The sequence below is a fragment of the Aquarana catesbeiana genome, linkage group LG07, assembly GCF_042186555.1.
Source record: "Aquarana catesbeiana isolate 2022-GZ linkage group LG07, ASM4218655v1, whole genome shotgun sequence".
Classification (NCBI taxonomy): Eukaryota; Metazoa; Chordata; class Amphibia; order Anura; family Ranidae; genus Aquarana; species Aquarana catesbeiana.
Window position 1 is genome coordinate 97211188 of NC_133330.1, and position 288358 is coordinate 97499545.

General features: G+C 43.3%; 3 protein-coding genes, 1 long non-coding RNA gene and 1 pseudogene across 4 annotated transcripts; 3 read left to right on the forward strand and 2 right to left on the reverse strand.

The window, feature by feature from the left end:
* Window positions 1-24046: 24046 nt before the first annotated feature.
* Window positions 24047-84217, reverse strand: ACO2 (aconitase 2). The gene is made up of 17 exons (XM_073592519.1): window positions 84094-84217; window positions 74500-74642; window positions 72173-72431; window positions 70756-70848; window positions 66046-66204; window positions 59802-60057; window positions 56571-56662; window positions 56043-56148; window positions 55258-55415; window positions 53825-53898; window positions 51939-52050; window positions 50380-50502; window positions 44786-44941; window positions 42831-43022; window positions 42090-42222; window positions 26187-26308; window positions 24047-24559 (listed from the first exon to the last, which is right to left on the reverse strand). The coding sequence occupies exons 1-17, from the start codon at window positions 84127-84129 to the stop codon at window positions 24425-24427; spliced, it is 2349 nt and encodes a 782-aa protein (XP_073448620.1). The 5' UTR covers window positions 84130-84217; the 3' UTR covers window positions 24047-24424.
* A 10312-nt stretch (window positions 84218-94529) lies between these two features.
* PHF5A (PHD finger protein 5A) lies at window positions 94530-112357 on the forward strand. The gene is made up of 4 exons (XM_073592520.1): window positions 94530-94662; window positions 99430-99453; window positions 100106-100272; window positions 112178-112357. Exons 1-4 carry the CDS (start codon window positions 94611-94613, stop codon window positions 112265-112267), a joined length of 333 nt encoding a protein of 110 aa, XP_073448621.1. The 5' UTR covers window positions 94530-94610; the 3' UTR covers window positions 112268-112357.
* LOC141103190 (uncharacterized) lies at window positions 108902-183069 on the reverse strand. The gene is made up of 3 exons (XR_012235262.1): window positions 182778-183069; window positions 121790-121966; window positions 108902-109209 (listed from the first exon to the last, which is right to left on the reverse strand). It is a non-coding gene; the product is annotated as an uncharacterized lncRNA (long non-coding RNA).
* A 16936-nt stretch (window positions 183070-200005) lies between these two features.
* Window positions 200006-219829, forward strand: TOB2 (transducer of ERBB2, 2). The gene is made up of 2 exons (XM_073592521.1): window positions 200006-200298; window positions 217273-219829. Exon 2 carries the CDS (start codon window positions 217278-217280, stop codon window positions 218172-218174), a length of 897 nt encoding a protein of 298 aa, XP_073448622.1. The 5' UTR covers window positions 200006-200298; window positions 217273-217277; the 3' UTR covers window positions 218175-219829.
* Window positions 213760-213824, forward strand: LOC141104014 (U4 spliceosomal RNA; annotated as a pseudogene).
* Window positions 219830-288358: the final 68529 nt, after the last annotated feature.

The window sequence follows — 288358 nt, forward strand, 5'->3', positions numbered from 1 at the left end:
CCTGGACTGTCCTGACTACGAATCTGCCTGTTCCTCTGTACCGCGTTGCCCGCCTGTTGCCAACCCTGCTTGTGACCCGACCTGCCTGCTCCACTCCTGCTCTGCACCTGCTGCCTGTGCTTCAGTTGACTGGTGATCTCCATAACCATCTTTACCGGGATCCTCCTGCGGCTTACCCGCCAGGCTCTCATACCATTCTGTGCTCCCGTGCCTCCTGTCCATACTACCAGGGGCCAGGAACCAGATACGTAAGGGAGGCCTCCCCCTGCTACATCGGGCTCATCGGTCTGGTACGTGGAAGTCTGACAGGTAGGATGGAATACCGGACCTTGCGAGAGAAGGTCTGGCCACAGTGGTAGGGTCCAAGGGTCCCCTACCTCCATCTTAATGATCTCGGCAAACCAAGATCTCCTGGGTCACAAGAATCACCTCCTTCCCTTGTTTCTTGATCCTGCAAAGAAGGCGCAAAACAGCAGAACAGGAGGGAACACATAGATCAGTGAAAACTGATCCCATGGAAAAACCAAGGCATCTGTTCCGTATGCCAACGGATCCCTTGTCCTTGACACAAAGTTTTCGATCTTAATGTTGAACCTGGACTCAAACAGATCCACGTCCGGAACTCCCCATCTTTGACATATTGACAGAAAGATGTTGGGATGAAGGGACCATTCTCCCAGGAATATTGTTGGCGACTCAAGTAGTCTGCCTGCCAATTCTCTATTCCTGGAATGAAAATTGCTGATAGGCAAGGAATGTTGCTTTCTGCCCAATATAGAATATGATCCATATCTCTCTGGGCCGCACAACTTCTCGTGCCCCCTCGGTGATTGATACAGGCCACTGCTGTGGCATTGTCAGATTGGATCCTGACAGGACAATTCCGTAGTTTAAGTCCTCATGCACACGGACGTTTTTACAGCTGCTTTTTTTAGCTTTTTTTGCAGCTTAAAAAGGCCTGTCTATGTTAGTCTATGGCTTCATGCCCACCTAGGCGTTTTTGAGCTGCAAGTGGCATAGGCGTTTTTAAGCTGTAAAAAAAACCCAGGACCAGTGGGTTCTGAGAGACGTTTTTCAGCTGTAAAAACGCTCTAACGCTGAAAAACGCTGAAAAACGCTGAAAAACACTCAAAAACGTCATTCACCAACGTTTTTTAGCGTTTTTGATCCATTGAAAAAAAAAAAAAAAATTCGAAAAAAAAAACCGCTCAAAAACGCTAACGCGGAAAAACGCTCAAAAACGCTAAAAACGCTATTGCAAAAACGCTGAAAAACGCTGAAAAAAGTTAAAAAAAATCACTGCAAAGATACTGGCGTTTTCATAACGTTTTTTTAACAGCCTGTGTGCATGAGGGCTAAGTGTCCAGGCCTCTAGGGCCAGGCGTACTGCCCAAATCTCTAGAATATTGATGGGCAAGGTCCTATCTGATTTGGATAATTTGCCTTGGGCAGACGCTTCTTCCAGGACTGCTCCCCAGCCCAGAAGGTTGGCATCTGTTGTTACCACCTTCCAGGTGACTGGTAGAAAGGATTTTCCTTTTTTGAAGATTCCTGGATATCAACCACCAATTGGGGCTCTGATGCACTTCGGGGAATAAAGGCATTGGGAAGTCCAGAGCTTGAACCTTCTTGTTCCAAGTTGACAGGATACTGTTTTGCAGCAGTCTTGACTGAAACTGCGCATAATTAACAGCCTCGAAAGAAGCCACCATCTTTCCCAATAACTTCATGCAAAGTCAAATAGAAGGATTCTTCTTTGTTTTGACCAACTGAATCAGTTCCTTTCCTGGGGCAAAAACACCTTCTTCTGAACTGTATCTATAATCAGCCCCAAGTACTGCAATCTCCTTGATAGTTTTTAAGGAGGATTTTTCTAGGTTGAGAATCCAACCTAGGTATTCCAGGTAGCTGACTGCGGTGACCAAACTTTGCTTTAAGCGGGCTACAGACCGATCTATCAAGAGTAGATTTTCTACATAGGCTAGTATCGTTATACCTTGAGCCCTTAACCTGGCTAAAGGAGGAGCCAGGACATTTGTAAACACTCGAGGTGCAGTAGTTAGACCGAAAGGCAGAGCTACAAACTGATAATGAAAATTTTATACCTCGAAGCATAGAAATTTCTGGTGAGCGTGGATAATTGGGACATGGAGATAAGTATCCTTGATGTTGATTGACACCAGAAATTCTCCCCCTTGTAGAATGGAGACTACTGATCGGATTGACTCCATGCGAAAGGAACGGATATTCAAAAACTGGTTTAAATCTTTGAGATCTAAAATGGGTCTGACATCCCCGTTTGGTTTTGGAACCGTGAAAACGTTTGAATAAAACCCTAATCCTTGCTCTTCCAAGGGGACCACTGATATCACTCTTTGAGACAAGAGATGATCCAAAGCTAGAAATAGTGACTTCTTTTTCACCTGATCTCTAGGAACGTTTGATCAGAGAAAACGAGGAGACGAGAACTCTCGGAACTCTAGTTTGTAACCTAGAGAAATTGAGGAAGCCACCAGTGTTAATTTTAGTCTTAGGGCTAAAATGGCATTTTAGTTTTAGTCCCATTTTAGTCTTAGTCGTAGTTAATTGACTAAATCTCCAGTACATTTTAGTCGACTAAAATGTCCTACGTTTTAGTCGACTAAAATCTCCAGTACATTTCAGTAATTGCAATTTAGTTTTAGTCAGTCTTTTGACTAAAATGGCATTTTAGTTTTAGTCTCATTTTAGTCTTTTGACTAAAATGGCTTTTAGTTTTAGTCATATTTTGGTTATCTCAATTGTTTTAGTTTTAGTCGTATTTTAGTCGACTAAAATAGTATTCATTTAGTCGACTAAAATGTTTTAGTCGTTTTAGTCGACTAAATTAACACTGGAAGCCACCCATCTGTCTTGACATTGTTCCTGCCAGACCCCTGAAAACTGTAGAAGCCTTCCCCCCTCACTCAAGCAAGCGGGGGCGCCCCTTCATAAGGAGGCTTTAGTATTTTGTTTTGTGGGTTTCCTCCCCCAGGTCCTCTTTTGGCCCTGGGACTGACCCTGAGGTTTACCTCTTGAACCTGATGGTGGAGGTCGTCGTGACTGCCTGGAGGCTGATGCCCCTAGCACTGGAGAAGAAGCACGTTTAAAAGAAAAATGATTAAACTTCTTCTTAACCGGTAAAAGGAAACTTTTCCCATTAGAAATTCTGTGGATATACTTATTCAGATTGTCTCCAAATAAGCATTCACCATGAAATGGGAAACTGGCCAAGAGCTTTTTACATGGCGCTTCGGCTGACCAATTTTTCAACTATAGGATTCTACGCACACGTACCAGCCCTAGCATGAGCCATGAGGCCTGGAGAATTGAATCTTTCATAGCGTCTACTAGGGCTGAGAGATTTTCCAAAAAAAAAAAATCTGCGATTTTCTTAAAAAAAAAAAAAAAAAACTCGATTCACATATCAAATAGAGTTTTTTTTTTCTTGGACACCACTAGGCCGAAGCCGTGGCCTCACCTAAAAACTCCTGCCCGCAGCTCCTCAGGACCGGCGTGGTGTTAGCGCTGGTCCTGGGGAGCTGCAGGCAGGAGTTTTTAGACGAGGCCGCGGCTTCGGCCTAGTTCGCTGTGTCCGGCCTTGCGGACTAGGCCGAAGCCGCGGCCTCGCCTAAAAACTCCTGCCGCTCCTCAGGACTGGCGTAGCAAGAAAAAAAAAAAAAAAAAAACATACGATTTGCTTAAATTTGAATCGATTTGACCTCTCAACTCGATTCAAGATTTAAAATCGATTTTTTCCCCAGCCCTAGCGTCTACTGTAAAACACAACGCTTCTCATATCCCGGCCAAATCCTGGGCCTGCTGATCAGGAATAACCTTGAGCACCTCTATAAACTGGTCCTTTAAGGACTGAGATACACCGACCACTGCCAGCGCAGGCTGAACGACTGAACCTGCGAGCAAAATATAGTTTTGACAAAGGAATTTCAACTTTTTATCTGTTGGATCCTTTAGCATATGAGCATTGTCTACTGGACAAGTCAGGTTTTTGTTTACAGAGGATATAGCAGCGTCAATTTCTGGAATATCCCATTTCTTCTTATAGAACTCTTCCTCCATAGGGTAAAGTATTGAAAACTTTTTCGGAGGAAAAACTGTTTATCTGGGTGTTCCCACTCAGAATACATAAGCTGTTTTAGCCATGAATGGGGAGGCTTTAGTGAACCCAAACCAGAAGTGGGCTCATCGACTGACTGCGTTATTGGCAGTAAAAATGTGGAGCGGACCAATTCAGTGAGAGACTGTACCAACAACCTTTCCTGCAAACCTGATCCTCCCGTATTAGGTTCTTCGGAAGAGGAGACATCAGCATCTTCCTGGTCCCTTGAGAGGAAATCGTCATCTCTCGCCCCTTGTTTCTCATCATGAGGATTCTGAGCAATGGACGGGGACCTGCTACACTTAGTCCCACTCTGGGATGCGATTAAAGCATCAATTTTGTGCTCCAAACTTAGAATGGTTGAAGAAAAAACCTCCTTAGTAATATACACAGGGGCTGTAGTGTTAAGAGCAGCTGCAACACTTGCCCCTCCTGATGGCTCACTCTGACCAGCCATATTACTCTCAGGGGAGGATGCCATCCTTTTTGAGATGGTTCTATGCTTCTGTGTGACTATAGCCTTTCTAGAGCCCTTTTGTGAGGTGTTTTTAACCCCCCATCTGACCATAGCCCGATGCACAAAGCAGAGGTACTACCAGAAGGAATGCATCCACTGTTTGAGCAATAGTCCAGCTCTGCTGCTGCTATTAATGCTCAGCCTGATGCAATAGTAAATGTGTCAAAAGGAATGCCTGTGTCAACAAACCTCTTACATCCCACCTTTGCTTGTGTCCCTCCGCAGCTTGTAACAGCAACAATGGTGCCTTTTAAAACACCCCTTCCCGCGCTGGACACCAACGCCACTCTAAGCCCCACCCCGCCCCCATTGTCTATGGCCCTTACTCTTTCCTTCAAAAAAGAGCTTTTACCACGCGAGCTCCGATCCTATGGGATCACAGAGAGAGGAAGACATGGCGAAGGGGGGGCCTGGAAGCCGGCGAGCGGTGTGCCATTTGCGCCCCTTTTTTTTTTTTTTTTTTAAAGCACTCCTTCCTCAAGAAGAAGGGAAGAAAAAACAGCACAGGGGGACGTCTGGTGGGGTGCAAAAACTTACCAGAGGTCTGCTACCGGTCGGAGGAAGAAAACTGCTGTTTCCTGGACACATCGTGAGCTCCCTGAGAAGCATGAGATGGTAAGTGCTCTATACAGCCCCCAGTGGTGACACATAGGCATGACAACATTTACAAAATTAAAGGAGACATAAGAAAATTTTGAACATTTCTTAGAAAACTCCACTTGCCTTTTCTGTGGTAAACCAACAGACTCAATCTTCACCCTTCACGGTGGGTTCCGTTAAACCTTCAGGAGCTGGGGATCCTCAGGGAAACCCACAATCCTGGACCTGTAAATTATCACCACCGCCAGTAAAACTTTATGGCCTTAATACCAAAAAGTACTGGATTTTTTTTAAATTTTATTTTTTCTAATTGATTGGAAATAGGAAAAAGGGAACGAGTGATGTCAGGTGTGCTACTTGAATTCCTTTTATACACCTCTTATAGAAGATAACAAGAGGCGGCGCCGGTCAGGGATTAGCTTTATAAACGACTTTGCTGATCTGTGCCGCCATATACTAAATGAATGAGGTTATATCTTAGCTGTAACTTGTATGTTATATTTTCTTTGTTGTATTGACTTGATCTCACCCGCTGTGGGTGTTAATAAAGATATTTGAAGAAAAAGAACTGGATCCGGGGTCCAGCTCTCTAAAAAGAGAAGCGTTACAGGCAAGACCTTGTTTCTTTGGATACGAGGCCCGGTACCATTCAATTCGGCCAAAAAGACACTTTGAATGGATCCGGCTGCATGGCTACCCCAGCAAGGATTGCTCCAGTGGAGCTCAGCACAGCACATCTTTACTCGTGACCAACACCTTAGACACTGGCGAAAAAACTGAGGTACTCCCAGTAGTGGGAGGGGTTATATAGGGAGTGAACTTTTTGTCTTAGGGCGTGCCAGTGTTCATCACCTGAGGGTAGCCTATAACCCACATAGTAAATACTATGGCTCTGTGTCCCATGATGTACGATAAGAAATTTTGTTTCTCAGTCTGAGAGTTCAGGTTACTTACTGAGGAGTGCCTTCTGTCTGGCCACTACCATACAGGCTAATTGGTGGAGTACTGCAGAGATGGTTCTCCTCTCTCCACAGAGAAACGCTGGAGCTCTGTCAGTGATCATTGGGTTCTTGGTCAGCTCCTGGATAAGGCCTTTCTCCCCCGAACAAAACCTTCAATGCTGATGACGTAGCGTGCTGAGGTCTGGGGGCGGGGCTCGGTGATGGGGGCGATGAGAGCGGTGAGAGCTGCATGCTGCTAGATATCAGCGTCCTAAAAGCCCGGGGTGAGAGACCGTGGCCGACGAACGTCTGTCCCCTTCCCCTGCAGCTATAGGCGGGCTCACTTGTCAGCTGGATCCAGTGAGCAGGAGAGGCCACATCGCGAGCATTGCGGACTGGTGTCTCATCCTGAGCGGCTAGGAGAGCAGACGGAACGGAGGTACACTGCAGCAGCATTCAATATCCCCCAGTCTCCCCCCCCCCTGTGCGGCTGTCGCTCCGGGACTCCTCAGCACTCTCCCCGCCACCCTAACACTCGCGCTGGGACAACCTGAAGGAGAACGGCGGAACAGGGTCCTACTAAAACAGGACTTCCTGGCAGACTGACAGCGCAGTGAACTGTGCGGGGTGAGGACCCCCCCCCCCTCCCCCCTTGCTCCTTTTCTCTAAGCGCAGCACAGGCGCTGGCAGAGTTCCCTTCTTTTAACGTGGAAGACTTCCCCCCACGAGGTCCCCCGGAACCAGGTAGGATCAGCCTGGCTGACACTAATACCATAAGAACTGTTTCAAATGCTAATTTTAAACTATCTGTGGAAGAAAAGCCAATTAAAGCCATGTAAAAGGCGCAAGTGGATGTTAAAACAATATACCGTTGCTGTGGACAGAGTGGACAATTTTTAATTAAAAGTAGGGATATGTCTAACACCTGATATTGCTTATAAGGTGCATTGTCAGCCTAATCGATCTCTGACAACTCATTATAGGTATTCCCCAAGGACACAATACTTTAACACTTTGCTCAAGGCTGGGCTCAGGTTGGGTCTAAGGCTAGACCGCTGCCTGGGATGTGTGGGCTCTCTCCCCAATGAAGAGCAATGCAAAGAGCCGGGTCAGATCAGCTAGTCTAAACTAAACACCTGTGCAATCCATGTGTGACAGGGGATCCTAGTAAAAAATAAGGGGTACCTGACCAAAAATCCTGAAGGTATTAAAGGGGCTTTCCCCCTTTTTTTTTTTTCCCCTGTTCAGTTTGCTTTCCTAGCGGTCAGACTGTGTGAGCGTCTTTGAGACGGTCTTTCAGCTATTAAGCGTAAGCTGTGACCTGGCCATAGCTACCCAACAGCTGAGATTACCTAGTCCGCTGCAAGCTTGCTAGGTGCGCTGTCGTGTCCTTTCCAAAGTGAAGGACACCAGGACTAGTACCTACCCCTGTGAAAAAGATTCTTCACTGGTATAAGCGGGGTCTTGAACTAGATCGAAACAACAGGAGTTGGTATTTAACTAGGTCAAACAAGGCACAGGCGGTCGGTGGGAGTGGGGATGAACATGAGAGGGCGTCCCCAAAAATCTGCAGACCCCAACAAAACCAGAGACAGTTTGAACTCCAGTACTATCCAAAAATTCTTGAAGAGCCCAAGTACAGACAACAAACAACAAGAGTCAAAAGAATCAAAAGATAAAAAAAAGGCCGCTACCAAAAATAAAGGGGCCCAGGGGGTAGCAGCTACCACAGGGGCACTTTCTGAAGGTGATCCAACTTTAAATATGGAGGCAGATCTGGCAAGAGAAGCGCTCCCCACAAAAATGGAGATTCAAGACATGTTCGAAAAGCTGGAAAAGGTAATTAAAGCAGAAATCCTCAACGTAAGAACTGACATGGGACACCTCCTAACGAGAGTGGAAGAAGTGGAGAAGGGGGTGGAACAGCAAGGTGGAGAAATCGCCATGTTAAAAAAACAAGTAAAAACACTACAGAGGGGACACAGAGAGCTGCTTTACAAGATGGAAGAACAAAAAAACCAAAACAGACGACAAAATTTAAGAATAAGATCGCTGCCAGAGCAGAGAGCTGAGGACCTGTTTTTAGTTAGCAAAAAAAGATCTTCAACCCCCTCTTGGGAAGAAACCCGGATAGCGAACTGAAAATCGATCGTGTCCACAGGATTAGAAAACCGCAAAATTTAAGAGAAGATACACCCAGAGACGTCATTGTGAAATTTCATCAATTTGAGGATAAAGCCAAAATCTGGAGTAAACTAAGAGGGGCTCCGCCGGTAAAATTCAACAATCAAGAGATACAGATATTCGCGGACCTATCCGTCGGTACTTTGGCAAGGAGAAGACAGCTGAAGCCATTGCTGGACTTACTAAGGGGTGCAAACCTAAAGTATAGTTGGGGGTTCCCATTGTCCTTGAATGTGACAAAAGAGGGCAGGACTTTTAAATTGAGACAAATGGAGGACTTGCAGGACTTTTGCGGGGAACTAGGAATTAGGGTCCCTAATATCCCTGAAAGTGTCTTCCCGTAGCAAAGGGGTCTGAGAATTACATTACGTACTTGGGAGGGGGGGGAGACATGGGGGGGGACGGGCCTGGGGGCGTGGGGGGGTGGCGGGGGGGAGGGGTAGGAGAGGGGGGGAAACAAGTGCAAATAGTAGAGCCTTGAGAAGTCACCGCTGCTGCCCATCACCGGGATCCACCCCAGGGCACAACGGACACAGAGCAGGAGTACAGCAATAGCCGCTCTGCGATCCAACTGCCTGGTAGTGGCGGGGGGGAGAGGGAGGGGGGGTGGCAGAGGGAGGGTGACATGGAAAGGGGGGGGGGGGGTGGGGATGGGTGGGGCTTTTCCCCTCGCAGACATACTATACATAGAGTTCCCTATATTCCCATTGAGTTGCAAACAAGGCACAAGGTTTGGGTCAAATGGATTTCATATGTCTGACATACAATGTTAGGGGTTTAAATTCCCCCACTAAGAGGCACAAATTACTTAGAGAGCTGCACCACTATAGAGCAGAGGTAGTTTTTTTACAGGAAACCCATTTTGCATGGGATACAAATATAAAACTCTATTCTAAACACCTTCCAAGTTGGTACTATAGTGACTCTCCAACAAAACGGGCAAAGGGGGTGGCAATTGGCTTCTCGAAGAATGTCAATAGATCCCGAGGGGCGATTCCTATTTCTGAAAATTAGGATAGGAGAGAGAACCCTCACCCTGGCCAATATCTATTGCCCGAATAGAAACCCGTCAAAAGTTCTGGTGAGGGCCCTAAATGAGTTATTGGAATTCAGAGAAGGGGAGATGATAGTAGCAGGGGACCTCAATTTCTGTATTGACCCACCACTTGATAGCTCATCAAATGCACGGGGGATGAGTAAAGACACCCTGCAAAGAGTGGGGAAAAAGCTACACGAATGCCAGTTGTTGGACATGTGGAGGATCCAACATGCTGGGGTCAGAGACTATTCCTTTTTCTCCCCCGTGCATGATACACATTCTAGATTGGACTATCTTTTGGTGGATCATCGGTTGGCGGATTCAGTAGTAGAAACTAAGATTGGGATCAGATCATTGTCAGACCATGCCCCTGTTACGATGAAAATAAAATTAAAAGAAGTGCAAAAACCCCCGTTTACTTGGCGCCTAAATGAGAACCTAATTAAAGACCCCAAAAGCGCAGAAAGAATTCAGCAGGAAATAGATTATTTCTTTCTAACTAATGAAACGGGCGAAACACAGGGGGCGATGGTTTGGGAAACCTTTAAGGCGTATATCAGAGGGATCCTGATCTCGATGGGAGCAGGGCAGAAAAAAGAAAGAATAAAAAGAAAAGAAGCTCTCATTGCAGAAATTTTTAGATTAGAGCAGATACACAAAGCCTATAGAGGACCAGATAAGACACTACTGAAGCAGCTAACCATTAAGAGAGACGAACTAAAAGACTTAATGGAACAGGAGACTTTACACATAATGAATAGACATATAAGAGAAAAATTCAAGTGGGGTAATAAAGTAGGTAAACATCTGGCAAAAACTTTGAGGAAAAAACGGGACATAAATTTTATTGACAAGATCCAAAACAAAAATGGAGTACTGAAGTATTCGTCGGGTGAAATCGGAGAAGAATTTAGACAATATTTCACATCCCTGTACTCAGTTAGTAAAGATGGCTGTTACAGAGGGAATAAAGAAAGGGCTGAAGCCTTCCTTACAGTGGCAGGGCTTAATAAATTGTCTGAAAAGGACTCAAAAGATCTTGATAAACCCATAACAGAGGAAGAAATCCGTCTCGTTCTGAGATCCTCTCCATCTGGGAGAAGCCCAGGCCGGATGGCTTTACAACTGTCTTTTTCAAAACATTTGGAGAAACGCTGATCCCGAAGATGTGTAGGCTTTGGAACGAGCTCGGGTCGCAGGGTGAGCTGAGCGAAGGTGCTCTGCTAGCGGCAGTGACCTTAATCCCCAAGGAGTGCAAGGACCGCACCCTCTGCTCAAGTTATAGACCTATAGCGCTTATAAACGCAGACATTAAATTGTTCGCGAAAGTGCTTGCATCTAGATTTAAGGAGAGAATGGTGCATCTGGTCCACCCAGACCAGGTGGGCTTCGTCCCCGGGAGAGAGAGCAGAGATAATGGGGTGCGGTCCTTGCTCATGGTAGAGGCCTTTAAGAGCAACGGAGCCCCAGGTCTATTTCTGTCAATTGATGCAGAAAAGGCCTTTGACAGAGTAGACTGGGGTTTCATGATCAAAACGTTGGAAGCTATGGGGGTGGGAGAAAAAAATGATAAAGTGGATTAAAATTTTATACGACCATCCCTCTGCCTTTGTCAAAGTTAATAACATCCCCTCAGCTCAGTTCGAAATGAAAAACGGGACTAGACAGGGCTGCCCGCTATCCCCGCTCCTGTTTGTGTTGACATTAGAGCCTTTGCTAGCCACCTTACGAAAGAATCCGGATATTAGTGGGTGTACAGTAGGGAAGGAGGAACATAAACTGGCCGCATTTGCCGACGACGTCCTCTTGTATATCACAAATCCGAGGATCTCGATCCCTAATTTACTATCGGATGTTAAGAAATATAGTGAGCTATCAAATTATAAGATCAATTTGGGAAAGTCCGAAGCCTTAAATATCAACATGGAAAAGAAGGAAGAGGTATGGATTAAGGAAACTTTCCACTTTCCAGTAAGAGACAATATCCAATACTTGGGGGTTAAGCTATCGAACTCCGTGCAGAAGATATATGCCCTGAACTTTGTGCCTCTTCTGGACGAAGTCCGAGCAGAAGCTAAAAGGATGAGTCACTGCACAACCTCATGGATAGGGCGAATCAATTCAGTGAAAATGGTGCTGGCCCCAAAAGTGTTCTATAAGATGCAAATGTTGCCTATCCCATTGCCTCAAACTTACTTCAAAAAGTTGATACAAATATTAAAGGGGTTTATTTGGAACAATAAGAAACCCAGAGTTGCACACAAGGAATTATGTAGAGGGAAAGCACAAGGGGGGTTGGCCCTCCCCGACTTCAAAAAATATTATAACGCAATAGTAATCGCACGGGCTGTAGACTGGGTTAAGGGAGGGACTGACAAAAGATGGGTCAGTCTGGAAATAGGTTTAAGCGGCGCACGATTGAATTATATATTATGGAATCCCCCACGTTGTAGAAAGCTAGGACCAAACACACACATTACACAACACACTTTTAAAATTTGGGACTGGATGCACACACTAAATGGGTGGGAGTATAATTCGCCACTGATTTACTTAAAAAACAATGAGCTGTTTCCCCCAGGGATGGAGGAAGTGGGGGGTAACTGGATCTTAAACAACAAAACACAAGTAAAAGACATAGTGAAGAAAGGGAAAATAGGCACTTACGAGCACTTAGATACACGTAGAGACTTAATGAGACTAAATGGATGGCGATATGCCCAACTCTCGCACTTTGTTAAAAGTCTCCCGGCACCTATAAGAGAGGAAAATAGCCTCTTACCAATAGAGAAAATATTTAACAGCAATAAGTCCAAAGGGTATATGTCCGCCATATACAAAATGCTGTTAAACAGTGAGGAGTTGGAAATGCCGCCATTCATTAAGAAATGGGAGAAGGATTTGGGGGCACCACTAGAAGAAAATGCAATGGGTAACATACTAAAGGCAATACACAGCACGGCAACTGACACAAAAATGATAGAGTCAAACTATAAGTGCCTATCCAGATGGTATGCAACGCCCGTAAAAATTAATAAATACCAACCGGACAGGTCGCCAAACTGTTGGAGGGGGTGTAGGATGCTCGGGTCTATGGCTCATATTTGGTGGAGCTGTCCGGTGGTTAAAAAGTTCTGGGAGGAAGTAATTCAAATAATTAAGATGATAACGGGCAAATCAATACCACATGACCCCTGGATATGTTTGTTTCATAGCTCGGAGGGAGGCAATCGGGAGTACAATACGTCCATAATCCCAGTACTATTAAATACAGCAAAAAGTGAAATTCCCAGGAATTGGCAGAATGCTGAAGGCCCTAAGATTAGGGATTGGTTGCTAAAAATACAGGAAACATATATTCTAGAGAAAGGGGAGAAAGACTGGTTATTTAAAGAGGAAGCGCTGGGGGGAGGAAGATGGGCTGTGTGGGCGGCATTCAGGAAAACTCCCTTATACGCCGAAATGATGCTGAGTTAATTCGACCTAAAGGGGGGATACAGGTGTGTTAACCTAGTGGAAAAACAGTAATGGACGTCTGTGGGGGGAAGTGGGGGGGGGGGGGAACGGTCAGGGGAGGGCGGGTAGTGGGGAGGTTTTAGAGATAGGATGTTGGGGTTATTGTATGTTTTTGTCTATTTTGTTTCCCTTCTGTATGGATATATAAAAAATTTAAATAAAGATTAAAAAAAAAAAAAAAAAACCTTCAATGCTGCACTTCTGCCTTCTGGTCTTCTTCCGATGTTGACACGACGCTCTCTCCAGCTGGAATGCTCTCTGAGCGCTCCGCAATGGACTTATATAGGCGGTGACCCCGCCCCCTTATGGGGTCACCGCCTATATAAGTCACATCGGAGCACTCAGAGAGCATTCCAGCCGGAGAGAGCGTCGTGTCAACATCAGAAGAAGACAAGAAGACCAGAAGGCAGAAGTCCGGGCCACCGCTAGCAAAAGAGCTGCAGAAGATAGCGGAGGAGCCGGCAGAAGATCAGGACACCAGGAGGAGACGCCGGAGAGACCCCCGGAGTCGGAAGAAGACCCCAGAGCTGCCTAATAAATTACTTTAAAAACCTGTGTACTGTGTTTTTTCATTGACACTTTTTTCCCTAGGTGAATGGGTAGGGGTATGATGTACCCCATACTCATTCACAAAGGGTGGGGGGCCGGGATCTGGGGGCCCCCTTATTAAAGGGCTCCCGGATTCTGATAAGCACCCCGCCCGCAGACCCCGACAACCAACAGCCAGGGTTGTCGGGAAGAGGCCCTTGTCCTTATCAACATGGGGACAAGATGCTTGTTGAAGGCATGCGGCCTGGTACGGTACAGGAGGTGGGGGGCGCTCGCTCGTCCCCACCTCCATTCTTGACCGGCCGGGCTGCGTGCTTAGATAAGGGTCTGGTATGGATTTGGGGGAACCCCCACGCCATTTTTTCAGCGTAGGGGGTTGCCCTTAAGATCCATACCAGACCCAAGGGCCTGGTATGCTCTTGGAGGGGGGAACCCATGCTGGGTTTTTTATTTAAAATTTGGTGCGGAGTTCCCCCTCAAGATTCATACCAAACACAGTGTCGGGTATTGGCGGGATCCAAGTCGGATCCCCGTTCATTGAAAGTCAGACGCATGCCAGCTTCATGTCGCAGGGCAAAGTCGGATCCAAAGTAGGACGGCTGTCATGTCGCACCAGTGTGAACCCAGCCTAATCAACTGAATTTACCACAGGTGGACTCCAAGTTGTAGAAACAGCTCAGGGATGATCAGTGGAAATAGGATGCACCTGAGCTCAATTTTGAGCGTCATGCCAAAGACTGATTACTTATGTACATGTGATTTTTTAAATTTTTAATAAATATGCAAAAGATTTTAAACAAACCTCTTTCACATTGTCATCATGGAGTTCGTTTGTAGAATTGGAGGAAAATAATGAATTTAATCAATCAGTTTCAGAATAAGGCTGTAACAAAATATTGAAAAAGTTAAGCGCTGTGAAAACTTTCCAGATGCACTGTATATACACACACACACACACACACACACCATAGAAATTGAAGACCAACTGGTTAAATAACCCAAATCCATGTATAATATTTAGTCTGTGTGAAAGTTAGTTTACAATCTCTATGGTGTGTGTGTGTATATACAGTGCATCTGGAAAGTATTCACGGCACTTATATGGGTATAAAATCTGAAAAAATAGGGGATTGGCGCTGTTCACTGGTAAAAAATAAATAAACTATAAACAGACTCCTAACACAGGGGAAACATTACACCACAATTCTGGGTGAGTGAAAAGTGCAACACAGTGTAGTATTTGTAAATAAATATACGTGCTACAAATTGTCACAAAATGTGCAATCTGCCCAAGGTGAAGTATTATATAAAATAATACATAAAATAATAAATAAAACTCCAAGGGATAACATAAGTGAATGATCAGTCAGGTGTATAAAAAATATTTTACAAGATCCACAGAAAATATTCAATGAAGGGTATAAGTGAATTATACCCTAGAGAGAGGACAAACACAGTGTTGCCCACTACAAAATGGTGTATATACTAATGTAGCTGAATGGTGTTAGATGAAAAATAAAAATAAAATCAAAAAGAAGACTACTAACATATGGTGTGCATAAAAATATTAGTGTTCAAAGAAAATAATGAAAAACATGAAAAGATGAAAAAATGAAAAAAATCCAAGCATCCAAAAAAAGCCAAAAAATGCCGTGTATATTAAATATATTGTTCAGTGTACATAAAAAGTTCTTGTGCAGCAAGCTAGTGCATCTTCAAATGGTTCCAGGTAAGTCCGTCCCAATAAATGTATACTGTCCTGTGTGGAGCCCCCTCTAGTGCCCTCACTCACCAGAGCGCCCAACTCCTGCAGGGGTAATGGGCATGTAGATGTAAATCCGATGATCCAAGCGGTCGGTGTCCCCCTCACCACCTGCTATCCACTTGTGTCACCAGATCGCGACCCGGGTCTGCTCTGCATCCGCTGGTGACTCTGATCGGAACAAAATGTCTCTCCAACAAGTATGGGATCCCGCAGTGTATGTTGTTTTATTCCTCAGCTCTCATCCATGTTCCTGCAAGCAATTCCTCATTCCTTTGGAAAGGATCAGGATCTTGGACACAAGTAGCTTCACTCAGCTGCAGTTCTGGTCACTGAAGTCTGCTCCCACACCTGGATGTTGTAGGATTCTCTGCACACAGTCCTCAGAACCAGCTCCTTCTCAAAACGGTTGCCTGCTGGCTCCCGTTTTGAGAAGGAGCTGGTTCTGAGGACTGTGTGCAGAGAATCCTACAGCATCCAGGTGTGGGAGCAGAATTCTGTGACCAGCACTGCAGCTGAGTGAAGCTACTTGTGTCCAAGATCCTGATCCTTTCCAAAGGAATGAGGAATTGCTTGCAGGAACATGGATGAAAGCTGAGGAATAAAACAACATACACTGCGGGATCCCATACTTGTTGGAGAGACATTTTGTTCCGATCAGAGTCACCAGCGGATGCAGAGCAGACCCGGGTCGCGATCTGGTGACACAAGTGGATAGCAGGTGGTGAGGGGGACACCGACCGCTTGGATCATCGGATTTACATCTACATGCCCATTACCCCTGCAGGGATTGGGCGCTCCGGTGAGTGAGGGCACTAGAGGGGGCTCCACACAGGACAGTATACATTTATTGGGACGGACTTACCTGGAACCATTTGAAGATGCACTAGCTTGCTGCACAAGAACTTTTTATGTACACTGAACAATATATTTAATATACACGGCATTTTTTGGAACTTTTTGGATGCTTGGATTATTTTCATTTTTTCATCTTTTCATGTTTTTCATTATTTTCTTTGAACACTAATATTTTTATGCACACCATATGTTAGTAGTCTTCTTTTTGATTTTATTTTTATTTTTCATCTAACACCATTCAGCTTCATTAGTATATACACCATTTTGTAGTGGGCAACACTGTGTTTGTCCTCTCTCTAGGGTATAATTCACTTATACCCTTCATTGAATATTTTCTGTGGATCTTGTAAAATATTTTTTATACACCTGACTGATCATTCACTTATGTTATCCCTTGGAGTTTTATTTATTATTTTATGTATTATTTTATATAATACTTCACCTTGGGCAGATTGCACATTTTGTGACAATTTGTAGCACGTATATTTATTTACAAATACTACACTGTGTTGCACTTTTCACTCACCCAGAATTGTGGTGTAATGTTTCCCCTGTGTTAGGAGTCTGTTTATAGTTTATTTATTTTTTACCAGTGAACAGCGCCAATCCCCTATTTTATAGCAATTGGATCACACCTTGGTGCTTTCTTTATCTGGGGGGCTGCAGTTCGGTCACAAGCCTGTTCTAAGCGCGGAATACCATTATATACTTATATGGGTATGCTTAAATTTCTCTTGAGTGATTGAGCGAGCATTTTACATGGCATCTCGATTCAGAGACCGACGACATGAACATTTTACAGTTTAGCACCACAGATATAAAGCCTGTATGGACAGGCTGCAATTTGAGTTAATGTGTGGGCAGAAAGTAAAGGACGGGAAAAGGTTGGAGATTTGCACCACAGGTATTAAGCCTGTATGGATAGAATAATTTAACATTTCTAGATGCAATATGCCCAGTCACTCAGAAATGTCAGTGTCTAGATGCAGAGACAAAAGAGGAAACTTACAGTTTTGCACCATAGCTACCAAGACTTTTTGGAAAGGCCTCAATTTCGAAAGTGTTTGTGGTAATTTTATTTCTCCTTCCTGCATATTTGTGTTTTTGGTTTCTAACCCCCCCCCCCCCCCCCCCCCCCCCCCAATTTTAAGAGCCATTATTGTACTCAGCTGGCAGCACAACCAGATCCAACCATGTGCCTCAACCTGCATCCTTCCCACTCAGATACCCAAATGGGCCGTGCACAATATAAATAGTGCCTACTTGCTGGATGACATTTCTGTGGTCAGGTAGACCTTACTGCTGACCACATAATCCAGCAACGTGGAAACACATTTCACATGAAGGAGGGCAGGGCTGGACATAGGTTGCTGGCCACCATTTTTCCTCCCATGCCACTGTGGTACAGCACAGACAAAAATTCACAAAAGGGGTTGAATCCATCAGCTGGAAATCCAGCAATTTGCCAAACTGACATTAGGCTGCTGGGGGTGGCTTGAGGAATACCAATTCTTCCGTTTCAACAGCTAAAAGCAGAGAAACCTACCTACTCAATGCAACAGCTGGAGGTTTGGTTGGCAGAATCAGAGCAAAGTTGCACGCTATGCAGGCCCCATGTTGACCCTCTTACCCGCTGGAAAAGTTATAAGGTAAACCTCTGACAGCTCTTAGACTTTCATTCATATCGTTGCAGGTTTCCGAAGGGGAACCTTGTATAGTGGGGGCAGAGGTGGAAAGGAAGTGCTAAAAAGTTAAGAAATCTCTTTAAATTTTTTTTTTTTTAAATGCTGTGCTTATGGGAAGGTAACTAAGTGTAGCGCTAAAGTGTTTAAAAATTGTCTGAACCAAACTTAACCAAACATGTATGTATATCACAAATGGCCATAAATTGGTTGATATGTGACCCTATAACATAGTAATTAATACAATGTGTAAAAATAAATAAATGAATAAATCACAAAATTCCACACGTATAAATAACTGAAAATTAAATATTGCAAAAAAGTGATTGTAAAAAAAGCAAAAAACAGATGTGTCCGTGAAAAAATTAACAATCCGCAGTGTTGATTGAATAGAAAGAAAGTTCTAAATCACCACTTAAACATCCAATCTGATATTTAAACAGAAGGGGGGCTGGGAACACCAGTGCAGCAAAACCACAGAGACAGATGTCAGCTTACCAAATAGTTTGAACTCAAAAGCATACGTTCTATGAGTCAACATGCTTTGTGTTATCAACCGACAACCAGGGCGTAATATTAGGAATCCTCTCTGACTGAACCAAATACGTCCCAAAATGCATGAACAATCCGTCTCCATATGTAGGTGACTGCACATCGAGTGTTGTCAAATTTCAATTGGTAGGATAGGAGAAATGCAGAGAAAAGAGCCACATGGCATAATTCCGTATGAACTGTTAAAATGTATTAATATAAAAAACACTCACATTTAGGACGTGTTAACAAGCGCTTGTATAAAATAATGGCAGCAGTGGAGTCCTACCGATGCGTTTCATCTCATTAGACGTCGTCTGGGGTGTCCCTTCACTGCAGCCCAGCTTACTTATAAAAGAAATGTGACCCCAATAACGAGAATCCAGCTCAAGCCGTGTCACTGACAAATTTGGTAGTCACTTCCGGTTCATACAAAATGGCGGACTGGCGTGCATTCCATGACTCGATATGCTACCGAGGCGAGCGTTCCAAACATGGTTGTGAACGTGGCACTCATATTGAATAACATACGAGCGTCATATCCTATGAATGGAGTGACGAACACAAGTAGGCGTGACGCCATGTCGTCACGCATCTAGCTAGATTAACCCAAAATTGGGTGTCAAGGAAAAGAGAACCCCAGAGCGCATGTCAAAATACATGTTGCTGTCACATAAACAACGCTGCATATCAAAACTAAATGCAGGACGTCTCATTGTAAGCAGACTAGAGCTAATAGATCTAATCTAATTAGATAGAAATTGATTATGTAACTGTATATGTAGAAATGCCAAAAATCCCCGAAAACGCATATTACACACCAAAAATAAAAATTATGGAAAAAAGAAACTCCAACTTAATAAAAACAAATAAAGACAACTCATGTTGATTAATAACGAGAATGTCCGTATAACTGTTGGATGATATCTGTGTTGATACCAAAATATTTAGTAACCATGATGGAATGGATTTCTTAATGGATAATAGCAAAAGAAAAAAATAATTTAAAAAAAAGGGAAAAAGAAAAAGAAAAAAATAAGACACGTCAGAGATGGATTCTCTTAAAGGGACCATTAAAAATTAAGACACACATCCGAGATCTCTTAAATGGACCATTACAACAATGATGATAATCATAAGATCTAAAAAAAAAACCATATAAAATTATATTGTATTGTTGTTTATATTAACCACTTGACAACTGGGCACTTAAACCCCCTTCCTAACCAGACCAATTTTCAGCTTTTGGTGCTCTCACATTTTGAATGACAATTACTCAGTCATGCAACACTGTATCTTTATGAAATTTTTGTCCTTTTTTTCACACAAATAGAGCTTTCTTTTGGTGGTATTTAATCACTGCTGGTTTCTTTATTTTTTGCGCCGTAAAAGAAAAAAGACCGAAAAATCTGTAAAAAAATACATTTTTCTTCATTTCTGTTATAATATTTTGCAAATTAGTAATTTTTCTTTATATTTTGGCCAAAATTTATACCGCTACATATCTTTGGTAAAAATAACCCAAATCGGTGGATATTATTTGGTCTTTTTGAAAGTTATAGAGTCCAAAAGCTATGGTGCGAATATCTGAAAATTGATCACACCTGAATTACTGACGGCCTATCTAATTTCTTGAGACCCTAACATGCCAGAAAAGTACAAATACCCCCCAAATGACCCCTTTTTGGAAAGAAGACGACATTCCAAGGTATTTAGAAAGATGCATGGTGAGTTTTTTGAAGTTGTCATTTTTTCCCACAATTCTTTGCAAAATCAAGGTTTTTTTTTTACTTTTTTTTTTTTCCCACAAAATTGTCATATTAGCAGGGTATTTCTCACAGACCGCATATGCATACCACAAATTACACCCCAAAACACATTCTGCTATTACTCCCGAGTACGGTGATACCACATGTGTGAGACTTACACAGCGTGGCCACATACAGAGGCCCAACATGCAGGGGAGCACCTTCAGGCGTTCTGGAGCACTCAGGCCAATTCTGACATTTCTCTCCTACATGTAAAAATCATCATTTATTAGCTAGAAAATTACTTAGAACCCCAAAACATTATATATGTTTTTTTAGCAAAGACCCTAGAGAATACAATGGCGGTCGTTGCAACTTTTTATCTCGCACAGTATTTGCGCAGCAATTTTTTTAACGCGTTTTTTTTGGAAAAAAAACTGTTTTGTGCTTTACAAAAACCAAAATAATAAAGTTAGCCCAATGTTTTTGCATAATGTGAAAGATGAAGTTACGCCAAGTAAATAGATACCCAACATGTCACCCTTCAAAATTGCACGCGCTTGTGGAATGGCGCCAAACTTTGCTACTCAAAAATCCCCATAGGCGACGCTTTAAAATTTTTTTACTGGTTACATGTTTTGAGTTACAGAGGAGGTCTAGGGCCAAAATTATTGCTCTCGCTCTACCGATCACAGCGATACCTCACATGTGTGGTTTGAACACCGTTTTCATATGTGGGCGGGACTTACGTATGCGTTCGCTTCTGCATGCGAGCACACAGGGACAGGGGCGCTTTAAAAATTTTTTTTTTTTTTTTTTTATTGTTCATTTTACTTTATTTATTTTAGTTTGATGCTTTTTTCCAAAAAAAAAAAAATTTTTGACCACTTTTATTTCTATTACAAGGAATATAAACATCCTTGTAATAGGAATATGGCATGACAGGTCCTCTTTACAGTGATATATGGGGTCAATAAGACCCCACATCTCACCTCTAGGCTGGGAAGCCTGAAATTAAAAAAAAAAAAAAAAAAAAGATCCTGGCTTCGATCGTAGCGGTGAGTCGGTAGAAGCACCGCAAGGCGGCGGGAAGGGGGGACGTCCCCTCTCGCCTCCCGTAAGAACGATCAAGCAGTGGAACAGCTGCTATGATCGTTCTTATGGTGTAGGGAATCGCCGGCTGAAAAAGCTGATATCTGAATGATGCCTGTAGCTGCAACCATCATTCAGATATCTCCGCACAAAGTCAAGGACGTTGTATGACGGCGGGCGGGAAGTGGTTAAAACGCTTTTTTTTTTTAACACAAAGTTGTCCATTTATACAATATTTCTACCACATAACATGTACATACCAAAAATGACACCCCAAAATAGATTCTCCTGCTCCTCCCGAGTACGGCGATACCCCATGTGTGAGACTTCCACAGCCTGGCCACATACAGAGGGCGAGTACAGCTGAGCATGGCTCAGCATGGCAGGGTATGGCGGGGTATTGCGGAGTATGGCGGGGTATGGCGGAGTATGGCGGAGTATGGCGGGGTATGGCAGGGTATTGCGGGGTATGGCGGAGTATGGCGGGGTATGGCGGGGTATGGCGGGGTATGGCGGAGTATGGCGGGGTATGGCGGGGGCATGGCAGAGTATGGCGGGGGCATGGCAGAGTATGGCGGGGGGCATTGCAGAGTATGGCGGGGGCATTGCAGAGTATGGCGGGGGCATTGCAGAGTATTGTGGGGGCATTGCAGAGTATTGCACAGCATTGCAGAGTATTGTGGGGGCATTGCAGAGTATTGTGGGGGCATTGCAGAGTATTGCACAGCATTGCAGAGTATTGTGGGGGCATTGCAGAGTATTGCACAGCGTTGCAGAGTATTGTGGGAGCATTGCAGAGTATTGCACAGCATTGCAGAGTATTGTGAGGGTATTGCAGAGTATTGCACAGCATTGCAGAGTATTGTGGGGGCATTGCAGAGTATTGCGGGGGTATTGCAGAGTATTGCGGGGGTATTGCAGAGTATTGCGGGGGTATTGCAGAGTATTGTGGGGGTAATGCAGAGTATTGCACAGCATTGCAGTAGTGAGGGATGGATGGATGGATGGATGTCTCTGTGCAGCGCTGTGGGCACTACACATACAGCCCACAGCGCTGCAGACATCCATCCGTCCCCCTCCCCGCTCACAGTGTACCGATCGGTACACAGGAGGGGAGGAGAGGAACCGGCGTCATCAGATGACGCCGGTCTGTTTACATGTGATCCCGCCGTCATTTGACGGCTCGATCACATGGTAAACGGCCGCAATCAGCGGCCATTTACCGGGATCCGTGATGCGCCGGGTCCCCTGGACCCGGCGGTCACGGATGTGTTCGGGTGCGCGCCCCAGGGGGCGCGCAAGAGGGGAATTCTGGGAGGACGTCATAGTACGTCCACCCAGAGTTATCCAACTGCCCTGCAGCCGTCATTCGGCTATGGGCCGGTTGGTAAGTGGTTAAGCACCAAGGTCTATAGATATTTTAAATATGTATGTATCTAAGGTTGAATGAACATTGACTGGAAGGGCACCTAAGATTCATTAATGAAGGTGTTCATGTCCCACTCAATGTTCATTCCAAAGGGGGTGTGGGACTGCAACTCGTAGATCCAGAAGGTCTCTAGACGAAAGACACCTCTGGTCATAGCACCTCCTCTCCAAGGTGGAATGTACACATCTATAGCAATGAAATGTGATCCCCTGGGGTCACTATTGTGAAATTCTTTGTAGTGTCTAGGGACGGTATGCTTGGAGTCCCTGCCCTTGATTAACGCAATATGTTCGCCGACTCTCGTGGAAAACATCCTGATTGTACAGCCCACATATTGCTTACCACAAGGGCAAGTAATCAGGTTCACCACATATTTTGTACTGCATGTACAAAAATGTTTAATGGTGTACTTCCTGTTGGAGACTGTAGATCGAAATTCTACTGTTTTGCGTCTTCCCAATGAATTGTGTTGACATATGACATTTTTTACAAGGAAAAAACCCAAAAGATCATGAAAAAAAGAATGAACGAATTGGTGGGTTAATAATGTTGGGTGCTATACAACTTTGTAGGGATGTGCTTATGGGAGCACAGCAATGTAATTAAAACTTGAGCTTATTGTTAAGACAGTTGACCTGTCAAAAGGTGCTGCCAAGATTACATGAAAGAAAACTGAAGACTTGGTTAATGGATAGTTTTACACTTTTCCATCCACATGTTCTCAGCCCTCAGAGGACAGCCTCTGAAAACTTTAAAGAGACCCTGTCTCCAACTTAAAAATTGCAAGTAAAAGGCACTTTTCCTTACTAGAAAATTTATTCATGTGCAATGTGCCTTTGAACTGATTTAAAAAAAAAAAAGCAAAACGTGGCTAGACAATCCCTAGCACAGCCTCCTCGTCCCTTAAATGTCATAGCCCTTTTCTAGGAGTGTCTGTGCTGGTCAAGGTCCTTCACCTCCCTACAAAAAAAAAAAAAAAAAAAAAAAAAAAAAAAAAAAAAAAGTATGTAGTTCCCAGGGAAGAGCAATGGAGAATATAAGGTTGCTTGAGTGACAGCTGAGCTTGCAGACCTCAAGTTCAAGACGGTGCCCAGCAGCAGCCTCAGAGCCTTTAAATATGTACCAATATGTAAATGTTTTTACAAGAAAACATGCATTAAAAAAAAATAATTTAAAAACACAATCTTATAAGAACATTCTTGTTGAAGTGTATGGTTTTGGTGGCAAGGTCTTTTTATGTGCAGTTCAACAATTTTCTCTTCCTATCAGAGCAGAAAGGCAGCTCAGTGGCAGGCTTCACTCAGAGAAAAGGATGCACTTATATAAAATTAGAGTGGAGATTCCAATTCTTACAAATGCACTTTAAAAACCTTAGAACAAGAAATTGCAACAGTATTTTATGACATTTAAATGTCCAGAATTTGACATGCATGAATGAACCAATAACCAAAAACACAAAATACATCTAGATCACAGAAGTTTTATTTTGACAAGTCTGTTGTCAGATAAAATATATTTGTTTAATACAGCAGCATGGCGCTTTGTAACCATTTCACAGACTGGAGAGCATCACAGTAGCAAGATCAGTCTGACATGAATCTGGCAATAAATATAAGAAATGGACCTGACAAGATGGAACTGGGACGTTACAGAAAAAGGATTATTCCTGAAGCCAAACAAAAAAAAAAAAAAAAAGTTATGACTGAACAGATAATCGAGTAGTAAAAATGATGGTGAACCTAATTTTAAGTGCTGCAGTTTGTACACGATTAATACATCAGAATGGTTAATCATTCTGGGAATGACAGTCTATGTAAAATGTCAAAAAATCCGATGTCTTATTTCTGAAGCTCTTTCATGCGGTTGAGAGCACTGCCAGCCTGGAACCACTCAATCTGTGTTTCATTGAATGTTTGATTTAAGTAGATTGTCTCTTGGCTACCATTCTGATGAGTGATAATGCATTTGACAGGCTGTGGGAGAGAGGGGGAGAAAAAAAAAAAATTATTAAAAATGGGAAAAAATGCACTGGAACCAGAAAGCTAGTGACAAAACCACAGATCTCATTAAACAAGTGTTCCTATATTCTTCCAAGGTACTCCTTGTACAGAATTAAATTTACTAGCGAGAAGTAAAGTATTCCTAGTCCTATATTCATAACATATGAAGTACACCAAACAATCCTATGAACCTCTCAAAATGTATCAAGTCCTGCACTGAATTCTACCATAGGTAAACATGCCACGCCTACTTCTGTATGTACTGGGAAAAGATTGTCAGGTTTTTATTACTGTCTGCATCCCCATTGCAGAGATTTCTATTGCTATTTATTCTGCATTCTGAAAAATTGGGTGCTTTCAATGCTTCAAGAAATCTGTTAAAAACTTTTGATATCTAGAGTAGTGTTCAAGTTGAGATCCAAGTAAACTAGGCCTTAAAGTGGATGCAAAAGCCCTCCTCCGGTTTTATTGCAGTGTCCATGCTGGTATATTAACCCTCACTATTTGACTGGGTGACCACATCTCCACTTTAAGAAGCATGCCCCAGATTTCACCACCCCCCACCTGGTCCCCTTTCTACTATTCTTGCACATGTGCTGACTGGTCGATGCATGTGGACTCCATAAAGAAACCTTTTACCAAATTCTTGATATTTTCCCCCTGAATTAGACTATGATTAGGTTAACAACTTTCATAGTAACATTGTCTAATGGGAGTCACACAAATTCTTCCAAATTTACAGCTTTGTTAGAGAAATTCACTTTTCGTAACATGTTACACCCCAAATATGGGTGTAAAATGTTACTCTTGCAGTAGCCCCTGTATCTCCCTGCCCCCCGGTTATGACAGCGAGCAGGGGATCTTCTCCCTGCACTCACTGTCAATTTTTTAAAAACACCTGCCAGCATCATTTACAGCGTTTGTGGCTATCGGGTTGTAGTTCTCAATTAACTACCAGGGCACTGTTGAGCGCTCCAGGTACTTCATTGATGCTTCCTGTTCGTATGAGGTACGAGCAGACAGCTTACACAGACAGTCTGCAAGAGCCCTGCATTGAATCGGTGATCTGCTGATTGCAGGTGCAATGGTTTGCAGGCTCCTAGTAAACAAACAAAAAAAATTGATAAATGCATTTTTTTTTACCTGCAAAAAAAATGTGCATTAGAAACATAGAAAAGTGACAAAGAAAAAAACCCAAAAAAAAACAAGTGCTCCATCGAGTCTGCCAGTTCTCTTTTTCTTCTAATACAGGTTTTGTATATATTTTTTTGAGTATAGATCTATGCTTGAAGCTAATTATTGCTGACTGACTCACTACTTCTGCTGGAAGTATATTCCACTTTCTATTTTTACAAAAGGGTGAACTTTAAACCTTAACGCTACATGAACTGAAAATGTAACATATTGATTACATTGCCAAATGTATGCGCAGAAGTGTGTTGTGCTCTCCTGCACATAATGTGACAGAACTGTATCTGAATAAGGAAGAAATTAATGAAGGCATTCAAGATTTTCATTAAGATTATCATATATAAAAAACACCACATTAAATTACTGATGCAGTCATTAGGTGCTGAAGACAAAGATTTGTGAAGATTACCTTCCCTGGTGCCAGGTCTTTTAAACCGGCAAGTGTAATCTTGTCCTCGGGGTGAATCTTCTCATAGTCAGCTGGGTCAGAAAAGGTGAGAGGCAGAAGCCCCTGTTTCTTTAGATTGGTTTCTAGATAAAGAAATACAATTTTAGCTTTATTAGGGTAACCTATCCCAACATATATGCCTACGTGTGAAAACCATGATTTAACATAGAATTGCAGGTTTCAATTAAAATTTCAGATAGTTCATCTGGGTCAAGCTGAACACAAGCCTTCAGGTTAGCTGAGGTGGAGGAGCAGGCAAATGCCATAACAATTTTCACATTGGCCGATTAGACAAAGCCTTGCATTTGTTGATAGAAATACAAGGCTTTTCCTGAATAGCAGAGAAGCCCTCAGTCCAACTCTCTAATTTTGGCAGCAGATGGAAAGTTGCCTGTACTGCTGCTGAATGTGCTACTTTTAGTCAATGCTACTATTGTTCATTAGAGCACATACAGTGGGATTTATTTACTAAAACTGGAGTGTGAAAAATCAGACTCACTTCCACATAGAAAACAATCCACCTCTTCAGCTTGCTCAATTAAGCTTTGGCATTAAAACCTTGAAGTGGATTGGTTTCTATGCAGAAGTGAGCCTGATTTTGCACTCGCCAACTTTTTTTTTTGGAAACAAACTGAGTTTTATGCAAAAGTATACAGGGTATTCATACATTGCGAGTCCTGTCAAGGAGACATAACCCAATTAAAAAAAAAACTAAAAAAAACTTAATTTATGCATACATGAGAAACTGATAAGACTGATGATTGGGGTCCATTTACAGTATAAACCAAATGGTGTATACAAGTCACATACGCCACATAGGGCCAGGTGCATTCGGCAGATTCAGGAGACATAGGTTGACGAGGACTGGAGCCATCTGTCTCAGATTTTATTGCATTTGCCTGGACACCCCCTATTGATGTAAATTATTTTTGTACGTTACGGCATTAATTGCAGCAATCCAGGCAGCCATTGTAGGAGCTGCAGCCCGGATCCAATTCCGGGCTATAATCTTTCTAGCTACAAAACAAGGTTTCATGTAGGAATCAGAGTGTGTTTGTCTATATCAGTGTCAGAAAAGCTACCCAACAGGCATCGCTTAGGATCGAGGGACACCGGTGAGCCCATCTGATAATGTAGGAATTGGACAATCTGCGACCAGTATCCTCGAATACGGGGGCAGTGCAAGAGGAGATGGCCAAAGGTGCCAACTGATATCAAGCATCTGGAGCACATAGAGCTATGTGAAAAACAGAATTTGACTAAGCAGTGTCGAGTCAAGTATGCCCTATGTGTTATGTAGACTTGTGTAAGCCTATCTGACATTTTGGGGGAGACAAGAGTGCAGGTCTCTAGAGCCTCGCCCCAGTCATCATCCAATTCCCCAGCATCGTCAACCCATTTGGTCTTAGCATTGTAGGCGAGTTTAGTGGCAGCTGGAGTAATGAGCATGTTATAAACAATGGATATGCGTTGACGTGGCTCATGGTTACAGATTATATCCCAGTGCATCCAGGGATGGTAGGTCGGGGTAGGATCCCGTTAACTGGGTATATAGGGCAAGGCGCACCTGGAGAAAAACGAAAGAACATGTAGTTGGGGAGGTTAATTTCTGCCTTTAATTGATCAAATATTTTGAGTGTTCCATTTGTGAGAACGTGGGACAGCAGGTAAACTCCCCTGGATATCCATATACCCTGTTTCCCCGAAAATAAGACCTAGCATGATTGTCGGTGATGGCTGCAATATAAGCCCTACCCCCCCCAAATAAGCCCTAGTTAAAGTCCTTGTAGGTCTTATTTTCATTGTAAGGCTTATTTTTGGGGAAACAGGGTAGGGCTTATTTGGAAGGTAGGGCTTATATTGCAGCCATCACTGACAATCACGCTAGGTCTTATTTTCAGGGAAACAGGGTAGTAGGATCAGGTATTTGAAGGAGTTCTAGAAGTTTGTTGTACCACAAGGGAGAATTAGTGTGAAACCCAGTTGTTCCCATCTTGGACATTGCCAGATGCCATATCCGCTTGTGCTAAAATATAAGGCCCAAGCGGCTTGGGAGCTCCAATGAGCCATGCAGCAGGTCACAGCCTGGATGTGGAGCCCATGAGTCCACTGAGTGGCATGCCAAGGCGAGGTATCTACATTTGTCGGTCTCATCAAAATGATAAAAATGCGAGAGCTGTGCCGCCAAGCAATATGATCCGAAGTCCGGAACTGCCAGGCCCCCTAGGGAAGTTGGGATCTGAAGAACCTTCTAGGATAATTTGTGTCTACTGGGCCCCCATATGAAGGGCTAACAATAGTTTTAAAGTATCTAAGTGGAATGTAGACCGGGGAGTGCCATAGTACATACAGAATTTTGGGCAGTAGTATCATTTTGACTAGTCCCACGCGGCCCATAACTCCTAATGGCAATTCGGCCCATGTCGGTTTTGGCTTTAATCAGTGGGAGAAGAGGCTCTACATTCAGCGAGATATAGTCAGCTACATCCCTAGAAATCTGGACCCCCAAGTTTTTAAAAGTGCTAAATCTCAGCAAGGGCATATTGACCTGGTCTTCAGATGGGGGAAACAGATCCATGGGGAGAATCTGGGACTTGTCCCATTTTATTTTAAGGCCTGAGAATCTACCAAAATTGTCTATGATCAGTAGTGCAGTTGAAAGGAAGGGGCCAGAGACAGCCAGGTAGAGGATCATGTCATCTACATATAGTCCCACCCTTTCAACCACAGATCCAGATGTTAGCCTTCTAATATCGGGGTGGTCCCCAAGTGCTACCGCTAAGGGTTCTACAGCCAGTAGATGTAGAAGGGGCAAAATAGGGCACCCCTGCCGCATCACCCTTGAGAGCGGGAAAGCGTCAGATGTTAAGCTATTTGCTACCACCCTAGCATGTGGTGTGTCATAAAGTATGGTGAGCCATATGACGAAGTTGGGGCCAAAACCATAGCAGTCAAATGCCTTGGCTGCATCAAGGGAGACTACTACTCTAGAGCCAATTTGGTCATGGGAGGCCTGTAGGTTCATGAAGAGGCGTCTGGTATTGAATGCCGTGTTTTCCGGCCTGAAGCCAGTGTGAGCTGAGTGCATGAGAGAATTACTTTGTTTAGGCGTAGAGCCAGGATTTTCAGGTCTATTTGTAATAGGCCTATAAGATTCTGCACTATGGGGGTCTTTGCCTGGTTTAGGGATAAGGACTATGACGCTTCCCTCGGATTCAGGAAGGGTTGTGGCTTTTTAAATATGGCCTGATAGAGGGCCAGAAGTCTAGAGACTAGGACATCGGAAAAATGGACACAGAACTCAACGGGCAGGCCATATGAGCCCGGGGCTTTAGCCCTTGCAAATTGAGCTAGGGCGAGGGTAATGTCATGTGTTGAGATCGGACCTCCAACAAATCAACCTGTTTCGGCAGATAGTTTGGGGAGATCCAGTGTCTCAAGAAGGGTTAGGAGATCCTGAGGGGGATAGTGGACTTTGGATGTGTAGACTTCCTGGAATAAATCCACAAATTCCCTGACAATGATCACAGGGTCTGTGATGTCCCCTACCGTGGCTGAGTGCAAGGCAATTACCACTGGAGGTCTGGAATCCAGATGCGCCAGATAGGCTAGCAGTTTACCTGGGGGCTCTCCTTGCTCAAAGATAATTTGTTTGCTAAAAAAAAAACAAAACAAAAAAAAACCTCAAGATCCACCACCCTGGTCTGCAGTTTTAATTGTGCCAGGAGTCAGATTACAGTGAGGAGACATAGCGGTCCTCCGACACCATCAGCTGAGTCATGGCATGTACGTAATCTGCTTTAGAATTGCGTTTAAACCTAGTAATGGATTCAGTAGGTAATAGTCTGGCATGTTTCTTAAAAGGTTTCCCAGATCACTAAGGGAGAGGCTGCATCTGCATTGTTGAAGAAAATTGTCTATTCCAAAGCCAACCTGTCGCTATCAGGGAGAATGAGGAGAGTTTAAGCAAAAACGGGGAGTGGTCTGATAATATTCAGGGGCCAAATCCCACAGCCCGTAACCTATGGATTAAGGCACAGGACAGCCATATACAGTGGGGACGGAAAGTATTCAGACCCCCTTACATTTTTCACTCTTTGTTATATTGCAGCCATTTGCTAAAATCATTTAAGTTCATTTTTTTCCTCATTAATGTACACACAGCACCGCATATTGACAGAAAAACACAGAATTGTTGACATTTTTGCAGATTAAAAAAGAAAAACTGAAATATCACATGGTCCAAAGTATTCAGACCCTTTGCTCAGTATTTAGTAGAAGCACTCTTTTGATCTAATACAGCCATGAGTCTTTTTGGGAAAGATGCAACAAGTTTTTCACACCTGGATTTGGGGATCCTCTGCCATTCCTCCTTGCAGATCCTCTCCAGTTCTGTCAGGTTGGATGGTAAACGTTGGTGGACAGGCATTTTTAGGTCTCTCCAGAGAAGCTCAGTTGGGATTAAGTCAGGGCTTTGGCTGAGCCATTCAAGAACAGTCACGGAGTTGTTGTGAAGGCACTCCTGCGTTATTTTAGCTGTGTGCTTAGGGTCATTGTCTTGTTGGAAGGTAAACCTTCGGCCCAATCTGAGGTCCTGAGCACGCTGGAGAAGGTTTTCATCCAGGATATCCCTGTACTTGGCCGCATTCATCTTTCCCTCAATCGCAACCAGTCGTCTTGTCCCTGCAGCTGAAAAACACCCCCACACCATGATGATGCCACCACAATGCTTCACTGTTGGAACTGTAATGGACAGGTGATGAGCAGTGCCTGGTTTTCTCCACGCATACCGCTTAGAATTAAGGCCAAAAAGTTCTATCTTGGTCTCATTAGTCCAGAGAATCTTATTTCTCACCATCTTGGAGTCCTTCAGGTTTTTTTTTAGCAAACTCCATGCGGGCTTTCATGTGTCTTGCACTGAGGAGAGGCTTTCGTCGGGCCACTCTGCCATAAAGCCCCGACTGATGGAGGGCTGCAGTGATGGTTGACTTTCTACAACTTTCTCCCATCTCCCGACTGCATCTCTGGAGCTCAGCCACAGTGATCTTTGGGTTCTTCTTTACCTTTCTCACCAAGGCTCTTCTCCCCCCGATAGCTTAGTTTGGCCGGACGGCCAGCTCTAGGAAGGGTTCTGGTCATACAAAACATCTTCCATTTAAGGATTATGGAGGTCACTGTGCTCTTAGGAACCTTAAGTGCAGCAGAATTTTTTTTGTGACCTTGGCCAGATCTGTGCCTTGCCACAATTCGGTCTTTAAACTCTTCAGGCAGTTCCTCTGACCTCATGATTCTCATTTGCGCTGACATGCACTATGAACTGTAAGGTCTTATATAGACAGGTGTGTGGCTTTCCTAATCAAGTCCAATCACTATAATCAAACACAGCTGGACTCAAATGAAGGTGTAGAACCATCTCAAGGATGATCAGAAGAAATGGACAGCACCTGAGTTAAATACATGAGGGTCACAGCAAAGGGTCTGAATACTTAGGACCATGTGATATTTCAGTTTTTCTTTTTTAATAAATCTGCAAAAATGTCAACAATTCTGTGTTTTTCTGTCAATTTGGGGTGCTGTGTACAATAATGAGGGGAAAAAAATATGAACTTAAATGATTTTAGCAAATGGCCGCAATATAACAAAGTGAAAAATTTAAGGGGGTCTGAATACTTTCCGTCCCCACTGTATAGTCTGTATGAGACATTGACAAGTGTAAACCAGAGAAGCAGGACTAAGCCTGGTGGGTGTGGTGCAAGTTTCGCCAGGTATCCACCACATTAAAACTAGTCAGGCGATTGAACCTGGTGTCACGGTCCGGCATGGGAGACTGCTGCCCCAAGGACATTCGGTCCAGACATGGGTTCGCAATCATATTGAAGTCTCCCAGACAGCTGGTATAGATGGATACCTGGCCATAAACGAAAAGCCCTCACTGAGGATAGTGGAGTTATAGGGTGGCGGAACATACCAAGCCAGTATTACTAACAAATCACCCACCCTGGGGGTCTGTTACCGCTGTCTGAATCTTGAGGGACACCGATTTGGCCACGAGCACAGAGACACCACTGGAGTAGGATGTATATGTGGCATGAAATGCCCATCCAATCCAAGGACACCTCAGCGCCCACTGCATAGACCCCTCCACATGGGTCTCAAGCAGAACTAAAATGTCTGCATGTTGTGTCCTGAAAGGACAGAGCAGCAGTGCATTTCAGTTTATCACGTATACCACATACATGCCAAACTTCAACCTGGCCATAGTACATGTGTAAAGTAGGACAGAAGCACCCTGGTCCTGAGCAGCCCATAAGTAAGCATTGGCAAATAGATTACATAGTAAAATACACCAAATATGTAGCATAACAGTAAGTGGCAGCACATGTATGGTTAGTCTTAACACACAATTATGGAAATCATCAGTAAAAAAGAAGAATCTAACACCCCAACCCTCCCAGCTCTACACATACCCCAACTTGTGCGAGCATAAGTCCCAAAAACAAACAACATAGGTCCCAAGGTAGGCACCAGCTCGGTGTCTGAGGCTTCAGGGCCACCGACTGGGGTATTAATGGGGTAGTAATCTTGTAGGGTAAGCATCCCTGGGGGGGCGAAAATCCTCTGAAAAGTACTGCGTGCAGTCAGACGCCGGAGGGGCTATCACCCTTGGTAGGTGAGTGAAATGTGAATCTAACCCCAGAGCTGTTCCAACGGTGAACATATTACATTTCCATGTGTAAAATATGTTGCAACCCGGTCAATGAGCTGCCCAAAAGCGTTGGCATGTTGGGCACACTGGACACATGGCCAGTGAACTAGAAAAACGGAGAAACAAGGGCTGTGGGCAGCATCATATAAGTAGGTAGGAGAGTTTCGCAGCAGGTGCCTGTAAGTACTTATGGCTCAAGCAGGATTTAAACCGTTTGAGCCATTCAACGGCAGCTCCCGGATCTTCAAAGAAACAGACGCGGTCCTCACCGACCACACGGAGATGAGTGGGGAATAGCATGGAGTACTTCAGGTGGCGGACTCGCAGACGCCGCTTGATCTCGGTGAACTGACTGCGTTTCCGCTGCACCTCCGCTGAAAAGTCAGGGAATGCCAAAATCTGGTGGTTATGCAGGGGGATATTAACCTTCTCCCAAGCTAGTCGCAGGATAGCATCACGATCCCTGTAGTAATAGACACGTGGAGGACTTCCTGAGGTGTTTTTTTGCAGGCATCCGGTGAGCTCGCTCCACAACAAACGATTGTGAGAAGGCCTCCCTGCCATAGGTGTTGATGAGCAGGTCTTCCAGAAATGTGGCTGGGTTGTTACAGTCTTATCATTCTGGGAGGCCTATGAAGCGAAGATTGTTCCGCCTCAAACGATTCTCCAAATCATCCCGTTTCTGCTGAATCTGAGCGATGGGGCGGTGTGCCTGATCCACCGACTCGTGTAGGGGTGGGAGGGCTTCCTCCACTCGTCCCAGGCATTGCTCCAACTCACCCACACTCTCCCGCAGGTGTTGCATATCCTGGTGGAGTTTGGAGATGTCCACCTTCACCTCCTCAATCCTCATAGTGAGGGAGGTCTGGCAGTTAGCGATCACCTGCAGGATTTCTGCCTCATCAGCCGCATGGGTGGTAGAGGGGGAGCCGCCATCTTTGGCCTGCGGGTCTCCAGCTTGTCGGTGGAAGCGATCAAGTTTAGCGACCGTGTCTGCCTGTTTGCCACATCTCTCCAGGGGTCACCGAGGTACTGCAGGTAAGATACCGGGTGGATGTTTCAAGAAGAGAGGGACAGGATGAGATTCAGGATCTAGTCGGCAGCACTCAGCTCAGGCAAGTCTTACCACATGCAGCTTCGGGCCACACCGCCGCACTCTCCAATTTTAGTAAATAAACCCCAGTGAGCATTCTATAACAACCAGTCAGCTTGGCCCACAGCGAAATTAAACCTGGAATTCGCTTTAATTGGTTATGCAGATGTCTGAACCAGCCAACATATAGTAGCACAAAAGGGAAAAATAAAATAAGTGTCGTCACGAAATTTCAGAATTGTGGGAAACTTTGACAAACACCAAAACTTAGACTCCTGGATCACTGCAAGGTCCCTTTCACATGGGCGTCAATTCACATGGGTGTTCCATCTGTTCATTGACTAATGAAAAATGGAGAGCAATTTCTATAGACAAGCAGATGTAAAAAACGGAGGAGCCTGTGTCTTGTAGTTTATTACAAGATAAGGAATTTACAGGCAAGTCAAAAATTCCCAATAACTGAAATGGTACAGTACAAATATTCAAAGACCATAAAACATATCCAAGCAATAAACGGAGGTAAAGAACACCAAAACACCAGCATAGCAAACAGAAATGCCATCAGGCCCACAAGAAAAGCAAATGGGGGGGGGACTAACAGATGTGATTTACAATGGGACGGCAACCTTACAAAAGTGAGGTTTTCAAGTGAATAGTCTAATTGGTTAGGCGAAGGGGGGTCTCTTAGGAACACATAGCACCAGGTTAAGACCCCAAATTGAGAAGAGGTTGAATTGAGGGATTTACAGTGTATGAGCACCTCTGAAGAAAAAAAATTTTAAAATAAGTGTTCATTACAGATTGTGTGGCAAGGTTTCTAAGATAGAATCGAGAAGGCAGAAATCTGTCCCTTAAGGGTAGATCAGGCGAGATGCTGGTCAAGACCAGACTGAAGAAAGGCCAAAATACAAGTATTCCATGGCACTTCACTTCCTGTCCTCACACTAGGCAAAGTGAGCCTCCCATAAATGATGGAAAACCTTGGGAGAGTTGGATTTTCTTGGTCAGAGTCAAAAAGGATCTTTGGTCTGTCACAAATTTGTTCAGCCCGTTGGAACCTGGAGGCCAGGTTGTTCACATCTTGTTTTCCTCATACTTGACAGAAATTTTGAAAGCTCTCTGGACCCAGGTCTAGGGGTTGACTGTTTAGAAAGTTCACCCGAGAATTGTCCACACCAAACTATTTCGAAAACCAGACAGAACTCTGATCACATCCAGGTGCTACAAGATCAATTGGATACTGCACTATCCCGCATCAATGACCTGGAGAACTTCAGAATCAGGGGGCTCCCTGAATCAATCACTGATACCACATCTGTAGTACAAAATTTTCTCAGACAGATAATCCCTGACATTTCTTCGCACAAGCTGGAGATTGATCGAGCCCACAGAACTTTAGGACCCCCTAGAAAAGACAGCACACACAGGGATATCGTGGTTAAACCCCACTACTTCTCGGTGAAGGAAGAGATAATGAGAGAGAGTGCAGATATCAACAACCCCTCATATGCCGAGGGCACGCCATTCTAGTGTTCGCAGACATTTCACCGACCATGATACAAAAAAGGAGATCCCTGAAACCCCCGCTTGCCATTTTGTCTTAACGTGATATCAAGTATAGGTGGGCCTTTCCCTTTGCACTGAAGTTCGACTATAAAGGCAAGATGCATTCCTTCCACAGCTTCCAAGGTGAACGTATCCTACTAGATCTACGCCTCATCTCACAAGAAGCAGCGATGGACCTCACTAATTCCTCTGCAGGATCAACCAAATGCCCCCCTCAAGCGAGCCCTCTGCCAAAATGTTTTGTTCAAACCTAAATACAAAAGATCTAAGGAAACCAGACCTCCATGACACTGAGTCAAGCTTTCTGGTAACACTCTAAATGGACTTCCTCCTTAGTCTCCATACCGAGTTCCAGGAGACACTGGGGCGGACAACCCCTTACTTTTTCCTAAATTTTTCACTTAATTTTCAAGATTTTTTTTGACGGTTCCATTTTTCATTTTGTTGGCAATCTCCCCTATAAATCCTATGTTTGCCTCTCTGCTAGGTTTTATTAGCACGGTTATAGCAGCAATTTAAAGCCTACTTGGGACTGGTTAATTTTCATTTTTAGATTTTAGCTTCTCAATTTTCTATCTTCCAGGTCCAAGTTTAAGTCTACAGAGGCTAATGTTAAGGCTTTATTGCTCTCACACATTTTTTTTTGCTCTGTTCATGGTCCAGGCCCCATCTCCCCGGGGCAATTTTTTCTCGGGAGGGGGAGCGGGCTGAAGGAGGGTAGGCTACCGGGGTCTTCTGAGCCCCCACATCAGGATAATACTTTTTTTGCAGTTAACTCAAAGGTGCGCCGAGGTTGGGGCAGTGATGCTGCGCCTTCCTCTACCCCACGGATTAGGTCACGCCTCCTCCCTGGATTAGGAGTTTACCCTGTCAGCAGGGACTGGACGTACTTCCTATAATGTTGTGCAGTGGGTTCCAATCCACTTGCTGCTCACTCAAGTCCCTTAAGGGCTTGGTCCTCCCTCCTTCCCTTTCCCCTCCTTCCCCCCTTCTTTCTACTCTAACAACTCTTTTTCTTGCAGTAAGCTGTTGGCCAGTCGAAAACGGAAAGCGACAGTTCTCCATCCCTGCAAAGTCTTCAAATCCCCATAGCTGCCTTGGCCAGGTAAGTGAGAGTGGATTGGTATTGCTCCCAACCCCTCTGCTCCATGGTTGGCTCTGAACTACCATCTACTCTGTTAAGAGTAGCAACTCATAATGCACAAGCTTTAAACTCACCTTCTAGACGTAGGAAGGTACTGGACTATATTAAATAACGCAAAATAGATGTCCTATTCCTTCAGGAAACACACTTCTGGATCCGGTACAAACCCACTTTCCTGCACGCCCAGTTTACCCTGTTTTTTCTGGCTAACGCAGAAGAGAAAACCAGAGGGGTGGCTGTTCTCATTTCAAAGAACTGCAGATTTTCACTGCAGCTGGAACAACGGGACCCAGAGGGGAGATATGTCCTAGTAAAAGGCACAATAGATGGTCATCTCTACTCCTTGGTATCCTATTATGCCCCTAACTCAGGACAACTAAGATTTTTTTAGTAACCTGCTCAAGACGCTAGGTCCCCTATTAGAGGGCTCCATAATTTTCGGCAGGGATTCAAATGTAGTCTTTGATCAGGGCCTGGACAGATCCAAACCTCCCCACACCCAAACCATTCGCCCAACAAGGAGTAGCTCCAAGTTAGCTAAACTGATTTATCTATAGGGCCTCACAGACATCTGGAGAGAGAGTTAAACCCCACCAAAAAGGATTACATGCACTTCTCTCAGGCACATCAGTCTTACGCTAGAATAGACCATCTATTGGTCTCAAATAGCTTAATTCCCTCAGCCCAGAGAGCACTGATCACAGACACGGTTTGGTCTGATCATTCCCTGTTGAGTGTAGCGATAACTAGCCGAGCCCCCCAAACCAAAGCTCCATACTGGAGATTGAATGAAAGGATTCTCTCAGACCCTATTAGAAAAATAGAAATTGAAAAGGCCATTTCTGAATATTTTCTTCTGAACAGACCTTATGGGCGGCACATAAGGCGATCATTAGAGGTAAAATAATTCAAATAGCTTCCCAAATTAAAAGAGCTCAAAAGGTCGACATTGAGAATCTGGAAAAGAAATTCCAGAGGCTCTGTCTGGAGCACAGGAGAGACCCACGCCGCGTTCCCATGTCCTGTCTGGACACAGCCCGCCTCGAACTTAATCTAGCTCTAACAGGTAAGGCAGAAAAATGTATTCTTTGGCAGGGGCAAAATACTATCATCTCAAGGACAAACCTGGGCCTCTTGGCCTCCAAACTTACGCCACGTATCCACTCTTACACCTTCCCCAGAATTAAAATAGCTGGTCAACCATCCACGGCAAACCCCCTCAAAATCATGGAAGCCTTTCATAAGTTTTAGGCTGACCTATATAGTGAACACAGGGCAAAAAGACCCCCTGATCTAACAGATTTCTAGAAAATTTACCGATACCTACCCTATCGGAGGACCATAGAGACAGGCTTGAAGCTCCTGTCACTACAGAAGAAGTCTTAGAGGTGATCAAAAACTTAAAGAAAAACTCTGCCCCAGGTCCAGATGGGTTCTCTATACCATATTATAAAGCATTTGCAAATACCTTAGCACCCTACTTGGCCAAATTTATTAACTCCAAAACCAAAGGGGAACCCTTTAACACACAGATGAATGCTGCATTCATAACCGTCATCCCAAAACCAGACAAAGACCCAGGTGAGGTTAGTAACTATAGACCCATATCCTTGATCAATAACGATCTAAAAATAATGACTAAAATTATGGCCGATCGCCTAGCATCCTTCATTGGGACTTATATTCATAAAGACCAAGTAGGGTTCATTCCCGGACGGCAAAGGCCCTGATCAAATCAGTAGAGCAGTGGACGTAGTTTCTATCTTACAATCTGGGTGGGATGGCGGTCATGATCAAGCTAGAATGCTGCTGTCAGACCTCCAAAAGGCTTTCGACTGTCTCTTGGTCCTACTTGTTTTACATTCTGGAAATCTGGGGCTTCGGTCCACGATTCTCTGGGCTAATTAAATCACTTTATTCTAACCCCGAAGCTAGGATCAAACTGCTAAGACAGTATTCTGACCCCATCAAAATAGCGAGAGGAACATGTCAGGGGTGCCCCCCATCGCCGCTGATTTTCGCTATAGCAATTGAATCGCTAGCAATTGCTATCTGCACCAATCCAGACATAGCGGGGGTCAGATGTGGGCCCAAAATTCACAAATGTGGCCTATTCGTTGATGACCTCATCCTATACATCACCTCCCCAGCCACATCCCTACCAGTTTTATGTAAACTCCTAGATACTTTTGCTAAGATCTCAGGTTTACATGTTAACTACACTAAGTCACAAGCGCTCAACGTCTCTCTCCGACCTCCTCTGGTGACCCAGCTGAAGGAATAATTTCGCTTTTGTGGAGTGAGTCCTCTATCCGTTACCTCGGAATAAATAGTACACCCACATTTGAACAACTATGCCAAGCTATCCACCCCCCCCCCCCCCAATCTACAAAAAATTAGAATTAGATCTTAAACAATGGTCTCCACACCAACTCTCCTGGTTGGGCAGGATACATTCTATCAAAATGACCCTACTCCCTAGACTCCTATACATTTTTCGCTCTTCCGATTTGTATAAGAAAAGATCATCTCTCGTCGTTCCAAAGCAAAGTGATTAAATTTATTTGGGGTAAATCTGGCCATCGTCTGGCATGACAATCCCTATATAGACTGAGGAATAAGGGGGGGGGGGGATTAGGCCTCCCTAATTTTTTCTGGTATTACCAAGCAGCTAGACTTGCTCAGCTATCCACGGTATACTCTAAAACGGCCAGACCAGACTGGGTAGATATGGAGAGGCAGGCAGTCCCATCCTTCACCTTGGACTTTCTTCTCTGGTGTCCTCCTAAGACCAGGCCTCCCATCTTGTCACCATCTGTCACATGCTTTGACGATATGGGATACTCTCAGGAATTCCCCTTCTTTGGTCTCACAAAGCAAACCCTTAGCACACAACTTCCGTAATCCGGAATTTCGTCCAGGCATTGACATCAGAGCATTTCAATGGTGGCTGGATAAGAGGATGTACCGGATCGGGCACTATTTCACTCAGCGGGACCTGTGTCCCTTACCCACTGTATTACGAATCTAGAACTTCCCAATTCAGAAAGGTTTAGATTTCAGCAACTGTCTCAATCTGGACTACGAAACCTGAGCCACCCCAATTCACCCCTTACGAACAATGGTGTGGACAGCTTATGGATCAGAGGGGAGGGATCTCCATAATCTATTTGTCGCTTGCTATGAATGGTTGGAAGGCATCGTTTATGCTGGAATGGGAGGAGGACACGCAGGAATCTTGGGATCTGGACTCCTGGCACAGAGCATTCTTTAGATCCTTCAAGGGTATCCTCAATATTTCACAAATAGAAGCCAGTCTGAAGGTCATCACCAGATGGTACATGACCCCACATCTAGACTCTCCTCCATGTTTCCATCAGTATCCCCTTTATGCTTCCGAGGGTGCCATATGAGGGGTACCATGATGGGATTGCCCCAAAATCAGAGGCTTCTGGAACAAGATTTTCCAAATCATATCTAAAGTCACGGCTCTGACCATTCCCAAATCTCCCTTGACAGCCCTTCTTAACCAATTCCCAAGGTCCCAAAAACTAATATTTTTCATATTACTAGGCGCTAAACTCACCATAGCTAAAGCCTGGAAGCTTCCTAAGGTCTCAATTGCAGCAGCTAAACGCAAAATATCTTGGATAATGTCCCAAGAGAAGATGGCGAGTACCATTTTGGACACCTCAGCCCAGTTAAGGAAGACTTGGGAACCTTGGGCCAATTATATAGGAGTGGGCAACTTCGAGCTCACCTCAACCATAACAATTATAATTAAGGTTTGACTGGTAGACGGCACATCACCTTTTTTTCTCTCTACCCCCCCCCCCTACCCTTTTTTCCCCTTACCCATCCCTCATTTTTGGGCTTTGCCCCATTGTTATAGTGTCCCGTAGATGGACGCCAGTTTTGATATAGTTAATATTGGGACATATCTCCCTTTTATACCATGCATAGACGTTTGCAGTACGACAATATAGACTAGTTTTAGTTTTATAGAGGTTTGGCAGATTTCTCCATAAACCTGGGGATTTTAACTGACAGATTAGCTGTTGGATGAGGGTTAGCTCATTCCTCCCCTGCACAGCTTGATCCCTATTGGGGTGTGGGGAGAGGCTTTAGCAAGTCTTTTTACCTAGGACTGCTAGGCCCTTGGCTTATAAGTCGCTCTTTTACTTCATTCCCAGAAAGCAGTAAGACTCTTTGTCGGATCATATTTCTAGTCTACAGATCATCGCTATATGAAGCTATATTGTTGTAATCCTTTCTCTTTGTTTGCTCTGTCTCGTGCAATGGTGTATCGTGTTATACTCTTGAAAACCAATAAAATTATTCGAAATAAATAAGGAGTTGAGGGGCGAACTCACAAGCAAAACCCACCTGTGTGAGTTGGACCATCCTCCTCCTCCACCTCCTGCCACAACTCAAACACAGAGCCACAGCCTGGAAGCAAGCGTGGTCTGACAAAAGACGCAGGCTGTTGTATGACCACAGCCTGGGGACATATATGTCATCTGCTGCTGTTCCTGACCTCTCGGAGTCTTGGACCGTATTGTGCTCCCTATTAAATGGACTCCTCAGACTACCAATTTTGCCTGTCAAATAATTGATGTGTGCCCTGAGGTACAAAGGCTTTGCCAATTTCACCAGTTTATCTAGCGTTAACTTCCTCTATTTTGTTATGACCCCTAATAAATGTCTATTTTTTGCATCACAAAAAAAAAAAAAAAAAAGAATTATCTGCACATTCTCCTGTGACCTGTCTTCAGCAGACAGTGGGCTGAAGCTGTCAGCTAACATCACAAAGCCAGTCCAGGCTGGGGCAAGATCACGATAATGAAGTCGGGATCTGCCACATGCCTGGACCAGCAGAACTGCCTGAGAACTGAGCGATCGGCGGTGTTTGATCGCTCAGTTCAGTACTAAAGCCGGTGGGACTAATGTTGCATCCACCTAGGTAAGTAGGTCTGAAAAAAATAAAAATAAACACTCTTTTAAGGATCAATTGGAACATTAACAGTTGGAGAGTCAAAGCCATGTGACAGCCTGCGCTGACTGTTCCCGCAACAGGAGAGCATTTAAGGTATCCCACAATGAAATTGTCACAGGGGCAATTCCATGGTTAGCACTTTGGTTAACACCCAAGGTGCAGACAAAAGATTCAGGCAGGGCCAGAACTAGCAAGGTTTGTACCCCACAGCGAAGTGTAGGAAACCTGAGAAAGTAACATTTTCTGTCATTTCCACTATAATCCCCTTGAGAGGAGGAAGCCCCAGCTTTCACACTCACCAAAATTTTGAATTTTTTCACAGCTTCCTAGAACTAGGGATAAATTCAAGTTAAACTTACCATGAATTCTTGCAAAGCTCTTTGTAATGATGGCTCTGCCACCCAAGTGTCGTGGTTCAAGGGCAGCATGCTCTCTGCTAGAGCCCTCTCCATAGTTCTCATCTCCGATTACCACCCAATTTATTCCATTTGCCTACAATAAATGAAGCAAAGAAACCAAAGTGAGTGAATCTTGGTCATCCTCTGGAACACTAGCGTACACAGCAACTGACGAGCTGTCCTGCACCCAAATATACTCTGTAAAAATGTATGTATGTATGTATGGAAAAATAAAAAGTATTATACAAGATTTCTTCAAAAGCCAACCACAACAAAAATCTAACATGTTCTAAAGCTGGCCATACACTGGTAAATCATGTTGGTATGTTTAATAATGTACCTAAATTTAATCGGCTTTTAACAAACCGACACTGGAATAGGTGGAATTTCCTGAAAGCCATATGCATGGCTCCATGTTTTATATGGCATAGAAGATTTTTCCACACATCTCAAGACAAGGAACGCAGCAGCTTTCACAAACAAACATCAGCTGACACACAGAAACAGACAGACAGTTCACTAAAGTGCTTCACTGCCACTGTCCTAGAATACAGGATCTTAATAGTCCTTTATGAAGGACTGATCATGAAAGAACCAAGCTTCAGCTTTGTCATTTTTTTTCTGACCATATTCTTCTGCTTATCCCTACAGTACTCCAAAAATCCATAAACCAGCAGCTACGCAAAGAATGGTTCAAGTTACCTTGTAATAGCGAGCAGTGTCAGGAACAGGTCCATACTCCTGGGTAATACAATTCTTTACACAGTTTGCCTTGTTGTTTTCAAAGTTGATGGCACCGATCAGCAGGTTGTTAGAAATATTGTCCAGGTGACCCCTAAATTTCAGCCATGGCCCAGCAGCTGAAATATGATCTGTTGTGCACTTGCCCTTCACCTGTTGGGAAAAAAATATATATATATTTTTCCAATCTATTCACCTTTTTTCACCTTTGCAACACCATACAGTTTTGAAGCCATCAGTTCAAAACATTTGTCTCATCACTCCAGAGTACAGAATCCCAGTAGTCTTTTTCAGCATGGGCCCTGGCAAATTCTAGGCAGGCTTTTTTATGCATGGGCTTTAGGAGAGGCTTCCTTCGTGGATGACACCTGTGCATGTCATTCCTCTGCAGTGCACTCCGTATTGTGTCCAGGAAACCATCCCCCCCGTTTGGCTTTCCAATTCCTTTAGCCAACTGCAGTGAACTTGCATGGCGATTTTCTTCAACCCTTATCAGAAGATGCCCCTGTCGAAGTGTTAACTTCCGTGGACGGCCTGGACAGCCGAGATGGTTGCAGTTCCATCTTTGTTAAATTTTTGTATCACTTTTGCTACAGTATTTTGACTGATAAGTAAAACTTTGCTGTTCTTCTTGTAGCCTTTACCTTTGTGTAAAGAAATTAATTTTCTTTTTCAGGCCATTTCTCTTCCATGTGGTGCCATTGCCGACAGCATGAAAAAGGGAAGGGGGTTTTCTTTGTTAAGCAATGCCCTATAAACAGGTGTCCAGCAGACAGTTGATTAACAAGAATTCAACTACAGGCGAATCTAATTATTCATTAATTAGGATTTTGTGGTCTAAAATTTAGCTTTGCTCCTATACTTTCATTTTTTTTGCAACATGGTCTTGAATTTGTTAAGAAAAACACTGTGTGCAAATTAACAAATCTTGGTTGCAATCAATGGACTGCATTTGTGGGAGCATTTTGTAGTATAGTGTCCCATAGAAAATGTTTATTCTGAAAATGTCTAGTTGCATTCCTCTGGAGGAAGCCACAGGACCGTGGCGCAATGCATGGGGGGGGTTTCTGGGGTCATGGCGCGTTTGAGACAGGAGGAATTGCGGTAAACAAACTACCCAGAAATATTATTCTAAGCTACATGGCTATGGTTTCATGCCATTTATAGTCTGGTGCACTTACAGCACCATGTAAATGCGAGTGCTTTGAGATTAGTTGTATTTGAATAAAGACCAGTTGTTTTTAAGGATAAGCAATACGTATGGTTTTCTTTTATGGCGACTTGGCTGAAAGGAAGTGAAACTAAGGAGTGGAGAAAAAAAAAAAGTGCCTATAAAATGGAACATTACTAAAGATCCCCTATGGTGGGAAAAAGGCACATCTAGACTATCCATTGGTCACATCCCCCAAATGAGGGCACATCTGGTGAAGGGACTGTCACTATTGCATGAGGATATTTGCAGCACAGAGCGATGGCCACTTGAACTTTTTTTATTTGGGAACCTTACAGCAGATTCACATTTTGATGGAGTTTAAGGTTCACATCGGACATGGAACAGATTTTTTTTTGTCACAATCTTTTATTTTTTGATATGGACTTTCTTTGGACGATATAAAAAGACAGTAATATTATTGAACAGTATCGCATTTTGGTTATATTGGAGAGCAGCACCACTTGGTTTATAGAAGCCTAGAAAACGGTCACCCATAGAGGCATGTGTGCAGTGTGTTAAAGCCTACCCCTCTTTACATTCACATAAAGCATATGTGAAATGGCAAAAAGTTACATGTGATCCTGTGGGTGTAAAGAAGTTAGAATCACATTTTAACACCCTTTGCTTTCAAATAAAAATGTATTAAACATTTGATTATGAGAAACAGAATCAAAACAAAAACACAACTGTTATTCTGCATTACCTTTATGAGGATCTGCATATTTTCTAAGTCCTTTCCATTCCACTTATCGAAGGGCTCCAAAAGCTGCAGGCGCTGGCTGGTGGGACTCACATCAACCTGTTCAGCACAGCCATCCTTTGGTGGGTACTGGTAAGTGTCCTGACCGGGGTCAAAGTTCTGAGGGAGTAACAAATTTATCCATATAAAAATGCATCGCTTTCTAAAAGCACACAATGCCATAATGGTAGAACAGGTTATTTTGAAGGAGCCATATTGTCACCCCTGCGCTCTGTTTAAAGTGGTTCTAAAGCCAAGACATTTCTAACCTTAAAGCGATTGTAAAGTCGTGTTTATAAAACACCACAAAAAACAAACCTGTTATACTTACTACCTGCTCTGTTGCAGTGGTTTTGCACAGAGCAGCTCGGATCCTCGTTCTCTGGTGCCTCTTCGCTGTTCCTGACCCCTCCCTCCGTTTGAGTGCCCCCACAGCAAGCAGCTTTCTATGGGGGCACCAGAGCTGCAGCTCATTGTGTCCATTCAGACAGGAAACTGCAGCTTGGCCCTTCCCCCTCTCTCTCCTGAATGGCTAACCGACAGCCACGGGAAACAAAGGCGCCGCTGCTGTGTCTCAGACAATCAGGGGGAGAGTCCTGGACAGCCAAGGGAGTTGTGGACATCGCTGGACAAAGATGGGGCTCAAGTATTAAGGGTGCTGTTACACACAGAAGGCTTTTTATTTTAATGCATTAAGATAAAAAAACCTTCTGCCTGGGACAACTCCTTTAATGCATTCCCCACTAGCAGGTTAAAGATGTCCCAGTAATTCTTTCACTACCTCGACCAAAATACTTGGGCACGGCACAGTGCAGGATTGAGTGGTTCACTCCCCTCTGTCCCCTTACAGGCTTTGCTGAGGTAGCGGGAGCCACTGGCACGCTACGTTGCTACGCAGCTATCTACATAGTCGGCTTATCCTAGCCTGTCCTTCCCAGGAACACCGCGGGAGCGGTTAGAGGGGAATGCACGACTGACATAGTATTGATGTTACATGCCCTTATATTATGCAAACATTGTAAGTGTTTTTTTGTGAGATAATTTTAAATGAATAAATAATTGTTGTACTGGATTACGCTATGTGGAATTTTATCTATTGCTTGCAATGAGCAAAATACAGATGAAGTGTCCAGTGAACAGCGAATATCCCTTTGATTGATAAGCGTGTTAATCAGCAGGGTCTGGTAAGTGGATTACCTACAGGGCTGTGGCACAAGTGGTGTGGTGATGGAGACTTGGGATCGCTGCTAATGTTTTCTTCCACTATCGTCTAATTTATATTCACCTGCCTTTTCTTAATGGACTTTCACTGAGTGGATCACCATTTGATACTTCGTTTAAGTGGACTCTTAAGCAATTTCATTGATATTTTTAAATATTTGCTATTTTTGCACTAGCGCTGCCAATGTTTTAGAAATGTTTTCTTTGACATATATTTGATGCATCTTGTTTTAGTATAGCAGCTGCTGACTATTGTTTTATCAATATTTTCTCTGTGTGCGCTGAGGGAGGGATACTGAACATAGTTTTATCTCTCATGCTTTGATACAGGCTACTTACATGCTAAATGTGATGAGCGGGAAAAAAAAAAAAACCCACAGACACCACTTTTCCTCCTTCCCCTTTTGTTTTTTTTTCAAAGATTCATTGCTCACTTTTCACTTTGGTGTAATGGTCCGTGGCTACATTACCATGGCTATTTCATGATTCTCAATACATTTGTGTGTGTAGACATTGATTTTATGTTTTGCCACCTGCACTGGCCTGCTCCCACATCACCCCCTGGGGAGGGAACTTGACCGGGTTCCACTTTTGATTTCTATGTGGGATCCAGACATTCGAGTGGGTAAGCTTTGTGGCTCAGCCTCCCATTTACTGAGGTTTGTTTTTGTGGCTATTGTTATTAATGTTTTATTAGGTCTGTTAAGATCAACTATTAAAAACTATGCCTCCATCTCTGAATCTTCAAGAAGCGGCTCACAGCAAGAAACATATATAGCAGGGGTGTCAAACTCCATTACATTGTGGGCCACACGAGCATTATGGTTGCCCTCAAAGGGCCCGTTTCATCTTTAGGACTATATAAAATATATCCAGGGCTTTTTTCCCCTTCAGAAAATAAGTGCAGGAACTCAACCACATGCCTGTGTGGAGTTCAGGGATGCACCATGTACAGAGTTCAGAGGTGCACTATGCACAGTGTCCAGGGTTCAGCTCTTCCACAGGCTGTTGAAAACTCACTTCCACCCCGTCTGAGCTCTGACTTCAGCACCACTCTCCCCCATCTCTTCACACATCTCCCTCCACAGCGTCCTCATCCCTCCAGCATCCCCCCCCCCCCCCCCAAAAGTTCACATCACTGCCCAGGCTCTAGTATTGCCCAGAAGTGTAGACGACTCCACGCTCTCTCATTTGCAGGGAGATCATTGGTCAGCATCTGTACACACACAGGCACAGATGGGGATCAGTGTGCAGCTTACCATGTATTGCCCTATCTCGCGCTGCACCTCCCTTCAATTAGATCTCCGATAGGTCATGGTATCCTGTTGTCCTGGTTTTTTGATTTGGAGCTAGCCCAAGGTCTGGATACAGCCACTAGAGGCGGATCAGCTGAGCAGAAGGATACATAAGGGAGGGAGAAAAGAAAGGCAGGAAAGGCGACAGGACTTTGCGGCCAGGAGACAAGAGTTAAACTTACAAGGACAAGCCTATCCTATCTCAGACATTTTCTCCTGGCAGCCTGTGCATACTTCCTGGTAATTTAAAGCTTCCATCAGCCTTCCTCTAATCTAATCGATTAAAGTAACAGTTTTGAGGCCAAGGACAGGGGGAGAGAGTTTCCAATAAGGAAGAAACTGCTCTGGGGGGGGGGGGGGGGTTGGGCACAGGCGGCACCCAGCAAGAAGAAACAGGAGCAAAGCTGGTGGCAAATTACAGCACACACTAATTTTGCATTATAATTATTACTGTGGAAAGTATGTTCTTTTGTTAAAGAACATTAATTGTGATCAAATGGTTGAGGGAGAGGTCCGCTTTAAACTAAAGAAATCCAGTGAGCTAAATTTCTGTGGGTAAACATACATTGTTAATAAGTTGTTGGAGAATGGTCTGACTTGGTCATGCCAATGGGTATCCACAACTTTGCAAACAACCAATACTTTACAGAAGTGTACAGAGGGCATCTTTGAATACGTGGAATCTTAAAGTGGCTGCAAAAGGCTGAAGGTTTTTTACCTTAATGAATTCTCTGCATTAAAGTGGTTCTAAAGGCAGGCGGTTTATCGTTATGCATTCTATGCATAAAAATAAAAAAAAAAAAAAAACTAAAAAACTGCAGCATCCCCCCTAATACTTCCCTGAGCCTCATCTTCATCCAGTAATGATGCACAACACACTCAGCTGTCCATTTGCTCCTGCTGCTATCAAAGTCAGTGAGCCAATGAGGAGAGAGGGGGTGAGGCCAAGCCACAGCTTAGTGTCTGAATGGACATACAGAGCAGTGGATAGGCTGTGCTTCCCTTAGCAAGCTACGGGAGAGTGCCTGCGAGGGACCCAAGAAGAGGAAGATCTGGGCAAAACCACTGCATGTTTGTTTTTTGTTTAAAAATAACAAAAACAAAAAAGGACTTTAGGATCACTTTAAAGAGAAAAAAAAAAACAAAAAACAAAAAAAAACACACACACACACACACAATTGTCCGCTCCCCCCCCCCCCCCAAATACTTACCTGAGCTGAATCTTGATCCAGCGCTGTACATGAGAGCAGCAGCTCTCCCCAATTTCTCCCTGGAGTCCATGAAATAAGCGGGAGCTGTTGGATCTTGCTGCTGTCAAATTCAGCAACGAGGAAGCACTGTGTCGATAGACAGAGTGCGGGGTTGGGATTGAACCCACGTGTGCAACAGGAAGCAGATTCCTATGGTGGCACACTGAGAAGGAGGAGGAACCCAGAACACCATCAGGGGGCCGAAGAAGAGGATCAGGGCTGCTCTGTGCAAAATCATTGCATAGAGAAGGCAAGTACAACACATTAGATTTATTTATTTATTTTTATTTTTTTTAAACACACACTTTCCAAACACTTTAAGAACCACAGCAGAATACTAAGCTAGGTTCATTGCAACCAAGTTGAGAACAGGGTAAGGCAATTAGGCACAATTGGCATAAGAAACCCAAAGTTGGATAACCACTTATGGACCGCTACACGCCGATATACGTCCTAACTTTGAAGAGGGATATCTTTGTTATGGCAGCAGCTAGCTGCCATAACTCTGGTATCCTCTTCAGCGAGCAGTCCGGTTTCCGATAATAGTGGTCTCTGTGGCGGATTCGCCACAAGATCACTTATCGGCGGAGGGAGAGGGCCCCCCCCCTTCTGCCGCGTTCCGGTGCCCTCCGCGGCGATCGGATCCTTCATCCTGCTAGGCATGGAGACGAATGATGTCTCCATACCATTGCGGGGCGGAAGCGACGTCAAAACGACACTTCCGCCCATAGCTCTTAAAGGGCCTTTTTTTAATTGCATTTTAGTGTAAATATGAGATCTGGGGTCTTTTCGACCCCAGATCTCATATTTAAGAGGTCCTGTCATGCTTTTTTCTATTACAAGGGATGTTTACATTCCTTGTAATAGGAATAAAAGTGACTTTTTTTTTTTTTTTAAAGAACAGTGTAAAAAAAAAAAAAATATACAAATTTTAAACGCGAGCCGAGCTCGCATGCAGAAGCGAACGCATACGTGAGTAGTGCCCGCATATGAAAACTGTGTTCAAACCACACATGTGATGTATTGCCGTGATCAGTAGAGCAAGAGCAATAATTCTAGCCCTAGACCTCTTCTAACTCAGAACATGCAACCTGTAGAATTTTTTTAAACGTCGCCTCTGGAGATTAAGGGTAAAAGTTTGTCGCCATTCCACGAGCGGCGCAATTGAAGCTTGACATGTTGGGTATCATCTTTCACAATATTAAAAAAAAAAAAAAAAAAAATTGGGCCAACTTTACAGTTGTCTTATTTTTTTAATTAAAAAAAGTGTATTTTTTTCCAAAAAAAGTGCGCTTGTAAGACCGCTGCAAAAATACGGTGTGACAAAAAGTATTGCAACAACCACTTATTCTCTACAGTGTTAGAAAAAAAAAAAAAATGTATAATGGTTGGGGGTTCTAAGTAATTTCTAGCAAAAAAAAACAAAAAAAAAAAAAAAAACAAAACTGTTTTTAACTTGTAAACAAATCTCAGAAAGAGGCTCGGTCCTTAAGTGGATAAAGGAAAAAAGGAAGGGAATAATGTGCATAACGTGGTCTTTCAAAAAAAAAAAAAAAAAAAAAAAAAAAAAAAAACACACATTAAGAGGTCACAAGTGACATTTGAGTACAGTTTATATTCACTACATTAAGCGGTACCTTTTCCAGCAGACACAACTACACCGTTGTGTTAACTGACACCATAGAAAATTCGGCATTTTGCCTTGTCTAGGCATTTGGGTTAGACTGGAAATGGCTGCCAGCAAAGTGCCAACACATCTGAAGTGAAAAAGCCCTTAGTGATGAATACTCACTGATTTTGGCAGCTCATCTGCATCTGGTGCCTCCAGCTTAAACTTCTTTCCATCAGCACCAGTAAGATAGTCTTTTTCTGGGTCAAACTTTAAGGTTCCAGCAATTGACAAAGCTGTGACTATCTGCAAATACAAAAAAGTGATAGGTATAAACAACAAACGCCACAGCTGGCTTAAATGGAATGAAGGTGAACAAACTGGCATAAGCAGCTTTCACTTAGTACAAGAACACATGGATATCTCCTCCTGTAAAAAAAGTGTCCCAACGGTTTCAGATAGCATCAAACAAGTCAGGCCCTGGTGTTTTGCCATGTCTGGTTGTAAAAATCAAGGGAAAAAAATAAAATATAAAAAAAATCCACCTCCTGCTTTAATACCACTATGGGTAATGTGCATGCCTCTTCTTAAAGGGCATGGATAGGCCCAGGTTCTACTGTTGAGTGCCCCTTGTCAGTAATGCCAGCAAAATTGCCTCAGTATTAAATGTAGGGCAGGCGGGGTGGTGAACACAAGGAAAATCACCAACGGTGTGGAGACTACATACGGAGTTTTGTATGCATTGTAAAATTTTTCCCGGGGTCCATTAAAGGACACAGAGGTAAAACTGTTGGGGTATACTTGCAGAAGGCATGATAAATAGCACCTTAAAAAATAATTTTAAAAAATGAGCAAGAGTAGCCTTGGGCGACTGGCGAGGGCTAAATTGTAATGGATAGATGACAGAGTCAGCGCATCTTCAAAACCTGCAGCTCTTGTGGGATGTTCCTAATCAGCAGTGGTTAGACATACCAAAAATGGTCCAAGGAAGGAAAGCAGAAAACTGGCGACAGGGTCATACACAGCCAAGGCTCACTGATGCATGTGGGGAGTAAAGGCTGTCCCATGTAGTCCGATCCAATAGAAAAGTTACTCTAGCTTAAATGAATGAAAAAGCTCATGCTGTTTCTGATAGAAATGGTTTCAGAATACACAGAGCATCAGTTTGTTGCAGACCCATCAGGGTGCCCATGCTGAGCGGTGACATCAGCCAAAGCACCTACAATGCGCATTTGAGCATCAGAACTGGACCACAGAGCATTTGAAGGTGGTGTCTGAGGTGCTGACTTGGCCTCCAAATTCTTCAATCCATCTCTGGGATGTGCTAAAAAAAAATAAGCCCGATCCATGGAATCCCCACCTAGCAACTTACATGACTTAAAGGACATTGCTACTGACAGCCTGTGCCAGATTCAACAGTATACCTTCAGGAGGTCTAGTGGAGTCCGTACCTCGATCAGTCAGGGCTTTTTTGGCAGCAAAAGGAGTACCTACTCAATATTAGATGGGTAGTCATAATGTTAGGACTGACTGAAATAGATATGTATAGATATAAATATTAATTTCATATTTAACCACTTGGGAGGAAATATTCCAAGCAGGTTTAGGTAGATGCTTACATGACACCTCACACCATTCCTCAGACTAAAGAATGTCCATTTTCTTTGGCTAAGGCAGAAATGGCAACTGCCACATTCTACACTTTATAATAAAAGTCTAACAAGTGGCAAAGTAACAAATACCTCAGGGGATGTAACAAAGGCATGAGTCTCAGGGTTGGCATCATTCCTTCCAGTGAAGTTTCTGTTGTATGAAGTCACAATTGTGTTTTTCTCTCCCTTTTTAATATCTTGCCTATATAGAATACATGCATAAAGTCAATTACACCTCTACATGCATTGCATGTACTGATACATTATTATGATGCAAACAAATCAATATCAAAAAGGCTTTAAATCCAATTCAGAGTATATATTTTAACTTTGATATCAACTTGTTTTGCTAATCAGGGATTACATTTTTATATGGATAACAGCAGTATACAATGGGGAAATTAATTTGATCCCCTGCAGATTTTGTAAGTTTGCCCACTTAAAAAAAAAAATGAAGGGTCTATCATTTTTATCATAGGTGTATTTTAAATGACAGAATATCAACCAAAAAAAAAAAAAAACCACAGAAAAAACACACGATACAATTATAAATGGAGTTGCAGTTCAATAAGTATTTGATCCCCGAGCAAAACATGACTTTGTACTTGCTGGAGAAACCCTTTTTGGCAAGCACAGAGGTAAGATGTTTCTTGTAGTTGGTTACCAGGTTTGCTCACATCTCAGGAGGGATTTTGATCCACTCTTTACTGATCTTCTCTAAATCCTTCAGGTTTCTTGGCTGTCGCTTGGAAAGTCGAATTTTATTGCTCCCGCCATAAATTTTCTATAGGGTTAAAGTCTGGATACTGGCTAGGCCACTCATGACCTTAATGTGCTTCTTCTTGAGCCACTCCTTTGTTGCCTTGGCGGATGTTTTGGGTCATTGTCATACTGACCTATCCATGACCCATTTTCAGTGTTCTGGCTGAGGGAAGGTTCTCATCCAAGATTTTACAATAAATGGCCCCACAATGCAGAAAAGTTGTTCTGTAAAAGCATAACGTTTTTACCTCCGTGCTTGACTGTAGGGAAGGTGTTCTTAGGGTCATAGCCAGCATTTTTCTTCCTCCAAAGATGGCGAGTCCCCCTTCCTCAAGAGGGCACATGAACAGTCATGCCAATGAACATCTAAATGATTCAGAGAAGGATTGGGAGAAAGTGCTGTGGTCAGATGAGACCAAAATTGAGCTCTTTGGCATTAACTCGCCGTGTTTGGAAGAAAAAAAAGCTGACTATGACCCCAAGAACACCATCCCTACAGTCAAGCACGGAAGTGGAAGCATGATACTTTGGGGCGGTTTCTCTGCTAAAGGTACAGGCCGACTTTGGCGCATTGAGGGGCCAATAGACAGGGCCATGTATTGTAAAATCTTGGATGAAAACCTTTTCCCTTCAGCCAACACACTGAAGATGGGTTGTGGATGGGTCTCCCAGCATGACAATGGCCCAAAACATACCACCAAGGGAACAAAGGAGTGGCTCAAGAAGAAGCCCATTAAGGTCATGGATTGGCCTATTTAGTCTCCAGACCTTAAATCCTATTAAAATTTTTTGGAGGGAGCTGAAAACGACAAGTTACCAAGAAACCTTAAGGATTTAGAAAAGATCTGTAAAGAAGAGTGGACCAAAATCCCTTCTAAGAGGTCTGCAAACCTAGTCACCAACTACAAAAAACATCTTACCTCTGTGCTTACCAACAAGGGTTTCTCCACAAAGTCATGTTTTGCTTGGGGATTAAAATACTTATTTTACTCACCGAAACGCAACTTAATTTATAGCATTTGTTTTGTGTTTTTTCTGTATTTTTGGTTGAAATTCTGTCTCTATCATTTAAAATACACCTATGATAAAAATGATAGACCCTTCATTACTTTTTAAGTGAGCAAACTTACAAAATCTGCAGAGAATCAAATAATTATTTCCCCCACTGTACATGGTATGTTTTTTCCTTTCTATTCATTTAAAATCTAACATACCTGTCCCATTGACCAATACAGGGTCCACAAGCATTTGCAAGCACTACACCACCAACATTACGGAGAACATCAGCCTGTTCAAAGTAAAGAAAAAAATTTAGCCTTTCCCCCCAAAAAACAAACTGTAAAAAGCATGTAGATCAATTAACTTGGACGTGCTGGGTATTACAGCATGTAAAAAGCATTACCAATGCATGTACATCAGCAACCTTTTTCCAATTAAGGGCTGAATTCAATGTATGTGAAAGCATGAAGGGCCTGCTAAAAAAAGATAAGCTGGACCCCTTTTCACATTACACAGCCCCCGCACCTCTGGACCCCTCTACATTACACAGCCCCCCCTGCATTCCCAGCACATCACACGACCCCCCCCCCCCTGCATATTAACACAGCTCCACACACACACACACACAGTTCTGCCCTTTCCTACCTTGCTCCATGCAGAGAGGGAGACAGAGTAGAGCGGAGCAGGAAGTTGAATGAGAACACGGGCCAGGTGCACGTGAATTCATCGTGCACTGACGGGCCGGACATTTAGCAGCGGTGGGCCGCCTGCAGCCCGTAGGTTGCAGACCCCTGGTGTACATGGTATATGGACCCACTCCCCAGCATTATTATATTGCTGCTGTGCAGTAAAGAACTACTGTCTAAAGCAGTTTGTATAGGTTTCACATACCACCACCTGAGAAGATAAAAGCTGCAGGCAATTTTGATTTAAGCCTTTCAAGCTCCATTCACGTGTAAAAGTCATTCCCAGCATTATAACCTGGTCAGCTACTGTCAGACTTGAAGCAAATCAGGGGCGCTCATATTTCTGCACTGAAGTGCACTATGGAACCTGAATATATTTGATTTTTAGGGGCCCATAATGAGTAAAGAAGCACAAATTGTATGTTTTAATTCAAATGTGTGCCAGAGACCAGATGATCTCAGTTGTTTGAGAGGTCAATACAAGGCTTCCTCCAATTGGCTGATGTGGAGATTGAGACATCACCCGCCTGCCTGTCCACCTTGGCCAGAGACTTTTATTCATTGAAAAATACAAGGCTTCTGCAGAATAGCAGAGATATGCCAAGACCGACTATCAGACAGTAGAGGGGCAGTCTCATACTGTTGCCAAAATACAGCTCTTCTTACTGTATGTAGCCAGTGCTTTTACAGTCTATTACAGCAGCCAGACTGTTCTGGCATGGAGCCGAACAAACTAAAGTGAAATCAAACCTGGAATTTTTTAAATTGAACATGAGCTGGCCTGTACGTGAGCTGCACTAGCTTTGGATTGTGCTTTCCCAAACCACTTGGGTTAGTAACTTGCCATTACCTACTCGTATACATTCAATTAGACCTTTGCTTGTGATGTAAAAGGTACCAAAAGTCATTTATGTACAAATTAAAAATCTGCATTGCTAGAATGGGAGATACACTGCACTTACATAACCGTCTCTTTCAATGGTGGCTCGGATTTGCTCAGAACCTGGAGTGATTGTAAACTTTGATTTACACTTTAGACCATGCGCAAGAGCCTGCTTTGCTACAGCTGCTGCACGACCCATATCTTCATAACTGGAATTTGTACAGCTGCCAATAAGACCTGAGATTCAAGAACAGGAATGTTAAAGGATCACTAAAGAGAATTTTTTTTTTTTTTTTTAAACAAACATGTTATACTTACCTCCACTGTGCAGCTCGTTTTGCACAGAGTGGCCCCGAACCTGGTCTTCTGGGGTCCCTCGGAGGCTGTTTCGGCTCCTCCCCGCAAGGACTCAACACCTTCATGCGAGCTCCCACGCATAGTGTTGAGTGCTTGCAGGCGCGCTCCCGTGATACAGCTGGCGGCCATAGCCGCTCACTGCATCACTCGGTCCCGCCCCGGGCGCGCCGCGTCATTGGATGTGATTGACAGCAGCGCGAGCCAATGGCTGCGCTGCTTTCAATCCATCCACTGTAACCAATCAACGGCCAGGCTGAGCGGCGAAGAGGATGTTGGGGGCGAGCGCGGGACTTTTGAGGGGTCGGGTAAGTAAAACGGGGGGGGGGGCTGGGGAGGGCCGGTATTGTCGGATGTTTTTTCACCTTAATGCAAAGAATGCATTAAGGTGAAAAAACTTTTACCTTTACAACCCCTTTAATTAATGCTCTTTTGCATTCCAAATAATCCCATAAAAAAAAAGGGGGGGGGGGGGGGGGGGAGTTAAAACCAGTTTCCTTGGAAACTTACCAACTCTGATATCCAAAGGCCATCCTTTCTGTTCTGCAACAGCTCCCACCTGAGATACAGGTGTTGCCAGGTCAGGGGTGAAAGGTCCATTGATGTGTGGCTTCAGCTGTTGGAAGTGAGAAATATTTAGGTCTTATTTTACATGGGTGTACTGTTCAGTACACCTGTACAATGGGCAGTCTTTAGCCACACAGGTGTTCTGTGCAGCCAGCCCATTGATAAGAAAAGACAGATAGCTCCACAGATCTTCAAGTGCACCACAGTATACATCTGTGTGGGACGAATGCCCAGAATGGAATGCAGTCTGTCTGCGTTCCTACATGGATGTATATTCAGGGATGTGGCCTGGAGTTTCATCCAGATCTGTGCAGCCGGTCACCTGTTCTTATCTAAAAAGGCTGCCTGCACAAAAACACCCAAGCCTCCCATGTGGGTGAACATGGCTTTTTGCACGAGGGAAAAGGGGAAGGAAGGAATCAAGGAAGGAAGAATTTGTAAAAAGTTATTCCACTATCAATATGTACTTACCTCATCCAGGTTAAGTTCAATCAGCTGATCATATTCACACCCTTCATCTGGTACCAAGCTACTCTTGAACTCATCTGCCACAGATGCAACTCCTGAAACACAGAAGAAAATGCTAAATTCGATGAAAATTTTCTTTTTCTTTTACAGCTGTAAACCCCGCTTGGTCATTTTTACTTACAGGTAAGCCTATAATAAGGCTCACCTGTAGGTAAAAATGAATATCTCCTAAAAACGTGAACCGTTTAGAAGATACTGGGTGAATATCTCCTTATTGTGCACTGTTTAAGAGATATTCACCCTACATGCAGCCAGCGACATCACTGGCGCATGCGCTCTAAAGGACCAGCATTACCTTTGTGCAGGAACCAAGGGCCGTGACTTCATTGCCGCTCCAGCCAATCACATAGCCAGAGCTTGCAAACCCAGAAGACAGACGGGGAGGACATGACAGCCCTCTCAGCGGTGACTTTACAGTGCTGGAGGGCTTCATTCCAAGGCGAATATTTCATAATGTGCTAGTATGCATACTAGCACATTATGCCATTGCCTTGCAGGTTTTTCTTTTTTTGAACAGCTGCAGTTTACAACTGCTTTAAAAAGTTGCATCTCAGGTACACAGGTAATGTACGGAGACAGAATATTATGCATTTTTCTTTCTTCTCCCCGACACATGCTTTTTTCCTCTTTCATGTGCACTCACTAACTGGACATCTGCAGGACCAACTATGATGGACTGCAGAGCCACATCATCCTAGCAAGTGATTCCAACACTGTTCTTGATCCTCATGAAACAAAAAAAAGTGCAGCATAAGGAGAAAAAAAATGCATGCTCAATCATATGGCTGCCTGCAACATTGGTACACCACCGTCTAACCCTGAGAACTGAGCGACGACATGACCGCTGATCACTCAGTTCTCGGGTCTGCTCCAAATCCTTCTGGAGTGCTGAGCTGGGGAGGGAGCAGGAGCAGCTGGTTCAGGATCTCAGTCCTGCACCGAGAGACTAAGCCAGCTACCGATCTGGCATCTAAGTGGATCCCGACATTGTTGCAGTCCCTTAAGAGTCTGGAGTGGCTCTGACATCAGCTGACAGCAGGCTTTAGCACATTGAAGTGCACTCCTTTTACATAAAGTATGGCCAAAGCTTTTGGTCCTACTTCTGTAGATCATGGGAGTGCACCTAGTTCTGCACTCCTATGACCCAGATTCAGGCAAAAGCAGGATAAAGTCCACTGATGTCACAGAACCAATCCAGGTTCTGTAGGGATCCAGACAATGTCGGGATTCAACCAGATTAATGACCGGCAGCTGGCTCAGCAAGCCGCTGAGAGCCTGAGCCAGCCGCTCCCCGCCCGCTGCACAGTCTGGCGCTCCAGTAAGCATTGAGAGGAGCAGAGCAAAGATGGGGTGACTGTCAGTCACTGCTCTGTGCTCAGAGTGGACCTGAGAACCGAGTGATTTGAGCAGTCCGTTTTTTATGTAGAGGTGGCAAAGGCCAGATGCAGCACCAGATTAATGCTGCATCTACATAGGAAAGTATGATTTTTATTTTCTCAAATCCCACACTTTTGGGAAAAATAAACAAACCACACACCACTGATTGTCTGCTAAAGAGACTAAACAGCCACTAAAGAACCCTTTATCTCTGGTTAAATAGTGCATAAACTAGTGAAACAGAACTATCTTAAAGTGGATGTAAACCCAATGTCATCCTTTCTAAACTACTGCCATAGGGATTATCTATGAGGATATACATGCCTCCTGCATGTATCTTTACCTGTCAAATGTCTCCCCTCTGTCTGTTATTAGACCCGAAAAACTGCATATTCTGTGGGTGGGTCTGTTGTCTGGAGCTCGGTGGGTGGAGTCGTGATGTCAGTAGACTCCCCGCCCACCTCTACACTCCCCTGTGTATTTCTAACTGAACTTCTGCTATGATCTCTAACATCCAGTGAAAAGACAGGAAAGTAACCACATGACTTCAGCATGCCAAATCATGCTGAGGTGTGGAACAGCCAACCCTTGCAGAGCTGCTGAAGAAAGGAGTGGGGGAGGGAATTAAAAAATAATGCATGTCTTAGGCTGTCACTCACAGCAAGGGGGAGTATTTGACAAAGTTTTTCTCACTTTGTCAAGATTTTTCTCACTGAACAATAAAAGAGGATTGCTCAGAGATGGATTAACTTTGTGTGGCAAGACTGGGCTCAAATGATAGGAAATCTTATACTCTACAGTATGATTTAAAAAAAAAAAACTTTTTTCGGGTTTACATCCACTTTAAGATTGTATAGGTGAAAGTATTATATTGCTACACCTGTAGCTATAAGACTTGGAGGCATCATTGCAGATCATATGAAGTGGCTCTGGCAGAAGGTACACAAAAGCTACTCTACCAAAACACAAGTGTTTAAGTCCGGTGGTCATCTGCTGGCATATTTAGCTCAACCAGATCATCTTCCATTAACTATTTCTGAACTTTGTAAGGCATGCCTACCAGTAAATAGATTAGATAAACATCTGAGTTCAGTACACTCCCCTAACATCTGTAACTAAAAGTTTAGACTTTGGGAAGACCGTGAAGACACCACATGCAGCTTCCCATTGTAGCCTGCCACCAACAAATGAAAATTGCCACTTTAAGACCAATTTTGGTTTTCTGACAGCAGTGAAAGCTTAGTTGCAGCCTCTCCTCAGGCTGCTATAGAGTCCAGCATTCAAAAGAGGGAAGCCAGCACATGTGCAGTTAATCTCAACAGGGTTCTAGCCCATGAGATGTAAGAAGGTGGACCCAGCCGCAGTGATGCAGGGTGGGTGGTGAGGGAGATGTAATCTCTCTGGTCAGCCATCGCAGCTCCTTCGGTGCAACCAGTGCGGCCGGCCTGCAAACAGGGCACAGGCTGGCACTGGTCCATGCCAGGGGGTTGGAGACCCCTGGTCTAAAAACAGATTTCTTCAAGTTAGGTATTTTCAAAGAGAATTTTACACTGCCCAGATTTAAAGTGGATAAATGTGGCACACCCATTTGTCAGAAATGTCAAGGCAAGGAGGGCGATTTGTAACATATGATATGGAGTTGTAGTAAACGTAGGCCCTTTTGGTCAGCAGTCAGTTATAACTTCTCCATCCCCAACATCTGCACTCCCAATAATGCTTTGTGGACCTAGGCGAGACTGAAATGTGCTCAGCCAAAACAAGTCATCAGGTTAATTTTAAGATAGTGTTAACACAAACCTGACCGTCCTGTTTTTTCCAAATATTTCTTCATGCGATGGTTATAAGGAAACACTGATGTTGTGGCTCCAATCTCAGCTCCCATGTTACAGATGGTGGCCATACCAGTACACGAGATGGAGTCCACACCTGGACCATGATACTCTACAATGGCTCCTGTGCCACCTTTCACTGTTAGAATGCCTGCTACTTTTAGAATAACATCTTTTGGTGAAGACCAGCCAGACAGCTTTCCAGTTAGTTTAACACCAATGACCTAAGGGCAAAAAAAAAAGTAACAAGATTTTGAATGTGTATAGTCTAGGATTTTAATTACAATTAAAGCATTACATTCTGAAAGCTGCATCCAAAGAGCCCTCCTACACACAACAGCCCTAACAGAGCCTGCTCCTCCACCCGATTAGGAGCAGAAACACAATTTTAAAGCCCCACCCTCACAGGGTTTCCCCGTCAGTCTAGGATGTGACGTATCTTGTCAAAACATTTTTTTTTTTTTGCAGGAATCAGTTTTCTTTTTAATTATTTTACCTCCGCTCTTTGGGCAAAGACACTGGTTTTAAAAAGGTCGGCCTTGCAGTCTTCATTCAGGAGGATTCCTGAGCATAGATCTGCAAGGGCCCCCTAAAGTGCAACTCCTCTGCTCATTTTCTAAGCCAATCCAAAGAGACAGGTTCTGTGACACCTACGCGCTTTATAGAGAGAAAGTGCCTCCATCTACATGAGCCAGCCTGGCTCCAGTTCTGTACCAGTGTAGGGCCGAGTGCCAAAATGCAGAGCATGGTATTGAGAGGACCAAGCAGATGCAACTTCGGTGATTGGACACACAACACACAATACACTAGGTAGCTGCAGGCTGTGGTCTCTGAAATTTTATGGGCATAGGTGCGGTCGATCTGTCAGATGTCCAGGCTGCTACAAGATTTGGTTTTGCTTGAAGTGTTGTTCCAGAGTACAAATTTTATTGTCTTATGTTGGTCTTCATTAACTCTGTCTGGCAACGCATACACGTGTATATAAAACTTCTACATTACCAGTTCAAAATGCATACCCAACCTTATGTTGCTATACATATCCTTTTTTTTTTTTAAAGGTTAAAAAAAAAAAAAAAGAAGGGAAGGAGGAGGAGTGAACAGTGCAAATACTAAAACTCATGAGTATAATTGCATGTTGTTTCAAGAATATATTTTGTGAGGCAACAAACATCGAAACCAGGGATATGCAATTAGCGGACCTCCAGCTGTTGCAAAACTACAAGTCCCATCATGCTCTGCCTCTGGGTGTCATGCTTGTGGCTGTCAGTCTTGCTATGCCTCATGGGACTTTTAGTTCTGCAACAGCTGGAGGTCCATTATTTGCATATCCCTGATCTAAACAGTGAAGAGAAGGTGCAGTAATATTCCGTAACCACACCCAACTTGTTAGGTATCCATTATATGGATCAAATCACTGTTTCTAATACACTTCAAGCAGCATGGTGGCACAGCTTTTTCAGCATAAAGTGTATTAGTTTGCAGGTAGGCCTACACGCTTTCGATAGGTTCAACAAGCCTATAATACTTGGGTGTACTGTTCCTGCATGAGCAAAGGCAAACTAATGGCTGCTTCAAACCTACCATTTTAACCTGAATGTTCATAGATATAGGTCTGTTATACAGGAGGAATACACCTCTTAGGTTAGCATTTCATCCTCTAGGACAGTGGTTCTCAACCTGGGGGTCGGGACCCCCTCGGGGGTCGAATGACGATTTGCCAGGGGTCACCAAAACCTGGGCTGTTCCTGAAGCCCGCGCCACTCTCCCAGCCTTTTCGCGGCTGCCCAGCAGGGCTGTCTCTGGAGCCTGTGGCCGCCCAGCTGGGCTGTTCCTGGAGCTAGCAGCCGCCCAGCCTCTTCGTAGCCACCCTTTCAGTTAACAGCATGGGTGGGGGGCAGAGACTAGAGGTCAGCTGACTGGTGAGGAACGTGAAGTGGGAGAGGCTGGAGGAGACCCTATCTCCTGATTTCGGCATAGATGTCATTGCTGCGAGACACTACAGAGCTGGAGACACAATGAAGCCAGAGACAAAGTGAGTAACACTACCTATGATTAGAGTTGCCATTAAAAGTCCCCACTACAGTTCTCAGATCAGCAGATGACCTTGATCAAAAGCACCTAAGTTGGCTGATCAGAACTCCCCTCAGCACTGCCACTGATTCGACCCCCCACCAGAACTGCCACTCATCCCATTCCCCCCACCAAGAAATAAAAATAGAGAATGCATGGAAGGGATAGGGAAAGAGGGGGAGGAACAAAGAAAAAGGGAGAGAAAGAATAAGAGAAAGAACAAGAAATTAGGATAGAGAGATAAAAGAGAAAAAAAGGAGAACAAAGAGTGGTATTTCCTAAAATGTACCATAAGAGGTTTCAATACTGTACGAGTGGAAGGGACTTGAGGAGCACTAAATGTCCGTGGGTTAGGGGCGCAAATTACTTGTCTTGCCTTGGGTGCTGACAAGCCACGCTATGAAAATAATTTTACTGTTAGGGGTCCTCACAACTTGGGAAATTTTATCAAGGGGTCACGGCATTAGAAAGGTTGAGAACCACTGTTCTAGGAAGTATTTCAGCGGTTCTGAAAAATTGCAGTAGACTAGCAAGAAGTCATACTAACACAAGACTGCCCATTCAGGATTTGTAAACCCATATAAAAACAGCAGATATCTGTCCTATGGGCAGGATACTTTCTTTTCAGGTTCCTTTCTGGCACCTGTAGGGAAAGACACTGGAGCTAAAAAAAGGTAGGGTATTTGGGAAGGGATGTCCTAGAGAAGTTAGCCTCCCATTTAGAATTTACGCATTTCTCTGAATGCTACCATGGTACACAGCAGTTATCCAACATCTATAAAAATGTTTTGACTGAACAACTGCTTTGTCCCTGAAGCTTGGAGTAAGCTTGCCTATTAACCGCTTCAGCCCCAGATCATTTGGCTGGCCAAAGACAAGAGCACTTTTTGTGATTCGGCACTGCGTCGCTTTAACTGACAATTGCGCGGTCGTGCGACGTGGCTCCCAAACAAAATCGACGTCCTTTTTTCCCCACAAATAGAGCTTTCTTTTGGTGGTATTTGATCACCTCTGTGGTTTTTATTCTTTGCGCTCTAAACATAAAAAAGGGCGACAATTTTGAAAAAAAACTAATTTTTTCCTTTTGCTATAATAAATGTCCCCCCCAAAAAAATATATTAAAAAAAAACACATTTTTTTTCCCTCTGCTTAGGCCAATACGTATGCTACATATTATTGGGAAAAAAAAAAAAACAAAAAAAAAAAAAAACGACACATAGAGCTGAGGCTGTGGATTAGAAATGCTGCTCTAAGCAGTGAGGCAGAATTTGTCCTCATAGTGGGATACAGGCGCATTCTGATCATATGTAAAAGTTTGGTCACATCCCTTCAGGTGAGAATACATCTGGTGGAGGTCATAAAACCAGACTCATTCCATAAGAGCACAGCTTGTGGGAGCCATTTGGAAGTCACTTAAAGAGACAGACAGTCTCTGGCGTTATTCATTTTTTGGACTATAATTTAGGATTTTTTGATTGCACTTTTCACATCAAGTATGTTTTGATCACATCTTTGTGTGTAGCATAGACAGTTTCTCATGAATTGGAGCATATAGTGATCTTATTTAGATATTGCCGTTTAATCAAATATTGAAAAAGAATTCTGATAAAAACAGGATTTCCCAGTGTGCCACATCCCATAGAGAGCAGAAAAGGAAAACCCTTGAGGGTGGGACTTTAAAAGGCACTACCAAAAAACAAACAATGAAACGTATAAAAAAAAAAAAATAAGTTTATTAAAGCAAAAATAAACAAAAATACTGAACATGGTCATGAATACTGAAGAATCAAGGTAAACAATATCCTATACCCGTCCCATTTCAGAGCTGATTGTCATCTCTTTCATCAGGGGTTAAGGATGCATGATATAGAATATATATCTCATCTCTCTCTATATCCATATATAATCTCTATCTATTTCTATATCTACACATACATGAAAAATCCATATTCACATTTAAAAACATTGTCACATGGGGTCCCCGGCAGCCATGCCTGCATTGTAGCTGCTTGCAAACAGACATCTACGATGGAAGTGCCTCAGTATAAACAAATGCAAAAAGATGAAATAATGAAGGGACTGCACCCCACTCCCAAAGAAAGGAGGGGGTTTGGGGTTGTTGAGAGGGTCCCTGAAGGGAAAAAGCCACAGACACCGAGGCCTGAAGAGGAAGTCCTGACACATAAGGTCACAATCCAGGCCACAGTGTCAGGGCCTAAGGGGGCTGGAATACTGGAGATGTGCTGAGAGACTTAAATCTAAGATGGGCATCACCAGCTCATCCTCTCAGTGGCCACATCTCCAGTACCCCAACCCTCTCAGGCCCTGACGTTGTGGCCTGGATGTGTCAAGACTTCCTCTTCAGACCTCGGTGTCCGTGGCTTTTTCCCTTCAGGGACCCTCTCCACAACACCGAACCCCCTCCTTTCCTTGGGGGTGGGTTATACTAAGGCACTTCTATCGTAGAGGTCTATTTGCAAGCAGCTACAATGTAGGCACGGCTGCTGGGGACCCTATGTGACAATGTTTTTAAATGTGAACATGGAATTTTTAGGAGTATATACAACTGAACTAGATACTACATACATCCTGTTAACCTCTGATGAGATGATAATCAGCTCTGAAACACATCTGGTATAGGATATTGTATACCTTGATTCTCCAGTATTAATGACCATTTTCAGTATTTTGTTTATATTTTCTCTTTAAAGGCACTACCAAAAAACAATGAAATGTATAAAAAAATATATTAAAGTCCCACCCTCTGGGGTTTTCCTTCTTTTCTTTGTCTTTAATCAAATATTGCTATTTTTTCAGGTTATAATTTTATACTTTTATAATTTCTCACATTTATACAGTGGTGAAGCACAGAACATAATCAGTTGTAATTACTTTAACATGTATGGGAGCGTTTATTGTGCAGGCGAGTCATAGTTCTGTTATTTATTTTGTGTTTATATTGAGACTACTAGACCTTGATAATATAAAGATCTATACAAAGTGCTTATGTGGTGAAATACTGATGTAGTACAACAATCAAAATTCTCCACAAACAAATAGTGTCCAATGAAGTTAGTCCATCCAGTGTCCAAACAAAAAAATAAAAAAAGAGTTTTAAGTATTATATTTATTTGATTTTTTGTTTGGATACTGGATGGACAGATATTATTGGACATGCATACACATACATTTTTTTTTTTTCATAAACAAACATCTATAACTTTGTAGGAAAATGTAGGGATGTGTAAGACAATCCAGTATACTATATGCAAAAATAATAACGACAATATAAATGCAAAGTGAAATCCAATGTGACTGTGCCCAACACCAGTTGTATAAAAAGTGCTTCTAGATGCATGCATCTTCTGAAAGCTTCACCACAGGCGCTCAGAGGATAAATGGCAATTGACTAAAGGTGTTAGACCCCAAAGTTATAGATGTTCATTTATGATTGCCTACGGGGAAGCGCCATCACCTTTACACCACAAATATATTTTTTTTCAGTTGTCAAGTGGTATATCACTTAAAGAGACAGCTAATCACCTTTTGATGTCATATATAAAAGGCACCATCACTTGTTTGTCATTTATAGATGTTGGTTTGATACTTGATTTGGAGTGTTTATGGAGAATTTGATTGTTGTAATGCATCAGAATTTAAAACACATCACCAGTTTGTATAGATTTTTATATCAAGGTGAAGCACTGCATTGAGGATTGTGATTAAATGAATCACCCATGCTCCTCTCCCTTGCTGGCTGACAGGAGAAATTACATGACTGGATCAGCCCGAGAATAAGTATTCAGAGTTCTAGAATAGGCATTAGGAGAGGGGAAAGGAGCATTTTTAAGATTAGCTAGGTTTATCCTGGAATTCTACTTTGACTTGATCAGGTGGTAGTAGCAATCTCCTGGTTGGTTGTCGTGTTAAAGTGATAGAAAAAAAAAAAAAAAAAAGAGAATAAAAGAAATCCTGGATTTTTGTATAGTTTTGCAATACAAAAGCATTTGACTATTATTGCTACAGCAATACAATGATTACTACATAACAGTTGGGAGTGTATCATATATAAACACTAATAAAAATATTTAGTTATTGGGGAAGAAAAAAAAAAAAAAAGTTATCAGGTGTAAACAACTTACATTAGGACATTTGAGTTCCCAGGGAATTCCAGCCATGACATCCACAGCATCAGCACCTCCAACACCGATGCAGATGCCCCCTAGGCCTCCTCCATTTGGAGTATGAGAGTCTGTACCAATCAGGAGGACTCCAGGATAGGCATAATTTTCCAAGATAATCTAACAAAGAGAAAAAATAAAGCTGATTTAAGCCAAAAAAAAAAAAAAAAAAAAAAAAAAAAGAGGAGGAGGAGGAAGAAAAGTTGTTGACCAAGTCAGAGCTTCAATTGTATTTTTAAGATCCCTAGAATTTGAGTGGAATTCCACTTTATATCTAAGCCTAAATCTATTCCCACCCCCATTCTAAGACTATCCTATCTACCCAGTAAAAGAAAAGATGTCTAGATTTACCTATTCTAAAGCCATTTCGATCACATAATCAGGTTCCAGTGACAATGGCTGCCGAGCCTGGTAGATTAAGTCACCCATAGGCTTACTAAGGGGCAGCCCTGGTTGGTTCTCTACACTGAAGCCAATAGCTGCTCCATAGTAAGCCTCAGGGTAACTTCATCGCTCAGGCTCTGCAGCCTTTGTCGCTGCCTCTCCTCTACACTGAAGTCGGACCCGATCATGTGACTGGACCTGAGTGGCTTCAGAATGGTAAAGTATAGACATCTTTTCTTTTATAGGGTAGATAGAATAGTGCTAAAAAGGGGGGTGGGAGTAGATTTAGGCTTAGTTAGAATTTGACTTGAATTCCACTTTAAAAGATATTAAGAACACATAAGGGAGGTGGGGCACACTTGCATTTAGCCATTTGTAAGAACTCCACTGCTCCTTTTAAGTGTCCAAGTTTTTATCTACAGACTTTACAGTTATTTCCAGTTGGCAGAACAAGTATCTGGCAAAGCAAACATGAACAAAGCCAGAGTGGGTCACATGTTCTGTGATCAAGGATGTGATATGCCTGAAAGCGTTGGTGGATGGATCAGATCCTTGACAGCTGCACTCTGCTTTACACAATCTTCCATTGCCAGTCATTGTGGTCCAGCCCAAGAATGCATACAGGCTTGTACAGTACACCACCTGTGACTCGTTATTTTTATGCATTCTATGCATGAAGATAAGAATGCCTTCTGTGTGCAGCAGCCCCTCTCAGCACCCCCAATACCTACCCGAGCCCAGTCTCGATCCAGCGATGTCTGAGTGCATCGGCTGTCTGGGACTCTTCCTTCTAATTGGCTAAGACACAGCAGTGGCACCACTGGCTCCTGCTGCTGTCAGTCAGTTAGCCAATGAGGAGAGGGGGGCAGGGCTGAACTGCGGCTCCGCGCCTAAATGGTTAGGCGGAGCTGCGGCTTGGCTCGGGTGCCCCCATAGCAAGCTGCTTGCTGTGGGGGCACTCAACAGGAGGGAGGGGCTAGGAGCACCAAAGAGGGACCCGAGAAGAGGAAGATCTGGGCTGCTGTGTGTAAAATCAACTGCATAGGGCTGGGAAATAAGTTTTTTTTTTCCTATACAAATAACAAAAACATTTTTCAATCACCAATCTAAACCTCAACTAAGTAACTTTGTAACATGAGCTGGGTGTTTTAGATGCCGCATTGGTTTATGGGCTGCTGTAAGTTGTAAACCTTGGACTTGAAATATGAACAAAGCATATCCCTCTATAGGGTGTGCTTGTCTAAATTAAGAGCACCAAGTGATGACACCGCGGGAAAAAAATAAATAAATAACAGGGGAAGGAGCTCCAGCAGATTGACAGCCTGAGCTCTGTTCCCTTTAATAAGCTCTCAGCTTTCCTCGCTGAGGTCTGCAGAGTGTATTTTCAGAACTCGCATATAACCTTTATAAATTCTAGGACTAAGACTAGGACACAAGATTCTTAGCACAGTGCTGCATTAACAATACTTTGCCTGCCGGGGGGGGGGGGGGAGATGGGTTAAAGCGGGAGTCCGGCGACCAATTTTTTTTTTTTTAGGTCATTGAGACACTTTGCTAACCCCAAAATAATACTTACAGTTTGGGTGTAATATTTCTGCCTCTGTTTTCGTACTGAGGAATAACTTAGAAAATGGGATGCTGGCTGTTTCCATCTTGCTTGTGGGCATGTGAAGCCCACAAGCATTGATTTCCTGGATGCGTTGAATGCTGTTCATTCACAGCTTGTTCACACGCATGATCATTGTTTCTGCACTGAATCTTGGGAAGCCTGACACTAAGCTCCCAGGAGACAGTGTGGCGCCGGGGAAAGGCAATAAACACGCCTACTCCCATGGGAGGAGAGACAGAAAGTGCCATAATAAAGTACAATATAAAGGTAATTACAGCGATAAACATTTTTGTGTGGCATTTGAACATCTATGCAATTAACTGAAGGGGGTAAGATTAAGTTAAAAATTTGAGTGGAACCCCGCTTTAAGGACCTGGAAAGGCTGAGGGGACTTTACAGGACATGTGACCAGCTCTAACTTAGCAACAACCCAAATCAAGGCCGTAGTAACCAGGCCATTTCATTCACAGTAAGGTATGTATAAAAAAAAACAAACAAAAAACACTTAGGCTCGGTTCACACATGGGCGGCACGACTTGCAGGTCGCCTCAGCGAGGCGACCTGCAAACGACTGCGGGGCGACTTGCGAGACGACTTCTGCATAGAAGTCTATGCAAGTCGCCCCAAGTCGCCCCCAAAGTAATACAGGAACCTTTTTCTAAGTCGGAGCGACTTGCGTCGCTCCAATTAGAACGGTTCCATAGCACAGAACGGGAGGCGACTTGTCAGGCGACTAGGTCGCCTGACAAGTCGCCCCAGTGTGAACCGAGCCTTAGTACATTGAAGGCGGGGATTGTGTGCAGTGTGGAGGAAGCAGTGCACAGGCTATGTGAGCCTTCAGATAGTTGCTACCACACTACTGGTGACTGGGGTGCACCATTAATTTAAAAAAAAAATTTTGTTCTAAATAAAAGGGCACAGGCACAATATAGTAAATGGGAAAGGTTTTAGTTGCATATTGTGACACTAAGACACAATCAGAAACTTTTCAGGATGATCACATAAATAAAATGTTTAAAAATTTACCATTTACTGTTGCTGCCCTTGCTATATCGATTTGTTATGCCTTGTTGGCAATAGCACTGTAGTTTTTGTCACATGCTCACACTAACTTTAGGAGTGTCAGAGGCTCTCTGTAGAAGTTCTGAAGTCACACCAAAGGTCACTCCAATAGCTGAAGCTGTGTGGGAAACAGACTGCACATTATCAATTACAGCACCAAGTTCAGAAGACCAAGACAGGCAGAGAAAAAAAACCCTCAGCCTGTTCACTGCTGTCACTCTCGGAGCACTGGAGGCTTCACAGGAAGCAGCTGAAAACCTAGGAGGTCTCAGCCAGAACAAGCTCCCCGCACAGAGGAGTTTATTAGTGACTGTTAGCACTTTCTTTAAACTCTGTGTTCATGGAGCAGCTCCCTATTGCGTAGACCTGAAAGAGCTCCCATGTGTGAAGCGCCATCAGCCCAGATGCAATCTGGAAGGAAACTAAGACTCCATACACATTAGATTTTCTGCAGACAAAAATCTGCTAAAAATCTAATAGTGTCTAGGGACCAAAACCCTCGTACACACAATCGGATTGTTGTCCAACAGAGCGTCAGACTTTTGTCCGAAGGGCGTGTGCCGGGAACTTGTCTCGCATATAAAAGCGGCACACAAATGTCGGCCAACAAACACAAATGTAGTGATGTACGATGTGAAATTTCAGGTCTTGAGCGCCACCCTTTGGGCACCTTCTGCTAATTTCGTGTTTGGTGAGCATCGATTCTGAGCATGCGTGTTTGTACTTTCAACTTATGTGACAGACTTGTGTACACACGATACGAAAATCTGACAACAGACCGTTGTCCGTCGAAAATTTACTTGCCTGCCATCCATTTGTTGGCAGAAAGTTGGACAATTATTGTCTGATGGAGCGCACTAATGGTCGGATGTTATGCAAACAGTCTGTCATCACACGATTCCCTGCCGAAAATCCGATCGTGTGTACGAGGCTTTAAAATTGCGGAGGTCTTTTGTATGGTTGTCGCCATTTACTGACCTTCCTAGTTGTGTACTTTGTAGAGATCAGTTGTCTTAAGGACCTATAGGGTTACCCTAATTTTTACTTGTACATAATTCCACACCTGAATAGTGCATTGTAGTCCTTTCTTCAAGGAGCTTGTATTGGTGGGCTTAGACCAGTACTTCCCCACACACCCTTTTTGTTTTTATAAATAAAAGCCCACAAAGCAACCTTGGCCCTTTAAACCTAGACTTGCGTCTTAATCCAATGTAAGTTCTTACTCAATAGCTTACCATTTCTGAAACCTAAACAATGTTTGAGCACCAACTCCTTATAACAGTTCTCCAACAAACCTGGTAATCTGTTAAGTTCTAAAAAGCCCCCCCAAATCCAGGATTTCATACATCATTTAATTTCCAAAATGGGGAGACTCTCCACATCCGAGACTCTAAATGCAGCAATTTTACAATTACATTCCACTGAAAGCTCTCCTTAGCAGCCTAATTGTGTGTAGCCTCAAGGTGCAGCGCTTGCTGAAGCCTGGAGACAATACAAGTGGATAGAACACCTCTCATAACAGCCTACATATAGAGCATTTAGGGTGACAGCATCCAAGGTAAGTACATCGTAACCTGTCTTTGCCATTATGGACTACAGAAATAGTCTGGTCTCACCTGATGGATGATGCCTGATCCTGGTTTCCAAAAACCAACACCATACTTCCCTGCAGCAGTTGCCAAGAAATTATAGACCTCTTTGTTTACATCCTAAAAAGAAACACAAAAGAAGTTAATTTTTGATAGTGTTGGGGAAAGCTTGGAGCCCCTGTCATGTTTTAATGGACATTATGTCCTAATTAAATAGCCAGCTAGTACTTTGGAATCACAGTAGTATTGGGTCTATATGAGGCAGAGGCACCATTCGGCCTCTTCCACTAGGAGGGCCACTCAGGAACTCCGCCCTACACTAGCACCATACCATTTGTAACTTGTTTGAGCTTGTATGACTGCTCATCTTTTTAGCAATTTTGAAGCAAAATATGAATAGTAGTGTCATTTATGAGTTAAAGGTTGGGTCAGTTTAACTAGTTTTATGACCGAGCAAGTTTCAGTGCAACTTTTAAATCACAAACAAATCATGAGCATGGCTATGGCATACATGAGTAAACCTCTTTTTTTTTTTTTTTTTTTTTAGGGAAATCAAAAATAAAGAAACCAATCTTGGCCAGAGTAAGAACAGGGACGATGTTGGAAAAATGCATCGGGCTATCATACGACAAAAGCAAGAGATACTGCTCTATGGCTTCAGAGCTGGAAAAATAGCTCTCTATAACAGCCCTCAATTTCCAGTCACCTGCTCACATTTGGAAAGTGGAAATAAGCTGAGAGGGAGTGTGTGCGCCGCATCAGGAAAGAGGGGGCGCGAGGCGGGGTTGAATGGGAGCAGAGTCTCCTCCCAGCAATCGGCCAGGAAACTGGGGAAGGGAGAAGAAGAGGAGAGCCGGCCGGATCACACAGGAACTCCTTCTGTGACACAGCTTGGATCTGAAACTCCGACCCTGTCAAACAAAGTCCTGCCTCTTGGATCGGCCCCTATGATAGACAGCACACTAGTCCAATGCCGGGAAATTGAAGTAGTGGGACGACCATCAGAGGAGACGGTCCAGGAGGCAGGACTTTGACAGCGGCCAGCGTTTCAGATCCAAACTGTGTCACAACAGGAGATCCCCTCTCTGATCCAGCCGTTTCTCCTCAACTAATCCGTGGCTGCACTGATAGGCTTCATTGATGGGTGCTGATGGGGCAGCACTGATTAGCAGCAATATATATTTTTCTACCTCAATTCTGTATAAAACATTTAACAATGTAATTTCATGAGATAATTTATGAGGGTGCGCTTAGAGGCAGAATTAGGGCAAGGTAGGGCAACTGGTGGCGAGTAACTCATAAGGCTTGGCTAGCTAAGGACTTGAAATTTTGAGTCCTGCTCTACAAGACTAGAATATACACACCTCCAGATGACCACCTCATTATAAAAATTGAAGTAAACAAAATACACTTAGTTTAAGTGATTGCACTGCAAAACACATACCTTTGCTCTTTTAAGGTCCTGATCGCCACCAAGCTGGGCCTCAATCAAATGGTCACAATGGATAGTTGAAGGCACTGCCACTCTGGGCAATCCACTGCTAATGAATTGCAGCATTGCCATCTGGGCTGTGGCATCCTGCATAGCAACTCTATCAGGGCGTAGACGAAGGTAAGTCTTGCCTCGCACAATGTCTTGCTTTACCGGATCATCAAGATGACCATATACAATCTTCTCCGACAATGTCAGGGGCCGGTCCAAACTTAAATAAAAATCAGTGAATTTAGCTAAAACATCGTAAATAAGCATAATCTTACCAGCTATTAAAAAGAAAACCTAGGCAGTAGTTTTAGGCTCCATTCACACTAGCGCGTTTTTTGATGCATTTTGCATTTTGCAGAAATGCACGGGAATTTTTTAACATGGGTTCCTATGGAACATGTTCACATCAATGCCTTTTTGTTTCTCTGCATTTTTGGAAAGGGTCGGGGACTTTTTTTCATGCAAAAAGCAGCGTTTTGCATGTAATGGATTTCAATGGACAAGCATCAAAAACGCAAGTGCACCGTTTTTGCAGCGTTTTTGCCGTTTTTTTTTTTTTTTTTTTAATTTTTTTTTAGACTGTAAAAAAAAAAAAAAAAAAAACACAAAACGCAAATCGCGGCAAAATCGCGGCAAAAACGCTGCTCAAAAACGCTGCTCAAAAAAAAACCTCCAAAAACGCCCAAAAGCAACATGCATAGGTGTGAATCGAGCCTTAGGGATGTTTAGTTTTCACCTCTTCAGATGCCTGCACACATTTAAACCTACACAGCCTAAAATCCTTGAATTTTTGATCCTAAAATCCTGGAGTTAAGAGGATACAATCAAAGCTTTCATGCTCGATATATACACTGACCCCATCCTACAACATGTGCCTTTTATTGCCACATACTAGGCAGACTCAATGACCAAACAGGTGCAATCATTGAGAAGTGGCATAAAATTTCCTTTACAGAACATCCCATGAATCCCAGCTAGTGGGGTGCTACGCAATTAAAGTGAAAACAAACATGTTCACGTTTGAGATGCCTACAACCCAGGAGGAGACGACTTACTGGTTCTAAAAGCAACACACAGGTACACTAAGGTCTCAATTATACTTGCCAGGAGAAGAGGCAGGAGGTGGTAAAAACATGGCTGAGCTGTAATTTTTCCACCCCCTAACCACTCTCCCTTCAGCTACAGAGACAGCAGAAGGGGGTGTACATATGCCACTCTGCACTACAACAAAAATGTATCCCCAAGGTCCTGTCAGCAGGCAGTAATGCCTCCTTACCACCTGCCCTCTCCAGAATGGTCCATCCTTCAGAGGCCAAGTGCAAACAAATTCCAAAAGCTGAATGATATATATATATATATATATATAAAAGTAAAATGTGGGAGTCATACAGCACCAGTGTAACACATGTATTCCTTGTTCTGCTGGCTTCTGGTTACAGTCATCCTCCCCTCAGTGATGCTGGATAACTGCCCACAGCACTGCAGGGGTTAAGAGTGAAGCATTGCACTGCTCCCTCTTCCTTTCTTGTCCTCTTGGGTATTCACAACACTCATAGTATTTACTCTCCCAGATTGCAATGCATTCTGTGAATGGAGTGGTAGATGAACGCCAGATCTAATTAGCTAAATTACAGAGACCATTGCATTCTGAGAAAATACAAGCTCTGCAAATGGCTGTCATGACAGGAAAGTGAAGGCAAGCATTTTTTCAGGTGGAGTGCAAATCCACACAGTGCTCTGGCATTTGTCCCCTGCCATACAATACAGTACCTCCCATTGGCCCTACATGACTACAGGACAAAGCAGTCACACAGAAGAACCAAAGCACAGCAGTGGACCAGGCACCTAAAATACAAAGAAGGGTCAGATGTGAAGACTATGTACCACAGGTCTTAAACAGAGTGAAGTGACGATTTACCTCCTGCTGGATAGGTTCAGCACCTATTTTTACAATTTTTTTTTTAGCAACAGAGTCACTTTACAGAAATGCATTGGCTGCCATTGCAGACCTTCTAAAAAAGATAGATTAACTTTCACTGCCCCAAGATCTACATTGATAGTTTGAGACAGAACTTTACTTTCTATCCCAAAACTCCATAATGTATATATAACCACCTGGTTTAAAAAAAAAAAAAAAAAAAAAAAGTCAGCAATGGCCATTTATATATTTTCCCTATTATATTATTTATTTCAGCACAATGACCAGACATACAGGGTTTGATTTACTAAAACTGGAGTATTCAAAATCTGGTGCAACTCTGCATGGAGACCAAGACCATAACACCTACCGTTTACGAACAATGTCAATATTTTTTTCCACTTTCTCATAGCTGATATATTCATTGGGCTCAAACTGGCTCATTGCAACTTTGGCTCTCTGGCACAGGACGGCTGAAATATGATACCTCCGAGCTCCATGGCCTAAGGCTTGCTAAAACAATTAAGAACAGAAGATGGAAATTAGACATAACATCTAAATTGTACAAGAAATCAAATAAATGACGCTTAAACCTCAGTCAGCCATGTCAAACCTATTGTAAACAATCTGGTTCCCTAAAATTAAGCGGTCTTGCGATGACTCGTGCGATGTGCGTGTGATGAAGGGGGGGGGGGGGGGGTTGTCAGTCGGATCTGGTGCGTTTTTTTTTTGGAGACTATACTTTCCTTCTTTTAATATTTTTTACTTTTTAATCCCCCTCTCTACCATCACAAGGCCCCTTGTGTTCGGGCTCAACAAATCCCAGGCGCCAAGTCGACTAGAAAGTGCATCCTGGTGCCTGAGCTTTTGTTGGCAGCTGGGGCACCTGTCATTACAGAACGGGCTGTGAGGCGGGTCTTGTATGCCCTCCGGACACATCAGAGCACTGCTCGGCACCGCTACCATTATGTGATATGCGATTAGTGGCGGCGGGAATGGAGATGTCCAGAGGATAGAGAGACAGAAGAGAGCGGCAGCCACTGACATGGCAGGAGGAGCGAGGGGGTCATTTTTCAACACCAGCGTGCCCTGCTCTGCTGGCAGGAGAGGCTGAGCCGGGAGCAGTTTATAGAGATGCTGGACCAGCAGCCTGGAGGAATGCAAGGAGGTAATCCCCTGCCTGCCAGCATGTCCAGCCCAGGCACACACTGCACACAGCTGGCCTGTTCACATGGCACCAACTTCACTCAACTCCCACTACTGGAAGCCTGCTGTACAGAAACATGAAGGCTGCGATTACTGCTTCGGTCATTCAGGGTGATCTCCAGGAGCACAACTGCCTTCATTCTGTGTTCAGGGCACAGGAAGCCTAGCAACTAGCATTTTCAAAAAGCTCAGCAATGGCAGTCTCAACAAATGAATGAGCACATGCACACTTTACCCCCAGATTTCAGGTGATGCACTCAGCACCAGGGCACTGGGGTAGATGGTGCACAGAGCGTGTGTGGTGTTTGAATCCAAGAGCTTCAGAGAGAGTGGGCATCAGTGGCTTGAGTGCAACAGAAACATCTCTCCTGGATTCAGACGCTGCAGGTGTCAAGCCCTGCCTTATGTGATAGTAGTGAAAAACCCTATTGGGGACATCAGGGGTCTATTATACACAGATATCTTCTCTACCATTAGAATAAGCTATTTAGGGAAGCCATGCCAGGAATTGGACAGTTTAGAGCTGAGCACTTCTGCGTTCAGTCTGTGCAGGAATAGCCCCGTTAGACTTACCGGTAATGGTATTTCCAGGAATCTTCCAGGACAGCTACTTGAGAAATGATTGGCTCCCCCTTCTACAGGAAATACAAATCAAACACAATTTAAAAGGCCCCTCCCTTTCCCTTGACCCTCAGTTGAATGAAGATCAAGTAAACCTCCACCAAAAGTGAACTCGGAAGAGAAATAACAGATTCATATACACCACCACCAGGTTAAAATAGGGGACCAGTGAAACAAGAATAGGGTGGGAATATAAATGCTGTCCTGGAAGATTCCTGGAAATACCGTTACCGGTAAGTCTAACGGGGGTTTTCCCCCTTCATCTTCCAGGACAGCTACTTGAGAGGATAAGAAAGATCTATACCTTAGGGAGGGACGACAGCCTGAAGTACTTTCCTTCCAAAGGAGAGGTCCTGGCTGGAAAGCATCTGGCTCTATAATGCCTAATGAATGCATGAGAGGAGGCCCAGACAGCAGCTTTGGAAATATCTTCCCATGATGCACCAGCTCTTTCTGCCCAAGAGGCAGCTAGAGACCTAGTAGAGTGAGCCCTCACTCTGGAAGGAGGGGATTGTCCTGAAGATTTGTAGGCTTCACATATAGCTTCTCTAATCCATCTGGAAATAGAACCTCTGGAAGCCTTGGAACCCTTTTTGGGGCCACTAAAAGTAATCAGTAATTGGGAATTGTTCCTAAATTCACTAGTAACTTCTAAGTAGTGTAGAAGATATCTAAAAAACCGAACCTTTCTTCCTCCAGATTCCTGGGGGAGGAACAAAAGCTAGGAAGAACTACTTCCTGGGATCTGTGGAAGTCAGATGAAACTAGAAACAAATACAAAGGATCAGGCCTGATCACTACCGTCTCATCTAAAATTCCTAAGAAAGGATCTTTACACAAGAAAGAACCTAAATCAGAGACCCTTCTCACAGAAGTTGTCGCCAAAAGGAAAACCATCTTTAGGGTGACTAATTTTAAAGAGGCGTAACACAGTGGCTCAAAAAAGGGGGTCTGGTAAGGGCGTTCAATGCCAATGACAAATCCCAGAGGGGAACCTGCTTGACTACTGGATGCAGCATTGGCCCTTGGAGTAGAAGGCCAAAGCTTTTCCTACTGCTAACAGTTCCCTGTAGTTTGAGGATTGGGCTGCCTCTTCTGGCTGCCAGGCACCCTGAGCCTGCCAATCCTCTGAGTGCACCCCGCAACCCCACAAGCTGGCGTCTCTGGTAATCTTTACCGGGAAAAACTGGGCCCAAGCCTTCCCTACCTGCACATGCTCTGGTCAGACCCACCAGGATAGATTGAGATAACTGTCTCCTGGAAGCCACATGACCTGGTCTAGAGAGGCCTTTCTGCGATCCCAACAACGCAGAAGAAACGCCTGTAGGGATCTGGAATGCAATTGGGCCCGGGGCACTCCCGGAATTGCTGCAGTCATCAAGCCCAACAGCTGCATTATCTGACGCAGGGATGCCTGGGGATTGCACCTGAATTTCTGCACGGAAGGGAGGCTCTTGGAGATCTTCTCTTCCGGTAAGAAAATTCTTTGGAAGGTCTGCAGAACTACTTGTAGATCCTGACCCAGGTCCTCTTTGTCCTGGGCAAAGATCAATAATTTAAACATGAAGGTAAGCATCCTGAAGATCCAGGGTCACCACGAATACCTCTGGCAATAACAGATTCCTGAGTGAATAAATGCTTTCCATCCGGAAATGCCTGCAAATCGGGAAACTGTTTAGGAGGCTCAGATTGATGACCATCCGAAATCCTCCTGATGTCTTTCTTACCATGATAACATGGGAATAAAATCCTTGGAATTTTTGATCCTCCAGAACAGAGAAAATAACCCTTTCTGATTTCCAAAGAGAAATCAGACATAACATGCCCTGCCGTTTCTCTTGGTCCCTCGGCAGATGAGTGAGAAAAAACCTCTGGGGAGGAGGGAGATTGAATTCCAACCTGAAACCCTCTCTTATGACCTTGGGAACAAAAAGGATTCTGTTACCTTTGCCCATTCCTCCCTGAAAAAGGTCAGCCTTCCTCCTACCCCTGACCTGGCATCACAGAGCTTTTTGCCTGGGTTGAAGGAGCAAAGAGAGACCCTTTAGCTTTGTCTTTGCTAAACGGCCATTTTTTCTTTGTCTGCTGACCCGCTGGTTTGAACTTAGCTTTGCCCCGAAAACTGCGAAAGGGCCTCTTACTTTGAGGCCTAACCTTCCAAGATGGGAAACGTTTACCCTTTTCCGAGGACCTAGCAAGTACTTCCTCTAAAGCCGAGCCAAACAATAGTTTGCCTTCAAAGGGAATACCGCAGAGTTTATTTTTGGAGGTCAGGTCCCCGTCCCAGGATTTCAACCAGATTGCCCGTCTAGAGCAATTGATCAAGGCTGACGTTTTGGCCACTGATCTAACAGTCTGCTGCCACGTCTGCCAAGAAGGCCACTGATTTGGCAATCACAGGGAGAGATTCTTTGATCTCTTCTACAGGTGTGTCGGTGGAGAGCAGGTCATCTAGCCTCTGGACCCAAACCTCTAGATTTCTAGCTAAGCAGGTGGATGCCAGGGCTGGCCCCAGAGAGAAGACTGAAGCCTCCCAGGCCTTACTGAGCAAACCATCAGCTTTCCTATACATCTGGTCCTTAAGAACCCTAGAGTCTTAAAGCAGGGTTCCACTCAAATTTTTAACTTAATCTTACCCCCTTCAGTTAATTGCATAGATGTTCAAATGCCACACGAAAAATTTTTTTTTATTGCTGTAATTACCTTTATATTGTACTTTATTGTGGCACTTCCTGTCTCTCCTCCCATGGTAGTAGGCGTGTTTATTGCCTTTCCCCGGCGCCGCACTGTCTCCTGGGAGCTTAGTGTCAGGCTTCCCAGGATTCATGTCCGGGAACAATGATCATGCACGTGAACAAGCGGTGAATGAACAACAATCACAGCATCCCGGAAATCAATGCTTGTGGGCTTCACATGCCCACAAGCAAGATGGAAACAGCCAGGATCACATTTTTTAAGTTATTCTTCAGTACGAAAACAGAGGCGGAAATATTACACCCAAACTGAGTATTATTTTGGGGTTAGCAAAGTGCCTCAATGACCATAAAAAAAAAAAAAAAAAATAAAAAGATTGGTCTCCGGACTCCCACTTTAAAATGAAAGATCAGATTTCTTAGAAACTTGAAACATAGGAGCACCCAGTCTGGGTCACTTGAAAAACGTCTCTTCAATGTCAGACTGAAAGGGAAATCTCCTCTTGTTCCAGTCCACCTGGACTGGAACAACCTTTTCACAGGCTCTTTCCATCCTGACAGGACCATATCTTTAAGTGACTGGTGTACCGGAAAACACTTAGGCTTACGCCCCTGAAGACCCCTATACATTCTATCCTGAACCGATTGAGATTTTTGTGGTGGCTTAATCTGTTCAGAAGCAAAAACTGTTCAACAGTTCAATATCTTTGACTGGAAATAGGTATCTAGCTGTATTAACAGTTTCCTCCATCACTGACACGGATTCCTCGTCCGATGAGGAATCAGAGTTCACCCCCTCCTCTGGATCAGAGACCGCACGGGAACTAACGTCTCTGACACAAAAGGGGGTAGAGATCTTGACGAGACCGAAGGAACCTGGGGTACTGTCACTGCTACAGACATGAAAGGGCCCAACCCAGCTAACCTATCATTAAAGGCTTGAAAGGCGGAAACTACCTCCTTCATGGAAACAACCAATTCCTTTAGGTTAGAAACAGACAGCCCCTGCCACTGAAGAAATACATGTCTCACATAACAGTTTCATACGGCTATCTGGAAGCTTGGATCTACAATTTCCACATTTTCTTTTCACAGGTTTGTCAACCTTAGGGGTAACACAGGACCCGATTGCAGCGGCTGGATTAGACAGAGCGGGTGCATCGTCCACAGGGGTGTCCTTAACCTCCATGATGAGAAGGACCAGATAGGAGAGCTTTGTAATGAGCTTGAACGCTGTCCGTTTGCTGTACAGCCAGCAAAACATCCCCAGCAGCATGTGTTCCTGAGCCAGTCCTTTTCAAACATGAAGAGGCTCGACATCCAGAAGTGTGTGACATCACTTCCGGTGGTGAGACAGGAAGGGCACTCATCGCCATCTTGTTACACCCAAAACGGTGAAAAGGACACAAGGAAGCGCTCTCTGGGTGTACCAAGGTGGATCAGGAGGCTGGGGGGTGGAAGTTGCAGAAGATTCCCTAATGCAAGTAACCACAAGAAAAACAAGGGGAACCTTTCTCAGACTGCTGAAACAGCAGAAAATACTGCAGACATGGCCACAACCGGTCTGAGTAATCTGAACAAGGAGGGTCCGCTAACCACAGTCACCAGACCAAACGAAAGAAACAAACATGGTGGTGCATACTCCTGGAGGTCTGGAAACACAAAAAAACTGAGGGTCAGGGGAAAGGGAGGGGCCTTTTAAATTGTGTCTGATTTGTGTTTCCTGTAGAAGGCGGAGCCAATTATCTCTCAAGTAGCTGTCCTGGAAGATGAGGGGGGAAATATCTATTCCCTGATCTCCACCACCAGCGTGGCATCCTACACCAAAGGTCCCAGATTCACAGATGAGCAAGCTGAGCCCAGGGAAAAGAAAAGCACTGACACCAGTACTATACTACCTGAAGGTAGACCCGATCTAGGCAGTGATGCATCCAAATAATTTTTCTTATAATTTTCAGAAACTTGTACAATTTGCAGGTTTCTTTTACCTTTAGTTTGCTTGGACCACATCAGTTCACATAAGCCATTTCCTTCATTAAAGAGGAAGTAAATCCTGATGGGTTTTACTTTCTCTTTATTCCCCTGCAAAGCAAAAGCATAATGGGCTAGTATGTATCGCATACTAGCCCATTATGTGCCACTTACCTGCAAACGAATCCCACGATGTCCCCTCGTCCAACTTCACCCCTCTTCCTTCCAGTACCGTAGACTCCGGCTCTGACTGGCTGGAGCTGACGGTCACCCTAAAGAAACGGCACGATTGTGCCCTTTTAGTGCGCATGCGCCAACGATGTCGGCTTATATGGTAAATATCTCCTAAATCGTGCAGGGTTAGGATATTTCCGTTACCTACAGGTAAGACCCATTATAGGCTTACCTGTAGGTAAGAGTGGTGCGTAAGGGTTTACAACTACTTTAAAGCAGAGTTTCACCCAAAAGTGAAACTTCCACTTTAAGGACTCCCGACATTCCAAATGTGGGCGGGGAAAGAACCCAGGCATTGATGGCCGCATCGCTGACCCGTGAGACAGGCGAGTGTGTTTATTAAAAGTCAGCAGCTACACTCTTTTTGTAGCTGTTGACTTTTAACCACTTGCCGACTACCGCACGCCGATTTACGTCAGCAGAATGGCATGGACAGGCAAAAGGGCGTACCCGTACATTCCTTTAAATTGCTCGTGCCCACAGGTTCCGCTAACTCGATTTTCGCCGGCGGTCCATGATTGCGGCGAGGAAGCACAGAACGGGGAGATGCCTATGTAAACAAGGCATTTCCCTGTTCTGCCTAGCAACATGACAGGGATCTACTGCTCCCTGTCATCAGGAGCAGTTATCCTTGTCATGTTATAGTGAGCCCACCCCCCCTACAGTTAGAACACATCCAGGGAACACACTTAACCCCTTAATCGCCCCCTAGTGTTTAACCCCTTCCCTGCCAGTGTCCTTTATACAGTAATCAGTGGCTATTTGTAGCTCTGATCACTGTATAAATGTCAATGGTCTCTCTATGCTGGTTTTTTGGGGTGATGGCAGTATCCTGGAGCCACATTGTGCTTTCTGTTTTTAATTCAATGGAGTGTGCTATAAGCACCTAATTGCTGCAATTGTAAGTGTTGAATGCAATAGATATATGCATAGTAATTTTACTGTTAATATGTATAGGCATTGACTGTTTGTACTTATTTATGTAGAGTTAACATATCCTATCAAACCCTGAGGAAGGAGTATCAATAGTAGGCTCTGAAATGCGTCGGATGAAGGATATTCTCTACATAACATCCATTAATTTGTAACCCTTGCATCATCAGTAGTGCCTGTCATGTACACTCCATTACATATGTTTTAATTAGAGCTGCACGATTCTGGCCAAAATGAGAATCACAATTTTTTTGCTTAGAATAAAAAGATCACGATTCTCTCACGATTCTCGTGACATAAAATCTTTCACATTATACAAAAAAAAAAAAAAAATGGGCTAACTTTACTGGTTAGATTTTTTTTTTTTAATTCATTAAAGTAATTTTTTCCAAAAAAATTGCATTTGAAAGACCGAGCGCAAATACAGTGTGACATAAAATATTGCAACAACCACCATTTTATTCTCTAGGGTGTCTACTGAAAAAAAATATACATATTTGGGGGTTCTAAATAATTTTCTAGCAAAAAAATGATTTTAACTTGAAACCAACAAATGTCAGAAAAAGGTTTAGTGTTTAAGTGGTTAAACTTTTTTCTCTTACACAGGAAGTTCATTCCATTGACAAATTGTTACAATGTTTATACTTAAGTTCAACTGATAAAGGGCTCTTTCACATGGGGTGGATCAGTGATGATCCGCCCCGTGAACATCTGCTTGCTCAGCGGGGATCGCTCCGCCATTCCCCGCTGAGAAGGAAAATGACAGGTCCGTCGCTGCACACTGTGCAGCGATGGACCTGTCAGAGCGCAGAGTCCATCGTCACCTGATCCGATAACGGATGGAAAAGTAGGTTTTTCCTCCGTTACACTTTTTCGGATCGGAGCGGGTCGGATGTCAGCGGTTATGTCACCGCTGACATCCGACGCTCCATAGACCTCCATGGAGTGTCCGTTCAGGTCCGCCTAAAAAACTGACAGGCGGACCTGAACGGACAGTCCGTGTGAAAGAGGCCAAAGAATGTTTTGTTTCTTGGCAGACTGCCAGGTTTTTCTCTCCCTTTCTTTTGACGGCTGTGGCTTCAGAAGAGCAGAGAGAATTCTTTGCATAGAAAGAATTGTGAAACACTTTAGTCAAGATCGCGATAACGATTCTTGACGAATAATTGTGCAGCTCTAGTTTTAATCTATGTAGTTCTAAAATATATGAATACTTTTTCTACTATATTAAGTCGTTACATTTATCTGGGTGCCGTTAAAAGTCCAAGCCCCAAGGAGAACCCTTTTTCTATATTCACATTTGCGGTAATGGAACTGTTCAAGTTCCATTCTGCACTACCAGGGATAGGGGATTGTTTACACCCCAATCCCATTGTGCATTACTGCAGGTGGGTTTGCACATGCCCTCTATGAGTTTACATACATTTGCAGCGTGTTTTTTGGAATAATTTTGAAAAATTGCATTTCCATGCGTTCATGTGCATTTGTGATGTGTTTGTGTGCATCCTGGCATGGACAAAATGCAGCATACTTTTTTAAATGCACATAAAAGTGCTGCAGTGGTGCAACTTGGCTCATTAGAATACATTAGTTTTTCCTTGCATATGCATTTATTTTGCAGTTAAACACGACGTCAGGGCTCATTTACACCAGATGCAGTCAGGGGCATATTGAAAAGCAGCAAGAAACACAGTACGACCATGTATGGAAGGGAAAATAAAACCTGTATTCCAGTGAGCCCAATTACACCACTGCACTACACCTTCACAAGCATCTGAGGCTCCTTTCACACAGGAACTGACAGCTGCCAGAGTGTATTACAAGGAATACAAGGAGTGGATGGAAGAAGATAGAATAGAACTCAGACTTGCTGCAGTAAAATACTTGATCTTTCCAATAGAGGTCTTCCTATGGAGGGTGTTTTATGACAGCCGGAAGTGAAGGTGACACAAGGACCCTCCCGGGATTGGTGCCGCCCACTTGGCAGAGCGGAGCCGTGTGTCAGGACTCCGGCGGTCACCTTGGTGTCACCTTGAAGAGCTCATGAGGGGAATCTGACCGAACCCGCCATGTCACAGCCTGTCATTGTAATACACTTCTATCTGCCAACGCCATATGTCCGTTACCATGGAAACGGCCGGGTCACCTCCATGCAGAGAACGCCTACACCCCGGGCTACAGAAATGTACATAGAAAGCCCGGAGATCACGGCCTAAACAGCGCATTTTACCTCCACCATTTCCAGTGAAACCTTACCCGTCCCCCGGTACCACACCACTCCACACATCGCCCACCCTGTCCTCACTCACCTGAAGCCGGCCAGCTAGCAGACAGTAGGACGCCATTTTGTTCACTGACAAAGATGAGGCCACGTGGGGTTTGACGTCACCGCATTGTTTTTATAGAATCGGTTGTGGGCGTGGCTCCTACAGACAGAGGGGTGCGGCAAAGAAGGTCCTAGAAGTGAAGTATAAGCTTGTGCTTGAAATTTATATCCACCAATCATCCTAAAAAATAATATAGACGTTTCACTAAGATCCAAAGGAATATACTTTAAGAAAATGTGTGGGAATTTGTGTTTATTTAATCTCATCCCTAATAGCTGTGCCTGGTGCACCATCTATCTGCTAGGACGGGCTGAGTGCCTAGAGCAAATGAAGGTGACCACTTGTGCCCTTTAATCACATGTTCCTCATCACATCTTACTGTCATGTGTTGTGTCACTTATTACACTTTGTATGTGGAGGGGACAAATACAAGTCATTCCCGTGGAATTTGTGGTACAATATTACCATTGTTATATAATTCTATGATGACAATGGTTTGTGCAGCGCATTCCATGGTACTTTGTGTAGGGAATAAAGTTCTGGGAGTCAAATCCAGAGCTCATTGTTCCAAGTTCAGTGATCTGAATTCTGAGTTCCGTGTTCTAAGATCAGAGTTCCTTGTTCCAAATTCTGAGTTCTAACTTCAGTGTTCCAAATTTCAAGTTCAGTGTTCCAAATTCTGTGTTCCAAGTTCAGTGTTCTGAACTTCGAGTTCTGTGTTCCAAATTCTAAGTTCCATGTTCCGTGTTCCAAGTTCAGTGTTCCAAATTCCGTGTTCCAAATTCCGAGTTTCGTGTTTTAAATTCCGAGCTCCATGTTCCAAGTTCAGTGTTTCAATTTCCAAATTCCGAGTTCCATGTTGCGAATTCAGTTCTGTGTTCCAAAAGTTCAGTGTTCCAAATTCCGAGTTCCAAGTTCAGTGTTCCAAATTCCGAGTTCTGTGTTTCGAATTCCAAGTTCCGTGTTTCGAATTCCAAGTTCCGTGTTTCGAATTCCAAGTTCCGTGTTTCGAATTCCAAGTTCCGTGTTTTGAATTCCAAGTTCTGTGTTTTGAATTCCGAGTTCTAAGTTCAGTGTTCCAAATTTCAAGTTCAGTGTTCCTAATTCCGAGTTCCAAGTTCAGTGTTCCAAATTCTAAGTTCCACGTTCCAAATTCTGAGCTCCAAATTCTGAGTTACGAGTTCCAAGTTCAGTATTCCATGTTCCAAATTCCGTGTTCCAAATTCCGAGTTCCGTGTTTTAAATTCCAAGTTCCATGTTCCAAGTTCAGTGTTTCGATTTCCAAATTCCGAGTTCCATGTTCCGAATTCAGTTTTGTGTTCCAAAATTTCAGTGTTCCAAATTCCGAGTTCCAAGTTCAGCGTTCCAAATTCCGAGTTCTGTGTTTCGAATTCCAAGATCCATGTTTCGAATTCCAAGTTCCGTGTTTCGAATTCCAAGTTCCGTGTTTGGAATTCCAAGTTCCGTGTTTGGAATTCCAAGTTCTGTGTTTTGAATTCCAAGTTCTAAGTTCAGCGTTCCAAGTTCAGTGTTCCAAATTTCAAGTTCAGTGTTCCAAATTCTGAGTTCCGTGTTCCAAGTTCCGTGTTCCTAATTCCGAGTTCCAAGTTCAGTGTTCCAAATTCAGAGTTCCAAGTTCAGTATTACGTGTTCCAAGTTCAGTGCTCCAAATTCTAAGTTCCACATTCCAAATTCTGAGTTCCAAATTCCGAGTTCCAAGTTTCAAGTTCAGTATTCCGTGTTCCAAGTTCAGTGATTCAAATTCCATGTTTGATTTTCAGTGTTCCGAATTCCAAATTCCCAGTTCAGTGTTCCAAGTTCAGTGTTCCAAATTCAGTGTTCCGTGTTCCAAATTCTGAGTTCTGTGTTCCAAGTTCAGTGTTCTGAATTTCGAGTTCTGTGTTCCAAATTTAGTGTTCCGAGTTCTGTGTTCCAAGTTCAGTTTTCCGAATTCCAAGTTCAGTGTTCTGTGTTCCAAATTCTGAGTTCTGTCTTCCAAGTTCAGTGGTCTAAATTCAGAGTCCAGTGTTCCAAATTCCGAGTTCAGTGTTCCAATTTCCATTTTCCAAGTTCAGTGTTCTGAATTCTGTGTTCCAAGTTCCGTGTTTCGAATTCCGAGTTCTAAGTTCAGTGTTCCAAGTTCAGTGTTCCAAATTCAGAGTTCCAAGTTCAGTATTACGTGTTCCAAGTTCAGTGCTCCAAATTCTAAGTTCCACATTCCAAATTCTGAGTTCCAAATTCCGAGTTCCAAGTTTCAAGTTCAGTATTCCGTGTTCCAAGTTCAGTGATTCAAATTCCATGTTTGATTTTCAGTGTTCCGAATTCCAAATTCCCAGTTCAGTGTTCCAAGTTCAGTGTTCCAAATTCAGTGTTCCGTGTTCCAAATTCCGAGTTCTGTGTTCCAAGTTCAGTGTTCTGAATTTCGAGTTCTGTGTTCCAAATTTAGTGTTCCGAGTTCTGTGTTCCAAGTTCAGTTTTCCGAATTCCAAGTTCAGTGTTCTGTGTTCCAAATTCTGAGTTCTGTCTTCCAAGTTCAGTGGTCTAAATTCAGAGTCCAGTGTTCCAAATTCCGAGTTCAGTGTTCCAATTTCCATTTTCCAAGTTCAGTGTTCTGAATTCTGTGTTCCAAGTTCCGTGTTTCGAATTCCAAGTTCTAAGTTCAGTGTTCCAAGTTCAGTGTTCCAAATTTCAAGTTCAGTGTTCCAAATTCCGAGTTCCAAGTTCAGTATTCCGTGTTCCAAGTTCAGTGTTCCAAATTCTAAGTTCCACGTTCCAAATTCTGAGTTCCAAGTTCAGTGTTTCAAATTTCAAGTTCAGTTTTCCAAATTCCGAGTTTCAAGTTCAGTGTTCCTAATTCCAAATTCCAAGTTCAGTGTTCCAAGTTCAGTATTCCGTGTTCCAAATTCTGAGTTCCAAGTTCAGTGTTCCAAATTCCAAGTTCAGTGTTCCAAGTTCAGTATTCCGTGTTCCAAATTCTGAGTTCCATGTTCAGTGTTCCAAATTCCATGTTTCATTTTCAGTGTTCCGAATTTCAAATTCCCAGTTCAGTGTTCCAAATTCAGCATTCCGTGTTCCAAATTCCGAGTTCTGTGTTCCAAGTTCAGTGTTTCAAATTCTGTGTTCCAAGTTCAGTGTTCCGAGTTCCGTGTTCTAAGTTCAGTGCTCTGAATTTCAAGTTCTCTTTTCCAAGTTCAGTGTTCTGATTTCCGTTTTCCAAGTTTAGTGTTCCGAATTCTGTGTTCCAAGTTCTGTGTTCCAAATTCCGAGGTCCGAGTTTCATGTTCCAAATTCAGCATTCTGAATTTCGAGTTCTGTGTTCCAAGTTCAGTGTTCCAAGTTTCGTGTTCCAAGTTCAGTGTTACGAATTCCAAGTTCCAAATTTAGGGTTCCATGTTCCAAATTCCGAGTTCTGTGTTCCAAGTTCAGTGTTCCAAATACCGGTTCCATGTTTCAAGTTCCGTGTTCAGTGTTCTGAATTTTGAGCTCTGTGTTGCAACCATAGTGTTCCAAATTCCGTGTTCCAAGTTCAGTGTTCTGAATTTCGAGTTCTGTGTTCCAACTATAGTGTTCCAAATTCCAAGTTCAGTGTTTTGAGCTCTGTGTTCCAAGTTCCGTGTTACGAACTCCGTGTGCCAAGTTCAGCGTTCCAAATTCTGAGTTCAGTGTTTCAAATTGAGCATTCTGTGTTCTGAGTTCAATGTTCCAAATTCCGAGTTCAATGTTCCAAATTCCGAGTTCAATGTTCAAAATTCCGAGTTCAAAATTCCGAGTTCCGTGTTCCGAGTTCCGTGTTCCATGTTCAGTGTTCTGAATTTCGAGTTCTGTGTTACAACTATAGTGTTCCATATTCCAAGTTCAGTGTTTTGAGCTCTGTGTTCCAAGCTCAGTGTTCCAAATTCAAGTTCCGTGTTTCGAATTTCCTGTGCCAAGTTCAGTGTTCCAAATTCCGAGTTCAGTGTTTCAAATTCAGAGTTCTATGTTCCAAGTTCAGTGTTCCAAATTCCGTGTTCCAAGTTCAGTGTTCTGAATTTCGAGTTCTGTGTTCCAACTATAGTGCTCCAAATTCCAAGTTCAGTGTTTTGTGTTCCAAGTTTCAAGTTCCAAATTCCAAATTCAGTGTTCCAAGTTCCGAATTCAGAGTTTTAAGTTCAGTGTTCTAAATTCCGATTTCCGTGTTCCAGATTCTGATTTCCGTGTTCCAATGTCAGGGAAATGGCCGTGTTGTGGGCAATTCCGCCAGTAACCGTCATGGTGGCGCCAGGCGAGTTTCCGTGCGCCTGCTCGCACGCAGATGCGCGACAGCCAGTCCACGGCAGTCTGTGCGCGCCGGTGCGCGTGCACGCCCTGATCTTGTGGGCACACCCCCCCAGCCTATTTAAACCTGCCACTGACACTTGCAGTTTGCTGGATTATCAAACAGCTCCTGTGTTCCTGTGCCTTTGTTTACTCTGAAGACCCCTGCTTGGCTTGACCTGTGTTCCTGTTTATCTCCTCGCTCTGACCCCGGCTTGGCTGACTACTCTCCGATCCTCTGCCCTCTGTGTACGACCCGGCTTGTTCCTGTACCTCTCTCGGACGGTCTTCTGGTATCTGATCCCTGGCCTGGCTGCGGACCCTGTTCCTGGTTTACCCTGCTTTTGCTGCTCAAGACTTCTCTCCGTACGGCTGCCACAACGCACTCTAGCTACTTACAGCCAACCAGCCAGCTTGCAGTATTCCTGGCAACCCTTGCACCTCTGTGCATCACATCCCCTGTACCCAAATCCAGGGAAGCGCTGCACTCAGCCACAAGGGACGCCCTCTCAGCAACCCGGCCTCACACTACAGACTTGACATCCAAATTCCGAGTTCTGTTTTCCTAATTCTGAGTTCCATATTCCAAGTTCAGTGTTCCGTGCTCCAATTTCAGTGTTCCAAATTCCAAGTTCCAAATTCCACGCTCCCTGTTCAGTGTTCAAAATTTTGAGTTCCGTGTTTCAAGTTCAGTGCTTTGAGTCCAAATCTGAGATTCTGACTTCAGTGTTTGAGATCCAAGTTCCATGTTCAGTATTCTGTATTGTGTACATATAACAATCAGCACCACCTCTAACTGTCCTTAAGTGCAAATTAACAAATACACAATACTGTGCATCAATATATCAAGAGCAGCAGCTGTACACTGTTAGTGAATTCACCTCACTATACAAAGAATAAATAAATATACCTATATAAAGTGTAGTGCTAATATCATAGTGACTTTAATATCAACAAAACTGCGTAAATAAAAATGACAAAAAATAATTGAATTCTGAGTCTATGTGACTCATTCTTGAGGTGAGCGGGTATAACGCCTGGTGGAGGGTGCACAATCAAGCATTGTCTATAAGTGAAGCACGGTGGTGAATGATACAAACGGAAGTTCACAGCACTCAAGAAGTTACATATATTTATTCACAACAGAACTTTATTTAACAGGAGATTATGATGATTGTATTTTTTGTAATTTTATTGGCACAATTTTGTTGATATTAGAGTCACTACGATATTACGCTGCACTTTATATATGTATATTTATATGTTCAGTATTCTGAGTTCCAAATTCAATGTTCCAAGTTTTACTGCTACAGAGTGGCACCTGTGTGCCAGATCACGTACGCTCACTGGCCACTTTATTAGGTACACCTTGCTAGTACCAGATTGGACCCCCTTTTGCCTTCAGAACTGCCTTCATTCTTCGTGGCGTAGACTCAACAAGGTGTTGGAAACATCCTTCAGAGATTTTGGTTCATATTGACATAGAATAGAACACAGACTGCATGATGCTATCTCCCGTTCCACCACATCCCAAAGGTTCTCTATTGAATTGAGATCTGGTGACTGTGGAGGCCATTGGAGTACAGTGACCTCGTTGTCATGTTCAAGAAACCAGTGGTGAGATTATTTGAGCTTTGTGGTGCATTATCCTGCTGGAAGGAGCCATCAGAAGATGGTACACTGTAGTCATAAAGGGATGGACATGGTCAGCAACAATACTCAGGTAGGCCGTGGAATTTAAATGATGCTCAATTGGTACTAAGGGGCCCAAAGTGTGCTAAGAAAATATCCCCACACCATTACACCACCATCAGCCTGAACTGTTGATACAAGGCAGGATGGATCCATGCTTTCATGTTGTTTACACCAAATTCTGCCCCTACTATCTGAATGTCGCAGCTGAAATCAAGATTAATCAGACCAGGCAACGTTTTTCCAATCTTCTATTGTCCAATTTTGGTGAGCCTGTGAGAATTGTAGTTCCAGTTTCCTGTTCTTAGCTGATAGGAGTGGCACCTGCTGTGCTCTTCTGCTGCTGTAGCCCATCTGCTTCAAGGTGTTATGTTGTGCGTTCAGAGATGGTATTCTGCATACCTTGGTCGTAATGAGTGGTTATTTGAGGTACTGTTGTCTTTCTATCATCTTGCCCAGTCTATCCATTCTTCTCTGACCTCTGACATCGTCCACACAACTGCCGCTCACTGGATATTTTTTCTTCTTCTGGCCATTCTTTGTAAACCCTAAAGATGGTTGTGTGTGAAAATCCCAGTAGATCAGCAGTTTATGAAATACTCAGACCAGCCCGTCTGTCACCAACAACCATGTCACATTCAAAGTCACTTAAATCCTCTTTCTTCCCCATTCTGATGCTTGGTTTGAACTTCAGCAAGTCGTCTTCACCACATCTAGATGCCTACTGTAAATGTGTTGAATTGCTGCCATGTTATTGGTTGATTAACAATTTGTGTTAACAAGCAATTAAACAGGTTTACCTAATAAAGTAGCCAGTGAGTGTATGTATATATATATATATATATATATATATATATATATATATATATATATATATATATATATATATATATGTGTGTGATCTGACAGCTACGGGTAGAGGCTCACATGCACACCGCTGGCAGCCCGCTTCTGTTGTGATTTCACACAGCAGAAGCTGACCAGCGGGTGCAGGGTACCCGATGTCCGCCGGCACACACCAATCGTTCTGCAAAGAGGCAGGACGTGATCTGCCTATGTAAACAAGGCAGATCGCCGTTCTGACAGGAGGGAAGAGATGGGAAGAGATGGGACTTGTGTCCCTGCAAAGAAGGGAATACATTTCATCCCTTCCCCTAGTAAAAGCACCTCTCACAGTTTACATAAACACTTGCTAGGCACACATTTAACCCATTGATCGCCTCTGATGTTAACCCCTTCCCAGCCAGTGTCATTAGTACAGTGATAGTGCATAATTTTTAACAATCACTGTATTAGTGTCATTGCTCCCCAAAAAGTGTCAGTTAGTGTCAGAATGTATGCCGCAATATTGCAGTCCTACTTTAAGTCGCTGATTTCCGCCATTACTAATAAAAAAAAAAAAATATTCCATAGTTTGTAGACGTTATAACATTTGCGCAAACCATTCAATAAACGCTTATTGGGATTTTTTTTTACCAAAAATATGTAGAATACATATTGGCCTAAACTGATGAAGAAATTTGATTTTTTTTTCAATTTCTCATTGGATAGGTTTTATAGCAGAAAGTAAAAATATTGTTTTTTTTTTTCAAAATTGTTGTTTATAGCGCAAAAAATAAAAACCGCAGAGGTGATCAAATACTACCAAAAGAAAGCTTTATTTGTGGGAAAAAAGAACATAAATTTAATTTTGGTACGGAGTCACACGACAGCGTAATTGTCAGTTAACCACTTGCCGACTGTATAACTTAGATATTTATTTATTTATTATTTATTTATTTCAGGTACTTATATAGCGCCGTCAATTTACGCAGCACTTTACATATACATTGTACATTCACATCAGTCCCTACCCTCAAGGGGCTTACAATCTAAGGTCCCTAACTCACATTCATACATACTAGGGACAATTTAGACAGGATCCAATTAACCTACCAGCATGTCTTAGGAGTGTGGGAGGAAACCGGAGTACCCGGAGGAAACCCACGCAGGCACAGGGAGAACATGCAAACTCCAAGCAGGTAGTGTCGTGGTTGGGATTCGAACCAGTGACCCTTCTTACTGCTAGGCGAGAGTGCTACCACTGCACCACTGTGCCGCCCATATATGGCGACAAACTGGCACGGCCAGATCACATACCTGGTACGTGTTGCGATACTTCCGGGTCTGGGGCGTGCATGCACGCTGATGGCGGCTCACTCCCGCTGTGATCACATGCTGTGCGCGTTACCCACTCCTGACCCCTGAACTATGCGCATTACCCACTCCTGACCCCTGAACTATGCGCATTACCCACTCCTGACCCCTGAACTATTCACGTTACCCACTCCTGATCCCTAAACTATGCACATTACCCCCTCCTGACCCCTGGACTCTGTATATACTCCAGACCCCTGCATTCTATGCATTACCTGCTCCTGACCCCTGAACTATTCACGTTACCCACTCCTGATCCCTAAACTATGCACATTACCCCCTCCTGACCCCTGGACTCTGTATATACTCCAGACCCCTGCATTCTATGCATTACCCGCTCCTGACCCCTGAACTATTCACGTTACCCACTTCTGATCTGTGCACTCTGTATGTTACATACTCCAGACCTCTGCATTCGATGCATTACCCACTCCTGACCCCTGAACTATGCATGAGTACTCTGCAAGGTATTCACTCCTGACCACTGGACCATGCACATTACCCATTCCTGACCCCTGAACCATGTGCACACTGTACAGTACATACTCCTTAAATCTGCACTCTGTTCATTACATTTTCTTGACACCTTTTGTAAATTACATACATACACCTGATCTTCACTCTGCATGTTAAATATATTTGAGCACTGTGCTCTGTACTTGTTTTTAGCCCTACTGTTAGTGCAATTTTGCCACACCCACATTTCTCCATTGCACACAGTCCACTCCTTCTTCTCCACTGGCTGTCTGTGGGCTAGAGGGAGGGGTGCTTAGGCTCAGGCCCTGCCCCTGTCATGTGGAGGGGGGGGGGCTGCCAGGTAGGCTGTACGAGGCCCCATGATTTCTAACAGCGGCCCTGACTGTGCATATTTTTTAGCACTGATCGCTGTAGTAGTGTCAGTGGTCCCCAAAAAGTGTCAGTTAGACCCCTTTCACACTGGGGCGGTTTGCAGGCGTTATTGCGCTAAAAATAGCGCCTGCAAACCGACCCAAAACAGCCGCTGCTGTTTGTTCAGTGTGAAAGCCCGAGGGCTTTCATACTGAAGCGGTGCGCTGGCAGGAGAAGAAAAAAACTCCTGCTAGCCGCATCTTTGGAGCGGTGTATTCACCGCTCCTGCCCATTGAAATCAATGGGACAGTGCGGCTATACCATGTCAATACCGCGGCTGTAGCCGCGCTATACGAGCGGTTTTAACCCTTTTTCAGCCACCAGCGGGGGGTTAAAACCGCACCGCTAGCGGCCGAATACCACGGTAAAGCAGCGCTAAAAATAGCGCTGTTTTACCGCCGACGCCCCCTACCGCCCCAGTGTGAAAGCAGCCTTAGTGTTCAATTTCTCCGCCGCAATATCACAGTCCCGCTATAAGACACTGATCGCCGCCATTACTAGTAAAAAAACAAATAAATACATAAAAATATCCCATAGTTTGTAGACACACTATAACTTTTGCGCAAACCAATCAATATACGCTTATTGTGTTTTTTTTTTTTTTTACCAAAAATATGTAGCAGAATACATATTGGTCTAAATTGATGAAGAAATTCAATTTTTTCCTTTTTTTATTGGATATGTATTATAGCAGAAAGTAAAAATATTGTCGGTCTTTTTTTGTTTATAGTGCAAAAAAAAAACAAACAAAAAAACGCAGAGGTGATCAAATACCACCAAAAGAAAGCTCTATTTGTGGGGGAAAAGGACATACATTTTATTTGTGTTCAGTGTCGCACCACCGCGCAATTGTCAAAGTAACGCGCTAAATCTTCCAGAGGGCGAGTAATGCAGTGCCATATGGCAAAAAATAACCGGGTCATGAAGGGGGGGGGGGTAAATCTAGCGGAGGTGAAGTGGATAATATGAAACAAACAAAGTTTTTAGAAGAAAAAAAAAAAGAGAACGTGGAAGTCCATATTTGTCCAATCAAGTAAAAGAACAATCTCCTGCGTACACGCATTCAGGTCACTACATACTCAGCAGCCAATAAAACCATCGCATATGTGGGCGGCCTGGGATGAGTCCGCTGCTGGGATACCACTTAGGGTTCCTAGTTATAGGCGGAGAAGGTGCTTTGATATCCGTGTGGCGTCTGTAGCTTCGAAGTGGTTTTTCATTAGAACGTTTGTTGTGATAATATGAAACAAATTAAATTTTTAGAGAGAAAAAAAAAGAAAACGGAAGTCAAATTTTGTCCAATCAAGTGAAAGAACAGTCTCTCGCGTACACTCATTCAGGTCACTACGTACTCGGCAGCCAATCAGTAGATGATGTTATAGTGAGGCTTGGAACGCGCACGTTGGCGTTGCGGGTGACAGTGAAGGAAGATGGCGAAGCATCACCCAGATCTGATCTTTTGCAGGAAACAAGCCGGAGTGGGTGAGTTTTTCTGGGTCTGGAGTGAGATGTGGGCGGCCTGGGATGAGTCCGCTGCTGGGATACCTCTTAGGGTTCCTCGTTGTAGGCGGAGAAGGTGCTTTGATATCTGTGTGGCGCCTGTAGCTTCCCATTCATAATGAATGTAGCTCACGTGTTCCTTTTGATTAAATAGGAGTGAATGCTTTGGCCGCCATCACATGTGTGGGCACAGTGGTGGGTTTAGTGGTCCCTGGTTGTGTTTATGCACCTGGGAGGTGTAGTCAGCCTGTTTAAATCAATGGCAGGCAGATGGTTGCACATATCCCCACACCTATCCCTATGTGTACATCCAGTGGCAGTCCGTAATGTACGGGCGCTGCCCCCCTATCCAGTGTGTCCGGCCCCCTAATCTACATGCGGGGCGCCAGATGCATGGATCCCAAAAGTGGATTTTTGGGTTTTTTTTAAAGCATGTGATTAGAGCCAGAGGCTCTCTTTGGCTTTAAAAAGGGTGGGCTCGAAGGGGGGGGCAGAGGACTGAGCCCCCCAGTTGTGCGGTAATAGCGAATTAGTATTTGCTATTGTCACACTGATTCTCCTTCTGGCCAATCGGGGCCTGTTTCCCAATTTGGCCGAAAGGAGTAGTGTTCCAATTGGCCAGGGGGGAGGAGATGCACAGCGGAAGCCGTCGCCTGGAGGAAAGTGCTGCCCGCTCCATATAGTGAGGGGGTTAAGCGCTGGGCTCGTAACAGACCTGGGAGTGGGTGGCTGTGGGTGCATTGTTATCCCACCACAATTTGCTGCCACTGTGTACATCCTTGCAGGACCAAATAGTCTGCATTCTGAGCCATGCATTGGTCCCACACAGATGTACCGCCAAGGTTGTGTATGGAGATCTGTGCAGACATCTACTTGTCATTGATCCAAACAGGCTGACCGCACAGACCAGCTACCCCTCTGAGGTGTATAAAGGTGGCTGTCTCCACGGCTGTACCGATCAGTAAGTGTCATCACACCGCATGCAGTCCGGTGCTCTTTGTTTTCTGCATCCAAAACGCATGGAAAGTAGGTTATATGGTTTTAATGGCATAGTTCACACCAGTGCATTCCAGTTCCAGAAAAAAAAGTAGAACATGCTGCATTTTTCCTGCAGTGGACTGTATGTGGTGACTACTGGAACGCTGTAAAAAAGCATAAAAAAATGCACCTAAACACACTGGAACACACATGTCCTTTATTTAAGGTTAACCTCCCTGGCGGTATGATTATTTCGGATTTTAGGTGCTGAAAGCGGTACCATTATTTTGCATGGAAATTTGACGTTTTATATTGTAGGTCTGTAAATCTTAACAATAACACACTTAAATCTGTCCAAACCAGAGTCTAGTAGATATCCCGGGTATGATAAAGTTTGAAACACAAAAACATAAATTATAATATAATAAATAAAAATAAATAATTAAAAAAAATTAAAAAAAATAGTAATAAAATAAATTTCCCCACAATTCACTATCGCTCAATTCTGCAAGTGTTCTAATTTATTATCGCTGTTTTCTAGCTGGTCTAAAGCCACTTTTGACGTAAAGGGACACTTTTTGGTTGCTATGGACAATCTCCAGTTTCCAGGCAGAAAGAACAGTGTATATCATGTAAAACTGCATGCAGGGCATGGGCCAGAGCACTGGGGACAAAAGGGATGTGAAATCATTTCATACAGTACTGTAATCTGTAAGATTACAGTACTGTATGTGTTATGATTTTGACAGTTTTTTTAATTTGCCGCCAGGCTCTGCCCCCGTGCGTCGCGCCGCTCGCAGGGAACGGAGCCTGGCACGGAGAGGCTTCGGAGGAGGATGGAGCCCTCGGACACTGCGGGGGACATCGCAGGATCCCGGGGACAAGGTAAGTAACGCCGCCCCAGGATCCTGCAATGCGATCCCGAGTGTGGCTCGGGGTTACCGCTAATGGTACTGAATTTTAACCCCGAGCCACACTCGGGAAAACCGCCAGGGAGGCTACGATAAAAGAGGGGGAAAACACGCACTGGAAAGCATCAAAAATGCGCATGCAGAAAAGCATCTTGAACGCGTCCAGACTGTGTTTCTATGGTGCGAACTAAGCCCATGTGACTGAGGGCAAATAAAATACTCTTCAAATCTAATGTGAAATGCACTGCATCAGTGTCTGCTGACCTCTATAATCTGTTTGAAAGGACGCTACCCACTGTAGTATATCTGTGAGGCAGTAGCATTGTCGCTGTAGGACAGGAAGCATTAGAACTGCAGAACACCTCCCCTTCTTCACATGAATTGCAGTAATAGATAGCGGCTGTACATACATTCCAGCACTACATATTGGGATGTATGGAATCCTGAAATTCTGTGTTTGGGGCATACAGCATGAGTAACACTCGTCTGTGCATAGAGCTACAGGATAGGCTTGCCTGGTATTGATTTTGACAGGCTGCTGGTAGCGGGCTTTATATCCACCTGTGCCTCCAGGACACAGAAATGCTTTTTTTAACTGAAAAAAATATTTTAAATGCTGTGTGGACCAACGTGCCTGTGCATGAGACCTTCTTATAACACTAAAATTATACTTCTGGTACACTGCATATTGAAGTTCTTTACAAGTGAGCTAAATGTTTTTTTTTTGCATGTTTGAATGCCAATAATAAACAATGAAACATTTTTTTTACATTTTTGTTCGGATGGAACCATAGCATTTAGTGGAAGGCAGCATAGCGCCACGTTCTAGCATTTAGTGCCAGTTCACACAAGAATGTGGTGTGGGAAAGGTGCATTCTGAGCGGGGGGCTCGCTCGTTCTAGTCCCACTCCCAGCTTTTTTTTTCTTGGCCTGCCATGCACCCCATGCATTTTTTTTTTTTTTTAATTTTTTTTATGCCAGCATTCTTTTTTTACATTCAGATGATGGGTTAATGGTTGTTAATGAGACAGCTGGTTTGCTGGCCCATTTCTTAACAACCAGCTAGTTGCTGCTAAATGCCGGCACAGAAAGTGCTATGCCTCGAAACAAAAATGCTTAATATGAGCATTTTTTTTCTGGCGCATTTCCCCCACGGTGCTTAAAATGCACTGCCTTTGCAATCTGCTTTAGGTGCCAATGTCTGGAGTTTTTTTTGTTTTGTTTTTTTGAAGCTCCTAGTGTGCATGGAGCCTTAGTTGCTGTTCTTTCTGCAGTTGCTAAAAGCAAAGGGTTAATGTACTATTAATAATAATATTATTATTATTATTCAGGATTTATATAGTGCCAAGAGTTTGCGCAGCACAATTACCATACTGTTCAATACCGAAGGGGCAGGAGGGCCCTGCTCATGGAGCTTACATTCTAACGGGATGGAGGAGGTGGTACAAAAAGTAATACTTTTACCTCACAAATGTCTTTCAATTTGATGTAGTTTGAGAGGTTAGTGTTACTAAACCCAGGACCCTGCATTCACTATATCTGGTCTCCCACAATACACAGAACATGAAAATGCATTTCTTTTAGTAAATAGAAACTATAAACCTTTTCTCATTAGCAGTCTTGTGCCTGGTAAAGCTTGGAGGAGGAATATTCATACTGCACTGGCAGGATGCAGGACCCCTGACCCTATGTCTGGACAGTGCTCATTGGCCCTGTGCTGATCACCTGCACTCTCCCAAGAAGAAAGATAACTCTAGCAATACACACTCAACTGAGCATGTGCAGCCTGACTCCAGTAACTGTCTAATCCAGACATGATTTTGGAGGCAATGCAAGAAGGGGAAGATCTGTGCATACAGGATCAAACAGCTTTTTTTACACAATGCGGAGGATTAACCCCTTAGGTTCCACAGTGAGTATAACAAGCATGCTTTACTGCATATACAGACTGATCTTACTGTTGTGAGATTAGTAACACTTTAAAACAAAAATTAATAAACGTCTTCAGGGAAAAGTTTATATGATTAACCACCTGCTATCCGCGCTATGGCCGGATGACGGCCACAGCGCGGACCTGCTTTCCCGGGAGGCTGTCATATGACGGCCTCCCCTGTGCACGCTCCCTGTGCGCCGGGCGCGCTGTGATCACCGAGTCACTGAGACTCGGCTGATCACCGATCCATGTAAGGGGCCGGCCCCTTACCATGTGATCAGCTGTCAGCCACTGACAGCTGATCACATGATGTAAACAAAGGATCGGTAATTGTTTTTTTTTTTTTTTTTTTCTCACGCTGACAGCGCGAGTAGAAAAAAAGCCGATCACCGGCTCGGATGCCAGGGACATCGGTCCCCAAGTGGAAGAGGCACATCTGCCTCAACAGTGCCGACAAGTGCCACCTATCAGTGCCACCTGCCAGTGCTGCCCATCACTGCCACCCATCAGTGCCCATCACTGCCGCCTCATCAGCGTACATCAATGAAGGAGAAAATGACCTGTTTTAAATTTTTTATAACAAAATATAAAAAAATAAGACATTTAAAAAAAAAAAAAAAAAATTCAGTTTTTAACTTTTTTTTAACAAAAAGTAAAAACCGCAGAGGTCATCAAATACCACCAAAAGAAAGCTCTATTTGTGGGGAAAAAAATTATAAAAATTTCATTTGGGTACAGTGTTGTATGACCGCGCAATTGTCATTCAAAGTGCGTCAGCGCTGAAAGCTGAAAATTTGCCTGGATGGGAGGGGGGTTTAAGTGCCCAGTAAGCAAGTGGTTAAAGAGTTTGATTGAAGAACTCTGTTTTATAGCTTGATAAATGCTGTATAATCCTAGACTAACATTTTGTGTTCTTTGCTTTTTCAGCGATTGGAAGATTGTGCGAAAAATGTAAGTACTGTAGTCAAGTGTCTCTGACATATGCAAATTGTACACTATACAAGAGGGTCTTTCTTCTGATGTGCTTACACTGCTGCACTTGTGTTGTGCATTGTTGCAGCTAGTTAGAGAAATATCACCCCTTACCTGTTATACTGGGTTCTCTTTTAAAAAAAAAAAAAAAATGCAGACCTAGCATTGCCTATCGGTGATCTGCTCTTCAGGTGTCACAGCCTGTGTCCCACACCGCCAGCCTTGATCTCCTCGGCCAGTTGCCTCTTCTGGGTTCATGCAGCCCAGCCCCTGATGATGCAGTGTGGCTCCACCCCCGACCCAACACTTGCCACACTGACAGTTTTATCAACCCGCAATCCTGTGATCTAGGCCTGTGACCAACGTTTTAAAAGAATCACGATTCAGCTTGGCTAAGAGCATTAGATGCACCTTCAAAGCAAAACTGTATTTAATATATTGCTAGCAGGATAGCATACAATTTGTTTGCATTATGCTGCTATCCTTTGTCGTGATTGGGAAAAACCTTAACCGGCCAATACATTTCACTGTATGATACTTTTTATAATTTTTTTAAATATTTGTATGATAATGATGTTTTCTAAATTTAAAAAGTTGAATTTCTTCTTCTTTTATTTACATTTCTGTGTAGGTGATGGAAAATGTGTAATATGTGACTCCTATGTACGTCCCTGTACGCTAGTACGCATATGTGATGAGTGTAATTATGGATCTTACCAAGGACGTTGTGTGATTTGTGGTGGCCCCGGCGTGTCAGATGCTTACTACTGCAAGGAGTGCACCATTCAAGAGAAAGATGTAAGCAATTCAGCAGAGAACAATGAGCTTTGGTTTATTGCGCGCTTACTGTGCAGTTTAACCACTTAAATACAGTGCATGTTCACCACCTTCCTGCCCAGGCCAATTTTCAGCATTTAGCGCTGCCACACTTTGAATGACAATTGCGCGGTCATACAACACTGTACTGATATGACATTTTGATCATTTTTTTTCCCACAAATAGAGCTTTCTTTTGGTGGTATTTGATCACACTGACAATTTTGAAAAAAACACAATTTTTTTTTTTTTTTTTTTTTTTTACTATATCAAATATCCCATTAAAAAAAAAAAAAAAAAAAAACTTTTTTTTCCCCTCAGTTTAGGCCAATATGTATTCTATGTATTTTTGGTTAAAAAAAATCACAATAAAAGTACATTGGTTTGCGCAAACGTTATAGCACCTACAAAATGGGGGATATATTTAAGGTGTGGGGTTTTTTTTTTTTTTGTTTTTTTTATTTATTTCCCTAGTAATGGCGGCGATCTTCAATATTGCGGCGGACAGATCGGACAGTTTTGACGCTATTTTGGGACCATTCTCATTTATACAGCGAACAGTGCTATAAAAATGCACTGATTTATGTTGATGTATATCTGTTGCAGAAAATAAAAAGCTGTCCCTATGTTTTGGAGCAGGTGTCACCTCAACCTCTGCTTTCTTCTATAAAATAATTCCTCCGTGACCTGTCTTATGGGACAGCAGAACGCTTAGATCATAGGAACATGGTGTCATTCAAATACATCAGCTGCTGTAGCACTTCCTCACTCTGTCCTGCACACTTCTGTAGTTATATGCTTCTCCAATGCAGTCATTTTCAGTGGGCACCTTTCTCCCTCCATACATGGCCAATGTGCTCCTTTTTCTGATGGATCATTTTTGTGCCACTCCTTGTCTTTGCACAGACCTTTCACTTGGTAGAGTGTGCACACTGGGGCAGGAGAAGCAACTGAGCAATCACATAATAGCAGCAACAACTATGTAGGCAAGGGCCTGCCTAGTTGGATTCGGAGTGATTGGATAGATGGATTTGTCCTCCATAGTTTTGGTAAATCTAAAAAAGATTGTACAATCTCTGTACAGATTGTATAGTGTATGGCCACTTTTTATACACCACCTAGTTTGCATGTTACGCTGGATTTAGGTGTTCGACATTACAATTTCTCCTGCGATGACCAGGGTTGGGCCCCTTGCACACAAGGTGTTTAGCAGATGTGGGACTCATTCAGATGGGCACTGAGGCTGGATGCAGTGGCTGCACAGACAGTCACATGTAAAATTTTGATATGTGACTGGTCTCTTTGCTACTGCATTCACTTCTATAGGTTGCCTGCATGCAGCTCGAAGGTGGCCAAACTGCACAGTGGGGCAGTGGGAGGGTCTTAAAGGGGCGTTGTTAAATTCAAGGATGGTTTTACAGTGAGGCTTTCTCGTTCTGGAACAAAAAAAAAAACTGGTGTTGCGCTTGGTGCCATTAATTGTTAGCAACACCCCAAATGTGACAAAACAAGCAGTAAAAACTCTGCAGACCACAACTTGCCAAAATGCTGCATGAGCTACTTTTGCTGCATTTGTCACGCATAGAGCAAGCCCATTGCAGTCAATGAGCTGCCCTATGCCCATCGCAGGAAAGGCACGCCAAAGAATTGTGCTCCCACTATGCTAGGTGTGAATGGGGCTTGAAAGTGAAATTGGTGTGTTCACAGCCTCCCCTCCTCCCTGGGCTTCATTACAAAAACAACCGCTGAATGTCTCCACTCACTCCCTCCCATGTATTTGCATAAAGCTGGCTGTACATTATGCAATCTGATTGTAAAATTTCCTTTAGATTTAACAAAACCATGTAATAGGAGGACCCACCTGAACAATCCTTTCAGTTTGTATCAAATCAAACAGGTCCTTGCACTACATATTTGATGGTGGATCTAAAGGAGATTGTACCTTTTAAGGGGGAAGTAGGAAAATGTTGGAAATAAGAGGTTATACAGAAAAGAGGTAGGTGTGGTCCAGAGAGAAAAACGCACTCTATCCTGTAAGGCAGTGATTGATGGGATATGAAACTTCCTGGATTGTCACAATGGTTACAGGAAGTCGGGGGGGGGGGGGGGGGTAACTTTGCTCGTAACTAATATCTTCCAGACCCTTTATTAGCTTTGTTGCCCTTCTTTGTACACTATCCATTTCCAGTACATCCTTTCTGAGGACTGGTGCCCATAACTGGATAGCATACTCCAGGTGCGGCCGGACCAGAGTCTTGTAGAGCGGGAGAATTATCGTTTTATCTCTGGTATCTGTTTATTGAATACAATTAATATTTTCAACAGAGGTGAGGTTGAACCTCACACAATCTCCCTTTATCCATTCACAGAGCACTTTGAAACCGACAAATAATTGGCTTCCATCATCGTTTATTCAACCAATATTAAACTTTGACTTTTTTTTTTTTTTAATTAACAGAATATTTTAAAAAGACAAATGAAAATGGCATGGACAAATATGATGGGATCCTTAACTTGATATTTTTTGCACAACCTTTAGAGGTGGTTACTGCAAACAAGTGCCTTCTGTAGGTCTTAAAGGGGTTGTAAAGGCAGAAGGTTTTTCTTATCTTAATACATTCTATGCATTAAGATAAAGCCTGTGTGCAGCAACCCCTCTAACACTTACCTGAGGTCCCTCTCTGTCCATTGATGTCCACGAATGTCTCAACCGTCGGAGATTCTAAAAGGCCATTGGCTACCGCTTCTGCCAATCAGTCAGCTAGCCAATCGGGGGAGAGAGGGGCCGGAGCTCCATGTCTGAATGGACACAGGGAGCTGTGACTCGGCTCGGGTGCTCCCATAGCAAGCTACTTGGTGTGGGGGCACTGAACAGGAGGGAGGGACCAGGATCACAGAAGAGGGACCCGAGAAGAGGAGGTAAGTATAATGTGTTTGTTATTTTTATAGGAAAAACAAAAATAGACTTTACAATCACTTTAATGAAACGTCTGCACCTGTCAACAGGTAGTTTGGCACATTCTTCATGAGCAAACTGCTCCAGCTGTCTCAGGTTGAAGGGTGTCTCCTCCAGACTGTTTTCCAGCTTTTTCTAAATATGATCAGATTTAGATCAGGGCTCATAAAATGCTATTTCGGGATAGGCCAATGTTTTGTTCTTTGCTATTCTTAGGTGCTTCTAGCTGTGTGTTTTTTGCCATAATACTGTTGGAAGACCCATTACCTGATACAGTTTCTGACCTTGGGCAGTGTTTCACTTCATAACTCTGATATTCTTCAGATTTCATTGTGCCCCGCAATTTTCAAGGTACTTATGCCAGATGTAGCACAGTAGCCCCAAAACATAACACAGTCTCCTCCATGTTTCTCAGAAAGTTTGTTTTCTTTGAAAGCTTCATCATATTTTTATTTATTTTTTTATCTGTAAACGAAAAGCCAATTTGAGCTCTCAAAACCCTTCCGTTTTTAGCTCTGTTTAAAGGGAGGTTCTCTGAAGCATTGTGGCTTATCTATATACGTTTTGGCAAATTCCAATCTATATCTATATCTATATCTATATCTATATCTATTGGAATTTGCATAAAAAAAAAAAAAAAAATTATATATATATATAAATTTTTTTTTTTTTTTTTTTTATGCACAGTGGAGTTTTCCTTTGAACCCCACATAAATGCAGCTTTTGATGCAGTTCATCACTTTCTTTTCCAAAAATTTTTATTAAAGGAGAAAGCTCAGCCTGAGCTCGTTTGGCTGGGCTTCTCCTATGGGTCACAGGAATGCAATTCGTTTTTGCACTCCTGTGACCCATTTTAAGGAGAGAGCGGGCTTAAGTCCGCTCTCTGCTTCTTCTTCTTTTTTTTTTTTTTTCTCTGCCACTTCAGAAAATTCTTAGAGAGACTAATTCAGCTTTCTCGCTCATAAGTATCTCTTCTTATCTCTTCATCACTGTGGCGTATTTATTTTTATTTCCACGGGGGTTCAAGACAGGGGTTTACATAGAATAATTATATAAAACTTAGCCTCACCTATTAAGGCGTAACCCTTAATTTTCCTTCTCTAAAATTTTATCTTTATTTATGAAACTCTCTGTTTCACCTATCTAAAAGCCGAGAAAAAGAAAAGGCAAAGAAACCGTACACGTATGTATATGTGTGTGTGTGTGTGTGTGTGTGTATGTGTATATATATATATATATATATATATATATATATAACCCCTCCCCCCTCCCCCCTCCCCCTCCCACCCCTGTGCACTGCCCATGGTCTTATTTAGTGGGTAGTTACATCTTGATTTTTTCCGCATAACTCCATGTTTTTTTAAACTCCTTCCAACATTTCCAATTGTCTGCTTCTCTCTTTTCCTCTTTATACCAAGAAAACTGCTCCATGGTGTGGGTCTCTTCCACGGCATTTATCCAGTCCCACACCTCTGGACTTTCTTTTCCCCACCAGTTTTTGGGGATTAATCTTTTTGCTGCATTCAATAGATGTGGAACCAGAGATGTTTTATATTGTTTCACACTTCCTTCTATGCCGTGGAAGAGAACCACCCATGGGTCCTCCTTCACCTCTATTTTTGTAATCTCCTTTATCAAACTCAAGATTTTTTTCCAATATTTCCTAATTACCGGGCAATTCCACCATAAGTGAGCCATAGTGCCCATCTCTCCACATCCCCGCCAGCACTCTGCCGATTTCCCCTGTTGGAATTTACTCATCCTATCTGGCGTTGCGTACCACCTTGCCATGCATTTATAATTCATCTCGGCCGTTTTTGTATCTGTCGCTGAGCTATGGGCTAGACGGAGCACTTTATTGATCGTGTTCGTGTCTTTTTGTGTTCCCAACTCCTTTTCCCAATTTCTGATGAATGTGGGTACCTCTGCTTCTTCTACTTTTAATAATAGTTTATATAGCTTAGATATTGTATTTTTTGTCTTTTCCGCGCAACATAATTTTTCTAATTCTGTCAAGTTTTCTCCAGATCTTATTGGTTGAGGTAAGTTTTTCACGAAGCGATCTAGTTGCATGTACCTCCATTCATCTATCACCCATGTGTCTGTGTTTTCTTTCAATTCAGCTATTGTGACTATTTTCCCTTTTTTAAGTATTTCTCTAAGCTGTACTTTATCATTTTTTATCCAGTTCCCCCCTATATCTCTTTTCCCTGGTGCAAAATATTCATTCTCCTTTAATTCTATCAGAGGAGAATTAAAAGTCTTATCTAACTGTTTATATGCTACCTCCCATGTTTTTAAAACTATTTTTGTTAAACCGTGTGTTTCCTCATCTACCGTTCTGTGACTCGGAGGGTTCCAAATTATAGATCCTAAGCGTGTTTTACTGTAGTGATTCTCTATATTCACCCATCTTTTTTCTTGGTTATCCCTAGCCCATTCTATTGCTCTTGACATAATTATTGCTTTGTAATATTTTAGGATATCTGGGACCGCGAGGCCTCCTTTGGCTCTATCTTGTTTTAGTGTCTTGAGAGATATTCTTGATCTTTTGTTCTTCCATATTATGTTAGAGATTATTGATTTCAGCTTTCTAATATATTCCTGTGGGAGTCTAATGGGCAGCATTTGGAATTTATACGTGATCTTAGGTAAGAGGACCATCTTTATGGCGTTAATACGCCCCATCCATGAAAGAGGTTTTATCTGAAGTTTTTTCCCTTCCCTCCTTATTTCCTCTAAGAGATGGATATAGTTTTTCCTATATAACTTTTCCGGGGAGTTCGAAAGCATTATTCCCAGATATTTAATCTCTTTTTTCCAACAAAATTGGAAATCTCTCTTTAGTTTTTCCTCCTCTATTTTACTCACTTTTATCTTCAAAATTTCTGATTTCCCCATATTGACCTTAAAGTTTGTTATTTCTCCATACTGTTTTAATATTTTGACCAATCTTGGTAGTGTATTTCCGGGGTTACTTATATAGAAGAGCACGTCGTCCGCATAAGCAGCCAGTTTGTGCTCCTCTTTTCCCACCTTGAATCCTTCAATATCAGGGTTATTTCTAATTGTTGACAGGAGGGGTTCTAAGGCCAGCACGAAGAGAAGGGGGGACAGGGGACATCCCTGTCTTGTCCCTCTCTTCATCTCGAAAGGTGACGACAAGGTTCCATTGATCTTAATGGCCGCCTTAGGTTTCCTATAGAGTGCTTTAATCCATCCTATCATCTTGGGGCCGATTCCAATTATTTCTAGGGTTCTAAACAGGAACTCCCAGGCCACCCTGTCAAACGCCTTTTCGGCATCACTTGACAAGAGCAGACCTGGGAGTCCCTCCTCCCTTCTCTTCTGGAGCAACAGTAGGGTTCTCACCCCATTGTCTCTTCCTTCCCTTCCCGCTATAAAGCCTACTTGGTCCGGATGAATCACCCCATTCATCAGTTCTTTTATCCTTGTGGCCAATACTTTTGAGTATATTTTTGTATCTACATTAATCAGTGATATCGGTCTGTAACTCGCGCATAAAGTTGCGTCTTTGGCCTCTTTGGGGATTACGGTGATTGTAGCGAAAAGCGCTTCATTACTTAATTCATATTCACTTCCCACCCCGTTCATGTACTTACACATTTTCGGAACTAGTATGTCTTTAAATTTCTTGTAGTAATATGTGGTGAACCCATCCGGACCCGGACTTTTCCCCTGTGTACTATCTGCTATTGCTCTATATATCTCTTCCTCTGTGATTGGTTTCTCCAGAGCCTCTCTCGCATTTTTTGTGATTTTGGTTAATTTGGCATTTTTTAAGAAATCCTCTATCTTCCTGTTTTTGCTTTCCTCCATTATCTGGTCTCCATTAATCTCCTCCGTATATAGTTCACTATAGTAGTTTTTAAATACTTCCCCAATCTCTTTGGTTTCATACACCATCTTCCCATGTTTATCCTGTATCTTTCCTATAAAGTTAAGGGCTTTTTTTTTTCCTGAGCATTCTGGCTAAATGCTTTCCCGCCTTATTTCCATACAGATATCTTTCTTTAGCTATTTGGTTAAATTTTTCCTTTGTTTCTTGTTCCATCAGCTTTTTTAATTCATCCCGTTTATTTATCAGTGCGAGGTATGTTGTTTGCTGATGTCACAGAAATCTGTCCAGGCACCGCGTTTTCACGACAAAGTTTGAATCTGCCAGGCGCCTGGACTGATACCTGTCTCAGCCTCTGTGAGCTGCTGAGAGCCTGAGACTGCCGTTCCCCGCCCCTCCACAGCTCAGCACTCCAGTAAGCATAGGGGGAGGGGGGGCAGTTCGGAGAGCTGCTGATTTGACAGTCAACAGCTCTCTGCTCGGGGAGCTGTGAGAACCGAGCCATCGCCGATGTTCGCTTGCTCGGCTCTCAGTGCAGCTGCATGAGTTCGACTCTAACATTGGCTGTTCGCCGAATAGCAAACAATTTGGGGTGTTTGCGGCAAATTCGAAAGCCGCGGAACACCCTTTAAAAGTCTGTTGGAGAAATCAAAAGTGCTAATTTTAATGGTTAACATGTCCCCCAGGGGACATGTATCAATGCAAAAAAAAAAGTTTTAAAAATGGCTGTTTTTTCGGGAGCAGTGATTTTAATAATGCTTAAAGTGAAAAAATAAAAGTGAAACATTCCTTTAAATTTCGTACCTGGGTATGTCTATAGTATGCCTGTAAAGTAGCGTTTCCTGTGTTTAGAACAGTCCCTGCACAAAATGACGTTTCTAAAGGGAAAAAAAGTAATTTAAAACTACTCGCGGCTATAATAAATTGTCGAGTCTCAGCAATACAGGTAAAAAGTCATTGAAAAAAACCGGCATGGGATCCCCCCCCCCAGTCCATTACCAGGCCCTTCAGGTCTGGTATGGATTTTAAGGGGAACCCCGCGCCAAAATGTAAAAAAAATGACATGGGGGTCCCCCAAAAATCCATACCAGACCCTTATCTGAGCATGCAACCTGGCAGGCCGCAGGAAAGGGGGGGGGGGGACGAGGACGAGAGCGCCCCGCCCGAACAGTACCAGCCTACATGCCCTCAACATGGGGAGGGTGCTTTGGGGTAGCCCCCCAAAGCACCTTGTCCCCATGTTGATGGGGACAAGGGCCTCATCCCCACAACCCTTGCCCGGTGGTTGTGGGGGTCTGCGGGCGGGGGACTTATCGGAATTTGGACCCCCGGATTTCGGCCTGCCCCCCCATGTGAAATGGTAACTGGGTACAAATGTACCCCTACCATTTCACAAAAAAAAAGTGACAAAATGGTAAAAATAACATGAGACGGCTTGGGACAAGTCCTTAATTAAAAAATATAAATGTCCCACGAAGTCTTCTTCGCACCGACCTGCCTCCATGGGAGGCACTCGCCGTATGACGTATCCTCGCAGGTGACAGTTCTTGTATAACTGAGGGCGGGGCCACATGGTGACGTCCCCGGGTGACCCCCCCCGCCGCCCACCTCTGACGCACGGGGACATCCCTATGGCTCCCCGTAGCGTCAGAGGGGGCGGGGCCACCCGATGATGTAACCGGGTGACCCTGCCCCCCTCTGATGCTACGGGGAAGCCATTCGGATGTCCCCGTGCATCAGAGGGGGGTGGCCCCACCCCTCTCTGATGCTACAGGGAAGCCATAGGGATTTTGTGAGGTTGACTTGGGTACCTACAATTTTATTTACTCTTACCAATCTAAAATTGCATTCGATTTGGACGTGTCCACCAAGTATGAAATGCTTTACCATCAACGAGGCTGTGGGTTTGCTGTATAACATCCATAAATGCGTCAAATTAGGTACAAACCCATATCGTTCCAACGCATAAAGGAGTCTCATGACAGTGAATCGCAGGTCTAAAAACAATAACATACCTTGTCTCTTACCCTTTGCATCCAAGTTAGAATGTCTTGCTGAGATGTCGATTAGTCGTTTAGTTTGATCATGGACTTCTTACAGGATCCTGGGAAGAGGGGTGAGATAGGAGGTATAAGGAAAGGAATAGATAATGGCCCAGCAGTACTGTAAATATTCAGTAGCAGTTCTAGGGAGAATTACTGTCCTGAGGGTCAGGTGACAGACGAGGCGCTTCTCTGAGATGGCCTTTTAGATTGAGACCATATAGGGGACAGCTGATATATATCAAAATGTTGGAGATTCGAGTTGGATGGGTTCCTGGAAATTTAAGCTCAGTAGAACTTTTCTCCTTCTTCGAGACTGGAGAAAGAGTAAGTCTTTCTCTTATGTGTGAAATGGGAAAGCCCAGCAGTATTTGATGTTTTGGTTCAGTAATTGGGCGAGTAAGGTTTTTCAAGTTCTCTTCTGGATTTTGGATGGGGCTATCTCAGCAAGGAGTTGGTTAGTATTTCCATGGAGAAATTGGCATTACTATTACATCTCTTGGTAAGCCATCAGATCTAGGCACAGTCAAAGCATGATGGACCCTATCTCTGGTGGGCTGAGACTTTGGGTATCGGGTCTTTTATCAGCGTGTGTGTACTATCCCCCTCAAGGTCTGTGATGGCTTCTGGGAGCGTGTTGTAAGGGTTTACAGCCAGTTTAAAGTAGATGTAAAGTCTCTCCTATACCCAGTGAAGTGAACAGCCTCAGATGATACACAGAGATTAAACAAATCTCCCTACATAAGTTTTACATGTTCTAAGTTCTTCATACATTTAGGACAAAATGTATTTGCTACATGTCTGGTAAAAGAAAAATCCCAATAAGTGCATATTGATTGGTTTGCATGAAAGTTATAGGGTCTACAAACTGAGATATATATATATATATATATATATATATATATATATATATATATATACTGTGCGTTTTTTTTTTTTTTGTTTTTTTTTTTACATATATATTTTTATACTAGTAATGGCGGCGATCAGCGACTTATAGCGGGACATAGTAGAACTGCAGTGAGGGGTCGGCAAGTGGTTAAAGTTTCATCCATCTTGGACTCTGTACAACCTTTTGCCTATTCTGTGCAAGCAGTATACTATACATACTATGTAGCACTATAAATGTTGGCTCAAATTTATGAACAAAAATTCATTATTTGCAAAATGTTATTATAAAAAATAAAAAAAGTTTTTATTTTCAAAATGTATGCAAATTTTTTCACTTATGTCGCAAAAAATAAAAAACCCAGTGGTGATTAAATACCACCAAAAAAAAAGCTCTATTTGTGTGAAAAAAATGATAAAAATTAGGTTTGGGTACAGTGTTACTTGACTGAGTAATTGGCATTCAAAGTGCGAGAGTGCTGAAAGCTGAAAATTGGTCTGGGCAGGAAGGGTGTATAAGTGCCCTGTATTGAAGTGGTTAAATGACCTGCATACTGCCCTGCATCCTCCCACTTTTAACGAGAATACATGCAATGTACTTTTTTTTCGTTCAGCCACTGAAACCTAACAGTTTCCCCCATTCACATTGATTGGTGTGGATGAAGAAATCTTTGCCAAAAGAAATAAAAAAAAATATATATGCCGAAGCATAGGGGCGATCCGCCCACTGACCACCCCAGACCATGATGGAGCATGCTTTGGACAGTTCTTATTGTAAAAGTACTGAAAACAGCATTTCCTGGGTAGGTGGTAGCCTGTATCACAAACCACCACCCCCTCCCCCCCCTTTTTTTTTTTTTTTTTTTTAATATCAGCGTGCATAGTTCCCCCTTTTTTAAAGCAGTCCCACCGTGTCCTCCATTCCCCTTCACATTACAGTGCCCCTTTACATCCCAGTCCTCTTGACATCCCAGTGCCCCTTTACATTATTGTAATGGGGACTGCACTGTAAAAGGGGCACTGTAATGATTACAGTGCCCCTAGAAATCACAGCCTCCATAACAGTGCCCCTGCAGTCTGTCCACAGCCCAGGGGTTGGGGACCCCTGATGTACAGGACTTAATTGACTTAGGTCTAATTCAGCCATATTCTTATCCATAGCGGATACTACAGATATCAAAGTAATACTGCCTTAGGTGGAGGATGAGGATGGTGAGCTGAGTGCTCACCACGTGGTGTGGCAGGCTACTCATCCTGTGCCTGAGATAAGGGATCTTGAGCTGCTGCATCCTGTCTCTGCAGCTGTGTGGTTTTGTCGAGCATGGAGCTCTGGCAGGCTGTTGCTGCATCTCGCTGTCCTGGTGCCATCTTGGCTGGAGAAGTCTGTATCTGAGAAGGGTGCGCGGATATAATCTGCTGCACAGGTTGGTAGGGATTTTTCTTAGCCGCCCCTGCTGTCCTCTGCTGCATTGTGTGTTTAGGAGCTTGGGTGGGTGGTGTGGAAACCGTTCCCAGTACCCCAGTCAGTTAATTTTAGCTGGTGGTGTTCAGATGTGTGGAGCCTGTTCTGTTCATGTCAACTCTGAGTAATTGCTTTCAATACAGAGCTCTACTCCACAGTACTTCATTTATGCCATAAGATATCGAGACATTTCAGTGGCAGACTACATATTTTCTTGCAATGTGTATTTTATAGGGTAATCAGTGTGAGCAAAAATATGTTAACCAGGAGATCCACGCCGCACACCCATAAAGATATTTGGGTATTTTTCTCAGTTAAAGTATTTTGAACTCTTCGTTGCTAAAATACTTCGGCACATAGATGTGGTAACCACACTCTGATCCACATGCAATTTGTCTCTGGTGTATGGTAAAATAGGTCAAGATGTGTCCATGTGAATTCTAAATCTGTTCTTATAAACATTCAGGCACCCTTTATATTATTTGGGTTAACAGTGCAGTTATCACATTTCTGTTATTACATTAGAGTAACTTGTAAACTTTATATGTATCACCTGGCAACAGGTCAACTCCAAAGTGGTAATTTTATCCTAATCTTTTTCTCATGGGAACAAATCGAGTGCTTTAAGCACTTCAGCTCTGGAAGGTTTATCTTATTTTTTATTTTTTTTTCTCTTTCAGAGGGATGGTTGTCCTAAAATTGTGAATTTGGGCAGTTCCAAAACAGATCTTTTCTATGAAAGAAAGAAGTACGGATTTAAGAAGAGGTAGTCCAAAAGTTGAATCACTATCACCGTAGCGTTTTTAAGTTTTGTGGGAACCGTGTGTATTGAATGGGGTCAATAAAATGTTTTTACAACAGATTGCTTTCTGGTGCACCTTTACTTGCATGCAAAATGTTCAAATCTTTTATATATTTTTTTGCTGTTTTTCTTTCATTTTTACAAACTTACTTGGGGGGGGGGGGGGGGGGGTGTAGACGCCCCTTAGAATTCTGTCAGTCACTGCACCAAAAAATCTGTTGCTGCTATAGTGCCAGGCTCTAAAGTAACATCAGTTAAAACTGCCGGAATTTGTGTAAAATGTTACAGAAATTTGCACAAATGTTAGTTCTGGAGGCAACTACCACGAGTGTTTTAAAGCCCTTTTTAAACTCTCCACTATTTTTTGACAGAGCATTTTTTTTTTTTTTAATTGTTTTGCTAATTAAAATTGGCCCCAATTTTTTGAAAGCGGAGGCCCTGTTGAAAAAAATAGCGGCAGTTGCAATTTTGTTTTTTCAAAAACACGTTTTTCAGACCAAAAATACACTAAAACGAAATCTGGTGCACACAAACACAATACCCAGTTTTTGGTAAAGTATAAATTATGGGGTTGCGTGGAGCAAATGGATACCAAGCAAGTGAAGCCTTATAATTGCACATGCCCCTGGAATCACAAAAACTATGGTACCCAAAATTAGCCACAGGCAACATTTTAATAGCCTTCACAGTTTATCAGTTTAAAGTGGTTCTATGCATTCTATACATTAAAATTAAAATCCTTCTGTGCTCCAGACCCCTCCTCCCTCCCCACCCCCCACTTTTTTTTTCTCTTACCTGATCCCATCCAGCGATGCGCACAAGTGCAGCATCTCCCTCCGCTGTCTCCTCATTGGACAGATTGATATTAGCAGGGACCATTGACTCCCGCTGCTGTCAATCAAATCCTGTGACGGGGGCGGGGCAGAGTCCCGCTGTCTGTGTCAATGGAAGCAGCAGTGGGCTCAGCAGTGAGCACGCATGGATTCCCCCATGGAAAGCGGCTTTCCCTGGGGGGCACCTGACAAAGATAAGGGGCCTGGAGTGCTGGTGGGGGACCCCAGAAGAAGATCGGGGCTGCTCTGTGCTAAAGCATTGCACAGAGCAGGTAAGTACAGATATGGCTTTAATCCATTAGCTTTAAAGTGTATATCTGCTCACTCTGATGTTCAGGGTGATACCTCACATGCGTGGGGCAATTTATGTTTACATAGACATGCACAGAGCACATGTTTGCAATTGGGTATGTACTAGGGCACTTAATAAATTTTTTGTTTTTTTTCCATTTATTGCTATCATGGGCGGCAGCGGCAGGCTAATGGGACACCTGTGTGATTAGGGCGAGCAGGGGACAGGTCTATTATTGCCACCCCCTACATGTCTCTTCTGCCCTCCACTGTAGCTTTTCAAGCTGGGTTCACACTAATGCCAAATTGGATGCTGGTTTCCCTGCATCCAATTTGCATGACAGGAAACTGTGACCAGCTCTCAATTGAGCCATTTCACACATCTCCAGGGCGGCCACGGAGCGGATTGTACAGGAGTCCAATGTGTCTGGCTCGGTTTCAGATTCAAATTCAGGCATAAATTCAGACCTGATTCTCCATTTCGAGGACGCCCCGGACCCCTGCTGTGATCTGTATCCAAATTAAGTGTGAACCCAGCTTCAAACTTGGATCATGTAATTGCTTTCTCAGGGTGGGTCCGTAAAAGTGATTGGTCAGATATAAGGCCGGGTTCACACTGGAGCTGGCTGCGGATCGCACAGGAGTGCTGTGCGTCCCTGTTCCCCATTTCAGTTACGAATCAGGGCCGATTCTATGCCTGAATTCAGCCCTGAAACTGAGCCAAAGACGCACTGCGTTTCTGTACTGTGCGCTCCACGGCCGCAACAGAGATATGTGAACCGGCTTCATAGGGAGCCATTCACATTCTTCTGCTATGCGAATTGGATGTGGAGAAATTTGCATAGGTGTGAACCCGGCCTAAATCTGCCTGGATCATTTTTTCTAAAAACCACGAGGCAGCTGAAAAAATAATCACCAAGCTCATGACTGCGGCAGCCCTTTCTAGAGATCTGATCTGACTGGCAGATCCTGCCCTTCATTCGATGCTGGCTGTGAACTTTTAATTGTCAAGCTGTCTGACTAGTCAAAATCCTTTAACCCTTTTTTACTGAGAAGGGTGTAAGGCTTAATTTTAAACCTGCTTTGGCTGCTATAGCCTGGGCCAGGCATGACGGGTAGAGCAGAGAATGAGCCACAAACAAATGAACTTTTGTTCCCCGTCAACACTGGCCAGGGAAAGGTGATAAAGCACGATTTTGTGTTTGATGGCATCAGTGGGGTGTAGGAGTAGCATTCAGGGTCTGTTAGACCCCTGATGTCTCCTTTTAGGCTCGGTTCACACCTAAACTGGCCACAGATCGCACAGCAACGCTGTCTGTCCCTGTTCTCTGTTTCAGAGCAGAATCTTTGCCTGAATTCGACCCTAAATGGAGGTAAAGACACACAGAATTTTTGCGCAGTTTGCACCGCAACCGCCCCGGAGACATGGGAGCCAGTCATATTCTCCTGCTATGCTAATTTGATGCGGAGAAAACCGCATCCAATTCACATCGGTGTGAACCCAGCCTTAAAGAAGGCCTTTCTTTTCAATTATGCTTTCACATGGGGAGTTATTAGCGCAATTTCCCTCCATCGTCTGAATGTGGTTTGAGCTGTTAGTCTTCCTGAAAGAAGCAGTAGCTGAGAGACTAATTCCATTTTCTTTTTATACATCCCCGAATGGACCTCGTAAGTGTACACTGACTTAACAATCCAAAATCTCTAGATGTTATGTGTTCCTATATGCCTATGCTGTCTTATGACTTTTCTACCGTATTCTTTATAAACTGAAAATAAAAAATTTTATTTAAATTAAAAAAAAAAAAAAACTGTTTTACAACACCTTTTTTTTTAGCTGTGGTTTACCGTTGGATTTGTGGGGCATTCTAACCCCCCTGCTAGCGGTCGCGAAAGGGTTAAAACCGCCCGCAATGCGCCGCAATAGCGGTGTTTTGCTGGCGGTATCCCAGCGCTGCCCCATTGATTTCAATGGGGAGCAGCGGTGGAGGAGCGGTAAACACACCACTCCAAAGAAGCTGCTGGCAGGACTTTTCCTGACGTGCTGCCAGCGCACCGCTCCGGTGTGAATGCCCTCGTTGTGAAAGGGGTCTAAGTTTGTAGACTCTGATGCCAACAGTGTAGAACTTATCCTTTTCTCTATTTTTCATTTGTTTATTTGGTAGGAGGTTCTGCAGCTGCTGCCTCACCTAGAGAACCTCTCCACCTGTATGGCATTATAGGATTATATTACTATACCTTCTGATGGGGGGGGGGGAGTACCAAAGGAACAGTGCAAAATAGATTGGAAATAAAGATAAGATTATAAAAATTTATAAGAAATGGCCCTCCCATAGAGGATAATGCACTAAACCTGTGTAGGTAAATAAGAGACGCACAGAACTGATGTGGCGTCTGTCTTTGTGTTGGAGATCTGAAGACAAGATCTGTGGTAATGAAGAGACCCTCCAGCTCATCCAGCCTTAAATGAAGTCTGAACTATCTGGCACTAGCAATCCTGACCGTAGCACACTTTCTGTCCATGGCGGAGGTCTTCTCAAGTCCACACAGGTACCTCAGGAATAGCTTGTTTGAGAGTTCAGTGCAACATTGTCAGCTTTCTGCAGACACAGCTCCCAATTGTCCCTGATTTGGAACAAAGTCCCTCTGCCATCCTCCTTTTGTCCCTTATTTTGGAGTGATATATATATATATATATATATATATATATATTTGTATATAAAATGCACTATTTACTCTCAAAGTGTTTCACAGTGCTAAACCTTTCATCCAATTTCTAAATTGCTGCATATGAAAATTTCAAAAGCCAGTATAAAGGAATGGTTGTGGTATTAAAAAAAACAAAACCCTGTTGTGGGTTTAATTTTTTTTTTTTCTGTATAATTCTCCTTTTAAGGGGGCATGGCAGGGGGTGTGTCCTATTCCTTAATACTTTTGCTAATAGGTGCTCCTTGTTTTCATCTCAAAAAGTTGGGAGGTATGGCTGCAGGAAGCTAGATCGACAGGCACATAAAAGTCTCTTCTGGCTAGCAACTCCCCTAAAGTAAATGTGTGGCAGAGCTTTCTCTCTCCTCCTCTCCTCCTTCAGGGTGTTCTAATCTAGACCACAGGTGCAGGAAGTGATGTACATAATTATACATAAATCTGTGATATTAGCAGCTAGCAGTAGATCCCTACACACTCCCGCTGGTGAAATCTATATGTCCCGCCAAAGGCAACACAACATGCATAGTAAACAATTTATGAAACGGCATTGGCCTCTCCCCATTTGAACGGCTTGCTGAAGAAAAACAAGTTAGTAGCAATACATTCCAGGTATAGCAAAAATGGGCAACATGTGGCAGTAGATCCTTACAAATGTTACATAAAAACGACTGATGATTTATTATGCATCTGTGAAACTAATGCAAATTTGAATGAAATACGACTACATGTTATTAATATTATAGTCTGCCACTGTACAATAGCAAAACGTCAACATTTTCTTAATGTTTTGTGTTTTAGGCATAGAGGGGTTAATATGGCAGCCATGAAAAGGGGGTTGTGTTATTCCTATTAAGTGGGTGTGTGATGTATAAGCACCACTGCTGAGCCTGCCATAGCAAATCCGCCCTGTTGTGACTAGAAGCTCACTGATACCAGCACAAGTCACTGGTTTTACTGGGTTCCTCCCTGGTTTATGTCATCCTTTTAGAAAGCCCATCGTATAATCAGGAAGTAATTTAACTTATACATTACTAAGTTCTGCAATAGAACCATATAGGATAGTTCTGTAAAATCATTTGGATGCTAGCAGCCTTTTGTGTTTTGTATTTCTTTTATATTTCTCTATATGTGCATTTGTGCAGAAAAAGGGCAAAGCAATGTTAAACAACTTAATCTAAAAAACTGTCTGAAGTTCCTGTTTTTTTTTCTTGGCTTCCAGATGGATGAAGATCGGCATCACTGTATTATCTAGGATGCTGTTGTTATGAGGTGTTAAATGGAAGAATGTTTAGAACCAAAATGTATACGTAAATTAACCTCTTGCCGACAGCTCCACATACATTTACTGCACAGAATCGCGTACGCCGCCGGCGACCCACTCCTGCTGTGATTGGACACAGCGGGAGCCAATCAGCGGCCGATTGTTCATGACAGTGGCAGATCGCTGTTCTTTTAGTAGGGAAGACAGAGATCCGTGTTCTAAGCAGGAACACGGATCTCTGTCTTCCCACAGTTAAAGCACCCCCCACACAGTTAGCAATCACTCCCTAGGGACACATTTAACCATTTGATCGACCCTAATGTTAACCCCTTCCCTTCCAGTGTCATTAGTACAGTGACAGTGCATATTATTTAACACTGATCACTGTATTGGTGTCACTGGTCCCCAAAACAGTATCAGAAGTGTCATCTAGTGTCTGATTTGTCCGCCGCAATGTTGCAGTCTTGCTATAAGTCATTGATAAGTCAAAATATCCCATAGTTTGTAGATACTATAACTTTTGCGTAAACCAATCAATATACGCTTATTGGGTATTGTTTTACCAAAAATATGTAGCAGAATACATATTGCCCTAAACTGATACAATAAAAATGATTTAAAAAAATAAGTTACTGGATGTTTTATAGCAGAAAGTAAAAAATATATATATTTTTTTTAAATTGTCTTTTTTGGTTTATAACATAAAAAATAAAAACCGCAGAGATGGCCAAATACCACCAAAAGAAAGCTCTGTGGGAAGATTTGTGGGGAAAAAAGGACATCAATTTTATTTGGGTACAGCTTGGCACGACTGCGCAATTGTCAGTAACGCAGTGCCGTATTGGCCTGGTCTGTAGGGGGGGTAGCAACCAATGGCCTGGTCATGAAGGAGGGGTAGCAACCAATAGGGATGATGTGTTTTTCTTTATGGATGCAAACATCTGTGGTCTGGTACAGCAGTATGAACCTTCACTCAAGCTGTCATCTCCCCTCCTTTTGTCGCGGCTCAAACTTTATTGGTGTGATGTTGCCCCACAGGTGTGGGTGGACAGTGTTTATGGTGGTACCTGGTGGATCGTACAAATAGGCCCTTTTCACACATGAGGTCCAAAAGGTGAAATCTGAATACTTGCTATTAGTTACTGCTTAAGATTGTTCTTGTGCTGCCTTTTATTAAAATAAGCTTTCAAATTAGCACGTTTTACTTGAAAGACAAATAGGATCAGGGATCAGCGTCAGCACTATTTGACTATTACCACATCAGGGGTGTAACTACATGAGAAGATGGTTGTGACTGCTTTGGGGCCAAGGAATTTTAGTAATTATTAATCCAGGCAGTAGCATAATTTGTCAATTAATAAACCTAATTGATCAAACTGTAATATCACCACATTCAATAAGTCGCATTTTAGGCACTGCTACTATAATATGTAAATATAATTTTGATTCACCAAAGAGTTCAAAGTAGTAAGCATTATCACCTGGAATTTTACCCCCCCCCCGATAAACAAAGTTTTTTTTCCCTAAGTAAGTATCCATGTGCATTCATTTGAATGGGATTGATGAAACTTGCGGTAATTAAAGCAATGCCATCATTTAAGCTATATCATTCTGCTATTTGTTTGGGGCTAGTGATCGTTTTTGGTATCGGAATTCTGCAAATTCTTTTTTTTTTTTATTTTTTTTTTTTTAATAGTTTTTATTTTCTACTTTACATTTACTCAACATTTATTTAAATCTGTCCAGCAAGAGCATTGTGACAAAGCTTGGTACAAACCATAATGCTACCAGGGGTGCATGAGTATTTGCTACATGAAGATGTACACAACGTGAGTACAACAGTTGCACTTGCCTACATGTACAGTGGGGACGGAAAGTATTCAGACCCCCTTCAATTTTTCACTCTTTGTTATATTGCAGCCATTTGCTAAAATGGCAGTGTTAATTTTAATCTTAGGACTAAAATGGCATTTTAGTTTTAGTCCCATTTTAGTCTTCTGCAATTGTTTTAGTCGTATTTAGTCGACTAAATCTCCAGTACATTTCAGTAATTGCAATTTAGTTTTAGTCATAGTCTTTTGACTAAAATGGCATTTTGGTTTTAGTCTCATTTTAGTCTGACTAAAATGGCTTTTAGTTTTAGTCATCTCAATTGTAGTTTTAGTCGTATTTTAGTTGACTAAAATAGTATTCATTTAGTCGACTAAATTAACACTGGTGTGTGGATGGGGAAATTGATTGTATTGTTGAGAAATACAGGCAGATACTTATCCATCATACCTTACCATCAGGGAGGTGTGAATGGCCCCAAATATATTCTGCAGCAGGACAACCACCCCAAACATACAGCAAATGTTATTAAAAATTACCTTCAGCGTAAAGTAGAACAAGTCTTGGAAGTTATGGCTATGCATAGAGAAAGGTCTCAAACGATGCACCTCTATGATTAAGCCTCGTGTGTGGGGTGAAATGCGTTGGGGCAGGCATTGGATGAAGCTGGCTGAGGCTGCTTTCACCTGTTTTCTAATGGCTTTGCTAGGTGTGTGGTGTTTGGGACCTTTCTCTATGTCTATCCATAGTCTGAGGAGTTAGATGGACTCCTGCCCAGCTAGCACCCATTGCAGGAAACACCAAAATGGATTTACAGGAGCTTGAGCGGAGCCCTAATCTCAACATCACTGAGTCTGTCTGGTATTACATGAAGAGACAGAAGGATTTGAGCCAGCCTACGTCCACGATCTGTGGCTTGTTCTTCAAGATAGTGAAAAAATATATAGTTGCGTTAATATTAACCTTCCAATCAAATACAATAAATCTTCCAATTGCTCGAATTGTTAAGCGTATGTGCTCAGATAATAGAAAAGGACACAACCACTAAAATGTGAATAGGTGTAGAAAATCCAAAAAACCTTCTGTGGTGATGATTATAATAATAATTTAAAGTCCAATGTTAATATTAGGGAATAAATAAAAATTAAAAAAAATAAAAATTGTATATCACAAGAAGTATCCCAATAAAACATATAAAATAGGTGGCCGTTCTTGTTTATACTTCAATATTGCCAATAGTAATAATCCCCTCTGTATTGGAATATACAATCTGATCATCAAATATTTCCAAATATCGCTGTGTGACAAGATGTTTCCAGCAGAATATTCTTAGGTATCACCAGTATATGTAATGAAAAAGAAAAAACATCATTGCGCAATGAACTTGTACTAGAAAACCAGCAGCACTACATTGAGTTCACGTAAGCCTGGATTGATAACAGCCTGGATGGAAGACAATCAGCCGCTTGGAGCGCGGTGGATCCTCGCACCGCTCCTTGCAAGCTGCTGACTAGCCACAATAACATATGTCACTGACGACTCCTACGCGTTGCGTCACCCGACACGTGACTTTTTCAAGGTTAGTCATGTGACGCTCGAGTCTTCATTATATATTGGTGCCAGCGTCAGCGTTACTATAGGAACAGCGGTATCATCGAATCATCATTTTGTTCTTACATCGGGCCTGATTATTATACTTCATACCAACTTTATTCATAAAACAGCATTAAAAGATTAAAAATCGCTAATCTAATAAATGATTAGTAATATGTACATTAACAAACAACATTAAGCACATTTAAACACAAGGGGGAACTAGTTACTTACAAACTCTAGTCTAAATCGACTATCATTCAGTGTTACACTTGTGACATATGCAGAAAAAAATATACATATATAGAAAGTAATCAAAATAAAATAAAATTTTGGTGCTCCTCCAAAACAATCATAGTTATTGCATGTATAGTAAGCTTCCCTACCTGTCAAACTAACCATATAAAAGCCAAGTTAGTTTGACAGGTAGGGAATATTTGGTTTTCTTCCAAGTTTTAATATTTTTGCACTTTATTTTATTTATTCATTTATTTAGTGTTTCATCTATTTTCACTACAGCGCTTGAGTACACTTTTTAAATTTTTGTTCTTCAAGATGTTTGCAACAACCTACCTGCCAAGTTCCTTCAAAAACTGTGTACAAGTGTACCTAGAAGAATTGATGCTGTTTTGAAGGCAAAGGCTGGTCACACCAAATATTGATTTGATTTGGTTTTCTCTTTTGTTCATTTATTTTCCATTTTGGTAAATTATAAAAATAAACTATTACCAATTTTATTTCTGAAAGCATTCTTAATTTACAGCATTTCTTACACCTGCCTAATACTTTTGCACAATACTGTATATATACAGTATACACACACACACCCATTCTTTAATGTGTGGAACTATTAATAAGAAAATACATCAACCAGAAGATTGGCAGGTTTAAGCCCAATTCCAGTAAAACTAAAAGCCTTCTCTTGCATGGTTACCTGCATGTTTCCATCTAGGGGATGGAAAAAAGCACTTTTATTTACCTGATCCGCCACTCCCTGGCAGAGGGTGCTCCCCTACGCTCCATCAGTAGACTGTCCTTCAGCATCCTCATGTCCAGTGCAGGGCTATTATCTCTGCATCAGTCTTGATGACATCAGAAGACCTTAGACCTTAGGGGAGAAGAGGCTGCAAGAACCAGTCTAGCAGCACAGAGGAGCCTGTGGGAACAGAGGATCAGGTAAGTAACCCTACTGCAATGAAGGACTTGCCAAATTTACACCAAAGAAATTCTATAAACCCTGTGTAGCGCTGGTAGATTTACAATCTACCACAGATTAGGTAAATTTAGTAAATTGTGTGTTAGGAAGGTTAAAAGTTTGCCTCTGTTCCAGCTTGGCTGACGTTGTGTGTGCTTCCGTGCTAACCAGTGGGTGTCGCTGTTACCATTAGTCAGTGTTGGAAGGGCAACGTGTCGAAGTGTATAGATGCTCCTCTGTCCCGGAGGCAAGCTCGGTGGAGGTGGTCCTCCGAGTTGCATTCTGGACGAGGGTATTTATGGGACAGACGCCATGTTCTAGGGTCTTTTTACAGCCACCTGCTGGCCCTCCTGGCCAACAGGTATGCGTTAAGGAGCTACCTCATGGTCCTCCAATCGGGAGGCCCACGATGCTACGGCACAGGGGTGGGTCAGGGGAGGCTTGTCTGGGGCCTACCACCGCGGCCGAGGAATGGTCCTGAGCTGTCGGTCCTGTGTGACGAAGCTGGACAGCCGAGGAGATCCCAGGGGAGGACCCGTCTTGGAGAGATCACGCAGCGTGCTGGTCTATAGAGGGGCCTGGTGACTCGGCTGGAGGACGTAACCAAAAGTAACTATACAGCATAGTGTCGCCAGTTCGGCTTAAAGGTTCAGGCACTGTGACTGACTGTTCACTGCAGAAGATCTGATACATCCTGTGGCAGAGGATCGTGCAGATTTACCCCCCCCAAGCAAGTCTGTGGCAGAGACTTTAGATTCGTGCTGCGTACTGGCTGCTAGACTGGTGAGAGAGGCCTATCCAGACGAGCAAAGAGTGTGTCCCATGAGGGGAACGGATTCCACATAATTATTTGAGTTCTACAGGGACATTTGTTGCTAAGATATTGCAAGAAGATATTTGCGTTTCTCCTGAGAGTTTCCTTTTCCGTCTCTTTCCTGCTACTTCCTAAAGTTTGACTGTTCAATAAAGCATTGAAAGCGTACTCCAGTGTTGGTGCGTGTGTCGTCCAGAAGTAAACTCAACGGAACCCCTAGATCCGGTGCCGGTGAAACAGAGGGAAGCAAAGTGAAGGTAACAGACCCATTTAAACCAGCAGCTCCACCGTGAGTTAGTGCTACACCTGTACAAATACATCGAAATATTTCACATTTACCACTTGCATATAGTGTTGTAAATGGGTCTTAACAGCTGATTGTAAGGCCTATTTTTTTTTTTTAAACAAATGTATACTTACCTGCTCTATGCAATGTTTTTTTTTGCACAGAGCAGCCCCAATCCTCCTCTTCTGGGGTTCCCTGACGGTGCTCCAGACTCCTCCTCTTTCTCTGTGTGCAATCATTGCAAGCTACACAGACACACACAGCATGGCTCACATTTGATTCACAGCAGCTGAAGCCAATGGCTCATGCTGCTGCCCGAGAGAAGGAAAAAAGGGGAGAGAAGACTGCAGCTGGGCACAGCGCTGGATCCCTAAAAGGCTCAGGTAAGTGTTTAGTGGGGGTGGGAAATAGTAGGAAATGCATCAGGTAAAAAAAACACCTAGCCTTTAGAACTACTTTAAAATGCACAGCTGAATAAGTTGGTGGAGGGGGGATACCCTACTCTGTACATAGCCCAGAATGTTCTGTACTCTGTGTTAATATTTACTTATAAAATAAAGATAATATATAAACAATCCAAAGAAACCTAAAATAGCGCTTAAACTTTAAAGCTGAACTATTCCAGGTCCTTTGTCGAGCGGCTTCTCATCTACATACTGACCACAGGTGGTTGCTCGCTCAACACTGCTGTAATTCACAGAACACTTGATCGTGACATCACCACCCCTTCTGTACACCTTATACAATCAGAGAACATCCCATATTCCTTGAAAAACTACAAGGTGTTCTGTAAGTGGCAGTGCCACGTGAGCGACCCTCTGTGGTCAGTGTGCAGCTTCCCCAGCGGTCCCACAGGTATGAAACATGCATACTTAAGCTGGCCATACATTATAGCATTTTCTTATTCAATTTCCTTTAGATTTACCTTCAACTATGTAGTAAGGGCCGGCCTGATTGCATACAAATTGAAAGTGTTTAGGTTTGATCTCATATTATATGGTTTTGGCAAATCTAAAGGAAAATTGTACAAGGTTAATACCAATGTAATTCTGCGCTATCCAAAAGTAGTCATATGGTAATCTTACTAAATCCTAATTATTACTGACTACATTTCCTGGTATCGACACATGTTGGGGAGGGGACAGGACGGTTTGTGAGACAGTGGAGTGATCTCAGAGCGAGAGAGGACACACCAGTACAGCGTCTTTATATTTGTTTGGCTTGTTACAGAGTGGTGCGCTCATAGCACCTATTAAATGTGGGTACCCTAATATAGGGAATATTGTCATTTTAATTAAAAATTTTAAAACGGTAATACGCTATCCAGTTCCCTCTGTTTTCCATATGAATATTGTTGCAAGCAACCATCCAAGGATCTGAATGCTGACCATAAATCCAGAGGTGGTTTAAAAGCGTGTTTTGACCGAGCTTAGGTGCAAGGTCACATGCTCTAAGGTGAGCGCATACACCAAAGGGGAGCACAAGAGTGGACATGAGCACTTGATTGTTTTATCAACTGTTTTATCATCTGCAATGAGTATCAGAAAAATGGAGTAGTTATGGATGGACTTGTTGCAATTTTATGGACACAGATGCATGAATTAGTTTGGCACAAGAGCACTTTTTTTTTTTTTTTTAAATTCTTTATTTATCATTTTATAACAATAACAATGCATTTCCCCTCCTACCCCCCAGGCCCCTCCCCCCTTCCCCCACCCCTCAGGACCGTGCTCGACGAGGTCAAAGTGCTTGCCCGGTTATTCCGGGTTAATAATAATCTCCTCCAGATAACCCCAGGTCCCTTTAAACTTAATCCATGCTGCCCATTTCCCTAAATGATCCTCCTCTTCAGGTTCGACTCCCCCCTTGTCTAAACGCTCGACACTGTAAACCTCATTAAGGCTGAGCAGCCATTCTCGAGTACAGGGGCTCGAGGCGTTCAGCCAGTTCGACGCTATCTGTCTCTTAGCTACATCGAGCATTATTGGGATCAGTGAGGTCTTGTAGTTCTTTACAGGGTCCGAGGTCCCGTGGAAAAGGCAGACCCACAGGTCCTCTACTATTTCCTTCCCTGTGATGTCTTTTATCAATCCCAGGATTTTTTTTCCAAAAGATTTTTATGGTAGGACACTCCCACCAGATATGGGCCATTGTTCCTGGAGTTGAACAACCCCTCCAGCAAGTATTTGATTTAGTCTTGTCCATTTTGCTAACCCTGTCCGGGGTGGCATACCATCTTGCAAGGCATTTAAAATGGCTTTCTGTTCTTCTGATGTCTACTGCTAAGTAATGGGCCATCCTCAGGGTCTTATCTATCACAGTTCCATTACATTGTGACCCCAGTTCCTGCTCCCACTTTTTAATGTATGGAGGTGCCTCCAGCTCCCCCTCTGTTCCCAAAATCTTATATATTTGCGTTATCTCCCCTCCTGTCTGCTCCTTTATACAGAGCTGCTCAAACGGTCTGAGCTCCTCCATACTCCTGAGAGGTTTCGGAAGTCTCTCAATGAAGTGGGAGAGCTGGAGGTACCTCCACTCACTCATTACCCATAGATTAGGTTCTAGACTTAATTCTGAAAATGTGCGAATTTGCCCCTTGTTTAAAAAGTGTTTCAATTGTACGGAGTCACCCTTCAACCAATTCCCTCCCACCTCCCTCCTCCCTGGTTCAAAAAAAACATTATTTTTCATGTGTATCAGTGGTGAGTTGTATGACCATTTATTCTTGAAGTGTATCATATCCCAATATTTAAATGTATTAAACATTAATAAAGATGTGTATGTGCTCAGTGCTCTGAATTTTGGGGGGGTTCCAAAGTGCCTGTCCTAAATTCGTGTTACTCAAAAAGTGCTCAATGTGCACCCAGCGTTTGTCCGTATCTTTTTTATACCATTCCGCGATCCGTGACAACACTATTGAGATGTAGTATCTATTGAAGTCTGGTAATGCTATTCCACCTTTTTTTTTCCCCCTGCTTAATACTGTGAAAGCAATGCGTGGTTTTTTGCCACCCCAGACAGCTTCGCTTATTAAACTCCTGAGGGCTTTTAAATAATATCCTGGTAGAGGGATGGGCAGCATCTGAAATTTGAACAAGATCCTGGGCGTTAGACTCATTTTAATCGCATTAACTCGCCCAAACCACGAAAGGGGTCTGGCATGTAGTCTTCTCACTTCTTGCCTGATGTCATTTAACATAGGAATAAAGTTTTTTACAAATAATCTATTAAAGGTGTTGGCTAGTTTAATCCCCAGGTACTTGATCTCCCCCTTCCAAGGAAAAGGGAAGACAGCAGCCAGATGATCCTTTTCTTGCTTACCTATGTTGATATTCAAGCATTCAGATTTACTGGAATTTATTTTAAAATTCGAGACTTCTCCATACTTTCCAATAATCTGAAGTATATTGGGGAGGGTTATTCTGGGATTTGTAATGAAGAACAAAACATCGTCGGCGAAAGCCGCTAGTTTGTGTTCCTCTGTTCCGACCTTTATACCCCTGCAGTTCGAGCTGTTACGAATAGCAGACAACAGGGGCTCTAGGGTCAGGACGAACAGAAGTGGGGAGAGGGGGCAGCCCTGCCTTGTTCCATTGAACATCCTGAAGGGCTTTGATATCGCCCCATTAACTCTCACCATCCCTGCCGGGCTACTATAAAGGACCTTGACCCAGGAGATAAACCTCTGACCGAACCCCAGGGCTTCTAAAGTGTTCATCATAAACCCCCAGTCTACCCTGTCAAATGCTTTTTCAGCATCAATAGACAGGAATAGAGCTGGGGGCCCACCATGTTTACAAACTTCTAATAATAACACCGCCCGAACCCCGTTGTCCCTACACTGTCTCCCATTAACAAAACCCGCCTGATCTGGGTGCACTAGTGCTGTCATTTTCTCTTTCAGTCTGTTCGCCAGAACTTTTGCATATAGCTTAACGTCTGCATTCAGCCGGGAGATAGGTCTATAACTTGAGCACAGCCTGGCGTCTTTTCCTTCCTTCCAAATTAGGGTGATTGTGGTGGTTAGAGCACTTTAAACACGGGTCACTTTATTTCTATATTGATTATTGTATATTGATGCACTTTTCTATAGATTTATGTATTTTATAGGTTGTCACTGCAATTATCGCACAGGGTTGCAAATTTCTCTATTTCATATGAATGCAATATGTGTATATAGAGGAGTGTATGCTACACAGATTGTTATTGGAGCATCGCATAGGATTGCAATTTTTTTATTGTTTATGATCGCAACTTTTAATCGCATAAGATTGCATTATTATGCTCACTAGATGTTTTACATAGGAATGGAATATCTCACCACCACTTTTTACCGTAGTCAGTAATAATTAGGATTTAGTAAGATTACCATGTGACTACTTTTGGATAGCACAGCATTACGTTGGTATTAATTTATTTGGCATGAGCATATGGGACGTGATCAATGCTAGCAGCTGTCCTTTAATCATCTCTAATTATCATTTGGATTTTCACACAGTAGCTCGCAAGACTTTGTTTTTTAAAATTGTACAAGATGATTGTATAAGGCCTTACATTGGTCAAAGCAAGTATGCAAAAAAGATTATACTTGGAGTGAAGTTTTTAAAAAAAAAAAAAAAATTACATTCACCAGTAACAGATTTGTGCTTATTTTAAACAGAAGTACTAATAACACTCTATGACGCACAGATAAGAACAACTATAAACCTGTATATGAAATATATTAATAGAAATCTAGAACAGCAGACAAGGAAAATTTTGAGCATCATGTCTCTGCCCAATGTTACAATAAAAATAATTATTTGTAAAAATGTAGTATAGCTTCTACATAAGTCGAATGCAAATATGATTTAGTTCAACTGAAATCCCAGCAACAGCCTCCAGGTGTCACTGCGTGCAAGCATTCCTTTATTCACACTTGGCATTTTTAAAATAATTTTTCTTTAGTAAATATTGTGCCATTAATTTACTGAGTAGACAAGCTAATCCTCACAGCTTTATTTAAAGCAAGTGTGTGAACTACAGTCTGGGCTGATCTGTTTGAAGGCATGATCTGGTTGAGTACATGTCCTGACATGTAAACAGACGCACTTTATGGTTTGGGTGTTGTCTTTCAGTGCTTTATATTCACTTTTCACACACCTTCATTAGTATGACATAAATGCAAGTCAAACATTCTAAGTGTTTTTTTTTTTTTTTTTTATATAAACAGCTATCAGTAGTTCCAATGGAACAAAGAAAAGAGAAATGTCACAAGTAAACTTGTGAGAACAAACATATGGGAGCTTTGCTGTCTGTTTTTATGTTTAAATGGTTTTAATACATAAAAAGTTACAGACAAATGGGGAACCTAAAGTAAACCTAAAAAGGAAAAAAAACCTTGACCCAGCACCGCGCCTCACTGCTGCCGCCTGGTAATGCTGACCACCCAAAATGCCACCAAAATACACCTTACACCATAGTAGGAATGCATTCTCCCAAATTTTCAAGGACCCAAACCAAACCCAATGTGACATTACCCATGCCTGCCAAAAGTGTCAGAACCTGGACCAAGATAGGAAACGGATTTTTAAAAAGAAAAGGGGTGGGTATTAAAGTAGGCACCATCACTGAAAAACTCGCTCTATACGCGGATGACCTCATGCTGTTTCTTAATGACCCGGGACCCTCCCTCCGTGCAGCTCTGAGTATTATCTCTGATTTCTCCGAACTGTCTGGGCTCAGAGTCAATTGGGAAAAATCCCAAGCACTACCTATTGATTCTCAGGCAAAACTTCATGCAGCCACCTCTGTCTCACTAGCCTGGACCTCCTCTATCCGTTACTTGGGAATTACCATTACCCCTAGAGTCTCTGACTTTGCTAAGTTAAACCTCTATCCCTTACTAACCCAACTCAAACTTAAGCTTCAGGCTTGGAATAACCCGCCATTATCCCTCATTGGCAGGATAAACTTACTTAAAATGAAATTCCTCCCAGTTTTTCTATATGCTCTAAGGCACTCCTCAATTTGGATCCCCAAAGCCTTCTTCCAAAAATTTCACTCCATTATAACCCCCTTTCTGTGGAAATCTCACCCCCCCAGAATCCACAAATCTATACTCAAAAGGCCCTGGACAGAGGGTGGCCTAGCCTGTCCGGATATTCGGAATTATTTCTATGCTGCACTACTGTCACACGTCCATAACTGGCTAACCTCAGATATAACCAATGCTGCTGTAGTCCTTGAGGCCGCCCACCTTGGTTCCTACGAGGCGCTGAGTAATGCTTTATACAAGGGAGTCAGAGCCCCCTATCCTCTCACACCCTCCATGAAAGCAGTGATCAGGGCGTGGCAGTTGTTAATCTGTAAACTACAAAGGAACCCCCACACTAGATCTCCAGACACCCCACTGTGGCTCAACCCGCATTTACCAGAGTTTCTGACTATCCCAGACCCAGGGTTCTGGGCTACTAGAGGTATCAAAAACCTGGAGCATATCTGTATCAATGGCTCCCTTCTGACCTTTGACTCCTTCAAGGAGAAATTCGGGCTCACCAACAGACAATTCTTTAGATTTCTTCAAATTCGCCATGCCTTCGTTACCCAATTTGGTTCCACCCCGGTACTCCTCCTCCGGTCCAACCTCGAATCCACATTAAGGGTTACTCCTCTGGTCAAACCCACCTCCACCATTTACAAATCTTTATTGCCTTCAGTCCACTTTGGTCTGGAGGACTTGCTCTCAAGGTGGCAGGGCGAGACCCCGGATCTGGATTCGGAAGACTGGGAGGACGCCTGGGAATATCCTTTCTTACAGCTCATCTCTGTCAGAGATCGGTTGATACAATTTAAACTGATCCATAGAGTCTATTTGTCACCCTGGAGATTATCCAAAATTAACCCGAATTCCTCCTCCAACTGTTGGAAGTGCGGTATGGCAAATGCCGACTTCAACCATATGTTGTGGTCCTGTCCTAGAATCCAGCCCTTCTGGGCGGAGGTCACGACCTTCATTGAAACCTTGACTATGATTCATGTTCCCCTGATTGTATCGATCTGTTTGCTTGGTCTGGTGGGCTCCTTGGCCCACCGCCGAGCAACCAGAACACTAATAGGACTTCTACTATTTTACGCCAGGAAAGCTCTACTCATTAAATGGAAACAAACGGAGGTACCTACTTTGAACACATGAAATCGCTGATCAACTCAGCGGTACCACTATACAAAGAGGCCTTTCTCGCCAGAGGCTGCCCAGCTAAGTTTGACAAAATATGGCACGTATGGTTAGAATCAGACACCACGATCGCAACTCAATAGGCACTGTTCCCATTGATTGTCTACTTCAACTAAAAGTCTTGTAGCAGTGAAGACCTAACTTTGCCATTATCTGTAGGTTCTCCTAAAGGTGTTATTCTCAACCTCAGCAACACTTCCCGATGTGGCCACTTGGAATGCATGACACACTATCCTCCCCCTGTCCTCTCAATCTTAATGACACGAGTAGTTTCAGTTATAGAAGTTCTATAGACAGGTATTAATGTATAGGATTGTTTTATTGGTTGTTACCTCAGCCGGGGTATGCCCAGAGGCTGTATTATGTAACTTTTTTTTTTTAAACAAACTCAATAAAAATAATTTTCAAAAAAAAAAGAAAAGGGGTATATAGACTGCTTATTATTAGCAACAACCTTCTGCATTAGCCAAGACAGAGGGAGGACAAAATCTATAGCAGAGAAGAAGAGTGTAGGTATAGGGCATTATACGATGACCCCTGGTAGCTCAAATAGTATCAGCACACTAATTGCATATAAAAAGTTATATCTTTATTACAAAAAGTTATTAATATACAGCGTATCATCACAAATAGGGCCACATGCTAGCCCATGCTATATAAAAACATGATGGAGGTAGGAGTCGGATATTGGGAAAAAGCCTACGCATTACGCAGTCCAAGCTGCTTCTTCAGGGCTGCCATCTCTGACTAGATGCCTCACACAATCATCACGTCCATTCAGGCAATAGGGAGACAAGTATTCAAGGAACCAAGTAGGGACAGACCAACCCCTGGAATGGAACTACCAGAACCTCACAGGGAAACATACAAGCTTCCATACAGGATGCATCTAACTTTCAAAATGTCATAGGCATCCTTAGTGGCTGCTGAATGGCAAGCATTTAGAAGCCAGGTAATCAAAAATTCCAACAAGGTCACAAAGGGGGGCATGTATAAACCAGACTCCAGGAGGTAAATGATTATCCACAGCAGTTCCTGGGTCTCCCGAGAGACCAGACCACCAATACAACGATCAATGCTAAAAAATGAACCGATCAATGTATAAATGACACTGGCAGGGAAGGGGTTAACACTAGGGGCAATCAAAGGGTGAACTGTGTTCCCTGGGTGTGTTCTAACTGTGTGGGGGATGGGCTCACTGGGACAACACAGAGATTGCTGTTCCTGATTACTAGGAACAGCCGATCTCAGTGTTGTCCCCTATCAGAACGGGGATCAGCCTTGTTTACAGAGGCAGATGCCCGTTCTGTCTCTCTATGGAGCGATCGCGGGTTGCTGGGGAACATCGAGTCAGCCAGACCTTTGTGCGCACTCCCCCGGCGTGCAGCAGGCACGCTCATGCATGGAACAAACGATCAAACAATCTCATGCACAAAACGGCGTACAGGTATGTTGTTTTGTGCAGCCGGGCCGCCCTGCTGCTGTATATGTGCGATGGGTGGTCCGAAAGTGGTTAAACGAGAAGTATAGAACTAAGAAAAATTAGGTAAACCCACAAGTGTTATTTTTACAATTACTATTCCTTTATATTGGCTTTTGAAATTTACAAATGCAGCAATTTAAAAATTGCATGAAGGGTTTAGCACTGGGAAACACTTTTGAAAGATAAAAAGTGCATTTTATATACCACTATATAGATCAGACCAAAATGAGGGACAAATGAGGAGGAAAGAGGGACAGGGGGACTTTGTTCCAAGTCAGGGACAGTCCCTCAAAATCAGGAACAGTTGGGTGCTATGGATTCCCTAATTTTGGAGGAATTTCCTCTAGCTTCTTGTTTAAAGGGGTTGTAAAGGTAAAAATTTTTTCACCTTAATGCATTCTATGCATTAAGGTGAAAAAACTTTTGACAGTACCGCCGCCCCCAGCCCCCCCGTTTTACTTACCTGACGCCTCGAATCTTCGCTCCTCGTCCTCGTCAGCTTCATTGCAGCTCAGCCTGGTCGCTGATTGGCTGCAGTGGATGGATTGAAAGCAGCGCAGCCATTGGCTCGCGCTGCTGTCAATCACATCCGATGACGCGGCGCGCCAGGGGGCGGGGCCGAGTGATACAGCGAGCGGCTATAGCCGCCGGCTGTATCACGGGAGCGCGCCCGCAAGCACTCACCACCGTGCGAGGGAGCTCGCATGAAGGTGGTAAATGCTTGCGGGGAGGAGCTGAAACAGCCGCCGAGGGACCCCAGAAGACCAGGTTCGGGGCCACTCTGTGCAGAACGAGCTGCACAGTGAAGGTAAGTATAACATGTTTTTTATTTTAAAAAAAAAAAAAAAACAACTTTACAACCCCTTTAAGCTATGAGGCAGGAAGTTACAGTGGGTCTAAAGGCTGAAGGTTTTTTTTTTTTACCTTCATGCATTCTATGCATGAAGGTAAAAAAACCCTTCTGTGTGCCAGTAGGTTACACTTTGGAGATTGTAAGTTATATGATTTGACATCAGCACACCTAGTGTGGATAAATGTAAAGCTAATTTCCATGCTTGAGTATTAAAAAAATAATTTGAAATAGGCCAGGACCAGCATTTTGTGAATTGAATAGTCTTGGTATCCAGGAAAAACAAGAGAGTACTTAAAGCTGTATTAAACCCAAACCTAGGTAATTATTTTTATTACAATAACATGGCATTGTTACCTACTCTATGCATTGGTGTGCACAGTGTCCCCGAACCTCCTCTTTTGGGGTTCCCTACGGCTCTCTCCATTTCCCCTCTTCTGTGTCTACACACTTGCTATGGGGGCAGACATGCAAATTCACTCCTGAGCCGGGCTGCGTGCGTCCATAGACACACACAGCACAGAGTGCGTCCATAGACACACAGCACGCCCCCCCATTCCTTCCTCACAGGATTTGATTGACAGCAGCAGGAGCCAATAGCTCCTGCTGCTGCTCCTGTTCTGTGGGGAGAGGAACCAACGCTGCTTTGGATCGAGATAGGACTCGGGTAAGTATTTAGGAAGGTGATCGGGCAATACAAGTAGTGGGACATTTTTGCCTTAAAGTGATACTTTAAAAAACGTTTTATATTTCTCTGTCCTCCCCTTCCCTATGGGAAGGGTAAAAGAGGGGAGGAAAGATCCAGCGCTGTGCATGGCTGCATCTCTTTTCCTGTCTCTTCCACTTCACACAGGGACCTGAACAATGGCCATTGGCTCCTGCTGCTGTCAATCAAATTCAGTGAGAAGGAAGTGGTGGTGGGGCTAACCCCAGTTGTGTGTGTCTATGGCTTGCTATGGGGACACACGAAGAAGAGAAGGAGCCAAGATTGCCGGCGGGGGGACCCGAGAAGAGGGGGATCAGAGCCGCTATGTGCAATACTATTACACAGAACAGGTGAGTATAACATGTTTGTTATTTTAATTAAAAAAAAAAATTAACCTTTAGTAATACTTTAATGCAGGATATGCATTAAGGTTAAAAAAATGGCTTGGCTTTATAACCATTTTAAATATGATGGCTGCACGGTTTTTCTTTTTTTAGTCTTTTATTCCTTTATTTTCACCTGGTGATCTGGTCAGTAACCTTCCTGTTTTAGGGTGTCTCCACTCTGGATGGTGGAGCAATGGAGATACCTTTAGACAACAGCATTGTCAATCTGGGGTGAGGGTAGTGTTAGATGCACTAGTAAATTTAGATGGAGTCAGCGAACATATTAAAGCCAAACTCCAGCAGTTAAATCAGTGGGTTTTTTTTCCCTTTCGGATAAAGGTTTCATGTAAATGAATAAAAGCTAACCATTGTGAACATCCCTGTCAGTGGTAAATTGTTTGTCTTCCTCTAACAGCCACCTTTGCTGGACAGCTTGGTTTGTTAAAGGAAGTTAAAAAAATAACTTATTGGGCAACCAGGTGAAAGTAAAGGAAAGCCTAAAAACAACCACTACATCTAATAACTGATAAACTCCAATATATCACATTTTTCGTTTTGGGTTTAATACAGGTTTATTAACTGCAGAGAAAAGCAACCAAACTGATAAGAGGCATGGAGGAACTCAGAAATCAGGAAAGATTAGCTGAACTGAATTATTGTTTAGTATTATTATTCACTTTCACATCATTACAGAAAGGCTTCTTCACAGTTCGAGCTGTGAAAATATGAAATAGACTCCCTCAAGAACTGATTCTGGCCAGCTCAGTAGATTGTTTTAAAAAGAGCTGGATGCATTCTTAAATGCTTCATCCTTTTTTTGTTTTTTTTTGCCCTCCTCTGGATCAACTGTGGGTTATGATTGCGTATATGGAGGTTTCCTGTATGTGTGGGTTTTTTTGTGTTTTTTTTCTTTTTTTATTGGTTGAACTAGATGAACCATTTTCTTTTTTCAACATGATCAACTATGCACCCATTTAAAGCGGGCCTTTAGCCCCCCACGGAAAAATTAAAAGTCAGCAGCTACACATGTAATGTAGCTGCTGACTTTTAATATTGGGACACTTACCTGTCCTGGAATCCAGCAATGTCGGCACCCCAGCCGATGTTTTCATCGGCTCTCGGGTGCTGCTGCTGCCATAGCCTGTAAGAGAACCCGGCAGTAAAGCCTTGAGGATTCACAGCCGACTCCCTACTGCGCATGCGCGAAGCACGCTGTGCTTTTTGAATGGCTTGGCGGCGGGGAAGGAGGAGGGGGGTCGAACTTCTGACGTACCGCGTACTCTGAGGTACGTCAGATGGAAGTGGGGACACGTACCTGTCAAAAACATGTACCCGCTCCAATCCCCCCCAAAAGATGCCAAATGTGGCACCAGAGGAGACAGATAAGAGGAGCTTCCATTTTTGGGTGGAACTCTGCTTTAACTAAGAGACTGCTTTAAGTAACATTTAGGAACTAACTGAGGTGTGATTAAAGAGGAAGTAAACTCTGCTGAATATTTTTTTCCCCTTCCCTGCAAAGTATAGGCATAATGTGCTAGTATGCATCGCATACTAGCACATTATGTGACACTTATTTGCAAACAAAGCCCGCGTAATCCCTGCTGCAGGCCGCATCTATCTTCGCCCGTCTTCCTTTCCGGGGCCGCGGACTCTGGCTCTGTAACTGGCCGGTCACAGCACTGACTTCTGAAGAAACGGCACTGGCAGCCGTTTCTTCAGTGCGCATGTGCCAATGACATCATTGGCACAGTAAATATCTCCTAAACAGTGCACGTTTAGGAGATATTTACAGTACCTATAGGTAAGCCTCGTTTACACCCTCTTTAAACCCCATAGAAAAATAAGCAGCGAAATGTAGACTATCCCAATTATAGTGAAAAAGTGCGTGTTTGTGGTTAAAGTGCTACCGACCACCAATTATTGTGGGATTTTTTTAATTTTTTTGAAGGTGGGTGTGTTTTATAGTATGCCATTAAGACTACCAGTGACTGTGGGGTCATTTTTATCAAATGAAAAGTAAATGTTAAGCAACTCACCTTAGCAAATGATTGGGTGTGTATGCAAATGTAAGCCCAAAAAAAACCAAAAAATAGTGGTAATTACATAAATACCCCAAAATAAATCTCTGTCTGTAAAATTAATGTGAGTACAATGTTGCATGATGGAGTAGGTGTCAGTCAAAGTATCACACCAATGAAAATTGAAAAATGGCCTTTTAATGACGGGGTATATGGATGTAGTGCCCCTGCCCTAGGCTGGCTAAATTTACTGTATGGCTTGACTGAACCAGCTAAGCCCGAATTTACTTTTTAGGTCTGATCAGGTTTCTCCCTAAACCTGGTGGCTGATTGCTTCTGTCTAGTTCTGGAAAAAATATTCCAAAAATAGTGTGGGAGAATCAGTCACTGGCTTGTGAATAACTGACCCTAGCCAATCTCTGGAAGTCTGTCCAAGAAGGTGTGGCAGGGAAGTAGATAAATACAGTGTTTGGGAGGATCTGATCATGGCTCTCCTCCCCTGGGTCTTTCCCCCTGGGAGGGGGCATGTTTGTGTTCCAGAGGACCTACTGCTACTAGGCCTCAGCAGATGCTGTGGGCCAGTGTTGCCAACTGCCAGTATTTTTACTGGCAGCCAGTAGAAAATGGGCACTTTTCTCCTGCCAGTAAATGTCAGTGAAAGAAAAAGGTTGCCAGTAAAAAATATGGTTGTGACGCTTGGCCGAGACCATCCGAGTGCCTGCTACAGTGTGTTCGGATTGTGCCAGCAGTATGTCATGTGAAGTCATGGTGCAAAGGAACAGAGCAACCGGAGCCTCGTGCATGTTTGCAGAACGGGAGGAAGACAAACTGGGAGTGGACTGAAGGGACCACCTCGCATGGAGAGAGAGGGTCACTGTGACTCAGGCGGGGACGTGTCATGTTGGTGAGGTGTCATCATCATCTGTTTGCACATGGGGTGTGGGGTATGCTGGAGGGTCTATTGATGTTGGCTGCTGGGGGATCTATTGTCACTGGTGAGGATCTGATTTTGTGCGAGGGTCTATTGTTGCTGATGGGGAATCTATTGTTGCTTGGGGTGGGGTCTTATGTTGCTGGAAGGGATCTACTGTTGAGGGAGAGGTCTATTTTTACTGGCTGCTGGAGGATCTATTGATGCTGGCTGCTGGGAGATCTGTTGTTGCTGCTGGGGGGTCTAATGTTGCTTGGGTGGATATTTTGTTACTGGGTGTGATATTTTGTCGTGGGCGGTTCACTGTTGCTGCAGGGAATCTATTGTTGTTGGGGTGGAGTCCATTGTTGCTGGGGGAGTCTATTGTGTGGGGATCTATTGCTGGGGTTCTATTGTTGCTGGCTGCAGGGGATCTATTTTACTGCTTTTCTTTTTATCATTAACATGTTCCATACAAATTATTTAGCACCACAAAATGATACTTGGTTCTGTATTCTCTAAAAGGGGCAGTACTGGTAGGTGGGTAGGGGGTGGAATCAAGGGACGGTGGTCTGAGGTGGGTAGGGGGCAGAGGCAAGGGGTGACTCAGATGGGGGGAGTTCCTGCACCTATTCTCCGAGAAAAAAAGCCCTGTGTACCGTCATCCCTCCTTCCTGTATATTGTTTTCAAAATTTACAATAGAAGGTAAAAAAACTGAGCCTGAGTTTTTCGGTGTGCTTCTGGGGGGTGGGTAGTCTGTGAACAGGTAAGAGGAACCTAGATATTCCCAGAGGCCCCCTCTAGCATTATCACTACATACAGGCTAGTACTGAAGTGATATTAGTATTTCTTTTGGTAAAGGAATATAAAGGTAGCCATTGTTGACCTCACTTCTGACAATGCCAATTGCCTGGATGCAATGCTGATTCTTTGGTCTCAGCACTAAATCACTTACCTAAACAGAGATAGAGATAAAGAATTCTCACATTTATCTGACTGTCATTTGTTGTGTACTTTTTGGGGTCTGTGACTCATAGATATTACAGCTTAGCAACTTGCAGTTTTTAAGTCTGAGAGAAACAGTACCTTGCACTAATTTCTCATATTATGTGTACTCTAATGAATAGGGATGAGCTTCGTGTTCGTGTCGAACCCATGTTCGACTCCAACGAATTGCGAACGATATGGGCCGTTCGCACCATATTAGTGTGGCGCGTCACGGCCCATAATTCACAGCGGCATCGCAGTGCATTGCTGGCTAATGATTGGCCAAGCATGCACTATGACCTGCATGCTTGGCCAATCACAGCGCCATCTGTAAAGAGAGCTGTAATTGGCCAAAGCCAGGGTGGCTTTGGCCAATTATGGCTCAGGGGGTTTAGTACCCGCCCCACACTATATAAGGCCGCCGGCCCTGTGTAGTGTGTTCCGGCGTTGAGAGACAGAGACAGTGTCATTTGATTTAAGTTAGATAGATTAGGCAGGACAGTCAGTCAGTTAGCTGCACTTACAGTGTATTGTATATATATATATATATATGCATCCCAGGTGTTATATATATACACTGTATTCAGTTTAGCTAGATCCGTTCCTGTTATTATCTTCCTACTGACAGGCAGGCTTGTGTTGTTACAGTATTTACAGCTACCTGAAGAAAATTGCTGGTGTTCTTCTGTTTCTATTAGTACCACAGTCAGGCAGCTAGACTATTTACAGTTAGTGTAGTGCGTCCTCCTCACAGTGTTCAGCTAAAGCTACAAGTTAGTTTGATGTGACCTCTGCACAGTGTTCAGCTAAAGCTACAAGTTAGTGTAGTGCGACCTCTGCACAGTGTTCAGCTAAAACTACAAGTTAGTGTAGTGCGTCCTCTGAACAGTGTTCAGCTAAAGCTACAAGTTAGTGTAGTGCACAGTGTTCAGCTAAAGCTACAAGTTAGTGTAGTGCGTCCTCCTCACAGTGTTCAGCAAAAGCTACAAGTTAGTGTAGTGCGTCCTCCTCACAGTGTTCAGCTAAAGCTACAAGTTAGTGTAGTGCGACCTCTGCACGGTGTTCAGCTAAAGCTACAAGTTAGTGTAGTGCGTCCTCTGAACAGTGTTCAGCTAAAGCTACAAGTTAGTGTAGTGCGACTTCTGCACAGTGTTCAGCTAAAGCTACCTGTAGAAGGTTGGTGGTGTTTTCCTGATCCTATCCCTACCGCAGGCAGCTACATTGTTTACACGTTAGTGTAGTGCGTCCTCTGCACAGTGTTCAGCTAAAGCTATCTGTAGAAGGTTGGTGGTGTTTTCCTGATCCTATCACTACCGCAGGCAGCTACATTGTTTACACGTTAGTGTGGTGCGTCCTCTGCACAGTGTTCAGCTAAAGCTATCTGTAGAAGGTTGGTGGTGTTTTCCTGATCCTATCACTACCGCAGGCAGCTACATTATTTACACGTTAGTGTAGTGCAACCTCTGCACAGTGTTCAGCTAAAGCTACCTGTAGAAGATGGTGGTGTTTTCCTGATCCTATCCCTACCGCAGGCAGCTACATTATTTACACGTTAGTGTAGTGCGACCTCTGCACAGTGTTCAGCTAAAGCTACCTGTAGAAGGTTGGTGGTGTTTTCCTGATCCTATCACTACCGCAGGCAGCTACATTATTTACACGTTAGTGTAGTGCGACCTCTGCACAGTGTTCAGCTAAAGCTACCTGTAGAAGGTTGGTGGTGTTTTCCTGATCCTATCACTACTGCAGGCAGCTACATTATTTTAACGTTGGTGTAGTGCGACCTCTGCACAGTGTTCATCTAAAGCTACCTGTAGAAGATTGGTGGTGTTCTCATACTACAGGAAGGCAGTTGATTTTGCTAGCTGCAGTATCAGTATATATATAGATATATTTATATCCCAGCTTAGTGCAGCTACATCTCACTGCAGGCCATTAGTATGTCTGGAAGGTCAACAAGGAGAGGCAGGCAGTCACAAGCCAATAAAAGAGGGCAAGCAGGCTCTGTGTCTAGAGGCAACAGTGCTGGTCATGGACACAGTGCATCCTCATCAGCACGTGGCCGTGGGACACGCTTGGCCTTTTTTTCAGCAGCTGGCCGTGTTGAGCCAAGAGACCAAGCAGTCCTCATCCTCCTCATCCTCTCTCACCCATGCTCAGGGTACTTTGTCTGGCAAAGCAGCTGCCAACGCGGCCTCTTCCCTCGGCTCAATGGCATCAGTGACTCCTTCCCTAGCCCCACCATGTCCTCCTGAGGAGTCCCTCGAACTGTTTGACCACAGTGTTGGGTACATGCTCCAGGAGGATGCCCAGCATTTAGAAGGCTCTAATGATGATACTGAGCTAGATGAAGGCAGTAACGTGAGCACGGACAGAGGGGGTGACCAAGAAGGACAGCAATCTGGCAGTCATGCTCCCCCTGCTGCAGCATACTACCAGGTTTGCTCCAGTGATGAGGAGGGAGGGGATGATGAGGTCACTGACTCAACGTGGGTGCATGATAGGAGAGAGGAGGAAGAGGAGGCACATCACCAAGGAGGCAGGATGCCCTCCAGGGGCCAGCCTAAGGGCAGCACACTGACTGCATCACACCGCAAAGCTCCGCATATGCAGGGTGCTGCTGTCTCTGCGCGGTATTCCAAAAGTTCTTTGGTGTGGGCCTTTTTTGAGACGGGTGCATCAGATCGCACCGCTGCTATTTGCAACCTATGTCTCAAGCGTATCTCGCGTGGCCAAAACATCTCCCGCTTGGGCACCACATGCTTAACCAGACATATGTTGACCTGCCATGCAGTTCGTTGGCAAGTGCACCTAAAAGACCCACACCAAAGAACAAAGAGGACCTCTCCTTGCTCCTCATCAGCTGAGATCTCCAACCCCACTATACCTTCAGTCCTCTCTGAGACCAGCACTAACACTGCAGCTTGGCAAAATTGCTAGCACTTCAACTGCTACCTTTTCAGTTGGTAGACTCTGCCCCCTTCCGTGAGTTTGTGGAATGTGCGTTTCCTCAGTGGCAGGTACCCAAACGCCACTTTTTCTCACGGAAGGCGATTCTGGCTCTCTACCGGCATGTGGAAGGCAATGTCCATGCCTCGCTGGACAGGGCGGTCAGCGGTAAGGTGCATATTACCGCTGACTCATGGTCCAGCAGGCATGGACAGGGACGTTACCTAAGTTTTTACGGCGCATTGGGTGACTCTGCTGGCAGCTGGGAAGGATGCAGGACAAGGTGCAGTAGTGTTGGAGGTTGTTCCGCCACCACGCCTCCAAAATGCCACTACTAATGATTCTGACACACCTCTCTCCTCCACCCCCTCCTCTTCTTCTTCCTCCATGGCCTCTCCCTGTGCTTTGTCCTCGGAACCAGCGATGCTCCGTAGGCGTTCAAGGGGCTACACCAGTATGCAGGCCAAAAGATGCCATGTGGTGCTTGAGCTGGTGTGCTTGGGGGACAGGAGCCACACTGGGGCAGAGGCTCTGTCAGCTCTGCAGGGGCAGGTTCAGAGGTGGTTGACGCCACGCCAACTTAAGGCAGGAATGGTGGTTTGCGACAATGGCACCAACCTCCTCTCCGCCCTTCGACAGGGACAAATGACCCATGTGCCCTGTTTGGCTCATGTCCTTAACTTGGTGGTGCAGCGGTTCTTGGGCAGGTACCGGGGCTTACAGGATGTCCTGAGGCAGGACAGGAAAGTCTGTGTGCATTTCCGCCGGTCATATAATGCCAGTGCTCGGCTGGCAGACCTCCAAAAGGAATTTAACCTGCCCAAGAACCGCCTAATCTGTGACATGCCCACCAGGTGGAACTCAACGTTGGGCATGCTGCAGCGCTGCACACGCAGCAGAGGGCCATCAATGAGTACCTGTGCGACTATGGCAACAGAACAGGGTCAGGGGAGCTTGTTTTTTTTTTTCCCATGCCAGTGGGCCATGATCAGGGATGCATGCACTGTCCTGTCACCATTTGAGGAGGCGACGAGGATGGCGAGCAGTGACAATGCATGCATCAGTGACACTGTCCCCCTTGTCCACCTGTTGGAGCACACGCTGCGTGAAATAATGGACAGGGCACTTGAGGCAGAACAGAGGCAGGAAGAGGAGCACTTCCTTAGCTCTCAAGGCCCCCTTTATCCAGACAGTGTTCCTGCGTGCCCGCCGATCACACAGGAAGAGGAGGAGGATTGTGTCAGTATGGAGGTGGAGTCCCAAGAAACTCATGGACTTGTACGTGGCTGGGAGGAGGTGGCTGCGGATCATGTCGTCCTTAGTGACCCAGAGGACTCCTAACCTACGTTGCATGGCCTCCCTGATCCTGCAAAGCCTGCGGAAGGATCCTCGTATTCGTGGTATCAATTAGAAGGAACAATACTGGCTGGCAACCCTCCTTGATCCACGTTACAAGGGTAAGGTTGCGGACCTTATCTTGCCGTCGCAGAGGATGAAACATCTCCGGGAGGCCTTGCAGAAAGGTCTGTGCAACGCGTTCCCAGAGACTGGGAGGTTACAAACTCCTGTTCCTGGACAACGTGTTGCTGAGGCTTCGGTCAGTCAAAGAAGGAGCGGTGGAGAAGGTGGCCGTCTGACCGATGCGTTCAGACAATTTTTTTTAGTCCGCAGCCCCAAGGTATGATCGGTTCCAGCAACCATCGCCAGTGTCTTTTTTACATGGTGCAGGAATACCTAGGGGCAAGATCTGACTTGGACACCTTTCCCACCGAAAATCCTCTGGGTTACTGGGTCTTGAGGATGGATCACTGGCCAGAGCTTGCACAGTATGCAATTGAGCTACTGGCCTGTCCTGCATCCAGTGTTCTTTCGGAACGCACATTCAGTGCTGCTGGAGGCTTTGTAACCGATCACAGGGTGCGTCTGTCCACCGACTCGGTCGATCGACTGACCTTCATAAAAATTAATCAGTCTTGGATCACCACCAGCTACCAAGCACCTGATGCTGATGTAACCGAATACATTTTTTTGAAATGTCAGATCCCTTCAAAGACTGCCTATGCTGATGCTGAGTGACTATCCTGTTATACTGAGTAATTATCCTCTTCCTCCTCAATGATCATGATGATAGCTTGTAAGAACATTTTTGGTTCTGGGCGCCGCCAGTCCCGCCACCAGTGCCTAAGGCCCAATTTTTCAGCCCTTGTTTAACAGGGGCATGTAATTACAATTTTTGATGCAATTCTTTGCAGCAGGGCTAGTTCCTGCGCTCCAACTAGAGTATCTGTGAGGGGTTACAGTGTTGTGGCACCAGCACCAGTGCCTAAGGCCCAATTTTTCGGCCCCTGTTTAACAAGGGCGTGTAATTACAATTTTTGATGCAATTCTTTGCAGCAGGGCTAGTTCCTGCGCTCCAGCTAGAGTATCTGTGAGGGGTTGCAGTGTTGTGGCACCAGCACCAGTGTCTAAGGCCCAATTCTTCAGCCCCTGTTTAACAGGGGCGTGTAATTACACTTTTTGATGCAATTCTTTGCAGCATGGCTAGTTCCTGCGCTCCAACTAGAGTATCTGTGAGGGGTTGCAGTGTTGTGGCACCAGTGCCTAAGGCCCAATTTTTCAGCCCCTGTTCAACAGGGTCGTGTAATTACAATTTTTGATGCAATTCTTTGCAGCAGGGCTAGTTCCTGCGCTCCAACTAGAGTATCTGTGAGGGGTTACAGTGTTGTGGCACCAGCACCAGTGCTTAAGGCCCAATTTTTCAGCCCCTGTTCAACAGGGACATGTAATTAGAATTCTTGATCTAATATTTCACAGCAGGGCCCGTTTCTGCGCCCACCAAGAGTATCTGTGAGGACTTACAGTGTTGTGGCACCAGCACCACCAAAGGCTCAATTTTTCTGCCCCTGTTCAACAGGGGCAAGTAATTACAATTCTTGAGCTAATATTTCACAGCAGGGCCCTGTGAGGGCTTACAGTGTTGTGACCACAACAACACCTAGGCCCAAATTTCTGCTGAGTATATAGGACAGGCCCCTACTTTCAAACATCCAACTTACAAACAACTCCTACTTGCAAACGGAAGGAGACAACAGGAAGTGAGATGAAATCTACCCCTAGGAAGGGAAATTCTCTCCTGTAAGAGTTAATATGGGAAAAACTTTTCTCCTTTCCACTGATGCTTTATCACCAATCCTTGTTTCACAAAAAAACCCAAATTTTCAAAAAACATTTGTCATTGGGACAAAAATTGAGGTGAAATCTTCTGAAGAGGAGCACAGACAGCAAAACAAATGTCACAGGGGTGATAACCCTTCCCTATGTTTTCCAAAAAGCTTAAAATCGATTTTTTGGCTGGAGCTAAACACGTAAAAATGTACCAGTTCAAAATTACAAACAGATTCTACTTAACAATAAACCTACAGTCCCTGTCTTGTTTGCACCGCCTGTATACTGCTGTTCATAGTATATAGGGCCTGGGGGCCCCACACCTTTCCTTTTTTAATTTGGGTGCGGGGTTCCCCTTAATACCCATACAAGACCCAAAGGGCCTATTAATGGACTGGGGGTACCAATGCCGTTTGTCTCACTGATTTTCATCCATATTGCCAGGACCCGACATTACATTAAAGCCGCAAGCAGTTTTAAATTACTTTTTTTCCTTTAAAAATAACATTTTGTGCAGGGACTGTTCTAAGCACGGGAAACACGCGCCACTTTACAGGCATACTATAGACACCCCCCAGGTACGATATTTAAAGGAATATTTCACTTTTTTTTTTTTTTACTTTAAGCATCATTAAAATCACTGCTCCCGAAAAAAACATCCGTTTTTAAATTTTTTTTTGCATTGATACATGTCCCCTGGGGCAGGACCCGGGTCCCCAAACCCTTTTTAGGACAATACCATGCAAATTAGCCTTTAAAATGAGCACTTTTGATTTCAAACGTTCGAGTCTCATAGACGTCAATGGGGTTCTAACGTTCGTGCGAATTTTCGGTCCGTGCGTAGGTTCTGGTGCGAACCGAACCGGGGGGGGGGGTGTTCGGCTTATCCCTACTAATGAATAAGAAGTCAGAGTTCTTCAGCATACTGATACATTTCAGGGCTGTCTTGGGCATGTAGCCCTGTTCCTCATTATTAAAGCCTAACTTTAGTCAAAAATTAAAATCAGCACAAGGGACAGTACTTACTGTACATTCATTGCAAAGTGTCTCTAGCTCTGCTGGCTGCTGTTTTAGCCAAAGTAAATTTTGTTGAAATGAATGCTCTCTGGGCATTCATCCTTGGGCGCATGCTGACCGAAATCTTTGTGCGACTAGGTGCGCCATCCAGACCCATTTAGCCACTGTCAGCTTCTCATAGAGTTGATAGGCTTCTGACACCATGGCTGGATGGGACACCTGTGCCCTCTGCCCACAGCTTAACACCAGAGCCCAATGCATCAGAGTTAAACACCCAGTATGAATGGGGCCTAACTAAACACATACTTACAGGAAGAAGGGGAGCTGCTACTTTTTAGGCAGAATTCCAGACAATGAGTAAAATGCTGCTTAGGCACAATTAGCATTTTAAAGGTTCCCTATAACATAGCAAAACTTCTCTATTTAAAGTCAGACCCACTTTACAAGTTACCGACCAGTGCTGGCTCCAGTGATCTCCAGGGGCTGGAGAGGATTCATTGGTTGACACACAGCTTTTGAGCAGTTAGCCCACGTTCACGCTGAGGGCGAGTTTGAAATCATTCGAGTTCAGCTGAACTCGCACGATTTCAAACCCGCATTTCATTGCGAGTTTGGGGGCGATTAGACAGACCTATGTGCGGGTTCATGCACAGATGAAATTGCCCCCGAAATCGCCAAAAGTAGTGCAGAAACTACTTTTGGGAATCGGTGCGGTGCCGCACATTATCTGTCCTCGTGTCTGTGCTGGAAAAAAAATGCAGATTATAGCTTATATCAGAGCGTCTCCCGGCGCTCACGTGACTCCTTGGCTCTCTCCTATCCCTGGCTGACAGCTATAGGGGGCGTGGCCAAGAACTCCCACTGACATCAGTTGGGGAGGAGGGAAGGAGAGAAGAGAGAGAGAGCCGAGGAGTCACATGAGAGTCGGGGGACGCTCTAATATAAGGTATAAACAGCATTTTTTTTTTCAGCACAGACACTAAGACAGATAATGTTAGCTAACAGAGGGGATAGTATGTTTTTAATACTGTTATAGCAGCAGGAAGGAAAGGGGTGGGGAGCATAGTGGCACACGGCTGACAGAGGCACGTAAGCTGACCACTGTGTCAGGGCTCAGCAGCCATGACAAATCAGTTTACAGGGGGGAGGGCAGAACCAGACAGGATCAGTCAGGTATTTTAGGTGATAGAGGGGGCCAAATGACACAGCACAAGCACTGTGCACGCTTTACGGGAACAGGATCATTGTTTTTTGGGGGGGGGGGTTACAAACACTTTAGGTAGCTGTTGGCACGCAGCACAAAAATCTGGGTAAGTAGATGCCCAAATGGCTATGTAGACATTCCTTCAAAGCGTTTTACTAAAATTTATAAAGCAAAATATTGTGTAATATATATATATTTTTTGGAAGGTGTTTAAGATAGTCACACATTATTTGCTTCAGCTACAATAACATACAAGGGCTTGCAACATAACCACCCATGTGTAGAACGTCATCTTCTGTATTTGCTCCTGATAGTTCCTGATAAGTGAATGACCTATGTTCTGGCAACATAAAACTGAAATGAAATAATAAAGGCTTAAAAATTAACTATGATGACATACAGTTTGCCCACAAATTGTAAATCAAAACAAAAGCCTGCCTTTTTACATCAAGTGAAAAAAAGAATTGACTCGCGCTCAAAAGAAACTAACATATGTATGACTGGAGAGGAGTACTCAGCCTGGATATAAATAAATATAAATGTATGATAAATGTGACCAACTAAATACTAGGTTAGAAGGTTGATCCCACTTCCCCTTAAAGGAATATATTCAATAACAAATCAAATTCATACATAAAACCATGAAAGATTGCAGTATATAAAAAGAAATAATAACTTATTTAGGGAAAAATGTAAAAAAGAGGAAAGTCCATATACAAAAACCACCCTACAAGTGCTGTGATAATGCAAAAAAAAAGGGGCAAAAAAAGTCCAATATAAATGAAATCCCAGATGTGTGGGTCCACCACCATAAATGAAGTGCCTGGCCGCTTACCGGAACCCCATGACCCCCCGTTACAGAGGGTCTAAATGGGCATTGTAGTCCTGCTGCTTCGGACAGCTCGGGAACCAGAATCCGGTTCCAACGGAACCCAGAGCGAGGCTCTTCTTTTCATTTACTGCTATTGTTTAAGGGAGGTGACGCGATGCACCGCCCGTGCCCCTGGAAGACGCAATTTCTTGCGAAACGCAGCGTAGGGCTGAGCGGTGTCATCGCGTCACCTTCCTCCATCGTTGCACTTCAGCAGGACGGGCGGCCTGTGAACATCCGGCCGGTGTCACAGACTGCCTCTCATCAGAGGATTATTGCTTTTTATATGTGAGTGTTTACTATATTTTTTTAATAAATACCAATTGATTTTACACTATGGGAGCCTTCTTCTGTTTCCCCTTTATGATGTCCACACTCCATTGAGGACCGAGTTTTGCCTTTCCCTGTGGATGCATTCGCCATACAGCCTTTACAGCATTACAGTTTCAGAGGTTCCAATCTGGTCATCATTCTGGTTCCCGAGCTGTCCGAAGCAGCAGGACTACAATGCCCATTTAGACCCTCTGTAACGGGGGGTCATGGGGTTCCGGTAAGCGGCCAGGCACTTCATTTATGGTGGTGGACCCACACATCTGGGATTTCATTTATATTGGACTTTTTTTGCCCCTTTTTTTTGCATTATCACAGCACTTGTAGGGTGGTTTTTGTATATGGACTTTCCTCTTTTTTACATTTTTCCCTAAATAAGTTATTATTTCTTTTTATATACTTCAATCTTTCACGGTTTTATGTATGAATTTGATTTGTTATTGAATATATTCCTTTAAGGGGAAGTGGGATCAACCTTCTAACCTGGTATTTAGTTGGTCACATTTATCATACATTTATTTATATCCAGGCTGAGTACTCCTCTCCAGTCATACATATGTTAGTTTCTTTTGAGCGCGAGTCAATTCTTTTTTTCACTTGATTTTTGTGTGTTTGTGTCACATATAGGACTCTGCAGCATAGATGGTTTACATTATTTATTTTTGATGCGCAGTTATTTATTCATTTTTTCTTTTTTACATCAAGTACATTTTTTTTTAGTAGTACAGGTTTTCCCTGAATTGCATAGGACTCCCTCCTGGAATATGAATAAAGCATTTTAGTCAAAGGGCTTTAAATACAAAAGGTTTTACTTTCTCAATCATTGAGGGGCACATACAATGTTAAACCTTTGGGTTTGACCTTTGGGCAGTGTTTCCCAACAGCCAGTCAGTGGCCATTTAACGGGCTGGGGACTTTCTCCTACAAGTCGTGGCTTGTTGTGTAGAGCTAGCAGGGATCTTTTTCCCCTGTTGATCTGTGGTTTGACAGCTACAGCCATCACAGTCTGTACAGCTGTTCGTATAAACTCTGTGCCTGCCTAGTAGAGTGGGCCCTGTACATTGGAGAAGCCTGTGAGCTAGGTGCCACCTACCAGGTGAGCACAGAGTTTGTAAACTCAAGCTGTGGCTAGGTGGGGGAAAGGGATGTCTGTGGGCTCCTCAAACTGCAAATGCAATCAAGTAGTGGCTCAGCATAGGATAGCAGTCAGTGCTGGGGCAAGGGAAAGGGGAGGGGCAGGAGCGAGATAAGCTGCCTTTAGGAGATAAGGGAGGGGTTAAGGAACACTGAGTAGAGCCCTCCCTCCCCCTGTACCCTGCATCTAATGCTTTGTGGTGCCCTGGGTTCACCAATGATCACCAGTGTAAGGTGGGCCACCGGGCATCAGGATAAAGGGCCATACTGACAAACAGAGTAAAGATGGGCACACTGAGAACAAAGGTAAAGAGGTACACCAGCTGCCAATGTAAGGGGGCACAGTGACCACTAGTGTAAGGGGGGCGACCCGACCACCAGTGTAAAGGAGCATATTGACCGTCAGCATAAGGGGCACATTGAACACTAGTGTATGGGGTACACTAGCTACCACCATAAAGGGAAACACTGACTGTCAGAACAGTGACCGTCAGCGTAAGGGGGCACACTGGCTGCCAGCGTAAGAGCTGAGGACTGGTGAATTAGACATAGGCCCCTTTCACACTGGTGCACTCTTGCCACTTTTTTCCAGGGTGACAAAAGCGCATGAAAATTATTCCCCATTAAATGCCAGGTAACTGTTCACACTGCAGGTGCATTACACTTTGAAAAGTCCTGCACACTGCATTTTTGGTGCAGCTTTTCAAAGCGCACCAAAAAAGGCACATTCCATTGTAAGTCAATGGGAACGCATCAAAAGTTTGTCAAAAGCGCATAAGTGTGAAAAAGCCATTGGACTCTGCACAAGATCCAAAAGCCAAATAAACTTTGATAGTAACTTTCATTTTAATCCAGTTTATTTTACTGTTATTTTCTATTTTGTAATATCTTTTTCTGTAAAAAAAAAATTTCACTATTTTTACTTTTCTTTCATTAAAACAATATTTAAAGGGGCGCATGCGTGCGAGCGAGGGAAATGGATGCCTGATTCCTCTGATCCGTGCCATTGGAATTGATTAACCGGCCTAATCCGACATAGACGAACAGGGGACGCTGCATCTATACCCCCACAGGCTCCTTAACACCTCGGGCTGCCGGCGTTGATGTACCGCTCCGCAAAAAATAAAAGCAGGAACCGGCAGCATAGTAAACTCTCCCCAGCCTCAAGCAAGGGCAAAACCAAGATGGCGCCCGAACCTCCAGAGCTTGATGATGACACACAGCTCTCTGTTGCGGGACCAGGATCCCCTGCTGACAGCCTCCATCTGTTCCCCACGGATTGGGTGAGTCCTCTCTCTGCAGACTCTGATGCCATGCTGGCTAAATTCCGCAATATATTAAGGGATGAGATTACTGCAGCCTCCCGCAAACTCTCCTCGGACTTTGTGCGGGGTCTTAAAGAGATAGGCCACTGCACTAATCAGTTAGAGCACCGCATGGACCTGGCTACCACTGTGCTGGAAGGTCATGAGGAGGAGGTAGACAAAATGTCCGCTGAGCTAGAAGCCCTCAGAGATAAATTAGAAGACGCAGAAAACAGGGCCCGCAGGGATAGCCTCCGCATTCGTGGTATCCCCAAAGCTATCACTGACCTACAGGGAACAGCTACCGCTTTTTTCCAGGAACTAGCTCCCGAGATTCCGGTGGACAGGTTGGAGTTTGACCGCATTCACAGGTCCCTAGCCCCCAAACCCTCCGAAGGTCCTCCAAGGCACGTTATCATCAAATTTTATTATTACCGAACCAAGGAGAGGCTCCTGCAGTCAGCCCGAGAGCAGCGGGACCTCTCCTTCCAAAGTAACTCCCTCCAACTATTCGCTGACCTCTCGCCGGTCACCATCGCCAGACGCCGCAGCCTTAAACCTTATCTTCAAGTTCTACAATCCAACCAGATCAAATACAGATGGGGGTTCCCATTTAAACTTTCCTTCTCCCACCTAGGCCGCCAATTCCACGCCACCTCCCCATCTGACTTGAAACGCCACCTCCAGGATCTGCAACTGGGCCTCCCTCCATCTCAACCGGATGCTCCGTCTTCATCTTCTAGGCCTGGACCATCTAGGCTTCCCCGCCAGCCGTCTCAAGCATCTCCAAGATCTCAATCTGGATCTCAGGCGCAGCGGGACCTACAGGCCCAACGGTTCCAGCAATCCAACAATGGCTGAGGATCCTTAGTGGCAACTTCAGTTTTTCCCGGCTGCCTGATCCCATGTCGCACTATAAATGTTCTTGCTCCAATTGCTAACTTTACATGAGGATCGAGGCGGCGTGTTTTGGAAGGTGCCCCCCTGCCACATTTCCACCCTACTGTGGTCATTGCTGCATGGCTGGGGGGGGTCGCCCTATTATGGGCCGCCCCACCTGCGAGATGGCAGTCCGGGTCGATGACTACCCCCCATATGATACTATTTTTATTTTATTTTTTTTATTTATTTCAGTTACTTATATAGCGCTGTCAATTTACGCAGCGCTTTACATATACATTGTACATTCACATCAGTCCCTACCCTCAAGGAGCTTACAATCTAAGGTCCCTAACTCACATTCATACATATTAGGGGCAATTTAGACAGGATCCAAATAACCTACCAGCATATCTTTGGAGTGTGGGAGGAAACCGGAGGGCTCTGCTGTTACTATGCCCCCCAATCCTCCCCTTCACTGTTGCACCACTGCTGGCCCGAACAGGTTGGGCGGCTTTTTGTTATGTATACTTAAACGGACCCCTAGACTGCTGCATTGTGGGGAGGGGGGTAAATCATTTTGTGTAGGGATGCACCTTCATTGTTTGCTAAATTGGTTATATATTTTGTCTCCGCGCCACAGTTCTCCATTCCTGCTTTGTGGATTGATGGGACTTGGGACGCGGTCATGTTATATAAGCCTGCTGGGCCTCCTGGAGTTGGCGGTCCTGTGACTTTTGTTTCTGGGGGTCCAGGGGACCTTTGCATTCACACTTGCGGATGCTGGTTATGCACTAAGGTTGCCTTTTTGTGATGGTTCTTAACCTGTTCATTTTGTCCATGTTTTTAGATATTGTTTAGAGTCTATGTTATTGCTATTTAAGTTGCATGCATTATTTCTCCAAGCGTCTTCCAGGACAGCCCATGAGACCTCCTACCAGGACAGGAAACACGTCACCCCCACCAGATAAAAGGGCGGTCCTCCAGGCCCATGTCAGTTATTTGTGTTTCCTCCGGACGGGGGGTAACATGTTCATGGAACCTGCTCCCATAGGCCTTATAAGCAGGGGCTTTGTATGGCCTTTTTCTGGGGCATATCACTTACCTCTTCCTCTGCCAGAAGCAGCACACCGCTGGGGAGGTTGGCTGTGTTGCTGTTCTCTGTCCTCAGTGCCTGGAGAGGGCCAGGACCGGTGTGAGGTCGTGCCCCTAGCGCAGTGCATTGCACTCTAGCTCAGCTGAGCTTCGGTTGTCCTTCCCTGCCGACAGCCTGGCTGATCTGAGCAAGGAATGGAGGAAGCCGCAGCGTTCGAGGGGGCAGAGCTATTGCGCTCCAAGCTGGCCCACAGGAAGTGCCTGGAGAGGGTTACTTCCGGGGCATATGACATCATCATCGGGCGCCGGAGACGAGGTTCCAGTCTTCATAAACGGCGCGAACAGAGAACGCTGGCTGCTGGTGTTTCTTGGTGTTAAGCAGCCAGGCTGTGGATGACCAAGAGGGGCAGAATGGATCCTCCTGCAGTACCTGCACAGGCAGCGGATGCAGTTCCCAACACCAGCACCTCACAGGTAAGCCTGGGGTGTTCTGTCACCACCTTACTATCCCTGTGAGTGTTCCCTCCCCCTCCCCCCTCTGTAGTAGTGGGTGTAAGGGGACACATTTCCTCCCTCCTGCACGTGGTGTTACGGAGTGATTGTGTGGCTTTAATTACATTGTGGGGCATTTATTTTGTCTTGCAGACCAAGACTCAGGACAAGGCCCAAGCGCAGCCACTTAAAAGGAAATGTGCGGTTTGCGCAAACAAATTGAGCTCCTCATGGAGCAAAGCAGTTTGTCGCACCTGTATAGAAGGCCTAGTAAAGGATGACCCGGTTGCCTCTTGCCAGAAGATGCTTACTTCTGTTAGGGATGAGCTTGCGTCCACCTTCAGTTCCTTTAGAACGCTTATTGACAAGCTCCAGACTCCAGCAGAGAGTCCGTCTTCACTGAAGGCGTCAGTAAGCACTCCGCAGCAGGCAGAGAGTGAAGACTCTGAGGCTGAGGTCAGATCTACCCGTTCTTCTCTGGAAGAATCAGGGTCAGATACAGAGCCCAGAGATAGAGAATCCACTCGAGGCTCAAGATTTAAGTTATCTGTGGAGGATGTAGATGACTTATTAAAGGCTATCTATACTACCCTTGAATTAAAAGAGGAAGAGGTTCAGTTATCCAAACATGATCTTATGTATAAAGGATTACATAAGAGAAAATCAAGAGTGTTTCCAGTTCATAGTTCTTTGGTTGATACTATTAAACTGGAATGGGATAATCCTGAGAGAAAACCATTCTTCTCCAGTAACCTAAAAAGGAGGTTTCCTTTTGATGAGGACACTGCGCAGCCATGGAATAAGAATCCCAAGTTAGACGCACCTCTTTCAAAGGTTTCAAAAAACTCGGACCTGGCGTTTGATGATATGGGTACGCTTAAGGATCCGATGGACAAGAGGGGGGATATCCTTCTCCACAGAGCCTGGGACTCAGCAGTTGGAAACCTGAAACCAGCTTTGGCTTCCACTTGTGTGGCCAGAAATCTGGAGGTTTGGTTGACTCAGATTCAGTCACATCTGTCAGCAGGTACCTCCAGAGAGCAAATTTTAAAGTCTTTCCTCTCCTATTTCAGGCAGTGGGTTTTTTGGCAGATTCTTCTGCTGAGTCGGTAAGAATGTCAGCCAGGACTTCGGCTCTAGTGAACTCGGCCAGGAGAAGCCTTTGGCTTAAGACCTGGTCAGGGGACTCGGCCTCCAAGTTGCGCCTTTGTGGCCTTCCTTTAACTGGCGATCATTTATTTGGCCCAGGTCTACAGGAGGCACTGAAACGCACGGCTGATAAGAAAAAGGCGTTTCCAGAGAAAAAGAGAGTTCAGACAGCCAGAAAATTTTTTCGTGGCCAAAACAGGCAACAGAGTCCTAGAGAAAAGGACAGCAGGCCGAAAAAGCATTGGACTGGGCACAAAGGCAGAGGCAAAGGGGGAGTGCTATTTAACCCTCCTCAACAGCCCGCCAAGCCGCAGTGACTTGTGTTCCCCGGTGGGAGGGAGATTGAGGGCCTTCATCCCACAGTGGGCAGCAGTCACTCTGAGCCCCTTCGTCCTGGACCTAGTGACCAACGGGTACAGGCTGGAGTTTGTTCACCAACCACCAGAACGTTTGTTGGTCACATTTCCTCCACAAGATCGGGAGAAAGCGAGGGCTCTGGGTCTCCAGATCGGAGACTTATTAGATCAAAAAGTCCTGATTCCTGTTCCTCGATTGGAGCGGGGCAAGGGATTCTATTCCCATGTATTTATGGTCAGAAAGCCAGCAGGAAAGTTTCGACTTATCCTGAATCTCCGGACCTTAAACAAGTCCATCAGATACAAGCATTTCCGTATGGAGACGGTTTTTACAATCAAAAACCTACTATACCCAAACTGCTTTATGGCCACGTTGGACTTAAGGGATGCTTATCTTCACATCCCTATCCATCCAGCCTTCCAAAAGTTTTTGGGATTGGCAGTGAAGACGGGTATGGGGACCCGACATTTTCAATTTCAGGCCCTCCCCTTCGGTCTTTCCTCAGCCCCACGCATCTTTACGAAGGTGTTGGGGGAAGTGCTGGCTCCTCTAAGATTAAAGGCAATAACGGTTATCCCTTACTTAGACGACCTCCTGATAGTGGCAAAATCATACCAAAGGCTGTTGGAAGATCTCCAGGCTGTACAGGACTTCTTACAGTCCCTAGGCTGGCTAATAAACAAAGAAAAATCGTCCTTGATTCCGGCCCAGAAAGTAACTTATCTGGGTTACGATTTTTGCTCCGTGAACCAAAAAGTTTTTCTTCCTCAGGAGAAGATTACCAAAGTGTTCCAGACTATGTCTACATTGCAGACCAACCAGTCGGTCTCTCTGAGACAGGTGTCGAGGGCAGTGGGTCTTATGACCTCATGTTTTCCCGCAGTACCATGGGCGAGACTCCGTCAGCGTCCGTTACAAAGGTTTCTTTTAAGAAACTGGGACGGGGACGTAAGGTCCCTGGAGTCAAGGATCTGGCTTCCCGACAGGATAAAAAGAAGCCTGTGGTGGTGGAGAGCTGGTCAGCACCTAGCAGGAGGTCTCCCATGGTCCTTTCCCATTTCCCGAAGGATTACCACGGATGCGAATTCCTGGGGATGGGGGGCCCACCTCAGCAATGCAGTAGCACAAGGAGAGTGGTCCCCAGAGGAGGCAAGGGCCTCATCCAATCAAAGAGAGCTGCTTGCAGTCCAGAGAGCCCTCCAGTCTTTTCAGATGGAGATCAGGGGTCACAACCTCCAAATCCTGTCAGACAATATAGCGACAGTCGCGTATATCAACAAGCAGGGAGGCACGAGAAGCCGGAGGCTTCAGTCCATTGCCCAGGAGATGCTTTCATGGGCAGAGGGGAATCTAGCCTCCATTTCTGCTGTACACCTGAAGGGGAAAAACAATTGCCTGGCAGATTATCTCAGCCGTCACAGGATAGACCGAGACAACTGGTCCCTTCATCCCGAAGTCTTTGCAGACCTCACCAAGAGATGGGGTTATCCGGTAGCGGATTTGTTCACAAACCGAAACAACCGCAAGACGGAGATATTCTTTTCCATGAACCCGGCAGACCAAGCCTTGGGGATCGATGCTCTGGCGAACCTGTGGCCTCCAGGCCTATGTTATGCCTTTCCGCCAATCAGGCTGATTCCAGAAGTCCTCCGGAAGTTTCGGCTGGAAGAGACAGATCTGATTCTAATTGCCCCGTTTTGGCCCAAGAGGCCATGGTTTTCCCTGCTACAGTCTCTGGTTTCAGAGCCTCCGTGGAGTCTTCCGAAAAGGGAAGACCTATTATTGCAGGGTCCAGTATCACACCCTCAGGTGGTTTCCTTAAACTTGACGGCCTGGTATCTGAAGAAAAGATACTGAGCGCCCAAGGGTTCTCTGACAAAGTAGTCAGGACTCTAGTTAATTGCAGGAAGCCAGTTACTAGAGCCATATATTCCAAAGTTTGGAAAAGGTTTAACTCATGGTTATCTGAAAATGATAGATTAACTCATGATATTCCGTCTATTTTGGAATTTTTCCAAGAGGGTGTCGACAAAGGTCTTTCTGTTAGTACCCTAAAGGTACAGGCGGCAGCTATTAGTGTGTTCCTCCAGTTTTCTCTCCTGGAAAATCCCACTATAGCCAGATTTTTCAAATCTATCTCTAGGGCCAGACCAGTAGTAGTGAGAAGTTGTCCAACGTGGGATCTGTCCCTAGTACTTCAAACTCTGGTAGAATTTCCGTTTGAACCTCTGGAAAGTATGTCAGTTAAATTACTTACATTAAAAACTGTGTTCCTTATAGCTGTTACCTCAGCTCGTAGGGTAAGTGAGTTGCAGGCCCTATCAGTTAGGGAGCCCTTCCTCACGATTTTTGAGGATCGAGTTGTGTTACGAACCGATCCAGGTTTTTTGCCCAAGGTGGCAAGTACATTCCACCGATCTCAAAACATTGTATTGCCAACCTTTTGTAGTTCGCCACAGGGCGACTTAGAAAGAAAATTTAGTTTTCTAGATGTAAGAAGGATTCTCTTGGTCTATCTTGAGGTCACGAAGACCTTTAGGAAAACTGATGCCTTGTTTGTCCTCTTTTCTGGAGTTCACAAGGGGAATAGTGCATCTAAAGCCACATTGGCTAGATGGATAAAGCAAGCCATCTTGGAAGCTTACAAAATTAGGGAGGTCCCTACACCTTTTGTTACTGCGCACTCAACTAGAGCCTTGTCTACGTCTTGGGCTGAGAGGGCTGGTGCCTCACCGGAACAAATTTGCAGGGCTGCCACTTGGTCCAGTTACTCGACCTTCATTAAACATTATCGCCTGGATCTCCTATCAGCTCAGGAGCAGGCGTTTGGTCGTAAGGTCCTTCAGGCAGTTGTCCCTCCCTAGACTGGTAAGTTCTGGCTCATCGTCTCATGGGCTGTCCTGGAAGACGCTTGGAGAAAAGCTGAGTTAGACTTACCGGTAACTCCTTTTCTGAGAGTCTTCCAGGACAGCCGGATTCCCACCCGGTATTGTCTGAAGTTATGTGTATTATGCATATGTTTTGCAGGGTCCTACGGTTCTTGAGAATACTGACATGGGCCTGGAGGACCGCCCTTTTATCTGGTGGGGGTGACGTGTTTCCTGTCCTGGTAGGAGGAGCCCAAGGTCTCATGGGCTGTCCTGGAAGACTCTCAGAAAAGGAGTTACCGGTAAGTCTAACTCAGCTTTTTCACAACAAGCCGGTGGTTCAGATGGACCACTGCACCCCTCCTGTGTTGGCACCTGGCTGAGACAACAGTCTTGGTCGCGGTTCCAGCCCACGTTGCGATATACCTATGCACTCATTACTTATTCTATTCCGAGTTCTCCTCTGCATTCTCATATCCTATGTTCTCCTCCTTCCTTCCTTTCCCTCTATCACTTCTCTTTCCCTCTCCTTCTTCCCTCCCCCCCGGTCCCTGGGGTGTGCGGACGGTGTATGTCACAGCCGTATACTCCTAACCCAATGACTCTTAACTGGTTGTCCCTGAATGTACAGGGCATGAACTCCCCCCCCAAACGGGTCAAGGTTTTTAAATACCTCAAGCAGCAAAACATAGATATAGCCTGTTTACAGGAAACCCATTTTTCCTCCTCTTCCTGTCCCAAATACTTTGCTGCAAATTACCCCCAAGTCTATTTAGCCAACGGCCCTACTAAACAGAAAGGGGTTCTCATTGCTATTCGTAAATCGGTTCCTTTTTTTTACAGTAAACAGATAGCTGATAGCCGACCCTGATGGCAGATACCTTCTTTTGCAGGGTTCCGTTCCGGACAATAAGGTAACTATCATGACTTACTACGCCCCCAATCCGCGCCCCTTCCTGACTCATGTCTGCTCCTTGCTAAAGGTCCACCAGAGGGGCACCCTTCTGTTGGCGGGTGACTCTAATGTGACGCTGAACCCCTCTCTTGATAAGTACCCATTGGATCATAAAGTCCCCTCCCCCGCCGCTAAAAAATTCTCACAGGCTCTGCAAAATCATGATCTAGTAGACATCTGGTGGGAGCTTCACCCCCTGGGTAGGGACTACATCCACTACTCCCACCCTCATCACTCTCATTCCAGGATCGACCACATGTTTGTGCTACAGAAGCATCTCCCTTTGATCGATGCGGTCTTGATCCTAGCAGCCCCCTGGTCAGACCATGACACCGTTTTGACTGTTTGTCATTCCCTGCTAAGCAAACCACAACATGCCCCTTGGGTGATGCATGACTCACTTTTGTCCTTAAAGTTGATCCTTACAGACATCCACGAAGCCTCTGTGGATTACTTTAAACTTAATGCAGGGACGGTCTCATCGCCGGTAACACTTTGGGAAGCTTATAAAGCTGTCCTTCGGGGTCACGTCATTTGTATAGTGTCACATTGCAAGAAAGAGCGAATCCAGACCCGTCGAAAGTTGGAGCAGAATCTGGAGGACCGGTCTATGGCCTTCAAACAAGCCCCCACCCCCGCTCACCGCAAGTGCTTAGATAAGGCCCGTACGGACCCCGATCTATGTTTTACCAATGAAGTGGAACACACTATGTGATGGGCCCGCCAGAAATGGTATGCCAAGGCGAACAAATCCAATACGATGTTGGCCAATAGATTGTGCACCTTCACCCCGAAATCCACTCCCATAACCCTACGCACCCGCCACAATATTCTCATGGGCAACCCTCAGTGGGTCTTGGACGAATTCCCCCATCGTCTCACCAAACTTTATTCCGCCCCTACTCACTCCTCAATCCAGGGCCTGAATGCTTTCTTGAAGGAGTTATCCTTACCCTCCCTATCCGATACCCACACGTCCCTTATGGACCGAGATACACAGGTCTCGGAAGTTCTCCAGTGCATTAAAGATTTGAAGGTAGGTAAGAGACCAGGCCCGGACGGTTTCACAGCCTTGTACTACCGGAAACTAGGGGATGTTCTTGCCCCACATTTGGTGGCTGTGTATAACTCGGTAAAAGGAGGTCACTCATTTACACCAGTTCTGTTGACTGCCAACATTGTAATGATCTCTAAGCCAGATAAAGACCATTCTTCCTGGGCTAATTTCCGCCCAATCTCCCTAATTAATATTGATATGAAAATTTTGATGAAGATTCTGGCCACCCGCTAAATTCCTTTCTCCCTCGCCTGATAAAGAAGGACCAGGTGGGGTTTGTCCCCCGTAGACAGGCAGGGGATGCCATTAGACGCCTCCTCCAAATTCAACATATAGTACACAACAGATCCCTGGAGACAACCCAGGGAAATCCAAAGCGATGGTATGGGAAGTGCTGCGCTGGCCCTCAAAACAAGTGAAAAAAATTAAATAAAAAGCAGCTGACACACAAACAAACCAAGTCAACTCAATATGCAAATAATTAAGTGCAGCGCTAAGATCAGACAGCATAAACTAGAAACATGGGTGAAACATGTATACATCAGTGAAAAAGTCAAATATAATGACAAAGTGAAAATAACCAGTCAGGTATAAACAAAAATGTCTATGGTGAAGTGTGGAATAACAAGGGACCAGAGTCCATAAAGATAGGATCAGTGGAATTCTTCTCAAAGGGGAAGGTGCTGAAACCCTGGAAGGTGAATTGGCACTCAAATGGAAGGCAACCACAGGTAACAAGCCACAAACATCTTCAAATGAAAGAGGTTGGGTACTCTTACCAGATCCGTAGGACGTATCTGCCGTATAGCAGTACGTCTATTAGGCATGAGGAGGTAACCTCCCGTAATATCCACCCGAATGGTATCCTGTAGATCACGATCACCGGTGAGGAGTAGTTATCCTGGGTGGAAGTTGAACCGCTGTCACGCACGCTCTCCAGTTCTGGAATAGAAGGGTCAGGAGGAGCTAGTTGGAGATGGAACCATGGAGAAAAAGAAAAAAGGGACTCCACATGGTGTAGGTCAAAACGAGGGGTTTTAATGGATAAAAAACTTTACAAGATAAAAGTGATCAAAAGCGAATAAAAAATGGCAATGTGGAAAGCTGAAAACGCCAGCCCTACGCTTTTCGACTGCAAAGTCTTCAACAGGGGCATAAAACAGCCTCCCCACATTGCACTTATTTATAGACTGTACAAAACATTTGAAATTAGCCAGGCCCACCCCCATCATGGCGGAACCGGAAGTAAAAAACCATGAGGACATAAACACTCTAATATACTCTCATACAATGTATGTTTCATATACAATAGCAAGGTACATGGGGCCAGAATGAGGGAGGGAATCACAAGTCTAACAAGATTACAATCTTGAAAAAATCACAGACACTGTATTGTCCGCACAGCTTGCCTCACAGACACAATCACTAAGGAGGAGAAAACAACCGGCAGCCAATCTGCCGCTGGTGTCTCGTCCATCCCTCTACGAGGAGCTTGCGCTCCAAGCCTCACGTGTCAGGGGGAGAGCGGCCAGCGCTGAGGTTAACGTCATCTCAGCTGTAGGGAGAGGACGTGCATCGAGACCAATCGCCAGCTGGTGTTGAAACCACTCCCACACAAGGAGCTTGCGTTCCACACTAGACGTGCGTGGAGAAGACAGTGGAGTGACGACGCACTCCTCATCTCACCTAGTTGACAATGATTGGTCGCAAGCTCCAGGGCAGCCCCATCACACCCCCTTATATCAAATAGCAGTGTAAACCCGACTCAAGACAGCAACAGTCTCATTCGCACAAGCTGTCACTCATAAGCCATCCTGATACATAAACAGGTACACCAGCATAGATCAACAACATTACATAATCAAACATTACATAATCAAAAACGGGGTAACCATGTCACCTGACCCCTGCAGCCATGACAGAGTAATACGCGCTCAGGCCCCCCTGATAAGTGCAGAGCAGCGAAACAGTGCCGACCTGAAAGGGAAAGGGACACAGAAAACCCAAAAACCAAGAAAGAACAAAAGTGTAGTACCCATGAAAATGGAAATTAAAAAAATAAAATTAATTTTAATAAAATAAGTAGTCACAAGTGTATTAGTATAAACACTAAATGACTAATAAGTACCCCCCCATAGGCAGCTAACCACCCACTCAACAGGTACCAAAAATCAAGTCACCCTCTAACCAAACAAGAACGTAAGAGAGGAACCTAAATTATGATCGAACCCCCAACAGGTATACCAATTAAGGTGTCATCCCACTAATCGGAAATAAATACAATAAAGCCTAAATAAGTATTGTGAATGACATAACGGGCTATCTTTCCTACAAACTGACATATCAGTATGGATGTCATGCCACTTCCTCAAACTCAGTCCATCGGGACCGAGCTTATAATATATCCCACCTAAATAAAACAAAAAATTGGAGGATATATCATCGTAGGACGTTGGAGTAGGACTGGGTGACCAATGGATATGATTCTCATGAACAGCCAACCACTTGGGGGGGGGGGAAATCAAAGATCCTATCCCTCTCAGAACATGTACTGAATGGTAAATTTTAAAAACCCCCTAACCGTCACGTTGATATAAAACAAGTATAGTGTATTGAAAGGCAGAGAACCAGAGGTGTGTCACGGCTCGAGAACAGAGGTGTGCATAACACACGGCTAATGAAACTATTAATGTCCCACTCCACATTCATGCCGTGCGGCGAATAGCACCTCAGCTCATAAATCCAATACGTTTCGAGCCGTGACACACCCCTGAGACGAGACTCAATTTGTCAATGATCAAAAAAGAAGTACCCATAGGGTCCCTATTGTGGCACTCCAAGTAGTGACGGGGAACACTGTGCTTAATGCAGCCCTTTTTAATTTTCGCAATGTGTTCGTTAACCCTGATAGAAAAGGCCCTGGTAGTGCGCCCGACATATTGTCTTTTGCATGGGCAAGTGATGAGATACACAATATGTCGGGTAGCACACGTGGTGAAATGTTTCATATTGTAATCCTTAGATGTCACTGTGGAATGGAAAGTCACTGTTTTACGTCTCCCACTTGTATTATGCAAACACACATTGCACTTTCTGCAAGGGAAATAACCCTTGCAGTCCTGAAAAAAGGAAATAGGACGGGGGGGATCAATAGTGTTGGGAGCAATTTTACCTTGGACGGCGCGTGCGCCACGGAAAATGACACAAGCCCGGTCCGGTAAAACAGGACCCAACACGCGATCATTTTTCAAAACCCTCCAGTGCCTGTCTATGATTTTCTTAATTTCTTTATGTTGAGTAGAAAATTTAGTGGAAAAAAAGACCATTTAAAATGATACTCCCCCCTGTACTCTAGGGCGATCCACCAGGAGTGAATTCCTCTCTACTCTTCTAACCTCCCCAATAGTGGCATCAAGGTCAGATGGTCTGTACCCTTTTTCCACAAATCTCTCCCTGAGGATCTGAGATTGGGACTGAAAGTCTTCAATGTTACTGCAGTTTCGTTGCAAACGAAGAAACTGTCCCTTGGGGACCGATCTGAGCCATTGCTGATGATGACAGCTGTCTATCGGGATGTACCTTGAAGAACGTTTTGAGGATCAGTTGACGGTTGACTACAGACACCTCTAAGTCCAAAAAGTGGATGGTCTCAGAACTGGGGAGCAAAGGGAGATATTTCTATCATTGGTATTCAAGTGTTCCATATACTCCTCCAACGATCTGAGGTCACCCTTCCAAAGGAGGAGGATGTCATCTATATATCTGGCCCACAGAACCAACTGAGGTGGTCTGTGGGAATAGATGACATCCTCCTCCCATAGAGCCATGAAAAGGTTGGCCAAACTGGGGGCTTATCCTGTATCAGGTTGGCTTATGAGTGACAGCTTGTGCGAATGAGACTGTTGCCGTCTTGAATCGGGTTTACACTGCTATTTGATATAAGGGGGTGTGATGGGGCCGCCTTGGAGCTTGCGACCAATCATTGTGAACTAGGTGAGATGAGGAGTGCGTTGTCACTCCACTGTCTTCTCCACACACGCTCCTTGTGTGGGAGTGGTTTCAACACCAGCTGGCGATTGTTCCAGATGCACGTCCTCTCCCTACAGCTGAGATGACGTCAACCTCTGCGCTGGCCGCTCTCCCCCTGACACATGAGGCTTGGAGCGTAATCTCCTCGTAGAGGGATGGACGAGACACCAGCGGAAGATTGGCTGTCGGTTGTTGTCTCCTCCTCGGTGATTGAGGACCCAACCTCTTTCATTTGAAGATGTCTGTGGCTTGTTACCTGTGGTTGCCTTCCATTTGAGTGCCAGTTCACCTTCCAGGGTTTCAGCACCTTCCCCTTTGAGAAGAATTCCACTGATCCTATCTTTATGGACTCTGGTCCCTTTTTATTCCACACTTCACCATAGACATTTTTGTTTATACCTGACTGGTTATTTTCACTTTGTCATTATATTTGACTTTTTCACTGATGTATACATGTTTCACCCATGTTTCTAGTTTATGCTGGGTGATCTTAACGCTGCACTTAATTATTTGCAAATCCAAAGCGATGTCCATTAATCTTCAGCCCTCAGAATTGGAATCCTTACAATCTGCATTCTCATTCCAATGTCTAAACTCATTACCCTATCTGGGTATCAAACTTACCCCAAAGTACTCGGGTTTATACCAAGCCAACTTTCCCCCACTTTCTGGGAAGTTGTAGGCTATGCTTACCTCCTGGTCCACACTCCCGATATCCTGGTTTAGAAGAATAGCGACGATACCCATGACTTATCTCCCGAAACTGCTCTATTATTTCAGATTTTTGCCGGTCCAGGTACCCCCCCACATCCTCCGAATACATCAACGTAAGATAATGCAGTTTGTCTGGGGCTCCAAGAGACCCAGGATCAAAAGGATCACGTTCTATATGCCCGTAGAATCAATGGTGGCCTTTCAGGCCCTAATCTGCAAGCTTATTACACAGCAGCGGGTATCGCCCCACTGTCATATCTCCATGAGAAACAACAAATGCCACTGTGGGCCACCATGGATTTAGTGGATTCTGACCCAACACCACTTGCTTCCCTCCCCTGGCTTCCCCGGACACATCGCCCTTCTACCATAGGTCCTTGTATGGCGCACTCCCTTCGTTTGTGGGATGCAGTCAAATACTCAGCGGGTCTAATCTCCCCTCACCTTCCGCTGTTCCGCCTTCTTCACTGCCCATTATTTCCACCAGGTTGCGACAATCCATTGCAGTTTGCATGGTGGTTCCAACACGGTTTTGTCCATTCGTAGATTCCATTCCATTCTATGTTTGCCCATCAGCTCAGCCTTACCAGTGCCCATCAGCACAGCCTTTCCAGTGCAGCCATGGGGAGAGAAGAGCTGTCTGTTTACACAGAGCAAGGAACTCCCACTTACCTGCTGCTTGCAGTCACACAAAGTCCCGATTCCTGGACCGGCTCCTATGATGTACGTCATACATCTAGGCATTGGACCAGTGTGACATTCATCAAAGAAGTCGGTCCAGGAGGAAGAACTTTGCAGCGCCGGGTAAGTGGACGATTTCAGAGGCACCTGCAAAGTGGCCCCAGGGCGGTCGGGACCTGTATAGCCCCAAGTTCCCGGCAAACCCTAGGCCTTGACACTCGGGGCTAATAATTATGAAAAAGCAATACGAGACCCGGGCTTTTTGGGGGCCCACTCGGGGCTGTAGCCCCGGTCATACCCCCCCTCCCAACGCTACTGCTCTGAACAGTGCATGTTTCAGTTAAAACACATGGTGGTGGCTACTATTTGTGTGTAAAGGGTTACTGTGGAGTTGACTGACTCCAGTGGACAATCTGCTGCCACTTAGATTGGTGGTGCTTAGGTTGTTGCCTTCAATCTGGAAAATCTCTGCATAGAGCCAGGCTGAGCAAGTAGCTGTCAAAGCAGAATAATACAAAGGAGAAAAACTCCTCATACATAATACTATAGAGTGCAAAACCAATACATAGTGATTGAAACATCCATCAAGCAGCTGTAACATAATTTATGTATGAATTGTATTAGAGGATCTCTTACACTTTTTTATGTGCTACACCAGAGGGTCTGTATGTACACTAAGTAAATATGGCAATACCCTGCTATTTCCATTCTGCAATGAATCTGAATTCCTGTATACCATGCACAGCACAGTTCTATTATTATTCAATAATTCCAGTGATCAGCACTGGCACATAATGGTTTGCTCAGGGGCAATCAAAGTTCACAGCTAGTAAGAGAGGCTAAACAACATATAACTGCTTGACAATGTGAACAGCAGTAAACATGTGTCAATATTACACAGTCATATGACTACTGTGTCATTATGACATGCAATTGAATGATCTGTACTAGTAAATAGGGGTGAGCAAATAGGTCTCGGTTAAGTTCCCTAGAGGATCTGAGAGCCATACATAAAATCGGCTAATACGAACCTCATTAAACTCAAAGGGAGGTAAATGTTATTTTTTTATTTGCCATTTTTAAGGCTAATAGACAAAGTATTGTTGAAAAAAAAAGGACATGGGGTGCTGGACATTGACATAGGGGACATATACCAATGCAAAAACATGTTTAACCACTTGCTTACTGGGCACTTATACCCCCTTTATGCCCAGGCCAATTTTCAGCTTTCAGAGCTCTCACACTTTGAATGACAATTGCGCGTGCATTACTGTACCCATATTAAATTTTTATCATTTTTTTCACACAAATAGAGCTTTCTTTTGGTGGTATTTAATCACCACTGGGTTTTTTATTTTTGCTAAACAAACAAAAAAAGACCAAAAATTTTGAAAAAACAAAACAAAACGTTTTTTATATTTTGTTAAAAATTTAGCAAACGGGTAATTTTTCTCTTTTACTGATGGGCACTAATGAGGTGGCACTAATAGGCTGCACTGATGGGCAGTGATAGGCTGCACCTGATGAGCACTTATAGGTGGCACTGATCAGGAGGCACTGACGAGGTTGCACTGATAGGTGGCACTGATAGGCAGCACAGAGAGGTGGCACTGATGAGCACTGGTAGGTGGCACTGATAGGCAGCACTGATAAGTGACACCGGTAATGGGCACTGATTGGCAGCACTGGTGGACAATGATTGGCGGCACGGTATCCAAAAGAGGGAGGCCTTGGGGCAGGACCACCAGATGTGAAAAAGAGTGTCATGTTTTCTGCAACCCCAAAAGCATGTCGGGGGAGGCGTTAGGGGCATATCACATATCAACACACTACTAGTTTATAAGTGTTTTCCTGAGCTAAGACGTTTTAGTAGCATGTGGAGCTGGCCAACCAGATTTTATTCCAGTCTGCTTGGTCAAGAGTTTTGCCCAGATCTTTTTCCCACTATGGGGTGTTCATAAGTGAGGAGAAGGATATCCAAAATTCCTGACAATGGCAAATGAGAGGAGATAAGTTTGTAGCAATTATTCACTAGGTCTCATGGCTGAAGGGGCTGTAATAAGGAAGGATCAGATTTCCCTAGGGTGGTGGGGTCCAAATTAGGTTGTATTGTATACGGGAAATGGAGAACATTTGATGATGGTTAGGTGGACCCAGATAGGCATTTCCATAGTGGCATGCAAAGATACAAGAGGAGAATTTGAAGCTGCCATAAAGTAGTACAAAACCAAAGAAAATTTCCAGTTCTACTTACCAACCAGCCTGACGAATTATTCTGTTGAACAATATGCGTTAAAAATGAGGGTTTAGTTTGCACACATTTGCAAACATGTGCGTAAGCTGCAGAGACACTTCATGGCACCCCAGTATTATCTGAAGTCCTAAGTATATAAGTTTGGGTAAATAGGTTATCTTTCTTAAATCGTGAATCCTGGTTTCCAGAAGGCAGGGAGAACAGCCAGGTCCCTGAACAAGGGAGGATAATTAACCTTATAGCCTCAGGGACTCAAAGAACAATGTCAGCAGAGTTAAAAAATAGGACAAAGAGATGGGCCAAGCAAAACAATAATTTACCTGGATTACCTGGAGTTGGTCAGGCGCTAAAGTAAGGTTAACAGCTTTAGAATTAGATTCATTAACTTTTAAGTGTTAGATCAGCCCAAATCCAGAAAAGACCACAAAGTGATTGGGAAGGGCGATATGAGGGGAAGAGGAATGCATCAAAATATCATCTGTAAAAAGCATCAGTTTATGGTGTTCTCTGGCAATTTCGAGGCCATGGATGTCCGGGTGCAACCGAATAGCTGCAGCTAGGGGTTCTAGTGCCAAGATAAATAGTATAGGAGAAAGGGGATATCCTTGCCTTGTTTCCAGAAAGGGATCTGAAGCAAAGCCCACGTACTTAGCTTAGCAGAGGGTTGGGCATAAATTGCTGAGATCCAAGATGAAATTGTTCAGTGGAAACCACACACGGCCAGAGAGGGGGCATGGCCAACAGCAGAGGTTGGTGGCCATGATCTAACTGAGCCCCGGAGCAATGAGTCTCCCTGCAGCAGCTAGCGGCAACACTCAGCATCCCTGAGGGTGCATCCTGGATCCAGAGGCTGTGGTAAATCAGCGGCTCTCCATGGGGAAGTGAAAAACAAGAGAAGGTCCCTGCGAATTGGGCGAGTTTCACAGCCTGGTTGGAGCACCACAGAAGAAAGATGGCATCGGTTCCCTCTCTCACAATCACACAGGCATGCAGCTGCGTGTTCCAGAGGAAGGGAGAGCGATCATGCTGAGCTGCAAACATAGAGCTGTGACACTGCTCTGGTTGACATCACAAGCCCGGCTAAACAGAGGAGAAGGTTCTTAGAGTCTGAGGGACATGTAAGTGACTTTAATAGTGATATGTTAACAAACAACCCCTATGGTGAGAAATTAAACACCTTTCCAACCTCAGGTCACCCAATAATAGATACTGATCTTAAAGACCTGGAGGACAGGTCTAGGCGCAACAATATAAAATTCCATGGAATTCCTGGAAATGTTAAAATGCAAATTTGAAGCAATTTCTACAGCGTATGATCTTAGACCTGATCCCCACGGTTTCTCACTAGGTACTGCTAATTGATAGGGCACACAGGTTGCCTAAACCCTCTACATATACCCAAAAAATTTACAAGAGATGTTTTATCTAAAATACATTTCTTTCATGTGAAGGATCAAATGATGCAATTTGCGCATCAACATTCACCACTCCCAGATCCATACGCAGGTATCCTTCTGTATTCAGATCTTCCACAAGCAACCATACTGGCGTGGAAGAATCTGAATTCCATAACCAAAATTCTCCTTAACCATCATATAATCTACAAGTGGGAGTTCCCCACTGAATTACTGATTGATTGGAACAACACCACTTATTCGATATCTAAATTGGATGATGGTCTAAAGATCCTTAAATCATGGGTTTTACTGCCTAACAGCGATGGTAACATTGTGTCTCATTAGGATGCTCATCTATTATATCATTATTTTTATATTATTTTTTTTTAAGGTACCCATATAGTGCCATCAATTTACACAGCACTCGACACATACATCGCACACTCACATCGGTCCCTACCCTCAAGGAGCCCACAATCCAAGGTCCCCAACTCACATTCATATACTACGAACAATTTTGGACAGAAGCCAATTAACCTACCAGTATGTCTTTGGAGTGTGGGTGGAAACCAGAGTACCCGGAGGAAACCCACGCGGGCAGAGGGAGAACATGCAAACTCCAGGCAGGAAGTGTCATGGTTGGGATCCGAACCAGCGACCCTTTTTACTGCTAGGCGAGAGTGCTATCCACTACACCACTGTGCCGCCACTGTGCTTCTTTTGTTTCAGTGGCTGAATGTAAACTTTTCCCCATGTTAAAAGTGCAGTTTAAGATGCACACTTGAGTTGCCCGGCAACTCAAATGTTTTTACTGTTCCTTTTATGTTTTGTTCGAACCGTTTACCTTTTTTCTATTTACTGAAAGGATCCTTGTTTTTCCTTTTCTTTGGAAGCTCTTGGAAGACTCATTGGTCTAATAACACTTACATTTATGATGGTAAAGCTATATCTCACTTCTAGACCTTTCCAATATGGTGATACTTAAACTTTTGTGAAAGGGCTGAATAGCCCATACAAATGGAAGGCTCTACGGACTGAACAATTGGAGGGCCATCGTTTGGAGACCCCTGGCCTACAGTATCAATTGATGACTTGAATGGAAATACGAGTATAACTGGGATGTACCATTTATTTCATACCTCAGAATACAACTTATCTATCCCTCATCTAAATTTTATAAAGTCAATTACCCTAAACTCTTAGACCAAATAAATAAACTTAAAAAACTTTCAGAAAACCCAACTCTCTTGGGTTGGATGAATAGCAGCATTTAAAATGCAAACTTTACCGAAAAGCTAGCATTTTAAATGCTTCTATTCGTTCTCTTCCCATTACATAGTTACATAGTAGGTGAGGTTGAAAAAAGACACAAGTCCATCAAGTCCAACCTATGTGTGTGATTATATGTCAGTATTACATTGTATATCCCTGTATGTTGCGGTCGTTCAGGTGCTTATCTAATAGTTTTTTGAAACTATCGATGCTCCCCGCTGAGACCAACGCCTGTGGAAGAGAATTCCACATCCTTGTCGCTCTTACAGTGAAGAACCCTCTACGTAGAAAAGGGTTAAACCTTTTTTCTTCTAATTTTAATAAGTGGCCACATGTCTTAGAAATTCTCGTGTCTTCTAGATTTTTAACGCAAGTGAATTCACATTTTCACTATTAATCACTGCTAACTCTAACAGAGGCATGAACCTCCCAGATATTCAACATTACTATTATGCATCACTTCTAGACAAGATTAAATATTAGTTCTCTCCTACTAATGACAAGCTATGGTTAAACATTGAGAGAGGAGCTACCAAGGGTAACGATATCTTTGCTCTAACCACTGCATATAATTTACTTCCTAAAGTAATTATACCCAGTCTTCTTACTATTAAATCTATATTGTCAGCTTTTAAATACATTACATCTAAATCGCAACAAATGGGCAAAATAACTAACATACCCAATCCTTTAAGAGTAATAGAATTTTGCAAAGCTCGCCTTTCAGTGAGTATATGGATTACTCAAGGATTACATTTTTATTACAATTTACCTTGTATCCATAAGAACTTGGTTCTTGGCAAGTTAAGTAAATTTGATCACCTGAGGAATTTTAATCCTGAGAAAAAAATTGATATTCCTCTATCGATTTTGGAAATACTTTATCTGTTGATCAGAAGGTAAAAGGAATATCTTTCTTTTATAAGCTCCTTTTACATTTTTCCCAATAATATGAAAAATTCTAATATGCTAAAATGGGAAAAATAATTATCTCCTGGGATTCTTGGTGAAAGGCCATACTGATTAATAACACAGCTTTCTAATGTATTGAACATTTGTAAAATTCTCAGAAAAAAATAAACAGATGGTACCCTACAAACTGTCAAAATTATTTCCATCTTTATCTCTCATATGTTGGAGTTGTAAAGACACTTTACCATACCCTATGGAATTGCAAAACTTTACACAGTTTTTGGAACTGAATATCTTCCTCTTTTGCATCCTTTACAGGAAATCTATTCACACTTACTCCAGCGATGGCCCTTTTAGGAATTAATTTAGACTTAAATCCTCCAAAATATAAAACAATAGTGGCTAATATTCTAATGGTTGCAAGACTTACCATAACAAAGCTGTGGAAATCTACTAATGCCCCATTCTGATGTAATTTTAAGACTGAATACGCAAGTTCATTATGAGTTAATGTTATAAAAACTACACCACGGCTAGATTTAAGAAATACTGGCAAGCTTAGATTCTTCACCCTAGAGCTTCTAAATATCTAAAAGACTTTACTCGTCAATCATACAATCATAAAGTGTATATTACCCACCATTTACCAATGAGAGTTCAATTCCAGATGTAGCTTCTTATTTCTTTATTTCTTTTTTTTTCTTTTATTCTCTCTTTGACCCTCTGTTACTGTAAGAAGGGTATCTTATACAAGTCTACTACTAGTGTCTAAGATTTTTGTCTTTGTGATGCTTATATATGGCCTTTACATGTCATTATGTTATAGTTATCTGCCATTTGTGTTTCAACAACAATGCCAATGTAATCTTTACTTTGTTATTTAAAGTGATAACCCAATAAAAAAAGCTTAATAGTTAAAAAAAAAAAAAAAAAAAAGAAACACACTGCCAGAGAGCAGAAAACAAGTATACCCAGGAGATGGTGTTGAACACCTTGCGAATAACATGTTCAATTTGGGGCAGTATTTGGTCAAGTGGATAAGTTGCATTGCTCTACATACAGTATTGCCTGCTCCCCTCAGTGGAACAAACCCCCACCTGGTCCTTATGTTCTATGTTTCCCCAAAAAGGAATTAAGCTTAATCTCTAATATCTTGGTGAGAATTTGCACATCTACATTTGTCATATTAATTTGTAAACATCTGACTCTGAGATTATTTTAGGACTCTTTCACACTGGTGGACTCTGGCAGCAGATCCGCCAGCTCAGCAGGGGATCTGTCTGCTGATCCCCACTGAGCAAGTGGGTGACAGGTCTGTGTCTGCTCTGCTTTTGTAGAGCAGACACAGACAGAGCCCGCTCTGCTCTTTAGGCGGTGAGATATGAACAGACCGCCTATCCGTTTGCATCCAACTTTCATCCAATCCTCCATCTCTTTTTTGCGGATAGGATCAGATCGGATTGGATATTTGCGGGTGTAAACGGACACATGTCTGTTAACATCCACCACTAAAAGAGAGCAATAGATTTTCCAGTTGGGTCTGCCAAAAAACTGACAGGTAGACCTGATCGGTCTGCCTGTGTGAAAGGGGCCTTATATATATTTTTTTTTCAATATTTACAGACACCACTAGAGAAGTGTTTCTATCAGGACCTGTTAACATTGACCCAGTAGCTGTCCAACAGTAAAACTGCAGCAATTTAGTGTGTGGCAGCTGTCCGTTTGGCTGCAGTGAGCCAGTGGTAGGGGGCGGTGTGATGCATGTTTAAGCGGCATCTTACAGTTCCCTTATTTTTTACTTAACTTTAATTAAAGAGTACAAACTGACACTTACACATACAGCAGAGGAGTGCGTTGCACTGTTTTACAGTGACATGCGATCCTGTCCTGTACATTGTGATAAAATACAGCATGTCTGCATTTTATTGGAGCTTACTGCACTTCCATGATGCCTTGCAGTGTGCATAGGACACATAGAAAATAACTTTACTAGCAGTGACCATCATTCTTGTAGTGCGGAAAAACATCACCACACTACAGTGGGGAAAAAATTATTTTATTTTATCCACTGCAGATTTTGTACATTTGTCCACTTACAATTTTTATCATAAGTGTATTTTAAATGATAGGGACAGAATGTTATTTACCAAAAATCCAGAAAAAAACACGATACAGATGTTATAAATTGAGTTGCTGTCTAGTGAGTAAAATAAGTATTTGATCCCCAAGCAAAACATGTCTTGGTACTTGGTGGATAAACCGTTTTTAGCAAGCACAGAGGTAGTTTCTTGTAGTTAGTGACCAGGTTTGCACACATCTCAGGAGGGATTTTGGTCCATTCTTATTCACAGATCTTCTCTAAATCCTTAATGTTCCTTGGCTGTCTCTTGGCACCTCAAAGTTTTAGCTCCCTCCATAAATTTTCTGTAGGATAAAGGTCTGGAGACTGGCTAGGCCACTCCATGACCTTAATGTGCTTCTTCTTGAGCGACTGTGCTTCTTCTTGAGCGACTCCTTTGTTGCCTTGGTGCTACGTTTTGCGCCATTGTCATGCTGAAAGACCTATCCATGACCCATCTTCAGTGTTCTGGATGAGGGAAGAAGGTTCTCATCCAAGATTTTACAATACATGGCCCCATCCATTGGCCCCATTGCTGCAAAGTCGGTCTGTACCTTTAGCAGAGAAACAGCCCCAAAGCATTATGTTTCCACCTCCATGCTTGACTGTAGGGATGGTGTTCTTAGGGTCGTAGTCAGCATTTTTTTCCTCCAAATACCGCAATTACCCCTTCTCAAGAAGGCACATGTACAGTCATGCCAATGAACATCTAAATCAGGCATGTCCAAAGTCCGGCCTACTGGCCAATTGCGGCCCGCATTTCGGTTTCAAAGGGCTCCACTGGTAATTTGGCTACATACATCTTTTGTGGCCCCCAACGAATCCCTGAGCACCGTGTATTTATATATATGTAGCCTCGGAGGGGACAGGGAGGGGGTGGGACAAGCGCCGACAGAATGCATACAGTAAGAATTTCCTGTTTACACGGCGGCCTCTGTAATAGGAAGGCTGCATTCATGTAAATGGTGAGGCTGCATTCATGCAATGGTAAGGCTGCATTCATGCAATGGTGAGGCTGCATTCATGCAATGGTGAGGCTGCATTCATGCAATGGTAAGGCTGCACTCATGGCAATGGTGAAGCTTCATTCATGGCAATGGTGAGGCTGCATTCATGGCAATGGTGAGGCTGCATTCATGACAATGGTGAACCTGCATTCATGGCACTTGTGAGGCTGCAGATGGGCACTGATTAGGCTGCATTGATGGGCACTGACCCTTATTTTGCTTCACAGTTCTTTATTTCAAATTACATTTTTTTTCCTGAAACTTCCCTCTTAAAGTGAAGGTGCGTGTTATACATCAAATAACACACCCAAGCTCATCTCTTCACCACACACGGCCACAAAGGCAAGATAATTCTTGTTGGGTAGTGTATAAGTGCTCGGACTAACACACTTAGACCGAATTTTAATGGTTCAAAGAATGTCAGGCAAAATGGTCGGCCCTCACGCATGTTCACTTCATCAAATCTGGCCCTCTTTCAAAAAAGTTTTGTCACGTACTTGGTCGGAGTCTGAAATGACGAGGTCGGCCTCTCTTGTATCTCCAATCCAAGCCCCACTGGTGGTGGAACAGATGGTGGCTAGAATCAGGAGGAACACGAGTGCCTGTAAATGCTGCGTGCAGAACTTGCAGGAGGAGTTGCAGAATTAGAGGTGCAGGCAGGGTATCTGGTGAAGAACTGGAACCAGGAAGGCTGAGAGGATGGATGGCCAGCACAGGTACTTGGAAACAGCGTGGAGCCAAGCAGGAGACAGGAGTGAGGTCATCAGGAAAGCCGGATTCAGCAAAAGGCAGGCAGCGAGGTACCAAGGTATAAGCAGAAGCAGGGTCAAACAGGAAGCCAGGATCAGAAACCGATATTCAGAGTAATCAGAGTCCAAAAGCAGGGTCAGGAAAGCCAAGGTTCAGCAACAGGTATCAAGTCAGGTAAACAGGGTTCAGACTCTCAGGGCACAGCTGAAGATCAGTCAGCACTTTTCAGAAGTCAGAGCCACCCTTAAATAGGCCGTCTGGCGCCAATTGTGGCTATAGGTGCGCTCCTGCGCGTGCACGCAGTGTGACGCACACAGGCATGAGCATTGGTGCGCGAGGAAATCTGCAGATGCCTGTGAATGCGCGTGTGCGCGCCGGGCGCATTCTGACAGTTCTCTCACAAGTTTGGACCCCCCCTGATCTAAATGATTCAGAGAAGGATTCGGAGAAAGTGCTGTGGTCAGATGAGACCAAAATTAAGCTCTTTGGCATTAACTCGACTCGCCGTGTTTGGAGGAAGAAAGAGTCTGACTATGACCCTAAGAACACCATTCCTACAGTCAAGCACGAAGGTGGCAACATGATGCTTTGGGACTGTTTCTCTGCTAAAGGTACAGGCTGACTTTGCCGCATTTAGGGGCCAATGGACAGGGCCTTGTATTGTAAAATCTTGAATGAGAACCTTCTTCCCTCAGCCAAAACACTGAAAATGGGTCGTGGATGGGTCTTCCAGCATGACAATGACCCAAAACATATCGCCAAGGCAACGAAGAAGTGGCTCAAGAGAAGCACATTGTCATGGAGTGGCTTAGTCAGTCTCCAGATCTTAATCCTATAGAAAATTTATAGAGGGAGCTGAAACTTCGAGTTGCCAAGAGACAGCCAAGAAACCTTAAGGATTTAGAGAAGATCGGTAAAGAAGAGTGGACCACAATCCCTCCTGAGATGTGTGCAAAGCTGGTAACAAACTACAAGAAACATCTTACCAATGTACTTGCCAACAAGGGTTTCTCCTCCAAGTATCAAGTCATGTTTTGCTTGGGGATCAAATACTTATTTTACTCAATGAACTACAACTTAAAGTGGAACTTCAGTTATTTTTTCATCTTTCCATCTATTAAACCTTCTGCCCTTGTTGCTTTAACTTTGGATAGTAAAACATTTTTTTCTGCCACTTAATACCTTATACAGCCCACTTCCTGTTTCTTGTCTGGTTAAGGCCTAGGCTTATGACATCATGCACCGCTGTCTCACTCACTCTCATGAGAGTTTGCCAGGAAGGGAGGGTGGTGAGTCATAAGAGGGCCAATAGAGAGAGCTGCAGAGCTGAAGGTGTGCCTCTGTGTGCCTGTGTAAATCCAGGAAGTGAACAGGCAGCAGCTTCAGTTGCCCACAGTTAAAATGGATGCAGCCAGACTCAGTGGAGTCTGCATAATATTTGGCAAGTACAGAATCACAGTATATATAAAATAATATTATTACAATGCGAGCAGACTGCAGTTCCTCTTTAATTTATAGCATGTTTCATGTGTTTTTTCTGGATTTTTGGTTGATATTCTGTCTCTATCATTTAAAATACACCTATGATAAAAATTATAGACCCTTTATTTCTTTGTAAGTGGGCAAGCTTCTGCAAAATCTGCAGGGGATCAAATAATTATTTTCCCTACTGTATATGTGAACTGACCCTCAAACTTTCATTAAAAACTAAGAGACGACAGATGATGCGGCAGTGGAAAATTGGCCAGCTCGAGGACATTTTTAATAAATGAGAATTGGCCGAAATGTGCTACAGACAAGGTGTACAGGTAGGTGTTTTACTACAACAATGAAGATTCCACAAATGACACAGCAGTGTAAAATTGGCCAGCAACAGGAATTGTAATGAGTAGCCCCAAATTTACTACATACAAATAGGGGCTTTACTACAAGAACACAGGATACAGCAATTTCAAATTGTCCAGCAGCAGAACAATTTTAAATAGTGATTTTCAGACCAAAGACCAAGAACTCAGGTAGGGGTTTTACTTTAAGAATTAAGAGACAGCAGGGGATACAGCAGTTTAAAAGTGCCTAGCAGCAGGGCAGTCAAAAAAGAAATTTTAGGCCCACATTTTGAGACAAATGAGTACAGGTAGAGGTTTTACTACGAGAATCTCATCTCTACCAGTAAAAAGGTTCGGAAAGCAGAAGGTAAAGTGGACCAGTAATGCAGCCACAAAGGAGGCCACAGAAATAGTATTAAATAAAGGATAAGTCCATCCAAATCTGATAATTCATCACTGGGCGAACAGCTGTTTTACAGCACATGCTGGCTGCTAAAAGCAATTTTGGCTTCAACACTGAGATTTTTCATCTGTTCTCTCCCAACAGTGGTCATTATTATGTCAATATGAATTGTGCTGGACAGGGTAGGCTTTCCCAAACTCTTCATACTAAATGATCTATACTTAAAGTGTTAGTAAACCCAGGATCCTGCATTCACTATATCTGGTCTCTCACAGTACACAGAACATGGAAATGCAATTATTATTGCAAAGTAATTATTTTTGTAACTATAAATTGCTAAATACCTTTTCTCATAGGCAGTATATAGCAGTCTTGTGATGCTGGACCCCTGACCCTCTGTCTGGACAGTGCTGATTGGCCCAGAGCTGATCACATGCACTCTCCCGAGAAAAAAAAAACTCTCTAGAAATACACACCAAACTGAGCATGTGCAGCCTGACTCCACTAACTCTGTCTTATCGTTTTGGAAACAGTGGAAGAAGGGGCGGATCTGTGCATACAGGATCAAATAGCCTTTTTACACAATGCAGAGGATTAACACCTTAGGTTCCACAGTGAGTATAGCAAGCATGTTTTACTGCATATACAGACTGATTTAACTATTGTGGGCTTAGTAACAAAAAAACAACTCCTCGGTACACTTTCCCTAGTACCCAGCCAATTATAAACTAACCCCAGTACAAAATACAAATTATTTAAAAAATAAATTGCTGTCTAATTAAAGTAAACCTGTAACTTTAAAATGTCTCCAAGAGCAGATAGGAGGTACCAATGGGTGCATGTACATAAAATGCCTTTAGGGCTGCTGAAGATTCCCAAAACTCAGGGGCTCTATAATGCAAATTTCAGCTTCTGAAAATAAAATTTAGCACTGCTTCACCCCTTTTCCAACTCTTAAACCTCAATACTGATCTATAACTCCCAACTTTCTGAGATGGGAATGAGGGACATCTTTTATCACAAGTGTGTAGGCAAAGCACACTCCCTGCCAAGCCGCTCCTAACTTACATTAGCGGCAGCCACAATGCCCGGTTACCATGGCGGCTTGACGTCACACATTCAAACTCCTCCCAACGTGTTTTGCACGAGCATGCATCTTCAGAAGCCTCGCTTGCGCACAACGCGTTGGGCAGAGCTTGGATGTGTGACGTCACGCCGCCACGGTAACCAGGTACTGTGGTAACTGCTGATGTAAGTTACGAGCAGCTCTTTTATCCTTGTTGATGGTGGTTTTTAAAATAAATTATTGTGATACTCCTCTGAGATATTTGTGAGGTGACTTGAGCATGCAATAAAATACTTCACTATCAGTTCCTTTTTGCTTGGGTCTTTCACTTTTCATGAGGATTGATTGCTAAAGACAGCTACCCCCAGTGGAAGAGAGGAGGACTAAGAAACCACTCCGAGAGCTGATTTATATGCGTCATGCTGCTTATAATGTGGCAGCTTAATTATTGCTGAGTGTACATCTACACTATTCGGTGGAAGATTGCATCACAATTTTGGGTGATTTAATTTAGCAATGGATGCTGCTTACAATTTGGCGGCCATAACTTCCGGTGAGTTATTCACTTTAGCTAATCTAGGAAGAAGCACAGCATATTTTTGATGTGCAGTGAGTTCACAAGGTAGAGGGAATTATTTGGGATTGCGTCTGCACTTTTGGAGTTTAATCATTTTTTTACTTAAAAATTTTAATAGCGCTGTATATCTTGTTTATCTGTTACTATTTATGGTTTGTACTTATACCATATTTGCAAGCAGCTTAGTGGGATTAGCGCTGACATTGTCTATTTTATTCGTCTGACCATGTATGGTGTAAACATGGCCCATAGAAAACAAATTGTTGTTAAGCCTGTATTGATCTATGCAGATCAACAGAGATGGTGTGAATGAGCCCTAAAACCCCGTACACACGGGCCGAACATCGGGCGTTATTCGGCTCGTGTGTACGGCAGCCAGTCCAACAGAAGTCGGCTGAATGTCCGGCTTCTGTCGAAGGGGCATGACTGAAAAAGGTCTGATCAGCGCTCTCAGTGCTGACCAGTGTGTTCTGGCGAGGGGGGATGTGTGTCTCCCTGTCAGAACACAATAGCTCAGTGGGGGAGATCGCTGTACTAACATCAAATTGTTAGTACAATGGCTCCTCTCAAGCTCTTCAGTTTGCTCATGTTTACTAGACATCAGAATCTCTCTGGTGCATCCCAGAAGCACTGCACAGAGAAGAGAGAGAAGAGCAAGGATTTCAAATTTCAGACCACTAGACTAGCTGTGTGGGCACTGACAGCTCAGCATCTCTGGAGGTATAGAAAGTACAGCAGGGACGAGGGAGGTGGGGAAAATGTAGGATGTTAGTTCACCTTTACAATTTTTCTGTAAAGTTGAACTAACACTTAAAATTACAATATGGCTTGTCTAGCAATTGTGTATGCTATATTTTTTTTTTGCTATATTTTTTTCATTAAATTTATCCTTTAAATTTAGCCATAAATAGTTACTGGATTTTCAAACCCACTTCAAATAAATACAAGTTTTAAAATAAAAATGTGTGCCTAATATGTTTTGTCCATACACAGTTGTTTCGGCAGTTTGTTTACAAACTGTTTAACCAGCATGAGAACAGCAGTAGCCCAACAAAAACACACATAAGCTCCCCATGGTCTGCAAACTCAATGCCAGGTTTTCCTCTGTCAGAAGACAGCGTTCACATTGAAAACAACTGTGCCAAGTTTCCTTATCTGGTACAGAGTCATAGCTTACCATATTTAGATGTCTATATGCAGATAGTTTGTCAATCCTTTTCAAACATTCAGTAATTCTCATTTCTAGAGATTTTTGTCTGTTTAATAATTTTTTAAAGGAATTTTTAGTTAGCACCAACAATTTACACAGCGCTTTACATATGTACATTCACAGTTTCTGTATGCTAGGAGCTTAAGGTGCGAGCAGAATGGTGTCAGGAGGATCTGTGGAATCGTGCGAGCAGGTGGTCACTTTGTCTTCATTCCAAATGGGCAGTTCTCCTGATGCAGGCAGTTTGGTTTCTGCTCGACCCCTTTCTCCTCAGGGGAGGCCAACCCATGAAAATCCTGTCTGACAACTTGCTCAGAGAGGTAGGTGTGCTTGGAAGTTTAGTGGTGATGGATGGGCTTGGAGGGGCAGAGAACATCTGGGAACTTGGTAATCCATGCTCACTAAGCTGGAATGGCTACTCAGTCCTTTCTATTCGATGGTACAGAACAGACCTGCCACTGAAGCATGTTGCCCAAGGTGTAAAGTTCATGTTCCTTCATCGGCATGAAGGGCAAATGATCCGCAAATCTCCCTGATCTCATATTCGAAAGTGGGCAAATTCCGCAATCAGCTGAGCACATAGTACAGACCTCATGTATACTCATATTAACTCCTTCATTTCCTGTACCTCGTGACCAGGCCAAAGATACCCGTAACACAGGTTCGGATCCAGTTACTACTATAAACCGACCGCTAGGGAGGGAGCCAGACAGGGACCCCCTCGCTACTGGAGCACCTGTCACCTTATCAGGTACCACATCTAACGACTGGCTACTTGGGTCTTGAACTTGTGCTTGGTTACCTTCCTTCTCTGAGCTGGCCGCTCAGCTGTTGGCTAATTGCCAGCTCCCATCTCTCTCCACAGTTACCCAGCTGAAGTTGATCCTCTCCACAGTTGATCTCTCCACAGTTACCCAGCTGAAATTGATCCTGCTCGTCAGTCCAGCCTACTTAAGCCGTCCAGTCCAGAGGAGCTCTGCCTTTGTCTTGGTCACATCACAAGAAACTATCTCCTGCGTTCCTGTTTTAAAGACTGGCTTTGCTGACATCCCTTCAGGCTACAGATCCTGCTTGCTGTTCCACTACTTTGATCCCTGACTCCTAGCTTGGCCGACGATCTGTTCCGGTTACTGAATTCTTGCTATGTTTTGACTATGTTTGTTCTTTTTACTTTTATTATTAAACAAGTGTGATTTAACTGTACTTATGTCTGGTTCTGCTCCGCTTCCCCAGCGATTTGGAGGTGATCCAGTTTAATGCAGAGGGTTTCTCAACCAGGTTGAGATATACTTTGAGATGCTGCCCCAGGCATTTCCCATGGACAGAAGTAAAGTAGGTTTCGTGATATCTTTGCTTTCTGAGATAGCCTTGGCCTGGGCAAACCCTCTATGGGAGACGCAAAAACCTGTTGTCTTGCGTTACCCTGAGTTTGTGGCATCCTTTAAAAGGGTATTTGATGTTCCAGCACGCTCCGCTTCTGCTGCCAAGTGCCTCATGTCCATCAAACAATGTATGAGAATTGTTGCCGACTACGCCATTGAATTCCGTACTCTGGCAGCAGAGGTTGCTTACAACAATGAGGTCCTCGTGGCTACTTTTTCCCATGGTTTCTCAGGTTCCATCAAGGATGAGATAGCAGCCCAAGATATACCCACTGAGCTGGAGAAGTTGATCACGTTTGCCATCCTCATTGACTCCAGACTCAGAGAAAGACTCTCTTTTAAGGAGCGCTTGCGGAAGCCTCCTATACATTTGCCTCCGAGCTTTGCAGTCCCACCCGTGCCTCCCTCACCTCCCATGCCTCCTGGCACCGAGTCGGTCAGTGAAGATGAACCCATGCACTTGGGCTTCACGCATCTCTCTGCGGATGAGAGAACCTTTAGGAGGAGGGAGAGATTGTGCCTTCGCCTACTGTCAGAAACCAGGAAATCAGACCGAGACAGAAGTACAGTTAAATCACACTTGTTTAGTAATAAAAGTAAAAAGAACAAACGTAGCCAAAACATAGCAAAAGTTCAGTAACCGGAACAGATCGTCAGCCAAGCCAGGAATCAGGGATCAAAGTAGTGGAACAGCAAGCAGGATCTGTAGCCTGAAGGGATGTCAGCGAAGCCAGTCATTAAAACAAGAATGCAGGAGATAGGTTCTTTTGATGTGACCAAGGCGAAGGCAGAGCTCCTCTGGACTGGATGGCTTAAGTAGGCAGGACTGACGAGCAGGATCAACTTCAGCTGGGTAACTGTGGAGAGAGATGAGAGCTGGCAATTAGCTGACAGCTGAGTGGCCACCTCAGAGAAGTAAGGGCTGAGCCCAGCCCTGACACTTTAGCAATGGTATTCTTCTCCTTGTTTTGCTGTGTTAACTCTTTTGTAGTAGCTGAGCTTTTTTACCCCTTGTTTGCTATACAGACTCATAGGGTTCTTAGATACGCACCCCTTTTGGGTAACTTCAGACTAGGTTCATAATGGTTAAACATTTGGTTAACATTTACTGAACATGTTGCAGCATACAGTTCAGTATGAACAACACCCTAACCCTATCTATTGTGGTGTGGCTGCCCAGGCATACCTTTGTAAGGCGAGAGTCCATTATGGCATTGCCCATGGCTTAGTCTCCAAGGAATGCAGCAGTCCCAATCTGACATACAGCACCAACTGATTAAACTCGTGGGTCCTACTGGAATCCTGGACCCAAGCCTTCCCTCTTTTTATAGCACAGGTGAGCCAGCTAGCCAAAAGCCTGGGAACTGAGCTTGTAACAATTAACCCTTTCTCCAGGCCTGGGCCAGCCGCTAATTTGCTTTAACTAAACAAAGTTCAATCTTCCTACATATGGGCTGCCTTAGCCTTGGGGACGGTAAAGAAACTATAATGCAGCGTACACGCCATCGGATTTTCCGTCAGGAAATGTCGGATGTGAGCTTGTTGGCGTTAAGTCCGACCGTGTGTATGCTCCATCGGACATTTGTTGTCTGACTTTCCGCCAACAAATGTTGGCTAGCATGCTCTTAAATTTTCCGCCAACAAATGTGTGTTGTCGGACTTTCCGATCGTGTGTACACAAGTCTGTCGGACAAAAGTCCAAAGTACAAACATGCATGCTCGGAAGCAGAAGCAGTCGATCTTGTAAACTAGCGTTCGTAATGGAGAATTAACATTCGTAATGTGGCAAATTATGAAATCTCCAAAAGCGGCGCACAATTCTCTTCTTCTTTAATGGGATAAAAATGAAGCTGCTTTGCTGGTGATACTGATGGAGTTTTTGCAAAGGATTTTTTTTTCTAGTGATATCAAGAATAATATTATTATGTTTTTTTGTTTTTTTTTATTTGTGCAAGTTACCACAACACCATTATCCCGTAGTTTTTAAGAACAAAGATACAACTATGTTGGTGTCCCTTGTCAATTTTACATTGTATTTTTTAAACTGTAACTGCCTACTCCCAAACTGTCATTTGAAGTAAAACACATAGCCAAGTGTTATTCTCCACAATTTTTGTTATTGTGCATTAAAAAAAATAAATTAGACATTCTATCTGCCAATAGAAAATAACCAAAAAGTGCATTCTATGCATCCAAAAATATAGTAAATTTACCAAATCAAATCATTATTCAACCAAAAAAATAATGTCAAAGCAATAACTCCAAGGCCAATAATAAATAACACGTTATCTCCTCCAACATGTCTGGTTGACGAACAGCCATTCAGAAACGAACTGAAAAGCACGAAATGAAAAGCAATAAATGAAAAACGTGAAAAGAAAAGCACGAATCAACACTCACCAAACTTCTACTAACACGAAATTAGCAAAAGGAGCCCAAAGGGTGGCGCTAAAGAAAAACCACGTAGTACGTCACTACGTTCGTAATTGTTGGCCAACAGTTGTGTGACTATGTGTATGCAAGACAAGTTTGAGCCAACACCCTTCGGACAAAATTCCACGGTTTTGTTGCCGGAAAGTCCGATCGTGTGTACGAGGCTTAAGACTATGTTCAGGCTTGTAAGCCTGCCTTACAATTGTTTTCTATGTGCCTTATCAGTACCCTGCGTTTATGCAGTGTGGAGCCCCTACTTACCTGGTCCTCCACTCCCCTGGCAAGCGGTGCTCCCTGTTGTGGCGTCCTGGCTTTCCCCTCCGTTCTCTGCATGCCCCCACCTGTCCACACCACATATATCATGCATCTGACTCCTTGCACAAAGCTCCTGCCACACACCTCCTGTGTGTGAAGCACCAGGCTGTCAGGTCCCCTGCTGCAGCCTGCGGATTTATTTCCTCACACAGTACGTAGACTTCCCCCCCTCTAGGGGCCAGAGTCTGGCGGGCACAGGTGTGCGGTTGGGGGAAAGCTCTTTGGAAACAAGGAGTTTGCCTCCGGCCAAGCACCTGATGTGTCCTCATGAGAAGCGGTGTTGCCTGTTGTCTGGGAAATCTGACTGTGCAAAATTCTACAAAAGCTGTAGCTGCTGACTTTTATTAAACAGACAGTCATCCAGCGCCATCCTCACCTGAGTCAGTTCTTCACTGGTCCCCGGGTCCCTGGCTCCGGCATGTTAACTGTGGGCAAACAGCTGTGACTCCTTTCAGCTTCACAGCCAGGCTCTCACTGCGAATGCGTGAGCTGCGCTTTGCAAATGGTCTTGCAGCCTTCTGGGACCTGTGATTTGTCCCAGGAGGTTGTGGACAGGAAGGGAGAAGGAGAACATCCGGTGGGAGCAGGTGCCAAGACCAGGTACCCGCCCCCCTGTTAAAAAACATTTTTTCCAAAAGTGGCAGAGGAGGGGGAGGAGGAGGAAGAGCAGAACTTCCTCTTTTGGGTAAAGTTTTGCTTTAAGATAAAAAAAAATGCCCCACAACCGTTCCTCCCCCCTCTGTCAATAAATACTTACCTGGCTTAGGGTTGCCACCTGTCCAGGATTCACCCGGACAGTCTGGGTTTTGACTCGCTTGAGGGTGAGGGGGCACTATGTGCGCTGCACTACTATTCTCTTTTACAGTGCCAAAAGATGTCCCAGGTCTGTTACAATCCTAGAGTGTATACTAAAAAAAAAAAATTACTGTGCACCGCTAAAGTGTTCGGGTTTGGCTTGAGGAAAAAGCGGCAACCCTAACCTGGCTCCATGTTACCGTGACCTCAATGGGCTGCTGTACATGCGATGTGCGCTCACAAACTTGCACGCACATGTGTGAACCTAGATTATGTAGATGTTTTTCTCAGAATTCTTTTACAACCTTTTCCTCTTCCAAATAAAATTCAACAGAAAAAAATACCACTTTGTCTACCGATAAAAAGTATACCTATTCCTTGGGCATTATAGATAATGATTATTTCAGGACCAGTAAACATAACGCTCAGATAACGTAAATGTCAATGGAAATGGAGCTACAACTTCTGGCCATGCAGAGGTTAACCGCAGGCTTTCAGGCCTTGTAGTATATTAGCTTCGTGCATGAACTACATTTCCCGGCAACCTTTGCTTATCAAGTTTTCATGACAATTTACGTAGGCTTGACGCATTACACAGCTTGGATTTCTACTGGCCGAGTCAGTACACCAATAAGCTGTCGATTCCAACACTAGCTTGGCCAATGGGAAAGCTGTTGCTAGCACGTCCCTTTATTTTTAGCACATTGCTCTTCTCACCAGAATGGAATATTAGCTACTACAGGCTCCTGTGAAATCCCTGCACTGATTCCACAAGAACAAAATAGTCCCTGTGATGTCAGCAGTAACTCTTTCATGTCCCGATTCTAAAGCAAATAAAAGGCTTAACACAGTGACGTTGCAACAGAAAACACAGTGAAGAGTCCCTGAATCCTTCCGAGTTGGAGATATTGGCTCTATTAATAACTATTATTTGCAGACGATTAAGAACATCATTAGAGGGTCATGTAGAAAAAATAGGCTGACAAGAAAACTAGTTGCCAGTCAGCTATTATTTCTGACAATGTAGAATACAAAAATGAAACTGGTTGCTATGAGCAACAAGAAATGTTCTTATTAACACACTTTTCATACAACAGCTTTTTTAATTATCAACGATAGACAATAATGCAATAATGAACCATTACACATAAATGATCACAGAAATAATTATGTACAAGAATAGGTAGATGGTCATTTATCTGTTTGGAATTTTATCAGTTATTACTGTTGTTATTATTTGTTGATACTTTTCTGCTCAACATTAAAGACATACAGTTAGGTCCATAAATATTGGGACATTGACACAATTCTAATCTTTTTGGCTCTATACACCACCACAATGGATTTGAAATGAAATGAACAAGATGTACTTTAACTGCAGACATTCAGCTTTAATTTGAGGGTATTTACATCCAAATCAGGTGAATGGTGTAGGAATTACAACAGTTTGTATATGTGCCTCCCACTTTTTAAGGGACCAAAAGTAATGGGACAGATTAACAATCATCTATCAAACTTTCACTCTTTAATACTTGGTTGCAAATCCTTTGCAGTCAATTACAGCCTGAAGTCTGGAATGCATAGACATCACCAGACGCTGGGTTTCATCCCTGGTGATGCTCTGCCAGGCCTCTACTGCAACTGTCTTCAGTTCCTGCTTGTTCTTGGGGCATTTTCCCTTCAGTTTTGTCTTCAGTAAGTGAAATGCATGCTCAATCGGATTCAGGTCAGGTGATTGACTTGGCCATTGCATAACATTCCACTTCTTTCCCTTAAAAAACTCTTTCGTGGCTTTCGCAGTATGCTTCCGGTCATTGTCCATCTGCACTGTGAAGAGCCGTCCAATGAGTTCTGAAGCATTTTGCTGAATATGAGCAGATAATATTGCCTGAAACACTTCAGAATTCATCCTGTTGCTTTTGTCAGCAGTCACATCATGAATAAATACAAGAGAACCAGTTCCATTGGCAGCCATACATGCCCACGTCATGACACTACCACCACCATGCTTCACTGATGAGGTGGTATGCTTTGGATCATGAGCAGTTCTTTTCCTTCTCCATACTCTTCTCTTCCCATCACTCTGGTACAAGTTGATCTTGGTCTCATCTGTCCATAGGATGTTGTTCCAGAACTGTGAAGGCTTTTTTAGATGTTATTTGGCAAACTCTAATCTGGCCTTCCTGTTTTTAAGGCTCACCAATGGTCTACATCTTGTGGTGAACCCTCTGTATTCACTCTGGTGAAGTCTTCTCTTGATTGTTGACTTTGACACACATACACCTACCTCCTGGAGAGTGTTCTTGATCTGGCCAACTGTTGTGAAGGGTGTTTTCTTCACCAGGGAAAGAATTCTTCAGTCATCCACCACAGTTGTTTTCCGTGATCTTCCGGGTCTCTTGGTGTTGCTGAGCTCACCGGTGTGTTCTTTCTTTTTAAGGATGTTCCAAACGGTTGATTTGGCCACACCTAATGTTTTTGCTATCTCTCTGATGGGTTTCTTTGTTTTTTTCAGCCTAATGATGGCTTGCTTAACTGATAGTGAAAGCTCTTTGGATCTCATATTGAGAGTTAACAGCAACAGATTCCAAATGCCAAATAGCACACTTGAAATGAACTCTGGACTTTTTATCTACTCCTTGTAAATGGGATAATGAGGGAATAAAACCCACCTGGCCATGGAACAGCTGAGCAGCCAATTGTCCCATTACTTTTGGTCCCTTAAAAAGTGGGAGGCACATGTACGAACTGTTGTAATTCCTACACCGTTCACCTGATTTGGATGTAAATACGCTCAAATTAAAGCTGAAAGTCTGCAGTTAAAGCACATTTTGTTTGTTTCATTTCAGATCCATTGTGGTGGTGTATAGAGCCAAAAAGATTAGAATTGTGTTGATGTCCCAATATTTATGGACCTGACTGTAGTTCACCTTTACTAAAAAAAAAAACTGTCTATGCAGAGAAGGGACATCTGTGAATACGGTATAAACAAACTGTGCAGCTTTGACCAAACTTGAATAATGCCCTTGCTATAGGTGTAGGCCATTTTTGTACCTCATAAAACCTGACTGGAAAACTCCCAGGCAGGGCCACTGATAAGGGGGTAGAACCTGCCCTCCTGTACGGGGCTCAGGCCCCATAAGTTCAACAAGGGGGGCCCAGAGCAGCAGGAGTGGGCTCAGTTACTGGAACCAAGCCCCCTGTGGTCCTCTCTGTGTTTACAATGCTTCAGTTTGTCAATGAACAGGAAGCCTCTGTACAGGGTGCTTCCTGTTCATTCACTTTCATAGGTTGGATTTGATGGACTTGTGTCTTTTTTTCAACCTTACCTACTATGTAACTATGTAACTTTGCAGCTGAGGCTGCAGAGAAGGGATTGAGGAATCTGTGTCCTCAATCTCTTTCTCTGTCTCAAAAGTAAGACGTTGGGTTTCTGTTTAGACCCCTGATATTTTACCAACCCCCACAGGGCTGTTCAAAAAAATTAAAAAATAATGAAAAAACAACTGAGGACTCATTCTCAAAGGTATTCTGGTTGCGTGAATGAGTGGTTTGTTGATGCAGCTGGAGCCACCTGTTTTGGTTCACTGTTCCTGTCAGCTAGGTTTACGGGCCCCGTGATTTCTAAGAGCAGCCCTGCTCCCAGGATGTTGCTAAGCATGTCTGTACGAGAGGCCTAGCTATTACTGTTCACCTTCACCATCACAGGAGCTAGATCTTAAACGATGAACTCAGAGCTACTGCATCAAAACACATGTAAGGGGGTTTAAATCTGAGAAAGAGCTCACTGATGTACAGGGGTGCTCTGATGTATAGGGGCTCTGATGTGCTGCAGGTTGGGGGTATTGACATAAAGGAGGGACATGATGGGAGGAGCTCTGATGGGATGGGGGCCTTTGACATAAAGAAGAGTCTCTGACGTGATGGGAGGACCTCTGTAGTGATATGGTACCCGTGATGTGATGGGGCCTTTGACATTATGGGAGGAGCTCTTAAGTGATATGGGGCCTCTGATGTGAAGGAGAGCTCTGATGTGATGGGGGGCCTTCTGACGTAAAGAAGGGACATAATGAGAGGACCTCTGAAGTGATATGGTACCCGTTATGTGATGGGGGCATCTGATATGATGGGAGGACCTCCGAACTCATATGGTACCTCTAATGTAATAGGGGCCTCTGATGTGATGGGAGGACCTCTGAAGTGATATGAGGCCTCTGATGTATAGGAGGGACACTAAGTGATGGGAGGACCTCTGAGGCGATATGGTGCTTCTGATGTGAAGGAGGGCTCTGATGTGATGCAGAGCCTCTGACGTGAAGAAGGAATTCTAACGTGATGGGAGTACCTTTAAAGTGATATGAGGCCTTTGATTTGAATGAGGGCTCTGATGTAATTGGGGCTTTTGATATGAAGTTAATTTGCTCAAGGCGGTTGTGTGCATTATCCCAGGCTCAGGTTATGTTTTAGACTGGGGTGCCTTTAGATTGTGCTTACTTTTACGGGTCTTCACTTACATTTGAAGGAGTTTTTGCTCTGGATGACTAATATGGTTGTGAGTAATAGATTATATATCACTGTAATTATAGCATGTGTTTGTTTTCAGGAATTGTATTTTATAGCTATTGTAATTTTTTATCTCACTAGCTGCACCCCCCGAATCCCTGAAGAAGCTCAACTTGTGAAACCAGTTGGGATATTACACCTTCTTTTCTTGTCTTCATTGTTAATATCTGATTTCCCATTGCATTCAAATCTATTATATACTGTATGTTAATTCAAATGATTATAAGAAGGTGTATGGGATTGCTTTTACCATATTTATGTGAGGTTCGTTCAAGAAATGTCCTTCTTTTTAATAATTATATTTTGGAAAAAAATTATGTTGTTGTTTTTTTTTTTGTATAGGCGTATGCGTATTCTTTTCTGATTAGCACCATTAAAGGTTGAGTGAGAAAAGGCGATCCAGAGAAATGGAACCAAATCTAGAACAGTTGAAGGCTAAGGTATAAACAAAATTATCAAGCTAAATTTATGGTGCAGAACACAAGGTTTATTTGTTCTCGTCATTCCGTGAATCCCACAAACAATAACCTGTACTTTGCCTTCTTATACAGTAATGACCAGTTTTGTACTTTGGCCCCAACAACTCTAAAGCTGACAGAATGTACCTAATCACTGTGAAATGTTAACTTGTACAACTACACTGTGTAGGGCAAAGCATTAAAGGTGATGGACCTTAGCACAAATTGGCACATTAGGAAATAAGAACGTGTGCAAAGAAAAATTTTACATTTTATGAGAATTTTCACATATTCGTGTAAAAAACTTTCACAAAAAATTTGTGTTTGTTTCTTAAGCTTCGTGCTTACGTACAGGGGCTGTACAGCATGCAGAGCTTGCATCATGCCTCCCTCTGGACCTTCTGCTGTAGCATACAGCTGACCATTGAGATGAATGGGAAGAGCTGGCTGCATCTAACGTATGCTCAAATCGCATGTGTTCGCCACATAAGTCTGTGCGCATGTGGGTGTTTTATGAAAATCCCAGAGCACAATTGCGAACAGCCACCTCCTCCCATTCATCTCATTGATCGTCAGCAGGTCTTAAGGGGGGCATAATGCAGCCTGTGCACGCTGTCTTGCCCCTGTACAGCTGTGTGCATGAAGCCTTAAACTGCATTGTGTTTTCTTGATCACATGACACACCTCGTGAATTAAACCAAATATGCAAACATAAGAAGTCCTGCAAGTTGTAATAATAGTCTCTGTAATAATAGGTGACTGGGTGCATCAGAAGACTAACATGAAAGAAGATTAAAGCTATGTGGGAAGTCGGTGTTAGCCATAGCAAACTAACGATAGTGACTTCCTGTCCTGTCCTATTCTGTATTTAAAATAGGACAGAATCACATTGGTCACAATGATCAATACTACCCTTTTTCACATTCAGCTGTGCTACAGTTTCTATAAATATTCTCTGTTTGGTTTTCTAATGTTCTGTACAGCCCATGTTTATTATGCAGAATGATGTGCCGAAAATGCCAGAAAAGAGAACCAATTTATAGGGGGAAAATAATTAGCCTTCATGGGTTGCCACATTTTTTTTTCTCGATAGAATCACAATATATTTTAGGCCCCTTGCACAGGGGGCCATCTAAGAGCAGTGTGTCCCTCCCGGCATTATAATGCGCTCTAGAGGGACATGACCAGTCCCACTGTAGGTAGCCTAATAAAGTCTATAGCAAACTGCAGCTGGACAGGGCTGAACACTATACTGAGTGGTACCTGCGTTTAAGGCCCTGTGCTTTCAAGCAACGAAGGTCCAAAACACAGGCTGAACAGTACAGTGTTCAGCCCCATCCAACCACAGCCCACCATAGACTTTGGTAAGCTGCTGCGAGGCTGAACTCTGCACATGTCCCTCCTGAGCGCACTAAAACCCAGAGAGGGACATATTTCTCCTAGATGGCCCTGTGTGCAAGGGGCCTTAGACCTCATTCACATGGGCACAGAGGCCTGTACAGTGTGAATGAGGTGTTTGTTTACAAGTCTGGAGCCACCTGGAAGTGCATGCAGGAAAGCTATGCAGGGGTGGGTGTGCAGCCTGAACACACACCTGCCCTTGCACGTCATTCAATGGTGCATTCACAGACTCAACTAATTTTAAATTACTTTTTATTCGAGTACCCTGTCAATGTCTCCAATTTACAGGAACGTTCTACCTCAGTGTTAACTTTGACAAGTGCATGCGGATAAGAATAGCTACGATTTTTATCATCCAGGAGTCAATTCAACAGTTAGAAATTTGTTTGACCTCATTAGATTCAACAATAAATTTCCATCCTTGTCCTTCCAAAACTTTTGCTTGGTCTGGGTGAAATCGATTGTCGAATAGTTCCCTTTGACTCTTAAATAATCGAATGAATGTTCTGAAGATGAAAATTCTCTAGCTGTAAGGCCAGCTTTAGGTAAAAGGAACCAAAAACTAACACTTGAAAAGTTGTCAGGAGAGCAAAAATAGAGGCTGCTATTTATGGTCTCCTTGAAAAATGTTAATTGTTTGATGCTGATCCTCTTGCTTCAATGCCAGACACTGACCCTGAACAAGTATGCAGATAAGGACTTCTGACTCTGATGGTCTGCTTTCACAAGGTAAAAATAGAGGAAAATTGACTAAAACAAGAAAACTAGTGGAACTGCCACATTTGAGGTGGAACTAAAGTCTGGATTTCTAAAAAATGTGAGCAGGCAGTGTGAAGAAGAAACTTGCAGTGTCTTCACTGCAATACAATAAGCCTACCTACCTGCTTGCAGTCTTCTTTTAAATGTACACTAAGATGCACAATCGCATCTCAGTTTCCAATCTGGCACAGTGCCTATGTGCCTAGATAACTGAACTCCAGCACATACGTGGAAGTTCTGTGATCCAATCAGGACCTAGGGGAAGGCAGGGAGAAGGTATCAGTGTTGGGCATGGACCTCACAGGTGTTGGAGTATTGTGGACATCAGTTCTGTTTTAAGGGTTTTTAAGCTGCAATATGTTAAATTCTTTCCTTGGGGTTTAAATATGCTTTAGCTAGGGGAAGTAGTTCCCTCACCTAGGTGATTCTACTACATGTAATGTGTCATTTGTCTGAGATGATCCTTAGTGACAGTGACAGAATGGTTAAATAGTCCAGGACCCCAAATTCCAGGACCTGAAAATGGCTGACCGTTCTCAGGCCCAAAATTTTAATGTCAATGGATGACTAGACAGCAAATTATGAACGACCCGGCCCAGTAAGGTTTGTCTTTTTGGCAAAAAATACAACTGGCTCACTTCATTAGATCCCTACCCCCTCCAGGGACGTCTCACCACGTTCGAACTGCTTTGTCTAGAGCAGTCTCCTCTTCCACACGTGGCCTCTCTAACTTATCAATTACTGATAACACCACCATCAGATCACAAATTTCCGTATATTACTAGCTGGAAAAAGGAGTTTTAGCTTCAGTTAACTGAAAAACAGGTAGATAGACTCTTTCTGTTCTCTTAGAAGACCTCAATCTGTGCCAAACACCAGGAGGCGGGGTTCAAAGTGTTGACCCGGTGCTACCATACACCAGTAAAGATCCCCAGAATGTTTCCCCAATGCTCGGACTTATGCTGGAGATGTTGGGAGGAAACTGGTTCTCTTCGCCACATCTTCTGGTTCTGTCAGCTTTAACAGTCTTACTGGACAGAAGTCCACCGCATTGTCCAAAAGTTCACTGATAGGGTATTACCAAGAGACCCAGCATTTTTCCTCTTGCATCACCACGATGTACCCAGCAAAGCATACAGGAGATGCAACTTGCCCCTCCTGATCACAGCCGCGAAGGGTTGCATCCTGTTGTTTTGGAAGCAGACTCAGCCTCCGTTGATTGCCATCTGGCTGAAAAGAGTAGCCAAAATCAATGTGATGGAAGATTTGGTAGCCACAGAGAAGGGCCTCCATGAGAAATTTTCAAAAAAATTGTTTTATTGGCATGAGTTTGTATACTCTGAGGAGTACGTGGAACTAGTCTTGTGAGTCCCTGAGAGCTGAGGATTACGACCTTGAATCCTCTGTCCTGGAGGAAGTTTTGGGCTGGCAACGCCTTTACCCATATCTCCCCCTTCATTCCCTCACCCCCCTTTTTTTGTCTCATTTTTCTTTCCCATCTCTCCTCTCTTCTCCCTCTCCCCTCCTCCTCCTCTTACTCTTCCTTTCTTGCTGGGGCCTTATGGGTCTATTCTAATTTCTTGATGTTCTTATTACACAATGTTTACCGTGCTAAAATGTAATATGGGATACGGAGACTCCTTAGACCCTGACGCTCACAGTCTGAACTTTAGTCTATTGTTCATGACTACATATGTAATAACCTGAGTGATGCTGACCTTTTATTCTTGGAATTGTTCCTTGGAATTTACTACATGGTTGTGGTCTCTGTATTCACCGTGTGTTCTTTTGCAAAAATAAAGTATTAGAAAAAAAGAATGGTTAAACAGGGTAGAACAATACTCACCTGTTTCAATGTGTTGCTCCCTCGCTCATACCTCACAACTTTTTAAATAGGAATGAGGGACACCCATTAGCAAAAGTATGTAGGCATAGGACACCCCCCACCACGTCCCCTTAAATGAGAATTATACAAAAAAAAAAAAAGTTAAACCCCTGAGTGCTTTTTCTTACCACTACTGTTCCCTTACACTGGTTTTTGAAATTCACAAATACAGCAATTTAGAAACTGGGTGAAAGGTTTAGCACTGGGAAACACATTTTGAAAGATACAAAGTGCATTCTATATGCAACTATATAAAAGATCAGACTAAAAGAGGAACAATGGAGGAAGAAAAAGGGACAGAGGGACTTTGATCCAAATAGGGACAGTCTCTTGAAATCAGGGACAGTTGGGAGCTATGCCCTCACTGGTGACATACATTTACATTACTTTCAGTAAGGGAGTGACATATCGCTCTTTCGCCCAGCGAAGGAATGGCATGTGGAAGGAGGTGAGGATTGTTTTTCTAGTTCTTAGCAATTCTGTTGCTAACATGTTGTCTCCAGTTTGACATGGCCCTCGGGATGAAGAAAAGGGTAATCACTAGGCCTCATTAGTTACCAAACAGTCCACTGGTAGACAGACCAAATACCAAATGAAATGATGTGTGAAAAGCAAATACTGCACACATTTGTGAAGCACATTCTCTGTGGAAGCTGAATCCTGTGGAAGGCTTGCCTGATTTCTTAGTCAAAGCACTGCCAAACAATGTTTATAGAGCAACTCTACACAAATGTGGTGGGATCCTTGCCAGCTGCTAACTTTTCCTTACCTGGTGAAGTCAGTTATACTCACCCCATCCAGGTTCCTTGTTGACGCCATTTCCACCCGCCAGGACCACTAGCCCAGTGCTGCTCGTTAATACCCTTGGACCAATGTCCGATCTCTTCTGGATTCTAAGAGGACACCACTGTTGGTCAGCCAATGAGAATTTTCTACATTACACTGGCAGTGATGTGGACAACTGGATGATCACATGACTAAGATAAGTGAAAACTTTTTTTTTTAACCTAGCAATCCTACAGAGGGTGGTTATCATGGAGTTGGACTTTAAAGCAGAACTATAGTCTGTGATACCTATTTTTTTAATTTTTATTTATTTTAAGTACTTATATAGCACCATCAATTTACGCAGCGCTTTACATATACATTGTACTTTCACATCAGTCCCTACCCGCAAGGAGATTACAATCTAAGGTCCCTAACTCACATTCATACATACTAGGGACAATTTAGACAGGATCCAATTAACCTACCAGCATGTCTTTGGAGTGTGGGAGGAAACCGGAGTACCTGGAGGAAACTCACACAGGCACAGGGAGAACATGCAAACTCCAGGCAGGTAGTGTCGTGGTTGGGATTCGAACCAGCGACCCTTCTTACTGCTAGGCGAAAGTACTATCCACTACACCACTGTGCCACCCATTACACCTCTTCTTCAATGGTCCGATATCCTTCACCAGTGCTGGCATCTTCTGTATGGCCCCTTCTGGATTTTGGGATAATGCTATAGGCTAAATTGACATTAAACTCTGACCCAAAGAAAAAAATTCTATTCAGGTATGTACAATATTTTTAATTGAAAAAAGTCCCTTCTATTGCTCTCAGCCTCCTCCAAATTCCTTTTTTTCTTTTTTGCTGCTATGATCTGACTACCTGTTAGAGGGTGGCGATGTTCATTCATGTGCAAAGACTGAGGATTCAGGTCAGCAGAAGTTGTCCATGGTCTCCGTTTATCCCATCAGCATTCTAGAAACAAATGGCATGCCTGCCCCACCATTTGTTCCACATCCCAGCTCTCACCCTGCTGCCCCAGCCACGCTGTATGCCTAACACTTGTAATGGGGACTCTAATGTAAGGGGGACACTGGTGGGACCCTGATGTAAGGAATTACTTTGATGGGGACCTTGATGTAAGGGGGACTCTGTTGGAGACCTGTAGTAAGGCGGGGCTCTAATAAGGACCCCAATGTAAGAGGGATTCTGGTGGGAAGTTGGAACCCTGATGTAAGGGGGAATCTGATGAGGACCTTGATGTAAGGTTGGACCCTGATGTAAGGAGGACTCTTATGGGGACTCTGGTGGAAGAGGGACTCTTATGGGGACGCTGATGTAGGGGGGGTCTCTGATGGGAACCCTGATGTAAGGAAGGACTCTGATGAGGACCTTGATATAAAGTTGGATTTTGATGCAAAGGGGACTCTGCTGGGGACTCCAGTGCACAGTTGGACCAATCACTAAAATATTTTTATAATATATAGGATGTGGCTCTTATATTGATCAATCAAGTGCCCATCAATACCAGCTGTCCATTTACATCCAGCTGCCTCTGATCCGTTCCTCCATTTATTTTTTAATGGGCATGATTGGACCCAGAGATAGCCGGGTGTAAACCGTTTACACCAATCAGTCCATAGGAAATGCATGGACCTTCTGATCAGGCCCGCTTGAAAAACAGACAGGCTGACAGGATTGGATCGCCTGTGTGAAAGGGCCCTAAGCTAAAACATTTTTTTTTGTTTCAATATACTGGAGATGCATTAGAACCCCCCATCAGATTTTTACCGCTGTCCAGAGAGTCTCCCTCGCTATCTGTCATGGTGACCATTATCACCAAAAGTGAAAGAATCCTGGAAACATCAAAGTGCACATAAACAAGATAAAAAGACCAAATTAATACATACAAACTGTGCTTCATTTACAGTATGTGGTAGGTATCTCCACCATTCCCTTCTTCACTATTGTGCGAAAAAATTTACACTGTGCTCCACTCAGGATCTCTCACTTCCTGTTGTGGCCATGGAACAGGAAGTGAAGGAAATTCTCCCAAATGGGTCACAGATGGTAAAAAAAAAAAAAAAACAAAAAACAACCACAACAAAAAAACCCTGTTAGGGGTTATAACCCTCCCTTAAAGAGGAGGTCCAGCCACCCCACAAAAAATTAAACAAATACTGCAGCTGCTGACTTTTAATATATGGACACTTACAAGTCGAGGGAGCCCACGATATTGGCACCGCAGCCGATCTTCGGATCGGCTGTCGGGTGCAGCCGCCATTCCTGGTAAAGGAACCCAGCAGTGTAGCTGAAAAGCTGGGCTTTCTAATTGGTCCGGCGGTGGAGAAAGGAGGAGGGGGCCAAACTCCCGGAAGTGGGGAACGGTTCCTGTCAAAAACAGCCAGTTCCCTACTGCGCATGCGTGAAGCGCACTGCGTTTACTAATTGGTCTGGAGACGAAGGAAGGAGTAGGGGGCCGAACACCCGGAAGTGGGAATGGTACCTGTCAAAAACAGGCACCTGTTCCCCCCTCCCCCCTCCCCCCTGAGAGGTGCCAAATGTGGCACCGGAGGGGGGTAGACAGATAAGTGGAAGTTCCACTTTTGAGTGGAATGCCACTTTAAGTGGGGAACACACTATAAGAAAATCAGGCGAACAAGCATCCGATTTTCCTAGTTTCACAGCAAGCCAGAACTGAGGAAGGAAATAATGTACGAAAATTCTTGCACGAAAAGGCTTTTTTTGTTGTTGTTTATTGTTTCTGATCATGTGCAGTCTTTCGTTTCAGATTTTTCTGGTATGAAATTCGTACACATTAAATGAAAATTGTTCATTCTGTTCCCGTACGAGAAAAATGTTGGTGTTTGTCCCTTCGGGAATTTTCATTCAGAAGGTTGGAATCGGCTGTGGAAAGCTGCGTATACACTATCAGAAAATCATAAAATCGTTCCTCGAACGAAAATGTTCGCCTGATTTTCTTATAGTGTGTACGAGCCTTAAAGCGGAGTTCCACCTAAAAATGGATCTTCCGCTTTAAGGGAAGGTGACCCCCTGACAAGCCACATTTGGCATGTCATTTTTTTGGGGGGGAGCAGAAACCTTCATTTTAGAGGGTTCCAGCTCCCACTTCCTCTCTGCACACCGTGGCGCCGGAAGCAAGTTAACCTCTCCCCCCTCCCTCTCGGCAATCATCTGGGACACGTCACAGGTCCCAGATGATTGCCCGGCCAGTCACAGCGCACCGTGAGGCTCGCGCATGTGCAGTGCATGCCCGGCCGTGAAGCCGGGCACCCACAGTGACAATGCTGGCGCCGCAGAGAGGAGGGGGTGAGGAGCGGGGTTTCGTTCCCCTGCATCGCTGGACCCAGGGACAGGTAAGTGTCCGATTATTAAAAGTCAGCAGCTGCAGTATTTGTAGCTGCTGACTTTTAATTTTTTAAGCAGAACTCCGCTTTAAGAGCCCTTTCACACTGAGGCGCTTGAAAACTGCCCATAAAATGCTGAGCGCTTAGGGAGTTAGGGGTGTGCTTTTTTGATGGGCACGTGTCTCAAAAACTGCTTCAAGAACCATTTTGAGGCGCTTTTGAATCGCTTTTCAGGCGCTTCCTATTCATTTCAATGGAGAAGGGCGCTTTTGAGGTGCTTTTTTAGCTTTTGAAACATGCTCCAAAGATGCTGCTTGCAGTTTTTTCACTGCCCCAGCATTCATTGATTTCAATGGAAATAGGTTTTGGTGAGCATTTCAGGCACTTTTTTTGCGCAAACGCGATTATAAAGCGCCTCGGTTTGAAAGGGCTCTTACTGAAAAAGGAAGGTTCCCTTCAGTACTACTTTATTCGCTGTTATGTTGGCCTCTGTGTATTATGTCACATTATGGGAAGCACATTTATTCAGAGGGAAAAAAACATGCTTTTGATATTGATTATTGGTACGGTAGGTCATATCAGTGATGATTGGTGGTACGGTAGGTCATATCAGTGAGGATTGGTGGTACGGTAGGTCATATCAGTGATGATTGGTGGTACGGTAGGTCATATCAGTGATGATTGGTGGTACTGTAGGTCATATCAGTGATGATTGTTGGTAAGGTAGGTCATATCAGTGATGATTGTTGGTACGGTAGGTCATATCAGTGATGATTGTTGGTACGGTAGGTCATATCAGTGAGGATTGGTGGTACGGTAGGTCATATCAGTGATGATTGGTGGTACGGTAGGTCATATCAGTGATGATTGTTGGTACGGTAGGTCATATCAGTGATGATTGTTGGTACGGTAGGTCATATCAGTGAGGATTGGTGGTACGGTAGGTCATATCAGTGATGATTGGTGGTACGGTAGGTCATATCAGTGATGATTGTTGGTACGGTAGGTCATATCAGTGATGATTGTTGGTACGGTAGGTCATATCAGTGAGGATTGGTGGTACGGTAGGTCATATCAGTAATGATTGGTGGTACTGTAGGTCATATCAGTGATGATTGTTGGTACGGTAGGTCATATCAGTGATGATTGTTGGTACGGTAGGTCATATCAGTGAGGATTGGTGGTACGGTAGGTCATATCAGTGATGATTGGTGGTAAGGTAGGTCATATCAGTGATGATTGTTGGTACGGTAGGTCATAGCAGTGATGATTGTTGGTACGGTAGGTCATATCAGTGATGATTGGTGGTACGGTAGGACACATCAGTGATGGTTGGTGGTATGGTAGGTCACATCAGTGAGGATTGGTGGTACGGTAGGTCATATCAGTGAGGAATGTTGGTACGGTAGGTCATATCAGTGATAATTGTTGGTACGGTAGGTCACATCAGTGATGATTGGTGGTGCGGTAGGTCATATCAGTGATGATTGGTGGTGCGGTAGGTCATATCAGTGATGATTGGTGGTACGGTAGGTCATATCAGTGAGGATTGTTGGTACGGTAGGTCATATCAGTGAGGATTGTTGGTACGGTAGGTCATATCAGTGATGATTGGTGGTACGGTAGGTCATATCAATGAGGATTGGTGGTACGGTAGGTCATATCAGTAATGATTGGTGGTACTGTAGGTCATATCAGTGATGATTGTTGGTACGGTAGGTCATATCAGTGATGATTGTTGGTACGGTAGGTCATATCAGTGAGGATTGGTGGTACGGTAGGTCATATCAGTGATGATTGGTGGTAAGGTAGGTCATATCAGTGATGATTGTTGGTACGGTAGGTCATAGCAGTGATGATTGTTGGTACGGTAGGTCATATCAGTGATGATTGGTGGTACGGTAGGACACATCAGTGATGGTTGGTGGTACGGTAGGTCATATCAGTGAGGATTGTTGGTACGGTAGGTCATATCAGTGAGGATTGTTGGTACGGTAGGTCATATCAGTGAGGATTGTTGGTACAGTAGGTCATATCAGTGATGATTGTTGGTACGGTAGGTCATATCAGTGATGATTGTTGGTACGGTAGGTCATATCAGTGATAATTGGTGGTACGGTAGGTCATATCAGTGAGGATTGGTGGTACGGTAGGTCATATCAGTGATAATTGGTGGTACGGTAGGTCATATCAGTGATGATTGTTGGTACGGTAGGTCATATCAGTGATGATTGGTGGTACTGTAGGTCATATCAGTGATGATTGTTGGTACGGTAGGTCATATCAGTGATGATTGGTGGTACGGTAGGTCATATCAGTGAGGATTGGTGGTACGGTAGGTCATATCAGTGAGGATTGGTGGTACGGTAGGTCATAGCAGTGATGATTGGTGGTACGGTAGGTCATAGCAGTGATGATTGTTGGTACGGTAGGTTATATCAGTGATGATTGGTGGTACGGTAGGTCACATCAGTGATGGTTGGTGGTATGGTAGGTCACATCAGTGAGGATTGGTGGTACAGTAGGTCATATCAGTGATAATTGGTGGTACAGTAGGTCATATCAGTGAGGATTGGTGGTACGGTAGGTCATATCAGTGATAATTGGTGGTACGGTAGGTCATATCAGTGATGATTGGTGGTACGGTAGGTCATATCAGTGATAATTGGTGGTACGGTAGGTCATATCAGTGATGATTGGTGGTACGGTAGGTCATATCAGTGATAATTGGTGGTACGGTAGGTCATATCAGTGAGGATTGGTGGTACGGTAGGTCATATCAGTGAGGATTGGTGGTACGGTAGGTCATATCAGTGAGGATTGTTGGTACGGTAGGTCATATCAGTGAGGATTGGTGGTACGGTAGGTCATATCAGTGAGGATTGTTGGTACTGTAGGTCATATCAGTGAGGATTGGTGGTACGGTAGGTCATATCAGTGAGGATTGGTGGTACGGTAGGTCATATCAGTGAGGATTGTTGGTACTGTAGGTCATATCAGTGAGGATTGGTGGTACGGTAGGTCATATCAGTGAGGATTGTTGGTATGGTAGGTCATATCAGTGAGGATTGTTGGTGCATCTCTCCAGTTTTCTGTTTACAGGCTCTAGAGTTCAGCAATGAAACAGTTAAGCTTGCAGGGGAAGCGGCTGGCTGTAGATCCGGCACTCCTTTGCGAGCCGCAGCACCTTGGGTGTGTGAATGTGGGATCCCTCCGCAGGGTTGCTAAGGGTGAAACTTTTCTCCTGACTTCCCTCACTTTGGGCCAGGAGGAGGGAGGTAGCGGGATCCCAGCGGACTCTCGAACCCCTAAGTAGCACCCAAATAATATCGGGTGGGGGAACAAAAAAAAAAAAAAAAAAAAAAGCTCACGGCGATACGTTCAAGCGCTTTGTACACCTCCTCCTCCTGTTTCTCCCAAAGCACAGCCAAGCCCAGCACCAGGAATCTGACACAACTACCGACCAAGTAAGGCTTGTTTACCGGAGCGGGGGGCTTTGGTTGGGGTTCTGGGGAAAGGGGACTCTAGTTTCGGTGCGGACGGGGACGTGACACAAGCTGTTAGTATGTTTGCCTCTATATTCGGCCATATTTACGTCTCCAGGCAATCCGTGGGAATGGACTCCACTTATCCGAGCTAGAAACATTTGTCTTTCTGGTTGTTGGAGTGAAAGGTGGTAGGGAGAGGTGCGGGAGGCTAAATTTTTTTTTTTTTACCACTGATTAGTACTGTAGTAGCTTACAGCTGTCATGGTGTACTCCCAGCCTCCATCTGTCACAAGTAGCTGGACATCCACACTTACCTAAAGTGTACACATCACAGGGGGAAATACAACCAGCTGTGACAACAAAATCTTCATTTTCACCCTTGGAGATGGCAGATCACCTTTTATTGTGTTATTGATGAGCGATCGCTCCAATCGGTCACCACATCAACCTCGGGTTATTTTAAGTGATTATAAAAATCAGGCTTCATATATTTTGTAATCAACATTATAGACCTATAGAAACCCTCTATAAGGCTGTATGGAGCCCTATGTGTTGGGGATCCCTACTGCCATATGTTTATAGTTGTTTTAGATCCTTTTGATGTATCATTCCTAAATGGTAATGACTTGATCCTCCATCAGTTCTGATGGTCAGTTTGTAGATCCGGTGTGTAGTAGATTAATGTGTGTGTTTTTTGCTCCATGTTTGGAATCTAATATGGCTGCCTATAGGGAAGCAGCTGACTCTCACCATCCTACCCAAGGCCTCAGCTCCTGGCACAAGAAGTGTTTGCTGGCCGTGTTTTATCATCTATATTATTTACTTGTCTGCTCTTTAGATTTTGTTTTGGTATTTTTTTTTTTTCCAGACCTGGAGCATAACCTTCCCTAAGATCACATTCTTAGTGTATTCCTATCTGAAGAGGATTCATGAAATACTATAAAAAGACATTCCCTTTGAGTAAACACAAAGGTGTAATAACTAGTTATAGACGTGATGTTGTGTGCAGGATGTAGTCCAGAGAAGGAGCCATCCAGTTTTTGGCTACCATCTTGTACATTTGTATTAACAGCTGTTCAGATATCAAATGTATGTCTTTGGTGTAACACATCATGATGATTGGGGGGTGGGGGTGTCAGGAAGAGGCAGACATCTTTACAACATGGATCGACCACTACAGAACCGGGATTCAATATGATTTTTTTTTTTTTTTTTTCTTTGGAATTTTCAACTGCCCATCAAGGAAACCCTTTAATTTTTGTATTTTTTTTTTTTATAATTCCTAATTATTTTAAAATACAGCTTTTACTAATGCGATGAACAAGATATGTTTCTGTCAGGTTTGCATATACTATTTTTTTACAAGTAGTTAGTTGCTAATGTAAAAATCCACATCTACCCGCTGCTGTCCATGACAAAAATTACAGGAGCACCTCCAAATCGGAAATTTTAAACCTGTTACAAATCTTTTTAGGCGACCAGCTTCGTGTGGGTGGACATCGAACAAGAAGGACATTTGCTTGGAAAACAGATCTCAGAGTACAAGGTTATTGGCCCCCTCCCTCTCACCTTGTTTAATGTGTAAACAGCCATTTAATGTCAGCTGCACCAGCCCTTTAAACATGTAGAAGAGGCGGCTGGTGATTGGTTGGGCTCTTCCACACCCCGCCTGACAGCTCCATCTAGAATGTTTTCCTTGTTGTTTTTAACTCTTTGCTCTCCTTTTTGTGTTCTTTTTAGTATGCTAGTGAAGGCTTCAGCCATTCCTTCAAATGCTGTAACCCATCATGAATGTGACCTTTTGTGAGACGTTGACAGTGCAAATATTAACCTTTTTTCAACCATTAAATCCTGTAAGGGGAAGCGGTGGTGCCACTCAAGCGCTAGGATTTTTTTTTTTTTTTTTTTTTTCAGAGTTCAGAATTTGTTTTCTAGTCTACTGGGTATTTTGAGTATTACTATAAATATCATAATCTCCCCCCCCTCTTTTTTTTTTTTTTCCCTCCCCCAGAATACTATGGCACTGGAAAAATACAAACCAATCGTTGTAGTCGGTTCAAAGATACTGGGTATGATCCGTAAAATTATTTAATTCATCTTAATGACTGTAAGGGTTTCTTTAGTTTCCTTGAGTTTCTTGGGATGAAAGGTAAAGTGCAGCTTATTGTAAAACTATATATCTAATCACAAATATAACTGTTTTGCACTGAACGTATAATTTTTAAGGCAAAACCTAACTAGTCTTAAAATGATTTTTACATTTTGACCATAGATACACTTTAAGGAGAAACTATTATGCAATTAGGAACTAATGGCACTGAAGCTGTTTATCTGCAGTTTTACTGTGTCTGAACAGCTGTTGATGTGCAATGGAGTTTCAGCAGTCACTGGGATCATGGATTATCTTCATATCTGTTGTCAAGACACAGCCTTGTAAAAAGGATATTGCCAGAGGTGAACTGTCTTCCAAGATATACTTTAATCGTTTCAGCCCCAGAAGATTTTACCCCCTTCCTGACCAGAGCACTTTTTGCCTTTTGGCGATTCGGCACTGCGTTGCTTTAACTGACAATTGCGTGACGTTACACCAAAACAAAATTGACGTCGGTCTTTTTTTTTTTTCCACAAATAGAGCTTTCGTTTGGTGGTATTTGATCACCTCCTGCTGTTTTTTATTTTTTGCGCTATAAACAAAAGAGCAGCAATTTTTGAAGAAAACAATATTTTTTTTTTACTTTTTGCTATAATAAATACCCCCAGTTTAGGCCAATATGTATTCTTCTACATATTTTTGGTAAAAAAAAAATTGCAATAACTGTATATTGATTGGTTTGCGTAAAAGTTAGTGTCTACAAAATAAGGGATAGATTTATGGCATTTTATTCATAAATTTTTATATATATATATATATATATATATATATATTTTTTTTTTTTTATTATGACGGACACATCAGACGCTTTTGATGCCATTTTGGGACCATTGTCATTTATACGGCGATCAGTGCTCTAAAAATGCACTGCTTACTGTGTAAATGACACTGGCAGGGAAAGGGTTAAACACTAGGGGGTGATCAAGGGGTTAAGTGTGTCCTAGGGAGTGATTCTAGCTGTGGGGGGGGATGGGCTACCACTGACATGACAGGGAGCAGTAGATCTGTCATGTCAATAGGCAGAACAGGGAAATGCCTTGTTTACATAGGCATCTCCCCATTCTGCCGCTCCGTGACACGATCGTGGGACACCGGCAGACATTGAGTCCGTGCGACCCGTGGGCACGGTCACGCTATAAGTGGCGGGCGCGCCCACTAGCCCCACAAATTAAAGGGGATGTTTAGGAACGCCAATTTGCCCACTGCTGCCATTGTGCCGACGTATATCGGCGTGTGGCAGTTGGCAAGTGGTTAAAGCAGGTCTGTGTTTTGTACCACCATGAAAACTGAGGATTTAAACTCGCATGATTGGTTTCATTTAGACCATTTTGCAACTGTGCTATTGTACATTGAGGGACACTGGATAGTAATTCGGGTACAATAGAGGTTTGGTGTTGCCTTCAGAAGATTAGACACTGGGAAAACAAAGCTGTAAGTGCATAAGGAGCACCCTCTCCCCCTAATCCATGCTTCTGGCCCCTAATTTACATGCATGGCACCAGATGCTTGGATTTCAAATTAAATTTTTTTTCACATGATTAGAGCCTGAGGCTCTGACTTCAAAAAAGCTGTGCTGGGCTCAGCGGGTCCTGAGACCTGATTGGCCAGGGAGTCTTAGGACCCACTTCCTGTTCGGCCAGGAGGAGAAGCAATGGCCCTGGAGTCAGGAGTAGCTGGAGTGAGAAGCAGCAGCCCTACCCTGGATCCTTGTCACCTACTTCCTAAGGTAAGGAGGCCTCTGATTGCCGTCTTCTAGTCTGTCTCCCGCGCGGGCGTGGGGGGGGTTGCTTGTTTTGAGCACGAACCGCCACTGGTAGAGATCCTTCCACTCGAGCTGCATTGTGGGTTTGTTTTTTGGGTTTTTTTGTTTTTTTGGGGTGTTTTTTTGGGGTGTTTTTTTGGGGTGTTTTTTTGGGGTGTTTTTTTGGGGTGTTTTTTTGGGGTGTTTTTTTGGGGTGTTTTTTTGGGGTGTTTTTTTGGGGTGTTTTTTTGGGGTGTTTTTTTGGGGTGTTTTTTTGGGGTGTTTTTTTGGGGTGTTTTTTTGGGGTGTTTTTTTGTTTTTTTTTGTTTTGTTTTTTTTTGTTTTGTTTCTTTTTACCTCCTAGTGTCCTAGGAGAACAGACATCCTTTCTCGTCCAAAAATATGTCCTTTTTTTTTTTTTTTTTTTTTTTTCCTTCTAGCAGAATTCTCCAGTTGCTGCAGAGCCACCAGAGCATAGCCTTTGGAAGTTGTATCCGGACCTCACTGCAAGGGAGAAATTGGGCTGGTGGCCTGCATTGTGTCCCTGGAGCACTTTGCTCTGCTGAATAGTTTGGTGGAACTCTGTCCCTGAATACTACTCATGCCTATCGGGAGGGGAATAATTTTAGATAGGAGCCAAAGAACATGCCCTGTCTGATATATCCAAGCTACTTAATGGAGGGCCTACTATAAGTAGAATGCTTCACTGCTCTTCAAGTCCCAAAAAGTCATCAACTCGAGCGCCAGCTGCAATACATTTGGAGGCAAACTGGTGGTGAGAGGGGACACCACTATTTTTTTAAAAATTGGTGCTCACTGCCCATGCACCCCTACTAGGTATACTATGTTTCCTGGAGCACACGCAGACCAGCTCGGTCTCTTCTGCCATCTCCTAAGCCTCACCATGTTCCTCCAGGATGTTTTCTTGTGCTGCCTGCTTTGAGAAATCTGCCGACAATATTAACCCTTCTGATCTGCAGTGTGAGTACATATTGTGGCATATCCCTCTTGCCAGGGGTGGACTGACCATTCGGGCACTCGTGCACTGCCCGAGGGCCCCATCAGGGTCGCCAGCCTCAATAATACCAGGGATAGTATGTAAAAATCTGTGTGGTGTTTTTTTTTTTTTTTTTTTTTTTTTTTTTTTTTTAATCCCAAGATTATAGCTGCCCCGCCTCTCCAGTACCTTTTCAGTGTGTGTGTGTGTGTGTGTATACTGTGTGGCCCCATAATCTTCTCCTATTGCCCCGAGGCCCCATGAGTTGTCAGTCCACCCCTGCCTCTTGCACATATATAGATATATATCATAAGTGCAAAGGCAGCAGTTCTGCAGGTCTTGCCAGCTTACAATCCACTAATAGATACTTCAGTTGCTGCAGAGCAATTGGGACTCATTTTGCTGCTTTCTGCATCAGCTAATCTTCAGCATAAGTTTTTGGAGTCTATACCCGTACCCATCCTTGGCTAAGGATGAAGCCTTTTCTGTGTTTTCGATAATCTGGTACATGAGGAGTTGTTCTACTGACCCCTGAAGCTAAGGATACAATTTTGGTCCCTGTTTGACACATACATAAGGTCACCAGCCAACCTGGGTTCTCTAAAGTCTCCTTCAACTTTTCCTGGACATTTTACTTTTTTGCACCCTGGAAAGCATAATTCTAATGGTGCAAATAACTTCCATCCCAGCAATTACTTTCTGTGATAACTCCTATCTTTTTCCCCAGTCTGGACTGGCTCAATATCTGGCCTGGAGTACCATCAAGGGTCAAGTTTCTGTCCGGTTCAGGTACAAATTTGCACATGAATCTCACCTGAACCGGTGAACAGAACCGCACTTCCGCTTTAAAACCGTGGCCGCATATATCTGAACCCAGCTTTAGTGAATGCCCATCTACAGGGAGTCATGCAGTGTGTTCCTACACATTGAATCTTGTGGGGTTTTTTTTTTTTGTTTTTTTTTTTTGTTTTTTTTCTGTCTGTCGTTTGAAAACTGCCCTTTGACCCTATCGGGGACATTCCCTTGTCTACTCTTGCTTACAAGGTTGCCATACTCCATTATCATTTCGGTGAGGCAAGTATGAGTTGGTCGCCTTCTCCTGTAAAAAAAAATAAATACATAAATAAATAAAATAAATCCCATTGTTTCAGAGACAAGGTTGTCCTGAGGCCTCTTTTCTCACCAAAGTGGTTCTTTTTCTCCACTTTAACTATGGCCTTATTCTCCCACATCTATATCCTGCTCCACAACATCCTGAATAGATTTCTCACCACTGTCTGGATATGGTACATGCTGTTTGAGTCTGACAGCTACAGCTTCTATTTGACAGACTGACTTGTTTTTTTGTCATTTCTCAGTGTTCATAGGAGGACCACTTTCTCCAGGGGGATTTGACAGCTCATCATTTAAGTCTGTAGACCCAAAGATGAGCTTCACCTTTCCCTTTCAAAGCACTCTACTAGGTCATTTTATTAGTGCTTTGTGGGCTTTTCAGCATCAGGCATCTGTATCTCCGATCTGCAAGGCTGCCGCCTGGTCTTCTGTTTGTCAAATGTAAAAGTTGGAAGTTCAGGCTTCATCTGATGCCAGCTTCATGTTGGAAGGTTCTTCAGGCAGCTCTCTAAGCTCTACTGAGCTTTTTGGTTACTTACTGCTACTTGTTGGCCTTTTTTAGAATTATGTTTCCTGTGTTGCTTAGCCCTCTGGACTGCATTTTGGATGTCTCCATTTACTTGAATTCTTCTTTTTTTTTTTTTTTTTTTTTTTTATTGTGTTTTATCATACGATTTAAGAAAATTTCACTTTCCATTAACCCTTTTATGCCTAAGCCTATTTCTGACATTTGGTGTTTACAAGTTAAAATCCGTATTTTTTTTTTTTTTTGCTAGAAAATTACTTAGAACCAGCAAACATTATAATTATCATTTTTTGGGAAAAGGGACACTTTCACGAATTTAAAATAAAAACGAAACCGTAAAGTTAGCCTAATTTTTTTTATTTTTTTTTTTTATAATGTGAGAAATGTTATGTCGAGTAAATGGATACCAAACATGTCACGCTTTATAATTGCACGCACTCGTGGAATGGCGACAAACTACGGTACCTAAAAATCTCCATAGGCGACGCTTTACATTTTTTTTTTTTTTTTTTTTTTTTTATGGCTACCAGGTTAGAATTAGAGGAGGTCTAGTGCTAGAATTATTGCACTCGCTCTGACTATCGCGGCGATACCTCACATGTGATTTGAACACCGTTTACATATGTGGGCGCTACTTCCGTATGCATTTTCTTTGCTGCGCGAGCTGACGGGGACACTTTAATTTTTTTTTTCTTATTTATTATATTAAATTTGTGGTTTAAAAAAATATAAATTGCTCACTTTTTTTTTTTTTTTTTTTTTTTTTTTTCTTCTAAAAGACCTCCAATGCCTCCTTTGCACTTCCAAGTATTCAGATTGCCGAAAGCGGCGATTCTGAATACTGCATATTTTTTTTAAAAATCCGGCGCCATTGGCAGCCGAGTAACCCGAAAGTCACGTGACGTTGCTTCCGTGTTTACATTCAGGAGACTGGAACAAAGTCTGCGGTTAGACGCCGAAAGTGTCGGATCGTGGGTCGGGTCTCCCGCTCCTCCGGGATAACAATCGAGCAGCTTTTAGCCACATTGGTTGTTATCCCTGGAAAGCCGATCACCCGCTCTTTAAAAAAAAAAAAAAAAAAAAAAAAAAAGTAAAACTAATTTCAATTTTTAAGCCTACTCTATTCTGCTACATATTTTTGGTAAAAATCCCAATACTTGTATATTGATTTGGTTTGTGCAAAACCTACAGCGTCTACAAACTATGGTATATTTTATGTTTTACTAGTAAAGGCGGTGATCAGTGACTTTTATAGCGGGATTGCGTTGGGCAAATCGGACACCTAAATGACACTTTTTGGGGACCAGTGACACAAATACAGTGATCAGTCAGTGCTAAACAATATGCACTGTTACTGTACTAATGACACCGGCAGGGAAGGGGTTCGCATCAGGGGGTGATCAAAGGGTAAATATGTTCCCTGGGAGTGATTACTGACTGGGGGAATGTAAAGCAGGAACACAGGTTCAGAACATTCCCCTCTTCCCGGAACAATGATCTGCCTTTTTTACATAGGCAGACTGACGTTCTGCCTTTCTCCTGAACAGTTGGTGGTTCCCGGTGGACCTTGCATCGACCAGACCCGCTGATTGGCTCCCGCTGTGTCCAGTCACAGCAGGAGCGCGTCACTGGCAACGCGCATGCCCGCCCCAGACTGGAAGTGTCAGATCACGTACCAGTAAATCTACGGTGGGCAGTCGCTAATCGGTTAAAGCAGTAGTAAAGCCCGCTTTGTGATTTTTGCCTATAAGGCTTATCTGGGGAGATATTCACCCTGGATGCAGCCATTTGCGTCACTGGCGCATGCACTCTGAAGGTCTGGCATACCTTGGACTTTCAGAGCTTTGTGACGAAACCAAGGGCTGTTGCTTGCATACACGGGAGTGACTTCATCGTGGCTCTGGCCAATTCTAGTCGGAGCGTGTGACCCTGGTAGAAAGACTGGGGTAATATGTCGGCCCTCTCAGCAGTGGCCACGTGCCGCTGGAAGCCTTCGGTAAGTATTTCATAATGTGCTAGTATGTGACGTAGACTAGCACGTTATGCAATTGCCTTAAAGTGGTTGTGGTTTAGTTTTATTTATTTTTTTAAACACAGTAGTCATTATTTGTATTCAGCTTTGGATGTGCTTGTGACACTCTGCTTAGGCCTAAACCTTGTGTGTGTGTGTGTATGTATGTATATATTGTCTGTCCTGTATCTCACAAGTGAGTACGCCCCTCACATTTTTTTCTAACCATTTTATTATATCTTTTCATGTGACAACACTGAAGAAATGACACTTTGCTACAATGTAAATTTGCTGTCCCCTCAAAAAAATAATGCACAGCCATTAATGTCTAAGCCGCTGGCAACAAAAGTGAGTAGATCCCTAAGTGAAAATGCCCAGATTGGGCCCAAAGTGTCAATATTTTGTGTGGCCACCATTTATTTTCCAGCACTGCCTTATCCCTCTTGGGCATGGAGTTCACCAGAGCTTCAAAGGTTGCCACTGGAGTCCTTTACCAATTCTCCATGATAACATCACAGAGCTGGTGGATGTAAGAGACCTTGCGCTCCTCCACCTTCCTATTGAACATCCTCAAAAGGGTTTAGATCTGGAGACATGCTTGGCCAGTCCATCACCTTTACCCGCAGCTTCTTTAGCAAGGCAGTAGTCAACTTGGAGGTGTGTTGAAATACTGCCCTGTGGCCCAGTCTCCGAAGGGAGGGGGATCATGCTCTGCTTCAGTATGACACAGTATATGTTGGCATTCATGGTTCCCTCAATGAACTGTAGCTCCCCAGTGCCAGCAGCACTCATGCAGCCCCAGACCATGACACTCTCACCACCATGCTTGACTGTAGGCAAGACACGTTACACTTGTCTTTGTACTCCTCACCTGGTTGCCGCCACACACGCTTGACACCATCTGAATCAAATAAGTTTATCTTGGTCTCATCAGACCACAGGACACGGTACCAGTAATCCATGTCCTTAGTCTGCTTGTCTTCAGCAAAATGTTTGCGGGCTTTTTTGTGCATCATCTTTAGAAGCGGCTTCCATCTGGCACGACAGCCATGAAGACCAATTTTATGCAGTGTGCGACGTATGGTCTGACCACCCCCCCATACTGTATGTATGTACAGTTTCAGCAAAAGTGTGTGGAGGGGTAGGTGTAAGCACTCCTGGCAGTGCCTGTCCCAAGACATGACTTTTTTTTTTTTTTTTTTTTTGTAACGTCAGCTTCGCCTAGCCAGCAAAAAAAAAAAAAATTACACAATTTCAAAAATGTTATAAATAGGGATGTGCCAAAAAATGATCGTCCGAAAATAGAGTTATTTGTTTTGCCAATAGAAAAAAAGGTGCCGATAATGGAATGCTGCTTCCTATTGACTTCAGTGCAAAAAACACCAGCCACGTTAATTTTAAATTCATATATTAAGATGTGGTGTTATAGATTTTTTTATGTTACCACTGGTTTGTCTGTACAATGTAGCAATACAGTCCATGGATCGTTCGGCATCTCAATACCCTGGATCTCTTTAATCCAATGGAGTATAGTCAGCCAGTAAGGGCGTATAAAAGGGCAAAACCACCAAATATGGGCGTGTGATGCTCTTTCACCACACCTTCTACAGCACAAAGGAGATGCTTGAGGGAAGGTTTTATGAAGCACCACAGGAGTGTAATGCCATCTCATTAGCAGTTTATAATTCACCTCTGCTGTTTTGAAAGCCCCAGAAGAGGCGTGGGTCATTGTGAGAATAGTAGCTTTTTGAGCTGGTGATAATTCTTTGTGTAGATCTTTTTCCCAGTTGTTAAGGAAAGTCGGATCTCGTGGGGGAACTAATCTGTGTAGAGCTTGGTAGAAATAAGAGACCGGTTTCTCCACTCGTTGATCTTCAATAAAAGCTGCCTCTAGGGGCGTCAATTCCGAAGTAGACCGGAAAGGTTTTGTAAGCGAGTGGATGAACGCTGCAAGCCGACGATACCTCCACTGGTCCATGGGTGTTGTAGGACCGTGTATAAGTTTTTCTAACGGTAGTATACCCATTGAGGTAGTTGTATGATGCAGGTGAGTCATGGTGCCAAAGATCCAGGTGTGCGTCTTGGGATCTATATTCCCGGGTGAGAAGTAGTTGTGACCAGTCAGTGGCAAAAGTGGTGAGTTATATGGCCATTTATTCGTTTTACATAATGAGTCCCATGACATGAAGGTAGAACAAGTAAGTGGAGATGTGGTTGGAGACAAATTTCTGTGTCTCTTAGGTATCCATATTTGTGTGAAAAGGTCAGAGCCACCCAGTGCAATTTCTAGGTTCACCCAAAGCTTAGAATTTTTATGATATTTCCAATCAGAAATCCTATTCAAAATGATTGCCAAAAATACTTTCTAAAATCTGGGAGGCCTAGACCCCCCTCTTTTAGATCTAGTGAGGATGGATCTAGCCAGTCTGGGTCGCCTTCTGTTCCAAACATATCTACCAATCAAAGATCTTAAAATCGTAAAAAAGCCTACCGGTATCCCAAAAGGGATCATCTGAAACAGGAACAGCAACCTGGGTAGTATATTCATTTTTACAATTCCAATCCTCCCCAGCCAAGTATGAGCCATCTGAGTCCATTTCTGTAAATCTGATCTAATCCTATTAAGTAGGGGCATAAAGTTAGTGCGAAACAGGGTGTTTACATTCGGGGTAAGGTGTATATGCCTAAATAATTCAGTTTACATGTCTGCCAGCTAAAGGGAAAGGACCTCTTCAAGTGGTCTACAGCCTGATCGGGAACTGAGACCTTTAGAATTTCAGACTTTGACATATTAATTTTAAAGTTGGAAATGGTGCCAAACGACGAGAACTCAGACAGAAAGTTGGGTAAAGAGATCAAGGGTTGTATGTAAAATAGGATATTATCCGCATATGCAGTGTATTTATGTTCATAGTCCCCTATGGAGATACCATGAATGGAGGGATTGTGTCTCACTGTGGATAGAAAGAGCTCTAAAGATAGGGCAAATAAGATGGGTGAGAGTGGACAACCCTGACGAGTACCATTTTTTATATAGGGTAAATGGGTCACTAAGGGTTCCGTTTATGCGTAATTGAGCAGTAGGTTTATTATAAAGAGTTGAGATTTGAGATAGGAGGGAGGCACCAATGCCCAGGTGTGCCAGAGTGGCCATAAAGTAGTCCCAGTCCACCCTGTCGAATACCTTTTCAGCATCCGTGGACAATAACAGGGTGGACTGGGAGGACCCACGAGCATGTGCCATTAAGGATAGGGTATGAAGGGCATTATCCCTTGCCTCTCTGCCAGGGATGAAACCTGTTTGGTCAGTAGAAACTCATTGTGGAAGCAAGGGAAGAAGTCTATTTGCAATAGCTTTAGCATATAATTTGGCATCTATGTTCAGCAAAAAAAAAATTATATATATATATATATATATATATATATATATATATATATATATATATATATATATATATTTATATTTTCAACTGTCTAATTTTGGTTTTCGAGCAGCAGTGAGAGTAGCAAGGGTTAAGGGTAGTGCTGAGCACAGGAGGATTAAGGTTGTGTTTTTGCAGTTTGGGGAAAGAACTTTTTCTGCAAGCTTGCTTTAAAATGTATTTATCCTTTTTTTTACTACATTAAACCTGGTAGTGAGAAGGGAAAAGAGGGGTGTGTGTGTGTGTGTGTGTGTCTCAAACAAACATGGTGGGAATTTGGTGGTGGTGGCAAGAAGGGGAAGGTATTGGAGCATTGGCTTATTTTGGCTCTAAAGATCATGGTGGTGTGATAGGTCCGGTGGTGTGAACTGGATAGGGGAAAGCAATGGGTGTGTATAGTGAACTGAGGGAGGGGAGCTAGGTGCTTTGGGTAAATACGGTTTGGGTTGTTTGCAGAGTTAGTGTAGTGGTGGAGAGCTGACTGTTAGCGTGCATGCAGTAGTATGTACAGTGGGTATGTTAACATGCATGCAAGTGGAAGAGGGGAGTTGGGTGCAGTGCTAAAACCGGGAGGGGGGGGGGTTTATTGGGTGCATGCAGCAATGAGCCCAGAGGATGGGTTTGGTGTGTTCAGTGCTAAGAGCAGGATGTTGGGTTCATGCAGTGACCAGAGGGGTGCAGTTTTGAGTGCGAGGGTTCCTTTCCACGTCCAAGCCACTGTGGAGTGCATAGGTGCTATGGTTGCCAGAGGACAAAATCTCAGTGGGTTGTGTGCAGAAAAAGAGCAGTGCGGCCCTGAAGATGCTGCGCGTAGAATGGCAGTCTGGGCGACGGCAGCTGCAGTTCTAGCTTAGGAGCCTGGGGCAGCTACTTGTTACCCATTTTTAGGAATGGCAACAGCACATGCTTGGTGTCTCCATCATATTGTTTACTGTATTCACTGCGCATGATTGGCAGGCTTTATTGCTCATGCATGGGCTGTACTTAAGACTGCATTTTGCTTCTGCTGCCTATGGTGCCAGTGCTATAGAACCTCACAGCCATGCTGTTGTAAGTCTGAGGGAATCGTAAAACTTGCTTTATTACCATTGGTGCTGAGCTTGTGTACATGCGGTTGTGGGACAGAGAATCCTACCCACAGCTCATTGCTTATACTATTATTTAGTATTCACTATAGTAATTTTAGACTGTTACCTATACCCCCTTTTACTACTTAACATTCAGTTTTATTATCTTGATGTGCACACCTAGTCCAACCTAAAACTGGCAAGATAAAACATATGTATCGTCCTGAAAACAGAACACCTTGCTCCCCCAGAATGTTATAAAAGAGAAGTATGGCTAAAGCTTTTTTTGGCCATACATCTCTTCTGAGTAAGAAGAGTGCACTTACTTTTGCTTTCCTGTTATCTTTCAGTGCTGCTACAGGCTCTGGAAGGATCCCAACCTGGATCCACCCAGCTGCCTGGGTAACAGCTGGCTTTGCGCAGTGGCAGTATCATAGCCAATGAGGTTCAACTGAGGCGTAATTATTGCTAATTGCTTCTCGACCTTTTGGCTAAGATCAAGTGTAGTATCTGTTCTTATCAGTTTCCAGGAGGTGGCGCTTGCTTCCGTCCCTGATCTATGGCGAAATAGAGATGGGATTGCGGTTGCTATGCAAAACCTGCTGGAGTGAAGGTGACCTGGAGCGGTTTGTAGCCGAAAGGGAAGCCTTCTGATGGGGATGGAGAACCACGGGGTCTGAACCAGAGGGTCGGGACCCTGGCCTTCTGGCCTGGATTGGGGCGGATCTAGCTCCAGACAGTTATTTGGGAGAGAACGCTTACTCCTGCCTTGCAAGGGGGGGAGGGAGTGGCAAGTACTTTCCGAATGTAATTAGGAGGAGTGATGGGTGCGACGGCAGAGCCTGATGGTAAAGAGCTCTTTCCGGCTTCCTGATCTCCATATCCTTCCTGTCTGTGGTGGGGTCTGCTGTGGTCTTGGCTGGAGGGTCAGGGCTTTTTCGAAAAGTCAGTGGTGAATGTGCCCCTGAAGTGGCAGTTCAGGGGTGCCGTATAGTCACGGCGTGAAAGCACTTGATTTTATGGCACCATGGTCACTTTCACCACAACACACGTTTTTCACACCTGCCTCTTGGGCCGGGCCTTTTGGCCAGGACCAGGGGAAATTTTTATGCCTGGCCGGAGGGCCGGCCATTGTATAGCACAATGGCCACTTTCACACTCCCATCTCACTATCTTCCCCACTCTTTCTTTTACCCCTGTTTGTCACCTTTTTGTCTTTTTTTTGGTTGTCTTTGTATACACGTTTTGTCACTGTGTGGCGAGTAGGGTGTGGGTCCTCGGGCCTACTCTGAAAGTCTTGGGAGGGGGTGGACATAGGCCTTTTGGCTTGGTTCGCCCTCTCCTTTGAGGGGGTCTCCCTTCGGGGGAGCCCCACTGTACTTGGGTCGGTCTGCTTCGGCAGACCTTCAAGTTGTGGGGGTCCGCCTGGTTTCGGCCAGATGGACCCTTTGTCTGAGTACCTCAGTCCCTGTCTGGAGCCTAACACCCCGGGGGATCAGGGTAAGGTCCTTCCCTAGTGGAGGACTCTGTACACCCGTTGCACGTTTTTGTGTTTTCACTCTTTGTGTGGGCATTTTTTTTTTTTTTTTTGGCACCGGGTGGAAGTTTTTGAGGTGTGTTTTGCACGCCACTGGCTTTTCGATAGAAAAACAGCTGGCTCTGCCTCTCAACATGCTGCTGAGAGCCAAGGCCAGCTGCCCACCCCCTGTAGACCAGTGTTCCAGTGAGTGTTGGAGGGACAGAGTGGAGAGCAGCGACTGACAGTCACCACTCTCAGCTCTGAGAACTGAATGATCAGTGGTCATGTGATTGCTTGGTCCTTGAGCTTAGAGCAGATATAGAACAGCTGCAGCATGGAGGTGAGTATGTAAGTTTTGAGTATGGGATTTATTTATTTAATATTGACCCTGTTGTAGTCACAGTGCCAAACTTCTGGGCAAAGTGAATGTTTCATCAACTAAATAAGGAAAAGCTGTGTTTTTTTTTTTTTTTTTACTTTTTAATTTCATGAGATGCATCTGTGGGTATTCAAATTAACTTTTTGATATTCTATTTCAGTAATTCAGTTCAAACAGTGAAATGGATATAGATTATATTGTCTAGATGAGTTATACACAGTGATATATTTTAAGCTTTTCTTTTATTTTTTGATGATTATGGCTTACCGCTAGTAAAAACCCAAAATTGAGTATCTCAGAAAATTAGAATATTACATAAGGCCAATAAAAAAAAAAAAAAAAGAGATTTTTAAAACCGAAATGTTGGCTTACTGAAAAGTATGTCCATGTACAGTATAGTATGCACTCAATACTTTGGTCAGGGCTCCTTTTGCATGAATTGGTGCATCAATGCAGCATGGCATGGAGGCGCTCCACCTATGGAACTGCTGAGGTGTTATGGAAGTACAGTTTGTTTTGATAGCAGCCTTCCGCTCGTCTGCATTGTTGGGTCTGGTGTCTCTCCTCTTCCACTTGACAATACCCCACATATTCTCTATGGGATTTAGGTCAGGCGAGTTTGCTGGCCAATCAAGCAGTGATACCATGATCATTAAACCAGGTATTTGTACTTTTGGTAGTGTGGGCAGGTGGCAAGTCCTGCTGGAAAATGAAATCTGCATCTCCTGAAAGCTGGGCAGCAAAGTGAAGCACAAAGTGCTCTAGAATTTCCTGCTAGAGGGCTGTGCTGACTTTGGACTTGATACAACACAGTGGACCAACACCAGCAGATGACTCCTCAAATTTAGGAAGTTTAGCATTTCATTTCATAATCAAGGTCCCAGAGTCTGGAGGAAGAGTGGAGAGGTACAGAATCCAAGTTGCATGAGGTCCACAGTCAGAGGCTGCCTCCATGTCACGCTGCATTGATGCAGTAATTCATGAAAAAGGAGCCCTGAACAAGTACTGAGTGCATACTATATTACACATGGACATTTTTTTTTCAGAAAGCCAACACTTCTGTTTTTAAATAGACTTTTTTTTGGTCTTATGTATGAGTCTAATTTTTCTGAGCTACTGAATTTTGGGTTTTCATTAGCTGTAAGCCATAATCCTCAAAATTAAAAGATTCTTGAAATCACTGTGTGTAATGCATCTATATAAAATTTTAATTGCGTTACTGAAATTAACTTTTTAATATTCTAATTTTATGCAATGCACCTGTATTCGTGTGAAAGGGTAATGAAGAAAAAAACACATGCTTGCATATGTTTTGACATGAAAACATCTTCTTCTTTACTATGGAATATCTTACTATAGTTACATGGTATTGAAACCCTTGTAAAGCTGAACTTCAGGGAAAAATAAAATTTACCTTTGCATTGGGCCCTCCCTATCCACACTTCAAGGGTAATTCTTTTTGTGTCTTTGGCAATATTTAAATACAGAGTTTACTTGCCTTATCCCTCACTTCCCCAGCGGTCAGTGCTTGCCTCTTCCTCTGAGACTCAGGGTTTCGATGTCCTTGATTACATTGTAGGACAGGTGAGAGTGTGACTGTGGGGGCAGAGTGCCAAAGAGAAGTAACTTCGGGGGACCAGCTGCACAGAGAGAAAGAAACCTTGCAGGAGTGAGGGATAAGGTAAGCAGAAACTGTGTTTAAAGCCTACCCCAAACATAAATGAGCATTTGCCCCTTTTTTTTTTTTTTTTTTTTTCCCCAAGAGTTCAGCTTTAAGGATTTTGTGAACGTTGTTTAGTACCTAAAAATACCTTTTACATAAGGTTTCCTTTTTTTTTTTTTTTTTTTTTTTTTTTTTTTTTTTTTGCTTCCTTGGTGTGTTTAGGAAACTGTATCCTTGATCCAATTAAACCAGATGGTTGCATAGGTGGTGTTTAAATGTCTTGTGGTGTTTTAAGTATATAAATGAACAAACCATTTGTGTAATATAATAATTTTTTTTGTTTTTGTGTTTTCCTGTACGCAGAGAATATGCATCTGGAGATTAAGGTCGCCCTGAATTTTATTATTTCATATCTGTATAATAAGCTTCCAAGAAGAAGAGCTGATCTGTTTGGAGAAGAGTTAGAGAGGCTTTTAAAAGGCAAATACGAAGGGCACTGGTACCCGGAAAAACCTCTGAAGGGCTCTGGCTATCGCTGTGTTCATATTGGTGAAACTGTGGATCCGGTAGTTGAGCAAGCAGCACGCAGAAGTGGGCTTGACATAGATGATGTAAGAGCAAATGTACCAGAAGAGCTTAGTGTGTGGATTGATCCATTTGAAGTGTCTTACCAAATTGGGGAGAAAGGAACCGTTAAAGTATTGTACTTAGAAGATGTAGAAAGCAGCACTGAGCTGGACAAAGAGATAAAGAGTAGCTTCAATCCTGAAGCACAAGCATTTATCCCAATCACTAACCAAGAAACCTCACTGTCCAACTCGCCATCTCCATCTTTTGGTCAGTCCCCAAGTCCAACTTTTATCCCTCGTGCCACCCAGCCCATTACCTTCACTACTGCCACCTTTGCAGCTACCAAATTTGGCTCAACCAAGATGAAGAAAGGAGGTCAGCGCATGGCACGATCGCCCACCAATAACTTGGCAAAGCACAAGGGTCTGTCTCTGTCAATGCATTCATTAAACTTCAGCCCAGCCCAGGGAGCTCCATCCCAGCTTTCTCCAAATGCCAAGGAGTTTGTCTTCAGTGGACCACCTGGGCTTTTCTATGATGGGGATAGCCAGAATCTACCAAGCCCAGGCCAGTTTGCTACTCCATTCAACACTGGGAGCAGTCTATTCAATGATAAATCCCCTTTTGTGGATGGATTGAACTTCAGCCTTCCTTATCCAAGCCAGCCTTTCCAGCCTGTTGTCTTGGCTAATTAAATTTATTGAATTTCTATAACCTCCTCCCATTTTCATTTCTTTTCAAAAGAAAAAAAATTGATTTTGATTTATAAAATTAAAACAATGGTGACACAGCTATTTACTGGGAGACAATGTACTTGGACTGCATTGCTACTGGACGCTTGTGAAGTTCTCATCTTTTTACAAGAAAATGCATATATATTAAAGTATATATATATATATAAAAATACGGAGAGTATATGGATATCTAGTCAGTTTCTTTATTTTTTTACCTTTTGTCATTGGATGCATCAGAAGAAGTAGAAATGTTTTGGGAATTGTTTTCCCCCTTATGTGCCCTAAGGAGGAAGGAAAATAAGACTGAAGGCTCTTGACTATCTGCACCACCATATCAACAAGTGTCCCTGCAGCAGGATTGTCACACAAAAATGACTGGTACGCTTTGCAGCTAGTCTTTTTAAGATCCTCTTCTGCCAGCCAGGAAGAACAACTGAAACCTAACAATGAGTTAGACTTTTTTTTTTTTTTTTTTTTTTCCTGCAATTCTCCAACACTGTCTATTCGCACTATTACTTCTCGTCTCTTTAGTCTTCAAAACTTCTGTCTTCTATCCTTGTGTTCCTTTTTTAGAGTTTTACTTAAAAGCACTGCACGATCAATTCTAGCAAGTCTTCTTCAAGACAAGTAAAACAGTTTCTCAGTCAGTACTGTACTCTGCATTGTCTCCATGAGTTTGATCATTCTGTAACAAAGGTGGTCAAGCTGTAGAGGAGGGATCTGATCCATGTTTTGGCAAAACTTTCCAGTATGCCCAAAAGCATTGTGTTTTAATTTCAGCAAAAATACTGACTATATTTTGCCACAAGTGTTCTAAAAATGACATTGAGAACGATAGATCGGTATAATGCACTATGGTTGGAATGATTGAGTTTGATGTTTGGCTTGTTGGGGCACTCTGAGACATTGCAGATTATATGTAGAATTTTATACTGTCTTTTACTGATAGAGGGCCTGCTAAAATAGTTGTGCTAAATCTATTCAATACAAAGCAAAAATATTTCGTCTCCCACTATGGATGCCTAATGGGCACCAATGAAGAATTGGGAGCTCAACTTATCTGCACTTTTAAGGTGAAATTTAAAGTAGAACTTTTCTTTGCTCTTCTAGCAGTATTATAAGAAATCGCCTGAGCCCCTTACAACAAGTTTGACAGTGTCTTTTTGTTGTAAGATCACATTGTGGTGGTATTGTTTCCTTCTACTTTCTGACCTCTTGATACAGAAGGCATATTTAGGTATAGCAAACATATTCTATTCCTTGTCAAAAATAGGCTAGCGTGGCTGAAATAATGGCATTGGATAAATATAATATATTAACAAATGTTTTATATTATATCTATATTTTTAAAGCTGTTTATAAATCCATTTTTTTATTTATTTTATTTTCTAAGACGACTTTTGGGATATGCATTGTAAGGATCAGTAATGAAAATTATATATTTAACAAAAAAGAAAAAAAAAAAAAAAAACTATAGCCCAGCCTCTCCATGAATGCAAATCCTTCATTACTAAAGGTGTCCTTAAGACCAACCATGAAGGGTAACTGGTTTCCTCTGAGGTAGATGGCCAATGTCTATGTTGGATTTCAAAAATAAAAAGAATTACTGCTTAGTACTTAAGACTAAAGGTCCTTTCTTTTTCAGCCTTGTCGCTCTCAAATGCACTTTTGCTTAAAGTGATTGTAAAGTCTCGTGGTGTGTGTTTTTTGTTTTTTCTTTTATATGTAATTTTTTTTTTTTTTTTTTAATAACAAACATATGTTCTACTTACCTGCTCTGTGTACAGTAGTGGTTTTGCACAGAGCAGCACAGATCCTCCTCTTCTCTGGTCCCTCTTCGGTGCTCCTCCCTCCTGTTGAGTGCCCCCACAGCAGGCAGCTTGCTATGGGGGCACCCGAGCCACAGCTCTCTGTGTCCATTCAGACATGGAGCCGCACCCTGGCCCCGCCCCAGTTCTCTCCTCATTGGATGACTGACTGACTTTGACAGCAGTCAAGATGGGGCTCAGGTAAGTATTATGGGGGCTGAGGAGGGCTGCTGCACACAGAAGGCGCTTTATCTTCATGCATAGAAAAAAAAAAACTTTCTGCCCTTTTATGACCCCTTTTAAATGCAGGGAGAAACATCTCCAATGCTTTTACATTTGATTGTCACCAGGAAAGTGCGAGCTGGTAGCATAGAATCCTGCGGGGGGAGGGATTGAAATATATGTAATGGATTTTTCTCATTGGCATTCATTTTGGACTATACCTGTTTTTTAGGCAACTCTGCATAAACCTGTTAAGCCCAGTGTACATATTTATGTGTTTTTAATATCTAACTTGCACCTCCGTATATTGTATGTAAGCTGTTCTAGAATGCAGCCAGAGCCATAAGCAGCAGTCTGGCGCTTGATGCAGATTCTGGTCACTGCGCACAAACCCCCATTCTACCACTATGGCAGTGTCCTTTTCTGCTTACTTTCTTACAGGCCTTCTTTATATCAAGTACATAACAAATTAGCACTTCTTTTTCCAGTTGTAAACTATGGGGTTGATTTTAATAAAGGCAAATAGACTGTGCACTTTGCAAAAAGTACCCAATCACGTGCAAGTTAAAAACAAAAAAACTACATTTTTGCTTGCACATGATTGGATGATGGAAGTCCAGCAGAGCTTTTGCTCATTTACTAAGCTCTGGGACAGCTGCTCTTGCAGAGTGCAACTGCACTCTGGCTTTAGTAAATCAACCCCTATGTGTAGCAATCCCCCTCTTTCCCTTATCGCTTATTTTGAACATTCACTTCACCAATTTTGGCCTAATGAAACAGTCAGACCATCTGGGGCATTAAACACTTGTCTGGTTCTATATCTTGAGATCTACAGTAACTAATACATATGCGACGGGAGCTTATCACTCTGTCTCACTGTTATTTTCTCTATTAGTATCAGTGATGGCTTCATGGCCATAAAACTTAAGAAATCCCTGCAGTTTACAGGTTTAGAATCTACATAATTCAGCAGATATAGGCTTTATCACACGGTGCCCGTTTATATATATATATAAATTTTTTTTTTTTTTTTAAATGGACAATCGGATAACCTAAAAATGCATCCAAATACTAGTTTCTGCATAAAAATTAAAACTGAAGAGCACCTTTCTCCCAACAGTTTTTTTAATCTCAAGTGTTACAGATATTCTATATTAAATCTAGAAAGTACAACATTTGATAATGGCTTTTAATTTTATGGGCTAGAATGGTAAACGTTTGATTTCTGTGAAATTGCAGAGAAATGTAAAGTGTCTTGCATCTTTTTTTGCAGCATCGGTTCAAAAGAATATAGATGTTTTAAGACCTGAGTGTATCAAAACAAAGTAGTAAAGACATGCCACAGGTTTATGGATCAATATTTGAGACCATCCTCCCCCCCCCCCCCCCCACACTTCCTTTTTAAGCTAGCTGCCAAACACAAAGTCAACCATGCTTGGGTGTGTTTGTTTTTTTATTTATTTTTTTTTTTTTCCCCCAGTCCCTTTCTAGGATACTGGTTTCATCATGGATCAGTAAATTGTTTAGTAAACAGAGTTTTTTGCAAAGCTAAAGCACAATCTAATGTACCTCTTGTGTTTTTGTATTTTGTTTTTTTTTGTTTCTTTTTAGGCCCCTTTCACACGATCGGACTGAACGGGTGCTCCATGTTAGCCTATGGAGCGACGGATATCAGCGGAGACAGGTCCGCTGACATCCGACCCGGTCCGATCAGCAAAAAGCAGACGGATGGCCCTACGTCCGGATCCGTTGCTATCGGATCGGGTGAGATCAGATGAAAACGGACATGCTGTCCGTTTTCATCCGATCCCTCCATAGGCAGCAGTGGCGCCTGACAAGCCCCTCCCCGCTCAGTGAGCAGAGAGGGACCTGTCATCCGCCGGCTCAGCGGAGATCAACGGAGAGATCTCCCGCTAAGCCGGCGGACTCAGTGGAAGCGGAGTCCGCCTCGTGTGAAAGGGGCCTTATAGGGGAACGACCTGAAAAATACTTGCGGTTATAGAATTTTTTTTTTTATTTTTTTCCCCTCCTAATCTTGTGCGCTTTAATACATTATTGCTCTAATTTGGCAACATTTGCTGAGAATTTGACTTCTACTGTATTTTGAATTGCTTGAGTATAAATATGAACAAATAGATTTTTTCACAATCTTCAGAGATCAGTACGTAAGACGCATTCATAGGGGGAGGGGGTCTAAAATGTTTTTTATGTAGAGTTAGTTATTTTTAACTAGTAATGGTGAAAGTTGAAAAACAGTAGTCCTTAATGTCCCCTTTTTGTGCTTCATGAATTCTTAAATTATTTTTCCAGTTAATGTGACCTTAGACAGGTTTTCAGTACTTGCCTTGTAACAGTTGGATAATTAAAAACCTAAAAGGTTACACGCAAGGGAGAAAAGAAAATATTACATAGTGCTTACTGTTAAATTGGGGAAAATACTGGATTGCGAACAAAGCATTTTGCTGCAGTTGGTGTACCGGTAAATGTAATTTTCGAAATCTTTTGAAAGCATTCACATTCCTCAAATGTAGCTTTTCTATGCTATTAGTCTTATTTTAATCAATTTGAACCCAAGACTGTTTCACTAGCCTTTGAGTCTTGTTAAATTCCTGGGTGCATGAACCTTTTGTATGCATGATGTAGAAATATCCATATAACACCCTTCTTCTTTTTTTTTTTTTTTTTTTTTTTTTAACAAATTTGTTATTTAAATGAGGTACACATTTATTATGAAAATTGCTTGGTATCCTTTTTTGGATTCTAAGCTTGCTTCTACAATATAAGCTTGGTGATCTTTCCTCAGTTGAAGAGAATTTTTTTTTTTTTTTACTGCATTTTATCATGGTTTGAGACTCTCCATATATAATTCTGTGGAGGGGGAGCTACAGTATAGGCCCAATGGTATTAAAATGTAATAATTGGCAGAAATGCTCTTCAGCTACCAAAATTAATGCTACTCTCCTGAAGTTAATTAGGTGTTGATACTTCACAAGTTTCAAAACAATTATGTTTTCTATGCTACACCACATTTTCTCCCACGGTATATATTATATATTTTTCCAAGAAAAGACACTAGCTCCTTGTGTTTCCTAGTTTTTATTTGCATTTATAAGAAAAGAAAATAAAAAAATATATAAAGTTTGCTACATTTGTAAAATGTGAGGAATATATTATAAATATATATTTCTAACGTACATTTAAGCTACACTTCTGTTCAGGTTTTTTCTTAAGGAAAATAGAAAAAAAAAAAAACTAAGGAATTTAAAATATTTTTTCAAAAAAAATAAAATAAAAAAAAAATCCCAGAAACTGCCTCTTAAAGCGGATACAGTGTCTAATCTTGTACAGAAATGCGAATTAAAGAAATAATCTTTATATTAAAATATTGACTTGTAAATGTTACACTATAACAAGTTTTGTTTTACTTTTTTGTTTAACGCAGGTCGATGGGTGGGAAGGGGGGAATATTTTTAGTTTTATTTACTGAAAAAATATAAAGTAACTTGATTTTTATTTTTATTTTTTTTCTTGTGTAATTTCTTTTGGAACATTGTGCAATATTTTGATGGCCTAATGGAGTGTTAAGTTTCAGATGTACAGTTTATATTGTTCCAAAGTTTTTTTAAGTTTGTATTAAAAGCATGATATTAAGATTACAGTTTGTTATATTTTTTTTTCCTTTGCTATTCAAATGGAAGTTATTTATCTCTTATGCTGAAAGTATTTTTTTTCTTATAGTGATAAACCGAAAAAGACAGGTTATCATCTTATGATTTCTCCAAGATTTAGTGCAAGTGCTATGAAACAAAGATTGGCTTTGTGTTCTGATACTGTTTAGGGGTTGAATTCATTTGCAACTTACTAAGCGAAATAAGAGCCGCTATTGACCAAAATGCAGTTGCTTGGCACAGTAACTGACCCAAAACTACTATGAACATCAGAAGTTCTGACCTCATTTTACAAGTGTGCAGAAAGAGGTTAGCCATATCCCAATAATTCTCTCCATACAGGGTTCTTTTTAACCACTTTTCCACCAGGACAATAAAAAAAAAGAAAAAAATTCACACAGTAATTTCTGTATAGACCTATATTAATGCTTTTATGCTTTTTTTTTTTTTTTTTTTTTTTTTTTTTTTTTTTTTGCATTTGAAGTTACTTTAAACCCCCCCCCCCCCCCCCAAAAAAAAAAGTATATTATAAAAGCAGTGATCCTGGAGAATAGAATGGAGGCTGTTGTAGAGTGTGGGTGTTTATCATCAAATGCATACTTTCAGGACAAGATTTTATGTGTATCTGGTGAAATGGTCACAAAATACGTTGCCCAAACATTTTCGTATGCTTTAAGAGGTAGGTTATCGCTTTAGAGTGGGGGTCAGCAACCTGTAGGTCGCGATCTATCAGACAGGTGACTGGTGGATTGCGGTCTGAACTTGCTGACACTCCATCCTAGAGCTTCAAACGGAGTGCAATGCAGAGGGACTATTTTGTAAAGTTGGAGCTGGAGTAGGGAGCAAGAGTGATGCCAACTGCACGCCACCTATCCCAGCTAGCAGTCTCCAGAGTGGTGCCAGCAGCAGGATAGAGGAGCTTTTCAGGTCAGTTTGGAGCAATACACTGGGCATAATATAGGGCTGCTTTCACACTGATGTGCTGCGATTTACCCACGCCGTGGGTGCAAAGCACTGAATGCTTTCAGAAAGTGCACCACACCTGTAGGATATAATAGAAGTCTATGGCAAAGCGCAGCTAACCTAGGTGGGCCCGCGGTGCAGGTGAACCACAGCACATCAGTAAAAGCAGCCTTATAGGGTTCAGAACAGTAAGGGTTTATTTACATTTGCAGTTTGGGAGCGGTAAAACAAGATGTGTTATTACCCCTGCCCCAACTGCACCCCCTTTAGCTGCAGTGGCCAGGGGTGTACACATGTTGCAGGTGTTGGACCCCTCTCACACTGAGCCGCCCCGAGCGTCAGCGGTAAAGTATCACTAATTTACTGTTTTAGCGGCCGAAAAGGGGTTAAATCTACCCGCAAAACGCCGCTGCAGCAGCGCTTTGCCGGTGGTCTAGCAGCGCTGCCCCATTGTTTTTCAATGGGAAGGAGCGGTGTGTTCACCGCTCCTACACCGCTGCAAAGAAGCTGCTGGAAGGACTTTTTGTGATGCCCTGCCAGCGCAGCGCCCCAGTTTGCAGCTGAGGCTTTTTCCAGACGCTATTTTTAGCGCTGTAGCGCCTGAAAAACGCCTCAGTGTGAAAGGGGTGTTATACACCCTGTCATGGTTGGTGGATGTAGCACCTGCCAAGCATGACCCACTCATGTGAATGAGGGCGCTCTACAAGTGCCCTGTGACCTTGTGCAGTACAGCAAACAAGGGGTTAAAACAGGCAGTGTTTTGTTGCTTTTTCACCACCTGCTTTAACCCCTTGGACCCCACAGAAGCATGCAGTTGCAGAGTGACCCCATTTACTTAGCTGTTGTAAACCCATCCTGTGCTATTTCTACCATATCAAGCTTTCCTAACTAGTCAACTTGTTGCTCTGTGTACAATGCTTCCTACCGTCTTCCTTTCTGTGCAGTCAGTCCTCTTCTGAGCAATGACGTAATCGGCACATGTGCACTTAGTCCCATTTTTCCGGCAGGCTGTGGTAAAATGGTGTTTACATGCCGGGGCTACGTCCTTTCTTTTGCCTGTCAGGCCGAGATCCTGCGAGACTAGTTTCACATTCACAAGCTGAGCCTTAAGCCCATGTGACTCGTTGCATCACAGGGATTGTGGAGGCGGTGAGTGCAGCAGAGGACTGAGCCCGAGAGAGCAGTAATGCATTATTGTGCACGCCCAAGATTATGGAGAGAGTGAGGGCAGAAGTAAAAATCGTATTAAATGTGGAAGACAGCAGTCAGTATCATCTGCAACCAAAAAAGAGCTTTTACAAAAAAGTAACAAGCGTTTTTATAGGTCTTCCCTATGTGGCACTTTGATTTAAAATAACTTAATACACTTAATTCTGTGTAATTTTGGGTAGAAGTATCTGAGTTTACTACCGCTTATAAGTCGGTCGCAATTGGCAGGCAGTAGCACCCACCAAAAGCAACAGCAGCTAAAGGGGGTAGGGCTTGGGGTGGTAAAGCTCTCATCCGCTGGGTTTTACCACCCCAAACTTTGTGTGAATGAGCCCTAAGTGTGCCACTGCTGAATGCAACAAAGGGCTCATTCACAAGTTCATCACTGCTGCTCCTCTGAAAAGCAAACCGAGTGTGTTTGACAGGTGTGAGGAGGTAATATGTTGCCTCCTCACCCCCTGATTTAAACCCATGTTTGCCGTGCAATGCACATGATTGCGAAGTGGTAGAATGGCAATTGGAGGTTTAAATCGGGTGTGAGGAGACTACACTGTGCCCAGTGATCTATGGATTCTCCCATGTTGTTCAGGTAGATCTCAACTCCTTTAAGGTTGCCTACCCCTACTTTTTAGAGTTGACCATGAATTATGGCCCTAGAAATATTGCTCTCACTTTGCAGCGGTACTTCACATGTGGCACAATCACGGTTTACCTACAGGCACTGGACCTACAGGAGAGTTGCCATTGGCAACTAGAACACTGAACTGGTCTTTCTTACACAATGCACATCTGCTACTTGCTGTGTATTGAAAAGCTGAAGGCAAAATTCAAACTAGTCACACCAAAGCTGGTTCTTCCCAGTTTGCAGATAGTGCTAATATATACAAGGAGATCATTTATTGCAGTGGTTCTCAACCTTACTAGTGCCGTGACCCCTTGATAAAATTTCCCAAGTTGTGGGAACCCCAACAATAAAATTTTCGTAGCGTGGGTTGTCAGCACCCAAGGCAAGTAATTTGCGCACTAGCCCACAGACATTTAGCATTCCCTTCCACTCGTACAGTATTAAAACCCCTTATGGTACATTTTAGGATTTACCACTCTGTTCTCCTTTCTTTCCCTTTTTATCTCTCTCTATCCTAACTTCTTGGTGTGTGTTTTTTTTTTTTTTTTTTTTTGTCCCCCCAATCCCTCTCTCGCCATCTTTCTTGTTCTTACTCTTTCTCTCCCTTTTTCTTTTCCCCCTCCCTTCCATGTAGTCTCTATTTTTATTCCTTCTCTTACTCCTTGGTTGGGGGGGGGGGATGGGATGAGTGGCAATGTGGCAATGCTGGGGGGAGTTCTGATCAGCCAACTTAGGTGCTCTTGATCAAGGTCATCTGCTAATCTGGCGACTGTAGTGGGGACTTTTAATGGCAACTATGACAGGTAGTGTTACACACTGTCTCCGGATTCACCGTGTCTCCAACTTTGTGGTGTCTTGTAGCAGTGACACCTATGCTGAAATCAGTTGATAGGGTCTCCTCCAGCCCCTCCCACTTCACATTCCTCACCAGTCAGCAGACCTCTAGTCTCTGTCCCCCAGCCATGCCGTGAACTGAATGGGCAGCTGCGAAGAGGCTAAGTGGGCGGCCACAGGCTCCAGGGACAGCCCCGCTGGGTGAGCGGTGCAGGCTCCAGGAACAGCCCATGATTCAGTGACCCCTGGCAAATCGTTATTCGACCCCCAGGTTGAGAACCACTGATTTATTGCATGATAGCAGTAAATATCAGTTCCTAATGGCTCTGCGTGTATGGCCAGCTTAACTTTTTTATTTCAAGTTTTGACTTAATGAGCTGCATATTATTCAGGGTCCCTGACTCTAGTATTTAGACCAGAGACAGCCAGACAACTAGTATCTTCAAAAGGGAGTTTCTATATTTCTCTCAGTATGGATTTTGGTTTAAAAAAAAAAAAAAAAAAAAAAATTACAGCTAACCCCTTTTCTTTACAGCCTAAGACAATGCAGTCTTGACATTCATTTGGATCTGCAGTTGCCATAGTGCTGCACATGTAATCGGCTTTGACACCAGCCAATTGAGGGTTTGAAAGTTCAGTTGAGAGCTGGCATAAACCATAATGGCAACCAGGGGCGTTGCTAGGGGGTGGCTTTTGGGGCTATAGCCCCGAGTCTCTGCAGGGGTCCCCAAAGGGGAGGGGAGGCTCTCTGGGGACCCTTATGTAAGTGGGGGGGCTCTCTGGGGACCCTGATTTTAAGGCAGAGGCTCTCTAAGGACCCAGATTTAAGGGGGGGGGCTCTCTGGGGACCCTAATGTAAGGGGGCTCTCTGGGAGCCCTGATGTAAATGGGGGGGCCCTATGGGTACCTTGATGAAAGGGGAGGCTCTCTGAGGACTCTGATGTAAGGAGGAGGCTCTCTAGGGACCCTGATGTAAGGGGGGACTCTCTGGGGACCCTGATGTAAGGGGGGACTCTCTGGGGACCCTGATGTAAGGGGGGACTCTCTGGGGACCCTGATGTAAGGGGGGACTCTGGGGACCCTGATGTAAGGGGGGACTCTGGGGATATATACACACACACACACACGTATATTACTGTATATAATGTGTATGCCCGACCAAGCTTATGACTTTTTTTACTACGCTGCTATGGGCTTTAGCCCCAGATCTTTTGTAGACCTAGCAACGCCCCTGATGGCAACTATGACATGCCACACCACCAGAGGGCTGACTTGAATGTATCTGCTTTGTAAAATGATTACATCAGTGGGGTGGGTTCCACATTGAGGTACTTTTCTGGTTTATATCTCCCACAGGTTTCACTGATGCACAGTAGGCTTGGAGCACTTTGACAAATGCATGGATTATAAATGGAAATTGTCTGGCCCCACCCAGTTTGCAATGTGTGTACTCTTCATGTTGAAGTATATCTTAAGCCCTGTATTAGGGTTGCCACCTGTCCAGGATTCAGTTTATTTTCCATAACACATAACTAATGGGCCTACAGGGCAAATGGTTAAACAAGAAACTGAAGTTAATATGTATAGAACCATAAGCAATATTTGCCCAGTTTCTAGAATTGGGTCTCTGTTATGCTTGATTCAATTTGTACATGGTAGGATACTCTTTCTGCATTTTGATCCTAGCTTCTAAATTTAGTCTGACCTTTCTAATCTTGTATAGAGTAACCAGATCTGTCCTGGTCTAGTTTAAAAGCCTCCTAATTTAATTATTGCTTATTTTGCAATGGTAATCTTGCATTTTCACCTGCATGATTTGCTGCATTTTGTTTGTGTGGTGTTTTTTTTTTGCTCAGAAATAATCAGAATGCATGCATTTATTGCCGTCTGGTAAATGAGAAAAACATAACCAGTCTTGGCAGATGGAAATTTTGTAATAGCCCTGAAGTTACATTTTTAGGTCCATGGCCTAGTTTGCTGATTTAAATACTATTAAGATATATTTGCCTGGGAGTGCTGACAAGTTATGGAAAGGTAGGACACTAAAGATTTAGTAAAATCATGAATAAAGCAATGTGTACAAGGATAACATTGTTTATTTTGGAAGGTGTGCTGTACGATGGTTGGCCCAAGCTGGGGCAGTCTAGGCCAAAGGTGAAAAGTCCAGTTTCGATGCTAATATTGCAAGTCTGGTGCACAGTTTAATGTTGGTGTATCAAGTACCATTGGGGCAAGGATGAGCATAAATTCTTACAGACTCCTATATATTTGGTGTATCTCCTAGGCACAATTTTTTTTTTTTTTGTGTGTGTGTGTGTGTGTGCGCTTGTGAACCATTTAAGACAGCATCTAAGAGAAAAATCTCTCCTGTAGTTACTCCTGTATACAATAGCAATAAAAACTATATTTTTATTAGGTTGGCAAAAGGATAGAACTTCAGTTATCTCTTTATTGATCTGTTTTGCCACTGGGAATTAAAAAAAAAAAATATGTGAACACATAACTTGTAAAACAGCCAATTCAGTTTAATCACTTCAATACCAGACACTTCCATCCCCTTCCTGCCAATGCCATTTTTAAGTTTTCAGCATGTCACACTTTTTGAATGACTGACTGTTACTCAGTCATGCAACACTCTACCCAAATGAAATTTTTTTTATTTATTTTTTTTTTTTTTGCAGACCGGGCTTTTTTTTTTTTTTGGCTGGACTTTAACCGCTTCAGCCCCGGACCATTTGGCTGGCCAAAGACCGGAGCACTTTTTGCGATTCGGCACTGCGTCCCTTTAACTGACAATTGCGTGGTCGTACGACGTGGCTCCCAAACAAAATCGACGTCCCTTTTTTTTTTTTTTTTTTCCCCCCCCCCCACAAATAGAGCTTTCTTTTGGTGGTATTTGATCACATTTGTGGTTTTTATTTTTTGTGCTATAAACAAAAAAAGTTACCATTTTGAAAAAAAAAAGCATCTTTCTTTTACTTTTTTGCTATAATAAATAGCCCCAAAAAATATTTAAAAAAAAAAAAAAAAAAATTTTCCCTCCAGTTTAGGCCAATATGTATTCTACATATTTTTGGTAAAAAAAAAAAAAATCACAATAAGCGTATATTGATTTGTTTGTGCAAAAGGTATAGCGTCTACAAAATATAGTTTTATGGTATTTTTATTTTATATATTTTTTTTTTTTATACTAGTAATGGCGGCGATCAGCAATTTTTATTGTGACTGCGACATGTCGGACAATTTTGACACATTTTTGGAACCATTGGCATTAATACAGCAATCAGTGCGATTAAAAATGCATTGATTACTGTAAAAATGTCACTGGCAGTGAAGGGGTTAATGCGAGTCCTAGGGAGTGTTCTAACTGAAGGGGGATGTGGACTGTGCAGGGAAACTAACGGATCGCCTGTTCATACACTTTATGAACAGAGGATCTGTCAGTTCTCCCCTCAGAGAACCGGAAACTGTGTTTACACACACAGCTCCTGGTTCTCCGTGTGCCCTGAGCGATCACGGGATCCCGGCGGTGATCGAGTACGCGGGGCACTTGCATCGGCTCCGTGGGTGAGCAGGGGGCGTGCACGCCCCCTAGTGGACATCTATGGTACCGACGTACCATGACGGTGATTTGCCTGCCTGTGCCATTCTGCCGCAGTATAACGGCGACGGTTGGCAAGCGGTTAATTCCCGTTTGGGTTTTTATTTTTTTGCTAAATAAATAAAAACCTTTTTTAAAGGGTTTCTGCTACATTTCTTTGGTAAAAAATAACTTGAATCCATGTATATTATTTTAGTCTGTGTGAAAGTTAGGTTGTTGACTAACTTATACATGTTTGAACATTGATCAATACTGATAGGCGGTATATCTAATTTCTTGAGGCCCTAAAATGCCAGCACCGTAAAAATACCCCCATGCCTCCTTTTTGGAAACCAGACAATCCAAGGTCTTAAGAGGCATAGTGAGGGTTTTTTTTTTCACTTATTTAATTTATCTTCTGAAAAAAAAAAATTTCCCCCCCCATAAAGTTGTCATATTAACACGTTATGTCTTATACACAGCATAGGCATACTAATAAATTATACTCCAAAACACATTCTGCTCTGTCTCCTGAGTATGGGGATACCACATGGGAGACCTTTCCACAGCCTAGATGCATAGAGGGGCCCTCAAATGAGCATAAATTACATGTAAACTACTCATCTAAATTCCTGACTACCTATCACATTTTTGGAGGCTCCGGAGCACCAGCACAGTGGGAACACCCACAAAATGACTCTATTTTGGAAAGCAAACACTCTAAGGTAAGAGGCATAGTTTTTGGAAAATGCAGCAAAGTTGCCAATTAATAAGATCAAATACACATTATGGGCATACTTAAAAATCCACCCCAAAACACATTCTGCTACTCCTCCTGGGTATGGGGATACCTCCCGTGTGAGACTTTTTCACAGCCTAGCCACACAGAGGGCCCAAAATCCAAGGAGCACTTTCAGGCTTTCTAGGAGCATAATTTATCTATATTCCTGACTAACTATTACATTTTTGGGGGCCCTGGAGCACCAAGACTGTGAAAACACCCATAAAATGATCACATTTTGGAAAGCAAACACCCCAAAGTATTTTCCAAGAGCCACGCTGAGTCTTTTGCAGACATTTTGCCACACATTTTTGGAAAATACAGAATTAAAATGAATTTTTTTTTTATTTTATTTTTTTTTTACACAAATTGTCAATTTTAATGAAATATTTCTCACATGTAACATGGGCATACTTAGAATTACAACCCAAGACACATTCTGCTAAGCCTTTTGAGTATGGTGATGCCACATGTGTGAGACTATTCAGTGCCTGGAATGATTATATATCAGACATTGTATCTCGTGTATGTCACAAATCAACCAATTACATCAAAAGCAATGTACTGTAAGGCCTCATGTACGCTGCTGCTGGTAAATGGACGTTTAGGAGCAGTTGGGAGGTTTTTTTTCAGCTGCCCCTGAACTCTCCTCTGTTATCTTATCAGTACATGTAAGCAGGGTCATTTAGTCGTTTCTAGGCAGTTGAGTTTAGAGGCGTTTTTTGGAGCGCAAAAAAATGCGTTTAAAAGCTGAGTTTCAAATATCAAAAGCTTCTAAATGTGGTAACACGTGTTTTGTTTACAGGCGTTTTTCACTTTTGCCCATTTTGAAAAAAAAAGTTTGCCAGCGCAGGTAAACACGGCAAAATGGACATTTTAAACGTGGGTTACTATATGTCAAGTTAAATCATTCTGGAGCGGTTGTAAAAATGTCCCATGTACATGAAGCCTAATAGTCGTCCGCTATATAGTGATCAGAGAATATAGCTTAGTGTAGTGTCGCCTTTAGTAGTCCTATTTCCTATAAGCCAAGCAAGCCCATCCTATTGGTATGTGGCTGCCCTCAGGAATGCAATGTTCACTGGCTGGGAAGTACAGGAGGCCTAAGAAAGCAAGGACAAAAGAGTACCTGTGGTTCCAGGATTGGAGTTGTCTGCAGGGGATGGTTGGGACTGGTGATTGCAGAAACCTAGTCAGTGCAGATGGGTCATTTGAGGAGGAGGAGGAAGAAGTGTGGTTATCAGACGGGCAAAGGATCAGTCTAAGCAACAGGTATAAACATGGTTAATAAACAGGCAAACCAGGAACATTAATTTTAGCTACACTGGTCTGATGACACTGTGGCTGGTGTGGTGATCGTAGAATTGCGCTTGGCTACACTATTAGGGATCATTCATACGTGAGGTTGGGGGGGGGGTGTTAGTAAAACCTTGTGGTTGAGCTCTGGTTTTACCACCACTCAGCCGCTTCCCCCTTTTAACTGTATGAAGTTGCTTGTGCGGGGGGTCCAGGGGGTAAAGCAGGTGTTGAGGGAGCGATACAATGCCTCCTCACTGCCTGTTTAAATGCTCTCCGAAGAGCGATCCATACATGGATGGCCTCTGAGAGCATTGCACATATGAAGTCCTTATAGTGACAACATGACTGCTGTGATGGTAACCAGGGACACTGTAACTGGTGTGGCAGTGATTAGAGATACTGTAACTGGGATGGCAATGATCAGGGACACTAACTAGGATGGTGGTGATTAAGGACAAAATGGCTGGTGTGGTGGTGATCAGGGACACTGTAACTGGTGTGGCAGTGATGAGGGACACCAACTGCCTGGTGACAGTATGTAAAAAAATGAATAATTTTTTTTTTTTTTTTTTACATACTGTCACCAGAGTAATGTAGTGACGCCATAGTGACACTGTTCTATGCTGGGAAAGTGATCAGGATTTTTTTTTTCTAACACTGATTGATTTTTATAGTGATGATCACTACAAAAACCAATCATTTTAACTGTGTTTAGCTACAGCTATAGCATGGTACAGGGCCATTGTGATTGGCCAGACACGGTGGTCACAAGATCGAGCCCCAGGTGTGCGTACGGCGGGGGGACGTACCCATACGTCCTCCCGGGGATAACAGAGCACCTGCCCTGCCATTTATGTACATTGGCCAGGCGCAAGGCAGTTAAAATAGAAAGAAAAAGCAAAACATTTTTTTTGTGTGTGGGAAATTTAGAAATACTGTTTGTTTTTGTTTTTTAAATAGGTGATCACATCTCTTTTCTCAGCTGCATAAGGAATTTAGTGATCTAGGGGTGGAGAAACAGCTGCACACTGATCTTCTCAGGGAATTTCTGTGCAGGGGCGTATGTCAGCACTGATTGGAGGATAGGCAGGCTGTTTTCCTAGCACAGCCCAAAAATTTACCAAGCTGGGATGGATGTGCTCACATGCCTAGCATGGTCAGTTTGAAATTCACACAAAGGAAACGATACAAAGAGAACAGGATACACAGGTACGTGGTACTACAGGCAAATATCAGGACTATGAAATGCTGGGTTAACATATTATTTAAGAAAAGTGTGTAACTGGCAGTCTCGTTCAGTGCATTTAAATGTACTTGTCTCTCTTTAGCAATTCATATACTAAAAGCTGATGCTTACAGGTCTTTGTGTGGGTATGTTGCATTACTTTTGAAAAAAATGCAAATTAATGAGGCCCTGTTAATGTGAGACAAAACTCGCACAGCTTTCAAACTGACTTTGCCATGCCACTCTAATTACCAGGATCCGATTTTGAGATGAGTGCGACTTGTCTTTTGACCAATCAAAACAATTCCTTTGGTTCTGGTATGGATGAAACCTTACGCCAAATGTATATATAAAAAAAAAAAATATAGCATGGGCCCCCCCAAATCTATACTAGGCCTGGTTCTGGGTCTGGATCTTGAGGGGGAACCCCACGCCAAAATTGGGAAGAAAAAAAAAAAAAACGTTGTGTAGTCCCCCCCAAGACCATACCATACCAGACCAAAGGGTCTGAGAAGGATTTTGAGAGGAAACCCCATGCCAAAAAAAAAAAAAAAAAAGGGCATTGGCCCCCCATTATACATACCAGACCCTTATTCAAGCATGCAACCTGGCAGGTCAGGAACGGGGGGAAGAGTGAATGCCCCCTCCCCTCCTGAACCATGCCAGGCCACATGCCCTCAACATGGGGGAGGTGGGTGCTTTGCGTCTGCCCCCAAAGCACCTTGTCCCTATGTTGATGGGGACAAGGGCCTACTCACCTCACCCCTGGGCTGTGGTTGTGGGGGGCTGCGGGCAGGGGCCTTATCTGAATCTGGAAGCCCCCTTTAACAAGGGACCCCAGATCCCGCCCCCCCAGGTGAATGAGTGTGGGGTACATAGTACCCCTACCCATTCACCCAAAAACAGTGTAGTGTAATAAAAACATGAGACAGTTTTCAACAAGTCCTTTATTAAAAATTACTAATGTCCCCCATGGTAGCCATTCAATTATATGAGCTAAAATCAGCTAGAAGTCTGACCAAAGTAGCGCAGGAACCTTTTCCAAAGTTGAACCAAAGATGGCTCTCATAAGGAAACATTAATTTTTACATGTCATGTGACTTGTGCTCTCAAAGTCAGAGCGACTGTCGCACCAGTGTGAACATTCCCAGGATTATGTAAAGCAGTACTTGCCATCTCTTGTCCCCAGTGGCGTCGGGAGGGATGGCTGACCGGGGCTATAGCCAACGTGAGCCCCCAAAAAGTCCCGGGTCTCGTATTTCTCATTCAGAATTATTAGCCCTTAGTCCCAAGGTCTGGGATTGGACTGGAATTCAGGGCTATACAGGGCCTGGCTGCCCTGGGGGTGTACGGGCTGCCATTGAAGGGAAGGGGGAGGCAAGCGCCACTGAATTACACAGAGCAGGGGTCTCCCGCCTACCCAGTGCCATAAAGTCCCGCCTCCTGGATCGGCTCCTATGATGCATGTCACACTGGTCCAATGCCAGGATGTGTGACGTCCATCATAGGAGCCGGTCTAGGAGGCGGGACTTTATGTGACTGTGAGCGCCGGGTAAACAGGAGTTTCCTGCTCTGTGTAAACCCACAGCTCTCCTCTCCCAAAGGCTGCACAGATAAGGCTGAGTTGATGGACACTGGTCGGGCTGCATTGATGGGCACAGGTAGGGCTTAGCTGATGGGCACTGATGAGTCTGCACTGATGGCCACTGGTGCGGCTGAGCTGATGGGCACTGATCGGGCTGCATTGATGGGCACTGGTGAGCCAGGCAGCGACAAGCAAGCGAGCCTAAACCCACCCCCCACGATGCCGGGCTTGGGCTAGACTTACTTTAAAATGTTGGAGGGGTTATCAAATTTACCTTCGGGCTGATGCCCCTGGTCTTTTTCCCACCTAGCAACACCCCTGCTTGTCCTTGAGGATAACACAGCTGCCTGAATTTTGGGCCATAATTATACTGATTTATGAACTAGGAAAATAATGATGAATCCACGCAATGGGAGTAGGTAAAAAAAAAGTGGTTCAGAACTGCTGCCTCCACAAATGCAATCGCCACCGAAGTGGAAAAAGCTGAACTGAGAAGAAATTAGGTGTGGGCGCAGCTCTGTTCTGGTTTTATGGCAAAGTGTTATGACACTGTGATAACATATTAAAGTCACCTCTGATAGGTGAGTGAAAGTATGAAAATGTTGGTTGATAAAAAATTATTGAAAAACTTTATCCCAAAAAAGGAGTAACAATCAAAAGTCATTTTGCATAAATATAGAAAATGATGTGTATGTAATTTGCTTCAGACAGTGGCTGATCCTATGCAACTCACTGTTTACCATGTGGTGCTGTTATATCAAAATATGCCCATGTATTCATACCGTCCATTGATTTGAAGTGCTAAGGTGAGTGGGAAGGGGGTGGGGGAGAAAGGGAAAGGGGGGGGATTCAGTCAATGGTAAAGTGACTTGTGCTCAAAATAACAAGTGCTAATCAGAAAAAACAATGTTGCTTTGAATAGTCTTAATTATAGTGCACAGGTGATAGTTGTGCTTTAAAGCTTATTCCTCTTGGTAAACAATATTATTCAATGCAATCTTCTTATTCCAGTGTTCATTAGTGACAGGGCTTGATATTCATGCTCTTACTGTGCAAACACTCACTGGATACTTTCACCCCTGCAGGGGTATTGCGCAGTTAGTCTATGTCACTGTGCAGCAGTTCCTGGCAATCCCGGTTCGTGTTACGTTAACATAAAAGAGAAGGGGTGCCCATAGCGTAAAAATGTTTAAAACCTTTATTCCAAAAGTAACAGAATGGTACTCACATTGTAAAAGTTCAATTCAAGCATAAAAGATCTGAGTTTAAACCGTCAAACAATCCTGTATTCGTTGGGAGATGACGCCCTACGCGTTTCATCATATAAAAACACCTTTTTTTGTTATATAAACTTCATCACCTTTTTATGCACTTCCTAGGTGAGCTCCTGTAACTTTTTTATTTCATCTAGACTCAGTCTGTTAAGCGGTTTCTACCCTTGCTACCAAAGGTCTGAACTTTTAAAGCATTGGTTGTCAATTTACCTGATTCAGGGGGCTTAAGGGTGGATCATGATGTCACCAAAGGGCTGTGCATAATAATGAATGTAAGCTGTCCTAGTTGGAGAGTGCGGACATGTAACAGGACATAATCAGAAACTGGACATGCTTCAGGAGACTGTACATTAGAATGCTAGCGAAAACAGCCCCTTTACTTTGTGGCTGGAGCACAGCAATCACAGTGAGTTGCTCTATCTGTAGCTTCTCCATTCATAATTATTTTCAAAGAATATAAGGCGTGGGGTGATTGGATAAGAAGAGATCAACCATGATGTTCATGTGCCCCTTGTAATGCCATAGATTAAATATATGTACACTTTCAAAATGTGTTCATCTTGACATCAACTCAATAAAAGAGCTGCTCTATGCCGCCTGGCAATTGATGTAGAGTAGGCGTTTGATCAAGTGAGTTGGCCCTTTCTGGAAACCTCTCTGCATCAAATTGGTCTGGGGGATTCCTTATTCTAAAAGATTATGGCCCTATACCACCATCCATGGGCGAAGATTTGCTCAGATGGCATTCTCTCTACACCTTTCCCCAGGGCTTTTTTTTTTCTCAGAATAGGTGCAGGAACTCACCCTCGCCAACAAAAATCCCCACCCCCAACTACACCATTCCTTGAGGAGAGGAGAAAAGTAAAGCAACATCAAATAATCTGCACAAGGCGCAAGAGGCACAGAGTACCGCATTTAGGAGTGAATAACACACAGGGCTCTGGAGTGCGTACTGTGCAGTGCTGAAGTGTGTGTGTGTGTGTGTGTGTGTGTGTATCACACAAGGCACAGAAACAAATTAGCAAAAGGGACAGTACTTACATATACCTTCCCATGGTAACCATCTATTGCTCACCTCTGTAACCCTCGTTCACAGCTTACCACTGCAACCTTTGTTCACAGCTTACTTACTCACCCCCTGTTCATAGCTCTCCTCTTCTCTCCCTGTCCACAGCTCACACCTTCTTCTTCTTGTCCACAGTTTACCTCTGTACTCTTGTTTATACTTCACCTTAGCAGCCCCTTGTCCACAACTAACCTTTGTATGCCCTGTCAACAACTCAAATTTGATGTTTTTTCCCCAACATGTCAGAACTGTAACACAAAGCTGAGGAGTGAGGCGTTCCGTAACACTTCACTCGGCTCTGTGCTACACAGGTCAGATAGGCAGGGTAGGAACAAGAGCGACCTTCCAAAGCACCACAGGAACAACAACAAAAAATGCGGGCATGCCCTGGATGCCTGGCGATAGCAATCAGAAGCCAGTAGAGGAAGTAAGTAGTTCAAAAACTTCCTCTACCGCCTTCTGTGATTAGTGACATGGTTGGAGAGGACGAGGCTTGCCAGAGGTGGCGAAACTCTGTTCCAGCTGAAAAAAAAAAAAAAAGCCTTGCCTTTTCCGATTCGGAATGGCACAAGGCAAGGTTGCCCACTTTGCTCTATGTACTTGTTATGGAACACTTTGTGGAGGCTCTCCGAACTAATGAGGCTATCAAAGGGATCCAAGTGGGCAATGATAACTCCTGACAAGTTCTTCGTCACATATGATAAAAGCAGCCTGAGCTTTGTGTTGGGCAGGATGCTATAACTAGATAAGCAGAGCCCTGAACTATTTAACAATCAGCTCTGAAAGTCTCTACCTATGTGGAGAGGGGGTGTGTGCCTTTCCTCCAATCGGCTGTATGCCAAGACTTCACTGTAGTGTTGAACAGGAAGAGAAGATCTAAAACGAATTGAGCTTTCAAAAGAATATATAAAGCTGAAGACAGCAGATATACATGTAAAATTTATGTAGGGAGATTTGTTTCATCCCTGTGTATCATCTAAAGGCTGTTCATTTCACTGGGTATATGTGAGGGTTTATATCCACTTTAAAAAAAATTGCAGGCTGTTCCATCATCGGACCCAGGGCTCACAGTAGCCAGTAGAAGCAAGTACTGCAGAAAGCTTCCTCTATGGCCTTTTGTGTTAAGTGATAGGTTGGTGAGAACAGGGCTGAGGGAGGTGGCAGAACAGAGTTCTGCCATGTTTTGACTGGGAAAAAAAAAAAAAAAGCTCTGTCTGAAGGAGTGTCATGCTAAGCTGGATGCCCACTGTTAATGACTAACATTGAGTCTGGTTTCCCACCTATAAACACCATAGCTTTGGATGGAAAATTAAAATTCAACAGATCATCCACGAACATCACTGAGTAAGGCAAATCTCACAGGATGAATATAAGAAAACCCTTAAAGGCACCCTACCCTGGTTACCGCTGGAGCACTGGGAAACATGTAGTGAGTCCCTAGTGAACAGGAAGAGTTGGAAGACCAGCAATTGGAGAAACCTGTGGCAGATATACAGTATGTCTATATGCTTACGTACAAGCAACCTAAGATATGCGTCCTGAGAGCACAGTGGTGACACAGAGGAATTTTGTTGAAGCAGAGAGGGATACGATTGTTGGTGTGGGCGTCACATCACGGAGGAAAACATATGCTGTAATATATTTTCATGAGAGACTGAATAATTAATTAATATCACAGAAGTCACAGTTTTTGATACACATGAGGATATATGCACAATCACAATGTGTGCTGTATTGACAATTAAGGTTATTTATGTTCATATGTATATATTAATATGTCATACAATCATGGCCGGAATTGTTGGCACCCAGAAATTTTTCCAGAAAATCAAGTATTTCTCACAGAAAAGTATTGCAGTAACACATGTTTTGCTATACACATGTTTATTCCCTTTGTGTGTATTGGAACAAAACAAAAAAAGGGAGGAAAAAAAGCAAATTGGACATAATGTCACACAAAACTCCAAAAATGGGCTGGTCAAAATTCTTGGCACCCTTAACTTAATATTTGGTTGCATACCCTTTGGAAAACATAACTGAAATCAGTCGCTTCCTAAAACCATCAATAAGCTTCTTATACCTCTCACCCGGAATTTTGTTTCCGTTTTCATTCCGTTTTCGGTAAACAGAATGATGTGCTTTACCAAAAAGCTCTATCTTGGTCTCCTCTGTCCACAAGACGTTTTCCCAGAAGGATTTTGGCTTACTCAAGTACATTTTGGCAAACTGTAGTCCTACTTTTTTATGTCTGTATCAGCAGTGGGGTCCTCCCGGGTCTCCTGCCATAGCGTTTCATTTCATTTAAATGTTGACGAATAGTTTGCGCTGACACTGATGCTCCCTGAGCCTGCAGGACAGCTTGAATTTCTTTGAAACTTGTTTGGGGCTGCTTATCCACCATCCAAACTATCCTGCCTTGCAACCTTTCATCAATTTTTCTCTTCCGTCCACGCCCAGAGAGACTAGCTACAGTGCCATGGGTTGCAAACTTCTTGATAATGTTGCACACTATGGACGAAGGCAAATCTAGATCTCTGGGGATGGACTTGTAACCTTGAGATTGTTGATATTTTTCCACAATTTTGGTTCTCAAGTCCTCAGACAGTTCTCTTCTCCTCTTTCTGTTGTCCTTGCTTAGTGTGGCACACACAGACACACAATGAAAAGACTAAGTGAACTTCTCTCCTTTTCATCTGCTTTCAGGTGTGATGTTTATATTGCCCACACCTGTTACTTGCCCCAGGTGAGTTTAAAGGAGCATCACATGCTTGAAACAATCTTATTGATCCACAATTTTGAAAGGGTGCCAAGAATTTTGACCAGCCCATTTTTGGAATTTTGTGTGACATTATGTCCAATTTGCTTTTTTTCCTCCCTTTTTTGTTTTGTTCCAATACACACAAAGGGAATAAACATGTGTATAGCAAAACATGTGTTACTGCAATACTTTTCTGTGAGAAATACTTGATTTTCTGGAAAAAATTCTGGGGTGCCAACAATTTCGGCCATGACTGTATATGTTATTGTGTTGGGAATAAAGACACACACAGAATTTCTGTTCATAATAGTTTTTTAATGAGGATATATATAATAGCAGCACAGCACCACTTGATTTTACTCATGCTATCATTGACACTAAGGGTTGGCAATGTTAAATGATGCCAGCAACTGGCACTAAATGTAATAAGCCTTGCTAATTAGACTGCACATTCCATCTCCACTTTAAGTAACACATTTATTTAGTTTTTTTTAATGTACCTGCTTATAAATGTAAGCACACAGGTTATTCTTTGACCAGTGTCAAGGATTTGTAGTCTTCTACTGGAATTCTTATTGCAGGTCCTAAACTAAACCACCACAGTGCAAATAAATGCAGTATAAAAATCTATGATTACAATGCCAACGCCATGCTTACAACTATTAAAACTTTAACAGTCAATCAATAATTTATATGCAGTGCTATTGATGCTAAGGTTCAGTAATTCTATGTGGGACAACTATGCCTTTCTGCTTTAACCACTTTAAGACTGGGCCTCTTTTTTAGATGTGGTGTTTACAAGTTAAAAACATTTTTTTTTTGCTAGAAAATTACTTAGAACCCCCAAACATTATACATTTTTTTTCTAACATCCTAGAGAATAAAATGGCGGTCGTTGCAATACTTTCTGTCACACCATCGTGGAATGGCGACAAACTTTTAACCTTTAAAATCTCCATAGGCGACATTAAAAAAATTCTACCGCTTGCGTTTTGCATTACAGAGGAGGTCTAGGGCTACAATTATTGCTCTCGCTCTACCGATCACGGCGATACCTCACATGTGTGGTTTGAACACCGTTTTCATATGCGGGCGCTACTCACGTATGCGTTCGCTTCCGCACGCGAGCTCCGCGGGACGGGGCGCATTTAAATTTTTTTTTTTTCTTATTTATTTTACCTTTTACTTTTTATTTTTACACTTATTAAAAAAAAAAAAAAAAAAAGTGTCACTTTTTTATTCCTATTACAAGGGATGTTTGCAGGACCTCTTAAACATGAGATCTGGGGTCAAAAAGACCTCAGATCTCATTGTTTACACTGAAATGCAATATTAGAAAAAAAATGTTGTCATTTAAAAAAAATAAACAAAATAAATTGGCCCTTTAAGAGCTATGGGCGAAAGTGACGTTTTGACGTCGCTTCCGCCCTGCAGTGTCATGGAGACGGGTGGGGGCCATCTTCCCCTCACTCGTCTCCATGTCAGCCCAGGGGACAGACGCGATCGCCTCCGCCGCTGCCGACGGCTCTGGTAAGCGGCGGAGGGCACCGGATCGCGGCGGGAGGGGGGGGGGGGGGACTGCGTGCGGCAGTCTGGAAGTGGTTAAACAACACAGGGAGGTCATTCCATTGTGCTGGAACAATGAAAGTAATGAAAAAAGCACACAGAAATAATATAGTAATAGAAAAATCATTGCACAAAATAAATGTTTTACTGTCACATAAGCAGCAATTAATTGAGCATATTATAAGTCTGCAAGAAGGTCTGGTCTATCATTTTGTGGCTTGAGTAACTGCTGAGTAAGGGTGATCGTGAGCAAGATGGACACTGTGAATTCTATGCATGACATGCTATCTGCTTCTCTTGTGAGTGCAATGCTTATTTATTTAGCTCAATATTTTTAATTTTGCTTTGCATTTAGATTTTCTATTCTGATTATTTCATACCTTAGGTATCACTTATCTTTCTGAATTCCAAGAAATGCAAAATGTGTATTATTCCTATACTATTATTTTGCTTATCAATACTCACTATATGAGAGAGAGAGAGAGAGAGAGATTTTTTTGCTGCAATTTAAAAGAACTATTCCAGGTAGAGCTACTTACAAAAGTAAAAGTACTTCAGACCATAATGACCAGGATTTATATTTACTGTTGGGCTTGTGCTTTGCCATTCTAACACTTAAAGTGGATCTTCAGTAATTTTTTTTCAAAAAAATTTAAATTAATTTTCCATCTATTAAATCTTCTGCCCTTGTTGTTTTAACTTTGGATAGTAAAAAAAAAAAACAAAAAACAAATTTGCCAGTAAATACCTTACAGCCCACTTCCTGTTTCTTGTCTGGTTATTAGCCTAGGTTTATGACATCATGCACAGCTCTCTCTCTCTCTCTCACTCTCGTGAGAGTTTGCCAGGAAGGGAGGGGGTGAGTCATAAAAGGGCCAATGAGGACTGCAAAGCTGGAGGTGTGCCTTTATGTGTTTGTGTAAATCCAGGAAGTGAACAGGCAGCAGCTTCAGCTGCCCACAGTTAAAATGGCTGCAGCCAGACTCAGTGGAGGGAGATTTGTTCAGCATATTTGGCAAGTACAGAATCATAGTATATATAAAATAATTTGCAAAGTGGTTGGAGGGAAGCTTCAAAATGGCAAAGATGTTTTTATTACAAATTATGTGAGCAGACTGCAGTTTCTCTTTAAATACAACGGACACATAAATAATTAAACAGTAAATGTGTTTATATATTTGAAAGTGTTAATCAGATACATGTAGTGTATTAAATGTGGATTACAAGGGTTCAATCCACTTGTCCTCAATTCACTTACATCCTATGTGGCAGTGACCCTTTAATACTCTCGGCATTCCGAGTATTCAACTGAAGTACATACACGTCTGAGTGACCGCCTGTCACTGCCTGTCACCCGCTGGGCGTCAGAACAATCCATTTATGTGCTGTCCTCCAAAGGAAAAATGTCCAAATGTCTCTTTGACGTCATCAGGAGTGTGTCCCCCTCACGCTTGATTATGTAAGAGCTGTTAAATATAGAACAGCGCAGAGAGAAAGCAGATGGCGTAGGGGGGTTGGGTAACCCCTTTCAAGAGATAGAAATGTTAAGGAAGAGTAAGAGCTTTAATCCTTTGCTACAGCTGTCTCTCTCTCTCTCCCCCTTTCTCTCTTAGCCTCTCCCTTTTAATTACCCTTTAGCTCTTGGTGCTTAGCAGAGAAAGCAGGTTAATATGAAAAAGGTTAATGTACAGGATGATAAATATCCCACTATGTTATAGACCCAAGCCGAATTAATATATACTGCAAAATAAAAATAAAAAGTAGAAATAAAATGGTATATTTTAGTCAATCAATAGTAGTGGAGAACATCTGGAGATGAAATGCCTCAATTACAGTATGTATAAATGCTAATTTAGAATTCAAGTTCAAATTACATTTTAAAAGGAATGTGTAGGGTTTTTATATAACTTATTATGTTTAGAACTGAAATCCAAAATGAAACTTAAGAAGGATAACCTTTCACAACAGGTTCTTCTTAGTTTTTTATAGAGAGAGCATTCTAACATACCATGTCACACTGTGGCATGGCATGGCATTCCCATGACCTAGACTAGTGTAGTGTTGCAGAGGGTGGTAAAAACTGCACAAAATAGTATAGGTATTCATCTACCTAACATTAAAGATATTGGTGAGAGGTGATATTTATGCAGAGCTCATGGACTTTAAGGGATAGCACTCGTTCAATTGTTTGATTTGATACCATTGCGTTAATGATATTACATGTTGAATCACCAGATTGTAAAGCATTTTTTTTTTAAGATTACTTACTAATGCTACTTGCTCTAAGATATTGTAAGTGCTAGGGAATAGATTGGAGGGGCTCTGTTTTATAGATTTGTACTTTGTTACTATAGGATATACTGGGTTTATTTGTTTTTAATCTGTGTTATTTATACTATTTATATGTGTACTTGTATATCTGTATTGTCTTTTTTTTTTTTTTTAATGTGTAGCATGAACAAGCGTACTGCTACTGTGCATTTCAGTGCAGAGGCGTAGCTTGAAGCTTGTGGGCCTCAATGCAAAAGTTGACCTGGAGCCCCCCACTATCGCCCGTCGCTTCCACCATGTGCCAAGATACTCCACGTGGCTAAAGAGTTATTTCAGATCTTCATTTACATATTGAGAGGGTAATTCAAATGATTTAGGAGAAACTGTCCACATTTTGACATAATAAATAAAGCTCTGTAAATTGAATGACATCCTGGGGCTCGTTAACATGGGTACTGTGGCCTGTACAGTTCGAACTTGATTTTTTTTTTTTTCTGGCTGGAGCTCTGTGCAGGTAGCCTATGTTACACTATGGGAACGCAGCAACTGTACGAACAAAGCTGCAGGTACTAATTTGACAAGCATGTGGCTGCAGGTGTATGTATGCATCATTTGTGGCCATTCACCCACACCTGTCAGATTAGGATATGTGGCTGGGGTCATACACCATTGGGCATCCCCATAGAGTAACAGGCAGTTCCAGCTGCACAAACAGCTCTATCACACTGTTTGAGCCAGAGAACCCGTGAGATTGCCCCCCCCTTTTTAATTTTTTTACATTCTTAATTATTTTTAACTTTTTTATTATATGTTGCAATTTCTTTTTACACTTTTTTTCACAATGCTTTTCTTGTTGGGGGTGGGGGGGCTCACTTTTGAAACAGAGAAAGAGACTTAGGAAACACATTCCTCTACAGAGCATTCCTGTTCATTCATAAACGGAAGCATAGTAAACAGTTTACTATGCTTCAGTTGTGAATAAACACAGTTATCACTCACTGTGTTCATTCAGAAAAGAAACGGGCTGCTAAATCACATATTTACTGCCCCCTTCCACACTCTCCATCCTGAAGATCACCCAGTGTGCCCTCGGCAGCAGTTGGCAGGTAAGAGAGGAGGGAAGCCAGCAGTACTGCACGTGGGGGAGTAGCACATGGGGGGGTGGAGGGGAATTGGCACATGGGGGGGCAATTACAAAACCCAAACCCCCTGTATGGCACCTGCATGCAGCAGCTGAAAGCTGCAGAGAAGGAGGAGAAGTCAACTTTTATCTAATGCATGAAGAGCCATAGAGGGGATTGGTTCTTGTGTTTGACCCCACCCCTGCATAACCTAATGTGACAGGGGGGCCTCATGCGCCCCCTGAAGCCTTGCCAGTGTTTCAGTGTATAATCTTGCATTCTAGAATGCCAATACATTTTTGCAGTCTAGCAATTTAAAATATTTCATAAGCATGTTTATCCCTGCCGCCAAGGGTTACCCTGGGGCTCCTTTTCAGGAGCAAAATTTGTAGCTAAATTTTGTTTAGAGAGCTTTAATACTTCAAGCACATATTACATACAGCTGAATTAGGCTGGCTATACACAGTTCGAATCTCAGCCAGTTCGGCAGAAACCGGCCGAGATTCGAGCCGTTAATTGGTAAGCTGAATGTGGTTACAGGAAAGAAATTTGCACCGCATATTTTTTTATAAACAGTTGGACTCAACCTACACTTTTTTTCTAGTTCTAGCTGGTAAACCCTAGATTTGCTGTGGTAACCTGAATCCCTAACAAGGATTGTAAAGGGATGTCAAGGATGCATTTTTTTTCTTTTATTACAACACTGGAATTGATACTTATAACAAGTAGCCTCTCCCACTTAGCATATTGGGCAGGCTGGCCTCAGTACCTAGAGAACAGGAGGTAAAAAGCTGCAATGAATTTACAAACGTCCTTGCAACGTCTAAGGGACCTGTCAAGGAGTGATTTATTCTAACTGTAAAGATCATTTTATTATTTGTCCATTTTTGGTCTCAATAGCATACACACAATTTAGTATGTCAGTTCTTGGCTAGCGTTGCAGTGTTTGAACATGCATAGATCTGACATTCACTGGTGTGGAAACATCACTTTTTTTTTGTATGTGTGGCAAACCAACTGCTGACAAAGAAAAAGAAAAAAAATTCTATTCTCAGAATGGGGACCTCAATGCGCATCCTTTTCTCACCAGTAACATCCTTGATTAGGTGTCTCTACCCCCTCTCTGATGCTTACTCTTGATTTAGACACACTTCTTTGTACGTCATCGATATATGAGGCACTAGGTCATGTTATCCAGATACAGCTGCTGTAACTGAGCCCCAGGCTATGAAATGGAGCTTAGTCGCAAGGGACAACCTTTCTAAAATTACTGCTTTATTTAACTCTCTGCTACCAGTGTAAAAAGAAAAACAATGTCTGCAATATATGAGAGGACTTCAAAATGCATACAAATGTTTTAATAGTAAATACCCTTATCGTTTTTCTTTTTTTCAGATCCTCAGAGTTCTTTGCCATGAGGTGTCATGTTGAACTTCCAGTGACCAGTATGAGAGAGTGAAAACACAAAATTTAACACACCTGCTCCCCATTCACACCTGAGACCTTGTAACACTAACGAGTCACATGACACCGGGGAGGGAAAATAGCTAATTGGGCCCAATTTGGACATTTTCACTTAGGGGTGCACTCACTTTTGTTGCCAGTGGTTTAGACATTAATGACTGTATGTTGAGTTATTTTGAGGGGACAGCAAATTTACACTGTTATACAAGCTGTACACTCACTACTTTTACATTGCAGCAAAGTGTCATTTCTACAGTGTTGTCACATGAAAAGATATAATAAAATATTTGCAAAAATGTGAGGGGTGTACTCACTTTTGTGAGATACTGTAGAGATATATATATATATATATATATATATACACACTAGATTGTCAAAAGTATTGGGGCGCCTGGCCTTAAATGCACATGAACTTTAATGGCATCCCAGTCTGCATTTCCGAAAGAATGGTCAAACATTCCCATAGACACACTCCTAAACCTTGTGGACAGCCTTCCCAGAAGAGTTGAAGCTATTATAGCTGCAAAGGGTGGGCCAACTCAATATTAAACCCTACGGACGAAGACTGGGATGCCATCAAAGTTTGTGTCCCAATACGTTTGGTAAAATAGTGTATGTATATATAATATGACATATATTTTGTTACGTGAGACTTGTGGCAAATTGGGGTCATTTTTGTTTGGTTTCTGAATGTTATTTCATTGATATTGCATTTTTTCTTGTTGCTTTGATAATGAGTTTTGTGAATTGACAATCTTAACTCTTTATCTATAAGCATGCTACCCTGTTTCCCCGAAAATAAGACCTAGCGTGATTGTCGGTGATGGCTGCAATATAAGCCCTACCCCCCAAATAAACCCTAGTTAAAGTCCTTGTAAGTCTTATTTTCAGGGTAGGGCTAATTTTCGGGGAAACAGGGTAGGGCTTATTTGGGAGGTAGGGCTTATATTGCAGCCGTCACTGACAATCACGCTAGGTCTTATTTTGGGGGAAACAGGGTATGCTCAGCAATGTCACACTATGCCAGTGACTAATCCATATATTATATGAAAAAGACATGGAAATCCAATGTGCAGTGTAAAGTGTGGAATACAGGGGCGTTGCGAGGTGGGAAAAAGACCAGGGGCTTCAGCCCGAAGTCCGAGCCCGACACCGGGGGTGGGGGATTGGGTTTGGAGGAGTGTTGTGTGGCAGGAGGGGAGGGTGGGTAAGCTCACCTGCTGGTTGCTGCCTGGCTTACCAGTGCCTATCAATGCTGACCACTAAAAACTGACCTACCTCACACACTGACCTACCTGACACACACTGAGCATTACGCTGGCCCACACTGACCTACCTTTTTGTTTGGCTCTGTCTTATAAATCAGTGGTTCTCAACCCTGTCCTCAAGTACCCCCAACAGGCCATGTTTGCAGGTTTTCCTTTATATTGCACAGGTGCTTTAAATCAGAGCCAATAGTTTGGTATTTTGGACAGCTATTTTATCTAAGAGAAATTCACAAAACATGGCCTGTTGGATGTACTTGAGGACAGGGTTGAGAACCACTGTTATAAACTAGAATATAGTTTAATTAATTGGGGTGTCATAATCTCTGTGTACTTTATCATCACTCAAATCGTACATATGGCACAGCCAGGGCATTACTGTGAGATGACATACAAGCACTAGGAAATCCTTTTGCCACTACAGAGCAAGAACTTACTCAAGTGCTTACTTAGATGGATCTCTTATACATGTGTAATAATATGTAATAATCTGCAGATTGAAAACAGCAATGCCGCATGCAGTGTTTAAGCTGAATGTAGTTTGTTTTTCATTGCACTTCAGATTGGCATTGACCGCGTCACGACAGTATTAATGGAAAACTTACCATTCAAGACATGGATGCGTAACTCCAGCACTGGACTGTTGAGATCCTCCTATAATTTGTAGGTTGGCTAGATTACAAGACAGCAGTGAATGGAGGAGGGTGTGGCTCACCAAATAAAATGACCGGCTGTACCAAATCCTGGCTCATATGGTTCATATGAACCATCCTGGCTCATTCCCGCTGCGGGTCCACACCTGTTCCCGCAGCCGCAACCATTCGCACAGAAAAATGCTGGAGATGCTTACAGGTGCCATTAATCCTAATGGCACACCGCACATATTGGAAAAAGCTCCCACACTGCACTTGCGGTTCCCATGTGGGTTGCAATTCCAGAAATGATGCAAGGACCCTTTTCCCTGAATTTTAGGAGGCATGGCACCCCATTCAAATGGGGTGCCATGCCCGCGTAAAATGCAGCTCGCAGAGCAGCATCAATGTGAACCTAGCCGCGTAGAAGCCCTTAAAGTGTATCTAAGCCCGAAACCAAAAATATAGTATATTGCAGCTTACCGGTCCTTACATGATATTCATGGTGGTGAATAGATGGTGGTAACTGGCTGCATTAACTTTCTTTTTTTTTTTTCATACTTCTTGGCTACAGCTCACTGCCACTGTATCGGGGGGGGGGGGGGGGTAGGGGAGACATTGTGGTCACCCTAGGCTGCTCTCCTGATATAGACTATGAACATGTCTTTCTGTTTTTTTTTATTGCCATTACACAGGGTGGGGGTCAGGGATGCCAACCATTAGGAAAATCACGGACAGTTTGCAAAATCTGTGATTTTTACCTCTGTTCATGAATGTCCATCACAGACATACAATGTGCATATCCAGAACGGACATTCACAAACGGATGTAAAAAATCAAAGATTTTACAAACTGTCCGTGAATTTACTGATGGTTGGCAACCCTGTTGGAGTTGCAATTTGTAGCTACCAGATGGTAGTAAGGAAGATAATCTTTGGTGCACCTCTCAGGAAGTGACAAGAACAGGCATTTTTTGGCAAGATCAGAAAATATTTTTATACTTGCTGAAAATATTCTTAGCTGGAAAAAAAGAACAGGAAAAATAATGGAACCACCACATCTAAGAATGCATGGTATGACAATTTGTTGTTGGTTTTAGAAAACTTTTAAAAGTAAAACTAAAACTTACCTGAATGACATTAGTTTGCTAAAGAGATGTGTATCATAAACAGCTGTTTTTTTTTTAATCAAATACTGTTTTTACATACCTCACAACTTTTTGACGTGAGAAAGAGGGACACCTTTTAATACAAAGTATGTAGGCACACCCCAGTTACATGATCCATGAGCACTAATAAGCAAAAATGTTTGGTTAAAACAAAACTGTGCTTACCTACCTGTCTTCACCTTCTTCATGGCCACCTCCACTCATTGGTTGGCCACTGATATAACACTTCTCATGTAACTCCTGCACATTCTATGTGTTTTCACCTTTTCATACCTCCTTGCATAGATATGCACTACTGACCTCCTGCAGCCACATTCTGTCTACATGCACAACAAATGCTGAATGTCATTTGTCAGGTTGAGTTTCTTGGTGGTGACGAGAGTAGAATATTACTGTTCAATGTGTAGTGGCGCTACAGGAAAACAATTGGGAGATCGGGACAGAGCATTGTCACTACATAACAGGAAATGCCAGGTCAAGTACCTTCATGGCAGGATCACTAAGCATTATTTTAAAAAAAACTGACGATTTAAAAAAAAAAAAAATTTTTATATTTTTATATAGAGCAACCCCTTGCATGTAGAAATGAACGCTGTGTGCATCAATAGAAACACACATACCCTACATAGCCTAGAGTGGCAAGGCACCCCCCTGTTCTTCCCTTCCTTCTCCAAGCTAACAAATTAACTGGAGAATCGAGATGGGCTTGGGCATGTTCAGGAGCCTAGTCCCAACCCACCTGCCCGATCCCACCAGGAAACTGACACTGCACACCGCTAATCACAGACAGTGAGACATTTTCTGATCTGTGCAGCTGCGGACTGAGAAATGTCTCACTGCCTGTGATTAGTGGTGTGCAGTTTTGGCTTCCTGGCGGGATTTGGCAAGTGGGTTGGGACTAGGATCTCAAACACGCCCAAGCCCATCTCTACGTACTTTCCACTGGTAACTCTTTCCTGTGTGGACTAGAAGTTCAGGGAAGCAGCACAGAGAGCAGGAGCCAACAACATTGAAAGTTATAAACTGCAAATGCAGGATTAACAATTTTAACAAATAGTTTACTGGGTAATGTTTATTTTATTGTGCTCAGTTAAGCTGAAAAAACACTGAGGGTTTACGACTACCCCAAGCTTAACTGGTTGCCGCCCACCCACTGGCAAATGATGGCGGTGCGGCTCTTGTTCTGGGACGCCGTTATATGACGCGTCAAGTTGCTAGGATATGGCATGACCCCGATCTGTGGAAAGAGCGACGTACGCGGCTCTTTAAACATGTGATCGGCTGTGTCCAATCACAACAGGTCACATGTAAACAAGGAAGTGCCGGTAATCGTCGCTCCTCGCCTCACACTGACACAATGTGTGGCGATGAGAGCCGATCAGTGGCATCTTCACGCAGGGGGACATTTAGGAATATAATCAGGGCACTGATCATCAGTGCCCTGATTACAATAATGAAAAATAGTGTCACCATGCAGTGCTCACCAATGTCACCAATCAGTGCCCACCAGTGGCAGCAATCAGTGCCCACCAGTGCCACCAATCAGTGCTGGCAATCAGTGCCACCTATCAGTGCTGCCCACTGCTGTCAATGCCCATCAGTGTCGCCCATCAGTGCCACCCATCAATGCCTATCAGTGCCGCCTATCAGTGCCCACTAGTGCCGCCTATCAGTGCCCACCAGTGCCGCCTATCAGTGCTGCCTATCAGTGCCCACCAGTGCTGCCTATCAGTGCCCATCAGTGCGGCATATTAGTGCCTCCTCATCAGTGCCACCTAATCAGTGCCCATAAGTGCTGCCTCATCAGTGCCCATAAGTGCGGCATATTAGTGCCTCCTCATCAGTGCTACCTAATCAATGCCCATAAGTGCCACCTCATCAATGCCCACCAGTTCAGCCTATCAGTGCCGCCTCATCAGCGCACATCAGTGAAGGTGAAAAATTACTTAGTTACAAAATTTACTGACAGAAAAAAGTGAAAAACACCTTTTTTTTTTTTTTTTTTTTTTGTAAAAAATAAAAAAACCAGCAGTCATTAAATACCACCAAAAGAAAGCTCTATTTGTGTGAAGAAAATGATAAAAAAATTTGTTTGGGTACAGTGTAGCATGACTGCGCAATTGTCATTCAAAGCGTGACAGCGCTGAAAGCTGAAAAATGGCTTGGGCAGGAAGGGGGTGTTAGTGCCTTGTAAGCAAGTAGTAAACTGAAATTTTAGTGCCTGGGTTTTACATATACTTTACACCTTCATCCAGTTCCTGTATGGGAGTCTTGCATACAAAATACTGAGAAGGGCTGAAACCTTTTAACAGTACACCTGTCATTAGAGATGTAAAGCGGCTATCATTTAGGCCTCATTCTGAAAACGCTGGTTGCCTGACTGTGTCAGCCCTTAAAGGAGGTGTGAGGTAGTTAAAAATCAAACATACATACTCACCTCCATGACTGATGCTGCAGCTTTCCCCAGTCGGCTCTAAGCCCAAGAACTGTACGATCACATAACCTTTGATCACTCAGTTCTCTGTGCTTGAGCAGAGAACAGTAACTGTCAATCGCCGCTCTCTGTTCTACCCCTCCAGTCCTCATTGGAGTACTAGGCTGGGGAGGGGGTGGGAGCCGCTGGCTCCCAGCCACTTGCTGAGCCAGCTGCCGATCAGGCATCTGGGTAGATCCTGACAATATGGTTGGGATCCTTCCAGAGCCTGGAGCGACTCTGTGACATCAGCCGACAGCAGACTTTACAAAAAAGTGGCAACCACCCCAACCTATAACTGGCCTTTGTAGCAATGCACATCACAAACAAAAAATCTCCCAGAACACATACCAGCCAGCCTGCAAAACAACCAATTGGCCCTGGCTAACAGTTTACATTAAAAACAGAGGGTTTCGTTTGCAGGCTGGCTGTTAAGTGTGCTGGGAAATCTTTTGTCTGTGACAGCTGACTTTAGCCTGTTGTCAACTGATGTCAAATGATGTGCTGGAGGAAGAGAGGAGATTGTATATACCGTGAGTGTATATAGTGCAGTCCCAACATTGACTTTCAATCAATCTGGGCATCTCATGATTTCCCTATCCCTATGCATGTTAATTCATAGTTACATAGTTAGTTGGGTTGAAAAAAGACACAAGTCCATCCAGTTCAACCTTAAAAACAATAAATAAAATAAAAAATATTGTACAATCCAATATACCCAAATGTATCCCCCCTTAGCCTTCTCTTCTCAAGAGTGAATAAATTCAGTTCCTCTAATCTTTCCTCATAGCTGAGCTCCTCCATGCCTCTTATCAGTTTGGTTGCCCTTCTCTGCACTTTCTCCAGTTCCCCGATATCCTTCCTGAGAACTGAAGCCCAAAACTGAACTGCATAATCCAGATGAGGTCTTACTAATGATTTGAACAATAAAAATACAAAAACAAGTGCAGAAACTGTTTCATGTCTCTGGATGCTTGAAATTGTGTGCCTGGCTGGGCAGGGTGACAGATGGACCACAACTCTCAGCAGCCCTTACGAGGGTACTGCTACACTTATTATAGGATTACCTATAGGTACAAGTCAAAGATGGGAGTTTACTCCCACTTTAAAACCCAACTGCATGAAAATGAAAAATTCCACCCACCCTCCTTCACTGCAAGGGTTGTTTGTTTAGTCTAGGTGCAGTGAATTAAGGAGAAAATACCTTCCTCCTCGAAATAGCAAGTAAGCCGAAATCTGCTCAACAGGGGACACAGCATTAAAGCCTAATTGAACCTTCAGTTTAAATCTGCTAAATACATTTCTGGTGAATCAAAACAAAAAGGTGTGCATGCTCGTAGGCCCCATTCACACGGGCGATTCTGTCAGTTTTTCAGGCAGACCTGATCGGACCCCCCAGTCTCTTCTACAGAGCGGTGGATGTGGAGGGACACATGTCCGCTGACAACCGCTATCCGATTGCCCTATAGAGGAGAGCAGGTCTGTGTCCGCGTCCACTCTGCATAGCAGAGCGGACATGGGCCTGTAATCTGCCTGCTCAGCAAGAATCAGTGGAGAGATCCCCCACTGAGCATGCAGATTCCGCTTCCAGGAGACACCTGTTTGAAAGGGACCTTAAAGTTGTTTTCTCTAAATAAAAAGCAGCCACCGCAGGAGTAGAAAAATGTGTCCCATGTCAGTATGTTGCAGGGAAGGAACCTTGCTCACTGGGTGGAAACAATGGTCTCTCGCCAGAGGTCTGACACAATTTTCCCTATGCTGAGTCATACCTATAGCTCCCCAATCAGAGAAGCTTGTGCTCCCTACTGATGAGAGATCTATAGGTCTGACCAAGGCTTTTTTTCCTCGGAGAATAGGTGCAGGAACTCCCCCCGTCTGAGTCACCCCTTGTCTCTGCCCCCTACCCACCTCTGACCACCGTCCCTTGATTCCACGCACCTACCAGTACTGCCCTTTAGAGAATACAGAACCAAGTATCATTGTGGTGCTAAATCATTTGTATGGAACGTGGTAATGATAAAAACAAAAGCAGTAAAATAGATCCCCTGCAGCCAGCAACAATAGAATCTCAGCAATAGATCCCCACACAACAATAGACTCCCCCAGCAACAATGGACTCCACCCCAACAATATATTCCCTGCAGCAACAGTGAACCACCCACAACAAAATATCACACCCAGTAACAAAATATTCACCCAAGCAACATTAGACCCCCCAGCAGCAACAACAGATCTCCCAGCAGCCAGGAACAATATATTCCCCATCAGCAACAATAGACCCTCACACAAAATCAGATCCCCACCAGTGACAATAGATCCCCCAGCAGACAACATCAATAGACCCTCCAGCACACCCCACACTATTACATACATTCAGTGCTGGAGGTGCCGGAACTGCGTTCCCGCTGAAAAAAAGCCCTGGGTCTGACTCAGCAAGGGCGCATGTTGGACCTCTGCAGAGAGGCCATTGCTTCTACATGGAGAGAACAGAAGCTTCGCCACAGTATGCTGGTAGGGGACAGGCTTTTCTACTGTGAATGAAAATTTTTTTTTTTAAGAAATCAAAGAAAAAAAAAAAAGAAAAAAAAAAGAATGTTAAAGACATTGTAAATCTTTTGTTGACATGTATTAGCAGATTTGACCCTTTCACTGCTGCCAATTGATTCGTACATCAGTGGTAGTGACAGCGGCAGCATGTTAACAACCCCTCAGCCACTATACCAGCCAGAAGTTTGTTTCGATTTTTTTTTTTCCACCAAAGTACCAAGGTTTCACACCTGAATGCCGGCAGCATTTGCTGTGTTCTCTTCTTTGTAAACCCATAGAGTTCTGGCATTCTTAGTATTAAAGTGTGTGTGTATATATATATATATTTATTAAGCCCTGGTTCATTCCAGTGCGATTTGTCATGTGACTTAACACTAAGAGATCACATGACAGGTCGCACCCCATTGCTGCCAATGGAACCGTTCAAATTTTTGCCACTCAAGTTGCAGTGACTTTGCAAAAAAGTAGTGCAGGAACCTTTTTTAATTTCATTGCAACCTGCATAGACTTCTGTTAAATTAAGTTGCAAGCCGCAATGAAATCAGAGGTCCAAATCGCACTGATCTGCGGCTTTGAAATCATGCAACTTCAAAGCTGCACTGGTGTGAACGAGGGCTTCATGCAGTAAAATTTGTTTTACGGTAGGAAACCAGACAACAGTGAATAGGCACTTAGAAGTGTCCCTTGACATATGCCAAAAGTTTTGTAAAATATTTCTATAGTCAATGCCCTTTAGAAGAATGCTTACAAGCTGAAGGCTGTGTGAACTAGGCCTAAACCTACTTGAAAGCATTATACAGGATTCTTCAGACCAATATTTACAAACTACATCTATATAAACTATGCCTAGAAACAGAATGAGGTAAAGAAAATTCCAGAATTTTGTCAAGCCTCTTTCAATTTTCTTAAAGTAGAAGGAAAAGCTCCCCTTCAACTCTCTGCTAAACACTCCTAACCACAACAGTAGAAATTCTGCATAGTTCAAATATTTTAAATATGCTTCTTTGTACCCATATTGTATTTTCTTCTAAAAGTGCCTATGTAATGTGACCACACAGCTTTCGGCTTCAGTAGATCAGTGGGCTGTTGGAAATGTCCTCCCTCTTCTTAGGATTTTCACTACCAGCTGATGTTGCCGATGGCTGAGCGGGATGGGGGTGGGGCCGGGCGGTATGGAGGTGGAGCTGGGTGGTGTGGGAGCATGGCTAGGTGGGAAAGGGCGGGGCTACTCAGTGGGCTGCTGATTTATTTATTTATTTTACACAGATTCCGACAACTGTTTATAGAAGTACCACATTTATGGAAGTACTGCCACATTTAGCTCAATAGGCAAACCGTTGTTGGTACAGAAGAGATTGCTGATGGTCTGTCTAGATTAGAAACTGTAGTCTAAGCTAATCAGCAACTCTGAAAATGCATTATATAAAAGGTATTTAATATACTAATCATTGGCAAATGTATTTTTTCGGGTGGAATTCCGCTTTAATTTCTGAATAACTAGGATACTTCTGTGTGCAACTTAATTTGAAATGAATATGAGCCTGAACATGACTGTCTGTTGCATCCCATTTTGTGATCTTGTTAATCATTATTTACCTTATTAACCACTTGCTGATCATCCTATAGCACTTTTACTGCTACAGGGTGGCAGCTCTGGGCAGGATCACATATATACTGTATACATGATCCTGCACTTCTGCCTGCAGGGAGCGTGCGTGCCGCTGGCGGGCCGCTTCTGCTGTGAATCCGTACAGCAGAAACCAACCTGTAGGTGCCAGGCACTCGATATGCTCTGGCACCCGTTGATCACCAGTAAACACAGAACGGGGATCTGACTAATAGACATGTGCACTGCTGAAAAAAATTGTTTTAGTTTCATTCGGGTTTTTTATGTTTTGTTTTTTTTTGTTTTGTTTTTCGGGTTATTTGTTATGATTGAAATTCATTATTTCGAATAAATTCGTAACTTCAGAAAAATTTTAAATTTGTTACGTTCCATTCGCTTAGATGCGGTATTCGTTTGGAGCAGGGGGGATGCTGTTGATGCATCCTTGGTGGGCCTGCTGATGGGGTTTTATACCCTTGTGAGCCTTAATTAGTTTTAGGCTGCATTGATTGGAGTTGTATGTCCCTTCCTTACCTGGATGTTCAATGCTGGGAACACATTCATTGTTTTATATATCTACGTGATAATGCTACAACCCCCCTTTTGGGCATTTCCCTGGATATTGACTTAAGGAGCGATTCCTCTTTTTCTGGTGCTCACCCTGCGATCTCCATTGCTGGATTTGATGCTCCCTCTTTCCTGACGCCAAACCATGGCAGCACACTAGTGATAGGCTCCGCCTCTCTTCCACTCCCTCAGGTCCAGTGAATAGCATAAATGTAAGGCCTAGTTAGGCCCCACCCCATTCTTTTTTCCTCATACCTCCACGCACCAGTGAAGAGTAAGCAATACTATGTCCCAACCTCTGTCTCCAAAGGTGGGAGACCATCATATGGTAAAGGGGTTGTAAACCCTCGTGTTTTTTCACCTTAATGCATCCTATGCATTAAGGTGAAAAAACACCTGGCAGTGACCGGCCTCCCAGCCCCCCCCCCGTTTCACTTACCTGAGCCCCGTAGTTCCCTCGGCGGAGACGCGCTGTCCCTCTCTGCACGGGGTCCCGGCTCTTGATTGGGTAGATTGATAGCAGCGCAGCCTTTGACCCCCGCTGCTGTCAATCAAATCCAATGATGCAGGTGCCGGGGGGCGGGGCCGAGTCCAGCATGGACGCCGAATGCTGGACTCAGGAATGGGCCCGCAGGGCAACCCCCCGGGAGAGCGCTTCTCCTAGGAGCTTATCTGATGTGGGGAGGAGCTACCAGCGCCGCAGGGGGACCCCAGAAGAGAATGATCGGGGCCACTCTGTGCAAAACGAGCTGCACAGTGGAGGTAAGTATGACATGTATGTTATTTTAAATTAAAAAAAAAAAAAACACAAGAGTTTACAATCACTTAAGTTTCAGGAAAAAAGTGCCTACCTTTGCGGATTGCTTTGAATTTTTTTCAGCCCCGCATGCGCATGCTCTCCAAGTTCAGGAGCCACGGAAGGCGGACGTTCTTTGGAGGAAGAGAGGCCGTTCCCTAGAGGGGAAATTTCCAAGGATGATGTACTGATGTACTTACCCCTTCTCCTAGAGCAATGCTACTATCCCAGCAAAAGTCCTGCAGTGCCTGTGGTGCAATACCTATGCCCAATAGGCTGGTGAGTAAAGATTGCCTGGAGGAGTTCGCAGTTGACAGGTAACACCTTAAATATCATTGTTATTGAAGAGGGTGGCGTGAGATTTTATGCTGTACTTATTTCAATTATCTCGACCAGGCAGACCCCTCCTAGTTGCCTGTCACTAGTAGAGCATCCTGGCTACTCGGTAGGTAGCGTTAACCCACTTAGTTCCGCTACTCTGCAGAGTGGACAGCCTGCGGACAGTAGTAGCTTCTCTTCATCAAAGGAAGGCCCGGAACTGCTTGGCTTCAGTTTTCTCTCCATTGAGCTATGTATCCAGACAGTCATGCAGGCCAATCGTATGGGTAAAGTCATATTCACCCTTTCTTCAGAACGGCAAAGTCCGGAGAGAAAATCTCCTTTGTCTATACAGGTTTTATCCTCATTAGAGATTAAATAGCATTGCTTTAATCCCTGCCTACAGTAGATACGATGTTTGAAACTTTGGGCTGCGTTTGTTTTCTCAGGCAAGTTTGGTGTAAGATACCTTATAACAGGAAATCTCTGTGTTGGTAGGAAACTTAACACAGCCATACCAGGAGTGACAGGAAGTCCGTCCTGCTCCCGCAAGATGGGAAGCAAAGGGATAGGGAATGTTCCTGCTATCAGCAGGTTCCATTCTTTTAGGCAGATTCGTCCTGATTCCATTCACAAAAAGAATATACAGGCTTCAATTCAACCCTGTATGTAGTTTGCAAGGGATGGTGGCTAGCGGCCGGTTGTAGATCTGAAGACATTAAACTTTTTTATCTCCTTAGAGATCTTCAAAATGGGTCCATTAAAAAAGCGCAGCCAGATGGCAAAATGCTATTTTTGGATCTTCACGATGACTACACATCCCAAAATATTTCCTTTCTTTCATAAATAGTAAGCTTGTGATCGGCTAGACGCATTTCCAGTTTAATAGTCTGCCTTTTGGCCTATGCAGGTCTCAGAGAGGGTTCTCAGTGCAGTGTTAGCTCCACTCAGAGAACAAGTTCTCTGCACAATAGAGCAAACAGAGTCTGGCACAGTTATCAACTGTCACTTAGTATGAGTAGGAGTATACGGTGGTGGCTGAAGAGGGAGAAGCTGATGAAGTTACCCTGTTAGAACCATTAGACTAGATCAAAATTACTATTCATCTCGGCAAAGATAGCATGGAAGGCACACAGAGAAACCATCGGTTCAGTCTAATGGGAGATTCCCAGCCAAGTGGAGTAGTCTTACATATCCTAGAAATCAAAGCAGCTTCTTTAGCACCTTTCTTCTTACTACACAGAATCAAGGGAAAAGCAGTCTCTTTGCAGTTGAACAACATGGCAGCAGTTGCCTATATTCATCACCAAGGAGGCAATATGCTATTGAGAGGTGAACCCCTCGCTGTCGGGGTCAGGAAATCACCTGCAAATTCCGAAAGCAGTTTACCTCCTAGGGGACTTGAACACACAGACTGACCATCATGCAAACTTTCCAGAGCACGAGTGGGCCCTACACTGTAGGTCTTCTATGAGCTGGTCCACAGGTGAGGCCAACCAGACAGACAGACTACATTGCTTCTCACAGCAATTTCAAACTTAGGAGGATGTCTGAATCAGTTCCGCACCCCAAGGCAGAGGGGAAAAACGCCTTGATTTTCTCAATGGATCTGCAATCTAGCCTATATATTTTCCAACAACATTTCTCATAATGAGATTCCTCTTAAGGCTGAACATGGTAGTCATATCCATTCCTCCATTTTGACAATGAGGGCCTTGAGTTTTCGTGGCCATTCATCTCATGAGACAGAAGCCAATTCCCCTTCGCACATACGCAGGCTGTGGCTGCAAACAGGAAGACTGAAAAGGGAAGCTTGAGAACCTAGTCTGCTCCAGGATGATCTCTACCTTGTGAAGTGTGAGAAGGCATTTTTACTAACAACATCTAAGCCAAAATCTGGAGCAAGTTTGCGTTATTTCTGTGTTCAGTTTGTGACATTATCTACTAGATATCTATCGCAAGATCTTCAAGCAGAAGGATGTCTGAGATTCAAGCTCCAAGAGCTTAAGAAAAAGATATTATTTTCTTTCCAGAAGGAGTAGACTTGTGTTCGATAGATCATCTAACAGTCACCTGGACATTGCCTAACTTCCCAGAGGATCACTCAGGAGAGTCACACAAATTGGACTTGTACAGAACTTGAAGTCCCTATACACAATTGTCCTTTTCAAATCATGTAATAAGCCTTTCATCTTTCCAACTGGAATTCGTCAGGGAAAAGAGGTTACTCCCTGGATTTAGTAGGTTTGGTTGTGCATATAGGGCGGGGGGTCATGAACCTCCTTCAGCAGTGGATACATACTCTCCTAGAGCGGTTTCGGTCTCATGGGCTGCCCATTCAAAGGCGTCCATAGAATCCATCTGCAGGGAAGTATCCTGGTCACCCCAGGATACCTTTTCAAGCGGTACACAGTAGATCCGGGGGTCTTGCAATTAGTGGACTGCGGAGGAAGGACTGTTCCTTCTCCTGTCCCATTATAATTAAAAATGGGATTGACAAATAGAACCCACCCTGTCAGCTAGTTATTTATCACTAGTATGCTGCCATGGTGGCATCAGGAAAATAGAAAATTGTATGAAATACTTACTGTAATTTTCCTTTCCTGGCGCCAAACCATGGCAGCATACGGACCCACCCTTGTATGTTTCGGCTAATTATAAAGAATGGGGTGGGGCCCAACTAGGCCTTTCATTTATGTTATTCACTGGTCCTTAGGGAGTGGAAGAGAGGCGGAGCCTATCACTAGTATGCTGCCATGGTTTGGCGTCAGGAAAGGAAAATTACGATAAGTATTTGATACAATTTTCCATTTTTCTGCTAATGTTACTTGAACAACAGGATTCTAATAAATTTGTTTATCACACACGATAGCTAACATGTGCCTCACAGCTCCTGAAGAAGCAATATAGAGAAACATGTTGAGCAAACAGGCATTTATAAAGTTTAAGGTGGAGTTCCACCCATTTAAAAGTCAGCAGCTGCAAAAAGTGTAGCTGCTGACTTTTAATAATCAAACACTCACCTGTCCCATGGTCCAGCGATGCGGGCGCATGAAGCCCCGCTCCTCTCCATGGCGCCGGCATTGTAATTGTGGGCGCCCGGCTGTGGCTTCACAGCCAGGTGCGCACTGCGCATGCGCGAGCCGCGCTGTGATCGGACAGGCAATCTTCCTGGACCCGTGACATGCCCCAGAAGATTGGAGGGAGGGGGAAGAGGTGATCTTCCTTCCGGCGCCACGGCACCAGGGAGGAAGTGGAAGCTGGGTGCCTTTAAAAACAGGGTATTTAAAGATCAAAATAAAAAATAAAAAAGAAATTGCGATAGGTGCTAAACAAAAATGATGATAATAATAAAAATAAAACACCGTGAAGGAAATCCTGCAGCTAAAACACCATAACCCCAATACACAGGCACATGAAAAATATATCAAAAAGGACAGTGTAGCTCTGGACTAGGGATATAGTGAACATATATGTTATAAACACATGTAAATTATTATATCATGACCTAAAATTATTCAGTCAAAATAAAAATAAAATAGTGAAAATTAAATAAGTAGTATTAGCTAGTGTGAATCCGTACCCCAAAAGGGTGTATGCAAGAAAAAGGCGCAAGTGCAAAATAATAAAAATGAAGTTCATAAGTGCAAAATAATAAAAATAAAGTTCATAAGTGTCATAAGTGAAAAATAAGTCCACAAAAAAAGCCACTGCAGGGTCCGGGATTACATGGTCCACCGCTACTGCAGCCCGCCACCAGATGGTCCAAAATGGTCTTTGATCTAAAAGGCTGATCTAAAAGGCTGATCTAAAAGGCTGCAGACACTCAGCTTTTCTCAGTCTCACTGAGACTGTACCAGGTGATCATAATTAAGGCAGACCATCCCATGCAAGAATCAGTTTGAGAAAGGACGAGATTAAACAAACAGCAACATCAGAACAGAGAAAGATTCTTCGGTAGTGAATCCCTCATCTGTGACTGTAACATTAAATAGGTCTTAAAATGGGCGGCATCTTCATCAGTTCGTATAAGTGAGGACACTGTCTGTGAACACCCGATTAACGTCCGGGTACTCGAATTTCATGCCTTATAAGAGAGCCAGTTAACATGTGATGGACCATTGGCATTGCCCTTGTTTCAGATAATTCCGTCACAGAAGCAGATTGTTTTCCATGGTGATCGCCTCCCTTTTCATTGTAGTGCTACATACATGAAAAGCACTAGTGATATTTACTGGCTTCATGATGGACGACTGATTGAAAGTGACGAGGAGAGGGGGATATTTGTTGAAGAAAGCATAGTTCATGACTGCTGCTTAATTACGCGCACTGGAAGGAACCCCTGGGAGTATTCCCTCAATACTGGTGTCCCCGTTACTGCGGACCAACCGTTTGGCGAGGAGACCGGTAGGACAGCCTAAGGAATCCATTGTGAGACGTTCCCGGGAGTCCATCTTCCACTACTAAGCCTGTTTTGACCTCCCTGAGTAAGGGCGGTCGCAGGCTCTCTGGCAAGCCTCTAACTTTACCATCTGGTGGCGGGCTGCACTAGCGGTGGACCATGTAATCCCGGACCCTGCAGTGGCTTTTTTGTGGACTTATTTTTCACTTATGACACTTATGAACTTTATTTTTATTATTTTGCACTTATGAACTTCATTTTTATTATTTTGCACTTGTGCCTTTTTCTTGCATACACGCTTTTGGGGTACGGATTCACACTAGCTAATACTACTTATTTAATTTTCACTATTTTATGACTGAATAATTTTAGGTCATGATATAATAATTTACATGTGTTTATAACATATATGTTCACTATATCACTAGTCCAGCGCTTCACTGTCCTTTTTGATATATTTAAAAACAGGGTACCCGCTCCTCCCCCAAAAAATGACATGCCAAATGTGGCATGTCAGGGGGTCACCAACACTTTTGGGTGGAACTCAGCTTTAAAATGCATATTATTGTTTTCTACTGTGTTGTGACAATTTTATATGTGTTTTTCTGTCCTTGAGAGTTAACATTGTATACTCTTTAATATTTAGTATGAATAAAATATTCAATTTTATATTTAATACTTTTTCTGTGTATATCTGTGGCACCATTAAAATCCCCTTCTCCAGTCCCAATGTCAAAAGTGTCAGTTATTGTCTGATTGTCCTCCTCAATATCGCAGTCCTGCTATAAATCACTGATCGCCGCCATTACTAGTATAAAATAAATAAATAAATAAAGAAATACAAATTCCATAAATATATCCCATAGTTTGTAGATGCTATAACATTCGCATAAACCAATCAATATACGCTTATTGGGATTTTTTTTACCAAAAACATGTACATTTTATTTTTTTAATCTATAAATTTATCTTTAATTTATCGGATAGGTTTTATAGCAGAAAGTAAAAAAACATTGTTTTTTTTTCAAAATAGTTTGTCTTTTTTTTTTGTTTTGTTTTATAGCACATAAATTAAAAATGCAGAGGTGATCAAATACCACCAAGAGAAAGCTCTATTTGTAGTAAGAAAAAATGACAGATTTTATTTGAGTACAGTTTCAAACAACCGCGCAATTGTCAGTTAAAATAACAGTGCCGTATCGCAAAAAATGGCCTGGTCATGAAGGGGGGTAAATCTTACAGAGGTCAAGTGGTTAATATAGCAATGACATTTTATACTGTACCTTGCAGAGGATATCTCAGTATTAAGTACAGTGTCTGTACCAACTGTACTTACCAATTTGTGTCTCTTGTCCAGGACAACACAAATACAGCAGAAAACCAAGTCTATGCTGATGTGTTCAGATGGGGTTTTTACTGCAGAATCTCAGCGCTACCAGCCAGCAATCGTTCTTTCACACCACTGTGCTGCTTCTTGAATTGACCTGTTTCAAGGGATCTGAAGCCTGAACTCAGTAGAGCACAACGAAGAAAGACAGAGATCCTCATTTGTCCTAGAAGAGAGAAACTTTGACACATCTTATTGGAAAATCTATACCCTGTGCTATTTTTGGTGCCTAAACAAACAGCTATACAATATTTAATTTTCAGTTCAACATTTCGCTCATTCACGCTGGCAAGGACATACATGTTTTTATATAAATTTATAGGACATTTATAACTGCATGTAATATTTTTAAAAATGGTATATACTGTGCATTCACCTGTGTTTACATGCATTTAGTTTGGCTGCGCTTAGAGAAAATAGAATTCTGTGCATCCAGGGAGAGTTTAGATCTTACATAGTTACATAGTAGGTAAGGTTGAAAAAAAGACACAAGTCCATCAAGTCCAACCTATGTGTGTGATTATATGTCAGTAATACATTGTATATCCCTGTATGTTGCGGTCGTTTAGGTGCTTAAAATATGTATAAAGTGCATATAAGTAAAGTGCACTGTATTGCTGAAAAAACAGTATCAAAATTGAAGTGTTGATGAATAAAAAGGTGCTCTGCAAAGTTCACTCTATCCGTGAAGTGAAAATAAGAATCTTAATTCGTGATTCCAGGAGAGCAAAGTACAAAAAGTGGATAAATAAATATAAGGTGGCTAAGCGTAACAATAAAAAAGCCGAAAAAAGTGCATAGATGACTTCACAGATGGTCTCCTAGTGACACCAGTCTCTCAGAACTCTCACATTATATGTAGAAACAAGCATCGCTAAGTGACACCAGGTATGTTGATCTTTGTACAGCATCGGAATTGGGGCCCAAATTAGTTCTCATCCAATAACCATAGCTCTAGCGATTTCTTCTCAGTTCCTATTACCATTCATATGGCTGTCCCAATGTACTCCAATCAAGTGTGAATGATATAGTGATAAAGAGAAGAAAAAAACAAGCCTCCAATGGTGTAGTACAGGGATATGCAATTAGCGGACCTCCAGCTGTTGCAGAACTACAAGTCCCATGATGCATAGCAAGACTGACAGCCACAAGCATGACACCCAGAGGCAGATGCATGATGGGACTTGTAGTTTTGCAACAGCTAAAGGTCCGCTAACTGCATATCCCTGGTCTAGTATATTAGGGTGAACTAAAATGTATTTAAGTGCTGCAGCTTGGACTCTTACATTAAAAACAAGCAGAAAAACAGATGGAACGGCGTTCAGAGTGCCTTCTCACGTGACTTCCGGTTTGCGTCTGCTCACGGCCACTCCCTGCGCGTTACGTCACGCCTCGTGACTTCATCTGGTGAACCGGATTGGCTACAGAGATATTCCTTATATATTGTCAGACTGGAAGTTGTACGGTGGCCATTTTCTTGTGGTCCGCTCTAATGTAACACCACGGCCATTTTGTTGGTGGTCTTTAAGTGCAGATGGCGGCCATTTTCTTGTGGTTAAACAACAACTTAAATAGGTGTTCATGTATGGTGGTGATAAATGTAAATAAACGACGTAAAGTGAGTAAAATAGATAATTAGCCGTATAGGGATTCTAAATGGGCAAATCTATCATGTAATAACCAAAGGAGAAAAAACAAATATTGATAATTGCTAGGTATTGTATGAAATAATTTTTATGTGGGCCACATCACATTAAAAATAAAAATGGATCAAAAAAAGGGGATCAAAAATCAGTATTATAAACATTCTATTTATCAGTATACACTCTCTGGTTTTTTATATATTTTTTTTTGATCCATTTTTATTTTTATCATATTTTAATATTTTTTATGGATATGCTGCTATGCATAGAGTAATTTTCTCTGTGGATTTTTTGCACATGTATTTATATATTGATTTAACATGCATCATATATATATATGCCTTATTTATGCAATGTATTATTTTTTACATTTCTATATACATTTCTGATATAGAATTTTTTCTGTTTGTTTAAACATATTATTCCACTAGGGTGCCCTCTGGCGTACTTCGGTATGCGACTGATGTGGCCCACTTAAAAATTATTTCCTACAATACCTAGCAATTATCAATATTTGTTTTTTCCCCCTTTGGTTATTACATAATGGATTTGTCCATTTAGAATCCCTATACGGCTAATTATCTATTTTACTCACTTTACGTCGTTTATTTACATTTATCACCGCCATACATGAACACCTATTTAAGTTGTGGTTTAACCACAAGAAAATGGCTGCCATCGGCACTTATAGACCACCAACAAAATGGCCGCGGTGTTACATTAGAGCGGACCACAAGAAAATGGCCACTGTACAACTTCCGGTCTGACGATATAGAAGGAATATCTCTATAGCCAATCCGGTTCCCCAGATGAAGTCATGAGGCCTGACATAACACGTAGGGAGTGGCCGTGAGCAGACGCAAACCGGAAGTCACGTGAGAAGGTGCTCTGAACGCCGTTTCATCTGTTTTTCTGCTTGTATTTAATGTAAGAGTCCAATCTGCAGCACTTTAATAAATACATTTTAGTTCACCCTAATATACTACACCATTGGAGGCTTGTTTTTTTTCTTTTCTATCACTATATCATTCACACTTTATTGGAGTACATTGGACAGCCATATGAATGGTAATAGGAACCGAGAAGAAACTGCTAGAGCCATGGTTATTGGATGAGAACTAATTTGGGCCCCATTTCCGATGCTGTACAAAGAGCAACATACTTGGTTAGCGATGCTTGTTTCTACATACATATAAGGTGAGAGTTCTGAGAGACTGGTGTCACTAGGAGACCATCTGTGAAGTCATCTATGAACCTTTTTCGGCTTTTTTATCGTTACACTTAGCCACCTTAAATTTATTTATCCACCTTTTGTACTCTCCTGGAATCACGATTTAAGATTCTTATTTTCACTTCACGGATAGAGAGAACTTTGCAGAGCACCTTTTTATTCATCAACACTTCAATTTTGATACTGTTTTTTCAGCAATACAGTGCACTTTACTTATATGCACTTTTATCACTTATTTTTTATTGTTTATTTGTGTAGTGTGAACACTTTTAGATTTTCTGCTGTCTGTATAGATATTCACACATTTTTCACTTTAGACATTTGCTGCATTTACTCATAGTAGCGCAAAGGACACTCCCACTCTTCGTTCAGGTGCTTATCTAATCGTTTTTTTTAAACTATCGATGCCCCCTGCTGAGATCACCGCCAGTGAAAGGGAATTCCACATCCTTGCCGCTCTTACAGTAAAGAACCCTCTACGTAGTTTAAGGTTAAACCTCTCTTCTTCTAATTTTAATGAGTGGCCACGTGTCTTGTTAAACTCCCTTCCGCAAAATTTTTTTTTATCCCTATTGTGGGGTCACCAGTACGGTATTTATAAATTGAAATCATATCCCCTCTCAAGCGTCTCTTCGCCAGAGAGAATAAGTTCAGTGCTCGCAACCTTTCCTAACTAATATCCTCCAGACCCTTTATTAGCTTAGTTGCCCTCCTTTGTACTCCATTTCCAGTACATCCTTTCTAAGGACTGGTGCCCAGAACTGGACAGCATACTCTAGGTGTGGCCGGACCAGAGTCTTGTAGAGCGGGAGAATTATTGTTTTATCTCTGGAATTAATCACCTTTTTAATGCATGCCAATATTCTGTTTGCTTTGTTAGCAGCAGCTTGGCATTGCATGTCATTGCTGAGCCTATCATCTACTAGGACCTCCAGGTCCTTTTCCATCCTAGATTCCCCCAGAGGTTTTCCCCCCAGTGTATAGATTGCATTCAGATTTTTGCCACCCAAATGCATTATTTTACATTTTCTACATTGAACCTCATTTGCCATGTACATTGTCCACCCCATTAATTTGTTCAGGTCTTTTTGTAAGGATTCCACACCCTACAGAGAAGTTATTGCCCTGCTTAGTGTAGTATCATTCGCAAATACAGAGACTGAACTGTTTACCCCATCCTCCAGGTCATTTTTGAACAAAATACAGTGAGGACGGAAAGTATTCAGACCCCCTTAAATTTTTCACTCTTTGTTATATTGCAGCCATTTGCTAAAATCATTTAAGTTCATTTTTTTCCTAATTAATGTACACACAGCACCCCATATTGACAGAAAAACACAGAATTGTTGACATTTTTGCAGATTTATTAAAAAAGAAAAACTGAAATATCACAAGGTCCTAAGTATTTAGACCCTTTACTCAGTATTTAGAAGAAGCACCCTTTTGATCTAATACAGCCATGAGTCTTTCAGGGAAAGATGCAACAAGTTTTTTACACCTAGATCTGGGGATTCTCTGCCATTCCTCCTTCCAGATCCTCTCCAGTTCTGTCAGGTTGGATTGTAAACGTTGGTGGACAGCCATTTTTAGGTCTCTCCAGAGATACTCAATTGGTGTTAAGTCAGGGCTCTGGCTGGGCCATTCAAGAACAGTCACGGAGTTGTTGTGAAGCCACTCCTTCGTTATTTTAGCTGTGTGCTTAGGGTCATTGTCTTGTTGGAAGGTAAACCCAGTCTGAGGTCCTGAGCACTCTGGAGAAGGTTTTCGTCCAGGATATCCCTGTACTTAACCGCATTCATCTTTCCTGCGATTACAACCAGTTGTCCTGTCCCTGCAGCTGAAAAACACCCCCACAGCATGATGCTGCCACCACCATGCTTCACTGTTGGGACTGTATTTGACAGGTGATGAGCAGTGCCTGGTTTTCTCCACACATACCGCTTAGCATTAAGGCCACACAGTTCTATCTTTGTCTCATCAGACCAGAGAATCTTATTTCTCACCATCTTGGAGTCCTTCAGGTGTTTTTTTTAGCAAACTCCATGCGGGCTATCATGTGTCTTGCACTGAAGAGAGGCTTCCGTTAGGCCACTCTGCCATAAAGCCCCGACTGGTGGAGGGCTGCAGTGATGGTTGACTTCTACAACTTTCTCCCATCTCCTGACTGCATCTCTGGAGCTCAGCCACACTGATGTTTGGGTTCTTCTTTACCTCTCTCACCAAGGCTCTTCTCCCTCGATAGCTCAGTTTGACGGACGGCCAGCTATAGGAAGGGTTCTGGTCGTCCCAAACGTCTTCCATTTAAGGATTATGGAGGCCACTGTGCTCTTAGGAACCTTAAGTGCAGCAGAAATTTTTTTGTAACCTTGGCCAGATCTGTGCTTTGCCACAATTCTGTCTCTGAGCTCTTCAGGCAGTTCCTTTGACCTCATGATTCTCATTTGCTCTGACATGCACTGTGAGCTGTAAGGTCTTATATAGACAGGTGTGTGGCTTTCCTAATCGAGTCCAATCAGTATAATCAAACACAGCTGGACTCAAATGAAGGTGTAGAACCATCTCAAGGATGATCAGAAAAAATGGACAGCACCTGAGCTAAATATATGAGTGTCACAGCAAAGGGTCTGAATACTTAGGACCATGTGATATTTCAGTTTTTCTTTTTTAATAAATCTGCAAAAATGTCAACAATTCTGTGTTTTTCTGTCAATATGGGGTGCTATGTGTACATTAATGAGGAAAAAAAATGAACTTAAATGATTTTAGCAAATGGCTGCAATATAACAAAGTGAAAAATTTAAGGGGGTCTGAATACTTTCCGTCCCCACTGTAAATAGGATTGGTCCCAGCATAGAACCCTGGGGGACCCCACTACCCACCCCGCACCATTCCGAGTACTCCCCATTTATCACCACCCTCTGAACTCGCCCTTGTAGCCAGTTTTCAATCCATGTACTCACCCTATAGTCCATGCCAACGGACCTTATTTTGTACAGTAAACGTTTATGGGGAACTATGTCAAATGCTTTTGCAAAATTCAGATACACCACGTCTACGGGCCTTCCTTTATCTAGATGGCAACTCACCTCCTCATAGAAGGTTACTAGATTGGTTTGGCAAGAATGATTCTTCATGAATCCATGCCGATTACTGCTAATGATACCATTCTCGCTAGTAAAATCTTGTATATAGTCCCTTATCATCCCCTCCAAGAGTTTACATACTATTGATGTTAGGCTAACTGATCTGTAATTCCCAGGGATGTATTTTGGGCCCTTCTTAAATATTGGTGCTACATTGGCTTTTCTCCAATCACCTGGTACCATTCCAGTCAGTAGACTGTCAGTAAAAATTAGGAACAATGGTCTGGCAATTACTTGTGTTATCGCTAACACGTTTAAAATGCATGCAAATGCAAACACATTTAAATGCAGGAAAACCTAAAGCAATATTAAACCCAAAAGCAAACATTTATTATATTGCAGCTTAACAATTCTTAGTTGTGATGGCTGCATTAGTTTTCTTTTCTAGGCTTTCTTTCCTTTTTTTTCACCTGGTGATTTAGCCAGTAAGTCTGTTGTTTTTTAAAAGAACAATCTCTCTACCAGAAATGAGGAATACAGGAATGAGACAAATATTTAAACACTGGCAGAGATTGTTATAGTTATCAGCATTTATTTATTCATGTAAAACCTTTATCCTAAAAAGGAGAAACATTTTTTTTTGCTGCAACATTTTATAAAGAGTGAACTGAAGTCTGGCTTCAATTTGCTGCATGTACAATAACCTACCCTGACCGCGGTAAAACACATAACGTGCCAAAAACGCTACCCTCCCCCCAAGACTGACAGTGTGCTGTCTGCTGTGCTCCCTGTGTCCAGGTGAAAACAGGGGGGAGAAAGCTAAAAAAAAATTAAATAAAAGAAAACCCATGCAGCCACCACGTCTAATAATTGGTAAGTTGCAATATATATTACATTTTTGGTTTTGGATTTAATACTGCTTTATACTGGGGAGCTCACAATTATATTATACTTCCCGGATTATTTCTCCTACATTTAAATAAAAACAGGTGGAGGAGGCTAGTGTGAACTTAGCTGGGAGCAATAGTAAGGCCTCATGCACTCTGAAGGCACAGGTGCACAGTGTCCAGCCCTGCACTCGGCAGCCTGTAAGACTCTGAGGCTGAAAGCTGCTGTGGCTGAACAATGCACTGAGCACAATAAAACACACATATTACAGCGTGGTATCACAATGTACAAATCGTGGTGCATTGCAGTAATTTATAATGGCACCCCCAATGCACATACATTACGGCCCACCACAACGCACATATAGGAACGATCACTGCTTTGTGGTGAGGTGCCTTGAAAAAAATAGGCATAAATAGGCATAACTGGTGTTTCAAAATTAATGGCATTGCCTTATTGAAATGCATGCTAATGCACAAAATACAGCAAATACACTGGAACGCAGTAAAGCAGTGTCAAGATGGCTTTAGAAACAAATTATGTCTGTATGCAAAGCAATTTTTTCTGATCTGTATTGGCCACTTAATATGCTGGGCTTGGTTGTATGTGAAATCTCTCCAGAAGAGTCAGGTGGATTGGGTAGTATTATAGTGCCACCTAGTGACAGTTTGTCTCAGTAACTTTGCTAGTCTATGTACAGTATATTGGTAATTTTGAAAAATAATCTGGACAAAAAAAAAAAAGTTTTTATCTCAGTTAAATAAATTTGCAGCCTTGTTTTAGCTGCCTCTTACAGTCTGTGTCCCTGTAGTATAAAAAAATATTTCAACAGATTGCATAATTTGAAATGAATATGTCATTTCAAATGCAAAGCGTTGCAAAACAAGTGCAAAGCAGTCAGCAAAGCAATTTTTCCTGACATGTCCATGTCAGCATACTGATGGGATGTCTCTGCCCTGTCAACCCCATGGAACTCATTCATAGAATAATTTCTACTTCTTTTTATGTACTTTTGTCATGTACCTACATTCCATTTTTCAGTCCTCTTACTATTTGGATTGCCCATATGGCACCTTCAGTTTTCCCTTCCCATGACTGTGATAAATACACAGCTGTTCTCCTTCCTTTTCTCACTGTTGGGTGGCGTCTATGTGGCCAGATTTCTAAACGCACTTATGTTCAGGTAACACCTTCTGCTGATACCATTGCAGTTGCATATTATCATTGTACTGAAAGTGCTGGCTGTGTTTGGCGCATGCGTGGGAGTGTCATCATCGCGGCTTTGGCCAATCACAGCGCCGGAGCCCGCACACCCGGAAGTAAAGATGTCGGCTGTGAGAGAGTGCGGGCGGCACTGCAGGGCATCGTTCCAAATATTTCATAACGAGCTAAAATGCGATGCATACTATCTCATTATGCCTTTTGTCTTGCAGGGGAATTTTTTTGGAATTTTTTTTCGGAGATTTATATATTTCTGATACTCTAGAATGGGGGGTCAGCAACCTGTAGATTGCCATCTACCAGTAGATCGCAGACAGGTGACTGGTAGATCGTGGTCTGGGCTTGCTGACCAACCATTCCAGAGGATCAAATAGAGTGCAATGCAGGGGGACTACTTGTAGAGTTGGATCTGCAGTAGGGAGCAAGAGCTGCATAAGCGATGCCTTCTCTGTAGTGCTGACTCCAGAGTGGTGCCAGCAGTAGGAAAGAAGAGATTGTCAGTGTGAAGCAATACACTGGGCATAATAGTATAGGGCTGCTTTCACACTGATGTGCTGTGGTTTACCCACACCGTGGGTAAAGTGCAGTGTACCTGCAGCTTTCCTGTGGGTTTACTGCGCTTAGGCATAGACTTCTATTATATCCTGGAGTTTTGGTGCATTTTCAGAAAGTGCACCACACCTGCAGGCTATAATAGAAGTCTATGGCAATGCGTAGCTAACAAAGGAAAGTTGCAGATGCACTGCGCTGCACCTATAGTGCAGGTAAACCCCAGCACATCAGTGTGAAAGCAGCCTTATAGGGTGCTCAGAACAGTAAGGGTTCACTTACATTTGCAGTTTGGGGAGGTAAAATCCCACAGTTAAGACGTGTTTTTTAATCAGCCCGGTCCCAACCGCACCCCCTTTAGCTGCAGTGGCCAGGGGTGTACACATGTCACAGCTGCAGCAGGAGTTATGGTAACCCTGTCATGGTTAGTGGGTGTAGCACCTGCCAAGCATGACCCATTCAAGTGAATGAGGCGGCTCTGCAAGTGCCCTGCAACCTTGTGCAGTACAGCAAACAATGGGTTAAAGCAGACAGTATTGTGTTGCTTTCTCACCACCTGCTTTAACCCTTGGGCACTGCAGAAGCATGCAGTTGCGGGGTGCATGCAGAGTTGCCCCATTTACTTGAATGGGTCGCGATTGGCGGGCGGTAGGACCATCCAAAAGCAACAGGGGGTTTAATTCCTGCTACGGCATGTAAACACATTTGGCTGCTGCCTCGGCAGTTAAAAGGGGTAGGGATTGGGGATGGTAAAACTGCGATTCAACCGCAGGGTTTACCACCCCTCAACTTTACGTGTGAACAAGCCCTAAGGGTATTGCTGCCAAATGCAACTAAGGGCTCATTTACAAGTGCAGCAGGCACTGCTGCTCCTCTGAAAAGCGATCCACATGTGTTTGACAGATAGTGAGGAGGCGATATGTTAAACATATAACTGCTGTGCAATGCACGCAATTGCAACACAGTAGTATAGCAATTAGAGGTTTAAATCAGGTGTGAAGAGGCAACACTGTGCTGGTGATCTTTGACTTTTCCCATGTTGTTCAGGTAGATCTCCACCTCTTTAAGTTTGCCTACACCTGCTCTAGAAGCAGCTTGTGGGTCTCTTACAAAGCACAAATAAAAGAAAACAGGTTGACCGCACTCCAAAAGGTGGGAAAGTTCAACCAAGTTTATTGCAATCTTCCATATAAATACAGATATAAACATCACACCTCCAGACCAAGGGAACAGCAACTAACGCGTTTCACACAGAATGCACTTAATCATAACAAGAGCAAATGTCAGAGAACAACTTAAATAGCCAAAAGTCTACCTGACTCTGATTAACGGTTCTTGTTCCCTATACCCATTAAAGTGGGAGTAAACTCCCTTTGGTTATACTAAGGCTTACCTATAAATACAATAAATAACTCCTAAATTTGTACCGTTTGGGAGATATTTACCTTTAGATGCAGCCTCAACATAACCAGCACATGCGCTCTGAAGGAACGTCATACCCATGCGCGTGAGTGACATTATCGTGGCTCAGGCATTCATGCCACCAAAGCCCGCGTACCTGGAAGGAAGATCGAGTCAAGATAGAAGCACCTACAGTGGTGACAGCTCACCACTGGAGGGCTTCATTTTCAGCTAAGTCTTTCACAATGTGCTTGTATGCGATGCATACTAGAACAATATCACTTAAACTGCACGGGCCCAATTTATTTATTTTTTTGCTGCAGTTTACTACCGCTTTAAGCTAAAACAGCTTTCAGTAGTATACAAAAACAGACAAATAACACATACAAATAAATAAAAACACTCATGTAAAACCGTACAGTACAGATTTTACTAATACTGCCGCACTACAGAATATTCATAGATAACTGTACCTCAATATCTGTACTGTACAGTTTTACATAGGTGTTTTTATTTATTTGTATGTGTTATTTGTCTGTTATTTTTTTGTATTCTGTTTTAGCATAATGTGTATAGGGAACGAGAGCCGCTAATCAGAGTCAGCTAGACTTTTGGCTATTTAACGTGTTCTCTGACTGGTGCCGTGCTCTTGTTATATTTAAGCGCATTCTAAGGGAAACGCGTTAGCTGCTGTTCCCTTGGGCCAGACCTTCGATGTTTATATCTGTATTATACGAAAGATTAAAATAAACTTTGTTGAACCCATCATTTGGAGCGCCGTTTTCTTTCTTTCTTGGAGTTTTACGATTATGGATCAGACCAGCACCTGATTTGTGGAGACGCTGTTAAATGTTTAAAACACTTGTTTTCCTAGAGTTCTTCTTTAAGATTTCTGTCTGAGTATTTTTTTCACTGTATGTTCCACTGGATAGATTTCAGTTCACTTCTTGTTTTGAAAATGCAACAGGAGATGATAGGAAATCTCTGTAAAGTTAGGGGAGTTCTAGTCCCAGACATTTGTCACTGCTGTCTCCACTGGAAGATTTATTCTTCTCTCTTTTTCTGTTAATACTGTAAAATGTTGGATCCATCACTCTCTCAGTAACACTGGTCACCGGAACAAATAGAGGGGTGAATCTCCGCAGTGGGGAAAAAGCTATCCAAAACAAAGCAAAAAATATATGTTTTGACTATGCATATACTATGCTTGCAATTTTCCTTGCTTAGCATCTGCTTTCCCAGCTGTTCATACAGCTATCTGCCTTTATGTTATTCCAGTAAGTGATTTTATTCAAGCCAGCTAGATCACTTTGTTGTTCAAGCACTAACAGCATCTGTTTGGAATGCACTCTGAACACATTCCTCTGTAGGCACTTAAAGTGTTACTAAACCCAGGACCCTGCATTCACTATATTTGGTCTCCCACAGTACATAGAACATGGAAATGCAACTATTTTAGTAAATATAAATAGTACCCCCCAAGGCTCTGTACTATCAGGAGATGGATTGGAGACTGTGGAAGAAGGGGAGGATCAGAGAAGACAGGATTAAACAGCCTTTTTACACAAAGCGCAGGATTAACCCCTTAGGTTCCACAGTGAGTTGTTTTTTCACAAGCGATGTACTCATATATGTCATTGGATACTTGGGGTGCCATATCCTGATCTGTGCAGTGGTCCGAATTTTGCACCTGGATCCAGAGGCTTTGGTTTAAATGATATGATACTAGATGCCTATGGCTAAATATAATATAGTATCATGGAACACCAGTGGGTGAATTCCTGTGAAGAGGTCACAGGTGTTTCAATTCCTTAATACATACTGACCCCAGATTTGTATACTGCAAGAGACTCACCTGACGGGTAGTAAACTTTTGAGTTTTAGGAGGCCCTGGGTGGGACATCACTACCACTCCACTTATACTAATAATTCCAGAGGGGTCAGCGTCCTTATACACAAATCCCTGCCGTTTAGACTGTTGGCACTGGAGTTAGATCCAGACGGTCGATATGTCATGTTTCATGCCATGGTGGACAGATTGGAGTTGGTGGTGGTGGAGTTGTACCTACCCGCCTCCCCCCCAAGGCTTCCATGAGATTACTCAATCAGCTAATTTATAAAATTGTTGCTTTTGCTACAGATAATGTGATAATTCAACCTGGTCCCGGTGTCTGGGATGGACAGACTTTCCACTGCTGCTCGCCTGGGCGGAGGCTTCAAACATGACTGACGTGTGGAGGTGACGTTACCCTTCTCGACAGGCTTACACGTCACTCAGCCTCACGCAAAACCCTTTCGCGCATAGACCTTGCCTATATGCTGGGGGGTCTGTCCTTTCCAGGGTTCGGGACATCTCTATCCTCCCCCGAGGCATATCGGACCATGCTCCTCTTGCCTTAAAAATGAGCGTGTCCACTGCACCGGGGGACAGTCTATGGGGACTGTCCAGGTTCTGGCTGTCAGATTCAAGGGTCTCTGAACCATATAGATCTGAGATGATACACTACTGGCGGGACCTTGACCATTCTATACCCTTTACCACATCCTGGGATGCGTTCAAGGCCTTCACTGGAGGCAGCTTGCAGTCACATATCCGCAGGATCCAGAGGGATCTGATGGTAGATACCTTGAAGGCTGAGGAAAAGGTAGCTGCATGTGAAGTGGAATACTCCATAACCAGGGCTCCCAGGGTATACTCTAACTTTGAGGCAGCACTGAGGGACGTCCTCCTGCTCCGAATGTTTCCCACAAAAACTAAATTTCAACATCAATCTCAAAGAATATTTGAACATGGGGAAAAAACAGGTAGTATGCTGGCAAGGTTGGCAAGGGAAAGCTCCTCTCTGGTGACTATCTCCGCTATATGCGATTCTGATGGAACGATGCTAACCGACCCCACCTCCATTAATGACAGATTTGCATCATTCTACCAGGAGCTTTACAGCTCCCGGATGAGGAGCTGGAAGCGTACCTAGAAGAGATAGAACTCCCTTGCTTGACATCTACCTACAGGAAAGCATTAGATGGGCCTATTACGCTAGAGGAACTTCAGCGGGCGGTGGCCTCCCTGCAAAATGGTAAAACATTGGGTCCAAACAAAGTCCCTGCCGAACAGCCATGGAGGAGAATTGTCTATGGCCAAGGCAGTTATTGTTGTCATCCTTAAGCCTGGTAAGGCTCCGGAGCAGTGTTCCTCGCACCGACCAATATCTCTCCTAAATGTGGACGCCAAGTTGTTGGCCAAGGTATTGGCCGGACGTCTGAACACTGATCACCGCATTGGTGCATGCAGACCAGTCTGGATTTATGCCAGGCAGGGGAACGGACATTAATATCCGACGGCTCCTCATGCATCTTTCCCGGGCGGACGGGGACGGTCTGGAGATAGTGGCCTCCCTAGAAGCCGAGAAGGAATGGAGTGGAGTGGCGCTACCTCTGGGCCGTCCTACGTAAATTCGGGTTTGGCCCTCGATTTATCAGATGGGTTCAGATGCTCAATCACAGCCCCACGGTCCGCATAAGCACAAACAACTCACTGTCATCTCCTTTCCCCCTGACCAGGGGTACCAGACAGGACTGTCCGCTCTCCCCCGGCCTATTTGCGCTAGCGATGGAACCCATGGCAGCCCGCATTAGATCTGACGCCTTGGTGGAGGGAATTCGGGTGGGGATGATTACATATAAAATATCCTTTTATGCTGATGACACTCTCCTCTTCCTTAAAGACATCTCATCCCTCCCACCAGCACTGCACATAGATGTGTTTGGCTCATTTGCAGGCATCAGGGTAAACTGGGGGAAGTCACTCCTCTTCTCGCTAAACGCGTCAGGCCATCACCCACCATTAGGCACCCCCCTGAACTGAACAACTGAGTTTAAATATCTAGGGGTAAGGATTGGAACTCCGCTGTCCTCATATTTTGAGCTGAACCTCCAACCACTACTCAAGAATTTCTCACAGAAATGCTTGGCCTGGAAGTTTCTTCCTCTCTCACTGGTGGGTAGAGTGAACCCAGTTAAGATGGTATACCTGCCTAACTTCCTATATTTCTTCCGTAATTCCCCCTGCCTCATTCTTTGCAAAACTAAAAAGGTATAATATCCTCCTTTGTTTGGAATGGAAGGCCACCACGGCTGGCCATCTCCACCTTACAGCTTCCCATCACCCAGGGGGGTTTGTCTCTACCCGATTTCCAGGTTTATTTCTGGGCAGTGACCCTGGTAACAGTTAGATGGTGGTTCTCTCAGCCTCACGAACACCCTGCAGTGACCCTGAAGGCGGCCATTATGGGATCATACTCCTCGCTTAGCAACGTGGTGTTCAGAGAGGCCGAGATCTCACCCCGGCATCACGTATCTAATGCGCACAACAATCTCAGTATGGCACAGGGCTAGGACCCGCTTTAGCTCCCCCGGGACATTCTCCCCCCATATTCCCCTCTGGGGCATCCCTAATCTCCCACATATGAACAAAATTCCAGATCCACAGCTTTGGGCAGGGAAGAGGATAGTGAAACTAAAAGCACATTGTCACCGGTGGTAAACTGCGATCGTTCTCCGACCTCAGTGATGCCTACTCACTGCCGGGGATGGATGCTGTTCCGCTACTACCAACTCCGCCATGCATATAAAAAAACAGTTCCCACCTTCTCTTACCCTAGAATCAGACTCTGTGGAGGGACTACTTATTGCTAAAACTATAGACAAACCCTTATTCCTGATCTGACAGAGGAAGAATGGGAAAATAGGATTTTTATTACAGCTTACCTGTAAAATCCTTTTCATGGAGTACATCATGGGACACAGAGCCTAAGTAATTACTTAATGGGTTATGGACCACCTTATTGACACTGGTATACCCAATCAAGCAAGTTCACTCCCTATATAACCCCTCCTCCTTCCAGGAGCACATCAGTTTTTGTAGCAAAGCAATATACTTAAATCCCAAAAGAGGGGAGGGACCTCTGTGTCCCATGATGTACTCCAAGAAAAGGATTTTACAGGTAATCTGTAATAAAAATCCTATTTTCTTTATCGTACATCATGGGACACAGAGCCTAAGTAATTACTTAATGGGTTATGGACCACCTTATTGACACTGGTATACCCAATCAAGCAAGTTCACTCCCTATATAACCCCTCCTCCTTCCAGGAGCACATCAGTTTTTGTAGCAAAGCAATATACTTAAATCCCAAAAGAGGGGAGGGACCTCTGTGTCCCATGATGTACTCCAAGAAAAGGATTTTACAGGTAATCTGTAATAAAAATCCTATTTTCTTTATCGTACATCATGGGACACAGAGCCTAATTACTTACTAGACGTCCCATTGCAATGCTACTTGAGGGGAGGGAGAGACAACCCGCAGGGTACCCCCAGACTTGAGGACTTATACTGCTGCCTGCAGCACACTGCGCCCAAAGTCGATATCCTCATACCTCCTTACATCCACCTGACAAAATTTTGTGAATGTATGCACTGAAGACCAAGTTGCGGCCTTACAGATCTGAGCCATGGAGGCCTGGTGACGCACTGCCCAAGAGCACTAACCGCCCTGGTAGAGTGCGCCTTAACTTGAAAAGGGGGAATCTTACCCCTTAAATCATAAGTTTGAATTATAACTTGCCGAATCCACTTAGCGACAGTGGATTTCGATGCTGCCTGTCCTTTCTTAGGACCCTCTGGCAGAATAAATAAGACATCAGTCTTACAAATCTGAGCAGTTGCCTTTAAATAGATTTTCACTGCTATCACCACATCAAGACAATGTAGTGAGTTTTCTTCCCTGGAACATGGTTTTGGGAAAAACAAGGCAGGACAATATCTTGGTTCAGGTGAAAACCTGAAACCACTTTTGGTAAAAAAAAAGTCTGGACGAGGGCGCAACACCACTCTGTCCTCATGAAAAATCAAATATGGTTCTTTACAAGAAAGAGCAGCCAATTCTGAAACCCTCCTTGCTGAGGATATAGTAACCGAAAATACCAGCTTCCTTGCCAGAAGGACTAAGGGAATATGCTGTATCGGTTCGAATGGCTGTTTTTGTACCACTGACCAAATTAAATTCAAGACCCAAGAGCTTAAAGGTGATTTAACTGGCGGATTAATCCGCATCACCCCTTGTATGAAACCCCGGACTAAAGAATGCGGGTTTTGAAATAAAATCAATAAGGCTGAGACTTGGCCCTTAATAGTACTCAAGGCCAACTTCATCTCTACGCCTAATTGTAGAAAGGCGAGAAGCCTGCCTATGATATATCTCCGAGGGTGCCAATATATCACACCAGGAAACATAAGCCTTTCAGACTCTATAATATATAGTTCTGGAAGCTGGTTTCCTTGCATTATTAAAGTAGAGATAACTGACCCAGAAAGCCCACGTTTCTTTCAGAATGTGGGTTTCAATAGCCAGGCCGTTAAATTTAGAGTTCGTAAAGTAGGATCTGCCCCTGTGAGAGCAGGTCTGGCCTTAATGGAAGGGAACATGGATCCTCCACTGCCATCTTTACGATTTCTGCATACCATGACCTTCTGGGCCATGCTGGTGCTGCCAGAATTACCGGTTTTCTTTCCAGTTTGATCCTGCAAAGAAGTCAAGGCAGCAATTGAATAGGGGGAAAGGCATAGATCAGTGAGAATTGATCCCACGGTATCACCAACGCATCCGTTCTGCATGCGAATGGATCCTTTGTTCTGGACACAAAAAGTTGACTAACTTTATGTTGAACTGGATGCTAGAAGATCTACGTCCAGAGTCCATCTTTGACAAACTGCCCGAAAATATGGGGTGAAAAGACCATTCCCCTGGGAATAATCTGCTGGTGGCACAAGTAGTCCGCCTGCCAATTCTCTATTCCCACAATGAGATTGCCGATAGGCATGGAATATTTCTTTCTGCCCAAGTTAGAATATGGCTCACCTCTCTCTGCGCTGAGAGACTCTTGGTGCCCCCTTGGTGATTGATATAGGCCTCAGCCGTGGCATTGTCGGATTGGATCCTGACAGGACAATCCATTAACCTGAAAGTCCAGGCTTTCCGAGCCAGACGCACTGTTGATGGGCAAGGCTCTTTCGGTTCTTGAACACTGTCCTTGGGCAGTTGTCTTCTCTAGTACTGCTCCCCAGCCTGAAAGGCTGGAATTTGTCGTTACCACTTTCCAGATAACTGGTCTGAAGGATTTTCCTTTTAGCAGATTCCTTAGTAACCACCAATTGAGGCTTTGGGACACCCTTGGGGACAGCTGCACTGGTAAGTCCAAAGCTTGGATTGTTTTGTTCCAAGCAGATAGAATACTGTTTTGCAACAGTCTCGAATGGAACTAGGCATAGGGAACTGCTTCGAATGAAGGCACCATCTTTCCTAACAACTTCATGCAAAGGCGAATGGAGGGATCTCCTTTTGACCTGACCCTTCCGCACCAACTCTCTTATGGAGTTGTTTTTTGCCTGAGCCAGAACACCTTTTTCTGGACTGTAGCTATGATCAGATCCAAATACTCCAGCTTTTTTAGCGCTTTCAAGGAAGACTTTTCTAGGTTGAGAACAACCCAGATTTTTCCAGGTAACTGGTTGTAATGCGTACACTTTACTCTGAACACCGATTGGTCTATTAGCAATAGATCGTCTAGGTATGCCAAAACTGTTTATGCCCTGTGCCCTCAACCTGGCTAGAGGTGGGGCTACCACCTTTGTGAACACTCGGGGTGCTGTAGCTGGCCCGAAGGGCAAGGCTACAAACTGAAATGCTGTTCTACTTCGAACCGCAGAAACCTTTGGTAAGCGGGAAATATATGGACATGCAGATATGCATCCCTGATGCCGATAGACGCCAGAAGTTCTCCTCCTTGTAGGATAGAAACTACTGACCTGATCGACTCCATAGAAAGGAGCCTCAGGAACTGATTTAGATTCTTTTAGATCTAGAATGGATCTGTTGAATTTCTGCGTGGATTTGTACATGTACAGGAAATGCATGAAAAAGGCAGTGAAGGTTTTAAGGAACCTAAGAAGAAACAGATCAGCTGACTCTACCAGAGGTAGCCTGAAAGAGGCACGAACCATCTCTGTAAGAGATTTGTACCAGCAATCTCAGATTGCGAAGCTGAAAACGTTTCAACTCCAGTTGTTTCCTCCGCAGAGGAGTAAGCCTTTCTTCCTGATCACCTTAGGGTAACCCCTCATCCTCTACCCACTGTTCCCTTGAACTACCACAGGCAAAACATAGCGCCTTTGGTAGTTCGACTAACTCACGGGCCTGTTGTGCAGGGACCTCCTTAAGGGCCTCCTTGAACTGGTCCTTTAGGGACTGACAGATGCCTATTGCAGCGACTGCAGGCTGAGAAACAGCACCTGCCAAGGAAAAAAGAGGATTTTAACAGAAATTCCAACTTTTTATCTGTTGGATCTTTAAGCATTTGTGCATTGTCTACTGGACAAGTTAAATTGATACTGAAAATCGCAGCGTCTACTGCTAGTACTTTCCATCCTTTATGAATTTCTCCTCCATGGGATAGAGAACTGAGAATCTTTGGAGGGAGAAAATGCTTATCCAGAAACGCCTGAAAAGACTGTAAAGGTTTTAAAGAACCCAAGGAAGAGACCGAACTTTCAGCTGACTCTGTTAGGGGTAATAACAAACCAGGGAAATGGGAAGAGAGTAAGAAAAGAACCCCAAGAGGTTAGGAGAAGGATTCTTCAAAGAGGAACACCCAGTTTATGCAAAAATATTAAATAGAATTCTTTATTAGAAAAACCAAAGAAAAAATTTCACCCACAATAAATATAATTAAATACCGCAATTCTCCTCACTAAAGACTGTCTTATTCAATAGTGTTGCTGTAGTACACTACTCTAACGTCCAAATTTGTACCTTTAACAGAGGATTTCCTTCATCATTTAGGACTGCCCCTGTAGCCCCCCCCCCCCCCCCCCGAGTGTCCTGAGTGCTCTCCCCCCCATTCACTGTATCAAGGCAGGTATTGCACCAACTGGTGCACAATCTAAGGCTACTCTCAATAACTGAAGACTAACCTAATCAGTGTATTGATTATTGTAGCAGCTAATTATCTGTATTATTTGTCTTCAGATCTTGTTGCTAGCCTGCAATTAGTGGGTGAATGTTTGTATGACTGAAGGGTGTTGTCCGTGGTGATCATCTGTTATAGGATAACGTTATCATCAATTTCAATTGTCTGGTGGAGGTATTCCGGTGTTTAATTATATTGTGGGTGGAATTTTTTCTTTGGTTTTTCTAATAAAGAATTCTATTTAATATTTTTGCATAAACTGGGTGTTCCTCTTTGAAGAATCCTTCTCCTAACCCCTCGGGGTTCCTTTCCTACTCTCTTACCATTTCCCTGGTTTGTTTTTACTCAACTAGTTTAATTCAGAGGAACTTGCCTTAATAGCCATACTATTTATGAACTTGGGGTATAGGCACTAAGCCCACTGTCCCTGGATTGGTGTAGTGTTAATATAACAATTACTTTTTGCTAAGATATTGTTACACTCCCCTCCATGGTGACAACCTTCACAGACGGTGTCCTCCTGACTATTCAGCACATTTTTTCTATAGGACTCTGTTAGGGGTAGCATGAAAATGGAACGAACTATCTCCGTAAAGGTTTGTACCATCAATCTCTCAGATTGCGAGGTTGCATAAGGTTCATCAACTGTTTCCTCCACAGAGGAATAATAAGCTTGTTTTTATTCATGATCGCCTGAGGGTAATGCCTCATCCTGTGCCCACTGTTCCCTTGGTAAAGGGTTTGAGGTGGGGGAAGGGGATCTAGCACGCTTCCTATCCCCTTGGATGGAGGATACGAGTAAAGCCTCTAATCTTCCTTCTAAGCCCTGCAGGGCAGAGGAAAATGAATCTTTAGTCTCGTATACAGGGGCTGAAGTGTGAGAAGCAGCTGCACCACCAATCGGTTCCAAAGACTCAGCCTGGCTTGCCATATCTGGTATCTCCGTAGAGATGACAGTGTGGAATTATGACTGGAGTTCCCAGCGTCTCGGGGTGGAACTTTTGGTGCCTTTGTGGTAACCTTGGAAGCCATAGTGCTAAGCTTAAAAGCAGAGGCACTCTAATAAAAATGTATTATTTGCTGAGCAATAGTAAGAAAAAAACAAAGGCAGCATAAAAATTAATCTAATGCTAAACAACAATGTATTTTCCTGTATTGGAAACACCTGTGTACACCTCTCACGTGCAGCGTCCTGTGGCAGACTCGTCATTCAGCTGCTCTGGTAGAGACATTTAATGATAAGAGCGTCAGCCTTTTAAGACCTCTCAGGTGCAAGCCTGATTGCCTGTGCTTCCACAAGGATGCTGAGTCCCGCACACGGCGCCGACTGCCTTAGCCACGCCCCTTCCATCGACCCACCCTCCTCCTCTTTTCAAAAAGAAAACCTCAGCCTGCGGGGACGGCATAGCATTCGGGTCTGAGACACAGACCCAAAGGAGAAGAGGCTGCAGTCGCCATGCGGCGTTTCTGTCTTCCCATTACATGAGAAAGCTGGCTTCCTTGCATTAGATAAAAGGCAAGTAAACATAAAATGTTTATCAAAGAAAGCCGCCTTGCACCCCTCGAGGGGGAGGGGGGCGGGCGGGGGGGGAGGTTTCTTAGCAGTTGAGGCTTACTACAAGTGTGAATGAGCCTTTAGTGATGTCACACTGAGTCATGTAACACTTCTCAAACTGATTACAGATAGGATGTAATGAACCTTGCACTGTACATGTACCCCCAGCCTGCCCAATTAGGGGGAGAGGAATAATAAAGAACCCCCTCCTGCTACTAGGACACATCACACTGTTGTACCTGGACACAGAGCTGCTGAAAAGGGTATGTGTATCCTTACTCCCTCTAGAGGAGAATTTAAAGCATTACAATGTTACATATGTAAGAAAAGGCATAGGTGGACTTTGCAGTTCCTAAGCTTTTCTCTTACCTTTGCCTCGCTGCAGGATACTGCTGAAAACAGACAGATCCAAACTTTGCCCATCACGGTGGGCAGAATTAGTAAACCTTCAAAGACCGGGTCCCTTAATAGGGGTTCCACTGCTTTGGACCTGTATAGCACCCCTCAGGACAACTTTAGGTAATGTAGCAAGACCAAAAAGAGTCCTGGTTCCTATAATGTGTAATCTAACTATTTAGATGAGGTCCCTCTGCTCCCTCCAACCCCCCCCCCCCTATTGTTATGTTATGTAAGGGTTTTGCTCACCTTTCTCCTGTGGATATTAACAAAACAGTTTTTTCTATGATAATCCACACAATAACGCAACTATGACTAATTGTGTATATGCATCGTTTGTACTGTAATGATTTGAATAAACATTTTTCTTGTAAAAAAACAAAAAAACAAAACACTCTGAACACTTTAATCTTTTTAAAATGTTCTCGGGAGCAGATAGGAGGTACCTATGGGTGCATGTACATTGCATGCCTTTAGGGCTGCTAAAGAATTTCAAAACCCAGGGGCTCTGTGAATGTGCATTTGATGGGGCATTCTAGCTCCTGACACTGTGCAGAGGCTGCTTGTGGGGCATGCGTAAGTCCCCACTGACCATCTTTGCTTTGAGCAGGACAGCTCAGTACTTAAAATTCTTTGAGCTTTGCCTTTTTGATAGCTCACTCTGCTCTGCTAGGCTTCTGTTGTTCTGCAACATGCCTAGCAGACACCCTTTAAAAGTATGGGTAGGTTTCTCCAAATTAGCTTTCCTTCTTGTTATTATTAACCACTTCACCCCCGGAAGGATTTGCCCCCTTAATGACCAGACCATTTTTTGCGATATGGCACTGCGTCGCTTTAACTGACAACTGTGTGGTCATGCGACGTTGTACCCAAACAAAATTGATGTCCTTTTTTCCCACAAATAGAGCTTTTTTTGGTGGTATTTGATCACCTCTGAGGTTTTTATTTTTTGCACTATAAACAAAAAAAGCGCCACAATTTTGAAAAAAAAAAAAGCAATATTTTTTACTTTTTGCTATAATACCCCCCCCCAAAAAAAATGTAAAAAAAAATGTAAAAAAAAATTCTTCCTCAGTTTAGGCCGATATGTATTCTATATATTTTTGGTAAAAAAAAAAAAAAAAAAAATTGCAATAAGTGTATATTGATGGTTTGCACAATAGTTATACCATCTACAAAATAGGGGATATATTTATGTCATTTTTATTGGGATTGAGATATTGCGGCAGAAAGATCAGACATTTTTGACACTTTTTTAGGACCATTGACAGTTATACAGCAATCAGAGCTAAAAATAGCCACCGATTACTGTATAAATGTCACTGGCAGGGAAGGGGTTAACACTAGGGGGGATCAAGGGGTTAAATGTGTGTCCTACTCGGTGATTCTAACTGTGGGGGGATGGGACTGCCTGAAGGAGGAGACATATCGCTGTTCATACTTAGTATTAACAACAGATGTGTCTCCTCACCCCTGAAAGAACAGAAATCTGCCTGTTTACATTGACATATCTCCGTTCTGTGTCCCTCAGGAGCGATCACGGGTGCCTGGCGAACATTGCGGCCGACGGGCACGCGGATTGGTTCTGTCATCGCGCCTCGGGCGCACGCGTCCCCTAGTGGTCTTGAAGTGGCCAATGTTTACCTACGGCGATTTGCCCAGGCGAGCCAACCTGCTGCAGTATAACTGCAGCGGCTGGTCGTCTAGTGGTTAATAAGCATTTTTTACTTAATCTCTTCGTTTTTTTCTTTATTCAGCCCGTGACCTATTTCTTTGTTGTACTACTATGGATTAGTCACAGTCACCTCAGTCTAAAGATCAGCATTTGTTAAATAGGTGCAACTTTAAAGTAAGTTAAAGGAATTCTATGGTCACAGCATATATTTTCATTTTATACCATCAGCATCGTAACAGCAATATACACAGTAGTTATATTTGACAAGCTAATATAAGTATACTTTTAAAATCTCCTTTCATATAGTCATTGCAGCCTCTCCTCTGCTGTTTACCTTTCATTTTGAAGGAGTGCCTGCAAGCCGTGATTCCTGTACTGACTTAGCCTCCAGAAACTCCTCTCAGCACTACTGTAGTTCAGAAGGCAGGCTCTATGAAATGTGTGACACAGCAGCTGACTACCCACAGGGCATAGTGAATACATATCACAGAATTCAAGTTTTGTGTGGTGATCAATAGTTAAGTTTGAGATTAATAGTATTAGGCTGGAAATAATTCACCAACAATGTGGAAATGAATAAATGATTTTAAATCTTAAACATACAATATTTTTACCAAAAATATTGGGACACCTGCCTTTACACGCACATGAACTTTAATGGCATCCCAGTCTTAGTCCGTAGGGTTCAATATTGAGTTGGCCCACCCTTTGCAGCTATAACAGCTTCAACTCTTCTGGGAAGGCTGTCCACAAGGTTTAGAAGTGTGTTTATGGTAATGTTTTACCATTCTTCTAGAAGCGCATTTGTGAGGTCAGGCACTGATGTGGACGAGAAGGCCTGGCTTGCATTCTCCACTTTAATTCATCCCAAAAGTGTTCTATTGGGTTGAGGTCAGGACTGGTAAGTTCCTCCACCCCAAACTCGCTCATCCATGTCTTTAGGGACATTGCTTTGTGCACTGTGGAGTCGTTTTTCAGGGGTTGGGTTTGGCCCCTTA

Coding starts and splice junctions, on each gene's coding strand:
- ACO2 (XM_073592519.1), bottom strand. CDS start 84,129: ATGGCGTCCTACTGTCTGCTAGCTGGCCGGCTTCAG. Junction 70,849..72,172: donor AGGACCTTAAAAGAGCAAAG/GTATGTGTTTTG, acceptor GTTTCTTTTTAG/GATGTAAACAAAGAGGTCTA. Junction 44,942..50,379: donor CAGATGAGCTGCCAAAATCA/GTGAGTATTCAT, acceptor TTACTCCCTCAG/AACTTTGACCCCGGTCAGGA.
- PHF5A (XM_073592520.1), top strand. CDS start 94,611: ATGGCGAAGCATCACCCAGATCTGATCTTTTGCAGGAAACAAGCCGGA. Junction 94,663..99,429: donor CAGGAAACAAGCCGGAGTGG/GTGAGTTTTTCT, acceptor TTGCTTTTTCAG/CGATTGGAAGATTGTGCGAA. Junction 100,273..112,177: donor GCACCATTCAAGAGAAAGAT/GTAAGCAATTCA, acceptor TTTCTCTTTCAG/AGGGATGGTTGTCCTAAAAT.
- TOB2 (XM_073592521.1), top strand. CDS start 217,278: ATGCATCTGGAGATTAAGGTCGCCCTGAATTTTATTATTTCATATCTG.